This window comes from Tachypleus tridentatus, chromosome 6 (assembly GCF_004210375.1).
Source record: "Tachypleus tridentatus isolate NWPU-2018 chromosome 6, ASM421037v1, whole genome shotgun sequence".
Lineage (NCBI taxonomy): Eukaryota > Metazoa > Arthropoda > Merostomata > Xiphosura > Limulidae > Tachypleus > Tachypleus tridentatus.
In genome coordinates this window covers 22,684,465-22,929,073 of record NC_134830.1, presented here as the reverse complement: position 1 = coordinate 22,929,073, position 244,609 = coordinate 22,684,465, and the positions used below count along the sequence as shown (strand labels likewise).

The window sequence follows — 244,609 nt, the reverse complement described above, 5'->3', positions numbered from 1 at the left end:
ACTGGGTTAACAAGTGTTAGCATATCTCACGCATCTTACACGTACAATACTGTGTTTAGATAATTACTGGGTTAAGAAGTGTTAGCATATCTCACGCATCTTACACGTACAATACTGTGTACAATACTGGGTTAGCATATCTCACGCATCTTACAAGTGTTAGCATATCTCACGCATCTTACACGTACAATACTGTTTTAGATAATTACTGGGTTAACAAGTGTTAGCATATCTCACGCATCTTACACGTACAATACTGTGTTTAGATAATTACTGGGTTAACAAGTGTTAGCATATCTCACGCATCTTACACGTACAATACTGTGTTTAGATAATTACTGGGTTAACAAGTGTTAGCATATCTCACGCATCTTACACGTACAATACTGTGTTTAGATAATTACTGGGTTAACAAGTGTTAGCATATCTCACGCATCTTACACGTACAATACTGTGTTTAGATAATTACTGGGTTAACAAGTGTTAGCATATCTCACGCATCTTACACGTACAATACTGTGTTTAGATAATTACTGGGTTAACAAGTGTTAGCATATCTCACGCATCTTACACGTACAATACTGTGTTTAGATAATTACTGGGTTAACAAGTGTTAGCATATCTCACGCATCTTACACGTACAATACTGTGTTTAGATAATTACTGGGTTAACAAGTGTTAGCATATCTCACGCATCTTACACGTACAATACTGTGTTTAGATAATTACTGGGTTAACAAGTGTTAGCATATCTCACGCATCTTACACGTACAATACTGTGTTTAGATAATTACTGGGTTAACAAGTGTTAGCATATCTCACGCATCTTACACGTACAATACTGTGTTTAGATAATTACTGGGTTAACAAGTGTTAGCATATCTCACGCATCTTACACGTACAATACTGTGTTTAGATAATTACTGGGTTAACAAGTGTTAGCATATCTCACGCATCTTACACGTACAATACTGTGTTTAGATAATTACTGGGTTAACAAGTGTTAGCATATCTCACGCATCTTACACGTACAATACTGTGTTTAGATAATTACTGGGTTAACAAGTGTTAGCATATCTCACGCATCTTACACATACAATACTGTGTTTAGATAATTACTGGGTTAACAAGTGTTAGCATATCTCACGCATCTTACACATACAATACTGTGTTTAGATAATTACTGGGTTAACAAGTGTTAGCATATCTCACGCATCTTACACGTACAATACTGTGTTTAGATAATTACTGGGTTAACAAGTGTTAGCATATCTCACGCATCTTACACATACAATACTGTGTTTAGATAATTACTGGGTTAACAAGTGTTAGCATATCTCACGCATCTTACACATACAATACTGTGTTTAGATAATTACTGGGTTAACAAGTGTTAGCATATCTCACGCATCTTACACATACAATACTGTGTTTAGATAATTACAGAGTTAACAAGATTTAGTATATTTCACGCATCTTACATGTACAATACTGTGTTAACAAGATTTAGTATATCTCACGCATATTGCATGTACAAACTCAGTTACTGCAAACCATATATTTTATTAGAAATTATGTGTTCAGGGAACAACTAGTTTTTACTTCCCGACATGCCTAACTTGTGTATTAATTTAGGTTCTACTGATCAGTATCTGGATAGCTTTTAAAAGCACTAAAGAGTAGGGGTTATATCAGTGACCTAAAATATCACTTTTAAGAACGGTCAATAAACAAAAAAAAAACGACAATTATCCACAAATGGTTACCTTCAAGAGGTGCTCGGTTTTGAGAACAGAAAAGAAACTTAAACATCTTATTTTCTTTTTGTTATTTTGATAGACGGTTCATGTAATGTTTTTTAAACCGTTATTTGCTTTTTTATTGTGGACAATTAAATCAGGAATAACACACAGCATATGTAAAGTACACATAGCTTCAAGAGGAGTTCATGAAGAGCTTGATACTTTTGGTTTATTTTTTTCAATACTTTTTAGAATGCTAAATAATTTTTTATACTGTAAGAAATATTAAAATGTTGATATATTTACTCTAACTAAATGAGCTTAATTTTAAAAAAAATATTTAATAGAAGAGAAGAAAAATCGGTAGTGTTGGAACGGGTATATCAAAAAAAAAAAAAAATAAGGAAAAAGGGGGTGTAAAACATCCGGTTCACGCCTATGTCATTTATGCTTTTTATCCCGTATACAATAAAACGTGGAATAAACTTATAAACATAATCAGTTGGCCCGGCATGGCCACGTGAGTTAAGGCGTGCGAGTCGTAATCTGAGGATCGCGGGTTTGCATTCCTGTCTCAGCAAACATGCTCGCCTTTTTAGCCGTGGGGGCGTTATAATGTGACGATCAATCCCACTATTTGTGGGTAAAAGAGTAGCCCAAGAGTTGGCGGTGGGTGGTGATGACTAGCTGCCTTCCCTCTAGCCTTACACTGCTAAATTAGGGACGGCCAGCGCAGATAGACCTCGAGTAGCTTTGTGCGAAATTCAAAAACAAACATAATCAGTTATGTTTATCATACAATGACTATAAGATTTTGTGAATCGAAATATCGGATCTAAAACAAGTACAAAAAATTTGTGTATATGACACCAAAAGACTCGAATATTCGTGTGTACCCATAATTTGTATGTTTTTCTTCACAACTTGTCCCAATTTTTTTAAATTGAACGAGAAGGCAACGGGATGTCACACATTAGCGACATAGGTGAATTAAAATATAAATAATAATAATAAAAAACCGAAGAGGTTTCTGTGTACCAAGTCACTGCCTATGATAAAGTAGAACCATGGATACACGTTTCTGTGTACCAAGTCACTGCCTGTGATAAAGTAGAACCATGGATACACGTTTCTGTGTACCAAGTCACTGCCTGTGATAAAGTAGAACCATGGATACACGTTTCTGTGTACCAAGTCACTGCCTATGATAAAGTAGAACCATGGATACACGTTTCTGTGTACCAAGTCACTGCCTGTGATAAAGTAGAACCATGGATACACGTTTCTGTGTACTGCCTGTGAAGTCACTGCCTCACTGCCTGATAAAGTAGAACCATGGATACACGTTTCTGTGTACCAAGTCACTGCCTATGATAAAGTAGAACCATGGATACACGTTTCTGTGTACCAAGTCACTGCCTGTGATAAAGTAGAACCATGGATACACGTTTCTGTGTACCAAGTCACTGTCTGTGATAAAGTAGAACCATGGATACACGTTTCTGTGTACCAAGTCACTGCCTAATAAAGTAGAACCATGGATACACGTTTCTGTGTACCAAGTCACTGCCTATGATAAAGTAGAACCATGGATACACGTTTCTGTGTACCAAGTCACTGCCTGTGATAAAGTAGAACCATGGATACACGTTTCTGTGTACCAAGTCACTGCCTATGATAAAGTAGAACCATGGATACACGTTTCTGTGTACCAAGTCACTGCCTGTGATAAAGTAGAACCATGGATACACGTTTCTGTGTACCAAGTCACTGCCTGTGTATAAAGTAGAACCATGGATACACGTTTCTGTGTACCAAGTCACTGCCTGTGATAAAGTAGAACCATGGATACACGTTTCTGTGTACCAAGTCACTGCCTGTGATAAAGTAGAACCATGGATACACGTTTCTGTGTACCAAGTCACTGCCTATGATAAAGTAGAACCATGGATACACGTTTCTGTGTACCAAGTCACTGCCTGTGATAAAGTAGAACCATGGATACACGTTTCTGTGTACCAAGTCACTGCCTGTGATAAAGTAGAACCATGGATACACGTTTCTGTGTACCAAGTCACTGCCTGTGATAAAGTAGAACCATGGATACACGTTTCTGTGTACCAAGTCACTGCCTGTGATAAAGTAGAACCATGGATACACGTTTCTGTGTACCAAGTCACTGCCTGTGATAAAGTAGAACCATGGATACACGTTTCTGTGTACCAAGTCACTGCCTGTGATAAAGTAGAACCATGGATACACGTTTCTGTGTACCAAGTCACTGCCTGTGATAAAGTAGAACCATGGATACACGTTTCTGTGTACCAAGTCACTGCCTGTGATAAAGTAGAACCATGGATACACGTTTCTGTGTACCAAGTCACTGCCTATGATAAAGTAGAACCATGGATACACGTTTCTGTGTACCAAGTCACTGCCTGTGATAAAGTAGAACCATGGATACACGTTTCTGTGTACCAAGTCACTGCCTATGATAAAGTAGAACCATGGATACACGTTTCTGTGTACCAAGTCACTGCCTGTGATAAAGTAGAACCATGGATACACGTTTCTGTGTACCAAGTCACTGCCTGTGATAAAGTAGAACCATGGATACACGTTTCCGTGTACCAAGTCACTGCCTATGATAAAGTAGAACCATGGATACACGTTTCCGTGTACCAAGTCACTGCCTGTGATAAAGTAGAACCATGGATACACGTTTCCGTGTACCAAGTCACTGCCTGTGATAAAGTAGAACCATGGATACACGTTTCTGTGTACCAAGTCACTGCCTGTGATAAAGTAGAACCATGGATACACGTTTCTGTGTACCAAGTCACTGCCTGTGATAAAGTAGAACCATGGATACACGTTTCTGTGTACCAAGTCACTGCCTGTGATAAAGTAGAACCATGGATACACGTTTCTGTGTACCAAGTCACTGCCTGTGATAAAGTAGAACCATGGATACACGTTTCTGTGTACCAAGTCACTGCCTGTGATAAAGTAGAACCATGGATACACGTTTCTGTGTACCAAGTCACTGCCTGTGTGATAAAGTAGAACCATGGATACACGTTTCTGTGTACCAAGTCACTGCCTGTGATAAAGTAGAACCATGGATACACGTTTCTGTGTACCAAGTCACTGCCTGTGATAAAGTAGAACCATGGATACACGTTTCTGTGTACCAAGTCACTGCCTGTGATAAAGTAGAACCATGGATACACGTTTCTGTGTACCAAGTCACTGCCTGTGATAAAGTAGAACCATGGATACACGTTTCTGTGTACCAAGTCACTGCCTGTGATAAAGTAGAACCATGGATACACGTTTCTGTGTACCAAGTCACTGCCTGTGATAAAGTAGAACCATGGATACACGTTTCTGTGTACCAAGTCACTGCCTGTGATAAAGTAGAACCATGGATACACGTTTCTGTGTACCAAGTCACTGCCTGTGATAAAGTAGAACCATGGATACACGTTTCTGTGTACCAAGTCACTGCCTGTGATAAAGTAGAACCATGGATACACGTTTCTGTGTACCAAGTCACTGCCTGTGATAAAGTAGAACCATGGATACACGTTTCTGTGTACCAAGTCACTGCCTGTGATAAAGTAGAACCATGGATACACGTTTCTGTGTACCAAGTCACTGCCTGTGATAAAGTAGAACCATGGATACACGTTTCTGTGTACCAAGTCACTTCCTATGATAAAGTAGAACCATGGATACACGTTTCTGTGTACCAAGTCACTTCCTATGATAAAGTAGAACCATGGATACACGTTTGTATTTACCAGAAAAACAATTGACATGGATGAATGTTAGACACGCCCCCTGGTTAGGTTGTAGAGAGGAAGTTAATTACTTTAATTAACTACCTCATCCATTTCAGACAATCAATAAAATTTCATGCTAGTAAAACTGGTAATGAAGGTTGGTGTTTATGCAGGAAACAGGTCTTTAGCTGGACGTCACCCATAACAACACAAACCTTCGAGTTCAAACTCCATAAACATTGGTTTGCTTTTAATAACGCTTCTTTGTGTCTTTGGTATTAAGTATAAAGCTACACAATGGGCTTTCTGCTCTGGCAACCACCGATGTCGAAATCTGGTTTATGGCATTTAAGTCTGAAGACATACCGCTGCGCTACTAGAAGGCTTTTATAACGGATTTTTCATAATTCAGCTGCACAGATTTCGAAAATAATATGGTTATTTCTATCACGTAAGTACTTTTTACAAATCGGGTAGAAAAAATATTACTTAGATTAAATTATTACTTCAATTACCACAACGAACATTTTATTGTTATTAATATGTTTGTTATGTTTGGATTCTAGAACAATCAATAAGACTCTCACGTCGTGATTCGTTAGTAGAAATTTATAGCCATTGGTTGTGAACATTTTAAGCACAACAAAATGTGACCTCACTTCAATGGAAATGATTCACTTATGTAAAAGCACACATAACGTTTTGTAAAAAAAAGGTGATGCAGAAAAATAAGTATTATTTTCGGGTTCAACGTTCAGGAATTACTGTCGAGCAAAAATTCCAAGACAGTAAAACAATCACAGGTCCGTGTAATTATTACCATGTATAATTATATGAAATTATCAGTGTATCTTTACTCCAGCATTGCGAAACGACCTGTGCTTTTGTTTTATTGTAGCTGATTCCACCGAGGGGACTCGAAACCCTGATTTTAGCGTTGTAAATCCGTAGAGTTATCGCTGTACTAGTCCACCACTAGTACAGCGGTATGTCTCCGGGTTTACAACGCTAAAATTAGGGTTCGATTCCCTCGGTGGGCTGAGCAGATAGCCCTTTGTGGCTTTTCTATAAGAAAAACACACACTCGCTGTACTAGGGGAGGGGAGAGAGCGAAATGATCTATGCATTTTAAAATAGTGTCCCTGCTCAGGGTATTTTAGAGAGTAAAACACTTGTGCTAATCCGTGCATTTGATGCATTTATAACTATGATAAGTCAGTCTGTTCAACAATGTCAATCAGGTAGTGAAATTGAGAAATTTGTGAATTCTTTTAATCCTTTCTGCTGACTTTGTCAACTGGTTCTATGACTTGTATTTAGTATGTGGATTCTTTATCATCTATGAGTGTCTTTCAAATACTTTTGAAGATTTATTATTTGGTTGTTTGAGACGTAGGTGAGTATTTGCTTGTATTGTGCATATGTCCAGTTCCTCCTATAAATACAACAGTAACATGTCGAGTGATACTTTGAGGTTATAATATTCTTAGTTTTATGATACGAATAAGCAACAGTCATGAGGAAAATGCCATTGTTACATGTACATATAATGACATGTTTTGTTTTGTTTTCAGTTTGGTATGATACAGATTTAAACAGGTTATAAAGTCATGAGAGAGTTTTCCAGTAAATTTATTGACATTAAAATATAAATTGTTTTAGAACGTTATACTGGGTGTTCAATCCCTATAATTGTTTGAGCTAGATCGAGGCTACATAGTTCAGATTTACTCCGAAATATCTTACAGCTTTGAAAGGTGTGCTTAATCCATATCATTGTCTCAACTAAATCGAGAGCTAATAGTTCGTATTTACACCAGAATGTTTTACAGCGATGTACAGTGTGCCCGATCCCTGTCATTATTTCAACTAAATCAAGGACAGATAGTTCAGATTTACACCAGAATGTTTTACAGCGATGTACAGTGTGCCCGATCCCTGTCATTATTTCAACTAAATCAAGGACAGATAGTTCAGATTTACACCAGAATGTTTTACAGCGATGCACAGTGTGCCCGATCCCTGTCATTATTTCAACTAAATCAAGGACAGATAGTTCAGATTTACACCAGAATGTTTTACAGCGATGTACAGTGTGCCCAATCCCTGACATTTTTTCAACTAAATCAAGAACAGATAGTTCAGATTTACTCTGGAATGTTTTACAGCGATGTACAATGTGCCCGATCCCTGTCATTATTTCAACTAAATCGAGGACAGATAGTTCAGATTTATTCTGGAATGTTTTACAGCGATGTACAATGTGCCCGATCCCTGTTATTATTTCAACTAAATCGAGGACAGATAGTTCAGATTTACTCTGGAATGTTTTACAGCGATGTACAATGTTCCCGATCCCTGTCATTATTTCAACTAAATCGAGGGCAGATAGTTCAGATTTACTCTGGAATGTTTTACAGCGATGTACAGTGTGCCCAATCCCTGTCATTGTTTCAACTAAATCGAAGACAGATAGTTCAGATTTACCTGGAAATGGATATTTGTCAAACCACCTGTTCATTCTTTAGTTCCTAGCTGATTGCTCTCAGATGAATGAGACCACCTGATATCACCATTATAAAAGTGCTATTATCAAGCTTGACATTAACAGCTCTTTATGTAACAAATAAACTCTGATTAGTACAACTCATGAAATTTGCTGCCTACATAAATACTGTAACCGACATAAACAGTGTAACTAAAATAAACACTACTACAGATGTAAACACTGTTGTTGATATAAGCATTGTAACCGGTATAAAAACTGTAAGCAATGTAAATACTGCTATTGATTAAATATTGTAATTTATATGAATATTGATACCGGTATAAATGCTGCTATCGATATAAAACTACCATTTATATAAACACTATTACTGTTATAAGGACTGCTGACAATGCAAATATTATAAACGCTATTTGTATGAACGCTATTACTGATACAAAAACTGTTGACAATGTAAACACTGTTTGTATAAACTATTACTTGTTTAAAAGTGGCTGAGAATATAGACACTGTTGTTGTTGTTGTTTTTGAATTTTGCGCAAAGCTATTCGAGGGCTATCTGTGCTAGCCGTCCCTAATTTAGCAGTGTAAGACTAAAGAGAAGGCAGCTAGTCACCACCACCCACCGCCAACTTTTGGACTACTCTTTTACCAATGAATAATGGGATTGACCGTCACGTTATAACGCCTCCACAGCTGAAAAGGCGAGCATGTTTGGTGCGACGGGGATGCAAATCCGCGCCCTTCAGATTACGAGTCGCACACCTTAACCCACCGAGCCATGCCGGGTCTTAAACACTGTTACTGCTATAAAGACTGTTGCCAATGTAAACACTGTTTAAAGCATTTGTCGCTACATCAGGCTATCTATTGTGTTTATCGAGGGGAATCGAACCTCTGATTTTAACAGAGTCTTATCACTGTCCTAGCGGGAGACTTGTTTCAATGGCCAATGCACTTACTCCTACACGCTGACGCCGAGAATTTTGTGACAAAAACCTGTTACTTTGCACGGTGCAATACATAACATGCTGTAGGTTTCAATAAGTATACCATATACCCTCAAAATAAAAGCTATTTAAATTTTATCACATTACACACAAGCAAAATTCATCAGTTTTCACTCAAAAGAGATATTTCGAGTTAAGAGGAAAACAATTACTCGTATTCCACAACATTGTGTGAGATCATACCATACAAAGCGTAAAAAGTGTAACATAATTATTAATTATTCGACGACATTATGTGAAACCACATCACTCATGGCTTAATCATTTCAATAATATTATTAATTATTCCCTGACATTATGTGAAACCACATTTCATATGGCTTAATGATTTCAATAGTATTATTAATTATTCCATGACATGATGTGAAACCACATCACACATGGCTTAATGATTTCAATAGTGTTATTAATTATTCCCTGACATTATGTGACACCACATCACACATGGCTTAATGATTTCAATAATATTATTAATTATTCAACGACATTATGTGAAACCACATCACACATGGCTTAATCATTTCAATAATATTAATTATTCCCTGACATTATGTGAAACGACATCACACATGGCTGAATCATTTTAATAATATTATTAATTATTCCCTGACATTATGTGAAACTACATCACATATGGCTAAATCATTCCATTAATATTATTAATTATTCCCTGACATTATGTACAGCCACATCACACATGGCTTAATAATTTCAATAATATTATTAATTATTCCCTGATATTATGTAAAACCACATCACACATGGCTTAATCATTTTAGTAATATTATTAATTATTCCCTGACATTATGTGAAACCACATCACACATGACTTAATTATTTCAATAATATTATTAATTATTCCCTGACATTATGTGAAACCACATCACACATGGCTTAATCATTTCAATAATATTATTAATTATTCCCTGACATTGTGTGAAACCACATCACATATGGCTAAATCATTTTAATAATATTATTAATTATTCCCTGATATTATGTACAGCCACATCACATATGGCTAAATCATTCCATTAATATTATTAATTATTCCTGATATTATGTACAGCCACATCACACATGGCTTAATCATTTTAATAATATTATTAATTATTCCCTGACATTATGTACAGCCACATCACACATGGCTTAATCATTTCAATAATATTATTAATTATTCTCTGATATTATGTGAAACCATATCACACATGGCTTAATGATTTCAATAATATTATTAATTATTCAACGACATTATGTGAAACCACATCACATATGGCTAAATCATTCCATTAATATTATTAATTATTCCCTGACATTATGTACAGCCACATCACACATGGCTCAATCATTTCAATAATATTATTAATTATTTCCTGATATTATGTGAAACCACATCACACATGGCTTACTCATTTCAATAATATTATTAATTATTCCCTGACATTATGTGAAACCACATCACACATGGCTTAATGATTTCAATAGTGTTATTAATTATTCCCTGACATTATGTGAAACCACATCACACATGGCTTAATGATTTCAATAATATTATTAATTATTCAACGACATTATGTGAAACCACATCACACATGGCTTAATCATTTCAATAATATTATTAATTATTCCCTGACATTATGTGAAACCACATCACACATGGCTTAATTATTTTAATAATATTATTAATTATTCCCTGACATTATGTGAAACCACATCTCACATTGTTTAATCATTTCAATAATATTATTAATTATTCCCTGACATTATGTGAAACCACATCACACATGGCTTAATGATTTCATTGCGATTGTTTAAACCTTTGTTCTGAGCGTCGCTGCAATTACAACTTTTCTAAAGAATCTTTAACACTATTAATTATAACACATTGTTATTATTCAGAAAGCTTTTGTACTTCATATGAGAAAGTGGTACTTAAGCGCAGTTCAGAGATAGCTAAAAAATCCATCTATCAGTGTCTGAGCACTCATTTCAGACTTGGAACAGAAATGTAGTGTATAAAGTTAGTGTATGATTACGCAAAAATAATATCACTTACCTAACATTTTGAGTATGTTTTCTTTTATAGCAAAGCCACATTAGGATATCTGCTGTGTCCACGGTGGGGAATCGAACCCCTGAATCTAGTGTTGTAAAATCCGAAGACCTACCACTTTCCCTGCGGGGAATAATAATTTGAATTCAAATGTTCTTCAAGCAGAAAGAATATGCGTATTTGGTTGTTATTTGCGTTGTTTATTTTTTCAAGTACAAAGAACATTTTATTTATCGAGTTTTCGTTTTTTTCTGAACTAATCATTAATTATCTCGTCAGACTAATTACAAGCTCGTGCTGTTTTATTAACTTAGTAGTCAATAGCGCATTGCTCTGGTGTTGAAAGGCTCAGCTATTAGACATGAGTAGATACACTATAATTATATTTTATGATGTAGCTTTTTATGAAGGTACCCGGATTTATTGCTAGTTTTACGTCATAAGTAGAGGTCCGGTATGGCCAAGCGTGTTGAGGCGTTCGACTCGTAATCCGAAGGTCGCGGGTTTGAGTCCCCGTCGCACCAAACATGCTCGCCCTTTGAGCCGTGGGGCGTTATAATGTGACGGTCAATCCCACTATTCGTTGGTAAAAGAGTAGCCGAAGAGTTGGCGGTGGGTGGTGATGACTAGCTGCCTTCCTCTAGTCTTACACTGCTAAATTAGGGACGGCTAGCGCAGATAGCCCTCGAATAGCTTTGCGCGAAATTAAAAAACAAACGTCATAAGTACGAATCTGAGATTGAATAAACTTTATTTGGAACTGTACATTTATAGCAAAATATAAGCTCAAAGTTACTCAAAAGCCACCTGCGCTAAATTTAAACTGATAGACTATATAAATGGCAGATATCCAATAGCAGTCAACAATTATAGGACTTCTGGATGTCTGACCGAATAGTGGGATTTATCCGTCACTCCTAACACAGCTCGAAAGTGCAGTAGTGTAACACGAACGTTGAACCTGCAAATCCACGGTCCGGAAATCTTATCACTGGGACAAGCTTATTTATGCAAACAGAACTAATATGTTTTCCACTTTCGTGTTTTTAATCGAAGCTTTAACGAATTTAGTAGAAACAATTTTGTTAAGTACTGATTATAAAAACGATTTCTCGTCTGAGCTCGCCGTCCACCTTTGGGGCTCTGCTAATAATAACATGTAAATTTCATTGTTCAGAAACAGGATGACAGATTTTTGGGTTATTTATTTATTTTCAATTATAATTCGGATCATCGTTTCAGTTTTAACCTGATACAGGTTTTTTTCTAAGGACATTTAGTAATGGGTCCATCAGTTTATAAACAATGTATAATTATTGTACAATTAGTTACAGTTAATATGCAGTTAAAGTGTGTTACAATTTTCGCATACGTTTGAATTGTACGAATTGTTTCATTATTCGCGACCAAACTAAAGAAACGTTTCCTGAACTGTCTTGTTGCTTTCTGTGTACATAAGTTTGTTTTTGAATTTTGTGCAAAGCTACATGAGGGCTATCTGCGCTAGCCGTCTTTTGTTTAGCAGCGTAAGACTACAGGAGAGGCAGTTAATCATCACCACCCACTGCTGGGCTACTCTTTTACTAACGAATAGTGAGATTGATCGGGGTTTTGTAACGCCCCCACGACCGAAAGGGCGAGCATATTTAAGGGGACGGGGATTCGAACCCGCGACTCTCGGATTACGAGTCGAGCGTCTTACCCTCTTGACCATGTGAGACCATGTAAACAAGATTCACAAATCAGCGTTGATTAAAAATTACAGATTGGCATGTACATAAAAGAAAGAACACGATATTAAAAACATGTTGATTTTATATTTAAAGCTACATTAAATTAATTCATCTTGAAACATTCGAGTAAGCTGATTCGAACCAAGGACTAACCACGTATATTCTTAGACTTTAACCTTCAAAATGCGAGAGAAGGCGTGTTTTATTTATTTACATATTTCATTTAAAGAAGGATGGCATTTCGAGTTTGCGCTCTTCGTCAGGTCGTATAGTTTCAACAAGAGCGCATGCGCAGAATTCAACGAATTTGTATGCGCAGTATTTGGAATGCTGAACGTGAAACTTCTGAGCAGTATTATATCTATTACATAAAGTTACAAGTCATGAAAGTGGATATCAATCAAAATTTAAACAGAGAATGTCAAAACCGAAATTATCAGGAAATAAAAGCGTTCATTTAAACCAGGTAGTCTTAGGTTTTCATATTATAAACTCATCTCCTATCGAGCCTTTTCATTTTATGAATGTCTTTTGGAGCAATAATAAGCCCATGAATAAAAAAAAAAATCGTCAACTGTGTGGTTATTCATCAACAAATAGTTTAATTTTCCTTAGAAATTTCATACTCGACGTTCCAAATATTAATATTACACAAACAAGTTCTTTGAACTGTGTGTATGCGCTCACCTTTGTAAAGTGTACGATCAGATGACGAACGCCAGGTCGACACGTTACTTTTATTCAGGTAAAATATGTAAAACCTTGACCATTGTTCAACCTATTGTTTCATTTTAATATTTTCGTCGCCTTATGCGACTTTAAACTATATCTGTTTCCATGTGTTACAAAACAATATGGTCATACGTTTAGGCCTTGTAGGAGCCAACTGCTGTCTAATTCGTATCCTGATCTCACATGACTTGTTTACATACTTGCACGGCGTGCCAGTTTTCCGACCGTACCGAATACTTAATGTTTTAACTTAACAAGATATGCCAATTGACTGCATCCGTCTAAAGTGATTCTCAGCTACTGTTTTATCATATGTTGTTACATATCTACTTCAATGACTGTGGGAAAATTAGTTTTCTCAGCTGTTATTTTTTTCTGTAAGTTAAGGGATTTTTTTAATCATTCTGTTTTTTCATTAAGGTGTCTGATTCTTGTTTAATATTTAACATTCGGTAATTTCAATAATTCAAAATTAAATTTAAAAGGTTATTTGTAAGAAACTTTTGATATTAGTGTATAACAGTAAATTCAGTAAATTCGTCATGCAAAACGAATACGCAAACCAATGTGGCTTTCTTAAATGTTCTTTCAGGGGCTCGGTTCCACCTCGGTAGCTTTGCTATCAGAAAAAACACAAACGCTAATGGTTATTTATGTTGAAAGGTCATTTTTTACGGATTATGGCCATGTCTTAAGAGTAGATTTATGGCATAAAGTTACGTCTACGTGCGTTTGTGTGTCTGACCGTGTAATTGGTTTTGTTAGTGTAGTTAGTGTAGTTTAAGTGCCATACTTGAAAATTATAAAATAAGGAAAATACAAGCGAAGGGAACGTAAACTACCTCAAATGTTGCGGATAGTTGTACGTTAATATCAGGTAACACAAAACACTAGTGAACGACTAATTACATTGTAATATCAGGTAACACAAAACACTAGTGAACGACTAATTACATTGTAATATCAGGTAACACAAAACACTAGTGAACGACTAATTACATTGTAATATCAGGTAACACCAAACACTAGTGAACGACTAATTACATTGTAATATCAGGTAACACAAAACACTAGTGAACGACTAATTACATTGTAATATCAGGTAACACAAAACACTAGTGAACGACTAATTACATTGTAATATCAAACACAAAACACTAGTGAACGACTAATTACATTGTAATATCAGGTAACATTAAATACTAGTGAACGTAATATCTAATTACATTGTAATATCAGGTAACACAAAACACTAGTGAACGACTAATTACATTGTAATATCAGGTAACACCAAACACTAGTGAACGACTAATTACATTGTAATATCAGGTAACACCAAATACTAGTGAACGACTAATTACATAGTAATATCAGGTAACACAAAACACTAGTGAACGACTAATTACATTGTAATATCAGGTAACACAAAACACTAGTGAACGCCTAATTACATTGTACTATCAGGTAACACCATATACTAGTGAACGCCTAATTACATTGTAATATCAGGTAACACCAAACACTAGTGAACGCCTAATTACATTGTAATATCAGGTAACACAAAACACTAGTGAACGACTAATTACATTGTAATATCAGGTAACACACAAATACTAGTGAACGACTAATTACATTGTAATATCAGGTAACACCAAATACTAGTGAACGACTAATTACATTGTAATATCAGGTAACACCAAATACTAGTGAACGACTAATTACATTGTAATATCAGGTAACACCAAATACTAGTGAACGACTAATTACATTGTAATATCAGGTAACACCAAATACTAGTGAACGACTAATTACATTGTAATATCAGGTAACACAAAACACTAGTGAACGACTAATTACATTGTAATATCAGGTAACACAAAACACTAGTGAACGACTAATTACATTGTAATATCAGGTAACACCAAATACTAGTGAACGACTAATTACATTGTAATATCAGGTAACACCAAATACTAGTGAACGACTAATTACATTGTAATATCAGGTAACACCAAACACTAGTGAACGACTAATTACATTGTAATATCAGGTAACACCAAATACTAGTGAACGACTAATTACATTGTAATATCAGGTAACACCAAATACTAGTGAACGACTAATTACATTGTAATATCAGGTAACACCAAATACTAGTGAACGACTAATTACATTGTAATATCAGGTAACACCAAATACTAGTGAACGACTAATTACATTGCAATATCAGGTAACACCAAATACTAGTGAACGACTAATTACATTGTAATATCAGGTAACACCAAACACTAGTGAACGACTAATTACATTGTAATATCAGGTAACACCAAATACTTGTGAACGACTAATTACATTGTAATATCAGGTAACACCAAATACTAGTGAACGACTAATTACATTGTAATATCAGGTAACACCAAACACTAGTGAACGACTAATTACATTGTAATATCAGGTAACACCAAATACTAGTGAACGACTAATTACATTGTAATATCAGGTAACACAAAACACTAGTGAACGACTAATTACATTGTAATATCAGGTAACACAAAACACTAGTGAACGACTAATTACATTGTACTATCAGGTAACACCAAATACTAGTGAACGACTAATTACATTGTAATATCAGGTAACACTAAATACTAGTGAACGACTAATTACATTGTAATATCAGGTAACACCAAATACTAGTGAACGACTAATTACATTGTAATATCAGGTAACACCAAACACTAGTGAACGACTAATTACATTGTAATATCAGGTAACACCAAATACTAGTGAACGACTAATGACATTGTAATATCAGATAACACCAAATACTAGTGAACGACTAATTACATTGTAATATCAGATAACACCAAATACTAGTGAACGACTAATTACATTGTAATATCAGGTAACACCAAATACTAGTGAACGACTAATTACATTGTAATATCAGGTAACACCAAACACTAGTGAACGACTAATTACATTGTAATACCAGGTAATATAGAGCATTAGTGAACAACTAGTTTTGTACTAATATCACATAACACAGTATACTAGTGTTATTTTTGGCAATGTACAACACTAGTGAACGACTAATTACATTGTAATATCAGGTAACACCAAATACTAGTGAACGACTAATTACATTGTAATATCAGGTAACACCAAATACTAGTGAACGACTAATTACATTGTAATATCAGGTAACACAAAATACTAGTGAACGACTAATGACATTGTAATATCAGGTAACACCAAACACTAGTGAACGACTAATTACATTGTAATATCAGATAACACCAAATACTAGTGAACGACTAATTACATTGTAATATCAGGTAACACTAAATACTAGTGAACGACTAATTACATTGTAATATCAGGTAACACCAAATACTAGTGAACGACTAATTACATTGTAATATCAGGTAATATAGAGCATTAGTGAACAACTAGTTTTGTACTAATATCACATAACACAGTATACTAGTGTTATTTTTGGCAATGTACAACACTAGTGAATGACTAATTTGATATTATTCAGAATAGGGTAGCTATTCTAGAGCAGAGATAATAGAATTAACGTTGTGTTAGCAAGTTAAGAAAGGAATGTTTGTTTGTAATTAAACACAAAGGTATACAACAAGCTATCTCTGCTCTTCTTATTAAGATTAACCGGTTGCGAGGTTTGTAAGTCCGCTGACATGCCGATGTGCTGCTAGGTGATAACTGAGTCATGTGACAATGATATTCTATAAGTAACTAAGGTCTACATTATGACTGGTTCACGAACTCGTTTGTTCTGCTTGATGTACTTGAATAACATTTTGAAATTTATTATTATATTTATTATTAAAACAATTCTGTTTTCAAACGAATGCACAATTATTTTCAGAGAGAGATCAACGAACAGGATTGTTTACTAGATCGGTCAGCGGCTGCATTGTTTATAGGTCACAGACAGGATACATTATTTAAGAGTCACACACTCATAAACCAAAAAAATAAAACATTTCAAGTTATGTTTAAAGACAATAAATGTTCTTTTTGGAAGAGGTTATAGTGGTTGGAAAATTAAATAAGCCATCGTTATAAAACAGATAACCCTTCGCAATGTTTCATGCACACTCTATGTTCAAGCTTCATCAACAGAAGGAAAATAATAACAGAACAAAACTATTCTGAAAATATATATTTGTCCTGCGAGGTTTTTTACCTGCCCTGTCGTATTTTTTTGTTTTTATCATTATTTTGAAGTGATATTTTGGGATCCGTAATAAATCCCTCATTTATAGCCCCCAGTGGCTCAGCAGAATGTCTGCGGACTTACAACACTAAAACCGAGTTTCACGGTTTTTGTTAATTAAAAAACAAAAAACACTAGTGAACGACTAGTGAATACTAGTTTAACACTATGAATAGTGTTAAATAAGCCCGTTCCATTGGCTGTGGTTTCGCTAGATAATATTATCTACTTGTGTGCTTTTGTTACACGAGAGCACAGATGGTAGCTTTGTGCTTAATTCGAAACAATGACAACAGCCCTCATTTATAAACGAAGAAAAATTACAGAATGTATATGTAGATAAGTCACCCATATTTTTTAACACACTGCTTACATGTGCTTATGAAATACAAATAAACCAATCTTCTCTACATCTTATCAGTGTCGCTTTAAAGGTGCGCTTAATGTTCTTGTATCTCGCTTATTTTTTCGCAGTTTCTTTTCAGATAAAATTAAATTATTTTTGCCCAATGGATTGTCGACATTTCATAAAATGTATTAAGCCACTCATATATTAATTGTAATTCCATGAAATAAACTCTTTGTTTTTCCTTGTTTTCCTGACCCTGCGGGAAATAATAGACGGTGATACTTGTTCACAGCATGCTCAGAAAACCAGCAACCATATACTACGTTTCAACATTCGTACTTAACAGTAGATTATCTTGTATTTTACTCGCTAGTTATAAAACGAAAGTCTTTCATAATCATCTTTATAATTACAGCTTCATTTTTAAAATACGTAAACCGAACGTTGTTTATTACTTTTCTAGCTGGTGTACGCGTAATAAAGACGTGTTTCATTTGGTTTGTTTTGAATTTCGCGCAAAGCTACACGAGGGCTATGTGCGCTTTTTGATATAGTAAAAGACACGTATCTTGTTTGTGTTTTTCTTATACCAAAGCTACATCGGGCTATTCGCTGAGCCCACCGAGGGAAATCGAAGTTTCTTGTTACTTGATTGAACAAGGCTGTACCCCTTGCTTCAGTAAAATGAATAGTGTTATTCAGTTGGATGAATGTAAAAATACTAAATATATTATCTATGGTTTGTTATCCAGAAGGAATCTAACTCCTATTTCAGAGTTTAAGTCCGTAAACTCACTACTGACCCACTGGGAGATAACCACAGTGTTATGAACAAGCGAACTAACTAAAGTTGGCTGTCAGTGTTACCGTCAACGATTGTTTATGACTGATCGTATTACAACTCGTAAGATAATCTTGTTAGCGAAGCCTTTACATACTCGACTCGTAATCAGAGGGTCGTGGGTTCGAATCCCCGTCACACCAAACATGCTTGTCCTTTCAGCCGCGAGGGCGTTATAATGTGACGGTCAATACCACTATTTGTTGGTAAAAGAGTAGCCCAAGAGTTGGTGGTGGGTGGTGATGACTAGCTGTCTTCCCTCTAGTCTTACACTGCTAAATTAGGAACTGCTAGCGCAGATAACCCTAGTGTAGCTTTGCGCGTATTTCAAAAGCAAACAAACAAACCTGTATATACCGTAATTTCATCGGAAACGAGCAAAAAGATGCGACAAATTAGTAAACAAAAATCATTCGTTGCTATAAACGTATTTAACAGTATTGACTTCTCATCGAGTAGAACTAATTAATAACACACATAGACCACAAATACTTTTCTCGTTGGCAGATTATTTGATGTTTCAAGCACAAAACCATTGACTCTCTGTGTCGTATTTACCACGGTTTGTAGTGTTATAATCTATTAGACTTATTACTGTGTTACTACGACTGTTATGTCATAAACCAAAACGTTTAAGTGTAATAAATGAGATATTATATATGTTTTTCAACGAGTTTTATTGGTTTATTTTACAGAACAAGATTTTCTCTACTTCCGTGATAAAACGAATGCTACTTATCTATACATAGAAACTGTGAACATCCTTAACAGACCTTTTCGCCTGTGATAAAAATATTCTGATTAACCATACACACAATAATTCTAATTAACCATATACACTATATCTTTACTTCAATGTAGCAGTAATTATCAGAAAGGGTCTGTACGCGAGCTAAATGAGCGTGTGTGTTTTTCTTAAAACTAAGCCACATCAGGCTAAGTCTACCGAGGGGAATCTAACCCCTGATTTTAGCGTTGTAAATCCGTAGAGTTACTGCTGTATCAGCGGAGAACCAAGCTAAAGGAAGAACAGTTTCTAGGTTAAGGAAATCAAATTATACTATATATAGAACGAGATATAAACTATTTAAAAATAAGCCAATGAAGTTGAATTATTGGTATAAGAATACCTTTAACTTCAGATAGGTCGATGATAAAATTAGCAAGCATTAAACCAAATCTGTTCCAATACCGCTTCTGAACGTAACTAAATCTCTTCACAAGAAGTTTAAACAATTCAAATGAGCATGTATTTGATACATGGACATATTTGCTCTGTGTAAAGAATGTATAGACTATTATACAGCTATGAACAAGTCTTGTCATCAAAAACTATAACGTAAAGTACTACAACAGTTTTAAAACAACCGCTGTTGCTCAGACCTTAAACGAATTATATCATGCTGAATAAAGGATTACCTTCCGAAAATTCCTCTCAGGTTTGAAGTGGTATGTTTCATGTTTTCATACATTCAGATTATGATTTTTTGGGTTTTCTTATGGTACCTTAGAGTCTAGTTCTGTTAATTAGAATTTATGTTCCCGCTTGTAACGAATTTACCGATGTACGTTTGTTTTAATATCTGCTCTTGTTTCAGTATAGTTTTCTATTTTTTTTTTGCATTGATGTATTTTCTTGACTGTGTGTTGCGCAACTTTTATCTGTTATCGAACTTTGTAGAAGATTCTTGAGAGCAAGAATCAACAACATATATTTTACGAAAACAATGACGTGTTTTCGAGCATTGTAGGAACTTCGAAAAACTCGGGGGACTCATACAAAAGCTAAGAGACAGAAGATGATTAATATTTGTCAGCTAAAGTCACTTTACTATACACCTCGAAAGCTATAATTCTCATTGACACTTATTAATCGGAAAACTGCAGAATTTGACCAGAAATATTATATATAGATTTTGAACATTACAAACCATTAAACATTAGTGAATTAACTATGAACATTAGTATTTCTACGAGGGCATTAAATATCTCCACTTAAAGTCAGCTGTGTGAGACCAGCCAAGTTAGTTAACTTAAGCGAGATGTGAAAATATGAACTCAGAACTAATTTGTTCTTCGTGGACTTGAATCGTCGATAAAATATTTAGTTCTAGACCAGTTATAACAATCAGTATTATTTGTGAGTTTGTAAAACTGCTGTATATAAACAATCGCGATAACCGTTATTATAAATTGTATTGTTTATTAAAATATATTTGTATTAAAAAATTAAAATTACGTGTATCAATCTTGTTGGCAAATAACATAAATTTAATACATATTAACATTTAATTAACTTCTGAGTTAAAATTCAGAATTTCGGTTATTTGAAATATTAATACGTAACGTAACGGGCCCGGCATGGCCAAGCGTGTTAAGGCGTGCGACTCGTAATCTGAGGGTCGTGGGTTTGCATCCCTGTCGCTCCAAACATGCTCGCCTTTTCACACGTGAGGGCATTATAATGTGACGGTCAATCCCACTATTCGTTGGTAAAAGAGTAGCCCAAGAGTTGGCGGTGGGAGGTGATGACTAGCTGCCTTCCCTCTCGTCTTACACTGCTAAATTAGGGACGGCTAGCACAGATAGCCCTCGAGTAGCTTTGTGCGAAATTCAAAAAACAAACAAACGTAACGTACGTAGTATAATAAATCTGACTCGTCTGAAATAAAGAATAATACGTAACACGCTTTTTAAATGCTTGTATATGACAATGTAACCTGTTTACTTTTATGGTTGTCAGGATGAAAGTTTATACCATATTGATTAACAATACTTCTTACCTTTAGCCCAGTAATGGGAGAAGTAAGAAAGGAAAAGTAAGACTTAACAATATGTGGCTGAGCTAACACACTATAGAGGTGTGGCATGTCCAGGTGGTTAAATATCTTGACTCACACTTTGAGGGTCGAGAGTTCTAATCCATGTCCCACCACACATGTTCGCCCTTTCAGGGGTGGGGGCTATAATGTGATTCAGTGATGTCGAGAAACCCAATTGTTGAGAAATTTTATATGCAAAAACGGCTCGTTTGGGTTGAGAAAATATTTTACATAGAAGAGCGAACAACGTTTCACAGAGAAATTAAAGAGTGAATAATACTAATAATGCAATGTAAGTTTAATTATGAATTTGGTTTTGAAAATCGTTTCAGAGACATAAGAATGGACAGAGATTGGCGTCACCTATTGATACAGCATTTAATAGTGTTATCCAGTAACCTTATTTAACTTCCCCGTTTCTCTAAGATGTACACGGTTTCTCTCCATTTGTCAGTTTAATGTCTTCAAGAGAGTTTCCAGGAATGTTAAAGTGTTTTGGAACCGGAAGTTCTTTGTTTATTTTGATTGTTGACTTGTAGTTACTAAACTTTTTCCGTAAGAATGTTTTTGTTTGATCCAAATAATAGAAATTGCATTTTAGACATTGGATTAAATAAATAACGTTTTTTTTTTTTTTGCGGAGCAGGTTAGAGATTTAGTGATTTTGAACTGCTTTTGTTTGTCTTTTTTCGAAAATTTGCCTGTTTTTGCATGAACTTACAGGTATGGTATACTTTGCTTTTGGAAGGAAGACTTCCGCCAGTCGACTTTAACGTGAACTGAGTGCGATTGCAAAGTTTTATTTTTCTTAAACGAAACGGCAGACACTTCCGTGAAAATGGATTTTAGTCGATCATTAAGTTGAAGGAAGTAAAATTCTTTTTTTTTTTAGCATTGTTATTACTTTTTAATCATATGTATTAACTGGTGGAACACTAGAAGAATTAGTTTTGGGCAATTGTTTCAAGAGAGATTCACGTTGTATGTTGTCAGGTTTGACTAGTTGTTGGATGATAGCGTGTTTTTTTTAACTTCTTTCAGTGACGGTCATAATTCATAGTGTCAGAGCACATCTTAAAATCTATGTGCTTTATTTAGTGTTATATTTTGTTTGTTGTGTGTAAGAGTACAGCTCTCATCATGCGAATGTTGTGCTTTATTTGTTAGTTTTCGGTACAAATTTTTCCGTAGAACATCATCTTTTAAAGTTAAGTTTACATCCAAAAAACTTTTTGGGTATCGAAGTAGTCTAGAGTGAGAACTATTGAAGGTCTGAGCATGTCCATACACATACCTCTGTCTTTGGTTTTAATATATAATTCATTAAATCCAAAAACATTAAGTGTAAGTACTAGTTCAACTAAATCTATAGTAGTTTGAATGCTAGGTTTGGCTACTTTTATAAAGAAAATTCGAGTGCTTTTAGGCATTCGTCTTGGAGAAGGTATGTTTATAGAGAAACAAGATCCACAATACAGAGAATAGTGTTTGGAGGAACTTTTTCCGATGATGTTAATGTCAGAATTCTGAGTTCAATACTGAAGTTCGTAGTTATTGACTAAATGCCCGAGTTGTAACAGTTTCTTTTGTGTCAAAAGAGAGATGTACAGAAAAGTTTATTTTATTGTCTCATAATAACTCAGAGCGCGGATTGGTACTACAACAGAATCGTGAATATTGGATATGGAGAATCAGGTTGGAAGCAGCGCAGTCCTACAAAATACTTCCCGCAGTTTAAGCGCTAAATGCATTACAAATATAACAGAATGGATTAGTAGGTGTTACGACATTGTGGAGTGGTTGTTTTACCTCTGGTCAGTAGTTCAAAATTAGGGACAGACGGCCCCAGTGGCTATGTCATGAATACGATATTTTTGATAGCTTAAACCACCACAGCTTAACAGATAGGCCCGGCATGGCCAAGTGGGTTAAGACATGCGACTCGTAATCTGTGGGTCGCGGGCTCGAGTCCCCGTCGCACCAAACATGCTCGCCCTTTCAGCCGTGGGGGCGTTATAATGTGACGGTCTCTCCCACTATTCGTTGGTTAAAGAGTAGCCCAAGAGTTGGCGGTGGGTAGTGATGACTAGTTGCCTTCCTTCTAGTCTTACACTGCTAAATTAGGGACAGCTCGCGCAGATAACCCTCAAGTAGCTTTAAAAATACGAGACATTCTAATCTGAGATTCAGAATGTATCACTGATTTAAATCATTTTCTTGGAATGTCATCTCTAAAGTATTAACCTGGACAACCGTAGATTGAAATACAAGATAGGGAATTTTGTACTAGTGATTTAGATATTGTAGACACCCAATGAAGCAGTGATGAGATTATGGGCTCACAACGATGAAACCTTGGTAGGCTGTAAGATAATCTACGCTCTTTATCAAATAATTTATATTATATATTGTAAGTTAATTTAAATTTGCATTCATAAAGCGTTTAATTTATGCATAGCATAGCAGTTTACAAAGCTACCGGAGCCAGTTTTTGCTGCGTGTACATTTTTGATTGAAGAGTGTTTTTTCTAGTAATTGTTGTGAAAAATGATTGAAGGTCAAAAGGTCAAAGTGTTACAATTTCTTATAAGGTTAATTCTGACTACGAGAATAGTTTAGTCTACTTCTGTGGATGAGCAATGTTACGCTGCAGGTGAGTTATTTAAGATATAATTTTTTTTAGTTAAATTTATTTTCGTTTGAACTCGCACAGTGTACACTTCGTCTGGGTTTGTTCCCTTGTGCTCAGGTAAGATTACAATTCTATCTTAGGATGGCACTGATTTTGTCAAACAACAACCGAAGATAAGTAAACATTATTTGTACTTAGTTTACCTGGTGGTATAGCTTACATGAATACTATCAGCATACCTTCTAGAGCACAAAGTAGAAGTGCAAAACGAAATAAGAGGAGGAAGTGTTTGTTTGTTTGATTTTCTTACAGCAAAGCCACATCGGGCTATCTGCTGAGCTCACCGAGGGGAATCGAACCCCTAATTTTAGCGTTGTAAATCTGTAGACTTACCGCTGTACTAGCGGGGGGGCAGGATGAAGTGTTATCCGGTAATGAAAAGACTGGTACAGCTGCTTATTGTAAAGCAAATAAACAGGTAAGTCCCGAACGATTGAAAGCATCCTTTTAAGGTACATGAATATGAAGTTAAAAGAAAGATTTAGAAAACAGAAGGAAGTCTTCTCGTAATACTTCAAAGGCTGTGGTAAAGAAATATGGAAGAACAATAATGTACGGAGTATTAAATAAAACACAAAAATCTAAATAAAAATAAATGTGTAGCAAGGAATAAAACAACCAGAGCTCTTATCACCCTAGGAAAGAGCGCACTGTCTTTGACAAACAAAAGATACGTTTACCATGGGAGAACCAATTCCTGACAAAAAAAAGAAACCATTCTTAGGAATATTTGAGATAAGTTGCTTCTAATTAGTGAAACTATGAATGAACCAATGCAAGCTGTCAGGAGTAAGCGGAGTTACCAAACTGAGGAAATATTCATTATGCATACATAAGCTTACATGTACACACACACGTATGCACTGTGGGTGTAAAATCTGACACGTGCGTACACCTGTTCATAAACTCTAGTTTTGTCTCTGTTAACCATTTTATTTCCCTTTTTTTGGGGGGGGGGGGGGAGGTTGATCCACTTACCATTTGAATATTTTGCTAGTAATTCATTAGTAATTTATTATGGCCTCAAACAGAACATCAGCACTGGCATCATTTTTATTTTTCCTTACTTCCTTATCCTAATCTATTTACATTTACTTCTATTACATGCTATTTATTTTTGTATCAGTTTTCCTGGACTCGTGCCACAGTCTGACATCAAAGGGTTAACTCTGTCTGGTGCTTACAGGAGTAATTTTTATGCGGTACAAATAATCTGTATACTAGCGCCAACTCATGTGTCGTCACAGTTATACAAAACAGGGAAGAAAGTTAATCCTGTCATGGAATACCTATTGGTTTACAATACTTAAAATTCATTTCCATGAGTTAACTAATGCTGAAATAAAAACAGCTGATAATAACACGTATCTGTATGTTGCGTTACAATAACTACGTGTGCAAACAAACAAGGGCTAAATTCAGCTTAAACCCGTGTCATTTTATACACAGCACACATGAACACTTACGATGTGTACACTTTCCATAAGTGAAGAGAATGCACATCACATACACCCATCCACGTATACATTACTTGCACTTGCATTACGTATTATTATGGTGTACAAACTGACCATATACATACAAAAACCAACACAAATTCATGAATAATGCATAAGATATGACATATTTACTATTATATTGTTGTTTTAATATCGACGTTGGTTTCAGTTAAACGTGTGTTAAGAAATACCTGTATGTGTATTGCAAAATTCCCACCTATTCCCTAAATATGTAGAATAATAGATAATATATATATGTGTGTAAATACCAGATTATTGCCAAATGAAACTTCGAGAATTTCGCCTAACGAGTGTAAAAGGTAGCCATCGCAACGCGTGGAGAGACACGTTTATGTTGTTGTTTTTTGCTATATTTCGGATGCTGTAAACCTCGAAAGATATGACAATGACCATTTCTACGAATATATCGTATAGCTTTAGCTGTGAAAAGCTCATGTGATCAGCGAGAGATAGTTCGTTACCAGTTAAGTGAACTGTACCAATATTAACTCAAAATTAATTCGTTCAACGTGAACCGTCGAATAAATATTTTGTTCCAGAACAAACTGAGGGCACAATATTGTTTTTAAGTTTGTAAAACGTTTGTATATAAATCATTATTTGTAATAACCATTATTATAAATGTATTATTGCTGTATATTAAAATATATATTCGTTTTAATAAAGAAAATTGTATGGATCAATCTTTTTGGCAGATATAAATTTGTACATCTCTACGTTTAACTAAGTTTTGAATTCAGATTTAATTCAGTTTTAGACTATTTTAAATTTAATAATGCCACTTTATATGAAAAAAGGACGTACACAAGTAGAAATATATTTTGAAAAATTGAAAATGTACATAGATATTGGTGCAAAAAAATTAGGAAACAACATAAGAACGGGTAGGGTGTAGTAATACTGTACAGCTTCACAAATTGACAAACATTCGATCCGTGTACATTTAAGTTTTGTGTACAACAAACCAGGTAGACTAAACTTGTCAAACTTAGTTATGCTTATCAAATCGAATTATTAGATGCAACGCATGCAGTATAAAGTCAGTTTATATATGGCATCAAAGAAATCATATATTTGTGTAGACCCATAATTTGTGCATACTTTTTATTTCTTGTTTACAACATGTTTTCTCTTATCTAATGCCCACCGCTAGTACAGCGGTAAGTCTACGGATTTACAACGCTAAAATCAGGGGGGTTCGATTCCTCCTCTATGGGCTCAGCAGATAGGCCGATGTGTCTTTGCTAAAAGAAAACGCAAACACCCTTTTCTAATTGTGTGGTAAAGCAACAGGATTTCTAATATAAGCTTAGAGGTTTCTATATCGACGTCACGGATTCGTTACTACGTATACAAAACTAGAAGGAACGTCGATATACTTTTGCACGTAGCTATAAGTTGTATGACATCATGAATACAGAAAATCAAAATAAGCGTGGACTGGATGTTGGACGTGCTTTCTTCTGGGGTTGTACAGCTGAAGTTTTATAACACCATGCCATCTCGATTTCTCACTTTCTCGTGCACCCATTTTTCCATTATAATTTTTACAATCTTTTTTATACTTGTGTCTGTAAATAGATTAAAAAAACAAATTCTCAGAATTATTTTGTGCTCGATACACAGATTAATGAAGCTCTACCTGATTAGGGGTGAATAAGAAAAGTTCGATCTCTGACTGGAATCTCAGAATTATTTTGTGCTCGATACACAGATTAATGAAGCTCTACCTGATTAGGGTTGAATAAGAAAAGTTCGATCTCTGACTGGAATCTCAGAATTATTTTGTGCTCGATACACAGATTAATGAAGCTCTACCTGATTAGGGTTGAATAAGAAAAGTTCGATCTCTGACTGGAATCTCAGAATTATTTTGTGCTCGATACACAGATTAATGAAGCTCTACCTGATTAGGGTTGAATAAGAAAAGTTCGATCTCTGACTGGAATCTCAGAATTATTTTGTGCTCGATACACAGATTAATGAAGCTCTACCTGATTAGGGTTGAATAAGAAAAGTTCGATCTCTGACTGGAATCTCAGAATTATTTTGTGCTCGATACACAGATTAATGAAGCTCTACCTGATTAGGGTTGAATAAGAAAAGTTCGATCTCTGACTGGAATCTCAGAATTATTTTGTGCTCGATACACAGATTAATGAAGCTCTACCTGATTAGGGTTGAATAAGAAAAGTTCGATCTCTGACTGGAATCTCAGAATTATTTTGTGCTCGATACACAGATTAATGAAGCTCTACCTGATTAGGGTTGAATAAGAAAAGTTCGATCTCTGACTGGAATCTCAGAATTATTTTGTGCTCGATACACAGATTAATGAAGCTCTACCTGATTAGGGTTGAATAAGAAAAGTTCGATCTCTGACTGGAATCTCAGAATTATTTTGTGCTCGATACACAGATTAATGAAGCTCTACCTGATTAGGGTTGAATAAGAAAAGTTCGATCTCTGACTGGAATCTCAGAATTATTTTGTGCTCGATACACAGATTAATGAAGCTCTACCTGATTAGGGTTGAATAAGAAAAGTTCGATCTCTGACTGGAATCGACACAAAAACGAAGATGAGTTATTTCTTCAATATCAGTAAAACATTTTCTTATATCTTAGTGTGTGTGTTTTATTATAGCAAAGCCACATGAGGCTATCTGCTGAGTCCACCGAGGGGAATCGATCCGTTGATTTTAATTGTAAATTCGTAGACTTATATTTCAGCAGGACGAACAAGTAACAACATAAGTTAATCTATAATCAGTGACAGATTAGAGCAGACGTTTAATTTATATGTCTTACATTCATAAGTCTTTTACGCTTACTTAATTTGTTTGATTTTTAATTACTCGAGGGCTATCTGCGCTCGCCGTTCCTAATTTAGCAGTGTAAGACTAGAGGGAAGGCAGCTAGTCAACACCACCCACCGCCAACTCTTGGGCTACTCTTTTACCAACGAATAGTGGGATTGACCATCACATCATAACGTACCCACTGCTGAAAGGGCGAGTATGTTTGGTGCGACGGGGAATCGAACACGCGACCCTCATATTACGAGTCGAATGCCTTAGCCCACCTGGCCATGCCGGGCCCTGCTTGCTTAATATTTTTTTTATTTGTCAGAATTTGGTGCCCTTCAGCTTATATAGTTTTTCATCAATAATCTAGCACAAACACTCTGCTATTCATGGTTTAAGACTGACTACAGAAGTTATTGGAATTGAAATATTTTACAAGTAGTATAAAGAATAATTATGGCTAGTATTTGTTTTTAAACATAAAGTTATACAATATGTGCTGTGACTACTGCGGATACTAAACCCCGATTTTTAATGTTGTATGCTCTCAAGCTCACCATGGGGCCACTGAGAGGGGTAAGTTAATATAAAAAATATATTTTATAGACATTTATTAAACATTATCGAAAATACAATAAATGTTTTGCCTTCCCTCTAGTCTTACAATGCTAAATTAGGGACGGCTAGCGCAGATAGCCCTAGTGTTACTTTGTGCGAAATTCAAAAAACAAACAAACGATATAAGAAAAAAACAACTTGTGATTCTTTAAGCCATTTTGCATTGAAATCTCAAGAGAATTTAACCTCCTTGTTACAGTTGGTCAAAGGCGGTAGAATATTTTCGTATTAGCATATTAAACTTATTCGAACGTAACGTTATGCTAACTTAGAAAAAAAATTGTGTTATCTAGCTGTAATAAGGTAGTGATAAAACAAAAAAAAAAAAACAACCAATTATTTACTAGGCGGAAAATATTACTTAATCTGTGAGAAATTATTTATTTCTTGGTTTGTTTTGAATTTCGCGCAAAGCTACACGAGGGCTATCTGCGTTAGCCGTCCCTAATTTAACAGTGTAAGACTAGAGGGAAGGCAGCTAGTCATCACTACCCACCGCCAACTCTTGGGCTACTCTTTTACCAACTAATAGTGGAATTGACCGTAACATTATAACGCCCCATGGTTGAAAGAGCAAGCATGTTTGGTGCGACCAGGATTCGAACTCGCAACCATCGGATTACGAATCGAACGCCTTAACGGGTCATTCACGGGCGAATCTTGAACGTTTTAGACTGCTTTCTCAGTTTTTATTACTTTAAATCGAAGACTTCACATTTAATTCTTTTGTGAAAATTTGGGCATTCTACGATTGTAGAAACCAACTGAATAATTTAAACTGTATATATATATATATATACACACATAGAGAGACAGAGAATATTAATATTGAAGACTTAAGTTAAATGAAATCAAATCACAAGTAAGGACTGCGTTAAAAACAACAACTCCAAACCTCTGACTAATTACATAAACTTGTTGTAACTTAAAAAACAAGCCGAAACAAAAATAAAGTCATGTTTTTGTGTAGAATAAACTATATATATATCTTGAAATGGAAAATATTTATAATTTTCGATGCAGATGTCAATAATGGAATAGTTTTTTGTTATATAGCGCACGATGACTCTTTCATTTAATTTTAGTTTCGGAAACTGCAAATCAAGTTTCCTTCCCATTAAAAAGAAAGAAGGTAATTACTTCAGTATTCTTATATTGTTCGAAAGCCTAGAACTAACTGGTTTTTAACAAGTTAGGAAAACTTCAAAAGATAGAAAATATATATCCCATATAAGCCTTCTTCAAAATAATTTTAGAAACATATATTTTTGTATGATGTTAAACAAAAGATATACCATTGACTATTTATGGTATGTCCACTAGATGTATTCAAACTTGATGTATTTATTTATAAGTCTTCAGATGTATAACTAAGTCATTGAAGAGCAGGGGCAAATTTACAGTTATAATCTTACAACATTTTGGGGCGCGACTCGTAATCCGAGGGTCGCGGGTTCGCGCCCGCGTCGCGCTAAACATGCTTACCCTCCCAGCCGTGGGGGCGTTATAATGTGACGGTCAATCCCACTATTCGTTGGTAAAAGAGTAGCCCAAGAGTTGGCGGTGGGTGGTGATGACTAGCTGCCTTCCCTCTAGTCTTACACTGCTAAATTAGGGACGGCTAGCACAGATAGCCCTCGAGTAACTTTGTGCGAAATTTCAGAACAAACAATTGACTTCTAGTATTCTATAAAATTTAATGAAGCTTCAATAGTCAAACGTTTGGTGAAAGAGTTAATGATTTTCTTTAAATTAATTGGTGAATAAAATTAAGTTATTATAAATATTTGGCCCGGCATGGGCAAGCGTGTTAAGGCGTTCGACTCCTCATCTGAGGTTCGCGGGTTAGAATCCCGTTCGCACCAAACATGCTCGCCCTTTCAGCCGTGGGGACGTTATAACGTCACGGTCAATCCCACTGTTCATGGGTAAAAGAGTAGCCCAAGAGTTGGCGGTGGGTGGTGATGACTAGCTGCCTTCCCTCTAGTCTTACACTGCTAAATTATGGACGGCTAGCACAGATAGCCCTCGAGTAGCTTTGTGCGAAATTCCAAAACAAACAAACAAACAAACAATACAACATTTTGTTTTGTTTGCAGATGGTGGTGATTGCCTTTTATTCTAGTGTGGTTACGTTAGTTGTTACCCCTCACCCGCTGGGGACAGCGATAAGGCTACGGATTTTCAGCGCTATAATCAGGGTTTTATTCCCCTCGGTGGACACAGTATATAGCCCGATGTGTCTCTGGTATAAGAAAAACATACAAACTGTTTCTCTGTTCGTCTGTATATAAACATATATGCATACGGGAAGTGAAACTTTTTAATCTTGTGCACGAAAATGAATAAATAAAACATCATAGTATTTATTTAGACGTTCGAGTGCTACTAAAAGAAACTCAATACAAAATATGCTTTATTCTCTATTATTATACTGTCGAATAATATCATTTTCAAACCTGAATAAAATATCTTATTTTAAAATAGTTTGAACTATTGTCATTCATTCAGTAATCTCTTTCTCTGTTAAAAACACATCAACACACCTGTAATCTTCTCAGATTTATACACAAACACCCGGTGTCTCCTTTACTTATGTTACATACAGTTCATGGAAACGTTTGTTTAGTAGTTTACTGAGAGGTCCACAGTTCAGAAATAAACGAAAAAAATTATCTGAAAGTACGTAAAGAGGAAAACCTACACTTAGAAAAAAAACAACCGGAAAATGTAACGTGTGATGCTTAGAATATTCATTATGTAAGGTTGGCACTCGTTCACTACATATGATATGGTTGATAGTGGTTCATTACGTTCCTTACAAAAAAATCATTGGTACCTTTTTCATCACTAAGCGTTTAGTTTAACAACCTCTGTCTGCTGATCATAGGCAACTTAAATATGTCTGTGTAATACTATTCGTCAGTCACTGCTCTCACTTGGACTTCATCTGGATACCAAAATACGTTTAGTATCCTAATTATATAGTTATGACTCAAACTATATTTTGATTGGTTAGAGTTTCTGCCAAGGACCAGTCGAAAATACTCGGAATCTCTTTTTTCTTCATTCTTTCTTACAAACAGGACGAATAAATTGCTAAAACTTATTTAAATAGATTTGTTTTCGGTCAATTACATTGAGAGAACTAACATAAGCGAACTTGCCCTACTTTTATTCAGCCTTACGTTTATGGTTCAGACTTTTGACTGGAGAGAAACTTGTGACGTAGGATGTTACGTGTTACATTCCTAAAAGAATGTGTAGTGATCCAGGAAGAGAGGCACGGTTGAAACTTATTTAATGTGAATGTGTACACTACTTTATCTGAAGAAGGCAGCTAAAGAGTAGAGAAACATAATGCTATCTATTAGAAAGATCACAGTTTTCATAATGCATCAGCTTCGTCCTGTTATTCATAAAATGTATGACACAATATTAACCAAAACTGTTAGTCGCACTTCTACATACAAAATCCTGCGTGTTTCACAAATGTATTTAGTGTATTTAAGAAATTAAATATTTTGTTTTTTATATTTTCCAGAAGACTTCTGCATACAAAATCTCCTTATCTTATTCGGCCTTGTGAAGCTACGTTACTACTTCATGCAATAAAGATTCTGGCTTTACTTCTTCTACTTGCTTTGTTTATTGGCAATCATCCTGGTTTGGAGCACATCGAACTGCAGCATCACACAAGAGCAACCACATACAGGTAAGAATGAAGAGCAAGATAAATCTATAGTAACAATATCATAAAACATGTACAAACACATACATATACGTTATTAGTTTCCGAAACATATAACATTATCAACATAAGTTTCTATTAAATGGAAATTAAGTTTATCCTAATATAGCAGAAAACATAGAAACAAATCTGCAGTAACTATCAGATTTCTTTTAAAGTTAGTGCTTTGATTTTGTATTGTTTATAAAAGTTATGTTCGATCGTACAAGTTACCGAGTGTGAAGTTTCGCATTTTAATTTTAACAGTATCATTCCAGTATGTATAATTTACTTGAATGTTTTGTATATTATATTTCTAAAAAAAAGTGGTAAAATTTATTATTACCTTATTGTTTTGGGTCTAATCAAGACATCTGTTTATCAAATTTGACTTCCAACGAGAATACTCACTGATACGAAACATATACCTAAATTATTTTACGAACATGTTTTGTCGCAGTTTTAGAATAAGTAACAGACAATGAAATATATATTTATTGCATTATTCAACAGCTAATTATGGAGGTTACATAGACACGTTCCCGGTAGTACAGCGGCATGTCTACGGATTTACAACGCTAAAATCAGAGGTTCGATTCCCCTTGGTGGGCTCAGCAGATAGCCTATGTGGCTTTGCAATAAAAAACACACAAACACACGTTACATAGACACATGTGTATCGTAGTATTGACTACTAAATAATTGTAACATTCTAAGAAAGAAGCCTTTTAAAATCATGTATGAAAACTAATGTAATTATCCATCGTAAGATTCACTGTGCCATTCATGTAGTAATTACTAGTTTTAGTTATTAAATATCAATATTTATTTTGTTACTCATTCAAGCATCAAACGTGTAAGCCTTACTGATAATTCACAATCAGGGTTGTACGAGAGATTCGACTGCACAGAGTGATGGCCTGTAGGAGGCGCGAGTTTGTATTTTTGAAGGCAAGTATAGATTACATCTTTTGAAGATGTCGCAGAACTTATTTCTCACACAAGGCGCCCCGAACGATCGGTATAGATAGTTTGTTTGTTTTTGAATTTCGCGCAAAGCAACACGAGGGCTATCTGCGCTAGCCGTCCCTAATTTAACAGTGTAAGACTAGAGAGAAGGCAGCTAGTCATCACTACCCACCGCAAACTCTTGGGCTACTCTTTTACCAACTAATTGTGGGATTGACCAGCACATATAACGCCCCCACGGCTGAAAGGGCGAGCATGTTTGGTGCGACCGGGATTCGAACCCGCAATTCTCAGATTACGAGTCGAGTGCCTTAACCACCTGGCCGTGCCGGGCTTTATTTTCATGTGCAAGATATGTCTCCAACAAAATGACACCTTCTGAAATAATTATTGTCTAAACGCTTAACTTTTTAAGTAATGTAATCAACGATCGTAATTCTTAGCTTTTAATGCACTTGTAGTAACGGAAACAAATCTAATTTTAATGAATAGTAAACTAAAATACATTTTTAACCATACAATTATTGAGATAACAATAAACTAATGAAACAAAAAGAACACCGTATTATTTATCTTAAAAGGATATTTAATAAATCTCTTCCATTTAACCGCTATAAGTAAATTTAAAAAATGCGATGAAACTTACAGTCATGTGAAAAAGTTAGGACACCCTATGAAAGCCTGTGTATTTTTGTAACATTTTTGGATATACAGATATTTAATCTCAATTTCAACAATACTGAGATATTATAGGAATATAACTAAACAATTATAACTGAAGAAAAGACTTTTCAAGATCTTTTGTAAATGTAATTCTACAAAAATGCATATTCTAACTAAGGAAAAAGTTAGGACACCCTACCCCCTAATAGCTAGTGTTACCCCCTTTGGCTGAAATAACTGCAGTGAGACGCTTCTTGTAGCCATCTACCTGTCTGACATCGGTCTGAAGAAAGTTTGCTCCACTTCTCAATGCAGAATTCTTTGAGCTGTGAGATGTTTGAGGGGTTTCTTTCATGTACAGCCCGTTTCAAGTCACCCCACAGCATCTCAATGGGATTAATATCTGGGCTTTGACTCGGCCATTCCAGGACTCTCCATTTCTCAGTTTTCAGCCAGTCCTTGGTAGATATACTGGTATGTTTTTGGTCCAGTTCCACTTCAGCTTTGATTTTCGTACAGATGGTCTCACATGGTCCTCAAGCACTCTCTGATACACAGTAGTATTCATGGTGGATTCTGGTGAAGCTGAAAGAATTTTGCATTGAGGAGTAGAGCAAACTTTCTTCAGACCGATGTCAGACTGGTAGATGGCTACAAGAAGCGTCTCACTGCAGTTATTTCAGCCAAAGGGGGTAACACTAGCTATTAGGGGTAGGGTGTCTAACTTTTCCTTAGTTAGAATATGCATTTTTGTAGAATTACATTTACAGAAGATCTTGAAAAGTCTTTTCTTCAGTTATAATTGTTTAGTTATATTCCTATAATATCTCAGTATTGTTGAAATTGAGATTAAATATCTATATATCCAAAAATGTTACAAAAATACACAGGTTTTCATAGGGTGTCCTAACTTTTTCACATGACTGTACATATCTTACTGGAAACATCAATGGCACCACTCTGCAGATATGCGACACCGTAGTAAGCTTGATGGTAAAGTTACCAAAGTATTATCACAGTATCCTTCGAGGTCTGAGGAAATTATAAAGAGGTTGAACAAAATGTTAAAACATCCAGTGAGTGCAGATTAATAACGTATGAGCTCATATTTAACTTTAGAACTGCTTCGATTCGTACTTCTGAGATACTTGCAAGTTTGTGAACGATGTATTAAAGAATTAGATTCCCATTACTTGAAAGAATAATTTGATACAAAACATGATGGCTGTCTCATGATATATTTCCAACCGCTGTCACATTTACCTGGTCAGACTTGTGGGATAACTTTGGTGCTGTATAATCTTTACAAAAATGTCTCTTACATAGCAAAGGAGTTGTGTAGTTTAGATAGGTGTTGCACTTATTAACTGGGCTCTTACAATGTGTAAAATTACACTTCTTTTCGATATTGCTCAACAACTAAAGTAGAATAAAACGTAACTAGACTCTAATAATATAGATCACTAGTTTAATAAGTCGTGTAAAAAGAGTCAGTTGAGCATCTTGTCCATTCAACATCTAGAGAAGATTTGTTTGTTTGTTTTTTAATTTCGCACAAAGCTACTCGAGGGCTATCTGTGCTAGCCGTCCCTAATTTAGCAGTGTAAGACTAGAGGAAAGGCAGCTAGTCATCACCACCCACCGCCAGCTCTTGGGCTACTCTTTACCAACTAATAGTGGGATTGACCGTTACATAATAACGCCCCCACGGCTGAAATGGCGAGCATATTTGGCGCGACCGGGATGCGAACCCGCGATCCTCAGATTACGAGTCGCACGCCTTAACACGCTTGGCCATGCCGGGCCTTCTAGAGAAGAACTGGTACATCTTAAAGCAGCAGTTTTATGGGATCTTAACATAATTTTATTGTAATTAATCTTATACTTTTCGATGGGAAAAAAACACATTAAGAAAAGAACAATAAGAATATAAAATGTTGTTATGTTACTTATTCGTTTAATTATTTAAAGTCATTCTTTGTACGTCAATTAACAATATCTGTCTGAGAACAAAACTCCTCATTTATTTAGTATCTAGAACAATAAACATAAACTTTAGTAATTCTATAAATAGTATGATTTGCTGTGGAAGTCCTCGTAGTCCAGAACAGATGGAACTTTTATTTCTTACAACTTTTCTAAGCTAAGTCAGTATGCTTAAATTAGAATTACGGAGTAAGCTACTAACAGTATTGATACAACTATTGATAAAATAAGTTAATATTTCATATATATATATATATCATTGTACAATTTACTTTAGAGATACTCTTAGAAGTTTTTTTTTTTCTTTGTAATGTCATTACATTGAAATGTTCTTATTTCAGTTATAATGGGAACAACCGTGAAACAATCACTGACAATTCGCCCAAAATGTTTCAAAGTTGTGTGTATGCAAACATATATTAGAGAAATATAACAACGACTAACACGTTGGCCTGGCATGGCCAAGCGTGTTAAGACGTGCGACTCGTACTCTGAGGGTCGCGCGTTCGCATCCCCGTCGCGCCAAACATACTTGCCCTTTCAGCCGTGGGAGCGTTATAATGTGATGGGCAATCCCACAATTCGTTGGTGAAAGAGTAGCCCAAGAGTTGGCGGTGGGTGGTGATGACTAGCTGCCTTCCCTCTAGTCTTACACTGCTAAATTAGGGACGGCCTAGCGCAGATAGCCCTCGAGTAGCTTTGTGCGAAATTAAAAACAAACAAACTAACACTTTATAATTAAATAAACAATCTTTTTCAATAACGTTTAAAAATTCAAACATACCTAACTTTGGTCTGGAATATGAAATCCTGAAACGTTCAGGTTTATTTTCATTTAAAAGATGATGGTACTTAATATTCACGCTTATTTCTTTTTTACGTCAAGTGTTTTCTTGTTCCCATAACTTCAGGCACAAAAGAGGATAATGTCGCTATTTGATTCATTATATTGTAAAAAAAATAGACAAAAATAGTTATGCAAATTCTGATCATGTAACAATATTGTAACATCTAGGTAATGTGTAAGAAGACGTTAACCCTAACACTGTTTTCCGAAATGTGAACTCTTTGCAAGTTGCTGTGTTTGTAATTATATTATTTACATACTCGTGATATACTACTGTATATGGTAATTATGAAATGTCGAAGACACAATCTGAACTCTTACATAATAAATGTTCTGCTCTGAACGTGATTCAAACTTCAAAGCGATGATTTACCACTTTATGAAGTTTGGTCTTTTTCTGAGCGCAGTTCGCTAACTACAGAGGAACATATACTAAGGGTCAAGTTGAGGTATAGAATTGATAATTTTGAGTAATGTAACCATGAGTAATGTGACCTAGAACTATAGGTATATTAACATCTAGCTCAATTCTAACTTCTTGCTTTATGCTAAGCGACGCCAAAACTTGAAAACTTATTATATTTGTGTTATTGTGTTGTAGTTATGTAAGTAAAACTGATCATACAACTTGTGATATAACTAGTGTCTAGAGCACTATTATGTTTGTCTATCCCAGCCAGCTTGACGAGTCGTGCGTGGTATTGGGCGAAAGACTTCGTCGGCACTGGATAGGACAAACATAGTGTATTTTACGTGGGAAAACGAAGGACTGAGAGACAGACGAGCTCGTGGTTAAAGGATATTTTAAAAAGATAAACGAAACGAAACCCAGAGAAAATAAATTAAGTTTACAGAAAGAATGGTTATTTTCTCTTGTAGAATATTTTCATTTAGCTAAAATAAAGTATAATAATTTATAAGTGATTTATTTTAAACTCGAAAGGTCTTTTTTCTACTTGTGTATATTACAACATTAATTAATCAAGGAAATCTGCGAGTTCGAAATTGGTACCATTACTAATATTTATTTACTCATTCCGGACGAAAATGAAGTTATTAGAAGTTTATAAGTACGCTTCCCTGCATCAGTTTATAGTGGGAATACTTAGAAACACACCTGTCGGTTTTATAAGGTTATTTTTTTATCAGTTTGGTTCATTTTTTGTTACGTTATTACACTGATTCTCTAAATTAATTGCGTACTCATGGACTAGGCTTAAACAATATGAAGTAGCTTATTTAAGCTAGTATTTTGTTTGTTTTGTGAATTTTGTGCAAAACTACTCGAGGGCTATCTGCGCTAGCCGTCCCTAATTTGGCAGTGTAAGACTAGAGGGAAGGCAGCTAGTCATCACCACCCCCCGCCAACTCTTGTGCTACCAATGAATAGTGAGATTGACTGTAACATTATAACGCCCCCACGGCTGAAAGGGCGAACATGTTTGTTGTGACGGGGGGATTTGAATCTGCGACCCTCGGATTACGAGTCGAACGCCTTAACATACCTGACCATGCTGGGCTAAAGCGACTGTTGCGCTCAAGCTTCTAATGTAATTTTCTCGCAGGAATCACGTGATCACGCTTCAATCTGACTGAATGGAAACCTTGGCAAATGCCACACCTTAAAATGGCTGAACGTATATTACACCCGTGCATTTTTATCTCCTGGATTCGAATCCTCAAATCGATTTTCCCCATTTGTTATTTAACGAAGGAATTGGAGCTTCCAGTATTAAGGATATATAATAAATTAATCACTTCCTACTTCTGAATACGCCAAAGTGACACCAATGGTGAAAGCTGGCGTGTTTTATTGTAAGGATTTTCTTAATTCTGATGGGTTCGAATTTCCGTCACATCAAACATACTCGCCCTTTCAGTCGTGGGGGCGTTATAAGTGACAGCCAATTCCACTATTCGTTGGTAAAAGAGTAGCCAAAGAATTGATGATGGGTGGTGGTGACTAGTTGTCTTCCCTTTAGTCGTACACTGCTAAATTAGGGACGACTAGCGCAGATAGCTCTCGTGTAGCTTTGCGCGAAATTCAAAACAAACCAATCAAACCGTCATAAAACTACCGAGAGAGGCTATGCCCTCCACCTATCTTCTCTGGAAGTTATAAATATTTAGCGTTTATTTAAACGCGGTAAATTGCACGCAATATCTAGAGCGAAATGGGAAAAGCGAACTTCTATGAACAAATAACTGTGCACATGTCTAGAACTGTGCATGCTCTAAACTTTGACTTTTTTAGAAACTCATTACGGAGACACTGGACATCATAATAGTTTCTGTCCTTCATCTTATAAGACGTGCAGCAGCTCCAAGTCAGATACTGATCAACACAAACATTAAAATGATTGTTTTGATATAACAGCAATTACACAATCCATACCTTTTCTGCTGTAGTGCGTTGTTCAAACACGTGACAAGGATAAAGTCGTTTTCTGCTTGTCTGAAGTAATCGAGGTTTAAGTAAAGAGGAACAGAGTTATCAAAAGATCTACGAATAAAATACATATCACCAGAACGGATATTAACGAGTAGTTACGTCTGTGTAAGTTTGTTCTGAATATTTTATTGCTGGTAAGTTTAAAAATAGGTTTAAATGTAAACAGTTAGCAGTTTTTTTTTTTCATTTATAATAATACAAATAATGTTATACGAAAACAATACTTAACTCTTTAAAAGTTATGGTTTAAACACTGAAAGATGGCGAAACATTAGAAACTATTATACCTTAGATTTGTGCTAGAAACTAGATCTCTTATCTATTTTGCGTTCAAATGCAGAGTGGCAGGGCGAATCCAGATGATTATAATACTTCAATAGCAACCCTAAGTTTGCAGGTTCAAATCACCAATTCACTAAACATATTCGCTTTTTCAACAGCTGGAGCGTTATAACGTGTTGGTCAATCCCACTATTTGTTGGCAAAAAACTAGCCCAAGAGTTGACGGTGGCTGATGATCGCTAGCTGCCTTCCCTTTAGTTTTGCACTATTAAATTAGAAACGGTTAGCGTAGATAGCCCTTATGTAGCTATACAAAAGAAACACCTTGTTTGTCAACACAGAATTACTGATAAAACATGGAAGCGTACAGTCAAACACAAGCTGGCTCCATGCAGATAAAATATAACTCAGTCAGGGCAAATAAAGCAAGGATAACAGAGAATAGACTCCATGCGTTCCACATATGGAGATCTTGAAACACAAGGCAGGAAAAGGTAGAAACTATTAAGCAAGATATATCTCAAAACCGCTTCATTTTGACACTTTCACAAACCTATAGATGTTACAGGAACATTAAAACGTACCAAGCAGTCATTACTGATAGCATTTATTAACGAAGCAATGAAAGAAATACAAGTTTTTATTCTTTATTTTAAGAGAACACGGAGTACTATCTTAGTGTAAAACACTTTGAATGTAATTTGTAATCGTAGTACATTAGTGTTAAACACTTTGAATGTAATTTGTAATCGTAGTTTGTTTCTTGTGTAAAATATAAACTGTTTAAACAACCATGTCGAAAGCCTTTCACTCTTGGTTTTGTTTCTTAAATGAGTGCACAATTAGGACTAAAAAAATATTTGTTTGGTTTTTGTTTTAGCGTTGACTTACCCGTAGCAGTTGAAGGATTGTTCAAAATTAATACAAGAGCAAGCTGGTGGGCCACGTACTTGTTTACTGGAAAATTGCAAGGCCTGGATTCCATATCTTTTAACACAGGTAGGAAAATATATACACAGTATTAAAAATAAATAATAATGCAGGATTCATACATCCCATTATTATAATTACTTTGCCTCGCGATGGGACAGCGGTATGTTAACAGGCTTAAAACGCCAAAATTTTGGTGTGAGATTTCATTGTCAACTTTGTTCCAGAAAATCTAAGTCAAATTTATTTTTATATTTAAAACATGCGCAAAATATCCACACTCCTCTGAGGGTCTCTAAGGTCTCACGATTTGCAGGGGCCTGAATGTACCAGTTAAGGGTCTCCATTAACTTAACTACTCACTTATCTACCTAGCCCAAATATTCCAATTACTTAATTGATTTGTGTGTCACAATTTCTCGAACTTAATAAAATTCAACTATTTTTTAAATAATTTGGTTTAATTTAACTTCTCAGATTCGTTTCTTTAAAACTCTGAATTCTCCAATATTATTTGATTCATATTTTGATTTCCTTTGTTTGCTGCCTTTTCCCAAACTCAGTTCATTTCAGCGTTTTCTAAAATCTCAGCTTTGTATTTTTCTTTCTATGTTTGTGTTGAAAAGAGTATATTGTAAAAACTTCACATATTGTTCATTAAGTAGCTGAGAATTTCAAAAAACGAAACCAAAACCAAAACACCTCCCTATAGACCTCCAGGAAACCGAATTAAGAGGCTTAAGAGCTATTGGTAAAAACTTTGACCAAAACTTTAAAATTCAAATTTACAAAATACAGTGGAGCGCCATTAAGCCGCGGACCAGTAAACCGAATCTCTTAAGCCGCTGTAGCAAGTCTTGTCCCAAAATTTTTGATGCATTAAATCTACTACCTAGCTTTTTAAAGTTTCTCACGCTCTCCTTGTCTTTATAACTTCAAGGGAATATTTAAAAATGATTTGCTTTAATTTGGGAAATAAATAAAATATATTACAATAGAAATGGACCGTTAATCTACCTTATCTGCTCTCTATGTCAGCTTTATGGAGGCCGCCATTGTTACCGAATCACACCTCTCCATACATTAAAGTTAATCCGCGGTAAATCCGTGAAAAAAAGTGATTAATAATTAAAGTATTATTTTTAATTCGATAATCCGATATTTTTATGGAATTTTATAAATATTGGCCACAAACCCAATAGAAATCACTTCAGTTTCTGAATTAATAGTGAGCATATCATATTGACAAGGCGGCTCGCATGTAACACGGGAAGACGACATTTTACAGGAAAAGCGAACCATCGCAATGCATTGGTCGTTTATGTTAAAACGGCACTTGTCAATTGTATCTGAATAGTCTATACATTAATATTATAATGATCACGCAATGGCCCGGATGAGGCTTCTCGGCGGAGCTGTTGGCGACTTCGGCTTTTCAATCACAAAGGTTTAAGCCGCGGTTAAGCAGGTTGACCCCCCAAATACCGCGGCTTAACGGTGCTCCACTGTAATACTCAGTTGTGCGGCATAAGAATATCCTTACTATGCGAGAAAACTTGAAGGTCTTTTAGTTCTTTCTTATAGGACCTTTCATTACTTTAGATGCAAGTTGTCTGTTTTCTGAACATTGATGAAGCTAATAAAAATATTAAATTGTGACAACTTTAATCAGATAAATACACTTAATAACACATTTATTTTAAATGCAGAAATTTCTGTATCCTAATATTCTGTCTGACATGGGTAACCCAAGAGTTCGCCCACCAGTGGCACAGCATTTCGCTAGAAATCGGGTTTCTATACATGTGGTGGGCAGACCACAGATAGCCCATTGTGTAGGTTTGTGCATAATTCCAAAACAAACAAAGAAGCTCAATATTCCAAGAGTTGGCAGTAAGGGATGTTTACTATTTACCTTCTTCCTGGTCTAGAACCTCTGGAATAAGTAACTTCGAACTACTCCAAATGGCAGAGTCGTTGTAGTATTAAGAACAAAAGCAAAATGAGTATCGTTAGCATTTGTAGAATGTACGTGGAAAACTATGATTAAATAGAAAGATTTAGTTACTTCCATACGGTCGTCAAGAGTGCTCCCTAGCCTATACCTGTAGTCAAGAGTGCTCTCTAGCCTATACCTGTTGTCAAGAGTGCTCCCTAGCCTATACCTGTAGTCAAGAGTGCTCTCTAGCCTATACCTGTTGTCAAGAGTGCTCCCTAGCCTATACCTGTAGTCAAGAGTGCTCCCTAGCCTATACCTGTAGTCAAGAGTGCTCCCTAGCCTATACCTGTACTCAAGAGTGCTCTCTAGCCTATACCTGTCGTCAAGAGTGCTCCCCAGCCTATACCTGTTGTCAAGAGTGCTCCCTAGCCTATACCTGTAGTCAAGAGTGCTCCCTAGCCTATACCTGTAGTCAAGAGTGCTCCTTAGCCTATACCTGTTGTCAAGAGTGCTCCCCAGCCTATACCTGTTGTCAAGAGTGCTCCCTAGCCTATACCTGTAGTCAAGAGTGCTCCCTAGCCTATACCTGTAGTCAAGAGTGCTCCCCAGCCTATACCTGTTGTCAAGAGTGCTCCCCAGCCTATACCTGTTGTCAAGAGTGCTCCCTAGCCTATACCTGTAGTCAAGAGTGCTCCCTTGCCTATACCTGTCGTCAAGAATGCTCCTTTGCCTATACCTGTCGTCAAGATTGCTCCCTAGCCTTTACCTGCAGGGAGTATTAGTGTAACTGTGTCATTCATCTATCTTTGCTTATTAACATATATGTTAAACAGCGATCCTTGTTCCAGATGTTTTTGAAATAGTTCACTTGCTGTTTTCTTTTGTTTTTTGTTATTGAGCAAAAAGCTTGTTTGTTTGTTTTTGAATTTCGACTTGGTATGTTACGCACGTTATGTACTACGATTTTAAATACCGGGAAATTTTAATCTGAATTTGAAAGTTAATTGAATGTCGATTGTCAAATATTATGACGTATCTTAGACGAGTCTCCAGTGTATTAATCTACGTACATTACATATGATTTCAAACAGCCGTGAATTTTAATTTAAAAATTAATTAAATGTTGATATGTATTACACTTATGGTATTTGGCAAAAATAGATTGATACACGCGCACTTTCCTTTTTTAACACAAATGTTTTTAACGTACAAACATAAAAAACAATACAACTTCTAATAATGGATATTACAAATAATTTATATACATACAAAAGTATTACAGACTTACAAACAATACAAACAAACAATCTACAAGTACTTGTACTAAGAATCAATATTCGTAACATGTACTTAAGTATTGATCTTAGGCTGTTTATCGCTGTTTAAAATACATGGTAATAATAAATGAAGTGGACGTAGGTATTTTATTTATTACTGTTTTTGTTTTGAATCACGCACAAAGCTACACAATGAGCTACTTGTGCTCCGACCACCACGGGTATCGAAAACCGGTTTTTAGCATTGTAAGTTCGCTGACATGCCGCTGTGTCGTTGGGGGCTGTTTCATCTATACCAGAATATTAGAGATAATTTTGGCTTCTGAAAAAAAACAGTTTAGTATTCACAATACAATGATTCCTTCAGCACTTTAACTGAAAAGCTGAATAATACGGTTGGGTATCTGTGATAGATATAGCTGATATTTAATTTTTTGTCCACATCCAGATATGAATATAGTACAAAATATAGTGCCACTAACAGGTTTGTTTAGGAATCAGTTTAATAGTGATATATGACTATAGGGTATGCTCAAAGTGCTATTTGGGTTCATACTACTTGTATTATTATATAATTTTATCCCATATTTTACCTCATCTCTTTTGTTCGCCATGATTTGTATTACATTTATTTACATAATTTGAACTATAATTATGACGTAAATACCTAAAATAATATAAAAAATAACACTAATAGAATGAAACAAGAATAACAAAAAACACTGGTAACTGTTGATGTGCCAGACAAGTTAAGTCACTTCCACATACCAGTGGAAAAATTTTAATAAAACAAATGTTACAGCTTTTGTACTGCTAATTATAGGAGGCTTTTACTTTGACTACAACAAACACAACTTTTAGAAACAACGTTCGGTTTTACTATACCATGAAAAGCTAATGCTATCAACTTATATATGTGCATTTCGTTACAATCTACCATACAAAGAATTTTGGATATAAACAACTTAAAACTATTCACTAGCGTATCTTTATAAATGAGCATTTTGCAGATATAATAATAGCTTTCGAATAAAGTAAGGCAGTGGTTCCAAACCAGGGGTGTGACATAACATTTATTTTGGCCACCTTCAACTTTATTCTTAAATAAATAATTACTGTGAGGGGTGCGAGAACGTATCAAAATTGTTTAGGGGTGCGGAGCATAAAAATGTTGAGAACCACTGAAGTAAATTATGTACTAAAAACTACAATAAAATTAATATGGCTACCAGTATAGTTGTTTAAGTATGCTTTCATTACGCTTCATCGACAGTGTACCCTCGTTGTTAACAATATTTTCGGCCGTTAGTCCTAATTACATATGCTAAGCTAACAATGCAGAATTTCCTCCTGATGAAAGTATAATACTAAAACTAACACTAAAATGTAATAAAACTAGTTATATTGAATATTCCAATCAACTACAAGTACCCACAAAGACAAAATATATTTTGTCTACACAACACAAAAACACTAGCATTCAGCATCTGTCGCAGGTTTCAAATGTCAGCTTCAATACACATCGTCCTTGTAGTGATAATTTGTTATCAAAGTTTACCACTATCGCGACTCTAGAACAAATATCATACGATGTCGTAGCTCGTGGAAACAGTTAATCACGTCTTTGTACTGGTCAAATCTTCTGTTATCCTGCGACAGCTGCGCCTCCTAGAAACAGTGTTACAACAACAATAAATGATCAGTTAAGTCGTTTATTCACTCGACCTAGAAAGTAAGCGCTTATTAACTCTCTAATACAAGATTTTTTTGTTATGGGAAAAGTTGAGTTTCTATAGAACTTTTCCAATTAATGCACATGTTATTTTTTAATACCTTTTCTACACAAATACGCAATAATTAATTTAATGGTTTTTTTTTAAAAATTAATATTGTTGTTGTTTTTCCGTGATGACGAGAAAACCCACTTGTAGATAAAATTATATGTGTAAAAATGTTTGGTATGGAAAGAGAAAACACTATGTAGACGCGCGAACAACGTTTCGTCCTTATGACGATGACCGAAGAAGGTCGAAAGGTTGTTCGCTCCTCTACATAGCACGTAACATAATAAATCAGAGACTCGTCTGAAGTGAATTATAATACGTAACAAACGTAATACAGTATTTTCCAGCCAACTGTACAGCAAGTATTAACTATTCAAAATCAGGGCTTAATTCAATAGAAGGTAAAATCAATGGTGATCAACACAGTAAATATGTTTTCCAATTTACCATATTATTTAAGGAATCAATAAGAAGAAATGAAAAGTGAAACAGGTGTTTTAGTTTAAAGGTATTCAAGAAATCAAGTGTAGACATGAACGCTTTTAAGTGATGTAATATTCTGTGAAACGTTTAAACCCACGGTTTTAGCAAAAATAATACTGAACTTTCTGCGTTTAATTTTCCCAATAAAAATCCCCGATTATGACAACTGCGAGTGACTTTATAAGTTCTATCTATAAAATCTAGTATCTGATAAGCTGCGATAAGTAAAAATTGTAACATAACTTGCTGGAATATTCGTATTTGGGAATAAAAAGTTGACGAGAGTAAGTATTTTGGGATATAAGCATTTAAACATTATTAACTGGCACACATCATTACAAGTATGTATTTTGTTATGAACATACAATCCATTGACTAAAGTTTCATTAATAAGGCTTAACCAGACACTACACGCGAAACTTACATTTTGTTTAAATATGCTTCATATTTTCTTGTTTCAATATTGTTTAACTGAAAGACGTTCTTTTGTTTTATATAACTTTTGTAGACCCACAGAAATGCGAAATGGAAATCCATGGAACTGCTTGGAACATAAGGAATGACAACTTAAGTAGCAGCAACGTTTGAAAGTTAGAAAATGTTTTTAACAAGTGTACCTACATAACGTGCGAAACTTATTGAGAAACTAAGTAAACATAAGATTGTCGAGCGTTTTATTTCCATTAATTTCCTGTTGCTTTATGGAGTAAACTTTTAACGTGCATATATAGGGAAAGGTTATAACTGACAGAGAGCTGTAATCTTTTTATTTAATCTGCTAGATTCCTTTTATATATACAGCTTTGAAAAACGTTTTCATTTTAAAATGTTCCATGTCAGTTTAAAGTTTTAAATAAAATGATTTTCAATAAAGTAACGGTTTGATGGCATGTTTTAAATATCATTGTTTTATTTTTGTATATGTAACTGTGTATAACTTTATCATATGAAATGTGGCTTTGGAAATTTGTTTAAGTTGTCATCTGCTTAAGGCCAGAATTAAATTTTAAATAAAAGTACATTGATTGTACAACTCCAAGAGAATGTAGCCATGTTTGTTTCCTGTTGATAAATGAAATACAATATTCATTCATTTTTCGCTTGGACGTCGATGGCGCTATTAAAACATTCAAAAATAACTAGCAATTTTACAAAATGTTCTTAAGAAGTAATTTTGATAAAAATTTACATTAAAATTATCTCAACATCCACTTAAATGTCGCACGAGTTTCATTCGATGTTTTTTTTTCATATTTTATTTAGCAATTAATTTACTAGATTTTTTAATAATTAATACTGTAGCAATGAAAATAATGATGCTATTGTTAAAGATTATAGAAAAGCTGACGAAATAAATATTAGCAATGCAATTCTCTCCTTTCAGTTGTAATTGAAGCAATAGTCGTAAGCAAACATGAACGTAGACATTACTCAAAATTTCTTTATTTTGTAAAGCAAAATAATAGTCTATTAATATTTTCAAAGTAAAATATGTAATAATATTACTGTTTCAAAAATTAAACAGTTAACAATAGTGATTAAAAAACATGTATTTGTTTATAGTTCTGGTTCATACTCTCTTAACGGTAGTTTTTGATCAAGGTGAAGCAAACCAAGAGACCACTTTTAGTTAGCCGGATCTCTTGTGGCTCAACGGTAAACTTGAGAGCATCTAGTGGTGAAAATCGGGTTCCGATACCCGCGGTTGGTATAATAGAAATAGTCCATTGTGCAGATTATTATACATGTTGTGTACTTGTTTGTTTGTTTGTTTAGAATTTCGCGAAAAGCTACTCGAGGGCCATCTGCACTAGCCGTCCCTAATGTATCAGTGTAAGATTAGAGGGAAGGCAGCTAGTCATCACCACTCACCACCAACTCTTGGACTATTCTTTCACTAACGAATAGCGGGATTGATCGTCACATTATAGCGCCCCCACAGATGAAAGGGCGAGCATGTTTGGCACGACGGGGATTCGAACCCGCAACCTTTGGATTACGAGTTGACTGATCTATAAGAACGCGAAGCTAAATGTTAATCTTTTATATTTTTCCCCAGTTTCAATATAAATTTGTACTTCTAATATCTGATTTTTTTATTAGATCTAGAAGATCATAGTATGTTTGTATGTTTCCTTTTAAATAAATATTTTTACAGGAAATTAGAATATAACTAACATAATTTGTATAACACTATTAAATAACGTATTTGTTTTTAAAAGTGACAGTAATTTGTATTAACAATATGATAATATAGAAATTATATAGATTTGTAACACGAAGTAACATTTTTGAAGAGATATTAAAGTATTAGTTTCTCAATTATTTGATTTAACATCTGAGAAGAGGTATCATTAAATAATAGCTCTAAATTTTATCCGTAAACACAATTTTGGGATTATTCAATTAAAATCTGGTGGTTAAAGCACACGACTTCTAATCTGAGGATCGCGGGTTCGAATCCCCGTCACACCAAACACGCTCACTTTTTCAGCCATGGAGGCATCATAATGTGACGATAAATCCCATTATTCATTGGTAAAAGAGAAGTCCAAGGGTTGGCGGTGGGTGGTGATGACTAGCTACCTTCCCTCTAGCCTTACACTGCTAAATTAAGGACGGTTAGCGCAGATAGCCCTCATGTAGCTTTGCGCCAAATTCGAAACAAATTATTCCATGATAATAAGATTGCAGGTACACGCAACTAAGTAAAGTCGAATAATCGTAGTTTTGAATCGATTAATTTTAAAGACAACAAGAATATAACAAGATAAACTTTTATTGAGGGTTTAAACTATCCAACTACTAGAAGATAGAGGGTAAAAGCTATCAACTCATTGGTTTGTTAGTAATAAAGCACACAGCTACACAATGGGCTATTTGTGCATTCCCACCACAGGTATCAAAACCGAATTTTTAGCGTTATAAGCTCTCAGACCTATTACTGATCTACCGGGGACCAGCTTATTAGAAAATAAGTTGAAACGAAGAGTTTTAACGCGTTAAATATCATGAGGTACAGAGTTTGTTTAATATATTAAAAAGTAAACAGCTATTTTGCAAAAGACATGATTTTTACATAAGTTTGTTCTCCAAACTGCTGTCGTCTCTCTTTATTATCTTAGTTTTAAGAATGTCGAGAAATGAAAGTTAGAGAAACAAAAATCAAGGTTTAATTAAAAACAAACTAACAGCAACTTTTACATTAGGCAAGTTCTGATTTTAATAATTATAGCGTTTCGTCCACCATGGTATCGAACTGTCATCGGGTAAGAGTTACATTCAAAAAAGCAATTTAACTGTTTACGATTTTCTAAAATAAAAAATAAAAATCAGTTCCTTTTTTTTTGAGAAAACAAAACCAAAACCAAAAATTCCGTGACAGGTGTTTAGTTTTACAGGAATATTAACCTCCCAATTGGGGTATTCAGGGGTATTGATACTCCCCTTCGGCCCTCTCGCGATAGAATTTTGATGTAAACATTGAGAATTTGGATTAAATTTTCGGTCAGGCTTGTTTTTGTTTAACTCAATTGATACTGACGATTGAAGTATTGAAAGTAGTTTCAGAGAAGAGCGAACGTGGGAATCCAGTCGGTTCAAGATGGCGGAGAGAGAGAGAGCAGTGAAGGCCGGTGATTGAAGTACGGAAAGTGGCAAGTCGACGCACTACCACTCAAACGTCCCGCGCTCAGGACCACGGAGCGGCTGGGATCTAAAAATCCAAGCGCCTCAAAATTTGTTGTGGGGAGAAACGGAAGTATCCAGAGAAAACAAGACATGCGCCGAATATTCTACCTGTCCTGTGCCCGGACCTGAAATTTAGAAAACGTCAATAATAGAGAGTAAAAATAAATAATAAAAATAAATAAATACATTATTTACTTACGATGTTTTGGAGGTCAAGTTTATGCTCTGTGGGAATATTTTGTTTTGCGTGAGGCTCTTGTCATGGTGTGTAATTTAGCAGTTAAGGAATTACGTGTTTCTGCGGTCTTATACTAATTATAAGCTAGTGTTATAAGGCGATGCATGTAGTTAATTGAAGTGTAGATAGGTAGCCTAGGACTATGCTTAGGACTATGTTCTGTTGGAGTTGAAGCGTTCTGACTATGCTTTTTTTCATGTTTTTTAGAGGCAGTAGAGTCAACGCTTTCATTTATGTTTCACAGCATATTCGAGGGAAACTATTCTGGATTTAGATAATTATCCGGATGTCCAGTAATTATAAGTGTGGACAGGCCAGAGATGGTAATTACAAGATGAACACAGACGTTCTTTTTCTAGAACTTACCTTCGGTGTCTATCCTAGGTTCCTTTCTATCTCCTTCGCAACACTAGCCATTCTGTTGACACATTCGCTTCCAAGGTCATATTTGTGGAATTTTGCTTTGACCCGACTTCTCTTGTTTTTGATTTGGTTTATTTTGAATTTCGCGCATAGCTACACGAGGGCTATCTGCGCTAGCCCTCCCTACTTTAGCAGTGCAAGACTAGAGGGAAGGCAGCTAGTCATCACTACCCACCGCTAACTCTTAGTCTACTCTTTTACCAACGAATAGTGGGATTGACCATCACATATAACACTCTCACGGCTGAAAGGGCGAGCATGTTTGGTGTGACGGGAATGCGAATTCGCGACATTCAGATTACGAGTCAATTGCGTCTTTTGTTTTTATACCGAATAGTGTTTTTTTTGTTAGATTTAGGATTATTAGGTACAGGTATGTTTTTCTTCTAAGTTCAGAAATGTGTGAAATGGGCCATTTTTTGAGAGTTCGTTTACTGCCAGAACCGTGTCACTTACATTCTTTGTGTTCTAACAAGAGATGAATATTGTTTTTGTAATAAATAACCCAGTTGAGACATAAAGAAAATGAACAGAGAATTACAATTCAAATTTTTGTTTGGTAATATATATATATATATATATATATATGTATACACATATGATCAAGTTTTGTATTGTGGTATAAGATATGTCTGCAGAAATAAGTGTTTTGCTGCTTAAATATCTAAATATTATTTTAAAACCATAACAAGTCCCGGCATGGCCAGGTGCTTGAGGCGCTTGAAACATGCTCGCCCTTTTAGCCATGGGGGCGTTATAATGTGACGGTCAATCCCAATATTCGTTGGTAAAAGAGTAGCCTCAGAGTTAGCGGTGGGTAGTGATGTCTAGCTGCCTTCCCTCTAGTCTTACACTGCTAAATTACGGACGGCTAGCGCAGATAACTCTCGTGCAGCTTTGCGCGAAGTTCAAAACAAAGAAACACAACAGAAAAAAATATAACAGGAAATTCGTCAGTTGAGCATTTCGTCTCGAAGTGTTGTGCAAATAAATGATAGCAAAATGAATTTTTCCTTGATAACTGTGGAACATGTTTCAGTCTGGAATACTGTTTTGTTGTGCTTTATAGATTTGAAATAGATATTTTGTTTTTTTCTGTACTGACCTTCTTAAATTATGAACGACTAGCGCGAAATAAAAACAAACAAAGCAAACGACTTCTGTTAAATGAGTAGTAATATAATACGTAAAGAAGATTTTGTTTGTTTGGAAATTTCGCACAAAGCTACTCGAGGGCTATCTGTGCTAGCCGTCCCTTATTTAGCAGTGTAAGACTAGAGGGAAGGCAGCTAGTCATCGCCACTCACCACCAACTCTTGGGCTACTCTTTTACCAACGAATAGTGGGATTGACCGTCACATTATACACCCCCACGGCTGGGAGGGCGAGCATGTTTAGCGCGACGCGGGCGAGAACCCGCGACCCTCGGATTATGAGTCGCACGCCTTACGCGCTAGGCCATGCCGGGCCTACAAGCAAACAAAGGGAAACATTCAAATAAGCCATAAAAGTATTAACTACACAAACATTTTCATAGATGTTAAAAAAGTTTTAACATTTAATAAAGAGTTTTTAATAAATATTTATGGTAAATTCAGTTAGCTGTACTAAGAAACCTGCAGAATTCACTGTCAACGTGTTTTCACTCTTCAGTTCATCGTTGTATCGAAAGCCAGAATTCTTATCTTCCAAACGAGAGTTACAGAGTTATTATAACAAAATATTTCAAAAATTATTTGGAATCTCCATCCAAACAAACCAAAGGATTGTTAAAATATTCCAGAGAACTGTTCGCTGTGTCATATTTAAAACGTCGTGCTGTGATCTAGGCTGTTTCAAAGTTTTCTTACTGAAAGTCTCTGTTACGCTTTCCTGCTTTTTTTATATCTTTTTGCTTCGTTGAAAAAGGAACTCAAAGTTAACTTCCATATTTGTTTTATATCTTAATTATACTTTTATGAGATGTGTTAACTTAATAGAATAGTTACCAATGACTAATATTATACGGTATTTTGTCAAGAAGAAGTAATCTTTCACAATGTGAGTGTTAAAATTTATGACGTGATGCACGCGACTGTTGAGGCAAAGCTTAGAAGTTATCTGTTACAAGTACATAAAAGAAAATTGCAGGTGTAAAAGAACTTGGAAAAATAAATCAGTAATACGTAATAATTACACCTATAATAAAAAACATCGATAAGTACATTATATTATATTTTAAAGATACCGATTGTTCATGAAGTAGTTTCCCACTTGAATTTTCCAGGTTTCTTTGTTCGAACTACATATGATTCCAAAGTATTTTTAATTTACAGTTCAATACACCATTAAAACAAATATTGATACACCGTCTTTTCCTGTTTTTTTTTTTTTACTTGAAATATATTTATACTGCCCTTTCTTGGTTTTTCTACTTATAAACTTACGTAGGTGATATTTTTTTTTTTTCTATTACAGATGCGCTAAGAAAATGGAATAATAATTATTCTCTACAATCTTTTGCAACTGAAAAATGTTGTTTGTTTGTTTTGAATTACGCGCAAAGCTACACGAGGGCTATCTGCGCTACCCGTCCCTAACTCTTGGGTGACTCTTTTACCAACGAATAGTGGGATTGAACACTACATATAACTCCCCCATGGCTGAAAGGGCGATCATGTTTGGTGTGATGGGGATTTGGAGAAATATTTATCTTACGAATTTCATAAGCAATTTCTGAGTTATGTGATGGATTGGTTACTTGGAATAAAGTACAAAGCTACACAGTTGGCTACCTGTATTTTGAACACCATGAGTATCGAAACCCAGTGTTTAATGGAGTGAGTCTGCAGACATACCGCTGTGCCACCAGGGGGACAAGTTATTTAAAACAAACAAAATCTTTTCTGTGACAACTGCCTATTAAGTTCCAACAGTAAAATAAAGAGCAAATAAATTATATTTGATTTATTTGCCCCACGCTAGTACAACGGTATGTCTCCGGATTTACAACGCTAAAATCAGGGGTTCGATTACCCTCGGTGGGCTGAGCAGATAGCCCGATGTGGCTTTGCTATAAGAAAAACACAAACACATTGATTTATTTGTTTGTTTTGAATTTCGCACAAAGCTGCACGAAAGTTTTCTGTGCTAGCCGTCCCTAATTTAGCAGTGTAAGACTACAGGGAAGGCAGCTAGTCATCACCATACACCGTCAACTCTTGGGCTACTCTTTTACCAACGAATAGTGGGATTGACCGACACATTATAACGCCCCCACGGCTGAAAGGGCGATCATGGTTGGTGCGACCGGGATTCGAACTCGCGACTCTCGAATTACGAGTCCAACGCCTTAACACACTTGGCCATGCCGGGCCCAAATTGTCTTTTATTCACTAAATGGATGAAACAGAAGTTTATTTATTGTAAAATCAATTGTTGTTATTTTTCTTTTTTAATCCTTGTGAAAGTTTGTAAAAGTTTTACGTAATTTCTGGAACTTTTATGCAGGAGTGTAGTGCTAAATAAAGAAGCATCGAAACCTATTGCATAACTGTGTAAGGTTAGATTCTTTAGAAATGGTGGCGATACGGTGTTATGGCTAGAAAAAAAAAAGTGCAAATGTTTCTCACCCACATATCCCCATCCTCACGTCACTGTCTGAAGGTCATCGTGTTGACATTTTGTATTGTTCTAGCAATTTGGTGTGTATGTGTTTTGTGTGTTTTTCTTACAGCAAAGCCACATCGGGCTATTTGCTCAGCCCACCGAAGGGAATCAAACCCCTGATTTTAGTGTTGTAAATCCGGAGACATACCGCTGTACTAGCGGGCGGCAGCAATTTAGAAGGTTAATAAAATGTTACATCTCTTATACGTCACGTGCTTCTGTTTAGGACAAGAAAGTTTAATCATTAAAACTTCTGGGGATTATATAAATTATTTTCGATAAGATAACCTTACAATTTTCACAACTTACTCAATATAAATAATGCCATTATAAGTTGAATTGGCCCGGCATGGCCAGGTGGTTAAGGCACTTGACTCGTTATCCCCATCATATCAAACATGCTCGCCCTTTCAGCCGTGGGGGCGTTATAATGTTACGTTCAATCCCACTATTCTTTGGTAAAAGAGTAGCCCAAGAGTTGACGGTGGGTGGTGATGACTAGCTGCCTTCCCTCTAGTTTTGTACTGCTAAATTAGGGATGGCTAGCGCAGATAGCCCTCGAGTAGTTTTGCACAAAATTCAAAACAAACCAAACCAATAAATTGAACTTGTTTTACATGGGCGATTACACTGAGTGAAGGTATTTCACGCTAAGTGACTTTACATCAGTGTTTCTCATTACCTAGACTGCAAAATTAAAATTGCAAATTAACATAAAAAATATTTAAGCTACGAGTTCATACTGTTTAAATTGAATACACCTGCTGTGCATTGTAAAGTAACAACAGTAGCAGGTACAACACCCCCTATTGGGTAAATTGGTAATTTATCACTTGTCGTTATGATACATTATCTTATGTCAGACTCTTGCAAGAGTTTCAGTGGTTAATAGGTAAACACTTACGAATTATTTTAACGTCTTACTTTAACATTATATAATTTTACATCACAAATCCCTCTTCAGTTTTTTTTTGTTTTTTTTACATGTTTCTAATAGGATTTTTACTGCACGTCATTTAATCCTTGGTTTAATCTCTAAAAAAATAAAAAGATTAGAACCACTGTCTGAAATTGGAATTTCAGCATGTCTTTATTGTCATCATATATCTAGCAGATGTATGGTACTAGAGTAAAAAGAAACAATACATTTCTGTCATTTGACATTGCGTTATTTGGGTGATCACATTTCCAAGCAGAAATCATGGGACAGTCAGGTCTTTGTCCCAAAGTTTAAATGATTATAAAACTGTTTAACTTATTTTACTTTTAGTGATCTGTTCCACAATATTTCCAGTTATATTAGTATTGTCATTGTTTTTGAAATAATTTCAGTTACTTGTTTTCGGTGATAAACAATAAACGAATGAGCAAAAACAGTCGTATTATATATCCAAGAAAGCTTTAATTATTCATATTGTCAGATCCTTCTTAAATAGGCTACTTAAAACCTGAATTTCTTTAATAATTCATACAATTTTCAAACATACTTGTTTTAGGTTTTAAAACTACTCTGAAATTTTTTGGACATGTTTCTGTGAGGAATAAATGGAACGTTCTTTTTTCTTCATTAAATACCATTAAAATTCACGCATGACCGTGCAAATCATGTTTTGACGATGAAAATTGCCTTTACTTGAAAAACTGGTGTCTTCTTCTTCATGTATGGAGGGAACTTTCGAGAGTTTGATTTTGTTTGAATTTCGCCCAAAGCTATGTGAGGGCTATCTGCGCTAGCCGTCCTTAATTTGACATTGAAGGACTAGAGGGAATGCAGCTAGTCACTGTCACCCCACGCCAACTCTTAGGTAATCTCTTACCAACTAATAGTGGAAATGACCGTCACATTATAACGCCACCACGGCTGAATGATCGACCTCTTTTTGGAAAACAGGGGATTCAAACCCGCGACCCTCGTATTTCAACTTTTGAGATAATTTGGCAGCAAGAGTTTACGTGTTTCAACAATGAACAAGTCACGTGGGCGTTTACATGTCTGAATCATAATATCTGAAATTTACATGCACTCTTTGATATAGTTTAAACTAATCTATCCAAACCATTTTAGGTTTCAAACCACAAATTAATCACGCTTTATTTCCCTACAAAAATGATCTATATTCATTAATAGACTAATCTAATCTTCCTACAGCTCTGATCTGCGGTCGTGACTGACCTAATCAAATGTTCTTCGAGTTTTGACAAGCACTCATAAATAAGTTAACATATCTTCTTTATAGTTCTGACCTGTTTTCATCAGTTATGTTAACTCCTCTCAGAGTTTTTATCGGCGCTTATAATTAACATTACCCAACGTTTTAGGGTTCTGACGTTTACTGGACCGAACTCCTTAAATATAAATAATATTTCTCAGGGGCCTTAAAATGCTCATTTGCAGTCATGAGTATTTTTACCTTACTTCATTATAAATAGCCTTAGCCAACGTCTTTACAGCTTCGACCTGTTTGTTTAAAATGCCTAAGCCTTTTTACAATCTTGAATTTCATTCATATGAATATATACGTATGTATACATATCTATATAGTTCAATTTCCTAATTATACAGATATAGCGCATAATATGAAATGTTTTAGGGACACCTTATCTCGAAGGCCCGGCATGGCCAAGCGTGTTAAGGCGTGCGACTCGTACTCTGAGGGTTGCGGGTTCGCATCACCGTCACGCCAAACATGCTCGCCCTTTCAGCCGTGGGGCGTTATAATGTGACGGTCAATTCCACTATTCGTTGGTAAAAGAGTAGCTTAAGAGTTGGCGGTGGTTGGTGATGACTAGCTGCTTCCTCTCTAGTCTTACACTGCTAAGCTAGCAACGGCTATGGTAGATAGCCCTCGTGTAGTTTTGCGTGAACTTCAAAAACAAACAAACAATCTTAACCGTATACACCCTGTAAGTTTGGTGGTGTGCAGTCTTTATTTCGATATGTAAAAGCTTAAAGTAAGCCCATAAGTCTAAATCAGGTTAATAACACTATACATATACCCTACCTCAATCAACAATAAAATATTAGTTTTTGAGAAATGAAGTTGTCCTTTCAGGGACTGACAAGCAATAAAAGGCTGGTTTGGTAAATTTATCTAACCAAAGTCGATATAACAATCAGTTTAAGTATTTACTTACATGTATCGAGGTACTTTCTACATATGTATTGACTGTTTCACTCAAGGACAAAAAATGTGCAGTAGTGCAGTATTTGTGACATCTTTGAAACAAATTTTTGATCAAGGTCGAAAACCTTGTAAATTCAAACGAATGCTAGGAATTAGTTTAGTACTTGTCTTTTTCAACGATATCTCAAGGAACAAGATATTCACTTCTTTACTTATGTATAACGGAACACAAACGTCTATAGTAGAAACGTTGCACTCTTAAAACTAAAATGTGGCGGAGATTATAAGTATGTCACTGTATTGAAACATCTGTTAATAATCAGTCGTATCAACGTAATATTAAAATGAGATCAATATACGTTAATCACTCTAATCAGTCTGTGTTGTGGAAAACGCTTTACAAACAGACACACAAAAATAAAAGTTCAGTTTAAAGTAGGCGATCAAATATGTAATAGTAAAGTGAATCGTCAGTTTAAGAAACTGATTTTGTTAAACACGACTTGTTATAGAATGTATTGGTAACGGGGGGATTCGATGGATGTTGGAAGAAAAATCCATACAATTTCACACAGTATCAATTTCGTAGCACTAACTTTTACAACCACACTTGGCCCGGCATGGCCTAGCGCGTAAGGCGTGCGACTCGTAATCCGAGGGTCGCGGGTTCGCGCCCCCGTCGCGCTAAACATGCTCGCCCTCCCAGCCGTGGGGGCGTTATAATGTGACGGTCAATCCCAATATTCGTTGGTAAAAAAATCGCCCAAAAGTTGGTTGTGGGTGATGATGACTAACTGCCTTCCCTCTTGTCTTACAGTGCAAGATTAGGGACGACTAGCGCAGATAGCCTTCGAGCAGTTTTGGGCAAAATTCAAAAACAAACAAACGAATCAGAAAATGATATTTATCTTTCTCCAGCACGTACAAATTTTTTTAGAAAACGTCATATGCACTTATACTGTAAATGAATCATTTTCATTGAAATCGAGTCAAATTTTGTTTTGCTTAGAATGTTTACAACCATTGGTTATACAGATTTCTGTAGACCAATCACGACGTCAGAGTATTATCGATCCCTTCTGCAACCCAAATGTAACAAACTTAATAATTAAAATAAATATTAATTGTGGTAATTGAAATAATAATTTTATTTCTGTGTGTTTGTTTTTTTATAGCAAAGCCACATCGGGCTATCTGCTGAGCTCCCGGAGTGGAATCAAACCCCTGATTTTAGCGTTGTAAATCCGTAGACATACCGCTGTGCTAGCGGGGCGTATTTGATTTAACTAAGAGTTTTGTGTTCTCAGTTTGTAAAAAAATAAAATAATCTTATGTGATAAAAAACAGGATAATATTTTCAAAATCTATGTAGGTGAATTATGGGAAATTTCTTATTAAAAGCAAAATAATTTTTTTTTAAAGTTTAAATTCGCAAGCTTGTCTTAGAATCGTGTTATAGAGGTCGCATTTTGTTTAACTATGATGTCACCGGCTGTGATGGCGTGATTGTCTTTCTTGAGTTCGACACACGTGTGGCAGCCTCTGATGATGTGTCGTGTGGAAGGGGCTGTAATTACTATAGTACACTAATATATTCATAAAAAACTTGGTGTTGTTTCGTAGTACAAGTTGTGAGAGAGTTTTACTTTATTTTAAAAACTGAAACTTTCTTAGTACAAACAACGAACTAAAAATTGATGGTGTATTGTTAATTAGCTACTTTGGTATTTCTTATTGTAACATTATTGTCTTGTTTGTTTGTTTTGGAATTTCGCACAAAGCTACTCGAGGGCTATCCGTGCTAGCCGTCCCTAATTTAGCAGTGTAAGACTAGAGGGAAGGCAGCTAGTCATCACCACCCACCGCCAACTCTTGGGCTACTCTTTTACCAACGAATAGTGGGATTGACCGTCACATTATAACGCCCCCACGGCTGGGAGGGCGAGCATGTTTGGCGCGACGCGGGCGCGAATCCGCGACCCTCGGATTACGAGTCGCACGCCTTACGCCCTAGGCCATGCCAGGCCCTAGTGTATTGTTATAATTGTTATAAACTTTGTTATAAAATTCATTGATAGGACACACACACACACACACATATCTTTTTTCACTGTTTTCTAGTTTGGATGTTGTGCATTGTAAACTGACCTATATTATGGTCATCCAAACACATATATACATCTTTATTAACAAACTAGCCTTGACAAGTGTGTTATAGCAGATGATTAATAAATATTTGACAAACACAAAAGTTTCCTCTGGCTAAGAAAAGTCTAGATTTAAATATAACGCTACTAACGATTTCAAAGCTTTGGTTATAATAACTCCTTCACATCGCTGTGGCATAGAATGCACGAGGGAGGTTAGTGGATTAGCGCTTCCTTCAGTCCCAAAAAACTTCTTCATCGCTTCTCTTATATTTTGTCACTAATTACCCAGCAGCTTGCGGTAATCTCGAAGGTAGGGCACTTGCGTAGTCAGCATAATATTTTATCTTTTTCTTTTCGCAACTGAAATAATTAAATATAACCTAAGGTGTCTTCAGTACATGTAGAGAAACATTTCCTTTTTAATACATGTCTATTGCACAGATATAAAGAATATTACTAATCCTTTTTGCTCTTTGGTATGGAGTTGGGTCGTTCTGAATTATACATCAGTTAGCTACACCAAAGTGATCCCATATTGTTGGCTATAAACAGTATAATTGTTAACAAAGCTGCATCATTATATAACCTGGTCTTGCCGACACTTCTTACCTGTTGCATTTAATCAAGCCCGGCATGGCCAAGCGTGTTAAGGCGTGCGACTCGTAATCTGAGGGTCGCAGGTTCGCATCCCGGTCGCGCCAAACATGCTCGCCCTCCCAGCCGTGGGGGCGTTATAATGTGACGGTCAATCTCACTATTCGTTGGTAAAAGAGTAACCCAAGAGTTGGCGGTGGGTGGTGATGACTAGCTGCCTTCCCTCTAGTCTTACACTGCTAAATTAGGAACGGCTAGCGCAGATAGCCCTGGAGTAGCTTTGCGGGAAATACAAAATAAACAAATAAATAAATAGACTAATGCTCCTCAAATACTCGTTATTCTAGCTCGCTGCTGGCGCCCTCTCTTATTAGGTTTAGCATAAACCTTGAGACGTTAAGAAGGTATTCATTGCGAGTTTATTTTATTAATGTTTACGTAAAAACTCTGTTCATATAAGGAGCTGTTAAATGGCCCTGTATATTACTGTTAATTACTAGAGATGTGGAAAAGCAATGTAAGCGTACTCGCTTTACTTTTACTACCTTCCTTTTTTTTTAAAAGGATTTTCATTATGCTTATAATTCTTATAATGTTTGTCAAGATTTGCAATTACATCACGCTGAGAATATTGAAAAGTCAATGATTTATTTTTCTACTTTTTTCAAGGTTACATAATGTTGTTAAGGTTTTGGGTTAGTTTTTGAATTTCGCACAAAGCTACTCGAGGGCTATCTCCGCTAGCCGTCCCTAATTTAGTAGTGTAAGACTAGAGGGAAGGCAGCTAGTCATCACCACCTCCCACAGCCAACTCTTGGACTACTCCGTTACCAACGAATAGTGGGATTGACTGTCACGTTGTAACGCCCTCACGGCTGAAAGGGCGAACATATTTAGTGCGACGGGGATGCGAACCCGCGACCCTCAGATTACGAGTCGCACGCCTAAACACGCTTGGTCATGCCGGGCTCAATTTTGTTAAGATTAAATAACATTTTTTTTTTAATACGGGGAAAAATTTTATGTTTTTTAATTTGTAGAATCGTATTTTCATGTGCTCTCTCTTTTGTTAAACATTATGTGAAAAGGTTTAAATGTTCAGTGGTAGTTTACTGAACAATTACAGCTTTCTGTTTTTCTCACACAAGTATTTGATTCAAGTTTACCGATGTTTTATCCACCAAACTTTCGGTTATGCTAAATACGTGTGTTTTGTAGTGACTGTTTCTTATATATCATTGGCCATTGGTGAAGAAACGCCGGTCTTTCAGGTTGTGTAACTAATTTCAGTTTAGTTTTGTTTGCAGACACAACATTGATCGCCAGCACAAACCATTCAGCTGTTATTTTAGGGTAAACATATAAATGTATTTTGAATTACACTGTTATTTTTGGGGTAAAAGTCACTATAATCAAAAATAAAGTTGAGATCCACTATTATGAAACTACAACAATTTATGTGTTTATTATAAATTTGTTAAGTAAAAGCGGACCCGAAGTTTCATTTAGATCACTTTACAAAGCATACTGTCGATACATCTACCACCTATTAACTAAAATCAACTCGAAAAGCTCTCTAGTGGCACAGCGGTAAGTTCGAAGACTTATTATGCTAAAAATTGGATTTCGATACCTGTGATAGGATGATTTGCAATTAACTACAAAAAAACAACAAACGAACGAACAGTGCCATCTGTTGAGGAGAAGAATTATTAATATTATTCAGTTCTTGGGTCTGTACTTGGTCATGGAATGATTGTGAACTTCTGGTGTGTGTGTATGTCCACAAGTTTACAGAGACGTTCTGAAATACAAATTAAAATTAACAGTTATTAAATTGTTTTTAAGTAATAAGTTTAGTAATGTAAATGCTTCGAAAGTTGGTGATATTCAGTTCATTAAGTAATCATATTAATAAAATAATACAAATAATATCGTGTTTAGTAGTTACTGAAAAAAATAAAACAGAGTGAATAGAATCAGTTATCAGTAGACTTGACATTAGGAAAACTCGTTTCGACACATTCAGGCGTCATCTTCAGTCTCACGTTTTCTTCTGAAGAAGACTCACGAATCTGTCTAAACTATTTTCTATATTTTTAAAATTTTGAGAGTTACTGTGGTTTATCACTAAATGTTCATTTATATAACGTATGATCAAAGAATAAGAAACACAGATATTCGGAAATTATACGTTCTCACTTTAAAAATACATATATATATATATAATTATACAAGTTATAGTAAGGTAACCGAGTACTGCTTGTTTTCATTGTTGAAAAAGATGTATTGAAGCGAACGAGGGCTCGTTTGTTTTCATTTGTTTTTGAATTTCGCGCAAAACTACACGAGGGATATCTGCGTCTGCGCTAGCCCTCCCTAATTTTGCAGTGTAAGGGATGGCAGCTAGTCATCACCACCCACTGCCAACTTTTGGGCTACAATTTTACTAACGAATAGTGAGATTTATCGTAACATTATAACACCCCCACGGCTGAAAGGACTCTACGAATGTTAAACTTGCTTCTGATAATTTTCCTGAATCTTTTTAAAGTTATTGTTAATTACTTTAAAACACAGCTTTAGAGAAATGAATGGTGAGAGACACACGAAGACAGATAAATTTTTTAAATATAAATTTCAGTTTTAAAGGGCCTATACATTTAAATGAATTGGTGATTTGTACCACACAAGTTGATGAATTCAGACATCTTGCTCCTTTTCATTATGTTGACAGCGAAGAATATGCGAGTAAAAACTGCAAAACACCTAAAACGAAGAAATAAAGAAGACATAAAACGAAGAAAAGGAACAGACTTTGTTGCAAAAATGATATGAGAGTGGCACTTGCCAAGGTGAAGCCGCGCATTTCTGAACTTGTCTCTGAAAGGCAACAGCAAAAATCCCATTGATTTGCAGTAAATATTCATTGAGTTATGTTTTTGTTTTTGTGTGAAATTCATATTTTCTTGGTTTTGTTCTGTGAACACAGTGATATTGTGTGTAACTGATGCATGGTTCATTTTGTGCACTAATAAAATATATACTTATGTTTTGAATTTTAAAAAAATCATATTTTATTTTTCCAATTACGAAGGGTTCAGTGAATGCAAGTACGAAACTTCCGGGTTCAGTACCTCCAACAAGGTTAAGAACTACTGGTCTGGTTCAGTACCTCCAACAAGGTTAAGAACCACTGATATAGGAGAAGATCAAGATATGAATACATCAAGACTAATTAGTTCTAATAAAAAAAACAGGATGTTTCTATTTTTGACTAGCACAATTTCGTAAATTCACACAAAACCTGTGTATCAGAAAACCTGCTATACATGTTTCTTAGTTTTCAAGCACAAAATATCGGCAATGGATTATGTGTGCTATGCTAACCGATGGGATCGAATCCTAGAAATTTATCATTATAAGGTCAGGTATATACCGTTGAAGCATAGAAGAGCTGTTATTCGTATATGTATTTTATCACAAGTGCGAAACAGTAAGGTTGTCATGGTAATCACAAGTTAACAAAAGACAGTTTCTCGTGCACATGTGTATATTTAATTTTCTTAAATTACACGTTCATTAACGTAATGAAAGTTATACAAGTGATGTGTTGTGAATGTGATAAGAGGTATACAGATAAAGTGTTATCAAGATAATCAGAGGTATACGGGTAAAGTGTTGTGAATGTAATCAGAGGTATACAGATTAAGTGTTGTCAATGTAATGAGAGGTATACAGATTAAGTGTTGTCAATGTAATGAGAGGTATATAGATAAAGTTTCTTCGAGGTAATAAGAGGAATATAGGTAAAGTGTTGTCATGGTAATTAGAGGCACACAATAGCAAGGTGGTTGTGCTTCGTTCTTCTGTAATGTACCAGAAAAAGTGTTTATAGATTAAAGTGTTAAAGTTTTAAAGGGTGCTGTGATACTAAATTTTCTGATGGTTGGTATAAGAAAATAAACATTAACTAATAAGCTCGTTAAGAACAATATCTTTATTAATGCAGTAACCAATCCACTACAAGGCACCTTCTCCTTAGAAATATTAGACTAAAAAATAACCGTCCATTTTTCTACCTTCACGGCTTACACCTTACACCTTCGTGTAGTTTGATAATATTAAAATGGCAACTTCAAGAAAATGGTAACACTTCGTTAATATTTTTTTTTGCCATGAGACCATGAATGAATGAATTTCTTTTATCGGTGTACCGGACAATGAAACTTGGATGAAATGACATGAGATTCATATACATAATTAATTTCAGTAACTCGAGTTGGAGGCCACAAATATTTACATAAAACAGCATGGTGTTATATATTATTTTTATGAATGAAGTAAGATTTAACTAAGTAGTGAAAAAAATTCATCATCAAAAACGTTTTAAAAAGTAAAAGAGAAACGTAGTACATCAATAAATTCTATTTCGTTCACTACATGACGAAATGATATATATTGGAAACAAGCATATCGGCATCTGTCCACACCAGTGTTGTTAAAATCTTCGATCTTCCAAACAATAAACCTACAATGGGGCCACCAATATTGGTTCCTGGAGTTCCTTTGTAACTGTAAAAACAAAATTTAATTTAATGTGAGAAATAAGCCGAGTTTTAAAATCAGTGAATAAGAGAGTTCCTGCTTAATCCTTTATGTATTATATGAGGAAATTCTTTAAGTTACTGTAGTTTGCACGAGAACTTCCAGAGGAACCAGAACATACTAATGTATTTTAAACCTCAAGAATGATTTTTCCTCGTTTTTTAACAATAAAACAGATTTAGTACACTCCAAAGAGGAAAAACGAATGTGCTGTGTACTATAAATGTTTTTAATGTTGTACAGGTATCAGTTTGTTCACCAAAAGTCAGAGACATCTAATTAGTGTCAGTATGTGTTTTCTTATAGCAAAGCCACATCGGGCCATCTGCTGTGCCCACCGAAGGAAAAGGAACACCTGATTTTAGCGTTGTAAATCTGTAGGCTTACCGCTGTACCAACCGGAGGCAATTAGTGGCAGTATCTGGTGGATTAGGTCAAGCAAGAACGGTAGGTGTTCCACCAGTCAGTCCACTTTCTAACAGTGGCTTCATTAACCTAACACCATAATGTAAATTATAAAAATTAAAACCATCACATAAATATTTGTGTGAAGCATCTCCCCAGCTAATTTGTTTATTTGCTTGTTTTTGAATTTCGCGCAAAGTTGCACGAGGGCTATCTGTGCTAGCCGTCTCTAATTTAGTAGCATAAGACTAAAGGGAAAGCTAGTTATCACCACTCATCGCCAACTCTTGGGCTACTCTTTCATCAACGAATAATGGGATTGACCATCACATTATATCGCTCCCACGGCTGAAAGGGCGAGCATATTTGGTGTGATGGGGATTCGAACCCGCCACCCTCGGATTACGAGTCGAGCACCTTAACTACCTGGCCATTTACTAAATAATTAAGAATGTTTAACATGTCTATAAAACATTTACCTTTTCGAGTAGATTCATCTACAAAATACGTAATTTTATCTTCTGTCGAACTAGTAGTAGCTGAGAAATGGATTTTAATATATTAAAATATTCTCCGGAGGCTCAGTGATAAACACGATAGCTGACAATGCTAAAATCCGATTTTCGATCCCCTGCGGCGAACACAAAATAAATAGTTTACTCTGCAGCTTTGTGTTTAACAATGAATTTATTATAATAAAAAGATATGGTAACTGATAGTGATCTGGAGGTCGTACGGTAGGGAAGCCCACCAATAGGACATCGGGCAAGAGTTTTGCAATATGGTCACTGAAACAGAATGCGATGTCCAACATTATTCTTCCAAATTTTGCTCGATCCATAGATTTACCGCGATTGTATAAAACCTATTACAAGGAGTTTGCTTAACATAAATGAGTTTCATATATGAGCTTAATATCTAGTTTAATATGGACGTTAAAAATAACTAAAAAATGTATACAATTTACCTCATTCCTCCAAAGACATAGAGACATAATATGTGTTGGAACCATGTGAACATTTAATATTATTTTAATTTCTGATCAGTTGAAGCAACAACTTGACCACAAGTGATGGTATTTGTTCACATCTCTTTTGGTCTTAAATAAATTTAAACGACTTATACCTTTGTATTTTTGTATTGAAGTTCATGAGCAACGGGACACACTTTCTAAGCAGTGAGTCTCTTGATATATCTTCAAAATAATCGCGTCACGTCAATATGGGTATTATTCAGCTAGAACAAATACAGTTAACTGCTACATTGTAGCGAAGATTTCGAGCAATTTTCCTCACGATTTTTACAAATATTATTCTTTTTGTTATCCTCCAAAAGCACTTTTATCCAAAGCAGCGTTTAAAAAAGTTCTTTAGTGGAGTTTCCCATAACATTAAATAGTTCTATGAATCGTTGATTGCACGTGGCCATCTAAAATGTTAATATTCTATACACTAAGAATATAATATAATATTATGTGGATATTCTATATTTCTAACAACTATAATATCAGCCATCTCACAAAATAGCTTAACATTTAAGGTTTTCGTACCTTATCAAGAGGTAAACACTTACTAAACACAAGCTTAGCCTGAACTCTCATTGTCGATAACACAGTCGCATGCCAGATGGTGCATTGGTATTATTTTGAATTACATTAGTTGTTTTATCTGCTAAGACTCGACTTGCGTCTACCTCTCCATAAGGCATAATGTCTAAAGTTGAGGGAATATATAATTTCATTGGCACTGTCTGTTCTATTCGTTACATAAACAAATAGACGACCGTAGATTGTGACAATTAGTGCATGTAACGCCACAACAATCTTATTAAAGTTATAAAAAGTACTGTTTCTTCCATAGACCTCATACTGAAGGATATAATTATAATGGCTACTCAAATTGAGAAATTCTGTTTAAAGTAGAATGACTAATACCACTGAATTAATTCTATTGTAAAACTTACTATTCATGTTTCCATATCAATTTCTTTGTAGAACGTGACAGTTTAATTGAATAAATAATTTAAAAAATACCTTTCTGAGTCAAGAATAAATGTTTAAGTGGAGACCGCAACTGATACCTAATATACTCATCTATAAAATATACTCGACTGTTTCACTTAAATTGAATTATAGAGCATTATTTAGTCTATACTGCGTGAACGTTAAATTAAATTATTTGAAGAACTATTAATTATGGCAAGTTTGCTTCTGTATCTATTTACGAACCATTCGTCGCGTAGCCGTTAATGTTACTCGTTGCTTTAAGTGAGCATTGTTAGATCATAATGTCTTGTATAGAAAGTTTGAGACCTCAGTCGGGTAAAATATATAGACGACCAAAGTAGTGAAAGTAAATAAATTAATAAAAGTGAGAGTAAAGGTGAGTTTGCCCGCGTATGAAATAACTGCTTCTATAATTAATGGTTTTTAAAGCAAGTTTCACAGCTTGTATTGTAATAAAAGGGATAAAGGAGAATAATTTGTCAGAATGTGTTCCAAAGCAATTGAATCTGCTTGTGTGGAATTTAGATTTAAAATAGAATTATTCGTCTTGTCAACTGGATCCTAATGGAACTAAAGCAGGCTGTGTAGATTTCTGATAAAAAATATAAATATTTCAATCTCTAGATTAAACTGTTGTAACCAGTAGTTTAACGAATTTTTTCTATATATGTTTCGCTTGTTTTGAATATATTACTTTAAAATAAGTTGATTGTGTGCTGCCGTTTACTGTTGAAATTTATCGCCAATAAATTACAGACACCTACTGTGAATAATAGCGACCTTATAAATGTCTGATTTCGTCCTTTTTATATTTTAGTTTTATCAATTATTTTTAACATTGATGCCAATGCATGAATTGCCCAGTAAAAATTACCAACTAATATCACAAATACATTTACCACTGATTTTCGCTAATCAATTCCTCAATGCAACACACCATTGATTTTCATTAAAACTTATTACTGATTATTATGAATCCATATCTTAATAAGACTTATCGCTGATTATCACAAGTAATTTTTCCCCGTGAAACTTACCACTTATTATCACGAATGAGTAAAACTTACTAAAACCTATCACTTATGCTCACAAACCAATTTCCAATCAAACTTACTACTGATGTTCACGAATGTAATTCCCCACATTATGCTCCAAACCCACCCGATTACAACTGGAGCCAAAACTAACTGCAGGATAGACGCCAGAATATTGTAAAGTATCGCTTTCACCCGACTCTTATGTTCTGTCTTGCAGCCACAGATGATTGTCATGCCGGCTAACAACGTACCTGTAAAACCAAAAAAATATAATTAACATACACTCCTTTTACACCTTCCCATCCACTGAAACAACAACAAATAAACTACCACACAACGACGTTGGGAAAAAGGTTTTTTTCTCGTTTGAGCACCATAATACACTATTCATTACTATTTAATTAGATAGAGCACTGACTGTTTGTTTTGAATTTAGCACAAGGCTACACTCGGAATATCTGCGCTAGCCCTCAATAATTCAGCAGCGTAAGACAAGAGGAAGAGTAGCTAGTCATCACCACCCACCGCCAATACTTGAGCTACTATTTTACCAACAAATAGTGAGACTGACTACCACATTATAACGTCCCCATGGCTGAAAGGGCGAGCATGTTTGGTGTGACGGGGATTCGAACCTGTTACCCACAGATTGGAGTCGACTGCTGGGCCATATATAGAGTAATTGAAACTTGAAGAAGTCATTATAAAAAGTACGTAATTGTTATAAAATGGTAAACATGTTAGTTGTTTGGACATACTTGTATAGTTAATATCCAAGTATGCTCGAAGTTGAAATATGGAAACAATGTACGACTGGAAAAATGGATTCATAAATACGGCTTATCATAAACAATATACCAAGTTATTACTAAATCTTTGGAATAAAATAGTGCAAATAAGTGAAACGAAACCCAAATAGAAGACAGTCAAGCGATTCATTCTAGGAATATGGTTTATTTGTATCAACCTAAAACGAACAAAGTTTGTTCGCAGGATACGTTAATACTCCAATAATATTTATTTGTCTAAAGCGATAATTACTCCTTTCATGAGAAACTCAAGAACAAAATCCCCTCAGTGCCAAATACTGTAAACAGTAACAATATGTCTAAAGGACTGAGGCACTAATTGTTAGAAGATCTGTCGACTCTATTTTGAAGATGAAACTCTTCAGTTTATCACACAACATATCAACTGGTTTGTTTTTGAATTTCGTGCAAAGCTACTCGAGAGCTATCTGCGCTAGCCGTCCCTAATTTAGCAGTGTAAGACTAGAGGGAAGGCAGCTAGTCATCACCACCCACCGCCAACTCTTGGGCTACTCTTTTACCAATGAATAGTGGGATTGACCGTAACATTAGAACACCCCCACGGCTGAAATGGCGAGCATGTTTTGGTGCGACCGGGATTCGAACCGCGACCCTCGAATTACGAGTCGAACGCCTTAACACGCTTGGCCATGTCGGGCCGTTTATTACTTGACTATTTATTTTTATTTTTCTTACATTCACTAAAACGACCTGACATGTGTGTAAAACTGTGATGATCATTCAGTTTCATCTTACAGTTTACACTTATTTCAATAATTACGATATATACATAGTTCACTAAATAAATAAATAACTACGTAAACAGATACATTAAAAGCTAAATAACTAACTAACTATAGAAACAGATATATGAAAAGCTAAATAACTAACTATAGAAACAGATACATGAAAAGCTAAATAAAGAAATAACTATATAAACAGATACATGAGAAGCTAAATAAATAACTAACTATAGAAACAGATACATGAAAATCTAAATAAATAAATAGTCAAATTCCTGAAGACAACAGCTTCTATAGCTATGTGCACAATCATATCTAATGTTTAAAGTATTCTCAGTTTCACGGAAAGTAGAAATTATATTGTGATTGCAATAAATCCTTCAGATTAACGTTCATTTTTTTGGCATTTTACTAATGACTGAATTGCATGTGGCACAAACCTAGTTTGGTGTATACGTAGCTTTCTTTACAAAACTTTAGTCACTGGAACAACTAACCATAAGGTTTTAAGTTAGGAATCATTCAATTAAAATCATGCAATTTTACATGGTAATTAGATATTAGTTCTAAATGGCAATTTAATTTTTTTAATGCCAGTACGATCCAACCTTTTCGTATATTTGATTATTTTGAAAACATTAGTCAAGAAAGTTTTCAACTTCAGAAACAGCGATATTTCACAAACTTTAATTCTCCTAAACTGTGAATACAAAATCAGTAATATTTCACTCATAATATTATTTGCCTGTGTATTTATTACGTCATAGTGTAGTAGAGACCCGTAAAATATTTACAGTTAGTTTTCAAATATATTGTAGGGGCAGAGTATTCATGGTGAATCTTAAGCTGAATGGATGGTAACTGCGTGTTGTGGGAATACAAGTATAAAGGATAACGTTTCGAAAGTCTTCCGCCTTTCGTCTTCAGATCAGTATGTGTATAGTTTTATCTGCTTTACAGTATTCTGATGGATTGTGGAGTTTCATTTGAGGTTAAATTGGTATCTTTAATACAACATTACCTCTATAAAACAGGATTTATGAGAAAATAGAAAAGGATTATAAACGCAGACACCAAAACCTGTAAGTCCACTTGTCTGAGGCCTAACATTAGTTAGGCCTTCATTAAACACAACCGATATTGGATAAATAGATAAATTAACATTGGAACTTACATACATTTTTAACTTTAATTTAGTTTGAGCTATACCATACTTAATACTATCAATAAGCTTATAATGTTATTCTACGACCTTACGTTAGGCCTTTTAAGAACTTAAATAAGGTGGTAAAACGTTGTTGTGCCAAACTTCCACTAGTGTGTATTTACATCCACCTTCTGTTTCAATGTGTTCAAGTGCGCGGATATGCGTAAATAATGGCTAAGCTTTCATCGGCTTGGCGGTAAGACCGAAGGCTTATAATCCTAAAATTTGAGATTCGATGATTTTGGTGAGCATATCACAAATAACCCATTGTGTAGCTTTGTCTAAACGGAAAAAAACAACAACAAAAAACTTATATGACGGGAAAAAGAATAAAGGTAAAATGGAAGACAATAAAGTATATTACAGTTATCTATATAAATATACTCTTATGTCATCATTTTGTTCTGTGAAAGCATTAGACAAAACCCTGATGAAATATACATTGTAAAATGTAATAATGGATGTAAAATCCTGATATAAATGAAATAAATTACGTTATCAAATAGTACAATAAAACCTTCAGAAGAAAATCAGCTTGTATCTATAGAATGTTAAAATGGAAACTAACTTAATCTATATGACTGGAACTTATTTTGTTTCCAGTAAGCTACCAACTTCAATTCTGTATATACAAGCTTGGTCATTTTGACAAACTTTGTAAACACTACTTAACCATAAAAGTTACATGCTGTAAAATTGAATTTAGTGAATTTATATTAAAGAAATTTGTCAGTCTTTTAATACACATTACGATTCCTTTGTACAAAGTATCAGATTCGTTTAATTGACTACTTTTACTGTAGGTATGTATGTGAATCCATAGGGTTATTGTCAGACTATAAGATGATTTGCATTACATGTTAAGATTAAAATGCTTTTCCATCTTACAATTTTCAGATTTCATTTACATAACCTCTAGGATGTTTATTACAATCTTGTGTTTTATTTGCTCTTTCCTCTACTCTAACAATATGGTCATCACAACACATTAGTTCATATGAGAAGAACGATGATAAAACAGGTAGACAGTTACACTGTCAAGATTACTAAATAGTTAAACATCTCTAAAGATAAAATATTTGCGTAAGTAGCAAGTCCATCACGCTAGGACTGCGTGGTTTTGGTAGCATGTCATGAGGGAACTTGTATATATGTTGTACTCACTTTATGATGAATTAACACAACGTTTATAACAAACAAAACAAACTATCTATATATAACAGTGGTAGTATCTATTTGTTAGAGAAAATGCCTTTCAACAAACCTGTACTTATCAGGTATTATTTACACGTCAAAGGTATTTTTATTGTACTATACGATATGTTTCTTCAAATTTTGAAGAATGAAAATTTGGAATCTCCAAAACGGATTTTTTGTTGCTGTTTTAATCATCTAGGGACTCCCGTGCCACTTGCATGTGTGTGTTTTCTTACAGGGAAGCCACATCGGGCTATCTGCTGAGCCCACTGATGGGAATCGAACCGCTGATGTTAGCGTTGTAAATTTGTAGACATGCCGCTGTACTAGCGGGGCGCTGCCACGTGCTCCCTCTACCAACAGACTTGAAGATAGTAATCGTTCTGCTAGCTTTTACGTCACTTATGTATGTAATCATTTCGAATTTATTTCTGACAAAATTTGCCCTCGTCGAGTTACTATCTCTGTGTAACCGCTTCTTGATGAAAGAAAACAATTGTCTCAATGCATCAAAGGACGACTTAAAGTAAGTAAAGTTTTATCTTCAAACTTTTCCTAACTATTTTTTTTTTTTACTTCTTGGTATTAAGTTGTAATTAAAAGTGTTTCGTGTTTCTTCACGATGTATTTTGTGAGGCCTAAAGCAAAAAACATATTTGCGATTGTGCTGCTATCGTTTATCTATTGAGGCAAGTTATGTTGATAAAAAATATTAACATTGAGAAACAACTCTTCGGTTTGACATTTGAGGCTCAAGCTCGATAAATCTTAAAGTCGTACTTAACAAAGTTTTTTTTACAATGTTTTTTCAACTCATATCAACATTTGTTGTTAATTGAAACAAAATAGCATCAAACTCCCAAACTGAAAAAAAAACATAATTTAATTACCAAGAATCTCAACAATTTTGAAATGGTGACACTTATTAATAATCTTCAAATGTTATATTATTTTATAAATTGATAGGTAAAGACTATTGAAATCAAAAGTTGCTTTATTTCTTCATCTATCAGGTAGGCATTTAAAGTTTGGAAACCAATTTGATCAGATTGAAAATTTGACATACTTTAACACACAAACTCTGATTGCAGCATAATAACTGTATATACTTATAATAAATTAAAACTTTTCTTACAATAATCAGTGTTATCAAAACCCTAATGGTACTTAATCAGAAAAAAAGGAGTGAATTACGTTTTAATCAAAATAAGTAATGCTGAGTTTTACTCTGCGAAATTACATTTCTTTTGTGTTCTCCATCTATTTACTGCTATCAGTAAAATTTATATCGAGTAATAATTTTACCTACTATAATAAAAATGTAGTGAATGATATTTATATTATTCATATGTTTTTAAGATCATTACCAATTCATTGTTCACATTTTTGATACTAATCTTAGCATGTAGCTTTAAAAATTGTGGTATTGTTGTATAGAAGAAATAACGAACTATCGACCTCCATGTGGTGCTGCAATACTGACAGTCGTTTCTTAACAGAGAATTAAAGTTGGAAGCAGAGACTTGATACCTACTGTTAATCATATACAGAGCATGTATACATCCTTACTCGCTAGATTATATTACTTCTAAAAATTATAGACTTGAGTGATAGCTAAATCAGTGTAAAAGGTTACATATAATTTTCCGAAGCTTTTAAAAGAGTAATGTGTGTCACTTAATGAATCACAAAGAATTTTCTAACTTGTGAATTGAATTATTTCTTAAATTTAACCCTCAAACTACGTATTTGTTTCCGTAGTGTTCTCTACCACTGTGGTTTATACATTGTATACATTGTCGCACGCCTTAACACGCTTGGCCATGCCGGACCGGTGTTTAATTACGTACATATGCATATAAAAAAAGCAACTACAACTAGAGACTGTTAAAGCCTTAAAATACGAAGAAAGAGTTAAAATCACTTTACTCTGTTTCAGGTGACCAACACTTACCAATCCCGACGCACGTCGTGTTGCCAACAACATGCACTCATTTTTTTACTCTTTCCATTAACATTAATCACTTTTCACTAACTACATTGAAAATGCGCCGATGCGAAAGCTGCAATTATTCGGTAATCCGGTTATTTTTTTCTGTAAAAAAGTATTTAAATTCATACTTATAAATTATGCCTAACGTAAAAATGGAAACAAAAACGTGTTGATTCGTTAGAATGAATGTCACTTTTGGGGGCAGACGAAGAGGAAAAAGTAGTGTAATTTAGTCGTGTTATGACACGCAAGACTTTCATTAAAACAGTTTAAAGCTAAAGAAAAACGTAAACTTAGCAGCTCTGTGAACTGATGAAAGCCAGAGGCGGAGACCTTCCTGCAATACGAGATGACATTTGTTCTGGACGTTTACTATGAGGTTAATACTTTGCGAAGGTTTGAAATGAAGGAATATATTTAGTAAAAATAACTAACATCATTATATAGGCTTAACTTTCACTGAATTTGTAATAACGAGTTTCGACTTCAACGACGTTTGTACAGTTACAAAAAAAGATCAGGTAATTTACTGCATATTTGCGATTGTTACGTTTAATAGTGTATACTTAAGAGAATAAAGCACTCCAACTTTACTCTGCATAATGCATCTCGCTCAGTAACAAATACGCTATAAACTTGTGTTGTTAGTACGTATTTCAGGAATACTTATAAATCCTCTAATATGTAGTCATGATTCCGTGTGGAAACGGCATTATTAACTTAGCTGTTCCTATATGGGTTTTCTAGTCACCATGTGGAAACGGCATTATTAACTAAGCTCTTCCTATATGGGTTTTCTAGTCACCAACCCTAGTGCTTATATGACGAGTAACAAAGAACATTAGTTTATTGTGCACAACTGAAAACAGTGAAATAGCGTAGGAAGAATTTCAATAGCACCGCCAGATCACACTTCTATTTTCGTCTACCTATTACATACAATCTAGTCATTAAAACTGGATAAAATAGCTTTTCATGTAGCTTGCCAATTATCTTGTTCAATTTACCTGCTTGCTTCACATCTGCTTTCATTTGTTGCAATTACGTGTAATTCATTTACTCACTCTAAGAAAACCAAAACTTGTGGAAATGTATCTCAAATAAGCGGTAGCTAATGATGCTTAGAGACGTGTGAAACAAATTATCGAAATATGATTACAGTGTTAATTCATTTGTTAACTAGAAATAACATTAAGAATAACTGTTAACTATTTCAGGTATATCTAAACCATTGTTATATTGATTTATTTGTCTTATCATAGAATGGAACAAAAATGAGGTGGAAAGGCACTTGACTCGTAATCCGAGGGGCGCGGGCTTGAATCCCTGTCACACCAAACATACCCGCTTTTTCAGTCGTGGGGGGCGTTTTAATGTGACGGTCAATCTCACTATTCGTTGGTAAAAGAGTAGCCTAAGAGTTGGCGGTGAGTGGTGATGACTAGCTGCCTTCCCTCCAGTCCTACAATGTTAAATTAGGGACAGCTAACGCAGGTAGCACTCGTGTAGCTTTGCGCGAAATTAAAAACAAATTAAACAAACATGTAAGCTAAGTTTCAGTGAGGCATGTTGATAACCATAACTTGTAATCAGAAACGTTTGAACGTGGTACTCTCTGCTCGTATGTTTACTGTTATTCACAATAATATGAAGCCTGTCCTATACAAAACTACTGTAAGTATCATCGGTTTTGATCAGTTGTGAGAATAGTGATTTAGGTATAGTAAGTTTCATACTGCATATACCTATGTCATGTCCAAATTTTTAAAACAAAACTTATGATTCTTGGTATGTTTCACGTAAGTTTTCTCCCCCTTAAAACAGATAATTTATAAGATCTAACATTTTTTAACTTTATAATCATTCTGTTTGTTTGTTTTAGAATTTCGCGCAAAGCTAATCTGCACTGGCCGTCCCTAATTGGTTTAAGACCAGAGGGAAGGCAGTTAGTCATCAACACCCACCGCTAACTCTTGGGCTACTCTTTTACTAATGAATAGTGGGATTGACCGTAACATTATAACGCCCCCACGGCTGAAAGGGCGAGCATGTTTGGTGTGACGGGGATTCGAATCCGCGACCTTTGGATTAGAAGTCGAGTGTCTTAACCATCTGGACATGCCGAGTCCAGTAAACATTGGAGTACATGGTTTAGCTTATGTTGTTTCAACGATCCACTGGATCCACATTATGACACCCTCACGGTTGAAAGGGCGAGCATGTTTGATTACGTGGCCATGTCGGACCTAAATCATTCTGCACATTCTTATTGACTCGACTCTAGAATTTCTGAGTTTGAAGACGATCACTATGGTTCAAAAGTTGCAAAAGTAGTGTAATCAAGTCAACAGACTTAAGAAAATATCAGAATAAAATTCTGTGAATATCGAACCAATATTTTTGAAAATTGCTGAGTTTCACCTATAAGTCTAGTAACGTCTTAAACTAAATATGAATGTTTACTTAATCATTACAAAGGTACCATAGTTTTACATGAAAGTTTTTAGTACCATTGTTTTACATGAAAGTTTTTAGTACCATAGTTTTACATGAAAGTTTTTAGTACCATAGTTTTAGTTTAAAGTTTTTAGTACCATAGTTTTATTTGAAATTTTTAAGTGGTAGAATATTTCACATTTACATTATTTGTGTATTTGAAAATAGCGAAATAACCAGAGATCGATCCAGAGACAACTGTTATCAAACCATCATCTTTGAAAAAACAACAGTTAAATGAGCTTCGTGCATAAAACTAAGTAAAAGTCTTAACAGCGAAATTTCGTAAATTATATGGTAGTAAACTATATTCTGTTATTTTAATGATAGGTTTATTTACACTATCGGTTAAAATGCTCAACAAATTTATATGTATTTTTATTGTTTTTCTCATTCATATATATTTATATATATTCTTGATAATTACATGAGGATTGTTAGCTTATTATATGGATTTATGACTAAACTAATTCACCTGAGAAGTCATATGCAGTGAGATAGTGTGGGATTACAGCCTAGCGCATCTCGAAACATGAAGTGTGTCCAATTGATGAATCATTGCATTTTAATCATCGTAAGTTTTTAATGACAACTGCGTGATTCTAGTTTAACTGGTATGCAAAATTACCTATACTGGTTACAGTTTTAATTTTTATTTTGATCTATATAGGGTGTTTGCTTTGATAGCCCTCGTGTAGCTTCGCGCGAAATTCAAAACAAACAGACAATCCAACTCTAGTGAAACAGTTTTTGTCACCAAAATTCTTGTGTTTCTCTTTATTCGTATCAATAAAAATGTACTTTGTTACCTGAGCATGCAATACTTTCTCTAAAGGATATACTTGGGAATGTTTTGTTGGTGTGGTATCATTCTACGTTTATTAAGTTTCTTTTCCTTTTCAGGAGAGTCATACCGATTTGCACAGTTACCTTATGATGTATCGTATTAATGAATACCATAACCTGTGGTTCTCCTGTGGTTATATATGTTTTGAAGATATTGAATTAGATATTGTGTAAAGAGAAGTGGAACAATATAATGCTATGTATTTAAGGTTTTAGAGTACATTTTGCTTAAAATCTTATTTAAAAGCTAAAAAGGAAGCTAACTGTAGTTACCTCCTATCCACTGACCACTGTATTATCTCCTCCCACAGACATACTGAAATCTTCCTAGTCAATCTTCAAGATAACAGATACAATCAAGGCTTTCCAAGGTGTATCATAAAAGTATTTGAGTCGCCTTTTTTATGCTTCTATACTAAAATAAAGTAAAAAATTGGTTTGGTTTGTTTTGAATTTGCGAAAAGCTACACGAGGACTATCTGCACTAGTCGTCCCTAATTTAGCAGTGTAAGACGAGAGGGAAGGCAGCTAGTCATCACTATTCACCACCAACTCTTGAGCTACCGTTTTGTTAATGAATAGTGGGATTGACCGTAACATTATAACGCCCCCACTGCTGAAGGGGCGAGCATGTTTGGTGTGACGGGGATTCGAATCCGCGACCCTTGGATTAGGAGTCGAGTGTCTTAACCACCTGGCCATGCCGAGTCCAGTAAACATTGGAGTACATGGTTTAGCTTATGTTGTTTCAACGATCCACTGGAGGTGATATGGTGTGATAAACGTCGTGAATAACATTCATAGTATACCTTGACGTTTATGTCCACCACATAATTATGAATTTACACCTTGGTGGACACGAGCTTTTCTTAAACATCGTGTGTTCATATTACCCGATACTGTTTGACGTTAGTGACTTTCCTTGACCAGCATAAGCAGTAGAGCTCAGATCGATTCAGCACCTTGCGGATAAGTTTGATTTGTCACCACAATATTTTGTTTTTTTTCATTTAAGTGAACCATTTACTGCCTATGCTTCGGGATTAGCGGGTGCCACCAAACAAGACACCTTCTGGTATTTTGTGGCTAGTCTATTTTAGTGGAAGTAAGTTAAAGCGACAAAAATAAGCCAACATACAGCATTAATTACTTGTTATTTGATATAAACTCGTTTAAAAAACTACTTATTAAAATACTGTGTGAACGTTGTAATAAATAAAATCTATTTTTATGGTTAATCATTTTAAAATGCACTTTTTCATAACTAACACTTAACTATACAGCAAAAGCAAGACATTTTTTCACGACATGGAAAGTTTAATAAAAATGTTCAACAGTAAAAAGATGTAAATATATTTGAAATATTGCTCACGTGACTTCTTTGACACTGAGCAGCAACATCTTTGGTGGAATTTATATAAAAGAATTAATATACAGACCCTGAAAAACGAAAACGATTTATTGTTTCTTTTTGCAATTAAAACTTTAACACAATAATGGCAGTGTTGGACCTTTTGTAGCATCGTCATGTGGAGTGTTCTATATCCTTTGAGGTCCAATATCCTATTTCGAGCTTAATTCAATATTCCTTTATACATTCCATGATTAACTGTTTCCTATGGGAGTCGTATGGTGAGAAACCACGCATAGTTACAATGCCTGGGTGAGCTGTATAACAATATGCAAGCCAGATCCTACATGTACTACTATTTTCTGAAAGATTGTTATAATTATAGGTTGTATAATTACGTACGCAAGCATCCGTGAGTACTTGTTCCTTTGTATCAGTGTATAACACATGTAATGAACAAACGTGAATGTAGCCCGTTTACTTTCAAATGTCGGCAACTATACTGAATAATTTATACGTTTTTACATGTGTTTATGCGGCAAATAGACAGATAAACAGAACAAAAGGAAGACAGATAGAGTGTGCTTCTAGCTTTGAATATTGTAGTGCATATTTAAATGAGGTTTACTTAATACAGATTGTAAGGGGTGAACTTGTACATCAATGTTTGTTATCGAAAATAAAGATCAGAATTAGAGTTCATAGAAAAAAGTTCAACCTGAAAGACACTTATCAAAGTGCATTGTTTCTTTTCTCTGAGGATGTAAGGTTGTTCATAATTGAGTTTTTGACGAGCTAATAATGTATGCACGCCAGTACAAAGGCAATACTACCGTTAATAAATTATGGTGTCATGAGGTTTGTAATGACTGCATTTTAGCTAATGAAGCTGTTCAAACGGGCATATCCAGTTCTTTCGAGTTCGAGTATTAATTCTGATAAAAAGAACGCTATCTTATTCAAATATTTAAATAGACTGTAGTCTTTTATTCTACATGGACTGTTCTGGATAGATACAAAAGGATATTTAAAAATAATGATGATGAGACTGAAATAAACATTCCTGTCAAAGTGATTTCTTTTGGTATTTCAATTAGTTAAGGACTCTGGAAGTGCGAAAGACTTTCCTGTTACCTACTCAATTCCAGGACGTTAATAATGCTTAACTACATAAATGTTGAATTAATGTTAAAACATTATGTTTCCCATGAGTCATTTGGTTGGAAAAACAAAATTATTGGTGCAGACTAATATAATGAACTTTTAGTGTTAGGGACCAACTAGAAATAATGTTGTATTGAATCTGAGCTGCACCTTATACGTGAACTAAACGACTAGATCACAAACTGCGATACCCCAGCACTCCAGCATAACCACTGTTAATTTAGAATTATTGATCAGGGTGGGATCACCAAGTCAGTAGAACGAACTACTATGCGACTGTTCTTGAAAGAATAGTAGAACTGATTATCTCAATTATAACGTTTTCACAGCTGACCGTGTTCATTGGCAGTATTGAGATCTAAATCTTGGATTTTCTGTAACGCAGCCCAGCTTACCAACCATTAGGCCATGTGTTGGTTTACTAAGAGAAAAATACAGCCTTACTTTCCTCGTGTACGCAAATACATATTTGTATTTTTTCTGATGCTTCTCTTGAAATGCTCATATCACTTCAACTGGCTCCTCTTTACATCTTTCAACATTGAATCCGTCCAAAAATTTTCATAATGTCCTTGTTCTCATTCCTTCCGTGAGTAATTCCATATACGAATCTCAAAACACTCATCTCTGTCGCTTGTATTTTACTCTTTCTTTTCGTAGTTAATACCCATAATCTCTGTCGTTTGTATTTTACTCTTTCTTTTCGTAGTTAATACCCATATTTTTTCTAACCATATGCCAATAATGTTCTTAATGTGGTCGTATAAATGATTATTTTTTATCTTTACTGGTATTTACTTTTCCTTAAGCGAAAGCTACCACATACCCACGTTTCTAGGTCAATCTGTTCCAAGGATCTGCCTGAGTTAAATCCCCAGCGACTTGTTAGGCCTGTTCTAGGTTTTGAGGACTGCTAATTCTACCATTTCTGTGTCTGTGAGTCCTATGTGGTTACAGGTCTGTTATCGTAGACCACAGCAGACCAAAGTAAGCTGCAGCTGCTATGTATCTTCAATGTTACACAGTCCCTTATACAAGTGGATGATAGCCCTAGAATCATAGCATTTCTTTATGAATAAATGGCTCTATTATCAATTTTGTTGTTGTTGGTTTGAATTAAGCATAAAGCTACTCAATGGGCTATCTGTGCTCTGCCTACCGCGGGCATCGAAACCCGGTTTTTAGCGTTGTGAGTCCGCAAACATACCGCTGAGCCACTGGTGGGGCTTATCAATATTGTCTTGTCAACAAACATTGTATGCATCTATCGATTTTAAGTAGTGAATACAATTACTTGTTGTGTTTATTCAACTTATATGTAGGTATTCGTTCATAATTAAGAAAAATCCCACTGAAACCAATGTGCCATAATTTTATTTCTTTTCTTACTAGACGGCTTAGTTACTGAAAACCACAACTTAACATCAATAAAGGGCATTTGAAATGCTTTAACAAAACATCGTGTGTTTGAGTTTAAAATAATTATATGCTTTTCCCTAGTTGTTAATTTATTTTTCGTTGATTTATTGGACATATAAAATTAACATAATCATGTTAAAGTTATAAAAATTGTTTGTTTGTTTTGTAATTTCGCACAAAGCTACTCGAGGGGAATCTGTGCTAGCCGTCCCTAATTTAGCAGTGTAAGACCAGAGGGAAGGCAGTTAGTCATCAACACCCACCGCCAACTCTTGGGCTACTCTTTTGCCCCTAATGAATAGTGGGATTGACCGTAACATTATAACGCCCCCATGGCTGAAAGGGCGAGCATGTTTGGCGCGACCGGGATGCGAAACCGGGACCCTCAGATTACGAGTCGAACGCCTTAACACGCTTGGCCCTGCCGGACCCAAGTTATAAAAAAATACATGCAGAATGATTGCTATTCACTCTATTAAATTCGTTTCTTCACCTTTCTACTAAACACAAATATCAGCCTAAGTGTTATCTTTCATAACCATTCATCTATAAAACAACCGTTTTAATACATTTTAAATGACAGCGCACATTACATCATCATGTCAACCTGTTTTTAACATTAGGGTAAATTTAGTTTGGTTACGAATAAGTTTAGATTAGATTTCTTGAGTTGTACTTATTTCCTCTAACACTCGTTTCTCCTACTCATAATTACGATTTTACATCATACAAAGAGCTTTGGAAGTGGTATATCTATGTGTTTGACATTTTAAGACATCAACTCAACGTCTTCATAACTCGTTTCCTTAAGCAGGTACCTTCCTAGTTCGATACCACAACCTTATAAATGCAAAATTATTAATTTCAGTTCAAACTGTTATCTGACATATTTAAACATTTATTTAGAAGGTTAAAAAATGAAGCTTGTAGGTAATGAGTTATCATTTCTAGATTATTATTTCCGAAGCTTACCCTTTACAGTAAGTTGAGAAAAACAATACCAACAATAACAACATCTCAATAATGATGGTTGTCAAAGAAAGTCAAGACAGTTTTGTAATACAACAATGGAATTGTTGTTTATTGTGTGTACAGATTAGCATTAAATGTCCCATATTTTAATGTTTAGTAGACAATGATGTTAAGTATCCAGGTGATGACTAAGTGGGAAGATCCGCTGTTAACAATATCATTAGGCCTGGTATGACATTCTTGTTAGAATGCTTAACTTTAAATCTGTGTGTCTTGGGTTCGAATCTCCATCACCAAAAATGTTCGATCTTTCAATCGTGAGGCCATTACAAAGTGATGGTCAACTCCACTATTTGTTAATAAAATAGTTGTTCTAGAGTTGGCGGTGGGTGGTTTGACTAGCCACCTTCTCTCTAGTATACTAATGCTCAATTAGGAAGTGCTAGAACAGAACGGGTCTCAGCCTTTGTGTAGCTTCGCTCGAAATTCGTAACAAACCAAACCAAAATCACTAAATTTTCATTTGAATATACCAGTCAATTTCTCAATAGTTACTTATGATTACGAAGTCTAAACATTACGGAAGACTGGTGGATAAAAAAGATTAGAAAATATAAAATAAAGATTAGAACTGTAGTGGTCTAAAATTATTCGTTTTGGTTTGATTTGTTTTGAATTTCGCGCAGATAGCTCTCGTATAGTTGGCGGTGGGTGGTGACGACTAGCTCCCTTCCCTCTAGGGCTACTCTTTTACCAACGAGTAGTGGGATTGACCGTCACATTGTAACGCCCCCACGACTGAAAGGGCGGGCATGTTTGGTGTGATGGGGATTCGAACCCGCGATCCTCGGATTACGATTCGAGTGCCTTAACCACCTGGCCATACATCGCTGTTCGTTTTCATTAAATCCCAGAGATCGCTCAGATGGTTGTGACGGATGGGCGCTAGTATGCAGACATGTGGTGGATAAACACTATTCTAGAAGAACATTGAGAATATTATGGACTAAGAGGGAGAGAGAAACGAATAATGGGTGTCGAAAAAAAATGATGTGAAGGAAAATTTCTGAAAGGTACCATTAAGAAGAAATTGGAATTATGAGAAGAAAGGTGACCTGTCTGAGAGAAAATGTGGAAGGAAGAGTTGATGGAAACAGAGAATAAAGGAATAAGTGAGCCATATCATAGAGTTAGAGGATGGAAGATAACTTTGAATATCGATAGAGGAAGCGATAACGTCAGGTTATTAAGACAGTCAAAGATGATTCGTGAAAGTCATTACATCTTCAGCACAGAGTATGTGATATATATATATGCGAAACAGCTAAGTACTATTCGTTAAAATACACTAAACTATACAACTGTACTATATAGCTAGCTAGAATTATAATTGCTTCTGTTACTTGTAATATTCGCATACTTATTTGTTTCTAAACTTTTATATTCTGGTTTAGTGATATAATTATGTATTATATAATAGATATAACTAGCATATAGTCCATAAACATGACAGGATGATTATACTTACGTCGCATTCTCTAACCTCACAGTTCATAGCTAACTTAAATCAACAAATTTCGCAAAATCAAGCTTGACTAACAAAGAGGTAGTCAAGCATCGATAAATTCCTTTGAGAGCCAACAAATGAAGATCGTTCGTGAGGTGAATTCGTGGCGTATTCAGAGTATAACTATTGGTAAAAATCAGTTGGATTAACAATTTTTAATGTGGAGAAGTCAATGCGATTTGGTAACACCACATTCCAACAATGGTTTTATGCATTGTTTCTCAGCAACAAAAGTATAACCTAATTTTGTTGTTGGTTTACGTACTGACAGTATAAAATGAAATGTATAGACAATAAAACTGGGGGCCTGGCATGGCCTAGCGCGTTAAGGCGTGTGCTTCGTAATCTGAGGGTCGCGGGTTCGCGCCCGAGTCGCGCCAAATATGCTCACCCTCCCAGCCGTGGGGGCGTTATAATGTGACGGTCAATCCCACTATTCGTTGGTAAAAGAGTAGCCCAAGAGTTGGCGGTGGGTGGTGATGACTAGCTGCCTTCCCTCTAGTCTTACACTGCTAAATTAGGGACGGCTAGCACAGATAACCCTCGAGTTGCTTTGTGCGAAATATCAAAACAATAAAACTGGAAACATATTTGTTGATTTTTTTAAAATTTTGAAACTCTGTTGACTGAAAACGTTTTTTTTTTCCTATTAAGAACAGAAAACAGCTTAATTTAGAGACAATTTAAGTTTAAACTTGAATCGATGTTTAATCTTAATGATAAATTTTAAGCACTTCACTCTAAGTTAGGTAATATTAACACTCACTACACTTATCGGAGTTTTGGCACCATCATCCTCACGCCCTTATTGCATTAAAATCGTAATGGGCAGTTAGTAATCGAACTGTTCTATCTGGGTAAATGCATTTTGGTTTATATGATTCCTATTTCGAGAAATTGAGCGTGACGTGATACACTGACTTTTATGCAGGTTAAATACGTTCTCAGTTTTATTTTTCAACATCACGTTTTATAGAAAAAAAAAAAAAGAGATCATGTTGTGTGTTAAGCCGGTTAACGTTTAATACACTCAGAAATGTAGCTTACATCAATCTTTAAGTAGAACATTCAATATAAAAAAGGTAATTGATGTTCGATTTTCCAGTAGAGACGGTAACTTTTACATCGAGAAGAACCGGCTATTAAAGCGGTAAGTGTTCCCGTACAAGTTGTTACAAATAATATTGTCACCGTATGTTCAGTGCGTAACGGTATAAAAATATTGATAACAGGTAACCAACATCAGTTTGTATTTGTGCTCAGAGTTTGTAATATTCACAATATCTGCCATTTATACAACTTGCTTATTGGAAGATGAATACACAGAGTTATTTCATAATACTTCAGGAAGAACCTGTTGAAGGTGTACTCTTGATATTTTATGTATTACAAGGTATTATTATTATTACAATATCTGCGCTTTCAGAGAAACGTATTTGGGAGTGTCACTGATGTTTCATATGTAATAGTTGAAACATTGTGTAGCGTCACAGCTGTATACGGAAATACCTTGAGTTGATGCTATTTAAATCTCAAAAAAGCCAAAAGCAATTGGAAAATACCATCTACTGTGCAGTAAATGTGTGAATAGACGATGAATTGCAATTGAAAGACATTACGGATTTGTTTAAGTGTTGTAAAAGAACAAAAATAATTGTTAAGTTTAACAACATAGTGTAGCGGTTAATTAGTTAACACCGTATATTTTCATTATTTTTAAAACAAAAAGTTGACCAATACTCACTTTTTTTCTAGACGTACACTTGGTAACACTGTTATTAAACAGTGTTATGTGTTTAGGTTCTATTTGTTGTTTAAATACGTGTAACAGTGAGACGACGTTTGACTAACGTACGAAAGCAGTTGTGAACAAGGGGAACTACGTATAAGTGAACCGAGCGTACGTTAGAACTTTTAGATTGATAATTATGTACATAAACAATGAAAATTAACTGTCAAGAAATCTTTAAATGAATTAAACATTCCTACGTAAGATATATCATTTTTTTATATAGCTATATCAGCAGTAATGAAAAACAAACAGTAACTGTAGTTTATATCTTAAAATAATAAGTTTTCCTATGAAGAAAGTTAATCAAATTCTCATATATAGTAAACTAAGACAGTCTGGAAATATTGACGTAGAACGAGAAGCAAACAAAAAGAAAATTTGTTGTATAATATTGCAGAAATTCTATCAGCCATTTTTATTTTATTTACATGAAGCCATAGTCCTGAGTTAACTAAACGTACTTTGAACATATTATTTATATGCAAAAACGGCTCGTTTGGGTTGAGAAAATATTTTACATAGAAGAGCGAACAACGTTTCGACCTTCTATGTAAAATATTTTCTCAACCCAAACGAGCCGTTTTTGCGTATAAATTTCTCAACAAGTGGGTTTCTCGACATCACTGAACATATTATAGTCTGTATAATCCAAACATTAAAGTTTAATTATGTAAGCTTCAAATAAACAAATTATAAGTTACTAAATATATTTGTTGTGTGATTATACATTAGAATCAAACTATCGTAACTCTTAAATATCAACTTAAGTTATTAATATATCGTTCTTTGGACACGTGATACTCTATAGTCTATAGTAAATTAGAAACTAGTACAGTTATACAGTTCTTATAAACCTAAGAATCTGGTTGGATTTCAGTGTGAGCACAGATAGTCTATTGTGTAGCTCTGTGCTTAAAAATCTTATGAACTACAAATTATCACTAGTGAACTATCTAGATATATGTATGGTACTACTGATATCACATTAGTGTCCAGTATCCTACATATGTATGTTAATGTAATAGTGTGACACTAGTCTCTAGTCAAAACCTGTATAGGTGTGTTATATTTCTGGTGTCATTCTGGTTATTAGGTATTTGTTTTACTAGAAACCTATATCGTCTCTGTCAATATATAAATGGTGTATATCCATCTATTGTTATCCCTTGATTGTCAATGTACTAAGCTGATTAAATAAGTCTGTGATATGCAATACAGAGTATAAAGCTACTTGTTTTAAATCTATTAGGGTCAGTACTGAGTTTCGTCTACTTCAAGCACGGAGTAATTTCGATCAATAATTAAACACGAAATTAAACCTCAAGTCCTATTTAAACAAAGCAGGAGTCTTTAGTTTCAATTATCGAGCTATACAATTTGTGTTTAAGTGCGAAGAGTGTTTCGTTTGTCACCTTGGTTACGATAGTGCGTCTGAACAGCATATGGTGACATACTAAGGAAATGTTTAAAAAAGGTAAACAGAAAATACACTACACCCACACGCGTACACATTTATACTGAAATTATTTTCTATAGATGTATATTATGTATATTTTTCGACGTTCTTTAAAACACATGGCTGTATTTTATGCTAGCTATTTTTAGAAAGTTATGAAAGATATGAAAACAAATTGATGAAATAAAGTGTGATTTGTCGTATAGATGGCGTGATACTAGTTTAAATATTATTATTAACTACTATATACATATATTTCCTACTTATGCTCTTATGTTTAATAAAACTTTTATCCGTATGTAAATCCAGATAACATCGGCTATGTTTATAAATGTATATAGAGTATTTTATCTCATTAAAAAAATATTTGCTAATGTATTCTGAAATACTATTCGATTAATAAATTATCAGTAGTCGGAAGACAAATGATACCATCCAATGCTTTTTGTTTGTTTTAGCGCAATAATACATCACGGGCCATCTGTGTTCGTTGTAAATATCGAATTCTGAATTTTCGCGTTATAAACCACCAGGGGACTCCTTCCAGGAATGTTTGATTGAAAAAAAAATGGACAAGTCTACATGTCGCAATGTCTCAGTGCATTGAATTTGAGCCCAGCGTAATAAGATGTAAAAAAGTTCAATTTTGTTTTAGTCTAATCGCATTTAACAAGCCAGCCAGCAAAAAATGATACAGTTATATTTATAATAATACATTTAGTATTAGGCCTATTATATATTTGAACACTACCTTCTTTATATAGTCCCTTATGTATGTAAAAACGGCTGGCATGGCTCAAAACTAAGGTCTATGTAAAAAATACACTGACAAACACCACACCAACATTATTTATAAAATAAATTATAAAATACAATGTGATAACAGCCACGACTTGTATTTTGGAGAAACAAGTAAAAAATGGAAACCAGATTCAAAGAACACAAAAAGTCACCTTCACACGTTTTCAAACACTGCAAATCAAATAAACACAACATAACCATAAAAAACACCCAAATACTAAATGAAGAAACAAACATAAACAAACGCAAAAATTAAAGAAGCTTTACTTATACAACAACTTAAGCCCAAAATGAACCAGTAAAAAGGAACACCTTTATACCTGTATTAATAAATATATTCAAACATCTAAGCACGCCGTGTACATTCCTACACTCAATTACACAACCCCCTGCAAACATGTGGTCAGCTATCGGTCAGTAACCTCTTTCTTTGTGAACCTGACGATGACCGAAGAAGGTCGAAACATTGTTCGCTCCTTTACATAAAAAAATTTCTCAACCCAAACCAGCCGTTTTTACATATATATTTTTCTTTACAAGTGGGTTTTCTCATCATCACGGATTATTAGTCCCTCATGTATTTTCAAGAATTAAAAAACAACAACTATATAATAATAGTGTTCCAATCATTCTATATAGGGCATATTGCCAATAACAAGCTTTCTGAATTACAGAACAATAGGCACATTGTAGTTTTCTAAAATAGCCTTTTAGGTTAATCAGTTTATGATTGGAAAAATTGAAGTAAAAAAAAACCTTTACTTTTACCTGTGTTTGCTGTGTAAATAAATGGTTTTAAATTTGTTTTTTTTTGTGTTATATGCCGAAGGAAGTGTTGTTAGGTAATAGTCGCAACTTTAATAACTGTCACCGCCACATAAGTAAAAGAATGTGGGTGCGTGAAAATATATATAAAACCCATATCTGTCCACACCCTCATCACACAGTATTTGTAGTTTATTAACAGATTATATTATTTAAACTGTATTGATTTCAGTGCGTAGTTAATGTTACTTTAAAATAGGTTAGGTCTTCTTTTTATATATTTTTTTTTTGCGTGAAAAGCAATAATTTCTCTCAATACTTTGGAGAAGATAATTTTATTTCAAGAGAGGATTTTCAACAGATATATCAAATTGTCTTTGTTAAACAAAGTGAAATATTAAACCAATTTAAAATGGATTTGATTCAGACAATAATAAACTGAGATATCTGATCAACAACTGAACTTTTATAAAGATAGGCAATCACAAGCGGGATCGTAAAAAAACAATGTTTACATGTTAGTGAAAAGTTACACAGTGGTTGGTTACAGTGGAAGATCCTAATTTTCAATTGATAAACAACTAGTAAACACTATCCGCTGCCAGGTCTTTGAATATTTTACTCGAGAAGTGAAATTTTTCCGCATCTCAGGACGACTGGTATGGGTATTAACACTTTTATCAAAATAAAACAGAGAACAACGTTTCGACCTTTTTAGGTCATCTTCAGGTTAACATTTTTGCTCCAAGTGGGTTTGTCGTCAACACAAAATTTGACCGTGTTGAAAAGTGCTAGTTTGCTTTAACGGAACGAGAATTATGGACCCCCGGATTCACATTCCAGCATCCTAACCACTAAGCAATACGGAGTACCGAAGGGAATGCATAATAAATCTTGTACAGAACAACTACAGCCATAACACCTGACATTAGTGATGTGTATTTTATTTCATATTACATTACGTGGTTCACTACTCAAACATCACATATCTATCTCCTTACAGAAATTGTGAACACAAAATTAGATTAAATCCAAATCTGTGATAAGTTTTTTCAGTAAGTGATCTGCTGCATAAAATTAATTTTTTTCTTGACATATTTTTGTCTTTTATCTATTAAAAATGTCGCTAACACTTTTCACTAGCAATTTATTTGTTTTTGACACATTTTCTCGCCTGCTGTTGTGGAATGTACTTTGAATTCCATACATAACGGTCCGAAACACAATATCATAAATTTTAGACTTGCGTTTTTATATCAATATGCTTAAATGTGGAATGCGTAACTAGGTATCATGTGAAACTTAGAAATAAAATTCAAAATACATAATAAACAAACAAAAATTTTTAATTTTACTTTCACTTGTGGTCTGGCATGGCCTAGCGCGTTAAGGCGTGCGCTTCGTAATCTGAGGGTCGCGGGTTCGCGCCCGAGTCGCGCCAAACATGCTCGCCCTCCCAGCCGTGGGGGCGTTATAATGTGACGTTCAATCCCACTATTCGTTGGTAAAAGAGTAGCCCAAGAGTTGGCGGTGGGTGGTGATGACTATCTGCCTTCCCTCTAGTCTTACACTGCTAAATTAGGGACGGCTAGCACAGATAGCCCTCGAGTAGCTTTGTGCGAAATTCAGAAAACAAACTTTCACTTGTTTTTACTCTAATCTTCACTTCCAGCTACCCGAAATTTATACCTTTACAGATTCTTTGGTGTTGTAGGTTTTTTGTATTTCTAGAGTATCCATAAAGTTTCTATGGATGATATATCCAGTACTGCTCATGTGAAAATTGTTAAGTTATTGAACTTAAAAGAGTGTCTAATAGAGTTTACGCCACAAAATACTTTCAGATTTTTTTGTGACGTGAAACATCAACTTCCTTTTGCTCATAAATTATGACATAACTAAAGCCTACATAGTGCAACTTATTGTTTGGCACTTTAAAGCAGTTTTATTCATATAGTTTTATGAAAATCAAACCGATTATTTCATAGCTAACTATTATTTAAATCTGTTAATAAATTTTAGAATATTTCAGACAAAACTTTTAAACATTTTAAATTATTTGATGCCGTTTTATAATTACGAAAAGTGAAAAATAAGATGTTAACAAATGTTATTGGAATGTATCTAAACGTGAAGGTGAGAATTGTAAATGAATTTATATATTCTTTCGTTTGAATTAATTCATATTTGCGGAATGAGGGCCGCGTACAGAAGTTTAAGTTTGAATGCTGATTAGGCACATATTGAACACGCACACATATTATATATACAAATCCATATCAGCATGCGCACCTATATCATATGTATATAAATAAACAACCTTAGACTGAGTCTATTTGCATGGAAAAGGGGTCCAGACCGTTGCTTACCCTCCAGCCACTGTACACGCCCCTGACTAGTATAGCATCTTTAACAGAACTAATAGGAGTCTTGCTGTAACGTTATACGTTTACGGCTAAAAGGAAGAATCTTGACGTGGAATTATTCAGAATAGCATGATCGCAAAATTTAAGTTACTGTTGCTGGAACGAAACGTTCAGAAAACATCAACGATTGAATAAAAACTAAAATTCGCAGAGGAACTCAAATATAACCCTTACAAGAAGAAGAAAACGCTAAACAAAAGTGGCGTTTAATATCACAAGTAGCAGAATTAGTTTTATATCTAACGAAAGGTTCTTTTTGTTTCGGGTCAAAATACTGGAATGGGCAACCCATTATTGTTAAGTAGCTTTGCTAGTTTTAAAATGTGTTCCATGTACATATGTCCATAATGCTTAATTTCTGTCAAACTTTTGAATAGTTGAAAGTTAAACGCATCCAAAAGTGACATGTGTGTTATTTATTTTTATTTGTTATGGTTTGATTTATGTTACCACGTAACCTTATTTGCCGCATTAAAAAGCCTGTGATGTTTTACAGTTCAACTCATATTTTTTGTAGTGCTGTACTGGTGTGTCATTAGTATGACAGCTTAGTATCGTTTTGTGAATCATTTCCTTTCTAATTTAACGCAGTATTTTTATATTTAAATATTATGTTTTTCTGTTTACTGATGAGAAAAGGCGTAACTTAAAACTTTATCAACTTATATATATATATGTTTGCTTTTATTCTTTAGTTCCCATGTGAAAAATAAAGTTTTGTCGTTGTATTGTTATACATTTATATAAGGCAGGTGAATATCAAAGTAAGTTTATGACATATTTTATTATGTGTATTACTATGTGTATCGCTTAAATCGTTAATACATACGTTGATTAAACTATACAGAAATAAAATATGTTCAGGTTTATTTAAGGTCCGGCATGGCCAAGCGTGTTAAGGCGTTCGACTCCCAGTCGCACCAAACATGCTCGCCCTTTCAGCCGTGGGGACGTTATAATGTGACGGTTAATCCCAAAGGTAAACGAGTAGCCCAAATGTTGGCGGTGGGTGGTGATGACTAGCTGCCTTCCCTCTAGTCTTACACTGCTAAATTAGGGACGGCTAGCGCAGATAGCCCTGGAGTAGCTTTGCGGGCAATTCAAAACGAAAAAAACGAATCAGGTTTATTTTAATGAGTAAAAATAAATAGTTTATTACATTTATTCAGTACATTTTATGGAATGAAAACAACCTTCAAATTTTGTTATCAAGTTCTAACTATTCATAAGTTTAGTGACCCCTAAACATATTAACTCTTCGCTTAAAAAAAAACAAACTTATTTTGAGGGTGCTACTTCCCATTAATTAGCAAATGAGGCTAAAGTCACAAACACACACCAGAAAATATACAATAATAATTAAAATAGCTTGTAATTATATCAGTTTTTTCATGAATATTTAATCGTATTTTATCTAAGTTTTTTTTGGAGGGCTATAAAGAAGTGCATTCTTTACCGAACACCAGCAAATCAACACTATACACACTTGAAAAACAATGAATATGGAGGTAGGCTGAATATCTGAAGATCCGAAGTTCGAGACTGATGCTGCTGAACACGGTTCATACTTCTTGATGTTCGTGCGTGATATAACTGACAGTGAATTCGGATATTCGTATCAAAGAAATAAATAAAGGCCTCGTATTATCCCCATTAGTACAGCGGTATGTCTACGGATTTATAACGCTAAAATAAGGGGTTCGATTCCCTTCGGTGGGCTCAGCAGATAGACCGATGTGGCTTTCCTTTAAGAAAAACACACACACGCCTCGTATCGACTAATACTGCCGGCATATTGCTTTCTCCATGGCTATTAGTTATAAAATACGGACTACAACAGTGGGATCTCGTTAGTCCAAGCACATTTGTAATGAACTAATTTGTCAAGATTATCGAGACGTCTGGAGAATTGGATCAGTCATTCTGAATACGATGGGGACTACTATTAGCTGACGTTATCGATCGACAAATGCGAGGGTTTAAACTGACGTGCTACCAGCAAGCAAAAATCAGCTTTATTTAGAATAAGGTTAGTAGTTTATAACTGTATACGTCAATATGCCATATTATTATCATTACATACAATACTAGTGGCTTACTTACAGAGTACAACATATACAGTTCTGGTCAAATATGGAGTAAATAACGTTCCGAAGAACGAGGCAATTACGGTTTCATTTTGAACAGAAATTTGTTTCCACAGGATATTCCCAGCAGCTTTAAACAAACAATACATAGTGTCGTCACCTTCACGTAAATCACTTTGTTTTATTCGAATCACGTCGTGAAGACACACAATGGAAACAATGGTTTTATGTGACAATTCTTGACAAGTTAATTTTAGTGAGACAATGCTGAGCCACTGATCACCTGACGTTCCAAAAGGTTTAACCTTAACATTTTCTGACATATCAACAACTTCACTCTGTTTAGGTTGCGGCAAAATTCTGACATGCTGGAAGCAGTTTTAATAGTTTCCATAGTAACACTGCACCAAGCGAAACTTACCATTTTCAAAGCTTCGTGGACTTTTTACACATGCTATGAAGGTGTGTAGTTGGACTTGCTTTCTTGTGTAAGCAACTGTCACGTTCATGTTATTTCTACGCACTTTTGTTTTACAGTGCTGAGACTTGACATGACTGTAGCATAAATCACTTCACGACCTTTTGATATCTGTTATAATTTATAGCTACACCTGTACTGGAAAGTAGTTCACAGAAAAACAAAACAAAACTGGTTTAAATCGATAGCTTGCTCTGAGTGAAAGTTAGTTTCAGAAAAATATCGTCTTACGTGGTTACTGCTGGTCAGAAGTTATCATTCTCTTTACGTTTTTTTTTTACTTGACTCTCGTACAGTCATGAACAGAATACTGAATCATTTGTTCATTGGAAATGCATGCTTGTTAACTGTTCGGATTCAGAATACGAATATATCGATTAGTGATAAAATTTACCATGGTGAAGTTATGCCTGTGAGAAAAATAACCTGGATTGCGAATGATCCAAATTGTCGATGTTCGGATTACCGATAGTTCGCTGTATAACTTAATCCTAAGAAGATTCTGACTTAGTCTTTTATTTTGTTTTATTTTATGGTAAAACCACACTGGATCATCTGCTGTGTCCACACAACGTGTAATCGGACGCGAGGTATTAGCGTTGTAAGCCTTACCGATGTGTTTTTTTTTTCTTCTCATATTTACAAATAAAATCTGTTGAATTTACTTTGGGTAATTCTTATTTAAAACGATCATTTAAATGTTACCTTCTCAGTTCATGATTTCACTTAGAAAGGGTTGAGTAGAAAAGAACACAATCTTATTGGTAGTTTTTAAAGAGATTTTGCAAATCAGGACAAAAACAATATTAAAAACAAACAAAAACTATATTACCGAATTCAACAAGAGCTCTTATGAACAGCACGTCAACACAAGGGAATTACTCCGTCTTCTATGATGTAATTACTAGAACATTTGATATAGTTATTTTCAAAGATCTTTCTTTTTATATTTGAAGTTCTGTTCTTGTTTATAAGACTGCAATAGCGAATATTTATAGGTCCGTCTACTGATCTACCATGGAAGTGTACATTTCACCGAACTCCTGAACTAACAATGAAGAAACATAATAAACTAATACCAACTCATCAAATTAATTAATTAGATAATTGAGAAACTCATCAAAGTTGAAGTATTTTTCAACCATTACACAATAAAACATTAACAGATAAAAAAGAAACTAATGAAACATTGACACGAAATAATGCTTCAAACGTTATAGAGTTCTGAGTTTCTGTGTATTATAATATCCCAGTAGTGAAAACAAAATATTTCACGTGTTTTATGATCTCATATTAGTAACAAAAAATTTAAGTGACTTAAGATCTTGTAGCGGTTAAACAATAAGCGGTAAAGTAAGATTTTTTTGGGTTTTGATCTTGTGTGGTTAGTCTGTGATTCTTTTCTTGTGTTTATTGTTTGTTTGTTTGTTTTGAAATTCGCGCAAAGCTACTCAAGGGCTATCTGCGCTAGCCGTCCCTAATTTAGCAGTGCAAGACTAGAGGGAAGGCAGCTAGTCATCACCACCCACCGCCAACTCTTGGGCTACTCTTTTAACAACGAACAGTGGTTTTGAACGTAACATTATAACACCCACACGGCTAAAAGGGCGAACACGTTTGGTGTGACGGGGATTCGAACCCGAGACCCTCAGATTACGAGTCGAGTGCCTTAACCACCTGGCAATGCTGGGACTGCACAGTGTTGTACTGCTAGAACCCGGATTACGATATCAGTGGTGGGCATAACACAGATAATCCTTTCTGAAGCGTTGTTCTTAATAACAAACCACAACATAAGAAAAAAATATCCTCATGTTTATAGATTGTAGCTTTCCAACCTGTTATTGTATCAGCATAATATACTTCTTTATTCAAATACAGTTTCTTATGTTTGTTTATTATCTAGAAACTTGTAAAACAGCTGATTTTGTTTGTTGGTATTAATCACAAAACTGCACAATAGTATATCTGTGCCAACCACGGGTATCGAAATCCAATCTATAACGCTATAAACTTTCAGACTCAGCATAAAATTACTGGAGGACAAATGTAATAATAATTTATGATTTAAATATGAAGTGGTACAACATTTAGGGTGCAATATGTTTCCTCGTTGAAAAATCACACATTTTGCAAAATTGGTCTCAATAATTCATTACAACAAAACTTACGACCTCGTGCACTGATACAGTACTTAAACAATGAGCATTATCGCCTACACAAATATATATAATTTGTTTTAACTTGCGATGTAAAGTATCTATGGACATACAATTGTTTATAGATTACTTTCGTGATTGATTAGTTACAAATAAATGATTATTAACAATTAATTTTACGTTCTTAAACGCAAGTCTTCATTGTTTAATGCTACAGTCACTTTTATGTGAAAAGATTTAATTTGATAAGTCAGTACAGTACCTTTATAATATTTATACCTGTTAACGCCAAGGTTTATTTTGTAATATTTTATAAGAGTAATTATTGCTGTTATTTCATCGCTAAACTACAGAGTGAACTATCTGTAATCTGTTCTATGCGGGAATCAAAACCAGGATTTTAACGCTACAGGTAAGTAAATATGCCGTTGACCCACCAGGGGACCTTTTTGTTACATTTTAAAGCTACTAAATTAAGATAAAATAAAATTAATTATTGGTTTGTTTAGAATTAAACACTAAGCTACACAATGAAGTTTCTGTGCTTTGTCCACCATGGGTATCGAAACCCGGTGTCTAGCGGTGTGAGTTTGCAAACATACCGCTGTGCTATTTAGGGGGTAAATAATTATTCCTAAGAAATCAAAAAGATCGTAGTTGTTTTTTATTGATAGAAAATAATAAGACAATCGAATCATTCATAAAGATCGTTAAACACAAAAGGTCCCGTCATGGGCAGGTGGTTAAGGCACACGACTCGTAATGTGAGGGTCGCAGGTTCGAATCCCCGTTACACCAAACATGCCCAACTTTTCAGTTGTGGGAGCGTTATAATTTGATGGTCAATCCCACTATTCGTTGCTAATAAAGCAGTCCAAGAGTTGGCGGTGGGTGGTGATGACTAGCTGCCTTCCCTCTAGTCCTACACTGCTAAATTAGTGACGGTTAGCGCAGATAACCCTCGTGTAGCTTTGCTCGAAATTCAAAACAAACAAACAATAACATTGTGTCACTGAGGGGCGTGTTTCTTATTCTTATAAATCGTTGTTTGTCTACTCATTATAATAAAATGTAGAATCAAAAACGAGGAAACATTTAAATAATATCTTTTATTGAAAATTTGTACCAGAAAATGAATGTGACTGAAGTTTACCAGAATTTCGAATACATCAAATATATATTTCCACCCACTATTATTTATAACCAGGGCGATGGCAGTTATTTCTATAATGTGATATTTTAAAAACAAAATCTTCTTGGAACGCTTATATTTTCATGCGATATTCTGCAACTGTTCAACGTGAACTGCACGTGCTGAAAAAGCATTGATTTTGAACAAGGTCGACATTTTTCATGTAAGGTAACAGCATACTATACACAACCAGCTCCTTATTTTTCAAATAAAATGCAAAGTTCTTTAACAGAAAGTTCTAATTCTCGTGAGTAATTTTTGAATCGATACTCGTAAACCGTAGGCTTCAACACTAGGAACAATAATGGGTGGGTTATTCGCATTGCATTAAACTGATACGAGTTGTCGTCTCCTTTTTCTGTTTCTCTCAGAAAACATCAGTAAAACAAATTAAATATTTTAAACGCATTTTGTTTAATATGCGATATATATAATAAAATAGTAGAATGCTAGATACCTACTGATCATAAAAAGACTATCGAAATCCAGTTTGCTGCGAGAGAACAATGATATGACGTTATATTCAGTGAGGTACAAAGAGGAAGTTAATTTATATTCATGTTTGTTTTTCTGTAATCGTTATCCGTAGTCAGTACAAATATAGTGATCTAAAGTTTTAAAACTTTTCTTCATTGTGTTTTATGTGAGCGTAGATAAATCAAAAACAGTTGGTGACTCGTCATAATTCTTACGTATGGGGTTTATTTAAGATTTCTAGAAAACGAAAAATACAATCTTACAATATGACACTCAAGTAAAACTTTCATTCATTCAAATTACTTAAGTAATGCGGCCTGACTCGTAATGTTAGGGTCGTGGGCTCGAATCCCCGCCACACCAAACATGTTCGCCCTTTCAGTCGTGAGGCCATTATAAACCTACGGTCAATCCCACTGCTCGTTGGTAAAAGAGTAACAAAAAATTGGCGGTGGGTGGTGATGACGCCTTCCCCCTAGTCTTACAGTGCTAAATTAGGAATGGCTAACGCCATCGTATACAGAACAGAACTTAAGTAATGATATATTAATTACTGTGGGAAGTGAGCCCCAGGTGTTGACTGGCTCATCAGAGAAATATATAATGTGTTTTTTATATGTTCATCAGAGTGCGTACTGGGAAGGTTGCACAATAGTTTCGCTGTGCTGTGTCTGACGAGTGGATCGATCTATGAATTGTAGCATTATGAGTTCTGAAACTTAGTCTTTAGCCGTTGAAGGACGCTGTAAGAGTATTTATGATAGTTTGCTGTGCGACTACCAGTGGACGAGATTATAATATAATGAACACGTGACTTTGTGTCGTAATAAATTTGAAAACACTTATAATGAAGATTATATTGAGCACATGAATAAATTGTGATAAATATTTAAATTAACAAAAATCAGTTATATTTTGTTAAACAGAAATTAATTAATTTCACGTTTGCTTTTTGTTAAACACAAAACTAAACGATGGGCTGATTGCTCTGTGCCTTCGGTATAGTATCAAAACTTGATCTTTAGCGTTATAAGTTCTCAGTCTTGCCACTGAGCTGTTAGAGAGTTGTATTTAACTGAAGTGCTATGAATTTTAAAGATGTTACTGTGATTCCAGAGTGGGTACCACAGACTCTGGTGAGATAATTTGACTTTCCTATGCGATAAGCATGTGGATAACATACAAATGTCAAGAATTCTAATAACAGGAAGACCTGATTATCATGCATTATGTGAAGTGGTTGAGAAACCTATATTGTTTCCAAACATTTAATAATTGGAAATACAACGGAAAAGAAACAGCGGGTTTCTATGTGAAAGTAATAGCTGCACAACGTTTATCATGTGTTTTTTTTTTTTACAGAATGAGTTGGAATTTTATATTGTTTTAAACCATTTTCTAGTTTCACTTAATATTGACATATAAGCCATGTGGATCTTTAAAAAATCGATTTCTTTTTGGCTAGTTCCCAAGTGAATCAGCTGTAAGTTTACGAGTTTATGATAAAATGTTTGGCTCTATTCTGTGCTTCAACAGAACGCAGATAGTCTATTGTGTTGCTTTGTGCTAAAACAAACCTACTGAATAGCTCTAGTTGTAGTAATAATTAATAAACTAATAATTAAATACGAATCTTTAAAACGTGCACTGAAAATAAACAAGCTAGTTCAACACAACCATGAGTGATCTATTATCTCTCTCTCTCTATATATATATATATACACATATTTTAAATTCTCAAGACAAAGAATATGTTATTTTAAACAATAACATCAAATTATTTTAACAATACATTTGATATGAATTTTTCTTAACAATGTCATGGTTCTCATAAATATGTAAACATTACACATACCAGTTGAAGAAAGTATTTTTCAAACAAAAGTGATATTTGGTGATAGACAAGAAAATAAAACATTAAAAATCATAAAACTCAGTAACGAAAATGCTTAAAAAGACACTTAAGCTAAAATCATGTTAATGGCCAAAGTTTAAGAAAACCAAACAAAACAGAAAATGAGGAACGTCTTCATTTCTCAAAAACAAAACGAAACTATTTATTAGCAACGTTTTGTTGAAAGGCTTGCAGTTGGTACCTGTCGAATGTATCCTAGTGACAGAAACGTTACCTATAAATTCAGTTGTTGTTGTTTTATAAGAGATAGAGACCTCCATTATGTGATGTTACTCTATATTTGTTTGTTTTATTCAAAAATGTGTAAAGCACTCCTAAAAGAGCACTGAAAACTTAAAGCAGAAAGCTTGCTACCTGTCACGTTTCATTCTTCAGAAACTCTTACATTTGATGAACAATGTATAAAAGAGCACTGAAAACTTAAAGCAGAAAGCTTGCTAGCTGTCACGTTTCATTCTTCAGAAACTCTTACATTTGATGAACAATGTATAAAAGAGCACTGAAAACTTAAAGCAGAAAGCTTGCTAGCTGTCACGTTTTATTCTTCAGAAACTCTTACATTTGATGAACAATGTATAAAGAGCACTGATTAAAGCAGAAAGCTTGCTAGCTGTCACGTTTCATTCTTCAGAAACTCTTACATTTGATGAACAATGTATAAAGAGCACTGAAAACTTAAAGCAGAAAGCTTGCTAGCTGTCACGTTTATTCTTCAGAAACTCTTACATTTGATGAACAATGTATAAAGAGCACTGAAAACTTAAAGCAGAAAGCTTGCTAGCTGTCACGTTTCATTCTTCAGAAACTCTTACATTTGATGAACAATGTATAAAAGAGCACTGAAAACTTAAAGCAGAAAGCTTGCTAGCTGTCACGTTTCATTCTTCAGAAACTCTTACATTTGATGAACAATGTATAAAAGAGCACTGAAAACTTAAAGCAGAAAGCTTGCTAGCTGTCACGTTTTATTCTTCAGAAACTCTTACATTTGATGAACAATGTATAAAAGAGCACTGAAAACTTAAAGCAGAAAGCTTGCTAGCTGTCACGTTTTATTCTTCAGAAACTCTTACATTTGATGAACAATGTATAAATTTTTCATGAAGATAAATCATGATGTGTAATTGAATATAATACACTGAACGAATTTAGAAACGACCATATATTTTCGTTATAACACTTATGCATAATTAATAGATAGTGTAGAAAAGTTTATTGAAATTCCTTTCAGGAATACGAACATCTAACTTCAAAAGATAGAAATTAGAAATAGGCAGATTTGTTAACGTTGTAGACAAAAAATAATAACTTAATATAGCGACGTAAGTTGTGTACAGCAATACATAAAATTTAATACAGCGACGTAAGTTGTGCACAACAATACACAATTTAATAGAGCGACGTAAGTCATGTACAACAATACACAAAATTTAATAGAGCGACGTAAGTTGTGCACAACAATACACAATTTAATAGAGCGACGTAAGTCGTGTACAACAATACACAAAATTTAATAGAGCTACGTAAGTTATGCACAACAATACACAAAATTTAATAGAGCGACTTAAGTTGTGTACAACAATACACAAAATTTAATATAGCGACGTAAGTTGTGTACAACAATACACAACATGTAATGCCTAAAGGTTTCTACTCTAGGAATCACAGTTCTTTGGAAACTGAAGAAATGTTCATCATAATGAATTCAGTATAGTTTCTAGTAAACATAAATTCGTGAGAAAATATAATTATTACAAAACTTCAAAATTATAGAGGTAGTTTTCACTTTGATGTCGTGTACATTTATCATACACTTCAGTGTTTATCTATTTATAGAGCATTCGTTTTCAGATACAGTAAGCGCATTAAAGCATCCAACGTTGACATTTTATATTTGCACAAATGTATAGTTAAAAACTATTCATAATGGAAGAAAAATATTTAAAATACATTGTCTTCAATATTTGTCTATTCTTATGTAATAACAACAGTGGAATAGAAAGTTGCATATAATTCAACACACTATACACTTATATGATATTACACACACTTAGCATCACCCTATGTACACTGTAATAACATCACGAATATTATTAGCAATTGATCTGTAAGTTACTTTAGCACAAAACTACCCAGTAGGCCATTTGCTCTCTGTCGCCTGTGGAGAAATGCATCCTGGATTTTAGTGTTGTGAGTGCGTGAACTTACAGCTGGCCTTCTTGAAGAACATTAATTATCGCTATACATTTATTTTAAATTAAAAATAGTGATAACATAATATAATATGTTAATATATGATATGAGGTTAATAGTGGTGTTTTTATATAGTAATTCTGTTACGGGTTCTTCTAAATACTCCGTCACACCAAACATTCTCGCCTTTCCAGCCGATGGGGCGTTATAAGCGACGGTCAATCCCATTTTTCGTTGGTAAAAGAGTAGTCCAAGAGTTAGCGGTGGGTAGTGATGACTAGGTGTGTTCCCTCTAGTCTTACACTGCTAAATTAGGGACGGCTAGCGCAGATAGCCCTCGTGTAGCTTTGCGCGAAATTCAAAACAAACTCTTCTGAATATTGAGTATTATCTTAGATTTATTCTTGATTTATATAGAACCATATCATTGATTTCGGTATCATCAACAAAAGCATATAATAGCTTGTAATCTACAATACTACTATTCACAATTAAAACTATACAAATGTCAAATCTTGAGCGTGTACTTTAATAAAAAGTGTGACAAAAGCATTATATGGCTTGGCATGTTAAGTGTTTTCACCCCATTAAATATTTGCGAACTTCCAATAAACCCTACATTTTGGTTTGCTTTTGTACATTACTACCAGTATATTAATAAAAATGTAATTGCCAAACGAAGTACACGTGCAACTGAAATATTGAGTGTTTTTTTTGTTTTTTTTAGCAATTTCACGTTATTTAATAGAGGAAGATGTAATTTTAAAAGATATAAATCACATTTTGTTTAGCAACATTAAAATATAATGTATCCCAATAACACCATTTACCGGTATGAACAACACTAGTCAACAATATTCTACGATTATTTAAATAATATACCACGTTATATATTTTGATACCATCTGCAAATATTCAATACCAGTTTTAATTTTGGAGAGACTATGAAAAACTACCGGAAAAAAGCAATAGTTCGAGACCTGATCTTCAAATATTCTGGTTAATTCATATATCTCTCACTTATATGGTTATTGAGCAATATATATTTAGCTTTAGTTTGTTTTTTAACTATGATACAAACCAATTAACTAAATATCCTGAAAATTCTAATAGTTACAGTGTATTTATAAATATAGTTACGAAACTATAAAAATGGAACAAGGAAGTACTCTACGAAATATATTATTGATTGATATCTTTCGTCTTATCTATACAAACATTTATTATAACCGAAGAAAAAAGAATGCGTATTCAGTTGTGTCTAACGGCGTTCCCCGCTAGTACATCGATAAGTCTACGGATTTACAACGCTGAAATTAGGGGTTCGATTCCTCTCGATGAACTCAGCACAGATAGCGAGAGGTGGTTTTGATAAATGAAAACACACACACTTGGGCCTGGCATGGCCAGGTGGGTAAGACGTTCGACTCGTAATTTGAGGGTGTCGGATTCGAATCCCCGTTGCACCAAACATGCTCGTCCTTGCAGCCGTGGGGGCGTTATAATGCGACGGCCAATCTCACTATTCGTTGGTAAAAGAGTAGCTCAAGAGTTGGCGGTGGGTGGTGATGACTAGCAAGTAATTAGGGACGGCTAGCGCAGATAGCCCTTGTGTAGCTTTGCGCGAAATTCAAAACAAACAAACACACACCCTCGTCTAAAAGTAAAATGTTTCAAAATTATTAAACTTAAAACTGACGTAAACAATTTAATTTCCTTATTGAAACAATACTAACAGGAGTTGTTAATGGGGTCACGTGACTTCAGGACACTTGTATAACTTTTGGCTGGTAGTCACAAAGCAGTTTATTCATTATCGTATAATACTATTTTATAGTTCAAACGAAATATATTTTGAAATCACGAATTATTGTTTTCATTTTGTTTCGTGTTTTTACAAAAAAATAAAAAAATAAACGCGTTTTGTACCCATGATGCAATGCACAAAGAATCTTTTGGCCATCTTTATTCCTCATGAAAGCCCTAACTTAAATCACATGATTGTTTGTGGCGCTATACTTGCAGAAATGGATAGTAATAATAGCTATCACTAAATAAAATAAAATATACATCTTAAACTGAAATAAATTATTTAAATAACCAACGTAGAACAATAAAGATTTTTTTTTTCATTATCAATAGGTCTTGCGCAGAAATAAATATGGTTAAGTTATTGGTGCGATAACAGTTAAAACATTGATTTTGAGTTAAGAGACTTTTGTACGTTTTCGTTTGCCTGGGAAGTAGTTTAATGAAATAAGACCTGGATTTATAAAACCAGATATCAATACTTTACACAATGACATGAAATCGGTTAGGTTAGAAACGCAAAATTATCCATATTATTTAACTTTAGATGGCGCTAGTTGAAGATGTGAATTTTGAGCCAACTATCAACCAATAGTCATTTCGATTCATCTGGACAAGATGTTTAATCGTTTGTGAAATTAAAAAGTGAATAAAGCAGATTACTGTAGGTCAGATTTTGATATTTCCAAAGCATATTACTGTAGGTCAGATTCTGATATTTCCAAAGCACATTACTGTAGGTCAGATTCTGATATTTCCAAAGCACATTACTGTAGGTCAGATTCTGATATTTCCAAAGCACATTACTGTAGGTCAGATTCTGATATTTCCAAAGCACATTACTGTAGGTTAGATTCTGATATTTTCAAAGTATATTACTGTAGGTCAGATTCTGATATTTCCAAAGCACATTACTGTAGGTCAGATTCTGATATTTCCAAAGCACATTACTGTAGGTCAGATTCTGATATTTCCAAAGCACATTACTGTAGGTCAGATTCTGATATTTCCAAAGCACATTACTGTAGGTCAGATTCTGATATTTCCAAAGCACATTACTGTAGGTCAGATTCTGATATTTCCAAAGCACATTTCTGTAGGTCAGATTCTGATATTTCCAAAGCACATTACTGTAGGTCAGATTCTGATATTTCCAAAGCACATTACTGTAGGTCAGATTCTGATATTTCCAAAGCACATTACTGTAGGTCAGATTCTGATATTTCCAAAGCACATTTCTGTAGGTCAGATTCTAATATTTCCGCTGAGTTGTTTTTATGATAACGTGTGCTGAATTTGATAAAAGGTAACAAGTGAGCCACACAATGGTACTTCTATTGTTTCAAATGTTGAGACTTTTAGTACATAGTTTCGGTAAAATTAAGCGTAATAATTAAAAAAGCTAAATATAAGTTTTGAAGCACTCGTTGCATCATAATATTTTTAATAGAGTTAAATAATTGGTAATAAGATTTTATTGATTAATATTAGTTATAATAATGTGCGGATATTCAACAAAGCTTTGTTGCTGGTTTTTATTCTGTATAGTTTTGTTTTAGCTTAGACATTTTTTATTTTATTTTATCTATAAAAGACCTCATGACCAATTGAGGTTGAATCTTGATGAAGACAAACTTGGGGGACCATACAAATTAATTCAGTTAACAATGACATAATCGATATAATTATACTTTATTAACTTAATATAGTTCATACAGTAACAATTGTCATTCATTCAATTTGATGATAAATATATAGTGTCTCAACCATCCTGATGACCTCTGTTATTGAGCGAAAGGCTTCGTCGGAACTGTATATGCATATATAGTGTGGTTTACATATTGTTATATGTCTGTCTTTACTTTTACTTTTAAGTACTTAACATGAATAAATACAACGGTATTAGCACAGTGTTGCACACGAGATACGGCCATTCATCATCTCAAACCATGTACACAGCTTTGTAATTATACTTCTGTAATATACAGCTCATAAATCCAAAAACATACGAGCTTTCTAAATGTCTATTTAATAGCAAGTCCTACATTTTATTTGATAATCGATTCGTTGAGGAATTTAACTCATTGGTTAATTGTTTTTTGTTTGTTTATTCTTCATTATTATACAAATGATTAGTATACTTTGTCCGGATTTACAACGCTAAAATCAGGGGTTCGATTCCCCTCGGTGGGCTGAGCAACAAACAGTATACTTTGTTATACAACATCTTACGCTGTATCACTAGAGACCAGACTGAATACCATTATTTAGGTACCAAGTGCATGAGAAATTCCAAATATATCAAAGATAGATCATTTATAGCCTATCAACTGCTTTATTAATTATTATATGTAAATCGGTTGTATCGTACAGAACATAACAGATCAAGTGCTACGACTTCCATATAGTTTTGTAGGAAATCCTCAGATCTAGTATTGTATCATCGATTTAATTAAAGAATCGTAGTTTGGACAATTTAAATAAGGTGAGCTGTATCCGCATGTAATAGAATCCACACACACACACATATATATGCACGAGTGTATGCAAATTCAAATTTCTACTGACATGGTTCAAAATACTGGAAATTAACACTAGAACCATAATTTCAATATTCACGGCCATAACCTTCAGATTCATGTCAAAACATTGCCTTAAAAAAGAAAATCGTAAATTCTTAACACGCGCATGCACGAGATCCTTACAGTGCCTCGCATTTGTGCTAAACGAAAAATTAGCACACTAAATCAACCAAAATCTTTGTTCAAACAAAGCCCTTCTTCTCCTTCTGTTTCAAGTGCTTGGACCTTCTAGCCTTTCGAGTTTGTAAGATGTCGTGGAATTTTCTGTTTCTTTGGATTATCAGTAAATCGCGTAACAAAAACTTATTAATATTTAAACCGTGAAGTGGGGTTTAGAACTTAAACAATGGAGAGTTTGTAGTTATCTCAGTTACTCAGGCACTTTCCAATTCTTCCAAGAACAGTTTCACTATATAAAACCACTATAATTACATTCAATAAGTTATTTATTGAGACTGTTCCTCACAATACTTACTTATGTTTCCTACATTTGTTGCCTCGACATGGCCAAGTGGTTAAGGCAATCCGAGGATCGCAGGTTCGAAACCCCGTTGCACCAAAGATGCTCGCCCTTTCAGCTTGTGGGGGAATTATAACGTAACAGTCAATCCCACTATTTGTTGGTAACAGAGTAGCCCAAAAGTTGGCGGTGGGTGATGATGATCAGCTGCCTTCCATTGAGTCTTCCACTACAAAATTATGGACGGCTAGCGCAGATATCCTTCGTGTAGCTTCGCGGGAAGTTTTAAAAAACAAACAAACTTACTTTTGCCAGTTTCGTCGAATTGTGTAAAGCCTTAAAAATATGTATATGATATCAAAGGTTTTAGCCAAACACTATCGTTTTATTGGAAAGTAACATTATAAGCTGTCTGCGTGTCTTAAAAGAAATGTTGTTAGCCTAAATTACAAAGATGGTTTGGTTTTTGAATTTTGTGCAAAGCTACACGAGGGATATCTGCGCTAGCTGTCCCTAATTTAGCAATGTAAGACTAGAGGAAAGGCAGCTAGTCATCACCACACACCGCCAACTCTTGGACCACTCTTTAACAAACACATAATGGGATTGACCGTCACATTATCACGACCGAAAGGGCGAGCATATTTGGTGTAACAGGGATTCAAACCCGCGAACCTCAGATTACGAGTCGAGTGCCTTAACCACCTTGCCATACCGGGCCACGACAAACATACATAATTGGATAGCTGTGCTCTGCCCACTGCGGGTATCTAATCCTGATTTTTAGGGTCATAAACCCAGACTTATCGCTGAGCCACTAGAGATGAGATTAAAGAAAAAATTTCCTGCAGTATTTTTTTAAAATTACTATTGATGAATATCATAGATTTATATTCAAAGGTTTTAATATTTGACACAAACACTTATATGGAACATTTGGTCGGTTCATGGGCATACTATGTATAACATGATCCTTGACTTTTCTTAAAGAAGTTTTACACTTTTCCTGAAAAAGAAACATAAAGTGAAAAGGAAGATTCTATTTGTTGGGCTCTCAGTAAAAGAGGTGATATAATATTAAATAATGCATTTGAATAATCACAAAGACATTAAATATAGCTAATAGAGGAATAATGTCCTTTCTAATATAAAAACATTCATTAATCAACAAACGATTGGTTTGGTTTGTTTTCAATTTCGCGAAAATCTACACGAGGGCTATCTGCTCTAGCCGTCCTTAATTAAGCAGTGTAAGACTAGAGAGAAGGCAGCTAGTCGTCACCACCCACCGCCAATTCTTGGAATACTCTTTTACCAACGTATAGTGGGATTGACCGCAACATAATAACGGGTGAAAGGGCGAGCATGTTTGGTGCGACGGGGATTCGATGTACGAAGTCAAACTAACCCAACTCAATCAAATTAAACTAATAAATAAATTTCAGACAAACTTATCTTGTCTTTTCTGACACATTTGACATGGAAAATTGAGATAAAGTAGAGAAATGTTACCCTTTGAAAAAATAATCTAAACCAGAAATGAGATTCAGATGTATTTTTATAGTTTACCGGATGCGGGTTTTTGATATTATGTGAACGGAATGAACCACGCCTTAAACTAACATTTAGCAAAATCAATCCCCTGTGGGTGGTAAACCCAGTTACACGTAAAACAACTGACATATATATATTTTGTCATTTTAGGAAGGAAAAAATGAACACTGAATATGGCATTTCAAGCTATACTGTATGTCGTAGTGTGAACATGAGGATATCTGATATACTAATAGATGACATAGGAAGGTCGAAACGTTGTTCTTTCTTTATCAATGAAATTGTTAATACTCATACCAGCCGTTCTGAGATATATCGATATTGTAACGGTTATTGGAAATAGCGAAACGTAACGTACGTAGCATAATAATTCGGAGACTCGTCGAAAATACCTTATAATACGTAAAATATGTTAGTAGACATGTAATTTTCACTCTTTTAATATTCTGTCACTGTATTTAACCATCCCAAAACTCTGTACGTTGAAGTGTGATATGTATTTGTACATACTAGACCACATTTCTATTACTGGAACAAACGTATGGTTTGTTTTGGGTTGTTTCAAATTTCGCGCAAAGCTACACGTGCCAGCCGTCCCTAATTTAGTAGTGAAAGACTAAAAGGAAGACAGCTGGTCATCACCACCTACCGTTAACCTTTGGGCTTTTCTGTTACCGATGAAACGTTATATCATTCCAACGACTGAAAGAACGATCGTGTATGGTGGGGCGCAGATTCGAACTCGCGACCCACAGAATGCGAGTCAAGGGCTCAAACTATTGTGGTATAACTAACCCAGCTAGATTGATAATAGGGGTGTAATTTTACACGTTTTAGGTTTGGAGAGACAAAAAGTTACACTTAGTTTGTTTGTTTTTGAATTTCGCGCAAAACTACACGAGGGCTATCTGCGCTAACCGTCCCTCATTTAGCAGTGTAAGACTAGAGGCAAGGCAGCTAGTCATCATCACCCACTACCAACTCTTTTACCAACGAATAGTGGGATTGACCGTCACATTATAACGCCCTCACGGCTGAAAGGGCGAGCAAGTTTGTTGCTACCGGGATTAGAACCCGCGACCCCGAGATTACGAATCGAACGCCTTAACCCCTTTGGACCAACTATTAGTTGTTGTTGTTTGTCATTAAGCCCAAAGCTACACAAAGATGTATCTGTGCTCTGCTCACCACAGGTATCGAAATCCGGTTTCTAGCGCTATATGTTTCGCGGACAAACCGCTGTACCACTATTGAGCCCCAACTATTAGCAATCGTCTTCTTCTCACCATAAGAAAGTTAGTTTGTTGAAAGGCTCAATAAAATTTACAAAGTAGGTTATTAGAAAAAAGTAAAAAAGAACAAAGTAATCTATAAAACAAGATTAAAATACTAAATGAATTTAAAACAAATCATAGAAGATCCAGGTTTGGTTTGGTGTAATGGGCTCTTCAGCTCTTCTCACCGAGAGTTTCGAAAATCGATTTTTAGCGTCGTAAGTTTATGTTCTTGCCGCTGAGCCAAGAAGATAAAGGACTTTTCTAATGTATAAAACAATAAAAACCACGATGTTAAAAATGTAGGCTCTAATGACTTGAAAATAAACTAAAACTTGAAATTATTTGTTTCTAAGTTACCAAGTTATTTATGTACCTTTCAATGCTGTGGGATATACATATATTTTATAAATAACTTGAGACAATGTAATTGAAAAGATATATAACCATAAGTAATATAATATATATGATAGTTTAAACACTAGGTCATTAAATCATTGTTGACACAATATCAGACTGAAGAATATACTGGAAGTTGGTGTAAAGAAGACTGTACACCATGAATATATTGTACACCATGAATATACTGTACACCATGAATATATTGTACATCATGAATAAACTGTACACCATGAATATACTGTACACCATGAATATATTGTACACCATGAATATACTGTACACCATGAATATATTGTACATCATGAATAAACTGTACACCATGAATATATTGTACATCATGAATAAACTGTACACCATGAATATATTGTACACCATGAATAAACTGTACACCATGAATATATTGTACATCATGAATATACTGTACACCATGAATATACTGTACACCATGAATAAACTGTACACCATGAATATATTGTACACCATGAATATACTGTACACCATGAATATATTGTACACCATGAATAAACTGTACACCATGAATATATTGTACATCATGAATAAACTGTACACCATGAATATATTGTACATCATGAATAAACTGTACACCATGAATATATTGTACACCATGAATAAACTGTACACCATGAATATATTGTACATCATGAATAAACTGTACACCATGAATATACTGTACACCATGAATAAACTGTACACCATGAATATATTGTACACCATGAATATACTGTACACCATGAATATACTGTACACCATGAATATATTGTACATCATGAATAAACTGTACACCATGAATATACTGTACACCATGAAAATATTGTACACCATGAATATACTGTACACCATGAATATACTGTACATCATGAAGTTTTGTAATACATCATCAGGAATGCTAAGAACCCAAATAAAGAAGTAAAATTTTAGCAAACTCGTAAAATATATATTAGATTGCTAAAGTGAGTTTATAAATGTATAACGTATGGGATACAGGCGACAAAAAAAGGGTTTATCACATGTTTTCATTGTCCCTCTGAGGACTTGTGCTGCTAGAACCTGAGTTCTGATACCTGTGGTGGGCATAGCAAGGATAGCCCTTTGTGTAGCTTTGTGTTTAACAACAACTATTAATTCATCACAAGCTACACAACAAAATCACAAGAGACTCGAGTATAAACTCCTTAAAATTTCTACTGATCTACAAAAACACTTTTAAATTTCAACGTAGAGGTTGACAGTGTCTCCTATAGAGGGCACTTATCTTATATACTTAAAGATGAAGTTGTTGTTGATGTTTTGAATTAAGCACAGAGCTACACAATGGGCTGTCTATGCTCTGTCCATCACGGATATGGAAACCCGGTTTTTAGCGTTGGAAGTCCGCAGGCATACCGCTAAGTCACTGGGTGGCAAACGAGAAGGAAGGGAGCTAGTCGTTACCACCCACCACCAATTCTTGGGCCACTCGTTTATCAACGAATAGTGGGATTGACCGAAACAGTATAACGCCCCCAAGGCTGAAAGGGCGAGCATGTTTGGTGTGACGGGATTCGAACCTGTGACCCTCGGAATGCGAGGGGGGTGCTTTAACCACCTTGCCATACCGGGCTCCTTAAAAAAAGAAATTAATGTTTGTGGTTTTTAAACTGATTTCTGAAACCCTATATGATTTATGTTATTTTTTGTCAGTTCCATGTATTCGTCAATATTGAATCTAAGTTAATATGATGGTGGTACAATTCTGTGTTATGACATTAAAAAACGAAAAATGTTTTTTTTTTCTGGATTACAGAAATTACAGAATGAACGCTTAAATATTATTCATTTTTAAAGGTTTACTTAGTTCGAAGTGCTATATTTTTTAATTTCTTCTTCTTTCCTTTCAAATGGACATTTATGTTTAACTTTATCGTTTATTCATGATTACTACGTTACTGAACTAAAGTGCTATTATCTTATATGACGTAAATTATATTTATGCTTTACTACTATCAGTATTATTTTTTACGAGTTCTTGGAGGACGTGTTGGGAAATGTTCATGTTTCCAGCTAGTAAAATTGTAGATTAGTTTTACTTACTTTTCGTTCGTATAAATAAACTTGAAAACATAAATACATTTATGTAAATACATAATCGTTTTAACTTATATTCTCTTGAATACATTCGTATTTACGTGCAAGGTACATCACGCATGAAACTTTTCCCCCAGTTTTTGCACAACTAAAATATATACTTTTTTACGACATAACGTCTTTCATGTTTACCGTTTCGTAGAATTATATCGTTAATTTTCACGATAGCACTTTTCTTGTTCACACAAAAACGTGTATTTTCGAAAGTATGAGAAAGCAGTAAAGTTTGCAATCTTGTCAAGAAGAAGGAGTCGAATTGATGTTGTAATATGAGACACCCACATTCTGATATTCGTAAAAGTTTATATAATTTTTACGGTCCGTTACTTAAATTGCCACACGAAACAAAACTGAACGAAATAGCAAGAGATAGACAACGAAAGCTGTGAAGGACGTAAAGGCACTCAGCGGTGTAGATTTAGTGTTACAACGAGCCTTATTTTCATTTGGTGGAGTATTTTTAGTTTAACAAATTAAGATTATAATACCATTTTACTCTGTTAAAAGTAAACATAGATTTAGACCACACTTTCACAATTAGACAGTAAAAAAATATGAAGTAAATAAATACAAAATATTTGAGTAACATTTACGTTAAGAACAAAAAAGAAATGAGGCAACCACGTCCCTGAATATCAAGTAAAATTAATGCCAGTGAAAAGTTTGTTTGTTTCTTTTTTTAATTTCGCGCAAAACTACACGAGGGCTATCTGCGCTAGCCATCCCTAATTCAGCAGTGTAAGACTAGAGGGAAGGCAGCTAGTCATTACCACCCACTGCTACCTCTTGGGCTACTTTTTTACCAACAAATAGTAGGATTGACCGTCACATTATAAAGTACCCAAGGATGAAAGGTAAGCATGTTTAGTGTGACGAGGATTCTAGCTCTCGACCCTCAGAATATGTGTCAAGCGTTCTAACCACCTGGCCAGATTGAGCACAAAGCTTCACTAAAATATTTGTAATTATATATTCTATAATTGCAAAAAATACAATAATTAGACTTTTTAGTTTTCTCTGTAATTGATTTTTTAACTTTCAGCTAGTTTTCCAGAACCTACTGAACGTTTATGGTGCAATAACACTACTTATACCCATGCGGATTTAGGACTAACCTAATACCCTGGAGATATTATTGGGTTTATGGCCGAAAATATATTTAACGGTGAGAGTATACTATTGACTGAACAATGCTCTTAAATTAATCATTAGTAACATATGTTGAATGCCAAACTTTCTTTTGAAGGCCCAGCATGGCCAGGTGGGTTAAGGCGGTCGACTCGCAATCTGATGGTCGCGAGTTCGAATCTCCGTCGCATCAAACATGCTAGCCATTTCAGCTGTGAGGACGTTATAATGTGCGGTCAATCCCACTATTCGTTGATAAAAGAGTAGCCCAAGAGTTGGCGGTGGGTGGTGATGACTGGCTGCCTTTTCTTTTGTCTTGCACTGCTAAATTATGGATGGCTAGCGCAGATAGCCCTGGTGTAGCTTTGCGCAAAATTTAAAACAAACAAACAAGCTTTCTTAGATCAAAAGTTGATACTGATTTACCTTAATGTTTGTTATGTCTTATAACGATATGCACAATGGATTGCTACTCTCTGTCGGAATGATAGCTTAATAGTTATTAGACAATGAACGGTCCAAAGTTACATCCTGAGGAGTTGATTGAGAAATAAACAAAATCCTCGCTTCTCTCAACTATCCACAGAAGTGAATCTTCATCTAAAGAATATACTAAACTCTTTGTTTTCTCAACTATTCGTAAAATTGAGGATTCGTCTGAGGAATGTGCTAAGCTTTCGTCGTCTATCTGAATAAAACATTGATTTGTCACTTTGAATACAGAACACAAATGTTTTCATTTAAGATTCGTGTTGAAGTTTACGTCCCGAAATAATGGTTTAATTCATCTGAACTTTATTACAAGTTGGTTTTATTTACTTATGTGAGGTTAAGCACGAAGCTACACAATGGGCTATCTGTGTTCTGCCCAAGACGGGCATCGAAAGCCGATTACTAGCGTTGTAATTCCGCAGACTAACCGCTGTACCACTAGTTATAATAGTTAGCATGCATGTACACTTTTTTATAAGTATAATATATATTATTGATGAATGATCATGTACGCTTAATTTGTTTGTATGCATGAATATATGTTTTATCTATGGGCATGTTCACTAGTTTCTATGTATGGTATGCATGCATATATACTTTATCTATGGGCATGTTCACTAGTTTCTATGTATGGATGCATATACAATTTATCTATGGGCATGTTCACTAGTTTACATGTATGCATGCACATATATTTTTTATATGGGCATGTTCACTAGTTTGCATGTATGCATGCACATGGGCATGTTCATGTTTACATGTATGCATGCATGTTCACTAGTTTACGTGTATGCATGCACATATATTTTTTATATGGGCATGTTCACTAGTTTGTATGTGTGCATGCACATATATTTTATCTATGGGCATGTTCACTAGTTTCTATGTATGGATGCACATATATTTTATCTATCGGCATGTTTACTAGTTTCTATGTATGGATATATATCTATGTATTTTGCTTTTGTTAAACAAGAAATCCACTGCTAAGGCAATTATTTTCATATCATGAAGTCCTCCAGTGTATCGGCGGTAGGTTCAGGAATTTATAACGATAAACTACTGAGTTTGATTCCCTGTGATAGACTGATCTCAGATTGTCCATCGCACAGCTTTGTTAAAAAACAAATACGTCATAAAATACAAACTAGTGGTACCTTATTTTTTAAAATAATAATTGAGCTCATAACGTGTTTTATTTACGATCTAACGTTTAGCATAAATTGCTGACTTCAGTTTTGGTCTTCTAAGAAACCTGGTGTTGCATGGCTTTAATAAAGGATACATAGAAATGAAACTTTAAATGTGTAGCACATTCAGTAAAAGTCACGAATTACTGGAAAATAAAGACTAGTAAACCTACAACTGAGATAGTAATTACTAGACTAAAGTTTGGTGAGTTACAATGTGGTGGCCAGGTGGGTTTAGGTGTTCGACTCGTAATCCGAGGGTCGAGGGTTTGAATCCCCTTCGCACCAAACATGCTCGTCCTTCCAGCCGTGAGGGCGTTATAATGTGATGGTCAATCCCACTATTCACTGGTAAAAGAGTAGCCTAAGAGTTGGCGGTGGGTGATAATGGCTAGCTGACTTCCCTCTAGTCTTACACTGATAAATTAGAGATAGCTAGCGCAGATAACCCTCGTGTAGCTTTGCGCGAAATTAAAACAAACAAACAAACAGTATATGTGGTTTATATTAAAACAAACATCGCTGTTAAAAGTGAACGGTACAAAAGACAGCACTTTCTGGAAAACGTAGTTCAGAATTTAGTAACACTTTATTTTGTACAATATTCTTGCAATATTTGACATGAAACATTGTTTATCAGGCATCACCACATTACAAGAGTACTGATGAATTAACTAAACGGGTTTCAAGCGTTTTTAAAAAAGACATTTAGGTCAGTTTAACTGGTGAGTTATGAAACGTATTATAATTGTTTGTAATAATTTGTGCATGCACTAGAATTGGCAAATATTTTAGCCATGGATTCAGTAAACTCGTATATCTAAGTGATTTGGTCAACTGGACAAACACGTTTATCCATTTCCTCTACTAACCGTTCAAAATAATTTATAACTCGATAACAAGGTCCTTCAGCTGTTCTAAGATACATTGAATACTGCCAAGTTCGAAACCCTCCAACCTCCAGAATTTTGTCTGCTTATCATTGTCATGACTCTTGACGATTTATCTTGTTTACAGCACCATAACAAATATGTTTATCCCTTATTTAAACTGTTTAAAAATAAATGGTATTGCTTACAGTTCCATAACTAATGGATGATGGGTGTGAATCTCCGTCACATCAAACATCCTTGTCCTTTTAGCTGTGGTTGCGTTATAATGCGATGGTCAATCTCGCTATTCGTTGGTAAAAAAGTAGCCAAAGAGTTGATGGTGGGTGGTGATAACTAGCTGCCTTCCCTCTAGTCTTACACTGCTAAATTAGGTGTGGCTAGAGCAGATAGCCCTCGTGTAGCTTTGCATGAGATAAAAAACAACAACAAACAAAACAAAGAATATACACCTTCTAGCTACCGATCCACTTCCACAATTTCCTTGGAGAATGAACGCTATTGCAAATCCTTGCAGAGACTTTGTTTATTTTTAATAAGTCTTTGTGCGTTTTCTGTGTTCTTATGAGAAGAAAGAGAGAGAAGTAAAGTCTTCTTGAAATAATGTGCGAAACTCTTAGAGTAAGACATTTAAAATGCATTAGAAGAGCTTCAAGTCTATTATGGACTGAGAGTTCATCGAGGGTAAAGCTGAGTATGTAATTTGTGTCTCTAAAAATTAGTCAAAGAGCATATTAACTTAATTGTTTTAATCACGTACACAGATAAGTTGTGATTGTTTAAACTTTTATGAATGTGTTCTTGTTAACGTAAACACAACAATTTGGCTTTAAGCAGTTTAAATAAGATATATCATCACCCACCGCCAAATCTTGGGCTACTCTTTTATCAACGAATAGTGAGATAGATCGTCATATCATAACGCCTCACGGCTGAAAGGATGAACATGTATCTCAGGTGGCTGGTATGGGTTTTAACACTTTTTTCTGGTTAACCTGAAGATGATGTAAGAAGGTCGAAACGTTGTTCTCTGCTTTATTAGTAAAAGTGTTAATATCCATACCAGCAGTTTTGGGATACATTATTGTTTCCATGTTCTTGGATCATCATTCTCATAAAAACAGTGATTTCTAAATGTGATTTGAAGCTTGTGAGTTTCATAAATTTCAATGTTTCGTTGAAAATGTTTTTGCCATATTTGCAACCATAGCCTTCACTGTGTTAATGAAACCATTTCTCTGGATTAGTTTGGGGTATTTTTAAATTTTCTATTCACATTATTTTTATTGGAACCTTCTGTGATGTAGTCACAACCATAATCCACCGTGATTGTACTGCAGTATGGTAAAGTTTCTCCGTAATCTAAATAATAGGTGCGAAATACGAAACCAAGGACGCCACGACTTCTATCTTTTGGAATATGTCATTACATTAGCATATGCAGATATTATGTATAGAATTCAATTTGCCTTCTGCATATACGGTAGTGTCAATACGGTGTATTGTATGTCTTTCTGCATAATACTTTTATATTCTACATATAACCTTTATGTCAAGATGATGTTAAAAATGCTATTGGTTCTCAATTCAGTAGACCCGGCATGGCCAGATGGTTAAGGCACTTGACCCATAATCTAAGGGTGGTGAGTTCGAATCCCCGTCACATCAAACAATCTTGTCCTTTTAGCTGTGGTTGCGTTATAATGTGACGATCAATCTCACTATTCGTTGGTAAAAGAGTAGCGAAAGAATTGGCGGTGGGTGATGATGACTAGCTGCTTTCTCTCTAGTCTTATACTGCTAAATTAGGGACGACTAGTGCAGATAGCCCTCTAGTAGTTTTGCGCGAAATTCAAAACAAACCAACCTTGAGATATGTTTTTACTTCATGTAGGTTTCTTGATATCACGAATGGAAACAATAAATATCTTTACCCTCAAATCCGTCAGAGAGTTTGATGCAAGACATTTATCCTGCTTAAATGTGGATCGACAGGTGAGATCCCAATAGATTGCAAATTCTATAACATTTACCAACCGATATAGTTGATATTGATTTCATACCTCTTTGCAAGAGCTTTTTACAATGGAAATTGCAGAATCTGGTAAAAGCACATAATCACTGCCATCAACCGAAGCACAAGGAAAGTGATACCAGATACGAGGCCTGGAACATTGGTTTATAAAGTATGAATAACCCTTAATAATGTATAGAAAGCATAAAACGTTCTGTGGAACTTGAAAGGTTAACTGTTATCGAGCTGAGTATTCACATCAAGGTACACATGTTCTTCATATACGCTCTGTACATATTAAGCCATACACCTACGATATCAAGAAATACTCTCTGCCTGTCTTTGGACTTAACCAATCTTAGCACGCTTGCTTGTTTGTCCTTAACCAAACCAAATTTATATTAAACTTTCTCATATATTTGAAAATTAGATCATTTTGCGAAGTAACCCGTATATCATTGCAGCAGAAGGTATTGTAAACAGTGGAGTTTGGACAAAACTCACACCATAATAAAGTGGTGGTTAACGTAAGATATCTAATAAATCAGTTGAAACAGTTAATATGGCACACGTTATTGCCATTATTAGTACTAGCAGCTAATTACAAATACAGGGAGTTTGTATAGAGTTAAATAAAACTACAGAGCCGTTTGTTAGAGCTATTCAGGTAGGTTAGCAACTGTATGAGATATAAATTTGGTTTGGTTAAGGACAAACAAGCAAGCGTGCTAAGATTGGTATAAATCGATCAGTTCGTTTAAGAGAAGATAACAGCTGATTTTAGGTTATGTTTATTTTTTAAAAAAAGGAATATTCAGGTATAGATATTTAATGTGAAAAAGTTAAACATTAAACTGTTGATTTTAAATTTAAGTGACTTCAGTGATGGGAGAAGTTTTCAAACCAACTGATTTTGCGACTAAATACAATAATTTTCTCTCGGATGTCATTCTCGATTAATAATAACTTCTGATCAGAGTAAGCTACCTACTTAGAGAGAAGCTGAAATTTAACATTGTGTAACTAATTAAATATGCTTTTCTTACGTTCTCACTAATAACTGTTTTATTTGTTTTGTACTCTTGTTGCACAAGGTGTATGTTCAGCCAGTTAATGGAGTGGCTGCAGGTTTTGGATTGGCTCCTTCTTTGGACAGTTTCTTCCTTTATTATCATAAAGAGCAATGGTAAGAAAACTGACAGCAGTATCTTAAACCGTTATTTTGTAGTAGACAGGTAGATGATACCTGTAGCATTGTTAGAAATTTCGCAGTTTCTGGAATACATGAACAACAAACACAGTTGTATAACATTTACTCTCGAACACAAACAAAATAATGAAATATCTCTTTTCATTAATAACTGTGATGGTAACTTTTAATGTATTTCGATTTCGAATTGTCTGAAACGAACAGTTTTTTTAAAAAATATATATAAGCTTTTCAGTACTTGTGAATTTTTACATAGAGAATTTTATAATATCAAGCAATTGTTGTGACAAGATGGTCATCCACTATAACTTGTTGATGTATTAAAAAAAAACCAGTTACAAGCTGAGCTTCTTAGGGCATATCCTTAAATAAAGTTAAGACATATTTTTAAACTGACTCTTGTTTTTTTAGAGTAAGTTTTGGGAGAAGGGGAGTGAAGAATTAAGACAAGCACTAAAATATGTGGGACCCCGGCATGGCCAGGTGAGTTAAGGCACTCGACTCGTAATCTGAGAGTCGCGGGTTCGAATCCTCCTTACACCAAACATGCTCGCCCTTTCAGCCGTGGGAGCGTTATAATATGACGGTCAATCCCACTATTCGTTGGTAAAAGAGTAACCCAAGTGTTGGCGGTGGGTGGTGATGACTAGCTGCCTCCCTCTAATCTTACACTGCCAAATTAGGGACGGCTACCGCAGATAGCCTTCGCGATATTTAAAACCAAACAAACTATCAATGTTTCTGTGAATATAAATTATTAATTAAGCAGATATTTAATCATAAGTCAAGTGTTAAAGATTTATATGGTATATATTTATATGGCACGTATAGAATTAAATAGTTAATTCCTGAGCGAACATGACGACCGTTCTGAAAATAAAATAGAAACAAATAATATTTTATTTTCATATTATGGATTAAAATTATAATTTGGTGTTTTTAAATGATAGCCATTTTAACTTCGCTGTTTGCTTCTAACCCATAAAGGTGACGTGTGTATGTTAAGGTTAACAACGCTAAAGATTGTGACAAGCATACATAAACTAAACTCAAACTTCCTCTTGTGGTGTTTTAAACGTGCCCTTTGGGACAAGTTATTATTAGAACGCTGGGCCTTGATCGACATCGTGCGTTTTATAGCTTATAGATTGCACAATCTTATCATTTTGCAGATAAAACACTTTTGTGGAAGAACAAACCAACCAATCCAAAGAAAGAAAACCAATTACGTGAGCACATAGAAGCTGTTTAACTATACGAAGAAACGAATAGAGGAATTTGGAAAATTGTAGTTCAGTATAAAGAATACAAAGCGTTTTCAACAGAAAGTCTACACGGATGACTGATAAACTAAAATAAAAAAAAGACACAAACAAAACCAAGCTGTATTGTGTATTGTGTGGTAATTTAGGTGTATTTTCTACATGATATTAGAAAGTAAAAAAACAAAAGCAAACCCATCCTTTTGACCATGGAATACCATACAGTAGAATAATTGTCGAAGTAATTTTTACTTGTATTTTAGAGATAAAGTTGAAAATGGGCCCATAAGATATTTTAACAGTAACTATCTTCTATAATCTTTAATTTATCATAAAAGTTAGATGCATTCTTATTACTACAAATTTATATAATATTTTCTATGCAATATATGAAGTCTCAGTTTTTAACCGATATTCTGCCAATAAGTGTAAGTTAATGTAAAGGAATACTTTTTTTGCGTTCTGTTAATGCAAAATGTGTGTTCCACAATTTGGGGTAGTTGGTGCTTATAAATGTGACGGTTAAATACCACTATTGGTCAGACACGAGTAACACAACAGTTGGCGGTAAGTGCTGTTGACTAATTGCCTTTCCTCTGATTCATTAGCTAAGAATTAGATATCTCTCTGTATAGTTATGTGTGAAGGCTAGGAAAGAAGCAAAGTGTTATGTTAAAGCGCGAAGTTGCAGAATTATTTGCACTGTGCCTACTGCAGGATTCGCACCCAGAATTGTATGGCTAAAGTTATAATGATTGCGATTGAGGAGAGGGTATTAAACCTTCAGAGAAAGGTACACTAGCACTGAATAGTTACTCTAAACATAAAGGCAATGAATATTTAATGCTGAAAAATTATGTATAATTACGAAAGAAGAAAAAATAAGTCTTATAAGATTTTTAACAGCATTGTTTTATTTTGTCTTAATTTTATAATAAGATTTTACAACAATAACATTATTGTTATCTATTCTTGACATAAAACATGTTCTATATTTTTATAAGCTTTTCAATGAATCTGTCTACTTTATATATTAATTCATTTTGTATGTGATGACATCAGAGAAATTGAATCTTAGTCTGAAAAGGCGTCATTAGAGACATAATAACTAAAAGAATGACTTACTATAAGAATAAATAAAAAAAAACAACATAGACTAGATTTCCAAATCTCACCCTAGAGGTAAATATAAAAACTAGATTTGATGCTTTGTTCACAATATCAAAATACTTTGGTTTTCATTATCATTGTCTTAGCATAAAACTTTGTTACTTCACAAATATAATATCACAATGTGTGTTTATGGAAATAACTTTTTAACATGAATAAATTATTTTGTGGCCAAGTCGAAAATATCTTATAATTAACCTGAAATTTAAGAATTCCGTTCACAAATTCTTTTTCACGCGTCTTTACTATCATTTGATATAAAACTACGACTCTAACCTTTCTGTCTTCCAGATGTTTTGGTTTAATAATAAAGAAATTGTTATGATAACCTTTGTGTCATCTATATGTTATGGTCTAATAATAAAGAAATTGTTATGCTAGCCTTTGAGTCTTCTTGATGCTATGGTTTAATAATAAAGAAATTGTTATGGTATCCTTTGAGGCCTCTAGATGTTATCGTTTAATAATAAAGAAATTGTTATGCTAGCCTTTACGTCTTTCTGATGTTGTGGTCTAATAATAAAGACATTGTTATGATAACCTTTGAGTCTTCTTGATGCTATGGTCTAATAATAAAGAAATTGTTATGATAGGTTTAAGTCTTCTTGATGCTATGGCCTAATAATAAAAAAATTGTTATGATAACCTTTGAATCTTTCAGATGTTATTGTCTAACAATAAAGAAATTGTTATGCTAGCTTTTGAGTTTTCTTGGTGCTATGGTCTAATAATAAAGAAATTTTAATGCTAGCCTTTGAGACCTCTAGATGTTGTGGTTTAATAATAAAGAAATGGTTATGCTAGCCTTTGAGTCTTTTATATGTGTTGGTCTAATAATAAAGAAATTGTTATGATAACCTTTGAGTCTTCTAGATGTTATGGTATAATAATAAAGAAATTTTATGCTAGCCTTTGAGCTCTCTTGATGCTATGGTCTAATAATAAAAAAAATTGTTATGATAGCCTTTGAGTCCTCTAGATGTTATGGTCTAATAATAAAGAAATTGTTGTGATAACGTTGAGGCTTTTAGATGTTATGATTTTATAATAAAGAAATGGTGATGCTAGCCTTTGAGTCTTTTAAATGTTATGGTCTAATAATTAATATATTGTTATGATATCATTTGAGGCTTCTAGATGTTATGGTTTAATAATAAAGAAATTATTATGCTAGCCTTTGAGTCTTTCTAATGTTATGGTCTAATAATAAAGAAATTGTTATGATAGGTTTGAGTCTTCTTGATGCTATGGTCTAATAATAAAGAAATTTTTATGATAACCTTTGTGTCTTCTAGATGTTATGGTCTGATAATAAAGAAATTGTTATGATAACCTTTGTGTTTTCTGGATGTATTGGTCTAATAATAAAGAAATTTTTATGCTAGCCTTTGAGTCCTCTTGATGTTATAGTCTAATAATAAAGAAATTGTTATGATAGCCTTTGAGTCCTCTAGATGTTATGGTCTAAAAATAAAGAAATTGTTATGATAACTTTGAGGCTTTTAGATGTTATGGTCTATAATAAAGAAATTGTTATGATAACCTTTGAGTCTTTTAGATGTTATGGTCTAATAATAAAGGAATTGTTGTGATAACGTTGAGGCTTTTAGATGTTATGGTTTTATAATAAAGAAATGGTGATGCTAGCCTTTGAGTCTTTTAAATGTTATGGTCTAATAATTAATATATTGTTATGATATCATTTGAGGCTTCTAGATGATATGGTTTAATAATAAAGAAAGTATTTTGCTAGCCTTTAAGTCTTTCTGATGTTATGGTCTAATAATAAAGAAATTGTTATGATAGGTCGAGTCTTCTTGATGCTATGGTCTAATAATAAAGAAATTTTTATGATAACCTTTGTGTCTTCTAGATGTTATGGTCTGATAATAAAGAAATTGTTATGATAGCCTTTGAGTCCTTTAGATGTTATGGTCTGATAATAAAGAAATTGTTATGATAGCCTTTGAGTCCTTTAGATGTTATGGTCTATAAGAAAGAAATTGTTATGATAACCTTTGAGTCTTTTAGATGTTATGGTCTAATAATAAAGGAATTGTTGTGATAACGTTGAGGCTTTTAGATGTTATGGTTTTATAATAAAGAAATGGTGATGCTAGCCTTTGAGTCTTTTAAATGTTATGGTCTAATAATTAATATATTGTTATGATATCATTTGAGGCTTCTAGATGATATGGTTTAATAATCAAGAAAGTATTTTGCTAGCCTTTGAGTCTTTCTGATGTTATGGTCTAATAATAAAGAAATTGTTATGATAGGTTGAGTCTTCTTGATGCTATGGTCGAATAATAAAGACATTTTTATGATAACCTTTGTGTCTTCTAGATGTTATGGTCTGATAATAAAGAAATTGTTATGATAGCCTTTGAGTCCTTTAGATGTTATGGTCTGATAATAAAAAAATTGTTATGATAACCTTTGAGTCCTTTAGATGTTATGGTCTGATAATAAAGAAATTGTTATGATAGCCTTTGAGTCCTTTAGATGTTATGGTCTGATAATAAAGAAATTGTTATGATAGCCTTTGAGTCCTTTAGATGTTATGGTCTGATAATAAAGAAATTGTTATGATAACCTTTGAGTCCTTTAGATGTTATGGTCTGATAATAAAGAAATTGTTATGATAGCCTTTGAGTCCTTTAGATGTTATGGTCTGATAATAAAGAAATTGTTATGATAGCCTTTGAGTCCTTTAGATGTTATGGTCTGATAATAAAGAAATTGTTATGATAACCTTTGAGTTTTTTAGATGTTATGGTCTGATAATAAAGAAATTGTTATGATAGCCTTTGAGTCCTTTAGATGTTATGGTCTGATAATAAAGAAATTGTTATGATAGCCTTTGAGTCCTTTAGATGTTATGGTCTGATAATAAAGAAATTGTTATGATAGCCTTTGAGTCCTTTAGATGTTATGGTCTGATAATAAAGAAATTGTTATGATAGCCTTTGAGTCCTTTAGATGTTATGGTCTGATAATAAAGAAATTGTTATGATAGCCTTTGAGTCCTTTAGATGTTATGGTCTGATAATAAAGAAATTGTTATGATAGCCTTTGTTTTTTGAGATAACTTAGTTTAAATACAAAATATTTTACTATTCTACTTTATGTTTTTGAGTCAACTAGAATAAAACTCTTCTTCTAACCTTTGTGTCTTCGAGATATTATGATTTAAATATAAAAACATTGATAGAGTAGCCTTTTTGTTTACGATATATCATGATTTAATTATGAGATATAACTTATTTGTTTGTCTTTGTGTTTTCGAGAAATAATGGTTTAACTATAAAGAACTGACATGTTCGTTTTTTTTACTATGTCATATCATGGTTTAGCTTTGAAAGAAAAATATAATTAAAATACTGGATATTTCGAAGCTACCTCTGCAATTCAAGCGACTAAGTTCAAGAAACGTATGGTGTTGTTGTTGTGAAATTTGATGTGTAAATGAATCTAACAACGCAAAAAATGTGGTACCATTGTGATCACATTACTGGCACTATGGCTCACAAATGTTTATACTAGCGATTGAGTAGTGTAGGTAATAATTTTAATATTCAATCTTATTAACACATTTCACTCTGGTGTTTGAGGCATACAATATCTTGTTTGGTTGTATCTAAATTTCGCGTAAAGCTACACGAGGATTATCCGCGCTAGCCGTTCCTAATTTATCAGGGTAAGACAAGAGGGAAGGCAGCTAGTCATCATCGCTAACTCTTGGGCTACTCTTTTACCAACGAATAGTGGGATTGGCCATCATATTATAACGTCCCCACAGCTGATAGGGCGAGCATGTTTGGTGTGACGGGGATTCTCAGATTACGAGTCGAGTGCCTTAACCACTTGGCCATGGCGGACGTATACAGTAGCTGTTTGATATGGTTTCTATTAGTGTTAATCAACATATTTTACACAGCTGTTATAAACATATCTGGGGTATGCAGTTGCTGAGTTCTGGCGGTATGTAGTCCTCTAATTCATGATATGTGGAGGGGGTTGCATTTTTAAGGTAACCTCTGAAGAGGTGAGTTGAGATACTTGATATCTGGGCACATTTAGCCTCACATTATGATTTTATATTTTTAAAACGTACAGAATGGCTGTTGAAATTGTCTACACTTAATGGCATAATTCCAGTTTTGAAATGCTTATAAATCACACACGAAAACACTTGCTCTGTGTGAATCCGCTTTGAGTGCTGCTAGAAATTATGATGAAGAAATAAATATTAGTAAATACTAAGAATCTATGCAACGATGTTTTTATTTAATTATAATTTAGGCTTGTATGTATATATATGTTGAAGGAAAAAGAACTTGAACTAGTAATAATAAATATATGGCCCAGCATGGCCAAGCGTGTTAAGGCGTGCGACTCGTAATCTGAGGGTCGCGGCTTCACATCCCCGTCGCGCCAAACATGCTTGCCCTTTCAGCCGTGGGGACGTTATAATGTGACGGTCAGTCCCTGCTAAAAGAGTAGCCCAAGAGTTGACGGTGGGTGGTGATGACTAGCTGCCTTCCCTCTAGTCTTACACTACTAAATTAGAGACGGCTAGCACAGATAGCCCTTGAGTAGCTTTGTGCGAAATTAAAAAAACAAAACAATAATAAATATTTTGTGAAAACGATATCCTTTCTTGACAGATATTGGTTGAATGAGACCGCTGCGATTCAAGGATCTCGTGAAAACGTATCTAAATACGTGGCGTCATTAGTAACTTGTTATCTTTTTGACAATACGAAGAGATACGCACAGCTTTACTATAAGGCCTTTTGGTTTCATAAATCTTCCTTAAAAGTTCATGCTCTTTGGCCCTATATAGTTTAGTATTCTCACTTTACGAACCTAATATAATCATTATTCAGAAAGTGCTGTGACATATTTATCCATACATAAGTCTAGTGGTGGTTATATTCAGGGCCGTAGATTTTTTACACCCGATGGGGAGATGATTTTTGCAATCATTTATGTGGACTGTTCAATTTGAAAATTGGTAATCTCTGATTACGTGAACCTGAAAGCTGTAAACATGCAGTCACAGAGTAATCTTGTTGCCACGATACTTGTATGTATACTTAGGCCTACTGACTGATACGAACTATCGCTTAGATCGAAAAGCTTAGAAGCACGCCTATATTAAAGATGTACATTTCGGCTTCTGAAAAAGCCTACATCTAGGCCTAATTATGTAATTCGAATGGTAAGAACACGAGAATCACAAGATCAAACACACAATTTTTTGGCCTGTGATGCAATAAAAGAATTCAACAGACCAAACTGTAGTGGGGAATGATTGTATGCACCACACCCCCATCTAAAATGAAGGGGGGATGTATCCCCCATCCCCCCAGGATCTACGCTCCTGGTAGTATTGCACAATCAACCAAGTACCTGAGATTTTGCGTGAATCAACTGCATAGTTTTCCATTATGTCATTTGTAGCGCTATGGCTCGAACAAACAAATTCTCCTAATAAAGTGCGATCAATCTTGGGTACAATAAAAGCCTTGATCCTTTTTTGTCATATAGACCAATTAAGTTCTGTACCACAGCAACGCAATCCGTTAGGAAAATGACATTATATGATGATAAAGTCTTAGCTCTACTCTTAATTCAGTTTTCAGTATGTATGTCTTCAAACTACAGAAATCTTTGATTACCTTTAATGTTCAGTGTAAGGCTCCACTTTTTCAGTTGTTTAGTATTGACTTTATCCTCCAATCATCAAGGTATTGCAACTTTCTTTGGGAAAATGCTAACATATAACAATGACGTTTCATCGTTACTAAAATGCCAAACACTGTTAACTGGTTATTTGTTTGTTTTTGAATTTCGCGCCAAGTTACGCGAGGGTTATCTATGCTAGCCGTCCCTACTTTATCACCGTAACACTAGAGGGAATGTAGCTAGTCATCACCATCCACCGACAATTCTTGGGCTACTCTTTTATCAACGAATAGTGGGACTGACCGTCACATTATAACGCCCCCACGGCTGGAAGGGCGAGCATGTTTGGTGCGACGAGGATTCGAACCCGCGATCCTCAGATTACTTGTCGAACGTCTTAACCCACCTGGTCATGCAGAACCTAGCTAGTTATTGCACCTTTCTTTAACAAAAGGTTAATAACAAAATGACGACATAACCTCATTATTAAAATGTTAACTAAATCGGTTTATGAATAAACTTTACAGATGAAAAATGTTGTTTTTTATACACAAGAATTAAATAAAACGATTTAGTCAAAAGTGAAATAACATATTTTATGTTTATTTGTTATCAAATAAAGCAAAACGATACAATGATCCACTTCTGTCTTGTGCTATTTCTTAACTGGCACTGAGACTTATAACGCGAAACTTCAGTGAACTATTCTTAATGTGAGTCAAGCAAAGATATCTCATTGTGAAGATTTTTCTTAGTAACAAATGAACATGTTTTACTATGGAAGAAAATTAATAATAGGTGCTAATATTAATACACCAGTTTTCATCAGTTTTCCTTCTGAGAATAAAATCGTGTACACCAGAAAGACAAGATAACCCTTTTCCTTTCAGCCACATGAAATGTGTTTGAAAGTCCTATAAAACTAATGAAATTGAGGTCGATTTAAAAGCACACACAGGCACAAAAGCTATCGGACGACCAAATCACGTTGTGATGACAATAGTCTGAACTACAGAAGTAATGTTATGTCTGATAATGTGAAATTTCTTCTTTGCACCAATTAACCAGAAATGTGAAACAGATGGCGCCATAAATAGTTTATGGCGTATTTTACTTCATTCTTTCTCAAAATATCGTTTATATAAAACTTGATAATGAACCACTGGTATGATATGAATTTTATTTTATCAAGTGATCGAACAGAAATAAAACGTATTAATTAGAGCTGTCTTTAAAATGCGCGTGAAATACAAATTTGTTAAGTTGTAAACAAGCAACACCAGCTAAGTGAAAGTGACTGTGAATACGCAGATATATAATTCGCGATTCGCTGCGCAATTTGAGACCTGAATGCACGGTAAAATTCACGACGAAACCTCATCATCAAAGCAGACAATGGTACACCAATAGATGGCGGTTGGTGCTGTTGCCTGTCTGCTTTACTTCTAATCTGTCAACTCAAAATTAAGAACTGCTTTGCTCAAATAGTTGTTGTGTAGGTTCACACGAAATTTTGAAACAAACAAACTTATTTAAAGCGTAATATATGTTTATGTGGTTTTTAGAAGAAGAGTTAAACAGAAGAAAAATAAACTGACTACTTCGAACTGACAACAATGAAAACTGTTTATTCACAATAAACAGCTTTTAACCGTCAGGGGAGCCACTGTTTATAACATTTTAACCTTCCTTATTTCTAGAGCTGATTAATTTTTTTTTTTGAAAAACTCAAAACGTTAAAGATAATTTAAAACTGGATGTTAATCATCAAGGAAATATCACGTGTCGAACTTACCAGGTCAAACTTTCTATGAATACAAAATCTACAATAGCTGTTTTCCCAGGTGCCTTTGAACAAACAGTGAAACAAAGAAAAACGACAGACAATAGAAATCTATCAAACTGTACATAAACTCTCTCAAGGTATAGTTTCAACAACATATCACTTAAACACCCAGACTTGCTCGATAAAGAAGCAAAAACCAACGAAACATTCTTCTCACATGAGACACACTTCACCAACTAATCACACCTAAAACACAGCCCCAAATGTGATCTTTATTTCATAATTAGACAACACTTACTTATCCATTGCATATCAAATATACAATTGAACACGTAGTGTGTATGAATTAAAAATAATAGTTCTTTATTTCTATTAACACAAAATAATGTCACAGTCTAATTAAAAAAGTAAAACATAAGCATCAAAACAATTATTTTTCCAATTAACAGTTCGTTGTTAGTAACTCCTGCATGCACAATTCTTCAAATTTATTACATGTTCCGGTTTTTAAAAGAAATACATAGGATAAATCACTCATGGAAATAGGTGTGAATTCCACAAAGTATTATTGATATATTTATGTTCCATTTCTCCAGACCTTAATTTTATGCAATATATATATATATTATACAGTACAAATTACTAGTGGAAAAACATAAAGTATACCCTAGTTTTGGAGCCATATAGTAGTGGGGTTAGACAATATACCACACTTAACCTAATTTCACCTGCTTTACCCTTGCAAAATGAAGAAGATAAAACACATGTTGGTGTCCAAAACCATTACCTTCCAAATTCGAGGGTCATGAGTCCTCGAGTTCTTAGACTGACCTTTATACCATGCCAAGACCCTGGTTGGATAAAATGGCGGACAATCAAACTATTAAATACTCAGCAATCAACTGTATAGAAAGCCGATAGAAATGGAAATACACATTCAGATAGATAAGTTTGGTTTGTTTTCTTTTGAATTTGGCGCAGAGCTACACGAGGGCTATCTGCGTAAGTGCAATAAATAGATATGTAGATTCAAGAATGAAAAATTAGAAAAAAATTTGTAGCCGTCCCTAATTTAGTAGTGTAAAACCAGAGGGAAGGCAGTTAGTCATCACCACCCACCGCCACATTTTGGGCTACTCTTTTACCAACGAATAGTGGGATTGACCGTCACATTATAATGTCCCCACATCTGAAAGGGCGAGCATGTTTGGTGTGACAGAGATTCGAACCCATAACCTTCGGATTACGAGTCGAGTTCCTTAACCACCTGGCCATGCCGGGGCTCAGACAGATAATACTTAGAGTAGACGACAGATAAAGAAAGAGATTAAAAAATGATAAAACAATGATGCTTTATTTTTACATCACATCAGGTTTTGTTAAACTTTTAGTACTTAACAGTCAGTATCGCTTTTTTCTGTTCAAATGTTGACATGGCAAAAGTGAGGCTATCTGTGTACATGTGTCTGCCACATTTACACGTAAACAGTTGCTAGTTCTAAATTTACCGCATCCGAACGTGGCAGAAAATTATTTCCGTATTACGGTCCACGAAGTACTTAAAAAAAAACCCACAGGAAAATACCATGTGGTATATTAAGTAGTTACGTGTGTTAGCTTCCTATTATTTGTTAATTAAAGGTATTACATCTCTGTGATTTTAGTTGCTGTTATTACATATTTCACTTGTTTTCTTCGGTAAGTTAAAGAATTACAACATAAAGGTCCAGGTGTCGATTCTTCGTTGTGTACAAAGCAAAGCTGGTAGGTTGTGCTCAAATAAAGCAACCGTTTTTATGAAGCTATTATAGAATAGCTACTGTATCAGAGAATTTACATTTTAGTAAATAAGGCGATTTGCTTCTAGAAGTTCAACTATTACCCTGAGCTATTATCTATGTGGTACACTCATGTGAGACTATAACCTTCAGAATAATACAGTACAAAAACACTATTTCTTTGTGTAGTGAGACCACAAATAACGAATGTATGGAACGCCAGAAGTAAAACATTGAGTTCTATTTTTAAAAGGAATGTCTAATTCGAACTACGGCACTATTCCATATTCAGAGAACAATAGTAAACATTTCTCAGAGTGCACTTGCTTCGCACATGGTTCTCACATAGGTTACAGGAAGGAGGGCACAGCTTCCAGGTATTCTTTAACCAAACACAAGGACAACGTGACTAGAGAGCATACTAAACAAACAAATAATTTGTTGTTTAAGTCATAGTTGTGGCCTATATTATTACTTCAGTCTAATAAACACAGACAAGATTTAGTAACTCATGAATCACTTGAACGGGCAATATTCCATGAAACAATTCACAAGGGAAGTAAAAAGTAAAAATATATATTGAGCTACTATTCTTTGATTGATGGCTACTAAAACATACAAGAATCATACCAACAAAATATACAGGAAACCCACACATACGAGAAAATACCTCGATTGTTAACCAATCCACCTACCAGTGTGAAGACAGACGTCCTAGACTGCCTAGTTTCAAGAAGAAACAAAATTCTTAACACTAAAAATACCAAGAATGAACAAGATTTGTAACACTAAAGCACTAAGAATGAACAATATTTGTAATACTAAAGTACTAAGAATGACAAAAATTGGTAGTACTAAAAATACTAAGTATGACCAAGATTTGTACAACAAAAAATACTAAGAATGAACAAAAATTGTAATACTAAAATGCTAAGTATGAACAAGATTTGTAATACAAAAAATACTAAGAATGAACAAAAATTGTAATACTAAAATGCTAAGTATGAACAAGATTTGTAATACAAAAAATACTAAGAATGAACAAAAATTGTAATACTAAAATGCTAAGTATGAACAAGATTTGTAATACAAAAAATACTAAGAATGAACAAAAATTGTAATACTAAAATGCTAAGTATGAACAAGATTTGTAATACAAAAAATACTAAGAATGAACAAAAATTGTAATACTAAAATGCTAATTATGAACAAGATTTATAATACTTAAAATGCTAAGTATGAACAAAATTTGTAATACTAAACATGCTAAGTATGAACAAAATTTATAATTCTAAAAATACTAAGAATGAACAAGATTTGTTATTCTAATATGAACGAGATTTGTAATACTAAAGTACTAAGAATGAACAAGATTTGTAATACAAAAAATTCTAAGTATGACCAAGATTTGTACAACAAAAAATACTAAGAATGAACAAGATTTGTAACACTAAAGCACTAAGAATGAACAATATTTGTAATACTAAAGTACTAAGAATGACAAAAATTTGTAGTACTAAAAATACTAAGTATGACCAAGATTTGTACAACAAAAAATACTAAGAATGAACAAAAATTGTAATACTAAAATGCTAAGTATGAACAAGATTTGTAATACAAAAAATGCTAAGTATGAACAAGATTTGTAATACTAAAAATGCTAAGAATTAACAAGATTTCTAATACTAAATATGAACGAGATTTGTCATACTAAAGTACTAAAAATGAACAAGATTTGTAATACTAAAAATAGTAAGTATGAACAAGATTTGTAATTTTAAAAATATTAGGAATGAACAAGATTTATATTACTAACGATGAACACGATTTGTAATACCAAAAATGCTAAGTATGAACAAGATTTGTAATACTAAAATAATAAGTACGAATAAGATATTTAATACTAAGCATGACAAGATTTGCAGTACTAACGATGAACAAGATTTGTAATGCTAAAATAGTAAGTATGAACAAGATTTGTAATACTAAAGCACAAAGAATGAACAAGATTTGTTATACTAAAGTACTAAGAATGAATGAGATTTGTGGTACTAAAAATACTAAGAATGAACAAAAATTTTAATACTAAAATGCTAAGTATGAACAAGATGTGTAATTTTAAAAATATTAGGAATGAACAAGATTTGAAATACTAAGCATGAACAAGATTTGAAATACTAACGATGAACAACATTTGTAATACTAACTATGAACAAGAGGTGTAATGCTAAAAATACTATGTAAGAACAAGATTTGTAATACTAAAAGTGCTAAGTATGAACAAGATTTGTAATGCTATAAATACTAAATAAGAACAAGATTTGTAATACTAATTATGAAAAAGATTTGTAAGGCTAAAAATAGTAAGTAGGAACAAGATTTGTAAAGCTAAAAATAGTAAGTATGGACAAGATTTGTAAAGCTAAAAATAGTAAGTATGAACAACATTTGTAATACTAAGCATGAACAAGATTTGTAAGGCTAAAAATAGTAAGTAATACTAAAAATGTTAAGTATGAACAAGATTTGTAATGCTAAAAATACTAAGTGAGAAGAAGATTTGTAATACTAAGTATGAACGAGATTTGTAATGCTTAAAATGCTAAGTATGAACAAGATTTGTAATACTAAGTATGAACAAAATTTCTAATACTGAAAATGCTAAGTATGAACAATATTTGTGATACTAAAATTACTAAGTATGACCAAGATTTGTATTACTAAAAATACTAAGTATGAACACAATTTGTAATTTTAAAAATATTAGGAAAGAACAAGATTTGTAATACTAAAAATGCTAAGTATGAACAAGATTTGTAATAGTAAAATACTAATATTGTAAAGATTTGTAATTCAAAGATGCTAAGTATGAACAAGATTTGTAATACTAAAGAATTAAGAATGAACAAGATTTGTAAAACTAAAAATACTAAGAATGACAAGATTTATGATACAAAAATACTAAGAATGAACAGAATTGTAATACTAAAGTTCTAAGTACGAACAAGATTTGTAATACTAAAAATCCTAACTGTGTACGAGATTTGTAATACTAAAATACTAAGAATGAACAAGATTTGTAATACTAAAGTAGAAACAATGAACAAGTTTTGTAATACTAAAGTACTAAAAATGAACAAGATTTGTAATACCAAAATACAAAGTATGAACAAAATTTGTAATACCAAAGTACTAAGAATGAATAAGATTTGTAATTCTAAAATACTAAGAATGAACAAAAATTGTAATACTAAAAATGCTAAGTATTAAAAAGATTTGTAATACTATAAATGCTAAGTATGAGCAAGATTTGTAATACTAAAAATGCTAAGTATGAACAAGATTTGTAATACTAAAGTTCTAAAAATGAACAAGATTTGTTATATTAAAATTACTAAGTATGACCAAGATTTGTATTACTAAAAATACTAAGTATGAACACAATTTGTAATTTTAAAATATTAGGAAAGAACAAGATTTGTAATACTAAAATGCTAAGTATGAACAAGATTTGTAATGCTAAAAATACTAAATAAGAACAAGATGTGTGATACTAAAAATAATAAGTGAGAACAAGATTTGTAATACTAAGTATGAACGAGATTTGTAATGCTAAAATAGTAAGTATGAACAAGATTTGTAATGCTAAAGCACAAAGAATGAACAAGATTTGTTATACTAAAGTTCTAAGAATGAATGAGATTTGTGGTACTAAAAATACTAAGAATGAACAAAAATTGTAATACTAAAATGCTAAGTATGAACAAGATTTGTAATACTAAAAATGCTAAGTATGAACAAGATTTGTAATACTAAGTATGAACGAGATTTGTAATACCAAAGTACTAAAATGAAAAAGATTTGTGATATTAAAAATACTAAGAATGAACAAAAATTGTAATACTAAAATGCTAAGTATGAACAAGATGTGTAATTTTAAAAATATTATGAATGAACAAAATTTGAAATACTAAGGATGAACAAGATTTATAGTACTAACGATGAACAACATTTGTAATACTAACTATGAACAAGATTTGTAAGGCTAAAAATAGTAAGTATGGACAAGATTTGTAAAGCTAAAAATAGTAAGTATGAACAACATTTGTAATATTAAGCATGAACAAGATTTGTAAGGCTAAAAATAGTAAGTATGAACAAGATTTGTAATACTAAGCATGAACAAGATTTGTAGTAATAACGATGAACAAGATTTGTAATACTAAATATGCTAAGTATGAACAAGATTTGTAATGCTAAAAATACTAAGTGAGAACAAGATTTGTAATACTAAGTATGAACGAGATTTGTAATACTAAGTATGAACGAGATTTGTAATGATTAAAATGCTAAGTATGAACAAGATTTGTAATACTAAGTATGAACAAAATTTTTAATACTGAAAATGCTAAGTATGAACAAGATTTGTGACACTAAAATACTCAGAATGAACAAAATTTGTAATAGTAAAAACTAATATTGTAAAAGATTTGTAATTCTAAAATGCTAAGTATGAACAAGATTTGTAATAGTAAAATACTAATATTGTGAAAGATTTGTAATTCTAAAAATGTTAAGTATGAACAAGATTTGTAATACTAAAGAACTAAGAATGAACAAGATTTGTAAAACTAAAAATACTAAGAATGACAAGATTTCTGATACAAAAATACTAAGAATGAACAGAATTGTAATACTAAAGTTCTATGTATGAACAAGATTTGTAATACTAAAAATGCTAACTGTGTACGAGATTTGTAATACTAAAATACTGAGAATGAACAAGATTTGTAATACTAAAGTACAAACAATGAACAAGTTTTGTAATACTAAAGTACTAAAAATGAACAAGATTTGTAATACCAAAGTACTAAGAATGAACAAGATTTGTAATTCTAAAATACTAAGAATGAACAAAAATTGTAATACTAAAAATGCTAAGTATTAAAAAGATTTGTAATACTATAAATGCTAAGTATGAGCAAGATTTGTAATACTAAAAATGCTAAGTATGAACAAGATTTGTAATACTAAAGTTCTAAAAATGAACAAGATTTGTTATATTAAAATTACTAAGTATGACCAAGATTTGTATTACTAAAAATACTAAGTATGAACACAATTTGTAATTTTAAAAATATTAGGAAAGAACAAGATTTGTAATACTAAAAATGCTAAGTATGAACAAGATTTGTAATGCTAAAAATACTAAATAAGAACAAGATGTGTGATACTAAAAATAATAAGTGAGAACAAGATTTGTAATACTAAGTATGAACGAGATTTGTAATGCTAAAATAGTAAGTATGAACAAGATTTGTAATGCTAAAGCACAAAGAATGAACAAGATTTGTTATACTAAAGTTCTAAGAATGAATGAGATTTGTGGTACTAAAAATACTAAGAATGAACAAAAATTGTAATACTAAAATGCTAAGTATGAACAAGATTTGTAATACTAAAAATGCTAAGTATGAACAAGATTTGTAATACTAAAATAATAAGTACGAATAAGATATTTAATACTAAGCATGACAAGATTTGCAGTACTAACGATGAACAAGATTTGTAATGCTAAAATAGTAAGTATGAACAAGATTTGTAATACTAAAGCACAAAGAATGAACAAGATTTGTTATACTAAAGTACTAAGAATGAATGAGATTTGTGGTACTAAAAATACTAAGAATGAACAAAAATTTTAATACTAAAATGCTAAGTATGAACAAGATGTGTAATTTTAAAAATATTAGGAATGAACAAGATTTGAAATACTAAGCATGAACAAGATTTGAAATACTAACGATGAACAACATTTGTAATACTAACTATGAACAAGAGGTGTAATGCTAAAAATACTATGTAAGAACAAGATTTGTAATACTAAAAGTGCTAAGTATGAACAAGATTTGTAATGCTATAAATACTAAATAAGAACAAGATTTGTAATACTAATTATGAAAAAGATTTGTAAGGCTAAAAATAGTAAGTAGGAACAAGATTTGTAAAGCTAAAAATAGTAAGTATGGACAAGATTTGTAAAGCTAAAAATAGTAAGTATGAACAAGATTTGTAATACTAAGCATGAACAAGATTTGTAAGGCTAAAAATAGTAAGTAATACTAAAAATGTTAAGTATGAACAAGATTTGTAATGCTAAAAATACTAAGTGAGAAGAAGATTTGTAATACTAAGTATGAACGAGATTTGTAATGCTTAAAATGCTAAGTATGAACAAGATTTGTAATACTAAGTATGAACAAAATTTCTAATACTGAAAATGCTAAGTATGAACAATATTTGTGATACTAAAATTACTAAGTATGACCAAGATTTGTATTACTAAAAATACTAAGTATGAACACAATTTGTAATTTTAAAAATATTAGGAAAGAACAAGATTTGTAATACTAAAAATGCTAAGTATGAACAAGATTTGTAATAGTAAAATACTAATATTGTAAAAGATTTGTAATTCAAAGATGCTAAGTATGAACAAGATTTGTAATACTAAAGAATTAAGAATGAACAAGATTTGTAAAACTAAAAATACTAAGAATGACAAGATTTATGATACAAAAATACTAAGAATGAACAGAATTGTAATACTAAAGTTCTAAGTACGAACAAGATTTGTAATACTAAAAATCCTAACTGTGTACGAGATTTGTAATACTAAAATACTAAGAATGAACAAGATTTGTAATACTAAAGTAGAAACAATGAACAAGTTTTGTAATACTAAAGTACTAAAAATGAACAAGATTTGTAATACCAAAATACAAAGTATGAACAAAATTTGTAATACCAAAGTACTAAGAATGAATAAGATTTGTAATTCTAAAATACTAAGAATGAACAAAAATTGTAATACTAAAAATGCTAAGTATTAAAAAGATTTGTAATACTATAAATGCTAAGTATGAGCAAGATTTGTAATACTAAAAATGCTAAGTATGAACAAGATTTGTAATACTAAAGTTCTAAAAATGAACAAGATTTGTTATATTAAAATTACTAAGTATGACCAAGATTTGTATTACTAAAAATACTAAGTATGAACACAATTTGTAATTTTAAAAATATTAGGAAAGAACAAGATTTGTAATACTAAAAATGCTAAGTATGAACAAGATTTGTAATGCTAAAAATACTAAATAAGAACAAGATGTGTGATACTAAAAATAATAAGTGAGAACAAGATTTGTAATACTAAGTATGAACGAGATTTGTAATGCTAAAATAGTAAGTATGAACAAGATTTGTAATGCTAAAGCACAAAGAATGAACAAGATTTGTTATACTAAAGTTCTAAGAATGAATGAGATTTGTGGTACTAAAAATACTAAGAATGAACAAAAATTGTAATACTAAAATGCTAAGTATGAACAAGATTTGTAATACTAAAAATGCTAAGTATGAACAAGATTTGTAATACTAAGTATGAACGAGATTTGTAATACCAAAGTACTAAAAATGAAAAAGATTTGTGATATTAAAAATACTAAGAATGAACAAAAATTGTAATACTAAAATGCTAAGTATGAACAAGATGTGTAATTTTAAAAATATTATGAATGAACAAAATTTGAAATACTAAGGATGAACAAGATTTATAGTACTAACGATGAACAACATTTGTAATACTAACTATGAACAAGATTTGTAAGGCTAAAAATAGTAAGTATGGACAAGATTTGTAAAGCTAAAAATAGTAAGTATGAACAACATTTGTAATATTAAGCATGAACAAGATTTGTAAGGCTAAAAATAGTAAGTATGAACAAGATTTGTAATACTAAGCATGAACAAGATTTGTAGTAATAACGATGAACAAGATTTGTAATACTAAATATGCTAAGTATGAACAAGATTTGTAATGCTAAAAATACTAAGTGAGAACAAGATTTGTAATACTAAGTATGAACGAGATTTGTAATACTAAGTATGAACGAGATTTGTAATGATTAAAATGCTAAGTATGAACAAGATTTGTAATACTAAGTATGAACAAAATTTTTAATACTGAAAATGCTAAGTATGAACAAGATTTGTGACACTAAAATACTCAGAATGAACAAAATTTGTAATAGTAAAAAACTAATATTGTAAAAGATTTGTAATTCTAAAAATGCTAAGTATGAACAAGATTTGTAATAGTAAAATACTAATATTGTGAAAGATTTGTAATTCTAAAAATGTTAAGTATGAACAAGATTTGTAATACTAAAGAACTAAGAATGAACAAGATTTGTAAAACTAAAAATACTAAGAATGACAAGATTTCTGATACAAAAATACTAAGAATGAACAGAATTGTAATACTAAAGTTCTATGTATGAACAAGATTTGTAATACTAAAAATGCTAACTGTGTACGAGATTTGTAATACTAAAATACTGAGAATGAACAAGATTTGTAATACTAAAGTACAAACAATGAACAAGTTTTGTAATACTAAAGTACTAAAAATGAACAAGATTTGTAATACCAAAGTACTAAGAATGAACAAGATTTGTAATTCTAAAATACTAAGAATGAACAAAAATTGTAATACTAAAAATGCTAAGTATTAAAAAGATTTGTAATACTATAAATGCTAAGTATGAGCAAGATTTGTAATACTAAAAATGCTAAGTATGAACAAGATTTGTAATACTAAAGTTCTAAAAATGAACAAGATTTGTTATATTAAAATTACTAAGTATGACCAAGATTTGTATTACTAAAAATACTAAGTATGAACACAATTTGTAATTTTAAAAATATTAGGAAAGAACAAGATTTGTAATACTAAAAATGCTAAGTATGAACAAGATTTGTAATGCTAAAAATACTAAATAAGAACAAGATGTGTGATACTAAAAATAATAAGTGAGAACAAGATTTGTAATACTAAGTATGAACGAGATTTGTAATGCTAAAATAGTAAGTATGAACAAGATTTGTAATGCTAAAGCACAAAGAATGAACAAGATTTGTTATACTAAAGTTCTAAGAATGAATGAGATTTGTGGTACTAAAATACTAAGAATGAACAAAAATTGTAATACTAAAATGCTAAGTATGAACAAGATTTGTAATACTAAAAATGCTAAGTATGAACAAGATTTGTAATACTAAGTATGAACGAGATTTGTAATACCAAAGTACTAAAAATGAAAAAGATTTGTGATATTAAAAATACTAAGAATGAACAAAAATTGTAATACTAAAATGCTAAGTATGAACAAGATGTGTAATTTTAAAAATATTATGAATGAACAAAATTTGAAATACTAAGGATGAACAAGATTTATAGTACTAACGATGAACAACATTTGTAATACTAACTATGAACAAGATTTGTAAGGCTAAAAATAGTAAGTATGGACAAGATTTGTAAAGCTAAAAATAGTAAGTATGAACAACATTTGTAATATTAAGCATGAACAAGATTTGTAAGGCTAAAAATAGTAAGTATGAACAAGATTTGTAATACTAAGCATGAACAAGATTTGTAGTAATAACGATGAACAAGATTTGTAATACTAAATATGCTAAGTATGAACAAGATTTGTAATGCTAAAAATACTAAGTGAGAACAAGATTTGTAATACTAAGTATGAACGAGATTTGTAATGATTAAAATGCTAAGTATGAACAAGATTTGTAATACTAAGTATGAACAAAATTTTTAATACTGAAAATGCTAAGTATGAACAAGATTTGTGACACTAAAATACTCAGAATGAACAAAATTTGTAATAGTAAAAAACTAATATTGTAAAAGATTTGTAATTCTAAAAATGCTAAGTATGAACAAGATTTGTAATAGTAAAATACTAATATTGTGAAAGATTTGTAATTCCAAAAATGTTAAGTATGAACAAGATTTGTAATACTAAAGAACTAAGAATGAACAAGATTTGTAAAACTAAAAATACTAAGAATGACAAGATTTCTGATACAAAAATACTAAGAATGAACAGAATTGTAATACTAAAGTTCTCTGTATGAACAAGATTTGTAATACTAAAAATGCTAACTGTGTACGAGATTTGTAATACTAAAATACTGAGAATGAACAAGATTTGTAATACTAAAGTACAAACAATGAACAAGTTGTGTAATACTAAAGTACTAAAAATGAACAAGATTTGTAATACCAAAGTACTAAGAATGAACAAGATTTGTAATTCTAAAATACTAAGAATGAACAAAAATTGTAATACTAAAAATGCTAAGTATGAAAAAGATTTGTAATACTATAAATGCTAAGTATGAGCAAGATTTGTAATACTAAAAATGCTAAATATGAACAAGATCTGTAATACTAAAAATACTAAGTATGAACACAATTTGTAATTTTAAAAATATTAGGAAAGAACAAGATTTGTAATACTAAAAATGCTAAGTATGAACAAGATTTGTAATACTAAGTATGAACGAGATTTGTACTGCTTAAAATACTAAGTATGAACGAAATTTGTACTGCTTAAAATGCTAAGTACGAACAAGATTTGTGATACTAAAAATACTACGAATGAACAAAATTTGTAATAGTAAAATACTAATATTGTGAAAGATTTGTAATTCTAAAAATACTAAGTATGAACAAGATTTGTAATACTAAAGAACTAAGAATGAACAAGATTTGTAATACTAAAGTACTAAAAATGAACAAGATTTGTAATACCAAGGTACTAAGAATGAACAAGATTTGTAATACTAAGTATGAACTAGATTTCCAATACTAAAGTTCTAAAAATGAACAAGATTTGTAATACTAAAGTACTATGAATGAAGAAGGATTGTATTACTAAAAATACTAAGTATGAACAAAATTTGTAATACTAAGCATGAACAAGATTTGTATTACTAACGATGAAAAAGATTTGTAATACTAATTATGAACAAGATTTGTAATACTAAGCATGAACAAGATTTGTAGTACTAACGATGAAAAAGATTTGTAATACTAATTATGAACAAGATTGGTAATACTAAGCATGAACAAGATTTGTAGTACTAACGATGAAAAAGATTTGTAATACTAATTATGAACAAGATTTGTAATACTAAGCATGAACAAGATTTGTAGTACTAACGATGAAAAGATTTGTAATACTAATTATGAACAAGATTTGTAATACTAAGCATGAACAAGATTTGTAGTACTAACGATGAAAAAGATTTGTAATACTAATTATGAACAAGATTTGTAATACTAAGCATGAACAAGATTTGTAGTACTAACGATGAAAAAGATTTGTAATACTAATTATGAACAAGATTTGTAATACTAAGCATGAACAAGATTTGTAGTACTAACGATGAAAAAGATTTGTAATACTAATTATGAACAAGATTTGTAGTACTAACGATGAAAAAGATTTGTAATACTAATTATGAACAAGATTTGTAATGCTATAAACAGTAAGCATGGGCCGGGCTCGGCACAGCAACAGAGAAAAGGCAGTCCCACTTCAACATTTACTGAATACGCTTGTATTTATTTGTTTGTTTTTAAGTACAAAGCTACAGAAAGGGCTATTTGTGTTTTTCCCACCACAGGTATCGAAAGCGGGTTTCTAGAGGTATAAGTTCGCAGAACTATTACACTCTGCCACTGGGGGGCATAAGCGTGTGAGAGAGAGACCTGTGCTAGCTGTAAGCCATACAATGGATTACATGAATTCTGTTCATCGCGAAGAATCGAACCTCTGAATGTTGCATTGGAAGTCCAGAAACGTACCGGTAACCACTGGGGAACATTGAATAAGTATCAATATATATAGATACATTGTTTCACTAACCTGATCGATTCATTACGGATATTACTCGTCTTGAATAACATGAATACGTTATGTAACCATTATTTTAAAGATTTACTTGCTTGTTTGGCTTTTATTTTCATTTTTTTCTCATGATGACTGGGCAGTAAATGTAAAAACCCATAACAGTAAAATTGGAGGTTAAACAGGCAAAAATTCCATTATCAACTCCGCACTAAAACTAAATAAAAATAATTTTTGTTTTAAAATATATATGCTAGGCTTATAGTGCACCTAGAATAGTTGTATTATCTTTAGAGACGGCTTACTAATCTGAATTCACTGTAGAATTAATATTTAAATACATTTTATTTTGAATTTGCGCAAAGCTACACGAGGGTTATCTGCGCTAGCCGTCCCTAATTTAGTAGTGTAAGACTAAAGAGAAGGCAGGTAGTCATCACCATCCACCGCCATCTATTGGGTTATTCTTTTACCAACAAATAGTGGGATCGATCGTAACATTATAATGTCCCCACGGCTGAAAGGGTGATCATGTTTGGTGCGACGAGGATTCGAACCCTCGACCCTGAGATTACGAGGGCCCATTTAAATAGTTAAGTTATTTTAAACATATAGTTTATCGTAGGAAAGCTATTCTTTTATGAAAAGTAGTTTCTAGTTGGTATAGTTTTGGAGGCTGTTCCAGGCAACTCTATACTTTCAAGATAAAAGTGTACACTACTTCAGTGTAAGATTCACTTTCAACAAAATATTATGGATATTCTAGTTTGAAAATAAGCCTTTCAAATGGTGGATCATTCTAAACTAAATAATGGATGCATTCTTAAGATGACTGATATGGGTATCAGCACTTTAATTAAAGTACAAAACAACGTTTGACCTTTTTAGGTCACCTTTGTTAACCTGAAGATTACCTAAGAGAGTTTCTCGTCATTACGAATAAATAATGAATGATAAAAGAGCCGTACAGTATGAATTGACCCCAGTTACTTTCTCTTACTAATTTACTTACTTGTTGGAGATATAAACTATTGACGTCAGAGGGCTCAATTTCATAACTCAGAAACAAGACGTTATTAAATGAGGTAAAATACTGTTTTATCGAGTATTTTAAAAACGACGCTGTCAAGTTATGAAGTGAATGTTTAAGGAACTTGCGTCTGTAAGCAACATGTAGCGTAGTATAAGTGTTACTGTTCTACCTTTACTAATTAAACTGTTGAAAAGGAAGTAAAGAACAATCGGAGCTTATGATATTATACAGTGCCTTCCTGAAGTATTTACTTCATACGAATAATGTCACATCTTAATGAAATACAGATGTATTAAACGTTTTAATTAAGTTGTTTTTAATCAAAACTTTAATGATCAAACTTAACTCTGTTATGTCTGAAGGATATTGTATCAGCAGAACGTGCAAAGAAAGTATATAAACTGAAATTTGATATTTGCATAAGTATTCACTTCCATAAATCAGTATTTTTTGGCAGGACTTTTGACAGCAATTATTTTGGAGACCCCATTGCTACAGTGGTATGTCTGCAAAATCAAACCGCTAGAAACCAGGTTTCGATAACCCCTGGTGGGCAGATCACAGATAGCCCATTGAATTGCTTTGCGATTAATTTCAAATAAACAAACAAAAAAAAACAACGAATATTTTTTGGAGAGGTCTCTACCGTCTTTAAACCAACGGATGGTGTATTTTTTTGTCCATTTTTCCTGGAAAAATTTCTCCAATTCTGACAAGTTCGTTTAAGATCGTTACTGTACTGCAGTCTTTAAGTCTCACCATAAATTTTATATTGGATTTCAAGTGAGGACTTTGACTGGGCCACCCAGGATATCCACTTTCTTTGTTTGAAACCACATTATTGTGAGTTTATACTTCGAGTCATTGTTCTGCTAAAATGGGAATTTTCGACCCAGTTTTAGATTCCTGGATGACTGGAGCATGCTTTCCTCTAGAACTCGATTGTACTTTGCATCATTTATTTTCCCCTAAATCCAGAGAAACTTCACAGTCCTCGCTGAAGAGAAGCATCCCCATAACATGATGCTACTACCACCATGCATGGCAGTTAGGATGGTGTTGAATGGGTGATATTCCGTGTTGGGTTTGCGTCAGACGTAACGCTTTGAATTTAGATCAAAAAGCTCATCTATCCACAAAACACATGTTTGCAACATTATTTACACGTCTTGACGCATAAATCTCCATATGAGATTTAATATAATTATTTTTCAGTAACGGATTCTTTTATACCACTCACCAGTAGAGGCCAACTTTGTGTAGGGACCGAGATATTTTCGATGTATGGACACTGACTCCCATTTTAAACGTGAAAGTTTGACATCACGGTGGCATCACTTACCAGTTTCTTGCTTATCCGGTTGTGTAGTTTAGAAGGCTTCTTTGAAATTCTAATTTGGTCTATTTAGAGAAGATGCTGCATGTTCTAAATGTAGGGTCGTTTTGAAAGTTTTTTTGACTGCAAGATCTGGTGGCAACCAAATATGAAAAATTTTCAGGGTGTGAATAATTTTGCAAGATATTGTAGATATATTCATGTAATAGTAAATATAAGATTTAATGGTAAAGTATATAAATCGATAAATCATGAAGTTTTTTGTTTTTTTGGGGGAATTTCGCACAAAGCTACTCGAGGGCTATCTGTGCTAGCCGTCCCTAATTTAGCAGTGTAAGACTAGAGGGAAGGCAGCTAGTCATCACCACCCACCGCCAACTCTTGGGCTACTCTTTTACCAACGAATAGTGGGATTGACCGTCACATTATACACCCCCACGGCTGGGGGGGAGAACATGTTTAGCGCGACGCGGGCGCGAACCCGCGACCCTCGGATTACGAGTCGCACGCATTACGCGCTTGGCCATGCCAGACCTAATCATGAAGTAAGTAATTTTCATTGATTGCAAAACTCAGATAATACATTTGATAGGAAACATACAGACCGTGAATTTTATAGTATACAACTAATTTTAGATTGAAGCTAAAACAGAAGATGGGATAAGATGTATTATAGGAGACACATTACTCATGAAGACATGATGCACAGTAAGCTTAATTAATATATATATATATATATTATAATCATAAAATGTTCAAGCCATAAACCAAACCACATTAACATGAATTGTTTTTTTAAATACACTGCACATTTTTAAAAAATGGATCCTAGGGTACAAACTACAACGTGGGATTATAAAATGTATCCTGGGTTTTGTAGGTGACTGCGGAAGTAGAACCCACATTGCGGTGGGTATACACCGTCTATCAGTCTTAACCTTTAATTCGCTAGTCTCACATAAGAAATTAAGAGAGCGAAATGTGGGTGTTCAAGCCCACGACGTCCCACATCCATATCAACATTCACTGCCTACAGACAATTGTGGGAAGGTGACTGCTCTTCCAAGTTAGGATAAGAAAAAGATAAACACAAGAAGATGATAAATAATAAATAAATAAATAAAAATGAAAGTAACACAGTCCTTTTTCATGATTTTTGTTTAGTCATTTAACTTTATTTAGATATAATTATTTAATTTCACTAACATATATACATACACACATATGTATACATACATATATTTTGGTAAAAATGTAACTTTGTTTCCGAAATATATGGAAAACATTTAAAAACTGAGTACATAAAAAATGTGTATATGTATACACATATAGAAATTATAAAAAGTTGCCTTGGCAAAATATTACAGAAAAGACGCTTCATAAATTAGAATATTCTATCTAGTAAACCTAGTGTCAGTTTGCTAATCTCACATATTAAAGAAAGAAGTTATAAACAAAAAATAAGTAAGAAAAAAGAGAATAAATAAACAGAAGATGTTGTTGTTGTTGTTTTGAATTAAGAACAATGGGCTATTTTTGCTCTGCCCACCACGGGTATCGAAACCCGGGTTTTAGCGTTGTAAGTCCGCTGAGCTACTGGGGGGCAGAAGAAGATGTGGGTACTCAAGTCCACATCGTCCGACATCCATATCACTCTTTTATTGTCCACAGAATTTTTTTTTTTTTTACATATGTAGAACACATGTTGTTGATAAATAGTTTGTGATATAAGATGAAGACAAGAACGCACACTGAGCCAGGATTAATTATATATTATAGGCATAATTGTCTGTAAAATAATCACAATATTTTATTTATCTTAGAAAAATGGACTTCTGAGTAATTGTTATTTACTTTAGTGCAAAGTTTCTTAAAAGTTTAATTTATTTTACTAGCTAAAATAAACAATTAACATGATAAAAACAAAATCACGTTAGACGTCAATACTTAAAGCAAATGTCGACATATTGTAACAGTGATGTTGTAAGTTCAAAGTCGGACCCGAGAAATAACAAATACATAAACTGTACTTCATAGGTATTTGTTGAGATGTTCGATGTTTCTTTTATTATTATTCAACTTCAAATCTTTGAACTCTGAACTGCTTTTGTTTTGTTTCATTAATGTTATTTAAGTACACCGTTTTAAAAATATTTCAGAAAACAAATGAAACGTAATATTGGGTAGAAGAACAGTACTAATAGAGTTATACTGTATGGAAGAAGAGTACAATATAAAAGAACAAAACTATAAGGAGGATTATTACTGAACTACAAGAAAGAGCAATACTATATGTAGGAGCAGTACTGTAAGAAATAACGGAACTACAAGAAAGAGCAATGCTATATGTAGGAGCAGTACTGTAAGAAATAACGGAACTACAAGAAAGAGCAATACTATGTGTAGGAGCAGTACTGTAAGAAATAACGGAACTACAAGAAAGAGCAATGCTATATGTAGGAGCAGTACTGTAAGAAATAACGGAACTATAAGGAAGAGCAATACTATATGTAGGAGCAGTACTGTAAGAAATAACGGAACTACAAGAAAGAGCAATGCTATATGTAGGAGCAGTACTGTAAGAAATAACGGAACTGTAAGGAAGAGCAATACTATATGTAGGAGCAGTACTGTAAGAAATAACGGAACTACAAGAAAGAGCAATACTATATGTAGGAGCAGTACTGTAAGAAATAACGGAACTATAAGGAAGAGCAATACTATATGTAGGAGCAGTACTGTAAGAAATAACGGAACTACAAGAAAGAGCAATAATATATGTAGGAGCAGTACTGTAAGAAATAACGGAACTACAAGAAAGAGCAATACTATATGTAGGAGCAGTACTGTAAGAAATAACGGAACTATAAGGAAGAGCAATACTATATGTAGGAGCAGTACTGTAAGAAATAACGGAACTACAAGAAAGAGCAATACTATATGTAGGAGCAGTACTGTAAGAAATAACGGAACTATAAGGAAGAGCAATACTATATGTAGGAGCAGTACTGTAAGAAATAACGGAACTACAAGAAAGAGCAATAATATATGTAGGAGCAGTACTGTAAGAAATAACGGAACTACAAGAAAGAGCAATACTATATGTAGGAGCAGTACTGTAAGAAATAACGGAACTACAAGGAAGAGCAATACTATATGTAGGAGCAGTACTGTAAAAATAACGGAACTATAAGGAAGAGCAATACTATATGTAGGAGCAGTACTGTAAGAAATAACGGAACTATAAGGAAGAGCAATACTATATGTAGGAGCAGTACTGTAAGAAATAACGGAACAATAAGGAAGAGCAATACTATATGTAGGAGCAGTACTGTAAGAAATAACGGAACTATAAGGAAGAGCAATACTATATGTAGGAGCAGTACTGTAAGAAATAACGGAACTATAAGGAAGAGCAATACTATATGTAGGAGCAGTACTGTAAGAAATAACGGAACTATAAGGAAGAGCAATACTATATGTAGGAGCAGTACTCTAAAAAGTGCGGAACTATATGTAAAAACAATACTATATATATGTATATAGAAGAGCAGTATTATTCAGGCAATATTATATAGAAGAGCAGTATTATATGGAAGAGTAGTAAAGGAACGGAAACATAAAATACGTTTGTTTGTTTGTTTGTTTGTTTGTTTTTTGAATTTCGCACAAAGCTACTCGAGGGCTATCTCTGCTAGCCGTCCCTAATTTAGCAGTGTAAGACTAGAGGGAAGGCAGCTAGTCATTATCACCCACCGCCAACTCTTGGGCTACTCTTTTACCAACGAATAGTGGGATTGACCGTCACATTATAACGCCTCTACGGCTGAAAAGGCGAGCTCGTTTGGTGCGAGGGGGATGCGAATCCGCGACCCTCAGATTACGAGTCGCACGCCTTAACGCGCTTGGCCATGCCGGGCCACCACAAAATACGATGAGAAACTATAAAACAATGAGAAACAGAATTTCAAAAAATATCTTATGATTTCTGCCAGCAAGGTGTAATAAACATCAGTGCTAACTGGTACGTCATGCACTGTAACCAGGAGTTATGAAGAAATGTTATACATATAAGAAAGCATAAAATGACCAAAATAGGTTCGAGAATAGTGTACCTGTTTATTTTATTTTCTACATCGGAGATTTTTTTGGTACCTTTCTGAAAGTTTGATAACGCAGTCTCTCATAACATCGGATAATAACAAAACCACTCAGCAATAATTTTTTTTTGTGACTAAAACAAGTTTGGCAACAATTCCTTCCAAACTTTATTAGCCAAAACGCTAAGCCTAACGGCTTAATTTGCTTTTCTTGTTTTGTTCTTAATAAATAGCAATTATTACACAGAATTATAAAGCTGATAACCTAATTTATTCACTCTCTTTAAAAGTACATACACATAAATTGTGGAAATTTTTAGCAAAATCTACAAATCTAAAGGACTACTTTGCTGTTTTAAAGAATAAATATAATTTACAAACAAATTTTAAACATTACAGCTTATTTTGTCTCTCCAATTAAAAAAAAAATGATAACATATATTAATGGAAAGTAGATATAACGGTTGCTTTACCATTTCTCTAAAATCGAAATAGACGATTAGATAAACTTCAAAACTTTGCAGTCCACTTTTGTATATTGTGATAAACATTGATAGAATTTGTTACTTAAGTCTCTAAGCCTAACGGCCTGTTTTCTCCTTTAACTTATCGTCACAATGCTCACCAAATGTTAACATTTCACACATTGTTTCGGGTTTTCCATGTAATTCCGACAGGATGATAAGACTTCTAGTTTATATTTAACTGCAGGAGGTATTATAGAATGAATAAACACTCCAACTGGTAAAAATGCACAGTTCTTTATAAATTTATTCAGTAAAATAAAAAGCAAAATATGTAGTTAAAAATTCTATTAAGATAAATCTCTTCATGTTTCGGTGTAAAAAAAAATATGCATTGTTGAATGCCAGAGTTGTTATTTATTTTATAAAATCTGCACAAAAATGGTCATAAAATATATCGAGTTATCACAGTTTTAATGGTAATGGAGATCGAATATGAAAACCGACAGATAATTGTAAAGTTTTATTTCCGTTTTGTTACTTGAGAACAGTACATTAAAATGTTCTATAGTTTAACAGGCAACATGTTATCTTACTGAATTTTGCCTTTTTCTTGTTGCGATTTCATAATTTTTTTTATGCACTTAACAACAGTGGTTTGTTTTGAATTTTGCGCTAAGCTACGCGAGGGCTCTATGCTCTAGCCGTCCCTAATTTAGCAGCACAAGACTAGTGGGAAGGTTACCAGTCATAACCACCCACCGCCAACTCTCGGGCTACCCCTTTTACCAGATGATTGCGAGAATGACTGTCACGTTATAACGCCCCCACGGCTGAAAGGGCAGCATGTTTGGTGAGACGGAGATTCGAATCCGCGACCCTCGGATTACGAATCGAGTGCTTTAACCACCTGGCCATGCCGTGTCGTTTAGGAAGGAATTGTGTTGCTTTCATGAGGTATGCCAATCGGCATCTTTGCTATAATTCACAGAGCTTGTCCATAAAACGTACCCAAATATCTTCGTATTTCAAATACTGTCATGTTTGCAGTAAACATTGACATAATTTAGGAATTATTGATACATTCCAACGTCACTAAGTGTTTAAATAAACGTATTGGATGAATTGATATTGAGTCTTATTTCACGATAACAGAAATTCATCCTTTGTTTTTCTTCAGTATGAAAGGAGTTAGGGGCCTGGCATGGCCAAGCGTGTTAAGGCGTGCGACTCGTATTCTGAGGGTGTGGGCGTTATAATGTGACGGTTAATCCCACTATTCGTTGGTAACAAAGTAGCCCAAGAGTTGGCGGTGGGTGGTGATGACTAGCTGCCTTCCCTTTAGTCTTATACTGCTAAATTAGGGACGGCTAGCACAGATAGACCTCGAGTAGCTTTGTGCGAAATTCAAAACAAACAAACAGAGGAGTAGGTTAGTAATAGATGAACTTATGCACTTGGTAATATAGTATTATGTATTGATTATATCAATACAGAGGAATATACGTTCATATATACATTTGTGCTAATTTGCGTTACTACTCTTAGAGTATTCTGTCTTTGCATTAGTACATTTACATTTTGTAAAGTAGGATATTGGCTTAAAATAGTATCTTTGAAAGTGTTTATTACTTGAACGCTGTAACTCACCGATATCACTTCAATAATTTTTTTGTATCATAGCTGTTAAGACTATATTTTTGAAATGTTAACAATAAACTAACTACATTACTTTCTAACCAACAGGCGAGTCTACGTTACCTAAACATAGAATGTACAAAACATTGTGTACAGAACATTGACTTTTCATACTATAACCTCACTTCTAGTAAATTATTGGCCACTTACTTGAAAATGCTTCACTTCCTTTGTTTGAAAAGTTTCATAATTTTATCTAAAACAATTTAACTGAACAAAATTCACTTACTAGTAGACTTTTCCTTATAACTCATAATAAGTCGAATTATTATAAACATTAGGGTAAGTGGATAAGGAAGTATTTAATTTTTTCCAGAACATTACAAGACGAAACATTTAATTAAACTCAGCTCTTTGTATTAATACGTCAAGAACAGTATATAGTTTTTTAGTATTTATATGTTAGCAGTACAATGTCTTAACACCAGGTTTTTAATCAGAGTTATGCGTTTTTCCCAGTTGCAGTCAAGATATAACAATGACAAATTATTGTAAGGACTACAGCTGTTCCGGAAACTTTAACTTATTTTAATCATTTTCCTAATCCAAGGGTCGCGGGATCGAATCCCAGTCGCACCAGACATGCTTGCCCTTTTAGTCGTGGGGCGTTATAATGTGACGGTCAATCTTACTATTCGTTGGTAAAAGAGTAGCCCAAGAGTTGACGGTGGGTGGCGATGACTAGCTGCCTTCCCTTTAGTCTTACACAGCTATATTAGTGACGGCTAGCGCAGATAGCCCTCGAGTAGCTTTGCGCGAACATTCAAAACAAACAAACAAATACTTATAAATGAAGTCGTTTTGTGAAGGTACAAAAATAGGGACGTTTAACAGTTCAACATGGTCTAAGTTGAATCATTTCTTTTATGAAGGGCATCGTTTTGTTTGAGTGCACTAGAAACTTGCCGGTGAGAAACTTACTTTTTTCGAAGTTCGTATTGTAACACTAAAATTCTACAAAAGGATGACGGATACAAAATGTTGTCTTAACACATATAACATTAAAGGGGTTAAAATGTAAAAAAAAATAATGCTTTTCACTTACCAACACCTGGAGCTAATACGTTCACCAAGCATAATAATAGAGATAAAGAAACGGGCATCAAAGGGACCGCTTTGCGAAATTCGCTGTGTTTTTCTCGTACGGATATGATTTCGTATTTGATAAAAGGTTTTCCACCATAATACTCAACCATTGCTTTAAAATGCTCTTCGCTTATTTTAACAGCGTTATAGTTGCTTGCATTATGTTCTTGATTAACGATACGCTTATCTGTGTTCGTCTCCAACACAGGAATTCTGTATACCTCATTACTCATGTTGGCCTCTTCCCGTGTCGAATTAACGGTGCTTTTGTGCTTTCTTTGTAATATGGAAGGCCTTCATTGTCATCCTCTCGTCTTCTGTTTTCTACCATCTCTGCTGTATTTATTTGGACAGACGTCTGATTGCAGTGGTCTGACCGTTGTTCTTCAGTGGATGACATGTTAGCGTGCTCTTTCAGCTCGCCTAACAAACAATTCACCGAGCAGGTGTGTTTTCACCTACCTACAGCGCACAAGCAGAGAATCGATGTTTGAGCCACCACGTGCAGGGAACAAAGCAACCAAGTCCTGTAGAAAAACTCACACTCCTAACACACCGTTACAGATACTGAAAATAGGGTTTGAAATAGAAAGCGAGGAAATGTTAAATGCGTTACTGAAATAAACACACGATAATCCAACACACCTCACTGGATGTAAAAGGACAACATACACGCCTGCATAACGTCACTGTCTGAAAACGCTTTAACTATTGGCTGGCTTACACTAGCATAGCGTACAATAAAGAAACTAACAGTAATTTGTGAACAAAAAAATATCGTGTAAACTTTAAAAATAATGTTTTTAACAACCTAACAAAAGCCGTGTTTTCTTTGCTTTCGCTTCAGAGTTATACCAATAGGAAATATGAGTGTTACCAGTGAATAGCGATTACAGAGCATTTGGTGTTAAAAAATAAAAAAAGCTTTACCATCTTGGATTTTTCAATATCTGCAGTTTTAGGTTTCATTTACTGTTATATATGTGGAAAACGTACTATATTTTTTATGCCACTGGTGGGAAAAGTTTTGAATGACAATTTAAAACTTAGTTTCGTAGATACATATCTCAAATCATTGAAGAGACAACATTTTGATGACACGTGCCAAATCAATAAAGAAACAGCGTATTGGTTATGCAGGTCAACTCTTTCAAAAGGTGACATAGTGATACGTATGTCATGCCAATCAAGTTTTAGTTATAAAAAAATAACCTTCAGTTAAAAGTATTAAAAAAAACCTTTCACTACTTTAACTACTTAAGATATATAATAGTCCTTAGCAAGATATCGTGAGTTATTTCTCATGTATAAAAACTATTTTGTTGCTCAAAAGTAAGTTTGAGTATGTTAATCGCTAAATATTAGGGTTCTATCCCAGCTGCGAACACAGTATGGTGTGCATCTTTATGCTTAATAGCAAAACAACATTGTTTACGTTATATCAGAGCGATATCTTCTAGTTACAATATTAGGAGTTCTGAACAGTTACTAAGACATTCAGGGATCTGTTTATCTAATTATATGATGCATTTTCATGACTAACATCTATTAATCAAAGTGATGAGCAGAATAAGGCCCTAAAGCAAACAAACAAACGATATTGATCAAATTTGTTGAGTCTTTAAATGACTCTTTTAACATGTTTCTTTAAATATTTTAACTGTATTATTATAGAAATAAAGAATTTCGAAATAGTGTCGCAAAAACATCAAAACAGCGTTATATTATGATACATTTTGAGGTTTAGGATCCAAATTCGTACGTTTGTAATGGCAAAATTTTGGTCCACTTTAAGCTCAAATATTTATTTTAATACCTACAGCGCCTTGCAAAAGTATTTAACTCTTGCAAAGCTACCATATTGTGTTGTTGTCTCAGTTTCTAAACATGAAACTTTCAAGTGGTACTTTGCATTTAGAATTCACACAATATACTTCAAACTGAGAAAGCTAAGAAAACGCTGATTCTACATTCGTAAGTTAGATTTTCAAAAAACGTTATTTTCAAATGTATAAGTTTTCAACTCCTATACCACAGCAATCTTAAACCAGTTCAGGTGCAAAATATTAGTTTAAAAGATCACAAAATTAGTTGAATTGTCTATATTTGTGGATAATCAAAGTTCAGAGTAAATGCATCTCTTCAAACCACAACTTACAATAAACCAGTCAATTACCGTGAAGACCAAGTGTCTTTACACACAAGTCAGGGATAAAGTGGTCAAAAAGCACATATCAGGAGAAGGCTAGAATACAATTTCAAAGTCACTGATTATCCCTTTGAGTACGATGAAGTCTATAATTAGCAAGTGGAATGTATTTCACATTATCCAGTCGCTACTCAAATAAGATCGCCATTCAAAATACGCAGCCGAGCAAACAGGAAGCTGATTAGGAATGCCACTGTGAAGCCATCAGTAACTTTGAAAGATTTACGAAGATGGGAGTCAGTGCTCATACATCGATAGTGTCTTGGTTCTTACATAAATCGGGCCTCAAAGGGCGAGTGGCAAGAAAAAATCATCTTAAATCTCTCATGTAGTTTGCAACAAAGCATGTAAATGATACTACAGACACGTAGAAGAAGATTTTGTTATGTCTGGCGCAAGCTCAACATCGCACATTGTCCAGTCAACTAAACTGTCAAGCATGGTCGTATTAGCAACAAGTTGTGGGATGTTCCTCATCAGGAAGGACTGGAAAGTTTGTCAGGACTGAGTAGGAGAAGAATGATGTAAAGCAAAATCAAATCCTAGAGGAATTGCTGCTTGAGCCAATAATATAAAACTGTCAAATCCTATAGGAACTGCTGCATGAGCCAAGAATTTAAAACTGTCAAATCCTATAGGAACTGCTGCTTGAGCCAAGAATCTAAAACTGTCAAATCCTAAAGGAACTGCTGCTTGAGCCAAGAATCTAAAATTGTCAAATCCTAGAGGAACTGCTACTTGAGTCAAGAATCTAAAACTGTCAAATCCTAGAGGAGCAGTTGCTTGAGTTAAGAATCTAAAACTGTCAAATCCTAAAGGAACTGCTGCTTGAGCCAAGAATCTAAAACTGTCAAATTCTAGAGGAACTGTTGCTTGAGTCAAGAATCTAAAACTGTCAAATCCTAGAGGAACTGTTGCTTGAGTTAAGAATCTAAAACTGTCAAATCCTAAAGGAACTGCTGCTTGAGCCAAGAATCTAAAATTGTCAAATCCTAGAGGAACTGCTACTTGAGTCAAGAATCTAAAACTGTCAAATCCTAGAGGAGCTGTTGCTTGAGTTAAGAATCTAAAACTGTCAAATCCTAAAGGAACTGCTGCTTGAGCCAAGAATCTAAAACTGTCAAATTCTAGAGGAACTGTTGCTTGAGTCAAGAATCTAAAACTGTCAAATCCTAGAGGAGCTGTTGCTTGAGTTAAGAATCTAAAACTGTCAAATCCTAAAGGAACTGCTGCTTGAGCCAAGAATCTAAAACTGTCAAATTCTAGAGGAACTGTTGCTTGAGTCAAGAATCTAAAACTGTCAAATCCTAGAGGAACTGCTGTTTGAGTCAAGAATCTAAAACTGTCAAATCCTAAAGGAACTGCTGCTTGAGCCAAGAATCTAAAACTGTCAAATTCTAGAGGAACTGCTGCATGAGCCAAGAATCTAAAACTGTCAAATCTTTGAGGAATTGCTGCTTGAGCCAAGAATCTAAAACTGTTTGATCCTAGAGGAACTGCTACTTGAGCCAAGAATCTAAAACATGGTAAAATTTCCATCTCAGCAGGACAATGACCCGAAGCACAAGATCAAAGTCACACTGAAATGGTTTCAAAAGAAGAAAATGAATGTCCTAAAGGGGCCTAGTCAAAGTCCTTACCTTAATTTCATATGAAGGTTTTGTAGATATTGACAACTTTAGTCCACCAACGATCCTTCACGAACTTGTCAGAAATGGAATAATTTTATCAAAAAGATTGGACAAACATTATGTCATTCCATCGTTTAAAGATGGTAGAGACCTCGCCAAAGAGACTTGAAGCAGCAATTGCTGGCAAAGATTATTCCATCAAGTACTAAGATAGGGGTCTGAATACTTATGGAATAATCAAATTTTAATTTATCTATTTTCTTTTCAAGTTTTGATTGCATTCAACCTCTTTCAAAAAGCCCCAGAGATGAAAATCTAGAGGAGTTAAATCAGGTAAACGATAGGGCCATTTGGCAGGTCTTCCCCTATCAATCGAACTTTCTGGAAAATCTTTGGTTCATAAACACTCATACAATTCAAGCAAAATGGAATGGTGCTTCATCCTGTTGGAAGATAGCTCTTTGTAACAAGCCAGGAGTTTCTCGAAGTTGTAGAATAGAGGTACGAATTTCCAGTAACGCTTCGTTTGTGAAAGAAATAAAAACAAAATAAAAAATTATCACAAAACAAAACTTAGAAGCCTACTACTTGTTTTTATATCTATTATTGTTGTTATCCTAAATAACAATCAAGTTATTTAAGTTTATTTTTGGCATATTCGTTTTCGGACACCTTGTATTGTTTCTTAGGACACTGGGTTTATATGAGGTACCATCTCAAAATATTAATAATTCTGTATACCTCAACACTAAATAAAAATCAGAACCTATAAAATGTCTTGTTCTATTTAACTCTGAAACGCATTTTTTTGGAACGGAACATCAAAAATAGGCATCATTAGCCTCACAGCTCTGATATTTCAACATACTCAGTAATTTATATGAATTAGTAAATATTTCTAAGTAAATTGTTATACCTATAACCACCTAAATTACTGTCATTTTAATAACAGATGTAAAAAAGCATTTTAAAACATCATGAGTTATTGAAATGTATATCAGAAAAGTATGTTCCAAGGAATTGTTAACAGTGTTAAACTAACAGGTTTAATAAGAGCTTACATTGTGTTTACCTGCCTACATTCTGTATATATTTCAATGTCTCCAAGGTGTTCTTGGGCTGTGCAAATATTTTGATGTTGAATAAATACTCAAGACATTTGCATTACCTACTATAATTAATGTTTAGAGTAGTTATATGTGTACTGCGTATATTTTTGCATTAAAACAATTTAGTTTATGCTTGTCTATTATCAGAAGATTGCTTGAGAAAATTAAATTTATTAGCATTATAACGTTACGTAAGCCTAACTAGTTCAGAGTTTCATTTTAAATCTCGAAATTTATATTTTTTGTTGTTTTATATTTCTTTTAAAAACAGCAACATTACTAAATAATTATAAGAAATCCAAAGGGGTGATTATTATGATAATTATAACTAATTTTAGTTTGTTTGTTTTGAATTTCGTGCAAAGTTACTCGAGGGCTATCTGTGCTAGCCGTCCCTAATTTAGTAGTGTAAGACTAGAGGGAAGGCAGCTAGTCACCACCACCCACCAGCTCTTGGGCTACTCTTTTACCAAGGAAGAGTGGAATTGGCCGTAACATTATAACGACCCCACGGGTGAAAGGGCGAGCATGTTTGGTGCGACTGAGATTCGAACCCGCGACCCTCGGATTACGAGTCCAACGCCTTAACTCGCTTGGCCATGCCGGGCCCAACTAAATAATGGACTATCTGTGCCCAACCCACCACGGTTCCTTGCGTTGTAAGTCCGCAGACATGCCGCTGTGCCACTGGGGGCGTACTAATTTAAGATTTATAGAATGTGTTATCGCATCCCGACATTTTAATTGATAAGTGTTATTGAAGATACAAAGGAAGAAATTGGACAAATAAGCACTGAGAGCAAAGATGTCTAGATTACAAAACTGAGAGACAATAAGCAACACCCAAATACACATAAAATAATAAAAAAAACCTTGCAATGTCTAAAAATGTTAGCTTTAACTATAATTTCATGAAACAAAAGTTGTTTCTGAACGTAGAATTACAAATTTCACGGTTCCCTTGGTCTCTGCATCCCTTTCTTGAACATACACACGCTATACATTTTGCTAGCGCAAATCTGGAACATGATTTATGAAAGCTTGCATTATTTTCTGTACATGAAATATTAATTTACTACTTGTGCGCCATCTCGCGACGACATCAAGAAATTGGATGAGCGTTGGAGTGCTATCCACCTCAGTTAAACCGGAATAAGGGATTATGAAACAGTGGTGGCTACTCGAAAGTGCAATCCAGACACTTTATTTGAGTAAAGTTTGACGTCACATTAAAATCCAATCGAGCGAGTTATCGCGTGCGCGATACATTTTCATTAAACTGGTCTCGCCGGCGCCAAAACTAACGTGACAGGAAGAAACATGAAATATTGAATGTCCTGTTTTCACAGGGAGACTACCTGTTAGCGGCTATAGTGTCGTTCAATAACTGTATATAAATATATATAATATTCAATAAGATTAAAAACAATCAGCACGTTATTCAATCCATGTTAAATGATCACTGTTACCTTTCAATAAGTTAAAATTCTTATTGGCTTTTCACATGCAACTTATAGTTAACGCTCTAAGTAGGATATTTTCGTGAGACTGATATGCTATATATCTATCTGATTTGTATCACTAAGTGATATTTGATACAAATATTTTGCTGAATTAAAGAAAACTATATCAGTAACAAAAACTTAATATGAAAACAAGGAAGAAAACAGATATATAGATAAAATTACGACACGGTTCTGAATATGTAAATATCCATACAAATGTACTTTATATTGTAGGAAACAAATACGAACATGGTGATTAAAGTGCTCGACTCACAATCTGCCGGTTAAGTGTTCGAATCGCCGTCACAAAACACGCTCGCCCTTTCAGCATAAGGAACGTTATAACGTAACGGTCAGTCCAACTAATTGTTGGTAAAAGAGTAGTCAAAGACTTAGCAGTTGATGAAGATGACTCGTTATTTTCCTTCCAGTCTTTCACTGCTAAGTTAGGGATAGTTTTGTGCGAAATTTAAAACAAACAAAAATTAAATAAAGCAAAACGAAATATTTATTTGTTTGGTTTTTGAATTTCGCACAAAGCTACTCGAGGGCTATCTGTGCTAGCCGTCCCTAATTTTGCAGTGTAAGACTAGAGGGAAGGCAGCTAGTCATCACCACCCACCGCCAACTCTTGGGCTACTCTGTTACCAACGAATAGTGGGATTGACCGTCACAGTTATACTATAACGCCCCCACGGCTGAAAGGGCGAGCATGTTTGGCGTGACGGGGATGCGAACCCGCGACCCTCGGGTTACGAGTCGCACGCCTTAACGCGTTTGGCCATGCCGGGCCGAGAACATTTAATATTAGCTGCGATATACAATATGAGAAGTCTCTGATTATATTGTGGTATTTAGTGACTAAGAACACTGAATATTATTAGTCACGATATACAATATCAGGAGTCTCTGACTTCATTGTAATCGAAGTATTTGTTGAACACTCAAGCTAAAGATAAGCTGTGATTATACAGATAGAAATGTGAGATTTGAGTGGTTTTATATAACTGTATAAGAAAGATGAATAATAAATCAAGTAATTCACGATGTCATGAAAGCACGACTTTTCAAAACATCAATAAAAAACAAAAGAATGAAACTATAACCGAAGAAAATTTGAAGGGAGTTATTTTCTTAATTTGTTCGTATATAATGAAGAAAGGACTTCCTTTCAAAACACTCCGGTTATTTTACTTCCTTTACTTGTCAACAGAGATTGAAGAAAACTGTGATGTCACAGTAGCTCTGGTTCACGCTGAGTTATCATCTTTGCTGAAGTAAAGAAGTCTGTGAACTGAAACAAGTGTAGTAAATGTTGAGTAAAGTGAGAAATGAAAGGAGATGAACGTTTTTGTTTGTTTTGAATTTCGCACAAAGCTACACGAGGGCTATCTGTGCTAGCCGTCCCTAATTTAGCAGTGTAAGAATAGAGGGAAGGCAGCTAGTCATCACCACCCACCGCCAACTCTTGGGCTACTCTTTTACAAACGAATAGTGGGATTGACCGTCACATTATAACGCTCCCACGGCTGAAAGGGCGAGCGTGTTTGGCGTGACCGGGATGCGAACCCGCGATCCTCGGATTACGAGTCGCACGCCTTAACGCGCTTGGCCATGCCGGGCCTTAGAGATGAACGTAGATGAGGAACGTGTAAGTTTAGTGTTTTATTACTAAAGACATTAAGAGTTAAAGTTAAGATATACCAGAATGAGGAGGTCGCGATTTCACTGTAATCCCAGTACTTATTGACTTTAAGTAATCATGTCGAACATTAACCCAGATATTCAAATAAAAGTCTGTGTTATTTCTCTAATTGTGGTTATTTGTTGAATAAGCACGTTAAAAACACGTGAGATACATGCTCACGTTATATAGATCACGTGTAAAAAAAGCGAGCGGTCTTGATAATTTTGACCAGTTTTGTAGGCAATACATACTGGAACTTTGAACTTTCAAAGTTTATCGTCACGAACTTTCTAAAGCATTTAGTAAACTTTAAATTTCTGTTTATCTGAAAACGTATATTTACTGATTTTTTGTCTTGGAATTTACGAAGCCTTTAATGAGTAATTATGAGTGCGAGGTAGTGTACAAGTTATATTTATTAATCTTAAAATTTCCATATTTTATTTGCGCTACCAGTGGCTCCACCTAAATGAATATACATTTATTAGTAAAGCATTATATTTTATCCTAATTTTTCTACCTCATTATAAACAGTAATCAAATTAATAATGTACAGTAAAATGAAAAGTTGAAAAATACGAAATAAATATTTTGTATTTTTAGATTAATTAAATATTGTGAGGCATTTAAGCGCTAGTTATTCCTACAATGAGAAGTAATACTTATAAATATGAGTTAATACAGTTTTTGATCCAAACGTGTACTTAGACCCTTTCAGATTATGCTGAAAATCATTTTCCACAATGTGACGCTTTGTGCAAAGAAATTATCGAGTTTCAAGTACGTCACGCTCTTATTATAATCATGGCTCGAGATGGGCGCGCTGTTAAGTAGTAATTTACTTACTTATTTTCATTTAAGTTTCTTTTCCAACCTAATAAGTTTTTAATTTTAACATTACAGTTGCTTATGAAATAATTAATAAAAATTTACAAGAAAATAAACAAATTAATACTTAAGTATGGATTCTTGTTTGTTTGCCATCTGAAAATGAGCCATGTAAGCCTACGTTTTTGTAATGATGCTAGTTTTTCAAAATATAATTACTTTTTCACTTCATATATGCAATCTAGGATAAAAAATTATTATGAAACACATAAAAAAATATAATGTCATTAACTATTATTATTTACCGGCTTTCTAACTAAGATATACATTTGTTGAAAATTTGTTTGTTAGCTTATTGAGCCGCATAACACAAGATCAAACTAATGAAACTAAGGCCAAATATTTCCAGACTGGGACTTGAATGAACCAGTCTCGTAATGAATTTAGTAAAACAGAATTTTATCTTCCTATTGGCTTTAAATAACCCAACAGTAAATGTCAGAAATGATTACTGGTATTTTTGAAAAATAAAACATGTAAGCATGCGTGCAGATTTGACATTTTAGTAAAGAAAGAAACTTGGAAGCTTCGAGTTTAGAAATTCAATGGCTCACCAATATCCATGCTATAAGTTTGCAGTTTTGCGTTACTCACACCTTCATATGGGGGTTGAAAGAAGTGTCACGTGCCACAAAGAAGCGAAGATTGAAAATTGATTTATATATTTACTTCACGAATTAAAAATTAAAACATATTTGATGTTAAAGTAAGAAATATAATTTACGTTTTGATGCCAATTACACTGACATATATTCGTAATACGTTTTATTTAATTTAGTGTGAAATGCTCAAAAATCGCAGATGCATTCATCTGGTTGAACTAGATTTCTTTTGGAATAAGGGAAAAAATACACATAAACAAAGAAATGACAAAGCAGCTCAAATACGTCCCGGTACTAATACTATCTTCAAAAATAAGTCCCGGTACTAGTACTATCTTCATAAATAAGTCCGGAACTAGTACTATCTGCAAAAATAAGTCCCGGTACTAGTACTATCTTCATAAATAAGTCCGGAACTAGTACTATCTTCAAAAATAAGTCTCGGTACTAGTACTACCTTCAAAAATAAGTCCCGGAACTAGTACTATCTTCAAAAATAAGTCCCGGAACTAGTACTATCTTCAAAAATAAGTCCCGGTACTAGTACTATCTTCATAAATAAGTCCGGAACTAGTACTACCTTCAAAAATAAGTCCCGGTACTAGTACTATCTTCATAAATAAGTTCCGGAACTAGTACTACCTTCAAAAATAAGTCCCGGTACTAGTACTATCTTCATAAATAAGTCCGGAACTAGTACTATCTGCAAAAATAAGTCTCGGTACTAGTACTACCTTCAAAAATAAGTCCCGGAACTAGTACTATCTTCAAAAATAAGTCCCGGAACTAGTACTATCTTCAAAAATAAGTCCCGGTACTAGTACTATCTTCATAAATAAGTCCGGAACTAGTACTACCTTCAAAAATAAGTCCCGGTACTAGTACTATCTTCATAAATAAGTCCGGAACTAGTACTATCTGCAAAAATAAGTCTCGGTACTAGTACTACCTTCAAAAATAAGTCCCGGAACTAGTACTATCTTCAAAAATAAGTCCCGGAACTAGTACTATCTGCAAAAATAAGTCCCGGTACTAGTACTATCTTCAAAAATAAGTCCCGGAACTAGTACTATCTGCAAAAATAAGTCCCGGTACTAGTACTATCTTCATAAATAAGTCCGGAACTAGTACTACCTTCAAAAATAAGTCCCGGTACTAGTACTACCTTCAAAAATAAGTCCCGGAACTAGTACTATCTTCAAAAATAAGTTCTGGTATCAACAATTTTATCCGTGAATTAAGTCAACTTTGAATGTAACTCTGTAGAAATATCTTGATCTACTTTCATCCCCTTAGTATAGTCTGCAGATTAAAACCTACTAATTTTACTGTTTGTTTGAATTTCGCCCAAAGCTGCACGAGGGCTATCTGCGTTAGCCGTCCCTAATTTAGCAGTGTAAAACCAGAGGGAAGGCAGCTAGTCATCACCACCCACCGCCAACTCTTGAGCTGCTCCTTTACCAACGAATTGTGGGATTGACACTCACATTATAACACCACACGGGTGAAATGGCGAGCATGTTTGGTGTGACTGAGATTCGAACTCGCGACCCTTAGATTATGAGTTGAGTGTCTTAACCACTTGGCCATGCTAGACCACTAATTTTTCTTCAGTACTATTTACTATATAAGTAAGTAATTTTTTTACTAGCACTGAGCTAAAATAGGCATATGTTTGCCATGCATTTACTTCTACTTGGTAAAATAATGAGCCAAAGAGATAAAATGAAAGATATTATGTAATGTAGCACCGCAATGTGTTGTTGTGTTTTTGTTTTCTTTTTCGGGGCATTTATAATATAAATATATCTACCAGTGTTTCTCCTGGAATATCCAAGGCGAATGGAATTCAAAATAAATCTAGGCACAAATTGATATACAGTGGAACCCTCTAAAACAGCCACCTTCGGGACTGAGACAAACTGGCCTGATTGGAGGTGTTCCCCTGTACATAAGTAGAGATTATGTAAACAAAAAAAGGAACTGTGATTGAATGACCGCTTTCAAGGGTTGACCGAATCTGAGGGGTGGCCGCTTAGAGGGGTTCCACTGTAGTTGTCAATAACTGAATGACCATTAAAATGTTATTACTTTTATGTTGTATTTTTTCCTCAAAATTAAAACCCGTTGATAACAGATGGTCTTGAAAAATATATTTTTATTGGCTCCTTTAACTATATGCATTTATTTATTTTTTCATTTATTTATACTAAACGCTCTAAAAGACAAATAAATGAAATAACTGAATATGTGGACAGAAATAGCAGTAAACTTTATGTTACAAAATGGGTAATTCGAGGGTTATATATTGTATTAAGACCATCTTAGGCTTTCAACGTCTTAAGGTTTTATCATCATTTATTTATTTCTTAATTTCATCAATAAAAAAAATATGTTTTTCATAACAGTTTTCTTTCTTCTCCAGCACGTGAAACTCGTAAGACTAGCTTCACTCTAAATAACAGGTTTCATTATGTTTAAAATTCATATATTTTTTTTTACAGTAAATCGATCTTGTGCGCTCATACGTTAACTACCACAGAGTTTAACTGCAGTATCTAAATGTTCCGGTTATGAGTGCAGGATATTTGATTAAAACTCTGAAACTTACTTCATACTCTTATAAACTTCTGTAAATAGTAAACACAGATTGTGTAAAACTGCACGCAATTTATGAAAATTTTACACGCTGTATTTATTGCGCTGCAGGAAATATTTACAGAGCAGTTACATGATATTATAAGTAAACGTGGACTGACTTTACAAATATATGTGATAATTCTATCATTAACCCTACAATTTATTCCAAATGGATACTAACATTTTACTAACTATTGTCAGTATGAAGTAAGTGTATTATTTTACGGTATTTTACTAATAGTACGTATAATATTTCTACCAATCATGCAAGTATCATACTAGGACTGAATACAACATTGCATGTTGTTCACTGATATAAATTAAATGTCATATATCTTGTTCTCTTCACATTGTAACTGAATTCATACAAAAGGAATACTATAAATGAAACATAACACTGATATCAGTCTTGGACTGAAATACAATACTGCTGGTTGTCAACAGACTTTACATGAATATTCTATGTATATCGAACTCTGACGAAAATACGAAACTCTTCTTTGATCGCATTTTTTAAGTAAACAGAGTACTGTTATCCACTTTGAATAAAATCCAATGATACTAGTTATTTGTACCTTTAAAACTATGCAAACGTTATAACTTTACTTTAATACCGAACATATATGTTTTCACTAAAATATATTAGTTGTAGTTATCCACAGAATATAATTAGATACCATAGAAATAAAATACAATAAAATACTAAAATTCTGGTTCTTTAAACATTATAGCTAAATAACACACAAATATTACACTGTAACTAAAATACAGTAGTTGTGGTTATCTGCAGAATATAATTAGATACCATAGAAATAAAATACTAAAATTCTGGTTCTGCAAACATTATAGCTAAGTAACATAAAAATATTACACTATGACTAAAATACCATACAAATATTATACTGACTAAAAGTCAGTTTAAATTTGTTTGTTTGTTTTGGGAATTTCGCACAAAGCTACTCGAGGGCTATCTGTGCTAGCCGTCCCTAATTTAGCAGTGTAAGACTAGAGGGAAGGCAGCTAGTCATCACCACCCACCGCCAACTCTTGGGCTACTCTTTTACCAACAAATAGTGGGATTGACCGTCACATTATAACGCCCCCACGGCTGAAAGGGCGAGCATGTTTGGTGCGACTCGGGCGCGAACCCGCAACCCTCGGATTACGAGTCGCACGCCTTACGCGCTAGGCCATGCCGGGCCGTCAGTTTAAATATCATACTATGATAAAAACAAGACACGCTAATGGTCGTCAGTTTATTATAACTAAATATTATACATATAATCACACAATATATATATATATACTACTATTAGCATATTGTAATAATATAACTGAAGCCCACATATGTATCATACTATGAATAAGATACCATATATATCTCATGTTATGAGTAAAATATAGTAACATAATTAAAATCTTATACTAGTAGCTTATTACACGTTATGATTAAATACCATAAAAATATTGTGCTACGAGTAAAACACCATAAAAACATTAAATTATGAGAAAAATATAAATCATGCTATTAATTACAATATTATTACCTATGTAACATATTACTGCCTGTCGGAATATTATATTAAACATCCGGACAAAATGACAAAATACCATAACACTAGTTGTCAAAACATTGTAACTATATAGTTCACAAACGTCATACTGTGACTAACTACGGGCTGACTTACAAGACAAAACACCAGGTTTCGATACTTCTTGTGGGCAAGGCACATCTAACTCATTGAATAGCTTTGTGCTTAACTTCAAGTAGAAAAAAACAAGAAAAACTATGACTGAAACAAAATCTTACTGGTTATCTACACATTTTAATTAAATACAATATTACTATAAATAGAATATTACGAAAATGCCAGACAATAGTCAATAGCTTGGCTGAGTTAAGTCATTTTAACTATGTTTTGTTTGTTTGTTTTTTGAATTTTGCACAAAGCTACTCGAGGGCTATCTGTGCTAGCCGTTCCTAATTTAGCAGTGTAAGACTAGAGGGAAGGCAGCTAGTCATCACCACCCACCGCCAACTCTTGGGCTACTCTTTTACCAACAAATAGTGGGATTGACCGTCACATTATAACGCCCCCACGGCAGAAAGGGCGAGCATGTTTGGTGCGACTCGGGCGCGAACCCGCGACCCTCAGATTACGAAGCGCACGCCTTAACGCGCTAGGCCACATTTTTAACTAAATACAATCTACATAGAATATTACTATAATGCCAAACAATAGTCAATAGCTTGGCTGAGTCAAGTCAATTATTGAAATCGTGTAAACCAACTTAGTTAATAATTGAGCTGTTATTAAGACTGCTCAACACTTGTTATTAAACCCTCGGTGGTTAAGGCGCTCAACTCGTGATTGAATCATACAAAAACAAGATGGAATCCTCAATAGCTGCAGCACTTGAAATCCTTTTATGTAGGATTAGTGTAAAGTAATCCAAAAGACGTTTTATTTTCCTTCTTATTAGCTATATTTTTGTGCCCAAGGTATGGGGCACGCATGTAACAGATTCGATTTTATTATTCATCGGAACTTCTAAGTAGCCTACCTTTAAAGTGAAATTCTCTAACACAGGATTAGATTAAATTACTATTAAAGAGTTTGGGCGTGGTCGTATACATCAGTGAAAAGGGTTTGGTCTTCTGATTGGTCCAAAATTGTAATTGGTTCTCACTAAGGTCAAGAGATGATGGAGCTGTGAGATAATAGTTTTTACTTGAAAACAACAACCAAAAAAAAATTCATAACCATTCTATGAGGTGCTACGTTAGTGTTAAATATCAGTTGTGAAATCTTTAATAAAACGATCAGTTGGGCTCAGCATGGCTAAGTGGTTAAGGCGATTGACTCATAATACGAGGCTCGCGGGTTCGAATCCCCTTCACACCAAACATGCTCGCCCTTTCAGCTATGGGGTGTTATAATGTGACAGTCAATCCTACTATTGATTGGTGAAAGAGTAGATCAAGAGTTGGCAGTGGGTGGTGATGACTAGCTGCCTTCCTTTTAGTCTTATACTGCTAAATTAGGGACGGCTAGCGCAGATAGCTCTCGAATAAGTTTACGCGAAATTCAAAACAAATCAAACCAAACGGTCAGTTAAGTTATTGAAATTGTTAAGAAACTAAATTAGTTTGTTTGTTTGTTTTGAATTTCGCACAAAGCTACTCAAGGGCTATCTGCGCTAGCCGTCTCTAAGTTAGCAGTGTAAGACTAGAGGGAAGGCAACTAGTCATCACCACTCACCGCAAACTCTTGGGTGACTCTTTTACCAACGAATAATGGGATTGACCGTAAATTATAACGCCCTCACGGCTGAGAGGATGAGCATGTTTGGTGTGACGGAGATTTGAACCCGCGACCCTCGAATTACGAGTCGAATGCCTAAATTTAAGTTTAGAAGAATTTCGAGCTTTATAGAATTTAAGTTAAAATGATAGTATAGCTATTTATAAAACAGATAAAAGAAATTGTACTACAATTATAGACAAATATGATTTTCTAAATAAAACAGAAGATATTCTAAGTGATTCCACTAAATATTGTGAAACAATATCATAATCCTACGGATAAACCTAAAGCTAAACTGCAAAATAATTACTGAAATTAAAGAAAGGTAACATTCTCAGTGAGAAAATAATATTAGAACATTAGATGATAAGAACTGATCTAGGTATTTTTATGGATAGCCTACTATTCATAAACAAGGAGGTCCCTTGCGACCAACAATATCTAAAATTAGAGCCTATAATCATTCCTTGGGTGATTTTATCACTGGAAGAAATTTAGCACTAATCAATGCACATTAAAAGGAACTTTGAGTTTTATCATGAAACACAATAGGGAAGTTTAGCAATAACTTTCACTTTTGAAGAAGAATCGTTCCATATAAACGTATCTATAGAAGAAACCATACAGTTAAGTTCTTATATATTTTACAACCACAATTCCAACAATGTGATTATTCTAAAATTTATGTTTCTGATTATTAAACTTTGTTGCAAAAGAATATTACTTTATGTTTAATGAAAAACTGTGTGGTCAAGTTGACCTGTTGTGCTGGAGATTGACGTCATTACTAGCCAATTTATTTATTTCTATGTTTTAATGAAAGGCAATGACTAGAAAATTACCCATAATAGTTTTAAATATCTTTACGGCCGAGTTTTCTTGATAACATCTTTATAGAATCTTATCTTATCTTCATTATTTGGATAATAGATGTAGTAACATGTAAGTCACTGTGGGACATCAGCAATGCCATACTTTCTCTCTTTAGGATATTTTAATCATTAAAGATAATGAAGTATGAAGTATATCATAAGAAAATATTTAAAGGCTTATATTTCAGTGTCCTTTCCCAGCTGCAAAACAGCAAGTCTGCAGGCTTAGAACATTAAAAAATAGGGTTACGATGTACATAGTGAGCAAAGCAGAAATAGCTCATTGCTCTGTGCTGAACAGAAAACCCTTGTATATCAATTTTGCAAGTTTAGCCCCAAATATTTGTAAGAAAAACTTAATCAAAATGTAGTTTAGTTGTGCATATAAAATAAATAACACACAAAAGGTATTGCATAACGAATTTAATAATATCAAGGAATTATTGTGTGAAAATAATTGTATACTTTCCAGTCATCTCTAACTGATAGAATGTTTTTAATCGTTTAAATTAACTAAGTGTTAGTATACCATGTCAGTCTTCCCTACATGGTCCGTTTATAGTTTATAAATATCCTTTTCCTTGGTCTCATTAAAACTATATTGATTTATTACGTATTATAATTTATCTCGAACAAGTCTCCATTTTGTTATGTTACAATTTGAAAAAGCTGGAAATGTTAACTTTAATTTGAAAGTTAATTAAAGGTCGATATATGTATTAAATTTATGATGTTTTCAAACAGCATTGATACAGAGTTTTTTTTTTACTTAAAATGAATGTATCTTAATATACAAACAACCATATAATTTAAAATAACGATTATTAGAAATATTGGTTTATTACAATATTATAGTATTACAATACTGAGTCTTCTGTCTGGTCTAGAACTGAATACTTTATTGACGGTCCAGGTCCACGACGAGAAAATTAATTCTGAGTGGATCTGATATTGTTACGCTTCGCTTAAGCTAGCTAGCTGTCTTTTCTTTGTTAACCTCGCACTGCTTAAAAGCTGATTTTTTTACAAAGATATTTAATGCCAACGTGGATATACTAAGGTCCGAAGTTCATTCACTGAATTTGAACGGTTTGTAATGCTCTAAATCTATAAATGTTCCTGGAAAAATACTGTAGCTGTCCGATTAATAAGATTTAATTATAGCTGTAACTTCCGATGCTCATAGTATACTGACTCTAGCTGATCAACAATATTTTATTACTGTCTCGGCGTCTTACGATGGCTAGCTTTTTATACTCATTGGGAGAGATTCTTGAAAGTTTAACAATATTCATAGACATGCAAGTGTTTTCTCAAAACATGTATTGTTGATTCTTACTCTCGAGAATTTTCTACAAATTTAGAGAACAGGCGGGACTTGCGCAATACACAACCAGCAATGTACGTCACATGCATCAAACAGAAATAAATGCAGATATTAAAATAAATGTATAACACTAAATCCGTTACAGATTCTACAGAAACACAACTGTTAATGATAATTGAAGAACATGTGAAACTAAATCCTACCAATAAGTGAAGCTTAACTGAATTTGCCCTGAGAGGGTGCTACGTTATTGTTTATTCCATTTAGCTTAAGGTCTTAGTAAAGAACCATGATATACAGACTCTCATAATAAAGAGAGCTCAATTATTTATAAGCTGAGGCCTAAAACAAATGTTGTTCAGTTAAGTAGCAAATATCATATAATTACTAAGATATTACACTACTGGTTGTTCAGACATTACAAACATATATCGTAAAAATGTTCATAGGGTAAGTAAAATATCATATACCCATCATACTATAAAATATTTTATCATATAAATAGTATACTTTGTTTCCACAATTCATAAGTAATACTCTAAAATTAATCTTATGAAATACTTTAGACATATGTTAAAACTAAAATTCAAAGTTATATCATGCTATGATTTTACATATACAATATCATACCATTTATAAAATACAAACGTACCGGTTGTTCAAATATTATGTGTAAATACCGTAGCAATATCACACTATAATTAAAATCATATACTACCAGGTAATTAATTTAATTATAATTAAATACCACAAAAATGTGACTCAAATACCATATACATACCATAATATCACTAAAATATTGTATGAATATGTTACTATGGTTAATATACAGTACATATCTTACGATAAAACTAAAAGTCAATAGTACTGGTTGTTCACACATCACCAGTAAATACTGTGCAAATACTTTAACATGTCTAAAATATTTTACGATTAGAAAATGATTAAAGTTCAATAGTAGTGAGTTGAAACAACCGTTATATCATATAAATATTATGACATCACTAAGATACTATACTACTGGTTACTTACATGTTGTAACTGAATATCATGCCAATATTATATTAAATTCCGTAGAAATATTATACTATTACTTAAATGCTATATTACTGGGAATTTCTATGTTGTCACTAAATACCGTACATGTATGTGCCTATGAATATAATACCATAGTGCTGATTGTCCACACACACACATTATAATTAAATACCTTACAAATAACATACTATGACTAAGTACTTTACTAGTGTATGTCCTCACATTATAACTAAATACCATACAAATTTCACACTGTAATTAAACTACAATATAACTTGATGCCCATACATTATAAGTAAAAACTTGAAAGGCGAATATTTTTCTGAAAACTTTATGAAACACGCTGAAGACCTGCTACTAGTTTATTATCAGTAACAAATCGATGTCCAATCGTTTAGAAAGCTGATTTATTTTCACAGAAGAAATACTTTAATTAAGATGTAATGTAAGAAACAGGAAGTGCTACTAATACCAGATATATAATCTGTGTAACAAAGAGGTTTTCCGTCATAAGAATTATGATTAAGCAATATCATAAATAGTTTGCTATAGATACCAACAGTTTAAATGCTTGAGTGTAATTATCACATTCTTTGATATTAAGTTGTTGGAGATTGCATAGGTCCATATGACCAACGTCGTAACCATTTGTAGTTGTTACGGTTTACATACTACTAATTTATGATATATAAAAGCAAAAATCACATAATTTTGTAGACTTTAGTAAACATTACACAAAAACAAGAGTTTAAGATGAGATATATTTAATACCTTAACAGGCAGTTTTGAAAGGGTTAAATGAAAGTCTAACCTTCCGTGATTATATTCGATTATTGTTATCTTTCATACTCCATTTACGTGTTTTTTGCAACTTAATATTACTGTTTAGAAGAAAATTATTATATTAAGTTGCAGAAACCTACTAGAAAGTTAATATATTAAATAAGAAAAATAACGTGATTTAGTTGCAGAAAGAAAAAATAAACACAAAGAATTCAACCGTGATTTTTCCGTATTAAATGAAAGGATTGAATTGAAATGTCAGAGAATTTATAGTTCCAGCTATAAATTAAACTAATAACTTTTATAAAATATCCTGCCATTGTTTATGTGTTTTAATTATTTTATTGGACGGCAACTTACCTCATATTCAATCATAAATGTACTGTTATCATGTACAGATAACCAGAAACGCCAAAGTAATTCCGAAAAATCGTGATATTAATACAAAGTCATTCATTTGTGTTGACTTAAGCTTTGCTTTTATTGGTTGTTTAGGAAATTCTTTAACTTATTAAAATTCCTTTCATTTTAGGTCTTCACGGGTATTTTACAGAAGCTAATAATGAGGAAGATTATGTATCATGTATACATATTCGCTTTGTTCTATTTCATTTTGGTTAATAACTAGTGGAAGCTGATTGCTAAGTCATGGTGACAAAGTTGTCAAAGTCCTAGATGTGCCTTTTCTATAATTCAATTTTCGTGTTGGGGCGCACGCAGATAAGGCAGTGAACCAAAAAGGAATTAATACCGAATAAATATGGTGATACATTTGTGGATTTTTTTACGAGAGACGTTAAGCGACTGAAAATGGACGGATAGGAACAATACAACCTCGATGAAAACATAGTTTCCTTACAATGTGTTTTTTTTTTCATTTAACCTGATGAAATTATGCTGTATGCATTCAAAATGAAGAAAGTTATTAATACAGGACTTAAATGGCACATGTATCTGTTGATAACAGAGTACAATTTTTCTAAACTTTAGCACACATGTCTCACAAAAAGAACCAATTATTACCGCTGGTATAAAATAGTATTTATACTGAGTGTACCCATACAACCACATATAAACTTTCGAAGAATGCTGTACCTGTATGTTCTGTTTCACAATTACGTTTATGGAAAGGTTGGAAAATTAGAAAACAACATATAAACGAACAGTGTTTAACACAGAAATACAGAGGTGCTTAAAAAGAAATTTTTATAATAAGTAGATGTAAGAGAACAGTTAGTAACACCCCATGGTTATACATCAAGATGTTATGGAAACAATAACAGAAACAAAAGTTCATTCAGCTAATTGGGCTCTTAAAAGAAATACGACTGTTCACAATAGAAAATTTGCCATTAGCTACTAAGAACAATGCAGTAGGTGATGTTTTAAATCAACCTGTCTTGGTCTATTCCTGTGCTCCTCAGATTCAGAAGCGAGTCTGTCAGCTTATAATGTTAAAATACAAGAACAAACGACTGATGATGACAAAAGAGTAAGTGTTGGAAGAAAACTAATTCATCGTTAAGTCCGAAAACAGGAAACTTGATAGATAGTTGATTATGTACCTATAATTGGAAAAGAAAGACTTCAAAGAGCTACTAAATACGTTTACTTTTAATATTTTATAAAGCACAGTAACATTTGTTAAGTCTAATATGGAGAAATAAACAAGGAAAAAATTTGTTGAATGGAGAAAACAAGTATCACCATTGTTTCAATGATGTGGATAGAGCTGAATTTTAGAGGTAATTTTGTTATTATGTACTTCATGAAAAATCATATATTAAGTTTAAAAAATTGTCCTATTTATGAACGGGCATGTACTGGCCCAGTGGTAGAGGTTTGGAGACCGCAAGCCGGGCTCAAATTCGGGTGATACATCACTTTAAATCTGTAAGTGCGTTGTAAAAGTGACAGTTAAACCCTTAGTTTGGAAAATGGAATGCTCTCACACTGTTTAGATACACCACTTATAAATATACAGATTTACACTCCAATATCTAGATTTGTTTGTACGTTACTTTTATATGAAATCCCTTTAACGTATGTACCAGTTATTTCAGAAATCATCATTCAGTGTGAGTGTGTGTGTATACATATACTTTTGTTTTCTTTTGACGTCGGCATATAACATAATTTGCTCATAACACAATTTCCTATCGTTTGTATGTTTCGGTTGTTGGTTGGTTGGTTTGGTGTTTTATGGCATCAGATATCTACACAGAACTATACAAGGGTTAGCCACTCGTTTTGGTTATTCACACAGAACTACACAGGGACTATCTGTGCTGACTATTTCTTTTAAACATTCGCACAAAACTACACAAGGGCTGTCTGTGCGAACCATTAATTTTGGTTATTCACACTGAATTACACAGGGCTATCTGTGCTAATAATTTCTTTTCGATATTCACACAGAACTACACAAGGGCTGTCTGAACTAATGATTCGTTTTGAACATTCACATACCTGAGTTAACCATTCATTTTGGATATTCACACAGAGCTGCACGAGAGCTATCTGAGCTAGCCATTCCTGATTTTGGAACTGATAGATAACAGGCAGTCAGATGACAACATTCATCGATAACTATTGAAATAATTGAATTAAAAATGTGATTTGACTGTCGTTCCTGTAAAGGTTCTATGTGTGACAGAAAACACGAACCTTGTTTTTGATTCACATTGTTATTACTGGACCTCGCCTGAGCCAATTTTATATAATATAAATATAATGTATAATATATTTCTAAGCTTTACAACAATATTTTAAGGTTTATAAACAAGATGATATAAAAGATATGTATCCATGTGAAAACATGCTGAGCATATACGAATTACTTAATAAATACAGTCATTGTTGTACTTTGACCCAAAATATGTCACCAATTATTGACTAACTACTACATTAAAATGTACTTAATAGCTCTTAAAGAAGTAATTTTTATGGCGTAACAAGATGTAGTGGCGTCATACAATATTATTTTACATTCAAACACGTCTTCTGTCGTTCTAATGTCTCCATTCAGATCTGTATGTTGACCCAAGTCATAATCAAATATCTCACTGGTGTGGTCAGAACATAACTTAGCCAGTTGTCATCTGATACACTTCTACATGGATAGTAACGAATTTCACACAGTTTATTCATAGCATTTATTTCTCAGTCAACACTATTCGTCTTCTGATGTGACCGTTTGGGCATTTATCAGTGGCTACTTTTCAAAAGTAGTTCTTTATCTTTCGTAGGCTCTCTTCCTTTTCCCGTTAGAGCTTTGCACGCACTATTTTTCAGCGCTAATATACTGATCGTGAATTGCTAATTCACGTTAATGAGCGTTTTGCGCTTTATTTCTGTAACGGTTCGTGCGAGCAGTAGTTATGCATGCGCAGGTAGGACCTGGTGAAGGATAACCACCTTAAGACTGTTTTTTACGAAACATATATCAGGAAGCATTATGAGATCAGGAAATTTGAAACTTGAACATTTGTACCATAATTTCTTATACATTTGTACCATAATTTCTTATATTTTCCCTTTATTAAATAAAGGAACTGGGTGTGGTTAAGTAGTTATCACATTATATTTACATAGTATGTAAAAACTACACTGACAAACACCACACCAACATTATTTATAAAATACAATGTGATAACTGCCACAACTTCTATGTTGGAGAAACAAGTAGAAAAATGGAAACCAGATTCAAAGAACATAAAAAGTCACCTTCACACGTTTTCGAACACTGCAACTAAAATAAACACAACATAACCATAGAAAACACTCAAATACTAAATAAAGAAATAAACATAAACAAACGCAAAATTAAAGAAGCCTTACTTATACAACAACTTAAACCCAAAATAAACCAATATAAAGGAACGCCTTTATACCTATATTAATATAATAAAATAAATAAAATTATATATTCAAACATCTAACACCGCCCTCTATATTCCGACACTCAGTTACACAACCCCTTTCAAACATGTGGTCAGCTTCCGGTCAGTTACCTCTTTCTTTGTGAACCTGACGATGACCGAAGAAGGTCGAAACGTTGTTCGCTCTTCTATGTAAAATATTTTCTCAACCCAAACGAGCCGTTTTTTGGATATAAATATCATTCTGTAATGTCGAAAGTTGTCCATGAATCTCTGAAGGGAGGTTGTTTAGGTGTCCACAAGACATGTGACAAAATGATGAGACATTTTCGCCAAAAAATAGGCAGGATGTTTCTCAGTTTTGTAAAACATGTCATACATATCAATTGGTCAGAAAACCTAACTAAAATTTTTCTATTGTTTCGTTGAAACTTATTCCAACTTTAGAAGAACTTTTCACTCACGTGATTATGGATTGTTGGACTTTTACCAAAAACTTGATCGAGGAACCAGTATTTGTTTATTATTATGTACGCATCCACTAACTTCCCTGAAGCTATTCCCTTGATAAACATTTCAGCCAAAAATATTTCTAAGCCTTTGATTTTGTTGGCTTTTCCAAAGAAATTCAGTCTGATCAGGAATCAAATTTTATGTCTGAGTTGTTTCAACAGGTTGTTTACCACCTTGTTGCTAAACAGATCAAATCTAGTGCGTACCATCCAGAATCACAAGGTGCTCTTGAGAGATTCTATTCTACCTTTAAAAATTTTATTCGGACCTAATGTCTCGATAATGAGAAAGACTGGGATGTAAAACCTAATTTATTGTTATCTGCTGTTTGTGAGATGATTCAGGTGTTTGGTGTTTGGCCGTTCAGTGCATGGCTATTTAAAGTTTCTGATGGAACAATAGTTAGAGGATAACTCAAAAATACACTTATTATATTACGTTTCCGTGTTTTGGGCCAGACTCTTATGTGCTTGTGAATTAGCCAAAGGAAATTTGAAGTTATTCGAACCAAAAATGAAAAAAATGTTTATCCCCACAAGGCTGAAGAGCGTAAGTTCCTTTCTGTTCACATGGTCTTAATATTGTTACCTCCTATAGGATATCCACTCAAAGTTGGGTACCATGGTCCATATGAAGCTGTTCGGAAAGTTAATGATATGGACTATGTTGTAAATATGCCTGATTGGCGAAAGGATACCCAGCTGTGACATATTACTGTGTTGAATACCTATCACAACCATGGTGCACCCGAAAATATTTTTTCCCTTGAGTGTTTTTTTGACACTGAAGACAATCGTTTTGATTCATACACCTGTAAACTTGAAAATATGAAAGGAAGATCAAACCGAGTAATTCTGGCATTCTGCTATATATTTTTCAAAACTATATCACTTGCCCTCTGAAGAGAAAAACAACTTGCTAGTTCATTGATTGAATAGTAATGTATGTTTTCGGCCGTTCATTATCAAACTCATATCATTGTTGAGGATGTAGATGTAGGTGATGTTTCCTCGGTAAAGTGACATCTCTACAGTGTGAATACAATCAAGGCTTATCAAATGCATAAAGAAATATTTTATACGGTGGAAAATGACATTATAGAGCTTAGTAAGGATGATTGGACTTCGCCTTTTGTACTGGTTCCTAAATCTGATAGTTTGGTTAGATTCTGTGTGGACTTTCGCAAAGTAATGCTTTGACAAAGACAGATTCCTATCTCATAACAAGAATGGAGGACTGTTTTTTTTTTAATTTCGCGCAAAGCTACAGGAAGTGTAACTGCGCTAGCTGTCTCTAATTTATCAGTGTGAAACTAGAGGGAAGACAGCTAGTCATCACCACCCCCCACCAACTGTGGAGCTACTCTTTTACCAACGAAAAGTGGAAGTGGCCGTAACTTTTAACGCTCCCACGGCTGAAAGGACGAGCATGTTTGGTGATGGAGGATTGCATTGATAAAATTGGAAAACTCAGATATATCGCAAAATGTCATAAACTAAAGAAAATACTGGATTGTTCCCCTGACTGACAGAACAAGAGAAATATCTGCTTTTCTTATTTATGAAGGATTAAACCAGCAAAATGCAATGTATTTTGGGATAAAAATTCTCAAGCAAGTTTTCAGCAAATGATGAATCAATACTCCAAATATGGCCTAACTAATGACCTATGGAGAGAAATTATAACCTCTTCCTGTTGACACGACCTAAAAAAAATCCTATTTGTCCTGCCACAAGCAACAGCACACTGCTCGGATGGCATAAAAGACTTATCAGCCTTTTATAAAATTCTTGAAGTAGGTTATAAGTAGGTTATGTGGAAAGGTTATTCCTTTCCACATTATACTTATAATTCAAATTGTAATAACCTATATGTAATATCTTGCATTTATCATGGTTAAAACCCATCTGCTAGCTATTTGCCTAACTCACTAAATGATCTAAATCCTTTTGTGAAGCATCAACATTTCCTTTACAGCCATAAACACCCAAAACCTTGATGTGATCAACAAATTTAAATAATTTATTGACCACTCCTTCATCTGTGTCAGCAATGTAACTCAAAAACAGCAATGGTCTTAAGACTGAGCTCTGAGGTACGTCACTTGCAACACTAATGTTGTTTGAGTGAACTTCATTTATAACAACATTCTGCTTTCTTCCATCATGCCACTCTTCCACCATATTAGTTAACTTATCACCCACACCTATAGAGATGAGTTTCTTTACGAGCTTGTTATGTGGCACATTGTCAAATGTTTTCTGAAAAGTCAGTTATGTCCTGTCGCCAAATTGTTATCGCCAATAAGACCCGGAACCTCAACAAGATAATTACTCAGCACACATGTGCAAGGCTTATTGTGAACGTCGATCCGAGTGCAGATATTGTTTACATCTGACCCGCAGATTCTGTGCCTCAGCCAGAATATATCACATCGTTACTTCATAATGACTTCAACAGAATCACACATGAAATAAGAAATAATTTCCAAAATTCATTGTTGTTGTTGTTTTTTTCAATTTCGAACTGTCTTTGCTTTGATTATTATTTACTTTTTCTTGGTATTTTGTTAACCTCGGTGTTTTGAACTACTTTTGCAGCTGAATATAAACTATTTTCCCAAAATATAGTTCCTTTTTATATATTTTCACATCCAAATATAACGAATTCCAAACTATCACTTCGATTTGCAGTGTTTGTTTCATTCTGCGTTCTCCCATATATGTTAGCCTTATCAACAATTCCACTAAACGTTTACTGTTATCAATACAAGTAATACGTAGAGTTCCTAGAACCTAGGAATACGCACATCTAGAGTCAGGTGTCAAATGTTGTTGAGAAGAAGCAGCAGCATATAACTGTTGACTTTGGCTTTTGGAATATTGTTCTGTTTACCTTCCACTGGTTTAATAGTGAGCTTAAGAAATTATAACAATTAAATTTCGGGTTTGATTTTCGTTGAGAACACAGCGTAGACAATCCACTGTGTATTTTTTTCTCAAGATACAAAAAATTAGCTCAATAATTAAATTTGGTTTGTTTTGAATTTCGCGCAAAGCTACACTAGGGCTATCTGCGCCGTCTTCCCTAATTTAGCAGTCTAAGACTAGAGGGAAAGCAGCTGGTCATCACCACACACAACCAACTCTTGGTCTACTTTTTAAAATGAATAGGGCGATTGACCGGATCGTTGTAACGCTCCCATGGCTGAAAGGGCGAGCATGTTTGGTGTGACTTGGCAATGCCGGGCCTTAAGTAATTAGGATTCCTTAATAAGTTTGAAAAGTATGAGAGTGAAATCAGATTACGTACTAAAACTTAGGCTAAAGTTAAAATGGTGATTGGTTACATCAGTGGAGGGCCCGGCATGGCCAGGTGGGTTAAGGCGTTCGACTCGTAATCTGAGGGTCGCGGGTTTGAATCCCCGTCCTATTCCACTGATATTTGTTTGTTTTCAATTTCGCGCAAAGCTAATAGGAGCTAATATCTAAGAGGATTCGAGTCCTTTTTAGTTCATCAATAGTTTCCTAAATTAATTTAGGCATGTTAATAATGTTATGACATTCTATTGAATCCATTATTCAACATTATGTAGAAGACCAACTGTTTATTGACTGTATATATATATATATTAAATATTTATTTTGGTTTTCACTAGAGGAAGTATTCCTTTAATTTTGGATCGCTCATCTTTCCATTTCCATCCGTGTGTAGAATATACAGACAGTTATAACAAACGTAGAGATGCAGAATAACAGTAACTACACTTGTGAAGGAATAAACAAGTTATGGATAAAACATTCACATGTTTTAAACGCTGTTTTGGAACTAAGTTTTTTTCCCTCTTTCAGGGTTATTTAAATATCTGTTTAATTATTTAAACAATTATTTTCACAGACATGTAGTTATTTTTCCGTGTCTATTTAAACATAATTAATTTTTAGACTTCAGTTAGTAGAGAAAACTAATATTAAAAAAAATATATATATTCCACATTACAACGTAGCTCGAGCACAAACTTGCCCTATGAACCATTATCAGAAAATGAACGGAGATCACTTAAAGGGAAAGCTACCAGGTGGTGCACACGTCTTATAAACAGAAACAAAGTTTCCAAACTATCTTAACAGATAAAATAGTTGTTTAATGTTTCATGCAGTGTTCTTGCCAGGCAAGCGTAACTGTAACAATCATCTTCAAAGCGCCACTTGCGCCTTCGAGAGCAAATCGATAGCTATTCGTTTTTGTTTGAGATTTGTAAGAGGAGTGTTCCTTTTGTTCTCTCTCGATTCTGTCTTTTTTTGTATGTTGTATATTTTTATGTCTGTTTGTAAGTATATACCAATTCAAGAGTTTGGATACAATTTCTCTCAAGATAGATTTTTATGGTTCATAAGCCTTCCATGGCAAACGGAACTGGACATAACGACTTCTGGAAAGTTTCCTTTTGGTCATATTGTTACCTCAATATTTGTTTTCCACTGTGACATGGATGTCGTGTATGTGAAACTGGAAAGGTCGAGAGTCAACAAACTTCACTTTGGATCATGCCCATAATGTAGATGAAACTTGTTTGTGTGTCGGAACTACATGCAGGGACATATAAAAATACAAAATGTTACATTTTTTACGTTTGTATTTTCGTTCGAAACGTATTAGAAAAAGTATAAATTATACAGTTTTCACCATTACTAAGGAAACATGGAATTGGAGCTCTTTATTTGAATTTAATTACAAACTAAAATGGTCGGATAACTTTCATAGCAACGATGTAACTCAGTAATTTTGTCTTAAGTATTAACTGTATTTTTTCTAGAAATAAACAAGGGTTATGATTATCAACCTTAATACTTGGTTACTTAGAGTTATTATTATCAACTTTAATACTTGGTTACTTAATTATCCTCTGTTTGTAAAAGTTGAATGTTGTTATATGTTTATTGTATGTCTATCAGATTTAATGAAGAACATGTACATTGATATTTCTTTAAACATGTTAAAAATCAGCCTCATTTTATATTATTAACACAAATTTAATTATAGTTAAACATTAAACTTTCTATGTGTCGGATTTGTTCAATTTTAATATATTAACAAAACTCGTATTACAAAATATTGTTTCCACACGTTGAAAACAGTTTTAATCAAAATGTTTACATGCTGTTCTGTCTTCATGCTATTGTATACATGCATGGAGTAGTTATTGATAAATGCCCGAGTAGTGGAAGAGAAGGCAGTGTATGATGGGACAAACATGTACGAGTTGTTATTCTCATATGTATAAGTTGTTTTGAACATTTGTTCGCTAAAACATATATGCAAAATTGTTGTGTACTAAAGGCGTAGGTTTGGTATAATATTCTTCGAAATAGATCAAAGCTTTATTCTGAAAACTGCTCTGTACTTGACGTAAAATCATGCCTCATGACAAAGGAGTTATAAGACGTCAACTTGTTCTATTGTTCAGAAACGGTATCAAGCAAACGTACACTTTCAGAACATTAAGACCCTAAGTGTATTGTATCTAGAATCCTGAAACACCATCGGAATCCAGGAAACGTTGTTCCAAGAAATTTTACTGGAAGACGCCAAAAAACTACTGCTATAGATAACTGTTTTAACTAAGTTAACACGTCATAGTCGAAAGAGGTCTTGCAATACTTTACGACAGGAATGATATGGACACATTCATTCCAGGATATCCCAGAGAAGAGTGAATAGGACCAAACAAAATAGTTTTGCAAGAAGAGTTACCTGCAGACCGATATTAACCAGAATTCACCGCCATCATCGTGTTACTTGTACAAGACAGCATGCCAGCTTACATATAGGACACTGGTGGCAGATCATCTTTTTTAGAAGAGTCTTGTTTTCGGCTTGTGAAAGCCAGTAGTAGGATTTGTTTTCGTTGTTTGTCTGGAGAAAAAAAATGAGAGAAGACTGTTTCACCCACAGGAAACACACAAGAGGTGGTGTGGTAAATGTTGAGGCAGCTATTCGTCATGGTAGAAAAACTTCTCTTCATATCCTCCAGAGAAACATCAATGGCGCCTTCTACAGGCATCACATAGAAGCGATATATCTGCCATATGCTAAGACATGAATTGACAATAATATTGTTTTTCAAAATGATAATGCCATTGCTCATAGTTCATGTATTGTAGAGCAGTATCTCAACCACGAGTATGGTTACAAGGTTGCTACTGCCAACAAAGTATTCAGATTTTAATCCCATTAAGAAATGTTTGGCAGAACTAAGCTGGAAAATTGTTAAACCCGACCTTAAACCAACTACTACAGCTGAGTTGCATTCCTTGTAGCGACAAGTTGACACGAAATCTTGGTGGATTACATCAATAAATTAATCAAAAGAATGCCACGTTGCCTTCCAGATGTTATTATGGAACGAGGAAGAACAGTTTAGTACTGAATGTCTAATGTAAACCTATATGAGGTCATAGGCATTATTTATAATAATTTGATGTCATAGTTTGTTAGTAGAAATATTTTGGTAAGATTTTATTGCGATAGGTAAAATCATAAAGTACATATTTCTTTATAGATATCTGATAAAATCGTTTGTTCTTCTAATAAATAGTTCAAAATGTTTGTTATACAAATTACATATGTAAATGTTTTACATAGTTTCAGTTCCTTATCACTAACAGCATTTTACCTGAATGACAATGATCTTTTTGTAACAAATTATGCAAAGTTGGAGAACAAACTGGTGAAAACGTATGTTTCAACAGCTAATTAAACCTCATGAAAAGCGACATTTTCTTCCATTAGTTTTACATATTACTTCCATAATTAAAAAGATTTAAAGTATAGAATTATTGGGAAATATTTGATTATTATTAGTTCACGAGACTTTCAAAGGTATTAAAACACAAACCCTTTGCCCTCTGCGTGACATTATTTTCGATACTTCATGCCGAAATTTAAACTTTTACCTGTATTTGTTTAGAGAAATCGAGAACATTACGTTATGGACTAATCCTACTGTTGTTATTGAAAAAGTTTATTGAATTCGGAAGTGATAGAAACACAGATTAGGAGATTCTTTGTTTATTAAAAGTAAAAATAATCAGTGTTTTCACGTTACGTGGATTATGTTCAACAACATGGAGGATGCAGGTTGGCTCACGGAAGCACTGTTTTTCGTACTAAAGTTATTGTTATGCTTTCATCTACAGAGCATAACTGGCATTGTACTTAGTACGATAAGCTGGTCGGTTTCTGATAATAACACATTTGTCAGGCGTATTCAATATTAAAATGTTCGTTGTGAGAATACAAAAATTCGAGGGATTTACATTTATGGCTTAGCTTCCAAGAGAGTTTGCCACTGTCCCTAGTTTTAACCTACTGACTAGAAGCACCACCCCATCTCCCAGCGCCGTCGGTAAAAAATTGTCTGTCACTCCTATAACGCACCCAATGAGTGTGTACTAACCTGTATCGCCAGCTCTGAATACCAGTTCTGCTGCAGGGAAAATCTATGCTCAGTTTGGAAGACAAGGCATTAAAACAAAAATGGGAGACAACATACGTGCAGAAAACAACCAAAACTTATATGCTTTTGTTTCAGATTTTAATTCATCTTGTATTTATTTTCTTGTGCTCTTTTGTAATTCGAAATGTTTGGTTGCTGGAATTGATGGTTGATCTGTTGTTTAGCGTTTTATGGCACAAAGCAACTAGGCTCTCTGCGCCAAAAAAAACAAAAAAACAGTAAAAAAATAAAGTAAAATTATTAAAATTTGTAAAAAGGAATCATGTTAAAACAAAACAAAGTCTAAATTTTAATCGAACTTTTAACTGCTGGAATAAAAGCATATATTAGTTTCAAATAAAACTGAATGAATAGGTAGACATTGCTATTGGTGAACTGTAGATGAAATTTTACAGATTATGAAACAGCATATAACATACATTGTTTATCATGTTACAGAATTATGCAACACTAGACGTATAATCAGAACTCGTGGTCTTGCGTAATTGCGTTTTGAATATACAGTCATCTATTTAAAAACTTCATTTTTTTCATTTTAAAACTAAAGCAAGTTGTCTAAATCTTAAGAGAAAATTAATTTCTCTTTGAGGCCATGGATGCGTTATAAGATTGACAGTGAAATCCGACTTTTTTGGTCTGAAAAGAGTAGACCATCAAGTGACAGTGGATTGTACTGACTAGCTGTCTTCCATCTTGTAAATCACTTCAAAATTAAGGACTGCTAGCAAAGACAGCTATCGTGCAGCTTTGTGAGAAATTTACAAAAAAACAAACAAGCTATAATACAGAATATCCAAAATATTTATTATAATAAACAGTGGTGCGAGTTTGAAATATTACATTATTAATAACCAGTGAGAAGATAGGTTTTCTTAACTTTCCTTATTCTTCCAAGCGAGGCTGGTTTTGGGAAATACGTCAATTTACCACCAAGCCTAAAGTAAAATGTATAAATTTATGACGTCTTACCTTTCCTTTTCCTTCAGAAGTCTTGGATTTATGCTACTGTCAAATGCTCCCGTAATGCTATCAACAGAGAGAAATTTCTCGGTAATTTCTCTGAACCCTCAACGAAGTAATAGGGTTCGATGCCCCTCGATGGACTCAGCAGATAGCCTGATGAGGCTTTGCTATAAGAAAAACACACACACAAAAGAACAGAACTATTCTACTTCCTCGATAAATCCCAAGTAAACAGAGGAATAGCGCTTTAACTCCTCAGTATTTTCTCACTAGAGTAGTACTGTTGTATTCCATCAGTACCTCATCAGAACAATTATGTTGCATTTCCTCAGGATTCTCAACAAAAAGTGCTTCAGTACTTTCTTATTAGTTTCAAAAGAACAGTACTGTTGTACTCCCTCAGTCACCTCAGGATATTAGCACTGTAGTAGTCCATCAATAAATTCAATAGAACATCATTGTTGTAATGCCTCAGTACTCTTAACTTAACAATAATGTTCAACTTTTTCAGTATTCTCAACAAAGCATTGATGTCCAGTTTCCATAGTAACCTCATGAGAAAAGTATTGTTGTAGTTACCAAGCACCTTCGTAAGATATATTGATATTTTCTTTGCTAGTTTTTAGCAGGATAAGAGTTAATTGAAAACCTCGTTCATTCTCTCTTTTTTGATTCTCTGCACTAGATTTAAGATAACATTCTTTCACACAGACCTAGGATGCAACATGAAAAAATATTTATATAATAACATGTAGCTCTATCTAAGGCAATAGATTGATTTAATATTTATGGTATTTTAATGTCCTTTTCTTGCCACTAGATGATGATGGCATTTGCCAATAACAATTTAATTCGGTTTATTTTCTGTGGGTCTTTTTAAGTTCAAACAATCAAATACCAATCTATCCATTCGTTAATTTTTCAGATTACTCAGACTAGGGTTTAGCTTATTGTCGTTCTTCTATTTGGTGATGACAGGTTAACATGGTGAAACCTTATAGGCCCGGCATGGCCAGGTAGGCTCGTAATGTGAGGGTCGCAGGTACGAATCCCGGTCGCACCAACCATGGTCGCCCTTTCAGCCGTGGGGGCTTTATAATGTTGCGGTCAATCCCACTATTCATTGGTAAAAGAGTAGCCCAAGAGATGGCGGTGGGTGGTGATGAATAGCTGTCTTCCCTCTAGACTGCAAAATTAGGGACGGCTAACGCAGATAGCCCTCGAATAGCTTAGCTCGAAATTCAAAACAAGCAAAAACCTTGTAATTTTATGTATTATAAATTGTGTAGCCGATAATAATTACGTTTTAGGTTTTATATAATAGGATTTTTCTTTATTAGTACAAAATATTGTTTTTAAGATAATTTGTAATAACCTTATTTTTTAAAGACTTTTCGTAGATCAGCTATTTCACTCACGTTCTTAGATGTTTCGTTAAATACACAGTTCTTAGAAACGCAAGAACTTAATATTCCTCAGCCAAAATATAACTGTTATGTTTGTTTCTATTATTCTAGGTTCCTAAATTGTAATTAGGTTTAAATTGATTGTGTGAATAAAACAGTTCGAGTTTTTTTCGTTTTCCCCTCTTATGAATTATAGTTTGAGAAGATATTCCAATATCAAAACAAAAACAACAATTTTGAAGTATTTAAACAGTTTTGTCTGTATTTTATAATTATAATTTCTATTTTAACAACGTATCATATTTTGCCATGTTTGTGCCAAACAGCAGGACAGAGACTCTTATATAAGCACCATTAATTTTAAACTAAGGCCCGGCATGGCCAAGCGCGTTGTGGCGTGCGATTCGTAATCTGAGGGTCGCGGGTTCGCATCTCCATCGCACCAACCATGTTCGCCCTTTCAGCCGTGGGGCGTTATAATGTGACGGTCAATCCCACTATTCGTTGGTAAAAGAGTAGCCCAAGAGTTGGCGGTGGGTGGTGATGACTAGCTGCCTTCCCTCTTGTCTTACACTGCTAAATTAGGGACGGCTAGCACAGATAGCCCTCAAGTAGCTTTGTACGAAATTCAAAAACAAACAAACAATTTTAAACTACTGGCCAGAAGCTAGGTAGCCGCCGCTACATAAGTTTTGACTAGAGATCTTAACCAAATAAAGAAATTGACTGCATCATCATCCATCAGTGAAAGTACCAAAAAATGTTCAGCACCCTCACGTTTCGATCTTCGGACCCTTTAACCCTTCCTGAAACTACCCATTGTTCCAAATCAAGCTTCTATAGTAGGAAGCTAAGTAAATTTGATAAATGTTTCTTATGAAACAAGAACATATGGAGTACTGACTTATCTTGTTTCGGTTTGCTTTTTGAGTGGCTGAATTATAAAACTGCAAAATAGAAAAAAATGTGAAATGAATGATAGGGGGTTTCGAAAAATAAAAACGTGAATTCATTCTCATTTTCATATTTCATTCCTGAGTGTCTATGTTTATGTTTTTGTTGAAATTGTTGCATGGTTTGTGTCTTAATTAGAAACTATATAATTTTATGAAACAAGGCCTGCTTTGACACAACATGAATTCTAGAAGTTAAACAGACCCAAACATTATTTTAAAGAAGCAATAATTCCAAATTATCTTTAGATATTACTCCAACTGCTATTGTTTAGTAAGTAACGATAACCATAACAGCTTTTACATATTTGTAGTTGACCGACATAGCAAGCTGGTTAAGGCGCTCGACATAAAATCAACAAAACCTTTTCATGTCCCAATTAAAATTTTAACAAAGTATTTGAATTTTTTATTCAAATAAGGAGTAATAAATTTCAAGTTTTAATTGGTGTTTTAATTTCTATTGTTAGTGTACATATTATAGTGACTTATGTTTAACCACACATTAAAAAATGTTATATTCGGTTACAATGTTTCAGTAAAGCTCCCATTACTTTAGTCTGTGGCCCAGCATGGGCAGGTGGTTAAGGCACTTGACTTGTAAGCTGAGGGTCGCGGGTTCGAATTCCGTCACATCAAACATGCTAGCCTTTCAGCCGTCGAGGCGTTATAATGTGACGGTCAATCCCAGTATTCGTTGGTAAAAGAGTAGCCCAAGAGTTGGCGGTGGGTGGTGATGACAAGCTGCCTTTCCTCTAGTTTTACACTGTTAAATTGGGGACGGCTAACACAGATAGCCCTCATGTAGCTTTGAGCGAAATTAAAACAAACAAACATTTTTATTACAAAACTTGATTTAATTTTTGTGTGACCGAGTAAAACTTTAAGTTTGTTATTACCAGGTACTTCTATTTATTTTTATTAGCAGTATATATTTAAATATTGCCAATTATAAACTGGCTAGTAAAAAAAACACATTTAGCCATTACAATGGATTCGTAAGAGGAAACCTTTCCACGAGATTGTTTTCCACACCGTGGTATTGTTTCAAGTAACTTTCATTGTGACAGGAAATCAAACAGTGTGTGGTAGGTCCATCTGTAATTGTTTCATATGTCTGTATTATGTACGTTCATTGTTGCGAGTAGACTCCGACTTACATGTAACTTTGTTACAACTTTATTGTTGCATTGGACAATGTCGTTCAATTTGATTAAACTGTTTGGCTACAGCTACGCAGCTTGTGACGTTTCAGCTTGCACGAGCGATCAACTTTAGGTAATGTACAATCAATAACATTTATTTGTTATTTTTTGTCGTTTGTGTCTTTTTAAGAGTCATTATAACAGTGACTGCATTTTTATTATAAACACTTTGTAACAGTGAATCGTTAATCAACTCAGATTGTCATTCATCCTTTAACGGAGAGATAAGTTTATAAACACATCGATTTTGTAAAAAAAACATATTGATTATTAACATAATTTTCATTTAAGTATATGGAAGGAAATTGTGCAAGTGATTAGCTAAGTGTTACCAAAGAAAGTCATGGTTAAATGGGTTCAGTTTCTCTTATAACTGGGCCTGGCATGGCCTAACGCGTGCGACTCGTAATCAGAGGGTCGCGGGTTCGAACCCGCGTCGCGCCAAACATGCTCGCCCTCCCAGCCGTGGGGGCGTTATAATGTGACGGGCAATTCCACTATTCGTTGGTAAAAGAGTAGCCCACGAGTTGGCGGTGGGTGGTGATGACTAGCTACCTTCCCTCTAGTCTTACACTGCTAAATTAGGGACGGCTAGCACAGATAGCCCTGGAGTAGCTTTGTGCGAAATTCCAAAACAAACAAACTCTTATAACTTTTAAACTGTTTACAAATTAATATATACGCCGTCACTAAGTACAGAACTTGAGTGTAATAGAGTTCATGTTATCACTTTCCTTCATACTCTGGCTGTTGTTCATGCGATGTGTGTCCGACATGTGATTTCCGAATCGTTTATTATTCCATAGAGGATATCCGGAATGCCTCTTTATGAAATAGTATGAATATCCGTTTTATTCTCCATCGTGGATGTGTGATAATTGTATGTCGTAAAGAGCTGTTGCATAACCAGTTTCAGAACGATAACACTACACACGAAATCCCAAAAATGTCAAAATGTAGTTCTGATACATTCCGTTCCACCGTGACTATATATCGGATGTGGCTGTCGTGTGACATGCTGATTTGGGTTCCAAAACGTTTTTAAAATATAACGTGATAAAAATTCTGTGTTTCAAGCAAAATATGATGAAAAATCACTACTTATAACAAATGTGGAAATTTTATGATACTTCTAAGATACTATGAAAAAAAAACTGGATCAAATGTTATTTTTCCCATAAGATCAGTAAATGTAAAATGAATACAATTTTATTGTTCATAAACACTTGAAGTCCTCATTTTACTGACTTAAATAAAATGTACAGACCTTGTACGCTCCCCACCAGTGGAGCGGTATGTCCACGGATTTACAACGCTATAATCAGTGGTTCGATTCCTCTCGGTGGGCTCAGCAGATAGCCCGATGTGGCTTTGCTATAAGAAAACACACACACAGAGACCTTGTATTTCACGGGCCAGTGTTCCTCACAATGTACTTAAAAGACTTAGTTGCCTTGTGTCACAAAACCTGCTAACAGATCAGACAGTTATTCTAAACTTACTTTTTTCGTTACAAATCACCCCAAAAAGACAGTTCTTCTAAATCTACCTTTATCATTACAAATCACCCCAAAAAGAGAGTTCTTCTAAATCTACCTTTCTCATTACAAATCACTCCAAAAAGACAGTTCTTCTAAATCTACCTTTCTCGTCACAAATCACCCCAAAAGACAATTCTTCTAAATCTACCTCTCTCATTACAAATCACCCCAAAAAAAGTTCTTCTAAATCTCTACATTTCTAATTGCAAATCCCTCCGAAAAGACAAAACGTTGTACTGTTTGTAGACTAATTTTGTATAGTTTTCCTCTCTTAAATGACGAAAGACTTTATTGAAAGTCAAGACTCCTTGCTGATTTATTTCTATGACAAAGCATGTTTAGGTCTTCTTGAGTTTGAACCATAAACCATAATTTCCCAGTATACTACCAAGAGAACTAAGTCCTCTAATGACTGAGATGGTATAGATATTAAAGTATGTGTCAAAATCCTTAATCATCTCGGAGAAAAAGCGTTGTGTTTAATATACTTCTTTATAGTAATTTCATATCTTCTGCAAGCGTAAAATGTAGGTCCCCAAGGGGTACAGTGCGGACCTATCCTATTAAAAACAGAGATGCGGTACCCGTAATGAGTAAAACAGATATATCTCCATGTAGCTTTGTGTATAATACCAAACAACGAAAAGTATAGTATTTAGGAATGTTTATTTAAGTAATACACATCATTACAAATATCTTTTTTTTATTATTTATACTTAAGTTGTTATTATCTTTAACTTAAAAGTCATCTTGTTTTATAACTACATTCTCTTTAAGTAAAATATATAATGTCCTAGTCTAATGATTTGTGAAATTGCTGAAATTATTCCGTTACAAAACTTAAAACTACCCTGTACCAATACCGTTCATAAATGTTTTTCTGAACCCTAACACTCCACATATACATTTATTAGGTTCAGCTGTTGTATGTTTACACATCATAATAATCCCATTAGAATGCTTGTTTATTCGATGCAAGAGTCAGTTACATATTTTGTCTCTGGGTTCCATGGATTTACTTTAATTTTTATTTATTCGATGCAAGAGTCAGTTACATATTTTGTCTTTGGGTTCCATGGATTTACTTTAATTTTTTTTTATACGTTTGGTGAACCAAAATTTTTGTAACCGAATTATTTTTATTATCCCATGTAATTACATAAAATATGTGTACACTTTTCCCTGTTCAATGATACTTTGATACACACAACTGATATACTCTTAATACTTTGTCATAAAAATATGTTAATTTATTCCACTTCTTTTTATAGAATGAGTAACAATTGACTGAAGAATTAATATAAATTTTCCACCATGTAATTTGTAAGTGCCCCTCACGATATCAAGCCTACGTTGCTAGAAATCGCACACTGCAGATAGCCTATTTGTAATATTTTTGCTTATGAAAATAAAACAAAATTGTTACAGAATGTTTCGAAAAAGAGATTTATTTAGAAAAATATATCAAGTTATATCAATCCAAATATTTTCAAGTTCGTTTAAAGGAAAGATGAACATAAAATTGATTCTTAATAACCTTTCATTAAATGCACCAACGAAAGTGAATGCTTTTTGTTACGTTTTTCAAGTAGGATAATCATTTAAAAATTAGGCTTAACAAATGAAAAACCTCTGGTTCCAATTGCGATGTTCGTTTGAATTAAACAATGAAGGCGTGGTAGAAGCGTTCATTCCCTTACATAAATAGCGATACTAAAAAATATAATGTAGAAATGGAAGCACCATCATGAAATAATACACATTTCTGTGCAAAAACGACTCGTTTGGGTTGAGAAAATATTTTACATAAAAGAGCGAACAACGTTTCGACCTTCTTCAGTCATCGTCAGGTTCACAAAGAAAGAGGTAACTGACTGGAAGCTGACCACATGCTTGAAAGGGGTTGTGTAACTGAGTGTCGGAATGTAGAGGGCGGTATTAGATGTTTGAATATATAATTTTATTTATATTATTATATTAATATAGGTATAAAGGCTTTCCTTTATATTGGTTTATTTTGGGTTTAAGTTGTTGTATAAGTAAGGCTTCTTAAATTTTGCGTTTGTTTATGTTTGTTTCTTTATTTAGTATTTGAGTGTTTTCTATGGTTATGTTGTGTTTATTTGACTTGCAGTGTTCGAAAACGTGTGAAGGTGATTCTTTATGTTCTTTGAATCTGGTTTCCATTTTTCTACTTGTTTCTCCAATATAGAAGTCGTGGCGGTTATCACATTGTATTTTATAAATAATGTTGGTGTGGTGTTTGTCAGTGTAGTTTTTACATAATATAGACCTCAGTTTTGTGCCTGGTTTTTTGAATAAATTTGGTATTAACTGGAATGTCATATTTTGTTATCAGTTTTTTGCCAAATGTTGGTTATTTGTCTGCTGATGTCGGGATTATATTGTATGCAGCAGTATATGGTTTCGTGATTATTTGATTCGTGAGATATATTTACTTTTGTTGGTTGATTTTGCTTTCTGTCTAGGTGTATGCGTATAATGTTTTCTACGGTTTGTGGAGGAAACTTATTGATGTTGATGAAGTATTGTTTTATTTTGTCTAATTCATCGTTAATTTTATCTGGTGAGCATAGTTTTATGGCTGTGTTTATTTGATTTCTTAGAATATTGAGTTTTTGTTTTGTTTCATGTACTGAGTCCCAAGGAATACATAGTCCAGTATGGGTGATTTTTCGGTGGATTTCTGTTTTAAATTGTGTGTCGGTTCTTGTAATTTTGAAGTTAAGAAATGATATTTGATTGCTTTCTTCCTGTTCACATGTGAAGTTAATGTTGGGATGTATAGAGTTAATGTGATTGAAAAAAATTAAGTGTGTGTTCTGTAGATGTGAATCCTGCAATCGTGTCGTCTACATATCTGTACCAGTATAGTGGTGGATGTAATGCTGTGTTAATTGCTTGTGTTTCAACTTGTGTCATAAAAATATTAGCTAGAACGGGTGATACTGGGTTGTCCATGCTTAGGCCATTTGTTTGTATATAGTTTTGGTTGTTGAACATGAAGTTTGTCTTTATCGTGGTGAATTCTATGAGGGTTGCTAATTGGTTGCTGGGAATTTCTATAGTTGGGTTAGATATTCAAACATCTAACACCGCTCTCTACATTCCGACACTCAGTTACACAACCCCTTTCAAACATGTGATCAGCTTCCGGTCAGTTACCTCTTTCTTTCTTTGTGAACCTGACGATGACCGAAGAAGGTCGAAACGGTGTTCGCTCTTCTACGTAAAATATTTTCTCAATCCAAACGAGCCGTTTCTGCATATATAAGTTGATACCTCATCGTTCGAAAAAGAACACTCGTATTTCTATAGTATCGATAGTATCGCCATCTGTTGGCCTTAGAAAACAATTTAATAAATAGGGACAAACTCGTGTTGCTATTGCTATTTTGTAAGTAAAGTTAATTTCAGTTTATCACAAAGACAGTAATATATTTGCTTTATTTCTATGTACAAAATAAAAAGACGTAATGAAAAATATATAATATTACTGAATACGGTAACAAGAATTGTGTATATCTTAGTTTAAAAATCTAAATCTGTCTTCAACTTGAAAATATCATTTAGCAATGAATCTGAAATTCTTCTAAGTGAATCTATTTTTATGTCTGAGATGTCTTAAACGTTTCAGGTACTTTTGGAGAACTTGGGCATCATGATTAAATAATTTTATGCTGTTACAGTCTGGGTCTACCAACTTTCGACCTTTATTTCTTATGCAACGTAGAGCACATCGACGTCCGTTGTATAATCCTGGTTCCCAGATTGTTACACACATGGCACAATTATGAATGCAAAGGTGAAGCTTACTGCGCATGCTCGATCCAACGTTCTTGCCGTCCTTTTCATTGTTTTCTGAAAATACCGTCATTACACCGCTGATGACATACAGGATAAAGTATGTAAATCTACGGTTCTAAATAAAAAAAATACCGTCATTACACCTCTGATGACATACAGGAAAAAAGTAAGTCAATCTACGGTCCTAAATAAGAAAATACCGTCATTACACCGCTGATGACATACAGGGAAAAAGTATGTAAATCTACGGTCCTAAATAAGAAAATACCGTCATTACACCGCTGATGACATACAGGAAAAAGTAAGTAAATCTACGGCCCTAAATGAGAAAACAAAAATTAAAAACTAAAAATCTCCTTTATAAAATTCCCAGCAAAACAAGGTCCTTACAATACATTATTTAAAATATGGCTGTTTTTTAAAACTTTTCCCAGAAAACGTAAAAATTTGGTGAATGGAAAGGTTAGTGCTGTTTAAATATTTTGTTGAACCATTATTAGATGAAGCTCTCTGTTAAAAGATTTTCAAATCATAATTCACTAATTTTTTTTTATTTTTAGCAGAGCCTAAAATTAGCTTTTTATTATTGTTTTCGCGGGCAAAACACACATAGAATGATGAAATACTCAAGTAAATTCTAGATATATATATAAATAAAACAAAGCGACATATGATAATCTGCTTTTAAACGTATAATTACTAGCTTGATAGACAGTTTAAAACTAATACTTTAGTGCTGCGTATTTTTCAAAAACAGGTTTCATTCTTTGGCGGACTGGGCCTGAGAAAGTGCGTAGAGTATCAGGCCTATAGAGCAGATGGTGCGAAGTTGGAGGTCCAGCTGAACACTCTACACTTTCAGCTGTGGACACTTTATAAAAATGAGAATAGATCATGCTGCTGGTTGAGAGCACTTGTGTGTGATGCTGCAGGACGGTTGATATCTCTAAACTAGGGATCTTTTGTGAGAAGTGAAGAAACTCAGCTAATGCCCATTCAAATCTTAACATTCTATTGCAATGCAACATAAATTTCCTTAGAACGAAATATGATTTTAACAAAAATAAACATTATTATCTTAATAAGAAAGTATTTACACATGCATATCTATAAACAAATCACTAGTAGTGTGACAGTTTAGCGTCGGATAATAGTCTAATTAAGTGAGATTCAACTGCATTCAAAATTACGAAGTTATATAAAAATAAATGTGTTTGTTTTTCAAACCAAATGAGAAGCGTTATAATGTGACGGTCAATCCCACTATTCGTTGTAAAAAGTAGCCCAAGAGTTAGCGGTGGGCAGTGATGACTAGCTGCCTTCTCTCATGTCTTACATTGCTGAATTAGGGACAGCTAGCACAGATAGGGTTCGTGTAGCTTTGCGCGAAATTCAAAAAACAAACAGAAAAAAAAACAAAAAAACACACCTACAGATTAGATAAACACCCACAGCTGTCAAGTACGGAATAGAGATTGAAACCACATGAGGTTAAAATCCAAACCACAAAATGCTAGGTGGCATTTCTCAATGCATTTCATCGTAGAATGTTAGATACAAAGGCGATAAAGGAAGACAGATCTGACTTAAGGGTCCCTCTAACTATTAGACAATAACTTTCAATTTCATATATGTACATTCCATTGACATTATTACAGAATAATACGTTCCAGAGAAAATTAGATATATTTGAGAAAATGATCTTAATAGTAACTTATCTGGAAAAATTACTTTCTCGTGAAGACGAGTTACCAGACGAGTTACCACGGAGTTCAGATTTTCCTTTATTTCCAAATGTCGATACGTACAGCTGCTTCGTTTTTCGATATTCGTTTGATTTCAACGTTGACGTTCAAAACAGACATTTTAGTTGAATAGTGACGTAAAAAGCTTTGTATATGCGGTGTGTTTGTGCGTGTGTAATAAACGATTTTTTGAGATAGTGGTCAAATAATACTTTTCGTACTTAATTTGAAAAGCCAACAAGTAAGTAAAACTTAATCGTGTTTCCATAACGTTTATCTGTCTAGAAATAAAACATTCTTAACAAAATATTAAGTACAAATACACGTAAATGTATAGAGAAAAATACATTTAATTTTGATTACAAAAAATATCTTGATTAATAAGTCATTGAAACAATATATTGTTAGATTCTGTATTATATTTGTTTGTTTTAGCACAAAGTTATACACAAGAGCTAACTGCGTTTGTCTGTTTCAAAACAAGCCAAATCCTGTGTATACAAGTATCAGTAGGTGTTCTCGTTTCTCTGCCAGCACGCTGAAGCAGAAACATGTGTGACGTAACGTACCAGGAAACCATAACTGACACAGTACTGGTTTGTGCTACAAGATCCGGCATGGCCAGGTAGGTTAAGGTACTCGACTCATGATCTGAGGAGGGAGGGGTTCGAATCCCCGTCACACCAAACATGTTAACCCTTTCAGCCGTGAAGGCGTTATAATGTGCGATCAATCCCACTATTCTTTGGTAAAATAGTAGCCCAAGAGTTGGCGGTGGGTGGTGATGATTAGCTGCCTTCTCTCTAATCTTACACTGCTAAATTAGGGACTGCTAGCGCATATAGCCGTCGTGGAGCTTTGCGCGAAATTATAAAACAAACAAATTAAAGTCAAGTGATCCAACGGGCATTCACAATAGAGAGTTATTAGAAAGAAAATTAATATACAGTGTGAGAACCATCGGTTTAAACTAATGTTTTTCTTATAGAGTTTAAAATTTCACAATTAATGTTTTGTTATCTTTTCATTATTTCTTTTATTTCCCAATGCTTGCAATATTTATGTAAATGATGCAATGTTATAATCAATGTCCGAAATGCTGTGTATGCAAATTTCAAAATATACATTTGATCTAAGTTGTACGATCCGACCAAGAGTGGTTGGTAGCTGGAAAGACTATACTCTCGAAATAATATATATATATATACATATGTAAGTGGACCATCTTGTTACTTCACCCTTTATCCCCACATAAAAATATCTGTAACATGAGCTGAAGAAGTCGCACTCCAGCTGCAAACACTGGAAGCTTTTATGATGTCATGAGATCAACTTGCCCCGATAAAGTAATACAAAAATCTTTTTCATTTTGTCTGTTAATAGTTCAGGAGCTCTTTCGGAGCTGTTACGTGAAATACTTCACGATTTATGACTTAAGAATTGGAATTAATTAAGCAGCTTTTTAGTTCTCACGATACTACAGCGCGAGTCCAAGTTCGTCGCCCCAGCCACATTATGTAGGTTATCCAATAGGAAATAGTTTTACTATTTTCCTAGCACAGACAGTAGATTTCCATTCTCACTAAAATGTATTTATTTAGTACAATTAAATGTAACAAATGTAAAATGAGTTTGTATTTCTTTCCTTACGTATCAAGACAACTCTCATGATTCTCATCCTGTACATTAGATCTGAACATTTTATAACAGTTATTGACGAATTATACAATGAATAGTTTCATAATAATCCCAGAATTTATTGGTAGGAAACAACTAAACTAATTTAGTTTTGTTACTGAAACAAATAAATATTTATGGAAGTTTTAACACAACCAACGTGTGTGGTGCGTTTTATTTTTTTTTATATAACTATAAAGAGAGACAAACTTCCACTTTTTATCTGTTATAAAATTAACATAGTTGTTTTTATTATTACACAACCACTTTACCTATCTCTATGTAGGTCGAAAACATTCCAGCTGTTCTTGTTAACTACGCTTTATTTTCAGATATTTTAGAATGACTTACCATTGAAAAGAAGGAGTCAATGTACCGTAGAACTTCAAGACGTACAAAAATTAAAGCTATAAGTTATAAGTCACAGCTGATGTAGCTATGTATCTCAACAACGTAACACGGGTTGAATGTGACCAGGCAGTCAGGAATGTAGAGATACATAGAGGTCCATTCTAAGTACGTTGCACACGAAGAAAGACTTAAGCAAGCAGCCAATCTACTCGGAGCGCAAAGAGCAACCACAGACGGCCTTGCTAATTTAACAAACAAGGTTCGACAATGAGGCGAACAAGGGCGAAGGTGTCAGAATACGAAGTTAAAGTTGTTTTTTTCGTCACGGAAGTCATGACCAGAACTCTGCTCTGCCATTCTTAATACACAGTGTGTGGACTTCCTTAAATGTCTCAAATACCATACTGCATTATAATATTGACTTTATAAGTTACAGTTTAAACATCGAAAGTTGGCGAATTATTTAAAACCAACGAGGCCTAACATTTGTGATGAATGTCACGTGAAGCGCAATGATCTATCATCCATTTCTTTTCATTTTCCCCATTTGGGATTTCCGAAACGTTATTTCTAAAAATGGACAAACACGGAGGAAAGAAAAGAACACCAGTCGTTTACATGATTTTATCAAAATAAGAAAATGTTAAATAATGTGTGTGTTTTTTTATAGCAAAGCCACATCGAGCTACCGGCGGAGCTCACCGAGAGGAATCGAACCCTTGATTTTAGCGTTGTAAATCCATAGACATACCGCTGTACTAGCGGGGAGCGTTTATCAAATAATATTAGGCCTTTGGATAAAATTGACTTTGTTAAGTAAATGGGCCTTATCGGTTACATTGTTCTTACTTCAGAGAAAGAAATGTTATTATTGATTGTAATTCTAATAAACCTTTTTATCATTTCATCAGAAACATAGTAATTTATTCAATTGACTTATTCGATACTCGTGGTGTGTAGAGACCAGATAACCCTTTGTATAGTTCGTGTTTTACTGCAAGCAACAACAATAAATAATGTAATAAATATTACAATGATATTTTTTATTTTAAGAAAAAAGCAAATATTGTAATTTGCGTTGAAAGAATATTATTGTGACAACCATTTTAAACCTCGTAATAAAGGTTGTAAAGTTTGGGACATTTCATCAAATTATTTGTAGGTTACCATTTGTTTTTCACACTAACCCTAAAAGAAAAAAGAAACTAGAATTTGAAACATTTTAATTAGATTTGTTTTTATCGTGTGAACTCCATTAATATGATTAAATAAAATATATATGCATTTTAAAGTTATTTTTTTAAAAAAAGATAACTTGTTAAATTCATGCATTGTATGAAGGGCTGTCAAACTAAAGTCCTGTTAACTGTAAATAATAACATTGAAATATATAGAATTAAAAGAGACGTCGCTAGGTGCTGTAAAGGATTTAAAATTATATATTCATTTTAATATCCATGTTTGTTTCAGTTTAATATATATTTAGAAATGCATGTAACTTGTATTGTTAAACGTGTATTGCGAAAGTTCCGACTTTTCTTTAAATTGGTGGAAGATTCTGGAATGTAAGAATCAATAACGTATATTTTACGAAAGCACCAGCGTATCTTCACATATCACTGAACTTTTGATGACCGTGCTCTAAATAAATCGACGTACCAAGAGACAGTTTAATATTGTTGGTTTGCTACAGTTAGTATACTATAAACCTCTGAAGCTATAACTGTGATAAATGCTAATATATCTAAAAACCACAGATATTTGACGAGGATTGTTTACAGATTTTGAGCATTACAAACTATTTAACTAATAGTATTTCGACAAAGACATTTCATAACTTCAGCGCAAAAATTCACATGTGAAGGGATAGCTAGCATCCCGTTAACTGAATAGTACCTGTGCATCAACACAGAATTAATTCTCTCATCGTGAACCGTTGATAAAATACTCAGTATTGTTTGTAAGTTTCTAAAGCTTTTGCATATAAATCATTATTTGTAATAATCGTTTTTATAAATTGTATTGTTGTTTGTATATTAAAATTATTTGCGTTAAGAAATAAATTTATTTGCATCAAACTTGTTGGCAAATATCATAAATTCTAAATTACAATTTCCTGCTGTTTGAAATCGTAATACGTAACAAAATAAATCAAAGACTCGTCCAAGATAAATTATAATATGTAACAGTACTCAAAAGATTCGGGGGCTCAGGTCCATAGACAAAGGAGTTGTTGGCCTTTCAATACAACATGAAATCATGGTTTTCTATCGTGATTTTAAAGACACTGACTAAGGATTTGGAGTATTGTAAAAAAAACATCAGGGCACAAGACCTGAGTGCCTGTCCCCAGTGATGCCTTTGACGTTGAGTATGTTATATTAAACTATTTTGAAGCTTCACCATATTACTAAATTCGGCCATAACATTATTTGAGGACAGTGTATTTGACTATAGTCTTGTAGTACAGTTTTTATTGTAAAAGGTCAACTCATAAGGTTGTTATATCAAAACCACATTTCTTATCCCTGCAGTTTTTCATAAATCATCAAGATTATGAGAAGGAAACTTTCTCATTGCCTATTTCTGATCATACAGCAGTTAGTTGGATTTGCTCATCGGTAACTTCAGCACCATATCTTCGAATAAAATAGCATGAAGACTTATTTCTAGTATTTTTAAAATAGAGAAAACTTAATATTCGACAACGCTATGCAACATCCGCGAACTGAAGTAACTTCGAGAAAAAAGCAAAGAGAGAGAGAGAGAGAGCGAAAATATCAGTCAGTATTCTATATATAAACAAAAATACTTGTACTTAAATACTTGTTACAGATCTTGTAGCTTTTGTTCGTACTCGATTTTAAGATCCGTTCTAGATAATGGGTGATCTGATTACTTTATTAAGTTGCTATCCTTGCTAAGCTGATTTCGTAACTTATCTGAATCCTGACCAGGCCAAGGACTACAAGCTCGAGCCATTTGCTTCTTTCTTTGTAAAGATTTTGGTTGAGCGAATCAACGAACTGGTTACTCTTTATCGAATTGTGACTTTGATGAGGTCTTCCAGTCAGAGCCATAGTTCATTAATTTCTAACTCTTCTTTGTTGAAGAATGCTTTACTTTCGTTAGGGGTATATTTGTGATCCGTATAACTTTTGGAAAAAAATTAGGCCAAGGCAGTAAGTACTTCATAGATCATTCGCATAACGCGTTATTGGTTAATAATTCTGGCTTTTCTTTCCATCTGGTGAAGTATAGAAGCATGACATTTGCCTTTTCTTCCCACCTTTCAACTATTAGCTAAAATTATTCACTTAATAGTGCAGTAAATAGTAGTATACAAGCTGCAACGTTTCTGTTTCTGTAAGATAGGAAACTATACAATAAACCTTTTTTTTAAATTAGCATCAAGAAACTATTAACAAAAAATAAATGGTAAATGAAACAGAATTCTGATTAAAAGGATTTGTTCTTCATCTTGCCAACAATTAAAATTGTTCACAATAGCACATCGGAACTCACCAACGATAGTCAATAAGTGGAATTTTGAGCTGCGAACGAGTTTAAAATCAATGATAACGCCCATTATTCGATAGAGAGTTTGAAAATAGAATATGTTTGTGTCTCTTTAATTATTTATATTTAATGTTTTTATGTAATTAACATTTTGTTATTTTCTGTGTTAGGTCTGGCACGGCCTGATGGTGATCAGGGCACTTAACTCACAATCTGTGGGATAACTTAAACCGTTAAGGTTTCTTATATTATTCTATTATATTAATCAAATTAGTAACGTTTTTTTATTTATTTATTGTATAGATGGTTTGTTTTGTAGAACACGATAAACGTAGGTGTCACTTTAATTACTGTGGAAGGAAAAGTGGCGCAAATTCGAGTGTTCAGGCGCGCGGTCTGGCCAGGTGATTAAAACACTCGACTCGTAATCTGAAGGCCGCGAGCTCGAATTCCAGTCACACCAAACATGCTTGCTCTTTCAGCCGTGGGAGCGTTATAGTGTGACAGTCAATCTCACTATTTGTTGGTAAAAGAGTAGCCCAAGAGTTGGCGGTAGGTGGTGATGACTAGCTGTTTTCCCTCTAATCTTACACTGCTGAATTAGGAATGGCTAGCTCAGATAGCCCTCGTGTAGCTTTTCGGCTAAAGGGCGAGCATATTTGGTGTGACGTGGATTCGAACCCACCACCTTCAGATTACGAATCGAGTGTCTTAACCACCTGGCCATCTACTAGTTCTTGATGGTGTGTTGTTCTTTTTGTTATTTCGATCTCTAAACTTTAGTTTTTTATATATTTTTCCTCTGACGTGTCTTTTAAAAAAATATATTTATGAATTGTTTTCTGAACAGCGTCTCCACAAAGTTTGAATGCGTTGTTTTCTCTCTAGTGTCTCAACTATCTTTTAATGCATAGTTTGCTATGCACTGTGTCCACTAGCTTTTGATGAATTTTTATGCTGACGTGTTTCTACTAGATTATTACTCACTGTATTCACCATTGCTTTGTCATTTGCACTCTGGCCACAAGCTTTTAACGAATTGTTTATTTTACTGTGGTTATCCATTGTTGTGTGCATTGTTTGATATGGTGTGTATGCCTTCAATAAACCGGCGATGAATGAGCACAAATATACTTCTCATGAACATTAGTATCACACGTAGCACATTGTTAAACACCGAATTCTTAACTTAGTCCCCTATAGATATTCCAGAATTAGAAAAAATTCACTGAACTGTAAAAGGTATGCAAACCATAACAACTGTTGTTGTATAAAATGGCTTATGTAAATAATGAACGTTTCTTGTATTCCAGCTAGCCTGAAGAAATTTGGATTAAGTACAACATGTCGTCATGAGTGGGTGTGACAAATATAGTATGGTTTAAATATTATTATTATGCATTAAAGTGTTGCAAAAGAGATCAAAATCATGGATACCACCCTCCTATCCCATGACAAATATATAAATACACGTGCAGACAAAACCTGAGCTAACTTGGTCCATCTTAGAAACACTCCCACGAAGGTACTTTAATGTCATAAAGGTCATTTTAAGACGCGATGGTTTCGCTATGCAAAGCCTGGCATGGCCAAGCGTGTTAAGGCGTGCGACTCGTAATCTAAGGGTCGCGGGTTCGCATCCCCATCGCGCCAAACATGCACGCCCTTTCAGCCTTGGGGGCGTTATAATGAGACGGTCAATCCCACTATTCGTTGGTAAAAGAGTAGCCCAAGAGTTGGCGGTGGGTGGTGATGACTAGCTGCCTTCCCTCTAGTCTTACACTGCTAAATTAGGGACGGCTAGCACAGATAGCCCTTAAGTAGCTTTGTGCGAAATTCCAAAACAAACAAACAAACAAACGCTATGCAACGGACGCTTCGTACAGATGCAGTGAGAATTCTAGCTAATTACTAAAAACCTTCGGTTTCTAATACAACGGCTTTGACCATCTCTCACTGTGAACATTTGGTCATAATTCAGGAAGAAATAATGTCGAAAAAAATTACAATTTGTTGGTAATCGAAATCTTATTTTTGGCTCTAGATTATATATCAACATTTCAGTAAGCCTAGTTTCTGGAATACATACTTTACTCCCATTTTGCAAACCAACTGCTTCAACCATGACTGGACCTGAAAGAAAAAAACAACAATAAAAACAGAATATTTTTGTACATTTGTGTGTTTACAGTTTACTAGCTTTAATTAATCAAAGTAGCTAACAGTTTAAACAATAAACGTTTTAGTACTGATATTTTAAAGAAATTAAATGGTCCAATAACCTTCATAACCTGATATATGAATACCATATTGCCATGTTTCTATTAGTCCTCATTAGGAGCTTGTTGAACGGGTTTGTAGCCAGCTTTAAAACTACAAACGACGTCCGTCGGTGGTTAAAATAGATGAAATGAGCTCAATGTTTGTATACATATGTATTTTTTTATATTTAACACAGGGTTGAAAAGGAGCACCCCTCTAATTATGATAACTATTGTTTGTCTTTTACACTATTTTATTATTTTATTTTTCGAAACCCTTAAGGCTCTAGAATAAGAACTTAATGCTTACAAATTTAATAAGTTTAATACAAAACTTTCATGACAAATATAATTATTCTATATTGTATCCACCAGCTTTAAATGACTTGTGTTCTTCTTACGTGAAGTGACTCATTCTATATTGTATCCACCAGCTTTAAATGACTTGTGTTCTTCTTACGTGAAGTAACTCATTCTATATTGTATCCACCAGCTTTAAATGACTTGTGTTCTTCTTACGTGAAGTAACTCATTCTATATTGTATCCACCAGCTTTAAATGACTTGTGTTCTTCTTACGTGAAGTAACTCATTCTATATTGTATCCACCAGCTTTAAATGACTTGTGTTCTTCTTACGTGAAGTAACTCATTAGTGTTTAAGAATTGATTTTCTTTAATTGTATTCATTATATTTCAATATCTTTGGTTTGTTTTGAATTTCGCACTAAGCTACACGAGGGCTATCTGCGCTAGCCGTTCCTAAGTTTGCAGTGTGAGACTAGAGGGAAGGCAGCTAGGCATCACTGCCCACCACTAGCTCTTGGGTTACTCTTTTACCAAAGAATAGTGGGATTAACCGTCACATTATAACGCCCCCCACGGCTAAGAGGGCGAGCATGTTTGGTGTGACGTGGATTCGAACCCGCGACCGTCATTATTACGAGTCGAATGCCTTAACCACCCGGCCATGCCGAGCCATTTTAATATCTTTAGTATATTTTTATGCATTATTTATAGTGTCTTCACTACCTGTTGGTGAGAAAAATAATTACCCAAGACTAGAATAACTTTATTGGGCCGTCTTTGCAATAAAATGTTAAAAACGCACGTGACTCCACACACGATATACTGTTCCTTTTCTTTTAATATTTCTGACTGTCATTATACTTGCTTCTAAATATAACTATAACCGACAGTACGCTCAAGCCCCAAACTTACGAAATACTTTGGTTAATATCAACTTAGCAATCTACCAGTTCAACATTGAAAAGCCAAAAAAAATATTTGAGAAAAGTTTTATAGAGAAGAGGAATTCCTGTTGAGTGTGTTGGACGTGACTGTAGAATATGTATTCTAGTCTTCTGTACGTAGTCTGGTTGCAAGTGACAATAGAAGTAGAATGAACCAGTTTTATAGATAAGGAGTTGGAGAAAACTGGTGGTAAAAATCACTTGAATATTCGAGATGCAAAGCAGCAGAAAGTGGGTTACTTGGCCATTAAGCTGACGCCAGATCTTTGGAATGTCTAAATATGGGTCAATATCGAAAGGAAATAAAACACTCCTTCTCTAGAAAGACCTTAAAGAATTACTGAGATATTAATCAAATACCGAACAGTTTTAATAGTTTAAAATGTAGAGATACTTATTGCAATTTATTGTTTTGTTTGTTTTGAATTTCGCACAAAGCTACTCGAGGGCTATCTGTGCTAGCCGTCCCTAATTTAGCAATGTAAGACTAGAGGGAAGGCAGCTAGTCATTACCACCCACCGCGAACTGTTGGGCTACTCTTTTCCCAACAAATAGTGGGATTGACCGTCACATTATAACGCCCCCTACGGCTGAAAGGGCGAGCATGTTTGGCGCGATGGAGATGCGAACCCGCGACCCACAGATTACGAGTCACACGCCTTAACATGCTTGGCCATGCCGGGCCTTTATTGTAATTTATGATATTAATGAACATTTCATCATTTTGAATAAGTTAATACTCACAGTTTATACATACAATGGATGCTTAAACCGAAATGGAATTTTGCTTCTCGAGTGCTGGATATCAATGAATTTCTCCATAGAAAAGGTTGAGTTGCCACATCTAGAGGCGATCCGGCACGGCTAGGTGGCCCGGCATCACCAGGTAGGTTAAGGCTCGACTCGTAATCTGAGGGTCGCGGGTTCCAATCCCCGTTGCACCAAGCAGGCTCGCCCTTTTAGTAGTGGGAGCATTATAATGTCACGGTCAATCCCACTATTCGTTGGTAAAAGAGTAGCCCAAGAGTTGTCGGTGGGTGGTGATGACTAGTTGCCTTCCCACTAGTCTTACACTGTTAAATTTGGGACGGCCATAGCAGATAACCCTCGTGTAGCTTTGTTCGAAATTCAAACCAAACCAGCTGGTGACATATATCTGACTTTCAACGAAGTTACAGAACAGGCTTTTCTCGCGCAATGCTACCGCTATAGGTAACGCTGCACTACGACATAGACGAAGCTTGTTAGAACCATACATCGAAACACGTATTTTTTTATGTCAAGTCCTTCGTCAAGCAGCATAAAGTTCTTTGTTTTACACCTTTGTGGTCCTTTCGCTGGGTGGCCCGACATGGCCAAACGTGTTACGGCGTGCGACTCGTAATCTGAGGGTCGCGGGTGCGCATCCCCGTCACGCCAAACATGCTCGCCCTTTCAGCCGTGGGGGCGTTATAATGTGACGGTCAATCCCACTATTCGTTGGTAAAAGAGTAGCCCAAGAGTTGGCGGTGGGTGGTGATGACTAGCTGCCTTCCCTCCAGTCTTACACTGCTAATTTAGGGACGGCTAGGCAGATAGCCCTTGAGTAGCTTTGCGCGAAATTCAAAATCAAACAAAACAAACCTTTCGCTAGTTTACAGTGAAACACTTTTAGGCAAGTTATTATTTTAGAAGTGCTATATGCAATTGTATTCGTAATACTACCATGCATTTTATTGAATGCAGTTATTAAAATCGCACAAGAAATCCACTGAAATGTATAGAAAAGTGAGGTCTGTTTACAAACATCCTTAACATCGCTCTGTTTGTTTGTTAAATTTCGTTCAAAACTATTCGAGAGCTATCTGCAATAGCCGTGACAGACTAGTCAATGCCATCCACCTTACCTTTTGGACCACATTTTACTAACGAATAGTGAGATTGATCATCACATTCTAACGTCACCTCAGGTTGAAGGATAAGTGTCATCAGGGAAGAGAATCGAATCCGAGGCCGGTAGATTCCAAGTCAAACGCCCTAATCTCTAGGTCACGGCAGACCTTTCAGTATCGATTGAAGTACATCTGTTGATTTTAATCTGACATAGTTTGACTCTTGAAAAAAGATTTTTTTCTCAGAATATACATATATGTGCGAAAAATCACATATGCCAAGATTTTCAGTTTGCTTTTATTTTTCTGGTTTAAATTGTATATTTAAAACATAATCAGTGTTTATTTTTCAGGATAAATATTGGTTGAAGCACCCCAAGTTGTGCATACAGATTTAAACAATATTTTTTGTTTCGGATAAATATGCAGAGACGACATTGAATATGTAATTCTGTATGTCACGTGACAACCACAGTCTATTTTAGAATCGCAGTGGAACGGCATGCATCATAATTACATTTTGACATGACTTTGCGTTAGGTGGTTCCGTGGAGCCACTAAAAGTTGATCGCCTTTCAAAGTAAAATATTCATATACTTTGCTCATAAAAATGTGTTAAGGTCGACTATTTAGAACTTTAAAAATTAAGATATTCGTGTACTTACTGCCATTGACAAAATAACGAAATATGGATGAATATGTGACACCAGGGTCATACTGACAGAGACATCTAACAAGTTACATCCCAACCAGGATAATAAAAAAAAGTGTCTTTGTCTGGAAGAATCAACACAAATCACATGTACACAGGTTGCTTCCACGACTTATTTGTTCAACAACTGCATGCCTCAAATAGATCGAAAACGGGTATTTATATCCTTCCACATACACATACTGGTCAAGCTCGCCTATTATTCCTGTGCAATAGAACTCTCGAAATGAGTGCTAGAAACCAATCGCTTTTCCTAAACTAGATAGATTATGGAAAGCATCAGGAAGGAAAGTTGTGCCTATATACAGTGCCTATAACTTTCACATGCTGAAGATGGTGGACGATTCGTCATGACAGCCAAACACGCATCACTTAACGTTATAGTTTCCTCGAGATCGGAAACCTGTGTAATGTGCAGGAATGAAAATTAGTATTTTACGTAAGTAAATATTTTGTGCTGCAAATATTTTATGTTAAATTAAATACCATTTTAAGAGAGTTTTATCTACGAAGTGTTTGAAAATGCTTTCTTTCGGCTTTATGATTGTTCGTACTTCTGTTTTATAACTGTGACTAAAACGGCGTACCCAAGTAAGAAGTAATTTATAGATAAATGGCGGTCTGGGGCACACTGATACATTTCACTTGCGCAGACTAACACGCGTGTCAACAAACCCACGACGAGTAATTTGTATGTATTTGTAATGCTGTTAAAACAAAGATAAGTATAACACAATATATTTCAATGCAACTTGCTTATTATTTATTAATGTTTAACTACTGAAAATATTAACAAAAATTTATTTAAATAACGTTTTTTTCTAAACGTTGAATTTCATGTTATGTTTCTAGACATTATTGTGGTGAGCAGCTAAAATGTTTTTCATTACATTTTTTAAAGTGCAATAAATATATTTATATAAATAAAGTATTTGTAATTTAATTTCGTCCGTGTTAACGTACTCCTGAGTGTGAGTCAACTTAACTCGAATTCAAGGTAACTTGACACACGTCGACCACTCTTATGCTCATTTCTGAGAAGATTCGCAAAGAAACGAATAATATGCTTCTTCTGTGTGATAGAACTTGTCTAGTTTATGCCCATATCTAAGTGTCTCATCTTGAAGTAGCTCCCCAGTGGTACAACGGTATATCTCTGAACTTACAACGTTAAAAGCCATGTTTCGATACCATGATGGGCAGAACACAGATAATCCATTGTGTAGCTTTGTACTTAATTCAAAACAGCAGCGACAACATCTTGAAGTTCACAGATGATTTAATTTAAAAATTTCCAAATCTAATTCAACCAACACAGATATACTGTGGTTGATATCTTACTTCAGTCACATTTACTTCAACCCTCATATTCTTATAATATGGACTAATTTTAACGTTGTATTTGAATGCGATTTAAGCACAGATTTTGTTCTATATGTAAACTGATGAAAACCCGGTATTGAACAGCCACGGTTAAACATAATACGCATTATACCTTGATTGTTTGTTTGTTTTGAATTTCGCCTAAAGCTACACGAGAGCTATCTGTGCTAGCAGTCCCTAATTTTGCAGTGTAAAACTGCAAGGAAAGCAGTTAGTAATCACCACTCACCGCCAACTCATGGGCTACTCTTTTACCAACGAATAGTGGGATTGACCGTCACATTATAACACTCCAACGGCTGAAGGAGCGAGCATGTTTGGGTTGAGGGGGACTCGAACCCGCGACCCTCAGATTACGAGTCAAACGCCTTAACCCTCCTGGCCACTCCGGACCAAAATATATGAACAAGTACTTTCAAGTACATAATAACCTGCTCGTTTCTCATCAAACATTAAGATGTTTTGTTTTCCTTCGTTAATGGTTTATTAATCTCTTTATGAAATGAATTATCAGGTTTTGTTCGTTAATAGTTGTTTAGTTACTTGTTCATTTCTTGTTGCAATTTAATTATATCTTGGTCGTTACTTATAACATAATAAATTGGCATTAGTCAAGCTTGCTTTTATTTTATGACTAGACCCGGCATGGCCAAGCGTGTTAAGGCGTTCGACTCGTAATCTGAGGATCGCGGGTTCGAATCCTCGTCGCACCAAACATGCTCGTCCTTCCAGCCGTGGGGGCGTTATAATGTGACAGTCAGTCCCACTATTCGTTGATAAAAGAGTAGTCCAAGAGTTGGCGGTGGGTGATGATGACTAGCTGCCTTCCCTCTAGTCTAGTCTTACACTGCTAAATTAGGGATGGCTAGCGCAGATAGCCCTCGAGTATCTTTGCGCGAAATTCAAAAACAAACAAACAAATTTTATGACTAGTTTCGTCTACTAATGTAATAGTCTATCGTCATTATGTAAAGTGCCAAATTTGTTTTATTGTCCAAGTAGTTATTAAATAACTTGATAATTTTCCATCACATAGTAAAAAAAATATTTTTTTTAATTTGTTAGTAGTTCAATATACGTATCTACTGATTTTTCATCACGATACAAAATCTCAAGTTTGTTTAACTCTGGTGGTAGATATAATAATCTGCTCATTTCTCATCGTGAGAGAAGAGCCCGACTTTGGTTTTATTCTTAAATTTAAAAGAGATTTTTTTTCGTGGTTTCATCTTGCGTGTGAAAATTACATTATGTAACACACATTTTGTAGTATGTGTTATTTCTTAATTGTTTATGTTGTAAAAGTACAGAAAATGGCCATTATTCTCTTCAAACTTTGCTTTTGTGACCTGGATAATGAGATTTAGAAACTAATCTATTTTCTGTGCAAAAAAGGGCAGATTTGCACATTTTCATTTACATGAGGTCTGAATAAAACAACATATGAATCAAGATTTACATGTATTTATACTAGAGTTATACAAAAATGAACAAAATTGTTTAGAAATAAGTAGATTTTCGAGATTTGAGACTGTATTGTAAATCACTTTCACGTATTAGCCCCCAAATATAGTCTCCCATCATGTTTTCGTTATGCGTTCCCAGGTCACAAAAGGAAAGTTTGAAGAAAAAATTGGTCTTTTCCATTTACTTTAAGCAATTATTTAAAAATGTCTTGTGACCTTCTTTCTATATAAACAATATATATAAGTATATGTATAACAAATAATTAATAATATTTTTACATATTACAAAATAATGAAACTGTATTTTCCTCAATACAGAAATAGAAGGTTAGTTAAGGAAAATAAAAAGTACAAATTTTGTTACATAGTGTCTGTGTCTGTTACGTATAACTTAATTTAGCAGTGTAAGACTAGAGGGATGGCAGCTAGTCATCACCACCCACCGCCAACTCTTGGGCTACTCTTTTACAACAAATAGTAATATTGACCGTCACATTACGTCAGATTACGAATCGAGTGCCTTACCCACCTGGCCATGCTGGGCCGTAAATTTAAGGTGACCAGGTATGTACATACATGTTATTAAAATATGAAAACTGGCTTTTATAATCCTGATACCAATAGTTTATACATTGTGCAATCACATATTTAATCGGCATGCTGTGCAAATAAGTTTTCGATCGTTCAACCGACCTTAAGTAACTGCACTAAATCACACACATGTGCAAATTACCCAAGGTTATCTCAATATACAGAAATACAGGATATAACGGAAATAGTTTATAAAAATCTTTAGCAGTTTTATTTTGTTATTTTTAAATATAAGTAAAAATTAAATAAGTATTAAGTAACTATTAAATATTAGAAGCAAAAATTTATAATGAATAATTGTGTTGAAACCCATTATATACGTTTTTAACCTAAAGGTATGCATCAGATGTATAAGGTTTGATGTATTGATAAAAGAGTGTTACCAATATGGCATCCTCTGGGACAGCGGTATGTCTCCGGTTTTACAACGTTAAAATCAGGGGCTCGATTCCCCTTGGTGGACACAGCAGCTGGTCCTATGTAGCTTTGGTATAAGAAAAACGCACACTGTTACTGATATACGAAAGAAATACATGGCTTTATCAAGAAACTACACTTTTTTAAACATTTGTATTAACAAAATCAATACAAAATTCTTTGGTTGTTTTCTTTTCTAGACTGGAAATGTTAACGTGTCAGTTGCACACTCTAAATTTCGGGCCGCAATGCAGAGGAACACGATCCGTACTTTGGCTGTGTTGTAAGACTGGCATACACTTCACTGATAAGTAAAATTATCGTGGTAGCAATTACTGATGACTGTCTGACTGTCTTCGCTTCAATAAAAGGTTCAGCTATGAGTGAACGATAAGAATCTATGACCTGAATCTTTATCCCATATTTAAACATTTACGTTTCGACTACAATTTCTCATTTTCTGCACTGAAACACTGTTAGAGCTTTCACTTTCCATAGATATCTCATTGTTTATCAGTTATTTTTATTTATTATCCATCTATCATTTCAAAATTAAGGACTATTATGAGCAGATAGCCTTTGTGTAGCTATGTTCAAAAGTCTAAAACAAATGAAATCAAGATATATTCCTAAAATAAACTTAACTTTATAGATTTTGGGAACGTTTTTACATCAGGAAAAAAAGAAAGAAAAAGGCATCTAACAAATTTTATAGAGAACTCGAAAGATGGCAGCACATGGATTACGCATATTAAATATATCTTTATTTTATTCCACCTGTCTTCCCAACGAGTAATTACACGAAAAACCAATTATTTTAAAAGGTACTGTGACCTTCTTTCTGTATAAGCAATATATATAAGTATGTATATCAAAGAATTAATAATATCCTTACATTAGAAAAAGAAGAAACTGTATTTTCCTCAACATAGAAGTAGAAAGTTAGTATACATTTTAATATTTGTAAACGTGATTCAAATAGTTTAATCAATGAAATGATAAAAATATGCTACTAACATGATGATGGCAGATTAAAGATAGTTTTAGTTATTATAATGAATTATATTCAAGGGAAAAATGTATTTTGTATCATAAATTAATTAATATGTATCATATTAATTACTAACACCTTATTTAAATTAAGCCCAGAAATCAATTTAAACTGCCGCCCTCCCTAGTACAGCGGTAAGTCTCCGGATTTACAACGCTAAAATCAGGGGTTCGGTTTTCCTCGGTGAACTCAGCAGATAGCCTGATGGGGCTTTGCTACACGAAGCACACATACATTATAACATATATAAAAGCTCGACCTATAATGTGAGGGTTGCAGGTTTGCATCCCCGTCATACCAAATATGCTCGCCCTTTCAATCATGGGGACGTTATATAGTTATGATCAATCCTACTATTCGTTGAGTAGCCAAAGAGCTGGCAGTGGGTAGTGATGACTAGCTGCCTTCCCTCTAGTCTCACACTGCTAAATTAGGGACAGCTAGCGCAAATATTTATCATGTAGCTTTGCACTTAAATTAAAAACAAAACAAACAAACGTATATAAACAAATAGTAAATTTTACATTAAATTAAAAATTAATTTCTTCAAAAGGGGGCACCTTAAATATTTAATACATTCAGTTGGAAAGTGATACAAACAAAAAATGCTAGGAAATTATCCAAAAAAAAAATATGGAAAAGTTTAAATCCCCATTGAATTTTGAAATGGAAGAATATAAATGCTGGGTTTTATAAAATGTAATTAGTTTTATTCATTCGTTTTTTAATTTAATTTTTTATGTATATTGCTACATACTGATATCCTTTATATCAAGTTATTTATAAAAATATTTATTTGTAGTTACATGTTTAAAATGTGATAATTGTTGGTTTACGTAAAACACACTTTTATCAGAAACTGTTACCCTTAGCACATCCAATATCATATGAAGAAAATAAATGAACACTAAGCCTATTTGCGTAAAAACTCAGACAAGCGTTGAAAGATGAAATTTATATTTATTATTACATAAGTAGAAGCATTACATAATTGTTTCAAATCCATATCAATTTAAACCATCATTTACATAGATTGTGAGCTCATTACACAAAATACACACGTAATAAACAAGGAGAAGTTTATTATAAAAAAGCTCCAATAATTCTGATAAGATTTCACACTCAAAATATCATATGATGTAATAAATGAGGCACAGTTTGTTTGTTTATTTTGGAATTTTGCGCAAAGCTACACGAGGGCTATCTGCGCTAGCCGTCCCTAATTTAGTAGTGTAAGACTAGAGGGGAGGCAGCTAGTCATCACCACCCACCGCCAACTCTCTACTCTTTACCAACGAATAGTAGGATTGACCGTCACATTATAATGGCCCCACGGCTGGGAGGGCAAGCATATTTGCGACCGGGACTCGAACCCGCGACCTTCAGATTACGGGTCGAGCGCCTTAACCTACCTGGCCATGCCGGTTCGATGAGGCACAGCTTGCGTAGACTTACCATATGTTGTACTAAATGTACTTGAAGAAGCGAAGTGTGAAATCTTCTACATGTGTCAAATCTGCGGCAGACATCGACGACCAGACTTCTCTGTTGTCAGTCCTCCTTATCAACTTGATGTTGCTCATTGAGTTCTTGGTGACATTGAGGCTGTCGATATATTTAGTTTTTTGACAGACCTCTACTAGAAATTATAAAACTGTAGAAAGAAGAAAGGTACACAAAGATAAAAGAAGGTAAAAAGAAATAGACAGAATATTAGAACAAGGAGAATAATAACGAAGTAGAGAAATAAAAGTTCAACAAGAGATTTGTACAAGCGTAAAGTGAAATCAGGAGGTAGGAGACGAGAATTTAAGATAGGATTTTTAAGAAAGACAAGTAGAGACACCAGTGAAGTTCAGAAAGTCTTAATGATGAAACTTGAGAATTAAAAAAAAACAAATCAACTACTTAAAACCTAGAAGAGGCAACATTCAAATCAGCCACACCTGATTCAGAATCTTCCAGTTGAATATGGACTGAAGACAACATGTTCTACAAATTACGATGAAGAATTAATAGTACTACACATATTACCACCACTACTGTATCAACTATGAGTGCACAGATTTTCTGAACTACGCCCAATCGAAAAACTGATGGACTATTATCAAAAACTACTGTAGGAGGTGACATATCGGGCTCAGTTCTAAATAACTTCCAGAGTGAACAGGTGCAATAATTGCGAACAAGCTACTCATCTTGCTAATCATTCAAAAGGATCAACTTTAACGACATTAAGTAGCTCTCCAGCCAAGAGCTGTAAAAAATATCAAACATTGATAGCCTGCCCTATCCAACAGATTTTCGTGAAACACCACAAGGAAGTCTCTTGGACAATATTCCATATCAAGGTATGAAGGAGAGAATAAACATTTACCAAACTGATCGAAGGCTTGGCAAAGCTTACAAATTATATACCTGCATGATCCACATGAGATAATGAATTCGTTTGCACGTGATCAATTTGTAGATATTATAACAAACGAGAATCAGGTTGAACTAAGTAGGTTTACATCTTGAAAGGAAAATCTCTAGTTAGTAATGTAACTTGAATCCACTTAAGTAACAAATACTCAATTAAATATACATTTAAAGCTGCAGGATCATCGGAACAAGCGGTAGTCGACACAAACTTCCACTTTTACTAATAAAGCAGAGAACAACGTTTCGACCTTCTTAGGTCATCTTCAGATTAACGTCTTTGTTAACATGAATATGATCTGAGAAGGTCAAAACGTTGTTCTCTGCTTTATTGGCAAAAGTGTTAATAACCACACCAGCCATCCTGAGATATATTTTTACTTTAAGTGAGTTTCTCATCATCAAAGTGTTAATAACCACACCAGCCATCCTGAGATATATTTTTATTTTAAGTGAGTTTCTCATCATCAAAGTGTTAATAACCACACCAGCCATCCTGAGATATATTTTTATTTTAAGTGAGTTTCTCATCATCAAAGTGTTAATAACCACACCAGCCATCCTGAGATATATTTTTTACTTTAAGTGAGTTTCTCATCATCAAAGTGTTAATAACCACACCAGCCATCCTGAGATATATTTTTACTTTAAGGGAGTTTCTCATCATCAAAGTGTTAATAACCACACCAGCCATCCTGAGATATATTTTTACTTTAAGTGAGTTTCTCATCATCAAAGTGTTAATAACCACACCAGCCATCCTGAGATATATTTTTACTTTAAGTGAGTTTCATCATCAAAGTGTTAATAACCACACCAGCCATCCTGAGATATATTTTTATTTTAAGTGAGTTTCTCATCATCAAAGTGTTAATAACCACACCAGCCATCCTGAGATATATTTTTACTTTAAGTGAGTTTCTCATCATCACAGACCAACGTCCCCTGACACCTCCTCTAATGGACCTGGTGACGTAGACATAACAAAGATACCTCCTCTAATGGACCTCGTGATGTAGACAAAACAAAGATACCTCCTCTAATGGACCTCGTGACGTAGACAAAACAAAGATATCTCCTCTAATGGACCTCGTGACGTAGACAAAACAAATAAAATGTACAAAATATTGATACTGACAACTTTCTCTTGCAAAACACATCAAGACTTGTGCCTGAGATGAAAGACATGAAGGATTGTTTGTTTGTTTTTGAATTTCGCACAAAGCTACTCGTGGGCTATCTGTGCCAGCCGTCCCTAATTTAGCAGTGTAAGACTAGAGGAAAGGCAGCTAGTCATCACCATCCACCGCAAGCTCTTGGGCTACTCTTTTACCAACGAATAGTGGGATTGACCGTCACATTATAACGCCACTACGGCTGAAAAGGCGAGCATGTTTGGCGCGACGGGGATGCGAACCCGCGACCCTCAGATTATGAATCGCACGCCTCAACACGCTTGGCCATGCCGGGCCAAGACATGAAGGAACAAGAAATGATAGAATCGAGTACTCGTTGTTTGATATCATCTATTGTACTTTTGAAAGAGGATGGATATACAGAAGAATTTCTTCTCTTTGCCAGTTTGTTTGTACATTGGATGTTTTACCAATATGATAATTATTTTCAACTTTGGATCTAATCAATGGATATTGACAAGTGAAAGTTGGCAAAAGAATAAGAGAGAAGACAGCCTTTATTGTAGGAATTAGAGTGTGAAACTTCATTGTGTTAGCTTTAGGGTTACGTACCACAACTGATACATTTCAATGATTTATGTATGTTCCCCCTGAACTACCCTAAAAACGTCGTACCGATCTGCAAGGATGAAATAATTGCATACGACGACACTTTTATACCAATTATAGTCAGAAAAGTTCTAGATTGGTTAAAGAAGTACAATACTAAGTTGAAGCGTCATCATACTTGGAATACATAGTACATAGAGAAGGAGTGTCTACAGACCCATCGAGGACTAAACGTGAGGTAAGAGCAGTTATTGGATTATGCTTTTACTATTGCAGATTTACAAAGGTATTTTCTGATATAGCTCACCCTTTACACAAAGTAATTAAGAACTAAATAATTTTTCTTCGACTGTTGATTGTGAACAAGCACTCAGTTATTAAAATAATCAATAACAACTTCTGTATTGGCATACAAGCTCTTGAAATTTCATTGATTTTAAATACAAATACTGGTATTATCACAAGTAAAACTTGAGAGAAATCTTACTATTTTAATTAGAGAAAGACAATAACAATGTGGTTGATGTATACAAATTAGGTAAAAATAGGTCTTTTTACCGCTAGGCTAACACAAATTGTTCACGCCCAGGAGTAATTAACCCTTCCCAAATTTGCTCTTATGTGTAATTTTAAAAAAACTAGGTTATACAACATAATGAAAACACCTTGTTCCTAGTACTAGTACATTAGCATACATATCAAATTAATAGAAGTATTAGTCTTCATAAGTACCATACACCCAGTATTCTACAATGTGGTTTATTTATACAAATTAGGTAAAAATAGGTCTTTTTTTGTGATAAATATTTAAAACAATTATTATGTTCATTCATTCAGTATTTCTTAAACCCTCGAGATCAGAATTATAGCTACACGAGGACTAACTGCTCTAGCCGTCCCTAATTTAGCAGTGTAAGACTAGAAGGAATTCAACTAGTCATTACTACCTAACACCAACTCTTAGGCTACTCTATTACCAACAAATAGTGGGATTGACCATTACATTATAAGACTCCCACGGCTGAAAGGATAAGAATGTTTGGTGTTACGGGGAAATTTATGTTTAAGTATCAATTAATTAATTATTTCATTTTATCTTTTGTTCATTGCTAACCGCAGCCAGGATTTTAATGGTTTTTTAAAAATATTTTTAAGCACATAATAACTATCTCTTAGAACGTAAATAACGCGTGCATATCAAAGCTACGTGCTCTTTTATATTTGTTTTTAACGCATTCTCTGTGTCGTAGGTTCACTTTTGGGGACGTCATAATGTTTCGATGAGTCACACTATTCTTTGGTGAAAGAGTTGTCCAAGAGTTAGTGGTGGTTGGTGATGACTAGCTGCTTTCCATCTGGTCTTTCACTGCTAAATTATGGACTGCTGGCGTCAATACCTCTTGTGTATCTTCGCGCAAAATTCAAAACAAACAAATAAATACAAAAACAATAAAGTATACTGATATACCAACATACGATGTTTGATAAAGAGATATACGATTTTTGTACCTAATAATAACGCTAATGTTGTATTTAGAGACATGCGTTATACAGTTGTAATGAATTCGTAAGCAGACAAAATTTTGAATTATTGGCTAGGACTAATGATGAACGTAAGCTAAGAATACATATTTGATAAACCCAATCTTGAGCGGAGTGATACAATCCATCTATTACTAAACTTATGAGTCATAGCTTTCTCTAATTACAAGAAAGCTTATTATTATGGAAATAGAAATAAAATAGTACAGAGAAACGACGACTAGAGTTGGTAATATTCATAATCTGGAGCTTTCCGTCTTCTTTACAGACTTCTTAATACCTAGGTTTTAAGAATACACGTTTGTTATTTTTTTTTCCAGTAATATTTATAATTACACGAAAACGTTTTTGCAGTAGGGTGGAGAAAAACCACTTGTACGTGTTTACACTTTATGCTATGATGCGATGATCCATACGTGCTTTATCTATTCCAAAACTGTAGAAGAGAACCAGGGAACAGCCACGCCCAGTAGCTAATGCTTTGCATACGTAGGTAGAAAGTTACAAATGTAATTCCGATGCTTGATCGTGACATGTTGTCGTGTCCTTGAACAAGACGCTTTACCCAGATGTTTCAGTCAACCCAGGGGTACGTGGGGTTAACCTGCGAGGAACTCTCGTCACGACGTGGGAATTTATGTTGTCACTTTCACACGCCTGTAGCATTGAAACCTGAGTTAATCCAATATTACAATAATAATCTCACACAAAGTAAAAATACTTAAAACTTGGGTAAACGGGTATAACCTTGATAAAACGTGGCAGATTTTATCCACCTAGATGTTTTAACCCCTTAATTCTACATTATTACATATTAATACAGTTTCATATAACTCCAACGTTTCGCCTTCTGGAAACTTCACATTCAAATCGGACATTACACTTGTTCTTACAAAGTCATAATTCATAGTGATCGTTGAATTGGAATTGGTTTATCATATCAACGACCAATGACACATTTTTTATCATTCATGCATGCTTTTCTTTGGCAAAAAAAACAAACTTTAGTCTGAACCGACTAGCTCAATCACTCAGGTTGAGTTGAAACTGTTCCTTCATATAGTAAAACATTTTATGGGGTAAGAATTAGATTAGACAAAGATCTATGACTTCTCCCAGTAGAGATGTGAGTGGTCTGTTTGTTTGTTTGTGTTTTGTAAATTAAACACCAAAACACAAATAAATTGTCTGAATAAACAAGATGTCATAGGTTGTCAGAAATGAGATAAATTACCAAATCCAGCCTGAAGGTGATAATTAATACGTTATTCACCACATTTAAAAATATTTGCGCGATTACTTTCATTCTAATTCTTAGAAGTTCACTTAAATACGGTTAGTGGTCTTCATTAAATTATACATCTGACTCCTGACTATTAGATTGTTAATGGTTAGTGCACAATTTGAGCAATCGTTGTCTCCTATTAGTAATCAGATGTGTAAATAAGGACTGAGTCTAATATACCGAATTGTATCTTAATTTGCTAAGGACAGAGTACTGTGTAACAGCTCTTTGTTATTGGCTACAGATACTGGTAATGACAGAGTACCACATAGCAGCTCTTTCTTATTGGATACAGATACTGGTAATGACAGAGTACCACATAGCAGCTCTTTCTTATTGGATACAGATACTGGTAATGACAGAGTACCACATAGCAGCTCTTTCTTATTGGATACAGATACAGGTAATGACAGAGTACCACATAGCAGCTCTTTCTTATTGGATACAGATACTGGTAATGACAGAGTACCACATAGCAGCTCTTTCTTATTGGATACAGATACTGGTAATGACAGAGTACCACATAGCAGCTCTTTCTTATTGGCTACAGATACTGGTAATGACAGAGTACCACATAGCAGCTCTTTCTTATTGGATACAGATACTGGTAATGACAGAGTACCACGTAGCAGCTCTTTCTTATTGGATACAGATACTGGTAATGACAGAGTACCACATAGCAGCTCTTTCTTATTGGATACAGATACTGGTAATGACAGAGTACCACGTAGCAGCTCTTTCTTATTGGCTACAGATACTGGTAATGACAGAGTACCACATAGCAGCTCTTTCTTATTGGCTACATAAACTGTAATGACAGAGTACCACATAGCAGCTCTTTCTTATTGGCTACAGATACTGGTAATGACAGAGTACCACATAGCAGCTCTTTCTTATTGGCTACAGATACTGGTAATGACAGAGTACCACATAGCAGCTCTTTCTTATTGGCTACATAAACTGTAATGACAGAGTACCACATAGCAGCTCTTTCTTATTGGCTACAGATACTGGTAATGACAGAGTACCACATAGCAGCTCTTTCTTATTGGCTACAGATACTGGTAATGACAGAGTACCACATAGCAGCTCTTTTTCATTAGCTACAGATACGGGTAATGACAGAGTACCACGTAGCAGCTCTTTCTTATTGGCTACAGATACTGGTAATGACAGAGTACCACATAGCAGCTCTTTGTTATTGGCTACAGATACGGGTAATGACAGAGTACCACGTAGCAGCTCTTTCTTATTGGATACAGATACTGGTAATGACAGAGTACCACGTAGCAGCTCTTTCTTATTGGCTACAGATACGGGTAATGACAGAGTACCACGTAGCAGCTCTTTCTTATTGGATACAGATACTGGTAATGACAGAGTACCACATAGCAGCTCTTTCTTATTGGCTACAGATACTGGTAATGACAGAGTACTGTGTAGCAATTGTTTCTTAATGGACAGAAATGCTAATAAGGATAGAGTGCTGTGTAGCAATTGTTTCTTAATAGACAGAAATGCTAGTAAGGATAGAGTACTTTGTAGCAATTATTTCTTAATAGACAGAAATACTAATAAGGATAGAGTACTTTGTAGCAATTATTTCTTAATAGACAGAAATACTAATAAGGATAGAGTGCTGTGTAGCAATTGTTTCTTAATAGACAGAAATACTAATAAGGATAGAGTGCTGTGTAGCAATTGTTTCTTAGTAGACAGAAATACTAATAAGGATAGAGTACTTTGTAGCAATTGTTTCTTAATAGACAGAAATACTAATGAGGATAGAGTACTTTGTAGCAATTGTTTCTTAATAGACAGAAATACTAATAAGGATAGAGTGCTGTGTAGCAATTGTTTCTTAATAGACAGAAATACTAATAAGGATAGAGTGCTGTGTAGCAATTGTTTATTAATAGACAGAAATACTAATAAGGATAGAGTATTTTGTAGCAATTGTTTCTTAATAGACAGAAATACTAATAAGGATAGAGTGCTGTGTAGCAATTGTTTCTTAATAGACAGAAGTACTAATAAGGATAGAGTACTTTGTAGCAATTGTTTCTTAATAGACAGAAATACTAATAAGGATAGAGTGCTGTGTAGCAATTGTTTATTAATAGACAGAAATACTAATAAGGATAGAGTATTTTGTAGCAATTGTTTCTTAATAGACAGAAATACTAATAAGGATAGAGTGTTGTGTAGCAATTGTTTCTTAATAGACAGAAATACTAATAAGGATAGAGTGCTGTGTAGAAATTGTTTATTAATAGACAGAAATACTAATAAGGATAGAGTATTTTGTAGCAATTGTTTCTTAATAGACAGAAATACTAATAAGGATAGAGTGCTGTGTAGCAATTGTTTCTTAATAGACAGAAATACTAATAAGGATAGAGTACTTTGTAGCAATTGTTTCTTAATAGACAGAAATACTAATAAGGATAGAGTGCTGTGTAGCAATTGTTTCTTAATAGACAGAAATACTAATAAGGATAGAGTGCTGTGTAGCAATTGTTTCTTAATAGACAGAAATACTAATAAGGATAGAGTGCTGTGTAGCAATTGTTTATTAATAGACAGAAATACTAATAAGGATAGAGTATTTTGTAGCAATTGTTTCTTAATAGACAGAAATACTAATAAGGATAGAGTGCTGTGTAGCAATTGTTTCTTAATAGACAGAAGTACTAATAAGGATAGAGTACTTTGTAGCAATTGTTTCTTAATAGACAGAAATACTAATAAGGATAGAGTACTTTGTAGCAATTGTTTCTTAATAGACAGAAATACTAATAAGGATAGAGTGCTGTGTAGCAATTGTTTCTTAATAGACAGAAATACTAATAAGGATAGAGTGCTGTGTAGCAATTGTTTCTTAATAGACAGAAATACTAATAAGGATAGAGTATTTTGTAGCAATTGTTTCTTAATAGACAGAAATACTAATAAGGATAGAGTGCTGTGTAGCAATTGTTTCTGAATAGACAGAAGTACTAATAAGGATAGAGTACTTTGTAGCAATTGTTTCTTAATAGACAGAAATACTAATAAGGATAGAGTACTTTGTAGCAATTGTTTCTTAATAGACAGAAATACTAAAAAGGATAGAGTGCTGTGTAGCAATTGTTTCTTAATAGACAGAAATACTAATAAGGATAGAGTATTTTGTAGCAATTGTTTCTTAATAGACAGAAATACTAATAAGGATAGAGTACTTTGTAGCAATTGTTTCTTAATAGACAGAAATACTAATAAGGATAGAGTTAGTTAGTTAGTTATCACCATTAGGTTCCATCTAGGAACAAAGGGCCGCGATCGCTTGCGGATTCTTCAACAGGTATTTAAGTGAGCAGGTTGTTAGCCCACTGCACCGAGCCGTCCATAATTTAGCAGTGTAAGACAAGAGGAAAAGCAACTAATCATCACCACCCACAACCGACACTTGGGGTACTCTTTTTCTAACAAGGAGTGCAATTGACCGTCACATTATAACAGCTGAATGGGCGAGCATGTTTGATATGTAGGGGGTTCGAACCCTCGACCTCGGGATTACGAGACGAGTGCTCTAGCCAACTGGCCATTCCGGGATTGTTAGTACATGATTTCTTTTTATATATGTAAAAACGACTGGTTTGGGTTGAGAAAATTTTTTTACGTAGAGGAGTGAACAACGTTTCGACCTTCTTCGGTCATCGTCAGGTTCACAAAGAAAGAGGTAACTGACTGAAAGCTGACCACATGTTTGAAAGGGGTTGTGTAACTGAATGTCGGAATGTAGAGGGCGGGCTTAGATGTTTGAATATATATTTTTATATTATTTATTTTATTATATTATATTTTAATATAGGTATAAAGGTGTTTCTTTGTATTGGTTTATTCTGGGTTTAAGTTATTGTATAAGTAAGAATTCTTTAATTTTGTGTTTGTTTATGTTTGTTTCTTTATTTGGTATTTGAGTATTTTCTATAGTTATGTTGTATTTATTTGACTTGCAGTGTTCGAAAACGTGTGAAGGTGACTTTTTATGTTCTTTGAATCTGGTTTCCATTGTTCTACTTGTTTCTCCAATATAGAAGTCGTGACAGTTATCACATTGTATTTTATATATAATGTTGGTGTGGTGTTTGTCAATAGAGTTTTTACATTGTATAGACCTCAGTTTTGTGCCTGGTTTTTGAATAAATTTGGTATTAACTGGAATGTCATATTTTGTTACTAGTTTTTGCCAAATGTTGGTTATTTTTCTGCTGATGTCAGGAATATATGGTATACAGCAGTATATGGTTTCGTGATTTTTTGATTCGTGAGATATATTTACTTTAGTTGTTTGATTTTGCTTTCTGTCTAAGTGTGTGTGTATAATGTTTTCTACGGTTTGTGGAGGAAACTTATTGATGTTGATGAAGTATTGTTTTATTTTGTCTAATTCATTGTTAATTTTATCTGGTGAGCATAGTTTTATGGCTGTGTTTATTTGGTTTCTTAGTATGTTGAGTTTTTGTTTTGTTTCATGTGCTGAGTCCCAAGGAATGTATAGTTCAGTATGGGTGATTTTTCGGTGGATTTCTGTTTTGAATTGTGTGTCGGTTCTTGTAATTTTGAAGTTAAGAAATGATATTTGATTGCTTTCTTCCTGTTCACATGTGAAGTTAATGTTGGGATGTATAGAGTTAATGTGATTGAAAAAAATTAAGTATGTGTTCTGTGGATTTGAATCTCGCAACCGTGTCATCTACATATCTGTACCAGTATAGTGGTGGATGTAATGCTGTGTTAATTGCTTGTGTTTCAACTTGTGTCATAAAAATATTAGCTAGAACGGGTGATACTGGGTTGCCCATTCTTAGGCCATTTGTTTGTATATAGTTGTGGTTGTTGAACATGAAGTTTGTCTTTATCGTGGTGAATTCTATGAGGGTTGCTAACTGGTTACTGGGAATGTCTATAGTTGGGTTAGGGTCTCGGATATAGAGTTCTAAGGCTATCTTGAAGGCTTCAGTGGTTGGAACTTCTGTAAAGAGGGATATAACATCGAAACTGGCCATTAAGGCTTTATGATTAAGTTGATTAAGATTATATTTGAAATTAAAAGAATCTTTGATGAATGAGCTGGCTGATGTTACATATTTGGAGAATCCCCATGCTATGTATTTACCAAGATTGTAATTAAACGATTCATATGTGGACATTATTGGTCGTAATGGACAATCTGGTTTATGAGGTTTGGGGATGCCGTATATTTATGGTGTGCTAGTCGGTTTTACGTAGGTAGGAATAAAGTGTTTGTGAAATTGTGTTGGATTTTTTCATTTTTAGTAGTATTTTGTTTAGTTGCGTTTCGTGTGTCTTTGATAGGTTTGGGTGTATTGGTTTAAATTTGTTCGTGTCTGATAGGATGTTCTACATTTTTTGGATGCATTTATTCGTGTTCATTATGACTATAGCGTTTCCTTTATCTGCTTTTAGAATTTTTATGTTTTTGTCTTGTTTTAGGTTTTAAATGGAATTAATGTCTCTTTTTGTAAGGTTGTTTTTTAATTTTCTGTTTTGTGAAATTATGTTGATGGTTTTGTGAGAAAATTCTTTGAAAAATTGTTTAAGATGTTGTTTTTAGGTGTTTCTGGAAAATATAAATTTGTAATTTTACCTGGAAAGTTTGGCCGTTGGATGTGAATAAAATTATCTAAGTCGTCTTCTTTCTGTTGGTTGTGTTTGGTTGTTTCCTTGTTTTTGTTCTCTGTAGAAAGTATCACATGTCTCCTGGCTAGGTCTTCTAAACATGTTTTGATTTCTATGGTTGGAATGTACCTAGATCCTGTTGCGAAGTTGAGTCCTTTGTTAAGTAGATGTATCTCGTCTGTGTTTAATTGTCGGTCGGATCTGTTAATTATGAGGTTAGTCAACGGTTTATCGTGATGTCTTTTCTGTTGTTTTCATCTTAGTTTTTCTAGTTTTTTGTTGTGGCAAATCTTTTTGTCTCTGTCGTTCTTAGTGTTGACTTGGTTTATGTTTCGTTGTATAAGTCCGTAAATCTCTGGTTTGAAGCAGCATGCCAGTTGATGGTCTAGGTTCATTTTTTATTTTTGTAAGTCATGTAGTTCTTTGTATTTTGTGTTCAACATGGGTTTAAGTAGTTTTTTCTGTAAATTTTGGATTATGTGTGTGTATTGGTTAAAATGTTTTGAAAGTTTTACCTTTACAAAGTTAAGGGTTAGTTGTTCCTTTCTACATTGTTGAATGAAGTAGATGTCATTTCTTCTATTGATAATTCTTTGGTTTAAATTTCTTAGTTTCTTAACGATCGTGTGAGCGTGTACTGTTAATAGTGGTGTACGGTATGCTAGTTCAGACATAATGGTAACAGGTAAGTACAAATACACTGAGAAAAACACAAAAACTTACACTTCTCGTACAACCGCCGTGATGAAATAATAATCAGTGATGTCGAGAAACCCACTTGTTGAGAAATTTATATGCAAAAAAGGGTCAACCCAAACGAGCCGTTTTTACATATATACTTCTCTACAAGTGGGTTTTCTCGACATCACTGATGATTTCTTTTTGTTCCAATTTGTTCCATTCTATGATAAGAAAAATCAATCAATATAACAATGGTTTAGATATACCTGGAATAGTCTGTGCAATTCTGGAAACTTTCAAACAGGTGGAAAAACTATTTAATTTATTCTTTCTAACTACGAACATGACTGGAATATAATTACAAGTTATGATTTAGTGTATGGTCTGTTTTTGTTATGCTTTCAGAATAGTTACAGCCAGGACCCATGGGGCAGTTTACCCCTTTTTCCCTTACTTCAACCTCTTCTAAATTTCGAATCATATTATAGAAGTACTGTAGTCTCCGGATTTACAACGCTAAAACCATGGGTTCGATTCCCCTCGGTGGGCTGAGCAGATAGCCCTTTGTGGCTTTGCTATACGAAAAACACACAGAAGTACTGTAGTTGCAAACTGAATTGTTTTATTACATTTTATGTTGACAGTTCTGATAAATAAAACACGTTATATATGTATATGTATATTAATCTTACATTACCATTATGCAACACTTAATTACGATTACGTCTTACGACTTCCGACTCTTCTCATAAACTTAATAAGGTTTTAAGCCCTTGTAACAGAACAATTCTCCCTGTAGTGTGAAGATTGACATCAGTGTATGCAACAATGATTTTTCTATATACCACATGCTGCATTATATACATATGTATACTTCCATGTTCCTAGCTAATACATTTACTTTTCATAACGTCGTAGGATATAAAATGAAATAATTCAGCTGTGTATATGCATACACAATTATAGAATTCAGTTCACTTGGCTTCGGATATTCGCACATACCTACATACGGACTATCAGCACTACCGGGTCAAAGTTTCTAATAGAGACACTAGAGGAAATCATAAGCAGCTAGTCAACAGCGCTGACTAGCCAACTTTTGGGCTATTCTATTGTAATAGATGGATTTGACAATCACTTTTATAACGCACCCACGAAACAGCGCGAATTTTTTAGGGGTGGGGTCGACAATAAAGCACGCAAATTTCTAAGCACGCACGGCTCATGGGAAAATACAGTAAAAAGTAGTTTAGCATATCGTGTAACTAAATTTTGAACTGACACCACGTGATTTTACGCATTTACCTCTGAGCCGAAATTATTTGCTGTTTCAACCATGCGGGTTCGAATTCCTGTTACACCAAACAAGCTCGCTCTTTCAGCCGCGGGTGCGTTATTATATGACGTTTAATCCCACTATTCGTTGGTAAAAGAGTAGCTCAAGAGTTGGCGGTGGGTGGTGATGACTAGCTGCCTATTCTCTAATCTTACACTGCTAAATTAGGGATGGCTAGCGCAGATAGCCCTCGTGTAGCTTTACGCGAAATTCCAAAACAGACTATTTACACCATAAAATAAAGGTTATCGCTTTTTCTTTTCTTTTTTAAGGGTCTCCAGTGTCTCAGCAAAAAGTCTGAATGGGTTTCCATGCTCGTGATGTGTACAACATGGATAACGTATTGCCTGGCTTTGCACTTAACAACAAACAAACACTTTTTCTTTATGCAGTTGTGTTATAGTGGTAAAGTGATAAACCTTTCTTTAAAACAGAAAATCGTCTAATAAATTAAATGGCGTATATTAGTCAAACGCATCCGTAAATTCAGAATGCGAGGTTTATGAAATTGAATCTTATGGGTTCAACTAGTTTTAAAACGGGAAACAAAGAATTGTGTCAACAGACCCTAATGATAGGTTAAATATTTTTATTACTTAAAAGAATTGGATTAGCTATTAGTCATTTTCTCCCAGTTTATTACTTAACTATGAAATTATATACAATAGGTTTTTAAAAATAATTTTTCTAAACTATTTAATAACCAAACTGTTTGTGGATCACGACTTCATTCACTACAAAGTTCATCATAACATCAGAGTGTCTGTCTACTAGATGACGAGAAACCTACTTGAAATCAAAATGTTTCTCAGAACGGTTGGTGTGGGTATTAACACTTTAACTAATAAAGTATTTTATGTCATCTTTCTTTGTTAACCTGAAGATGACCTAGGTCGAAACGTTGTTCTCTGCTTTATTAGTTAAAAATTATCTCTCTCCATCTTCCGACACCTTACGACTTCTTTCGACCATTCATCACATCCTCATGGCTTTTGTTGACTTTTTGTAATGACAATTAATCAACAAAAATAATATTATCTCTCGATCAGGGCAAGTTAAGAAAACGTAAGGTCAAGCGCCCTTTAACGCTGAATCATGCAGTAGATGAAGAGAATGAGCCGTTTCTGACCTCCTCTGGTCACATTTGATTTCCCCTTCGGATGACGAAATAAACGTTAACCTTAATACCCGTTACGTTATGTTGCTGTCTTTCTCTCTCACACACAAACAAATCAAATAAAAAATATCGTCCATATTACAATAACTCCCACTGACTATTGCCGGTATTTCTGACAGTTTACATAAAAAATGAATGATTGCACTCAATTATTTACGTCATTGTTTCACACTGAGTAGAGTGACAGTCAATATAATAATATTATCAAGTAATTTGTTGACCATGAATGAACGGCATGTAAACATGTTAACCATGTTTAGCCTACGGAGGTTTTCACCTCCAACAACGAGTTGAGTAATTAGTATATTTACAGTTATATACGATCACAAGATGATTTTATTTGCGTTTCATGGGCTAGAGAAAGGCTTCAACTTCAAATAAAATCATCTAGTGATCGTATATAACTGTAAATATACTAATTACTCAACTCGTTGTTGGAGGTCAAAACCTCCGTAGGCTAAACATGGTTAACATGCCTAAACTGTGAATCCAAAGTTTCCTTGCCTCAAACTCCCACTCAGTATTTTGGGGCTGTAGTTTTGTTATACCAGTGACGATAAAGTTCTCAGTCAGGTAAGAGTAACTCAGTCAGGTAAGAGTAACCTCAGTCAGGTAAGAGTAACTCAGTCAGGTAAGAGTAACTCAGTCAGGTAAGAGTAACCTCAGTCAGGTAAGAGTAACTCAGTCAGGTAAGAGTAACTCAGTCAGGTAAGAGTAACTCAGTCAGGTAAGAGTAACCTCAGTCAGGTAAGAGTAACTCAGTCAGGTAAGAGTAACTCAGTCAGGTAAGAGTAACTCAGTCAGGTAAGAGTAACTCAGTCAGGTAAGAGTAACCTCAGTCAGGTAAGAGTAACTCAGTCAGGTAAGAGTAACTCAGTCAGGTAAGAGTAACTCAGTCAGGTAAGAGTAACCTCAGTCAGGTAAGAGTAACCTCAGTCAGGTAAGAGTAACCTCAGGGTTGGCAGTAATTGTTTTCCACTAGTTAACTTCCCTCCGGTCTATTAACTCAAAATTAGTCGCCTGTGCACAGATAACCCTTCCGTAGCTTTACGTGAAAATTACAAATAAACAAACAATAAATTTGACCTCATTTTAGCCGTTTGGGGAAAACAAAGAAAAATAATTGCTCACCAGACAAGTGGTACTTCGGTTACATCCACTATGAATTCAACTGGATAGAGAATGTACTTCATTTTATTTTCGATTACGCCTTGCGGCTTCTGACTTGATATAAATGAATTGTGGAAAAGCTTGTTATCACGTCGCTCACATCAAGTCGACTGCCAACTGGCGTGGAGTTGAGCCTTGAATACAAGACCGTAGTCCATGTATGGGACAGACACGACCATGAGAGCACCAAAGCAGACGGACTTAGCTGTGTTGTCAGTGAGCTCATTCTCACAAATACGAACTGAATAGAAATGGATGATAAAGATAAATAGGTCAGTTGGTTTTGAATATCAATGAGAACAGGGTGAGCATTAACGTGAAATGATTCCAGAGCCAACAGAGAGCTGAACAAGTTGATGTAAGTAGTACAGTTCGTGTACTACATAGCTTCTACATGATCCAGGGCAAGAGAACTGGACGTACAATTCGGCAGTGGACACGGAAATTGTAGAGATAATCCTTTGTGCAACCACTGAGCCACAACACAGTATGGTAGAGCCCACAAAGTCACCTTAGTTTGAACAATTGGTATAAATAGAAGGACGTCTCGAAATATATTCGGCAAATAGGCAAGAGGTAAAAGAGAGGACACTGAGAATGTTCAGTGCCCTTGTACACTTGATGTGTGGAATGAAAGCCAGCTTTTTGTCAAATATAAGCCCCAAGAACTTTGCCTCAGGAACCACAGGAGGCACAACTTCACCAAGATAGAGCTCGATAATGGAGTGAATACCCTGTTGTTGGCAAAATTGATGCAAATGGTTTTAGAAAGAAAAAGGTAAAACCGTTTGCTGTGGTCTACTTCAGTAAATAATTGAGGGCACTCTGTAGTTCCTGCTGAATAAATCTCATTTTCGATAACTGACACGAGATGCAAAAGTCGTCGACATAGAGTCTGTTTGCAACTGTAGGAGGGAGTTGTCCAGTTATGGAATTAAACTTTATACTCAAAAGTGTGACACTCAGAATACAACCCTGAGGGCCTTCAAGTTCCTGTGGGAAAGAACAGGAAGGTGTCAAACCTACACAAACTTCGACTTGCTGGTCCATTAATTTTGTTTTGATGAAAATGGGCAAATGGCCACACAACCCTTATGAGTGGAGGTCTCTCCAGGATGCCGTACCGTCACGTAATCTCGTAAGATTTCTAAAGGTAAAAATATGCAAAAATAAAATGTTGTGGCTTGAGCAAGACTTTCCTTATTGACGTTTCAAGTTGATTCATGTGGTCCTCGGTGGGACACAGTCTTTGACATACACAATGGGTAGGCGAGAGGAGGTTGTTTTATTCGAAAAACCAAACAAGATGAGCATTAACTATATTCTCTAAGATCTTACACAGACAGCTCGTCAAAGCAAATAAATAGTAGTTTGAAGAAATCTTGGGAACCTTCCCAGGCTTAGAGAAAGATAAGACAATAGCCTCGCGCCAGGCAACAGGAAAAACATTCTTCTGATATATCCGGTTAAAACAATCAGACGAATAGCTAGAGATGCAGAAAAAGATGGCTCAGCATCTCGTAGTGAATACCATCAAGTCCAACTGATGTATTGCCAGACCAATGAAGAAAAACAATCAGACGAATAGCTAGAGATGCAGAAAAAGATGGCTCAGCATCTCGTAGTGAATGCCATCAAGTCCAACTGATGTATTGCCAGACCAATGAAGAAAAACAATCAGACGAATAGCTAGAGATGCAGAAAAAGATGGCTCAGCATCTCGTAGTGAATGCCATCAAGTCCAACTGATGTATTGCCAGACCAATGAAGAATAAGCATATGTTTCTCCAGTGTAAAGGAGCGATTATTGTCATAGAGACGATCAGCCGAGAGGGAAAGAGGTGATCACTCTGTCTTGATGACTAAGAAGGTGGACGATGAAGCAGAAGTGCTAGATGCACATAAAAAGCTTTCGCTAAGAGTATCAGTGATGCTCTGGGCATCAGCAACTTCTTGGCCATCGAGAACAAGATCGAAAGAGACCTTCTGAATCTTGTCCCATATGATTTTGCAACTAGTGATAGAAGAGATGCTGGTTGTGTACTTAATCCAAGATTCCTTCTTGCTTTGATGCCGTACCTACCGAGCATGTGCACGGGCTCACTGAAATGCAATGAGATTTGAAAGTGTGGGACACCTATGAAAGGTATCCCAGGCCCGTTTCTGAGCTTTCTGTGCCTTGTGACAGGCTTGATTCTACCATCTTCTGTAAGCCATCAATAGATGACTGTGTGACAGCAGTGTCTGACTGTATTTTCCAGGCTTCTGCTCAATATATTCCTAAAACCTTGACATATTTTTCACAATGAAAGAGGGAGAGTTGGTCTGGTCCATTTCCATCAAGACACACGGATCGGGTGGCATCAACCATGACAAGTTTCTCTCAAAATGATATGAAAATGGTTATCGCCCTTGGGTCACTGTCAACCCTGCAATTAAAGTGAAAGGGAGCAGACAGAGAAATAAATAGCAGTAAAATACTGAGTAGGTACATTAAACTAAGTATAAACACCAATACTAAAGAAAGAAATGTGATCCTAATGCATACACTCTGCAAAGCAACCTTGCTATTAATATCAGCACCACCTCAGAGTGGATTATGTTCATTAAAGTCCTACAGGATTAAAAAGGGAGACGGTAACTGTTTATTGAGACTATCAAGGTCTGATTGCTCATAGATCTCTCCAGGAGAAGGTAAAGAGAATAAACAGTGATATTACGACACAAAAAACGGGGATGGCTATGGCCTCCCAGGGTGTATCGACTGGGAATGATAGGGCAGACACATGCTAGCTGACCAGTAGTGCCACACCGCCATGCAATCGTCCATCACACAATCTGTCATTTCAGTATAATAAAAACTGCTGAAAAGTGACTATATCAGCAGATTTAAGAAGCGTTCCCTGTAAAGAAAAAAGACACACAGGATGATAATAATCAAAAAGCGCCTTGATGCCATCCAAATGACAATGGAAAGCTTGATAGTTCCACTGTATCAAAGTGGCCATTTTTACTAAGGTAGAAAAGAACTGGGTAGAGAGATCTTCTGTTTTTTGATCACGTCGTTTCTCTTTAATAGAAGGTCTACCGAACTCCATGGATCTTGCCGTTGTTCGAGTAGGCAGGTCTGTGTTGGTGGCTAAATATTCCAGTAACTAAGAGCGCGAACAAATAATCGTTCTGCATATCATGGTCAAAGAAGAAAGTGGACCTGAAGAAATGCTAGAAGGTGGAGCCAAAGGAAGTGGATCTGGGGAGCTACTGGAAGGAATGGTGGGAACACAGATTTGAGACTCCTCAACTCTTAACCACGGAGGGCAAAAGACTCTTCAGATAGTTTGAAAATGACTATCTCTTATGGAAAGAGAAATTTGTCTGCACTCCAACTGTAACTGTGGAATGGAGTCCAGCAGCATATGTCCGACATGAAGTGGTGGACAGTAACCTTCGAGCCTCTGACTAAGAAATGTTGTGAACCGTTTTGAAACACTACACTTCTTTTACCTCCACCCAACTAGGGCAAGAACGAAAGTAAGATGGGAGAGATCCACCACAATTAACTCTATGAGGGTCCATTTCCTATTCGTAGGCAACATGTTTCTTGCCACCACAACGAGTAAACATCAAGGAACCACAACATGTTGTTTTCAAGTATCCAAACACTGGCACTGGAAACATCTGACAGGATTTGGAATATATTACAGTACCTTAGTGTTCAGGTAATCTGCCTTAATGTGGTGATACAAACGCCAAAATTAAAACATTGGTAGGTTTCATCTTTGTTCCTTCTATAGCCCAAGTGGACAAGTCGACTTGACCCTGTGTGGGGCGCCCTAAAGCCGCCCGTCTACAGGATATCAAAGCCAAAGTGTTACTCTCGTTACTACGTCCTAACTTTTTACTTTTTTAAATCTTTACATAATTAGATTATGTAATTGTTTGATATCAGTTGGTTTCCATATGTAAATATTTATTGTGATGAAAACAGTATGTAGCGACTTGATAGTATTGTATTTCCATATATAAACATGGATTGTTCTAATAACATTATGTAGCCACTCGACAACAGTTTTTCCCACGAGTAAATTTATATTGTCAAAATAACGATATGTAGTCGTTTAATATAAGTTTGTTTCCCTTTGTAAATAAAGAATGCTACATAATTGCTTTGTAGCAATTTGATTCTGCATCTGCCTCACAGTGGTACAGCATTATGTCTATGGACATACAACGCTGGAAACCACTGGTATGGAAATCCGGATTCTAGCGTTGAAAATCCGCAGATATACCGCTGTGCCACTGGGGCATCTGTCTTTACTGTCAATGTTGATGCGTTGTATGAACAGTAGAATGGTTTACTTTCTAGAGTCTTCTCGCAATCAGTCAGCGAGTTTGGATTCCTCTATATAGCAATACGTTTTTGACGTGGTACATTACGATTTGGCTTCAGGTTATAATGAGTGAGAAAATGGAGTTCATTCATACATCTGAATCACTGTAACTAAACACTGTGCCGCATGTAAACTTTTTGTAGACCTGTACATTAATCTTCCTGTGTATGTTAAATGGAATTCAGCGAGTTATCCCTACCCATCACAAACTCTTAGTCAACTATTTAATCAACGAAAAGTGCGATTGACCTTCACGACTGAAAGGGAGAGGATGTTTGATGGGACAGAGTTTCGGACTTGCGTCACAAATTGTGAATTGAGCACTCCAGAAGTGTGGCTAAGCCAGACCGTACTTATTAAGACACTGATATCTGAGAACTGTAGTTATTCTTAAGAGGTTTTTCAAGGATTTTCCCACTAGTGTGTATGCAGTAAGCATACAAACTTACATCGGTAAAATCCAAGATATTCGATTCTTTGTGATGGAAATAGTGCAGGTAGCGCCCCCTCCACACACACATATATAAACAGCATCAGGGATTTTCAATATTACATCGTAGTGTTAATTTAGGTAACAAAGCATTTTGATCTTGGACGTCTTTTAATAATCTCAGACTTCTATTTAAAATAAGGTTTTCTTAATTCTGTAAAAAGTAAATACAAAACATAGAGAAATAGAAACATATTACGCATAGAAGAAGCCAGAAAGATTGACTTATAGAGTGAGAAAGTTTTAGAAAATATATAAAATCCTACTGTTTATGTCACTCATCAACACTAACAGTATCAGTCAGCTAGTCAGTATTAGTACTGTACCCAAATAGTCTACTAATGTCAGCTAGTCAGTATTAGTACTGTACCCAAGTAGTCTACTAATGTCAGCTAGTCAGTATTAGTACTGTACCCAAGTAGACTACTAATGTCAGCTAGTCAGTATTAGTACTGTACCCAAATAGTCTACTAATGTCAGCTAGTCAGTATTAGTACTGTACCCAAATAGTCTACTAATGTCAGCTAGTCAGTATTAGTACTGTACCCAAGTAGTCTACTAATGTCAGCTAGTCAGTATTAGTACTGTACCCAAGTAGTCTACTAATGTCAGCTAGTCAGTATTAGTACTGTACCCAAATAGTCTGCTAATGTCAGCTAGTCAGTATTAGTACTGTACCCAAGTAGTCTACTAATGTCAGCTAGTCAGTATTAGTACTGTACCCAAGTAGTCTACTAATGTCAGCTAGTCAGTATTAGTACTGTACCCAAGTAGTCTACTAATGTCAGCTAGTCAGTATTAGTACTGTACCCAAGTAGTCTACTAATGTCAGCTAGTCAGTATTAGTACTGTACCCAAGTAGTCTACTAATGTCAGCTAGTCAGTATTAGTGCTGTACCCAAGTAGTCTACTAATGTCAGCTAGTCAGTATTAGTACTGTACCCAAGTAGTCTACTAATGTCAGCTAGTACCCAAGTAGTATGTTATTATCAACTAGTCCTTTTTGATATTGTGCTCAGCTACTCAAATAAATGTGAGATATCAAAATACTAATTGGTGCTATACAAAGGTAATCCACTAATGAATGCTTGTCCAATTGGTGCTGTATCCAACTAGTTTACTAACGTTAACTACTCAGTATTGTTGTTGTGCCCAAGAAGTCTACTAATATCAGTTAGTCAGCATCAGTGCTATACAAAAGTAATCTACTAATGTATGCTAGTCAGTACTGGTGCTGTACCCAACTAGTTTCTAATGTTAACTACTCAGTATTGTTGTTGTGCCCAAGCAGTCTACTAATATCAGTTAGTCAGTGCTATACGGAAGAAATCTACTAATATCTTCTAGTAAGTATCGTTGTTGTATACAAGTAACTTCTTAATATCAGCTAGTACATAAGTCAGCTAGTCAATAAGGATGGTGTCTCACATAAAATATTAATGTCAGCTGGTCTGTATTGGTGCTGTACCCAAGTAAATGCTAATTAACTGGTGTATTTTGTTTTCTGTATGAGCAATTATTTGCCAGTTCGTATATGCCTATTTCTTAGCTGCTAATGTTCTTAACAGTAGTTCTCAACCAGTAACTATTTTTATTTTTGTTCTTTTTCTAGCCCTATTCATGTTGACTAACCTTGAACACTATACTTTACTGCAAAATTACATGTATTTCTGTTAATACGTTTGTTAATATAATTTTCGAGCAACTTATGTATTTGGTTCGAATTTAGTTAAATGTTGAAACATTATTTACTTCAGAAAATATTTTAATTTTTTGTTTTGTAAAGAAAAAAAGCTCATTCTTATTAGCTTTACTTTCAGACTTTTTTATTTGAAAAGGCCTAGCATGGTCAGTTGGTTGAGGCGCTCGACTCGTAATCTGAGGGTCGCGGGTTTGAATCCCCGTCATACCATACATGCTTGCTCTTTTCTGCCGTGGAGGCGTTAAATGTGACGGTCAATCCCACTATTCGTTGGTAAAGAGTAGCCCAAGAGTTGGCGGTGGGTGATGCTGACTAGTCTCCTTCTCTTTAGACTCACACTGCTAAATAAGGGACAGCTAATTCTATATCTATTGTTATTCTTTATATCTTGTGTGAGAGGCTAAGACTGATAGATGGTGTATCCCCACCGCTATGTGGATCCTACTTTTTTAGTCACCTCCAAAACCTAGGGTACATTTTTTAAAATCCCACATTATTGCTTGTACCCTCAGATTTTTTTCAATTAGTGCAACATTTTTATTTAATTATTTTAGTTTAACAGTTTGTTTATCAGTTAAAGTAACAAATTATATAATCAGTCAGAGGTTTAGATTTACTGTTTTCAACACAGTCTTTCCTGCTGGTTTTATTTATTTTACTATTTAACTTCATTAAAATGTAGTTATTTTCACTAAAACATACGTGTGTATACACACATATAGGCATCAAAAAACAAGACTACAAATCTACAAATTTACATCCTTCATTAAAATTATTAATAACATAGACAGATAGATAATTATTAGTAAAACAGACCAAATGCACATTTTAACTTTTTGCATCTTTAACAATTAATACGTTTTAGAAAAGAACGAATCTAATACAATGTTCATCAGTATGGTGATCCTCTGAGGATCAGTATTTATGTATCAGTTCTTGACGAAGCACTAAATGGAAAATCCTAACCATAAACTAAACCCTTGTAATGTAGTTCATAATAAAACGTCAAACTTTATTTTGTGGATATAAATTATTTTTGAAATGCGAATATTATCTACAAAGATAATAGTTGTGTCATATTTCACATTGAAACAGAATATTTAGTTTGTAAGACCATAGTCCCAGTAATTCTATATTATTTCATGGTAAAACACAATTATGAATAAAGAAAATACAAGTTAAGATTTTGAGCTTATGTTACTCCATAGAAAAACATATTATACCAAACATTCGTTTTGATTCATTGCTCATCTGTACAACAACATTAAAATAATTATTAAAGCTACACGAGGACTATCTGGTATCTAGCAATACCTGTTCACATTTCCTCTCTCATGTTTCAGATGAATTTCAACATTTACTTGATATCTCTCTAGTTATATCAACAATTTGTTAAGACTAATCACTAAATATTTCATTACCTATATATTTTAGCCTACTTTCTGATGACCGTCAGTTTAACACAATACATTATTTGATTTTTATCTGGGTACTGTGGCCCGGCATGGCTAAGCGTGTTAAGGCGTGCGACTCGTAATCCGAGGGTCGCGGGTTCGTATCCCCGTTGCGCCAAACATGTTCGCCCCTTTTAGCCGTGGGGCGTTATAATGTGATGGTCAATCCCACTATTCGTTGCTAAAAGAGTAGCCCAAGAGTTGGCGGTGGGTGGTGATGACTATCTGCCTTCCCTCTAGTCTTACACTGCTAAATTAGGGACGGCTAGCGCACATGGCCCTCGAGTAGCTTTGCGCGAAATTCAAAAACAAAAGAACAAACCTGAGAGTTGTGTACGTACATCTGCAAGCTTATTTGATGTTACAGTTGGTTTCAGCTGTCGCTTATGAACTTTATTGTGTTATACATATACAGTACAGTCTCGTTTGTTACATATGAAACCATGTCATATGATAATGAATATTGTGCTTTTTCGGGTTTGAAGAAAATAGAGGAATAGAAATCGATCTCATACAAAGCCTGACGAAGTAGAACACTACAATAATTTTATTCAGCGTTCACATACTTAGCCAACAAAGTTTTGAAAGTAATATTAATTAACAAAGAAGGTTATTAACATGAAAAACTGAAAGAACCTATTTGTATGCTGATCATATTGTGCAGATGATATATAAAAGATGCAAAAGACCCGGCATGGTCAGGTGGTTAAGGCACTCGTAATCTCCCTCACACAAAACATGCTCGCCCTTTCAGCCGTTTGGGCGTTCTAATGTGACGGTCAATCTCACTATTCGTTGGTAAAAGAGTACCCAAGAGTTAGCGGTGGGTGGTGATGACTAACTGCCTTCCCTCTAGTCTTACACTGCTAAATTAGGGACAGTTAGCTCAGATAGCCCTCTTGTATCTTTACGCGAAATTTGTTTGTTTGTTTTGAATTTCGCACAAAACTACTCGAGGGCTATCTGTGCCAGCAGTCCCTAATTTAGCAGTGTAAGACTAGAGAGAAGGCAGCTAGTCATCACCACCCACCGCCAACTCTTGGGCTGCTCTTTTACCAACGAATAGTGGGATTGACTGTCACATTATAACACCCCCACGGCTGAAAGGGCGAGCATGTTTGGTGCGACTGTGATTCGAACCCGCGACTCTCGGATTACGAGTCGAACGTCTTAACACACTTGGCCATGCCGGGCCGTTTTACGCGAAATTCAGAACAAACCAAACAAACTATATTTAAAAAAAATGAACATTTGCAAATTAAATGAGAAAATCTCCAATTTATTCTACGCCGTTTAAAATGATAGAGAGCTATTTCGGCTAAGGTTATAGCACCGTCTGTTTTACCCACATTTAATTATTTTCATAAAGCTTCCCTTAATCAGCTTATTAACATCAGTCAAGCTGGCATTGCTCCGAACGTTTCCCAGCTGGTCATAGTTTTGGTCTGTTAACCTAATGTGGGGATGAATTTAGTTCTATAGTAATTTCATTAATGTTGTTGTTTCTAAAATTTTCTTACTTATCTTACCCCAGAAGCTACTACTATATTTAATTTGTTTGTTTGATTTCGTATGCTGAGAGCTATCGTCACTAGTCGTTCTTAAATTTAAAACAGCAGACCACTGTGAAGGCAACTAATTAACATAACACCCGTCGCTGTCTATTGTCAATATGATTTGACAGTCATTCTTTTATCACAACTTGTGTTCCCAAAGAGCTTTGGGGGTGTGAGAACAGGACCCGAAGTACAAAACATCCGGTAAACATTCAAATATTTACACTGGGTGTGCTAAACCCTTTAAATTTAGATTTGTATCATTTATAAAATGAATTTCACTATACGAAGGAACGTTTTTCGGTATTAATGTGTTTAGTGTTCATGCCAATAAAGTGTTTGACTACAAAATAACACAAGGGCACTAATGTTGTGCTTGATAATTATTTATATATTATCAAGACGGCTGGTATGGATATTAACACTCTAATTAAAATAAGGTGCTAGTACTCATAACAGCCGTCTTGAGAATACAAGATCATTATTTAGTTTCTTTATATTAGTAAAATGTCTTTTTCGAACGTTGGTTTTGTTTCTAAACAAAACACTATTTAGACTTGAAATTAGGCTTATCTTATCGGAAATGTGTTTCATTGTGAAGTACAATACTTATTCTGTTCAAACATAAAGTAACACATTGTAGTCAGTGATATTGAATTTATTCATCTTCCTACTAGATTAATTAATTAATTGTGTTAATCAAAAATCAAATATTTAATGATGTACTTAAAGTCAGTTATCTGATAAAAAGATTTAATCGTATTGACAAAATTAGCTTTTCTATTAATCAAACTTAACGTATTGCGATTGTGCGAGTTCATGACATTCATTAAGTGTTTGTACAGATTTATAGACAAACAATTATTATTATAAACTTATAACATCTAGTTAGTTTAATATATAATAAACAAGTGTCGTATTTCAAGACAGAGAAAAATCTGGAGACAAATCATTTTAATATTTTGTTTCAACATTCACTGTAAATCTTGTATACAGATATCTTCAATATTTATAACATGATTTACTTACATTATTCGAGATTACTATAATCTGGCTCGAATAACGATTTCGCCGCTTCAAAAAATTGAATTCGTTGCTAGATATTGTTATTTTTTTCAACTTTTATTGAAACTTAATATACACTATATACAAAGCACAGCAGTTCTTTCTTGACATCTTTTGATCAAGTACTTTAAAAAAAAACCAGTTATTTACTAATGTTATGCACAAACAGATTTCACAATTTTAACTTACAATTAGATCTAGACAAGCAATTGTGAGTTTTTAACAAAGCTGAAACTTTGGTCTAAAATACTTGAATCCTACTATTTCGACATCTTACCGAGGACGACTCTGATAAAGGTAAAAATGTTTGGTTCGTTTGCTTAATAGTAAACCAGCAAAACTGGCTATCTATGCTGTACCCATTGCAAACAGTGTACCCTGATTTTTAAGATTGTGAAACGCTAAGCATACAATGGAGCCATTACAACGAGAATGAAACGGTAAAAGAAAACAGTGGGTGAGTGATCAGTGGAGTGCTTATTGTGGCAATCACATATAATTCTAATATGTAAATTAAATTATGATAAAACAAGCAACTATTTAAACAGCCAGAATCAGACCTTTTTATTTTATATACTTTAATACATTTACTTTATTTAATATACTTTTAATATATTTTTTTTATTTTATATATTTTAATATATTTATTTTATTTAATATATTTTAATATATTTACAAGCTTACGCAATTTTTTTTAGTAAAATCAACTTTATTTTATGGCGACAGGGAAGGATATTTTACGTTTAATTTAAAAACGTGGTCCACATAAAACAGTATTGTAGCCTCTTTTAACACCATTTATTAACAGAGATCGATTATCAGTTGGATAAAAGTTGGAAAACTATCGCCTTGTACGGTAATTTGTGGGAAAATTTTTGGTTAAAAATGTAATACCATCATTGTCTGTTTTTTAATTTGAAAATGTTAATTTTCAGTCAAAACCATATTTTCTTCAGGCAACCAGATACATGCTACCACATCTTATTTAAAATACATCCTGATAAAAAAACGAAAGTACGTAATTGACTTTTAAAAAGAAGAACGAAAAGACACAAACAAGTCAGCATCTCCAGGTTCTATATTGTTGAGTTGTTTAATTACTAAAAATCAACATGAATTTAGGTTTCTTGTTTGGCAATGAAATGAAATATCGAACAATAATGAGTTGTTGTTTTTTTTACTATAGCTATTGCTCTCGGTGGTTCAGTTGAAAGTCTGAAAGTTTCTAACGCTGAAATTCAGTATTAAATTCATGTAATTGGTCAAACAATAATAAACAAATGTGTAGCCTTATGCTTACACCTAGTTTTGTATATTTTGTCATTGTCATTTCTTTCATATATTTTTGTCACACTTTAGTATGGACAGGCCTGTGATCGTGTATATTAATTCACCCTTGCAGTTAAGTTTACACATAGAATGAACTAATAAAACACAACAACAAAGGTCTGTTGACTCTATAATATTATAACAAACATACAAGCAGTGTAGATAATTGTTACTAGTACAAAAAATAAAGAAAATAACCACCATTTATATTAGTATCTGTAATTCCGCCATATATTATAGAAAGTTAACACTTACTTGCTTGGTAATTATATATAAAACAAACTTTTGGTGCATCAAAAAGCTAAACAACAAAATAAGAAAAAAACATTTCTTCTCTTCGAATGTCTTTTGTCTCTCTATCAGTTTCTTGTTTTATTGTTATTTACGAAGCTACAGAAAATACTATATCTACTCTGCTCACCACGGGTATCAAAACCCGCTTTCTACCAGTATAAGAGTGCAGACAAAGCTCTGTACCACTGGGGGACAGGCTATGTCAGACGTAAGTATTAATTCAAGTCAAGTAATATTGCATTAGCTTTCTGTGTTTATATCTTGTGTTGTAATATAGCGTATACGTTTTTTTATTTTTCTCTGTTTTACAGAACAGCATTATGTGACTAGAAATCTTAACAGTAATACGTCGTTTACTAATCTCAAAAAAGAAAACAGTGATGAACACTGCCACAAGTAACAACTGAAAAACTGTAATTCTGAATTAATATACAAATGATAATAATGTTGCTGAGTGTTCCTCGTTTTAATAACCTTACTTCTCTTCCTGAGAAGAATCATTACAATAAAGTAAAATGACACTGTTTTCTTATAAACAAGATCTAATTACTGACATAGCAATGCTCCATCTGAGGCTTAGCTTCGATGTTTCTAACTGTACACACTTCATTACCTTATAATTACACACTTATAAAAGACTGAAATACGATCCATTAAGTTGTTTAATTTTCTGATAACGGATATGTTGTTTTTGTAAAAAATAATACCTTATAATTATCTTTCTATCTCATACAAAAAGTTAAGTGGAGTTTCATGTTTATCTAAAAGTAAAATCCTTTATAATGATATATATATATAAAGTCATTGTAAAGCAAAGCAATCTGTTACATCAGGCTCTTCCTAACAGTTAGACCCAAATGTCGAATTTTTACTCTTATATCATGAATTTATTAATCATATTTTCTTACAATATTATGTATTAGTGATTATTCACCTATTATTATAAGAATATAAACCTTATACTTTGAATGAAAACATTTATTAAAGTTAGTTCTTAGAAGTTCCAAAATGTAGTTGCTCGAATGCTATTTATTGTTATTTTTGAATTTCGCGCAAAACTACTCGAGGGCTATCTGCGCTAGCCGTAACTAATTTAGCAATGTAAGACTAGAGGGAAGGCAGCTAGTCATCACCACCCACCGCCAACTCTTGGGCTACTCTTCTATCAACGAATAGTGGGTTTGACCATCACATTATAACGCCCCCACGGTTGAAAGGGCGAGCATGTTTGGTGTGAAGGTGATTCGAACCTGCAACCATCAGATTACGAGTCAAACGCCTTAACTCGCTTGGCCATGATGGGCCACTCGAATGCAGTGTTAATGTTTGCCAAATGTGCTACAATATTCCATCTAAAGTACTGAGTGATAGTGAACTTGAGAAGAATACGATTTAATGTTTTTGTTTTTATAAAAAGGAAAGTCCTGAAAGATTAAGACAATATTTTTACAATAAACACAGAAATCTGGTGTCTTAGTTTATATTTTGCATTAATTCTGGGATAGTTTATTGCATGTGAAAGAAAAGAAGATAAATTAATTGTTTTCTTATCTCGGTTTTTGTTTTTTAATGGCACTAATTTAAATGTTTTACTTTGTTTATATTTTTAAGCACACATAAATACATATTTTACTTTTTATTCACAGACTTTGTGATTTATTAAGTTAAGCCTATAAAGGTTCGAATTTCTTTTGATGTAATTGTACACATTAGGCTGAAATCTGAAGTGTACTTACTAGAAAATATTATATGATACTAAATTAAAATAACATGGATAATATACTTTAAGTAGCAATTTTTTACTGGCCCATTACAGGTTTCAAGTAAGGAGAATATATTAGAGCGTTTGAATCGTACCCTGTTGTTGTACACTGCTCCCTGCAAGTCCTTCGCTCAATACCATATGAACACAGCTTTGGGATTATGTATTTATATTTTCATATGTTCAGTTAGGTTACAACAGAGTTTTCGAGATGACGAGAAACCTACATGAAGTAAAAATGTATTTTCAAGACGGCTGGTACGGGTACTAAACATTTTAATAATATAAAGTACAGAACATCGTTTCGACCTTCTTATGTCATTTTCAGGTTAAAGAGAGATAACTAAAGAAGGTCGAAACGTTGTTCTATACTTTACATTAATAAAAGTTTTAATACCCATACCAGCCGTCTTGAGATACAAAGTTTTCAAGACTTTGTGGATATACGCCATTGAAAGAACGACATATCTTATGGTATATAAATGTCCTCCTTTGTGTAGCATGACGTTTAGTAGTACCACATGTGACATGATATCAACATGAGACTGGTACTCATTTACATCACATCTTCTTTACTGGCACGATACTTTTGTCTAGTAAGAAGAGTGTAGTATTATAGCCTTTCTAGCGTACCTTGTTTGTTATGTACTAACTAGGTCTTTCACTCAATATTAGGGCTCACCAGGCAGGGTGGGTTTGACATATCAAGTTTTTGCTGGAACGCTATTCATTTCAGTCATTTTATATTGTTTTAGGTTGTGGAATACCTGTCCTGGCGTAGCTAGCATTTCTTTTAATATAAATATTAGTGTGATGTTACATAAGACTGGTAGTTTCAATCACACCTTTCTTTACTGGCCCAACACGGGCTTTCAGTAAGAAGAGAGTATTACAGTATTTTAACAGCACCTTTTTATTGAATACTGTTGATAGCAAGGTCTTCAATCCATATTTTTATTGTCTTTTGTCGGAAGGGTTACAACAGATAGACTTGTTGTGACTTTATTTATATCAATCATTGAAAAGACAACAAGATATAGAACGTCCTGCCTTATGTCGTATGAGTTTAATAGTAACATATTTAATATTATATCACCATAAGGCTTATAATAACCTGAATCACACCGTTTTCTACAGGCTCAATACAAATATCCAATAAGAAGAACGAATAACAGAATTTAATTATACCATGTTTATTGCCAAATAGGCTTTTGGCTCAGTACCAAACCTCACGGCCCGACATGGCCAAGCGTGT

At 34.2% G+C, this 244,609-nt stretch overlaps 3 protein-coding genes and 1 long non-coding RNA gene across 7 annotated transcripts in view; 1 reads left to right on the top strand and 3 right to left on the bottom strand.

The window, feature by feature from the left end:
* Window positions 1-5,654: 5,654 nt before the first annotated feature.
* LOC143254500 (uncharacterized) lies at window positions 5,655-47,776 on the top strand. Of its 3 annotated transcripts, none has more exons than XM_076509676.1 (4): window positions 5,655-5,981; window positions 33,006-33,173; window positions 41,268-41,386; window positions 47,309-47,775. In XM_076509676.1, the coding sequence occupies exons 1-4, from the start codon at window positions 5,965-5,967 to the stop codon at window positions 47,386-47,388; spliced, it is 384 nt and encodes a 127-aa protein (XP_076365791.1). In that variant the 5' UTR covers window positions 5,655-5,964; the 3' UTR covers window positions 47,389-47,775. The 3 variants fall into 3 exon arrangements, with proteins under 3 accessions (XP_076365791.1, XP_076365790.1, XP_076365789.1); XM_076509675.1 differs by having other exon boundaries at window positions 5,658-5,981; window positions 33,003-33,173; window positions 47,309-47,772; XM_076509674.1 differs by lacking the exon at window positions 5,655-5,981 and adding an exon at window positions 32,749-32,883 and having other exon boundaries at window positions 33,003-33,173; window positions 47,309-47,776.
* Window positions 47,777-64,650: 16,874 nt separating this feature from the next.
* On the bottom strand, window positions 64,651-153,202 carry LOC143252087 (protein stum homolog). The gene is made up of 3 exons (XM_076503699.1): window positions 152,525-153,202; window positions 68,801-68,974; window positions 64,651-65,243 (listed from the first exon to the last, which is right to left on the bottom strand). The coding sequence occupies exons 1-3, from the start codon at window positions 152,796-152,798 to the stop codon at window positions 65,200-65,202; spliced, it is 492 nt and encodes a 163-aa protein (XP_076359814.1). The 5' UTR covers window positions 152,799-153,202; the 3' UTR covers window positions 64,651-65,199.
* Window positions 153,203-193,594: 40,392 nt separating this feature from the next.
* Window positions 193,595-198,233, bottom strand: LOC143252086 (uncharacterized). Its single transcript, XR_013028812.1, has 2 exons — window positions 197,747-198,233; window positions 193,595-194,088 (listed from the first exon to the last, which is right to left on the bottom strand). It is a non-coding gene; the product is annotated as an uncharacterized LOC143252086 (long non-coding RNA).
* Window positions 198,234-240,975: 42,742 nt separating this feature from the next.
* LOC143252085 (BTB/POZ domain-containing protein 6-like) overlaps window positions 240,976-244,609 on the bottom strand; it is a 20,352-nt gene continuing 16,718 nt past the window's right edge. For both annotated transcript variants that reach the window (XM_076503696.1, XM_076503697.1), the window contains one exon: window positions 240,976-244,609. This exon is cut by the window's right edge and continues 1,845 nt beyond it. The gene's annotated coding sequence lies outside the window, so the exon portion shown is untranslated.

Bases quoted from the DNA above. Each gene is read 5' to 3' on its own strand.
- LOC143254500 (XM_076509674.1), top strand. From the start codon at position 32,819: ATGCTATCTATTAGAAAGATCACAGTTTTCATAATGCATCAGCTTCGT. The intron at 32,884-33,002 runs GTATGACACAAT...TATATTTTCCAG, and splicing joins CGTCCTGTTATTCATAAAAT to AAGACTTCTGCATACAAAAT. The intron at 41,387-47,308 runs GTAGGAAAATAT...TAACTTTTGTAG, and splicing joins TTCCATATCTTTTAACACAG to ACCCACAGAAATGCGAAATG.
- LOC143252087 (XM_076503699.1), bottom strand. From the start codon at position 152,798: ATGAGTAATGAGGTATACAGAATTCCTGTGTTGGAGACGAACACAGAT. The intron at 68,975-152,524 runs GTAAGTGAAAAG...TTGGTTTTACAG, and splicing joins CGTATTAGCTCCAGGTGTTG to GTACGTTGTTAGCCGGCATG. The intron at 65,244-68,800 runs GTAAGTTTGATT...TTGTTTTTACAG, and splicing joins TACATTCGTGAACATCAGTA to TTACAAAGGAACTCCAGGAA.